Source organism: Podarcis vaucheri (genome assembly GCF_965113315.1).
Source record: "Podarcis vaucheri genome assembly, chromosome: W".
Lineage (NCBI taxonomy): Eukaryota > Metazoa > Chordata > Lepidosauria > Squamata > Lacertidae > Podarcis > Podarcis vaucheri.
Window position 1 is genome coordinate 12,914,748 of NC_138757.1, and position 288,358 is coordinate 13,203,105.

Sequence of the window (288,358 nt, forward strand, 5' to 3'; positions counted from 1 at the left end):
AGACGTGCGTCTGTTTCTTGGATGACATCCTGATCTTTTTGGAATCACAGCAGGAGCATGACAGACACGTCAAGGAAGTGCTGAGCAGGCTACAGCAGCATAAGCTTTACGCCAAGCTGGAGAAGTGCCAGTTCGACGTGACGGAGGTGGATTTCCTGGGCTACAAGTTGTCTGACAAGGGACTCGCCATGGACAGCGCCAAGGTTCGAGCAGTGTTGGATTGGAAAAGCCCACGCAACCGGAAGGAGGTCCAACGGTTTGTCGGCTTCGCGAACTTTTATCGCAAGTTTATCAAAGGCTTTGCTATGCAGACGGCGGCCATCACGGACACGCTCAGCTCCAAGAAAAAGAAGTTCATCTGGACAGAGCAGGCGGAGCAGTCCTTTCAGGCACTCAAGCGGCTCTTCGCGTCGGAAGAGCAGCTGCTTCATGTCAACCCCAGCAGGCCGATGAGGGTGGAGACAGACGCCTCGGACAGAGCCGTGGGAGCAGTCCTGCTGCAGAAAGACCCGCAGGGGGTTTGGAGGCCGGGAGCGTTTTACTCCAGGAAGCTCAGCAAGTCCGAACAGAACTACACCATCTGGGACAGGGAGTTGCTGGCCATTCATGCAGCGTTCAAAGCGTGGAGGCACTTCCTGATCGGCGCCAAGCACACGGTGCAGGTCTGCACGGACCACAAGAATCTGGAGCACTGGCGCACGGCGCAGTTCCTGAACCAGAGGCAGATACGTTGGGCTGAGTTCTTTGCGAACTTCGACTTCCGAATAGAGTATGTCCCGGGGGACACCAACATCATGGCGGATGCTCTCTCCCGTAAGCCGCAGTATCTGGAGGAGGTAACGCCAGCGGCCACCATGCACATCTTCGCACCAACAGTGTGGGCGTGCGCTGCGGCAACAGTTGACCTGGAGGCGGTGCGACGAGCGTTGCAGGATGACTCCTTCGCGCAAGCAAAGATGGCAGAGGTGCACAGAGGCACGGCAGCGACCGACGAGTTCCAGCTGCGAGATGGATTGCTCATCCGTAAAGGGGCCATCTACGTGCCAGGAGACGAACTTCGCGCCAAGGTACTGCAGCAGCTGCACGACGCGCCCACTGCCGGGCACTTTGGCAAGGAGAAGACGGTGGAATTAGTCGCCAGAGACTTCTGGTGGCCCGGAATGAGAGGGGAAGTCGCGGACTACGTGGCGAGGTGTGACACCTGCCAGAGGGCCAAACCAGTGCACAGACCGCCGGCCGGACTGTTGGAACCGCTGCAAACTCCGTTCGAACCATGGGAGAGAGTGGCCCTGGACTTTGTCACGGATCTGCCCAGCTCGAGGGGCAAGACGGCCGTGCTGGTGGTGGTGGACTTGTTCTCCAAGATGGCACATTTCATTCCGTGTGCTAAGGTGGCCACGGCGGAACAAACCGCCAAACTGTTCATAGACCACGTGTTCAAGGTTCACGGTCTGCCGCGGTCTATTCTGTCCGACCGAGGGCGACAGTTCATCTCGAATTTCTGGCAGAAGCTGATGGGCTTCCTGAACGTCAAGATCAACCTGGCGTCGGCTAGACACCCGCAGACCAACGGGCAAGCGGAGCGGGTCAATGCCATCATGCAGCAGTACCTGAGATGTTATGCGAATCAACAGCCTGCGACGTGGGTGGATTACCTGCCTCTCGCCGAGTTCGCCTACAACAACACGAAGCACGTGTCCACGGGGGTCACGCCGTTCTTCGCCAACAACGGGAGGCACCCCAGAACCTTCCCGGGACTGGAAAGAATGGGGGAGGGGGAGCCGCAGACAGCAGATGCGTTCGCGTCAGAGTTGCAGGAGGTCCACGATCAGCTGCGGCGGCACCTGGAGCTGGCCAAACACGCATACAAGGTACAAGCGGACAAACACAGAAGGGTTGGCGAAGAGATCCATGTGGGAGACTGGGTCTGGTTAGCAGCCCACGCAGTGCCGGCCAGGTCGTTGGCGAAGAAGAAACTAGGGCATAAGCAACTGGGGCCCTACCATGTTGAAGAGCAGGTCAACCCGGTGGCTTTCAGGCTGGCGCTTCCGGAGGGTTCCAGGATGCATCCGGTGTTCCACAGATCGGTGCTCACTCCCTACAAGGCACCTCACAGATTTCAGGAACCAGGCACGGCACCAAGTCCGCTCCGAGAGAGAACCGAGCAAGGGGGAGTGGCACCGGAGGAACGCATCAACGAAGTCACAGAGATTTTGGACTCTAGATGGGGGGAAGAGGGGGTAGAATACTTTCTCGCCAGGGAGGGCACCCCGGCCAGTGCCAACAGCTGGGTGCCAGGCTACGCTCTAGACGAACCTCTGCTCAAAGAAGAGTTTCATGCCCTCTTCCCACACAGGCCCATGCCAGCTGATTTTTTCGACGACTGGCTTTTCACGCCCACGCTTTCAGCCAGCACGTTCCGGGGGTTCGACTCGGACGAGGAACCGACACGCGACGCACGTTCCCCGGAGGGGTCACCCTCGGGATCTGCCTCAGAACCCTCGTATTGGTGGGACGATAGACCAGAGGAGCAGTGGCGCAGGAAGTGGCTGGAGGGTCCAGGACGAGAGACGCCCCCGGGAGGAAGCGAGGGAGAGACGGACATGGACGTTTTCGGGGACGACCCGGGTTTCGAGCACGGCGGCACAGAGATGGAAGCGGAGGTGACCGTCGTCGACGAGAGCAGGGAGGAAGAACCGGAAGACTTCAGATGGAGGCCCGCCACGGGAAGCGAACTGTATCCGACATTCGTCCCCCTGACACAGCAGCACCCAGCTCCCGCACCGGAAGGAGGGGAGGGGGGAAGAGGGGGCTTCGAGGGGGGATGGATGTCAGGGGTTCAGGAGCAGAGGCAAGGGCAAGGGAGGAAACAGAGAGCGAGGGGGAGGAGGCAGAAGAAAAGATGAGTGATGACGACGACCCAAGATCTCCGAGTCTTTCCAGTGAATCAGAAGATTCACAGAAAGGAGCACCAGTGGCCAGGGCAAGGGGGGAGCCTAGGGGGACACCCCAGGAAGATAGAGCCAGAGGGGACTCAGAGGGGAGCAGTTGGAGATCGGGACCAGCGTCACCGCCAGAGAGCAGGGAAGAGGAAGGGCGCCAGGGATCAAGCGCTGGCAGCTCACAACAGGAGGGAGGGCACGAGTCAGGAGTGGCCACACCTCCATCGGGGAGCAAAGAAACGGTCAGACGGAAAGTGGAAGGTTGGGCACGCGCGCCAAGTTCAAATGCACAGGAAAGTGACGCAGTAGGCAGCCCGGAGAGGGAGCCAGGTCCTAAAGCCCGGCGCAAGGAGACAGGAGGGTCCGGGGGGTCGGCGTCGGAGGAGTCCCGGAGGGAGGAGACCCCGGGGGGCAGAGGGACCCAGAGGAGAACAGTCAGGCGGAAAAGGTGGAGCAGGGCTAGGATATTAAGTTGGTGCACAAGGGGCGGAGACTCAGACGGAGCTTCGCTGATCTAACCATAAGACGTAGAGTTGCACGCAGCAGCTTGAGAATGGAAACTGTAACTCAATAAAGACTTTTACTTAATGATCGCTGGCTAGCGTGATCCTCTGTGAGCTAGGATCGGGGAGCAACTCTGACAGATATGAAAAGCAGTGGGGAGATTGGGCACCCCTGTCGTGTCCCTTTTTCTATTTTAAATTCTTCCGTAACCACATTATTTACAATTAATTTAGCCTTTTGTTCAGAGTATATTGCACCTATACCATTTTCAAAGCCTTGGCCTACCCCCATCCCATGTAGGTTCTTCTTCATGAAACTCCAAGAGATGTTGTCAAAAGCTTTCTCCGCGTCCACAAGTATCAAAACTGCTTTAGTGTTTATATTCACTTCTAGTTTTTCCAAAATATCTATTATATTCCTCAAATTATCAGACATGTGTCTTCCTGGGAGAAAGCCCGCTTGGTCTTTATGGATCTCTTCCATCAATACTTTTTTCAATCTCTTGGCCAAAATGTCTGCAAAAATTTTATAATCCACATTAAGTAACGATATGGGGCGGTAGTTCTTAAGCTGAGTCTTTTCAGTCTCTGTTTTCAGTATAAGTGTGATGTACGTCTCTTTCCACGACTCTGGTGCCCTTTTCCCTTCCAGTATTTCATTGCAGACTTCTTTCAAAGGTTGCAATAACCACTCTTTCAAAGATCTATAATATCTAGAAGTCAGCCCATCCGGTCCTGGAGATTTGCCCAATTGCATGTTTTGAATGGCACCTTCTACCTCCTGTTCAGATATTTTATGGTTCAGCATTAACTTGCTTTCTTGAGAGATTTTTTGTAATCCATTTGTCTTTAAAAATTGGTCTATGTCCATTTCTTGCTGTGGCCCTTGCATGTATAATTGTTTAAGATACTTCTGAAAACAATTTTTAATCTCAATTGGATTATGTATATTCTTTCCTTCCACTTCTAAATTTGTAATAGTGTTTAATTTTTGTCTTTTTTCCATTTGCCAAGCCAACAGTTTCCCACATTTATTGGCTGATTCAAATGTTTTTTGTCTCATTTGTTTAATTTTCCATTCTATTTCCTGATTCATTATTTCCATATATTGTACTTGATATAATTTTATTTCTCTCAAAATCTCCTGGGACTTTGGTTTTGCTCTCAATTTCTTCTCATTTTCTTTTATTTTCTCCAGAATTTTATCTTTCTTCTCATTTTGACTTCTCTTCTTTATAGCATTCTGCTGTATCAGAAACCCTCTCATAACAGCTTTGCTTGCGTCCCAGATTACTCTTTTTTCTACATTGGTGTTCATATTTATTTCGAAATAGTCTCTCAAGGTTTTTTGGGCCTTTTTATACACTTCTTCATCTCTAAATAAGGTGTCATTCATCCTCCATCTGAAGGATCCGGTTGTTATTTGTTTCATCTCCATCCTTACAGCGTTGTGGTCGGAGCCAGTTTTTGGGCAGATTTCTATTTTCCTTATCTTTGGTGCCATTCCTCTAGTTATCCATATTTGGTCAATTCTAGTCCATGTCATCTTGGCTTCAGAAAAGAAAGTTCCCTCTCTTCCCAAGGGATTCTTTGTTCTCCAAATATTGACTAAATCCAAGTTGTCTGTCATCAAAGTATACATTTTAGACAAATTTTTAACATTAGTATCTAACAACTCCGTTTCCAGCTTGGTTTTCTCAATTGCAAAACCTTTTTTCTTATCAGTCTTAAATAATTCATTCATTTGGTAATACTGAAGCCAATTTACTTTATCTTTGATTTGTTCAAATGATTTTAACTTAAATCCCTCCCCGTCTTCAACCAATAAATCTGAGTATCTCAACCACTTATTTTCCATATTAAGCTTTTTTTGTGTGTGTGCCTGCGCTTCCATTGGTGAAATCCATTTGGGTGTTTTTCTTACCAAAAGATCCTGATATCTAGACCAAACATTAAAAAGTGCCTTCCTAATTATATGATTCTTAAAGCCACTATGGGCCTTTATTTTGTCATACCAAAGATATGCATGTCAGCCAAACCTATTGTCCAATCCTTCTAGGTCCAAAATGTCCTCATTTTCTAAATTGATCCAATCTTTAATCCAGCAGAAGGCCGCAGCCTCAAAATATATCTTTAAATCAGGTAGGGAAAAGCCTCCTCTTTCTTTTGAAGCGATGGCAAACCTAGACAACATCTTAAAAAGCAGAGACATCACCTTGCCAACAAAGGTCCGTATAGTAAAAGCCATGGTTTTCCCAGTAGTGATGTATGGAAGTGAGAGCTGGACCATAAAGAAGGCTGATCGCCGAAGAATTGATGCTTTTGAATTATGGTGCTGGAGGAGACTCTTGAGAGTCCCATGGACTGCAAGAAGATCAAACCTCTCCATTCTGAAGGAAATCAGCCCTGAGTGCTCACTGGAAGGACAGATCGTGAAGCTGAGGCTCCAATACTTTGGCCACCTCATGAGAAGAGAGGACTCCCTGGAAAAGAGCCTGATGTTGGGAAAGATGGAGGGCACAAGGAGAAGGGGACGACAGAGAATGAGATGGTTGGATGGTGTTCTTGAATCTACTAGCATGAGTTTGATCAAACTGCGGGAGGCAGTGGAGGACAGAAGTGCCTGGCGTGCTCTGGTCCATGGGGTCACGAAGAGTCGGACACGACTAAACGACTAAACAACAACAACAACAACAAGTAATTTATACTTAATTCTCGTTTTTTTTTCCTTGCCAGATAAGTTTGGACTGGGCCTTCTGCCATTCTTTAAAACATTTGACATTATCAATAATAGGTAAAGTTTGAAATAAAAACAGCATTTTCGGCAATACATTCATCTTAACCACCGATATTCGTCCCATAAGTGAAAATTTTAAGTTTGACCAAATCTCTAAATCTCTTTTTATTTCATTCCATACTTTCTCATAATTATCTTTATACAAATTCAAATTCTTGGCTGTTAAATTCACACCCAAGTATTTAACCTTCTTCGTAAATGCTAGGCCTGTTTTTTTCTATAAGGGTTTTTCTTTCATCTTTATCTAAGGTTTTTATCGATTACTTTGGTTTTGCTCTTGTTTAATTTAAAACCAGCCAGCTGCCCGTACTCCTGTATCATCTCCAGTGCTTTTACTGCACTGGTCTCTGGATCCTGTAAAGTTAGAACCAAATCATCAGCAAAGGCTTTTAGTTTATATTGTTTCGAACCCACTACAATGCCCTTGACTTTCTCTTCTTTTCTCAAACTGTTCAGCAAGACCTCCAGGACCACAATAAATAATAGAGGGAAGACCGGACAAATGTTAGAACATTAGCAGTGGCAAAGTTTTTATCGGTGGTTGCAAGATCAAATGAGCCCTATATTCTAAACAAAATGCTTGTCTAACCTGGAGGTAGGCTGTATGAATTGTGTATTGTTTTGTAATGATTTGTTGGGTCTCTGGACTGTAATAAAGATTGATGATGATAATAGAGGGGAAAGTGGGCACCCTTGCCTGGTTCATTTCTCAATTTTAATTTCTTCCGATACCACATTATTAATAATAATTTTAGCTTTTTGTTCAGAATAGATCGCTTTGATACTATTTAGAAATTGTTGACCAACCTCAATACTTTCCAATTTTTTTCCATAAAAAACCAAGAGATATTGTCAAAGGCTTTCTCCGCATCAATAAATATTAATAATGCTTTGGTGTTTCTTTTAGCCTCTAATCTTTCCAGAATATCCACTATATTTCTAATATTATCTTTCATATGTCTTCCAGGCAGAAAACCTGCTTGGTCTTTATGTATATATTCTGATAAAACTTTTTTCAGTCTATTAGCCAGGATATTTGCAAACATTTTATAGTCTACGTTCAGTAGTGAGACTGGTCTGTAATTCTTTACATCTGACCTATCTTGCTCAGATTTCGGTATCAGAGTTATAAATGCCTCTCTCCAGGTTTCAGGTGGCCTCCCGCCTTTCAGTATCTCATGACAAACCTCTTCCAAAGGTTGAATTAACCAATCTTTAAAAGTTTTATAGTATTTGGCAGACAATCCATCCGGTCCTGGGGCCTTGCCCAGTTGCATCTGGTTTATTGCCATTTCAACCTCCTGTCTAGTAATCTTGTCATTGAGTAGTGGTTTTTTATCTGCGGGAATTTTCTGCAATTCATTTGTCCTAAGAAATTGCTCAATTTTATCTGTATCCTCTTTACCTTTTTTATACAGATGTTTACAATATTTCTGAAAGCATTTTCTAATATCTGTTTTCTACAGATTTTCCCTCCGATACAATATTTGTAATTGTGTTTTGTTTCTGTCTCTTTTTTAATTGCCAAGCCAACAGTTTTCCACATTTGTTTGGAGATTCAAAATTCCTCTGTTTTATTAGTTTTATTTTCCATTCTATTTCTTGGTTTATAATTTGAGAAAATTGAGTCTGCAACACTTTAATTTCTTTTTGTATCTGTTGGCTTTTCGGCTTTGATCTTAAACTCTTTTCTTTCTCTTTAATTTGAGATAGAATTGTTTCCTTTTTTTATTTTGTATCTTTTTCTTTATAGCATTGTGTTGTATGAGGAAACCTCTCATCACCGCTTTACTAGCGTCCCAAATGACTCTTGTTTCTAACTCTGTGTTTATATTTAGCTCAAAATAGTCTTTCAGAGTCTTTTGGGCCTTTCCCACCACCTGATCATTCCTCAACAACCCATCGTTCATCCTCCATCTGAAGGAACCCTGCAGATACAATTTCATTTCCAATAACACTGCATTGTGGTCAGAGCAAGTTCTAGGACATATTTGGATTTTTGTTACCCTTGGAGTTAAATTCCTGGTAATCTATTGGTAATCAATTTGTGAAAATGTCAGGGACGAATTTGAGAAAAAAGTATAGTCTTTCTCTGTAGGATTTTGTAGCCTCCATATATCTGACATATCATATTTGTCTACCATGTCAAAGAACAATTTTGGAAGTCTGCCTGCATTTTGCACTTTCTGCTCTTGTGATTTATCCATAAATGTGGAGACTACTCCATTCAAATCTCCCATTAATATTATTTTATATTCCAGGTAGTCATTGAGTTTAGAATCCAAATTTCTGAAAAATTCTACTTTTCCATCATTTGGTGCATAAATTCCCAATAAAAGACATTTATCGCCTTGTGCTTTAATTTCCATGGCAATGTATCTTCCTTCCTCATTCTTAAACAACAACTTGGGGTTCCATTTTTCTTTGACATTAAAAACCACTCCCCTTTTTTAACTTTGTCTGATGAAATAAAGTCCTTGTTAGGATATTTCCGTTCCACCTTAAAAGGGAGCAGGATGTATGATCTCAGTTCCCCACAAGACTTTACTGGAGGTATATATACGCATATGCAATAAGTATTTCTCAGGAGACTATCAGAAAGGGACAACACTAAAAAATTTGGAGTGGTCAATGAGGGACACTGTTGAATTGATACATTGAGAGAGGTTGACACCAGCACCGCCAGCCCCCCACTAGGCCTCCCATACTTTACAGTTTTAAGAGCTGGTTGAGTGTAACTTGTAAAACCCTGTAATTCAACCATAGTGCCCTCTTTTGCCCAGGTTTCTTGAAGAAAAATGATATCATGTGTTTGTAGATAAGAACAGAAATCACTGTCCTGGATCTTGTTCGTCCACCCTGTTACATTCCATGAGAGAAGTTTAATTGTGTTAAAGTGATTTACTCTTAGTCAATTGTTGGCCGATGTGCTCTCGGAGTTTACCAGTTTTTGAGGCAACAGGTTATTGCTAATGCTAGTGGAATAATCCAGATGTTCGATTATTTCAGTCGTCGTACATAAAGTGCTCACATTTGTGATCACTGGGCCTTTTCTTTGCAAATTGTTTGCCAATGGGGATTTCTTGGGTGTATTTCCTGACTCCTCCTCTTCTAAATATCTCATCTTTGTCCAATACTCCAGTGGTTCTAGAGTTATCATTCTGTTGTGGCCATTGAGTCTATTATCAGTCTCTGCCTCCGGTTCTTTAATCTCTTTCAATGTCTGGCTCATAAGATCAAGCCTCTTGATAACTGTTTGTTGCTCTTCCTGAGGGAGATTCCTAAAGGAGCTGAGAAAATCCTCTTCCAAAGGATTTACAGAGTGCTCAGATTCCTGAAGATGATTGTCTAGAGGAATCGGCTGTTCCTTTTGATTCACCTGGTTATTTTGATGCTGGGCATGATCCTGCGGATTCAACTCAGGCATGTCTGTTTCCTCCCCACCTGCCAAGTTTTTTTTGTGATGTTATTACTTCCATTGGGGGTCCAGGCTTTGGTTTTGTGAGCCCCTCTGAAGCAGCAGTCCTTATCTTACATAAGGGTGCAACAATAGAATTGCGAAATACCCGGGTTGGAAAGACTCCTCTGCTTGACAATCTGAATTTCAGCTTGTGAATCAGTGAGGGCAGTCTAGTAGAGGAAAAAGTTAACATAATTTTTTGGCTTTGATTTGTGGTACTCAAGAGTTCAGTCTTAACGAGGTCAATCTCTGTAAATCCAATGCCAAGTAAGTCTGATAAATGTCGTTTGGAACGCTGGGCACCTTTCCAGCTAGGAGTTTGATCTGGCCTTCCACAAATTGTCATGCAGATCTTTTTTGGTTGGAAGATTAAATAAGAAGAGTTTGTTTTAAGAGCCTCTGCACGTTCTATGTTGAGCTTAGGGGTCTGCTCTTGTTGTCGCCAATTTCCTTTGGTACGATGGTGTTCTGTTGATGCCTGCTTGTTACTAACTGATAAACTGTGGACCTCTTTGGATAACTGGGTTATTTGAGAGGCAATACCTCTAATTTGCTGGAAGATATGCTCAACCGTTCTTGCAATTAGAGTTAATTGGGTGCTCTCCCTGCTTGTTATTCCTTCCTCTCTGAGGAGCACAGGATCAGCTTGCCCCATTGCTGGATCCAGTTCCACGCTCTCACCTTGAATACTCTCCCCACACTCACAATCATCTTCAAGAGGAGAAAACCGGTTTTTTGTTGGGACTGTAAAAGCAGATTTGTTAAAAAAGTCCTCTATTTTAGATTGTTTGGGAACCGGTGAGGGAGCTACATCCTCTGGGTCCCTGTGGCGTTTACTAGCAGGCATAGCGTCGCCGTGGGGAGTAAACAAGGAGAGGTTTCCCCAACCAAAAAAGAGAGAAAAGAATAGAAAGTGCTCAGTTTGTTCAATTTAAGAGCTTCTCTGTGTGGAGGCTGCCAGGAGTTTCAGGAACAAGGTATAGAAGGGAGTTGGCGGTTAATAACTAGCAGCTGGCGGCCTGCCCAGGACGCTTCACAGAACTTGCCCAGGATGTCTCCCACAGTACTGACAAGAATGGGCTGCCAGAATCTCAGTAAGTTAAAAAGTAGAGAAGTAAAATGGGAAAAACTACTTCCCTGGGTGGCAGTCAACGCTAACTACAGTCCCGTTATCAGCGGAGCTCCGAAGCCTACCTGCCAAGCCGACGCCATCTCTGAAAGTGACACCACGGATGGTACAAGCACTTCTGGAGTATGCTACATGTACAACCACTGCCTGTTTGACTGGTTGTGCAAGAAGCAGACGACAGTGAGCCTAAGTTCCTGTGAAGCAGAACTCAATGCTCTGTCATTTTCACTCATGGATTGTGAATGGTTGTTGCAACTGTTTAAGGACATCAGAGTGTCTGTGAAATGTCCTGTACAAGTGTATCAAGACAATAGATCGTGTTTGGCTTTGCTGAACTCAGAGAGTTGCAAGCAAAGAACCAAGTACTTGCAGATTAAGCTACATTGTGCAAGGGAGTGTATTCAGAAAGGACTTATTCAGGTGTCCTACATGCCAGGAAATGAAATTCCTGCTGATCTGTTGTCTAAGGTTGTTAACAGAGAACAACTTAAGGTTTATGTACAAAGGTTGCAATTGGGTTGAACCATAGGTACTACAGGCTACACGGAAAGGGGGAGGATGTTAGGATATTTCCGTTCCACCTTAAAAGGGAGCAGGATGTTTGTGTCACAGCCTGCGTATTTCCTGTTCACAGGATGTTTATGTTTTGCTATTGCTTTCGTTTCTCAGTCTGTCGGAGACACTGACTCAGAACGGTCATGTTTTTCCTTTGTTCTGATCAACGCTGAATAAAGTCTGTAAATATGCTCTCCTGCTGTGCATCTTCTGCTGTGTGCATTATCTGCTGATAAAGAGTGTGCACGAGCCCTGGAATGTGGCAAGGTATTTCCAGGAAACTCGTGTCGCTAATTGCTGAATCTGCGTGACTACAGGGATCGATAGATCGTCCGGCAGCCGGCTTGGGGCCATGATGGACTATATCTCCCTGGCAGTATCCCAACATATTCAGTCCACCACTTCCCCCCCTCTTCTCCTGTCTCCAAAGGGGGGGGGTTTAGTTCTTTGCCGATGGAGATTTAGTCTTTTTACAAAAGGCTTTCCAAGACTTCAGCTTGCAGGTTCATTGCTTTAGTTTATTTACAAAAGGGGAGGCGGACTTCCTGTATTGAACCTCCCCGTTTCGATGCCAAATTAAACGTTTAAAAATCCAATTCCCCCACTTCAGCTCTACTCACGGGTAATTACTTTAGAGTCAAATTGTCCACAGGAAAAAGTCAGTGCTCTCCGGCAACAGCTATGCGGCTTCGCTCCGTGGAAGAAGCAGACGATTCGAAGCACCGCGCCGCTCACCCCACGTCACTCCGGATCCCTGAAACCGGGTTTCCCCGCGAGTAGGGGAGGCGCAAAAGGTGCCCGCCGAATCCACGTTCACAGGCTTCTCCCGCCTGTGATTTTTACGGGTCTCCGCCTTCGCCGTGGCGGTACAGACCCAAAATCCCACGGGGCAAATTCCTCCCGATCAGAGGAATTCAGCCATTACCGGAGGCACCTCCCCAGAAGTCCCAAAATAAGTTTTTCTTCTGTTGCTTTTGCCTTTTCATTTACATTATTTTTTAAATCTTGGATATCTTTCTTCTAACTTAAAATTAATTCTCTCATATCTAATGGTTGATCCATGTCAATTACAGAAGTTCTCCTGATTTGTGAGGCTGAAACTGCCACAGAACCTGACACAGTTGTTTTTTTTACCAGACATCACTATGAAATTCAATTAGCTCACAATGTAATTTTTTCTCTTTCTTTCTGTCTTACAGACTGGATAACAATTAAATTCAATCTTTCTTAATACAATCACGACAATATTTCCAATGTGATAATTAATGAATGTCAATTAAATTCAAGCTTCCTTAATACAATCATGACAATTTTACCAATCTGATAATAATCTCTGGCCTATGGATTCACTAATACTTTATATTCACCAGTTTCACTAAATATATTAAAAATTGATTATGAACAATTATCTAATTAGTTACACCCTATCATCAATACAGCAATATCACAAATTCATCAGATCAAATAAATATAATAAATGATTGCAATCCTTGCGTTAACTTGCTCATTCAGGGTGATACATCATATATATAAATCTTTTTTTTTTAAAAAAAAGATATTTCTTGAAAGTTTTTAAAATATAGCAAAAAATGAAAAAATAAACATACAAAATAACATACAAAATAAAAAAACAATTAAAAACACACATTAATTTTCAATAACATAACTTTCATACACTTATTTCCTCAGACCTCCTCACACCTCCCCTCCCTGTATTCCAATTCAATCTGTTAGTTCAGCAAATCCTTACCATTAAACTTTTACCCATTTGTGAATCTTTTTTTCATGTCTCCTAAAGCATTACAGCTGGAAACCACTTAGTTTCTATCCAACATCCTTCTAACATTCATTAATTTTACAATATTTCTTTAAATAGTCTTTAAATTTCTTCCAGTCTTCTTTCACCGACTCTTCTCCCTGGTCTCGGATTCTGCCAGTCATTTCAGCCAATTCCATGTAGTCGATCACCTTCATCTGCTATTCTTCCAGAGTGGGTAGATCTTGTGTCTTCCAATACTTAGTGATGAGTATTCTTGCTGCTGTAGTAGCATACATAAAGAAAGTTCTGTCCCTCTTTGGCACCAATTGGCCGACAATGCCCAGGAGAAAGGCCTCTGGTTTCTTCAGGAAAGTATACTTAAATACCTTTTTCAGTTCATTATATATCATTTCCCAGAAAGCCTTAATCTTTGGGCATGTCCACCAAAGGTGAAAGAATGTACCTTCAATTTCTTTACATTTCCAACATTTATTATCGGGCAAATGATAGATTTTTGCAAGCTTGACTGGGGTCATGTACCACCTGTATATCATTTTCATAATATTCTCTCTTAGGGCATTACATGCCATAAACTTCATACCTGTGGTCCATAACTGTTCCCAATCAGCAAACATAATATTATGTCCAACATCCTGTGCCCATTTAATCATGACAGATTTCACCGTTTCATCCTGAGTATTCCATTTCGACAGCAAGTTATACATTCTTGACAAGTTCTTCGTTCTAAGTTCTAGCAGTTCTGTTTCTAATTTTGACTTTTCCACCTGGAAGCCAATTTTCTTATCTAAGTTATATGTCTCCATTATCTGATAATAATGAAGCCAATCTCTCACTTTGTTTTTTAATTTTTCAAAACTCTCCTTCTTGTTCCAAAATTTCACCATATACCATATTTTTCGCCCTATAGGACGCACCGGCCCATAGGACGCAACTATTTTTTGGGGGGGAAATCAGGGAAATTTTTTTTATTTCCCCCCAGGTTTGCGCAGCCAACCCCAAGCTAGAAGAGGGAGACGGAGCACTTCGTCTCCCTCTTCTGCCTTCAGGGACAGCTTGGCCCGCTATCCCGCGAGCTTGTGGGGCTGGCGGGGAGAGAAGCAGGCTTGCTTCTCCCCCCTGCCCCCGCCAGCCTCCTGATCAGGTCAGAGAATAGCGGGATGGCGGCGCTCCGCCATCCCCCTATCCCGCGAGCTTGTGGGGCTGGCGGGGGGAGAAGCAAGCTTGCTTCTCCCCCCGCCAGCCTCCAGATCAGGTTGGGGAATAGCGGGATGGCGGCGCTCCGCCATCCCCCCATCCCCCGAGCTTGTGGGGCTGGCGGGGGGGAGAACCAGGCTTGCTTATCCCACCCCCAGCCTCCAGTTCAGGTCGGGGAATAGCGGGGTGGCGGCGCTTCGCCATCCCCCTATCCCCCGAGCTTGTGGGGCTGGCGGGGGGGAGAAGCAGGCTTGCTTCTCCCACCCCAGCCTCCTGATCAGGTCAGGGAATAGCGGGGTGGCGGCGCTCCGCCATCCCCCTATCCCCCGAGCTTGTGGGGCTGGCGGGGGGGGAGAAACAGGCTTGCTTATCCCACCCCCAGCATCCAGATCAGGGCGGGGAATAGCGGGATGGCGGCGCTTCGCCATCCCCCTATCCCCCGAGCTTGTGGGGCTGGCGGGGGGGAGAAGCAGGCTTGCTTCTCCCACCCCCAGCCTCCAGTTCAGGTAAGGGAATAGCGGGGTGGCGGCGCTTCGCCATCCCCCTATCCCCCGAGCTTGTGGGGCTGGCGGGGGGGAGAAGCAAGCTTGCTTCTTCCCCCCCCAGCCTCCAGATCAGGTCGGGGAATAGCGGGGTGGCGGCGCTGCGCCTCCCCGCTGTCCCCAGCTTTTGGGTGCAGGCTGCTGCCCGCAAGCCTTGCGAGCCCGCGGGACATCCCGCCGGGCTTGCAAGACTTGGGATAGCTTCCTGAAGCCTGGAGAGCGAGAGGGGTCAGTGCGCACCGACCCCTCTCGCTCTCCAGGCTTCAGCGAAAGCCTGCATTCGCCCCATAGGACGCATCCAGATTTCCCCTTCATTTTTGGAGGGGAAAAAGTGCGTCCTATAGGGCGAAAAGTACGGTATATAAATCTTTAAACAGGTTAGTGGCTCAATTAATCAGCACCTTGCAACAAAACTAATGACATCTGATGCTAATATCTGTGATTGGAAACACCCTGTATCAGTCTTTAACATCAGCAGTAACATCTAGACCATGGGGGTGTTTCAGCCCTATTCTTGAGTTTGTTTAAAATCTAAAACAGCTTATCTTGTATTCCTTTCTTTGAATTTGTGCTATGTAGGTTTCTTAAAGCTTTTTGTAAAGGCAATACTAGAGTTTTCACAGCCGAGTCCTCAACTCCTTATTACTACTGCTTGGCTTTCTTTAAATAGGGTGGCGTCTAAAACTTGCCATTTAGGTTTTCAAACCTTTTTTTGTAAACTCAGGGGAGCATTTCAGCCCTGTTCTTGAGTTTGTTTAAAATCATTTAAGGTTTATGATTTCTCTATTTCCTTCTGAGGAAACTGAATAGTTCAGTGAAACGAGGTTTGTAGCCGGCATCCTGTTGAGGCTTTGTTCACTTCTAGGTTTTTCTAATTTTTTCCTTAAACTTTTTGATTTTTGTTATGTAGTTAAATTTTATAAGATAATATTTCTAGTCGATTACTTCTCGTTTCAGGGATTTTCACGGTATTTCATTTGTTTTGTGTAAGTTCTCGGTTCTGTGACTGTCTTTTTTCTACTGCCATCTGGTATGCCGGCTGAAAGCCTACCTGTTTGCAGATTGTTTCACTAGAGCATAGCTGTCAACTTTTCCCTTTGCTTGTGAGGAATCCTATTCGGAATAAGGGAATTTCCCTTTAAAAAAGGGAAATGTTGACAGCTATGCACTAGAGTGGTGCATGCCCTGGTTATCTCCCGCATGGACTACTGCAATGCTCTCTACGTGGGACTACCTTTGACGATGACTCGGAAACTATAACTAATCCAGAATGTGGCTGCTAGACAGGTGACTGGGAGCAGCCATCGGGACCATATAACACCAGTCTTAAAGAATCTACATTGGCTCCCAGTACATTTCAAAGCACAATTTAAATTGTTGATGATGACCTTTAAAGCCCTAACAGCTTTGGCCCTGTATACCTGAAGGAGTGTCTGCACTACCATCTTTCAGTCCAGACACTGAGATCAAGCACTGAGGGCCTTTTGGTGGTTCCCTCACTGTGAGAAGTGAAGTTACAGGGAACCAGGCAGAGAGCCTTCTCAACAGTGGTGCCCACCTTGTGGAATGCCCTCCTGTCAGATGTCGAGGAAATAAACAACTATCAGACTTTTAGAAGACATCTAAAGGCAGTCCTGCTTAGGGAAGTTTTTACTATTCTGTTGGGAGGCTCCTAGAGTGGCTGGGGCAACCCAGTCAGACGAGCGGCATCCAAATAAAAAATAGATTATTATTACGTCAAACGTAGTTTATTTATTACTCTGTCAAGGAGGGCTGATTCCCAAACTGTTTTGTACCAATTGTCTACTATGCTAGAAAGCTCTTTCCAGTGTCTGGTTATGTTGCAACTCACTGCTTGTAATGAATGGCTTATTCATTCAAGACTGTTATCTTGAAATTGTTGTTGTTTAGTCGTTTAGTCGTGTCCGACTCTTCGTGACCCCATGGACCAGAGCACGCCAGGCACCTCTGTCCTCCACTGCCTCCCGCAGTTTGATCAAACTCATGCTAGTAGCTTCAAGAACACCATCCAACCATCTCATTCTCTGTCGTCCCCTTCTCCTTGTGCCCTCCATCTTTCCCAACATCAGGGTCTTTTCCAGGGAGTCTTCTCTTCTCATGAGGTGGCCAAAGTATTGGAGCCTCAGCTTCACGATCTGTCCTTCCAGTGAGCACTCAGGGCTGATTTCCTTCAGAATGGAGAGGTTTGATCTTCTTGCAGTCCATGGGACTCTCAAGAGTCTCCTCCAGCACCATAATTCAAAAGCATCAATTCTTCGGCGATCAGCCTTCTTTATGGTCCAGCTCTCACTTCCATACATCACTATATCTTGAAATATATGTAATAAAGCTTTGACTCTCAGTTGTTTAGTTGTAACTCTTTCTGAGCTTTCTTGGTGAGCAGCTAAGATTCTCTTCTTGCCACCACAATGCCACAGCAGCGCGTGCTCCCCCAGAGCAAGGAAACCCTCCTTCAGTCTTACAACAAGAGGCTGAAAGATGACATCAAGTCTATCATGGATAACTTCACAGAAATAGTCAAAACTGCAAAGGTATGAGATTATTTGTGGGTGGGTGGTGGGACCTCATGTCATGGGTATTCTTTCTTCCATCCAAACTCCAAGTTTTTGCTCACCTAATTGGAACATAAAAATATTACCTCATTGTTGCTTTAAGTCAAAGCTGGGGGGAATCTGCAGCCACATTCTCACATTCAATTTAAAGCACTATGATATGACTTTAAACAGTCATAGCTTCCCCCAAAGAATTCTGGGAGCTTTAGTTTGTTAAGGGTGTCAAAAGTTGTTAGGAGATATTTAGTCCCTTCCCAGAGCTCCCTGTAAAGAGGGGTTGATTGTTGAACCACTCTGAGAATTGTTGCTCAGTGAGGTGAATAGGGGGTCTCTTAAAAGCTGTCAGTGCCCTTAAGAAACTACAGTTCCCAAAATCCTTTGGGGGAAGCCATGACTGTGTAAAGTGGTATAATACTGCTTCAAATTTATAGAATAGAAGGGAGGCCTAAATGAATAAATGTTCCTATAACAGGGATTGAATGAGAAACCTCCATTTTACTAGTTGGGGGTGTTCTATTGCTTCTTCTTTGGCGGAGTTGGGGAACCAGTGGCTCCTCCTGATGATTTTGGACTCCATCTCCCATCAGCCCCAGCCAGCATGGCCAGCAGTCAGGGATGATGGGAGTTGTAGTCCAGCATCATCTAAAGGGTCACATGTTCCCCATGCCTGCTTTTGCCTGAAGTGTTTGGAACCTCTGGCAGAGGGAATGCAATAAAATCTCATGGATGATAGTGAGAGGGCTGTTCTTCTCTGCAGAACAGTGGAAGAAAATGTTGAACCCAGTGTAAAATCTTTGTTTCTAACATTTGCTGTAGATTGAGGAAGAAACCCAAGTTTCTTGGGCAACCCAAGGCAAGCAGGACAACTACAAGATGCAAGTCAGAGCTGCAAATATTGTGAGTAAAAACCATCCAGTTGGGTGGGTTCTAGGGTATGTTCAGATACCCAAGAGGCTGCCTTCTTCCCTACAGACCCTCTCAGGTGTTGAGATCAACAGAGGGGCTTTTTTGGTTGATCTGCCACCCTCAGAAGTTCTGGGTGCTGATAGCTTAGGACAGCTCATTCCCTGGGGCAGCTCTTCGATTGTGGAATTCCCCCTCACAGAAGAGTGTCTTCTCGTTTTTGTTGAGATGTGTGTGTTTTAGGATCCACCCAATTCCTTTGAATGTGATTTGTTTTATAACTGTTCAGTATATAAAAAATGTTTTAATATCATCATCATCATCAAACCTTTTATTGGCATCACATACAAACATCCATAGCAAATCAATACAGAATTCCTGCCTTCCCAGTGACACAAAACATTTGTCAAATGAAAGAGGCAAAGCAGTCTAACATTACATCTCTAGGTCTCCAGGGAGATCAGACATCTGCACTGTGTTTCGACAACAAAAAAACAGATAAAGATATTTAGCCACTAACTTGGTGAGCTCCTGATTATTCCCCAATAATAGAAAATGTATGACCTCTAACTCTGGTTTCCATTTGGGGATACAGAGTTGATCTAGGAACTGCTGGCAGAGATCAACTTATAGTTTACATTTAAGAATCATATGTGTAAGAGTTTCCACCTGATGGTCTTCACATGGGCAAATTCTTTCTCCTTCCACCATTCCCGAGAACCTTCCCCATAGGAGGTTTGAAGGATTTGAATTAAACCTGGCCAGCGAAAATGCCCTTCTTTCTTGAGGATTAAGCAAAAATTCAAGATAATTGTGGTTAATTTCATATGCCCAAGAAAGTTGAAAGTTAAGAGGGGAACATGTTTTCTCTGCTGCTGCTGTTAGTTCCTGGCGTTCAATGTCCCACAGTCTAGTTTTTTATTATAGCCTTGGCAGATGGTGGGGACATCAATCGCAAAAATTCCACTGACAGCCCAAGTTGCTGTACCTTTATGTTAAACCGTTGTAGCCCTGAGGAAAGAAAGGGATCTAGCAAAACTTCACTAAGGAGAGGATCTTTATCTGTTGTGAGGCAGATGTTCAGCCAGCATGTAAGAAATCTCACCCAGGCTATGGTCTCTACCTTGTGTTGACCTCCCTCTAGACACAAGGCTGCATAGGGTACACAACGTGGGACAGCAAAAATCTTGAAGAGAAAAGCTGCCTGCACTCTTTCTACCAGCTGGGTAAACCCTGGCAGCCAGACTTTAATTCTGTAGAGCAATTGAACTATAACTTTGGCTTTGAAGACCTTGAGGGCAAAGGGGATAAGCAAATTACCTCTTGTTATAAAGAAACACATTATGGCCTGCATAGACATCTTACTGGCATTCACCACTGTTGCACGGTGCGAGGACCGTAGAAGCCTATGATGGAATGTGATTCCCAGATAGTTGAATTTGAATACCTGCTGGATGGGTTTTCCACCAAATACCCAGCTATAGCTTTTGTGTGAATTCCTAAAAACCATTATTTTGCTTTTATTAAAGTTCATGCACAATTTCATTCTGGACAGATAGTCAATACAGGAATTTAACAAACGTTTTACGCCAATTCTTGTCCATGAAAGCAAAATCATATAATCTGTGTATAGAAGGATGGGAATGCTTGATGCGTTGAGTTTTGGGCTGCGGACATCCACCTGTTTTAGTAAAGAAACAAGGTCATTAAGAAAAAGATTAAAAAGAGAGGGAGCGAGTACACAGCCCTGCTTTACTCCTCTGTTTATAATGACAGGATCTGTCATTACATTCCCTGGTGTTGTTCTTATGCGACAGGTGTTCTTTCTGTAAAGCTTTTTGATCAAGTAATCTAGGTTCTAGGCCCATTTTCTTCAATTTGGACCATAACAGCCCCCTGTCGACAGTGTCAAAAGCAGCCTTGATATCAAGGAAGGCCACATAAAGACATTCTTTATGAAGCCGTGTGTACTTAGTGGCTAAATGAGATAACACCAAACAGTTGCGTAAAGTAGATTTCCCTGGCCTGAACCCTGCCTGCTCTGGACCTATGATGTTATTCTCATCAAGTCAAGTAGTTAGTTTATTTAACAGATGTTTAGCATACAATTTCCCGATGTTTGACAGTAGACTTACTGGCCGATAATTGGATGGCAGCTTTTTGTCACCCTTTTTAAAGATTGGGATAATTATAGATAGCTGCCATGAGTTAGGTATGATACCAGATCTATCTATCATAGTGAATACTTCCTCTAGTATCGGAGCCCACCACTCTGGCTTGGCTTTGAACATTTCAGATGGAACAGCATCAGGGCCGGTGTGGGAGAGATAGCCACGGTAAAGGCTTGTAATATTGCAGGGTGCCCCCTGACCTCGGCTGACCAGCACTCTGAGCTTTACAATGTATTGGAATGCATTGACCTTATAAGGAGTTATGTTCCCCCCCTGTGGGCAGTGTAACCCTATATCGTTTGTGGGTGGGTTAAAGCCAGGACCGGATGTAGGTAACGTGAGACATTGGAATGCAGCCATGCGGCTGGAGAGGACAAAGGAGAATAAAGGACTGGAGGGAGAGAAGAAGCATGAAGGAGCTGCTCCTCCATCCATGAAAATACAACTGTCTCACTGTGTCTTTATTTTATGCTAAAAAGCACCATTTTGTAACGGCTGGCTCCGACAGGCCGGCAGCCTTTCCTGCTTTCATCTGGTCAATTAAAGTTATCATAGAATCATAGAATCATAGAGTTGGAAGAGACCACAAGGGCCATCAAGTCCAACCCCCTGCCAAGCAGGAAACACCATCAGAGCACTCCTGACATATGGTTGTCAAGCCTCTGCTTAAAGACCTCCAAAGAAGGAGACTCCACCACACTCCTGGGCAGCAAATTCCACTGTCAAACAGCTCTTACTGTCAGGAAGTTCTTCCTAATGTTTAGGTGGAATCTTCTTTCTTGTAGTTTGGATCCATTGCTCCGTGTCCGCTTCTCTGGAGCAGCAGAAAACAACCTTTCTCCCTCCTCTATGTGACATCCTTTTATATATTTGAACATGGCTATCATATCACCCCTTAACCTCCTCTTCTCCAGGCTAAACATGCCCAGCTCCCTTAGTCATTCCTCATAAGGCATCGTTTCCAGGCCTTTGACCATCTTGGTTGCCCTTCTCTGGACACGTTCCAGTTTGTCAGTGTCCTTCTTGAATTGTGGTGCCCAGAACTGGACACAGTACTCCAGGTGAGGTCTGACCAGAGCAGAATACAGTGGCACTATTACTTCCCTTGATCTAGATGCTATACTCCTATTGATGCAGCCCAGAATTGCATTGGCTTTTTTAGCTGCCGCGTCACACTGTTGGCTCATGTCAAGTTTGTGGTCAACCAAGACTCCTAGATCCTTTTCACATGTACTGCTCTCAAGCCAGGTGTCCCCCATCTTGTATTTGTGCCTCTCAATTTTTTTTGCCCAAGTGCAATACTTTACATTTCTCCCTGTTAAAATTCATCTTGTTTGTTTTGGCCCAGTTCTCTAATCTGTCAAGGTCGTTTTGAAGTGTGATCCTGTCCTCTGGGGTGTTAGCCACCCCTCCCAGTTTGGTGTCATCTGCAAATTTGATCAGGATGCCCTTGAGTCCATCATCCAAGTCGTTGATAAAGATGTTGAATAAGACCGGGCCCAAGACAGAACCCTGTGGCACCCCACTAGTCACTCTTCTCCAGGATGAAGAGGAACCATTGATGAGCACCCTTTGGGTTCGGTCAGTCAGCCAGTTACAAATCCACTGAGTGGTAGCATAGTCAAGACCACATTTTACCAGCTTCTTTACAAGAATATCATGGGGCACCTTGTCAAATGCCTTGCTGAAATCAAGGTAGGCTACATCCACTGCGTTCCCTTCATCTACCAGGCTTGTAATTCTGTCAAAAAACGAGATCAGGTTAGTCTGACATGACTTATTTTTCAGAAATCCATGCTGACTATTGGTGATCACAGCATTCCTTTCTAGGTGCTCACAGACTGTTTGCTTAATGATCTGCTCCAGAATCTTCCCTGGTATTGATGTCAGACTGACTGGGCGGTAATTATTTGGGTCCTCTCTTTTCCCCTTTTTGAAAATAGGGACAACATTTGCCCTCCTCCAGTCTGCCGGGACTTCGCCTGTTCTCCAGGAATTCTCAAAGATGACTGCCAGTGGTTCTGAGATCACATCTGCCAGTTCTTTTAATACTCTTGGATGCAGTTCATCTGGCCCTGGAGACTTGAATACATCTAAACTAGCCAAGTATTCTTGTACTATCTCCTTAGTTATTCTGGGCTGTGTTTCCTTTGCTGAATCATTTGCTCCAAATTCTTCAGGTCGGGCACTGTTTTCTTTATCGGAGAAGACTGAGGCAAAGAAGGCATTGAGGAGTTCAGCCCTTTCTGTGTCCCCTGTTTGCATTTCACCATCTTCTACTCTGAGTGACCCCACTGTTTCTTTGTTCTTCCTTTTGCTACGAACATACCCATAAAAGCCTTTTTTGTTGCTTTTAACCACTCTAGCAAGCCTGAGTTCATTCTGTGCTTTAGCTTTTCTGACTTTGTGTCTACACGTGCTGGCTATTTGTTTGAATTCCTCTTTGGTGGTTTCCCCCTTTTTCCATTTTTAATCTTAATCATCCTTTTTTAATCTTAACTCAGTTAAAAGTTCTTTAGATAGCCACCCTGGCTTCTTTAAGCACCTTCCATGTTTCTGTCTCATTGGTATTGCCTGACGTTGTGCTTTTACTATTTCCCTCTTAACAAACTCCCAGCCATCATGAACTCCCTTTCCTTTTAGTATTACTGTCCATGGGATCTCACCCAGCACTTCCCTAAGTTTTATGAAGTCGGCTTTCTTAAAGTCAAGAAATTGAGTCCTAGTATGCTTGGCTGCTCCTTTCCGCTGTATAGTAAACTTCAGAAGAGCATGATCACTCACGCCTAATGATCCTTCCACTTCTACCCCACTAACCAGGTCATCAACATTGGTTAGGACCAGATCTAAAATGGCTGTTCCTCTTGTTGCTTCTCCCACTTTCTGGACAATGAAGTTGTCTGCAAGGCCAGTGAGGAATCTGTTTGACCTTATGCTCTTGGCTGAGTTTGACATCCAACAAATATCCGGGTAATTGAAGTCCCCCATTACTACTATCTCCCTTCCTTTTGCATGCTTGGCCATCTGTTCCAGGAAGGCATCATCTATGTCCTCCGTTTGGCTTGGGGATCTATAGTAAACTCCCACAATGAGGTCTCTGTTATTCTTCTCTCCCTTAATTTTGACCCAAATGCTCTCACTTTGGCTTTGAGGTTCTAAATCTTGGATCTCTTCACAGGTATACATATCCCTGACGTATAACGCCACTCCTCCTCCTTTCTTGTCTGGTCTGTTTCTCTGAAATAGATTGTATCCCCCCCATTATTACATTCCAATCATGGGACTTATCCCACCAGGTTTCAGTGATGCCTATTATGTCATATTTAGTTTGCTGTACCAAGAGCTCAAGCTCATCTTGTTTATTTCCCATGCTTTGTGCATTAGTGTACAGACATTGAAGTCCATTAATTATCCCCCTGTGTCTCTTATTTAAGAATTTTTTCCTCCCACCACTAGGTCTGCTCCATTTGGTCTATGACATTTGGATGATCATCTTCATCAATTGATAGACTCCTACCTTCAGGAGCACTGTCTCCCTCCCCCACATTGGTGTTGGATAAAAGCAGCAATGCAAAAGCCAGCTCCAGATGGCTGGAATGCAAAACAGGATGTTGTTGTCTCGAACTGTACTGTTGGGAAAAAGGGGGAGTCTATTCTCTGTACTGAGCACCGTATGTTAGCTCAGAGTGTCATCTGACCTGTGCTGGAAGTACAGGGGTGGAGTTGTGACTCTTCTGATGGAGTCTGAAGGGTGCAGTCACGTTTCTATGTACTGCTGAATGACAGGAATAAAAAGACATGTAAATAGGACTCCTGTCTGTATCATTTCCCCTCCCTGCGGGGGAATGCAAGGAGAGAGAAGCAGAGGGTGTGTTCTCCTCACGTCTAATGAGGAGAATCGCCGGTTTACGACCCAGCCTGCCGGGAGTAGCAGACGGAAGGTAAACAAGTATCTCACTCAGTTTGCCCGGGGGAGGCCAGTTTACCTCTGACTGTGAGCTGAGATACTGACATATGGCAGCATTTGGTGGTTGCGATTCATCGAACATCTGCATGAGAGGCTGGTGGATTGTCCTCCTCTGCTCCAAGGGAGAAGATAAGCGTCTGAGAGCAGCCAGAAGCTGAACAGACGGCTGGACCCAGAGGAAAGTGTTTTCCAAGCAACGGAGCTCAAGGTATGCTGCAATTCGGGCTAAAAGGGTGAACACAGATTGATTAATTCTCTGGTTCACGGGAGCTGCGTTTGAAAAAAAACAACAGCTCCGGAAGGAGAGGCCTGCAGCTCAGAGGCTCAGCCTGCATTCCACGAATTCTTGTGGTTAAGATAAGATTTCCTGTATGCACAGTTGCTAAGCGACGCCCGTCAGAGACGTGGAAATTTACTGATTACGCAGATGGCTCTGAAAGAGGGCCTGGGAAGCGAAAGTTTTGTTTTGACTATGTTTTCGATGCTGTGCAAGGTCTGAGAAACAGCTTGCAGTTTGCCTGGAAAGGCAGTAAACAAATCCAGCAAAGGCTATTGGAGTTTTAGCAAGGCTGGAAAGTGAGAGAGAGGCTTGGCTTCAAGATGGATGCCAAGAAGGGGGAAGCTCTGCCTCACCCACCTCCCTTGAATAATGACAATTATTCATCTTGGTCTGTAAAGATGAAGGCCCTGCTGCGGAATCAGAGGCTTTTTGAGGTGATTGAAAACCCCATCCCTGCAGCACCAACCAGAGGTTGGGAATCACAGAACGTGAGGGCCAGGACTGCTATAATTCTGTGTGTCTCAGATTCCCAATTGGTGCATATTCAGAATTTAGAACATGCGAAAGAGGTTTGGGACACGCTACGTACAACACATCAGAGAGATGCTGGTTCTTCAGCGTTGCTGTATTTTGAGAAATTGACCAATCTGAGACTAGCGCCTGATGGAGATGTTCAAGCGCACCTGACAGAGATGAAGTTTCTGCGCCAACAGATGGTGGAACGCAATTTCAATCTACAGGAGGAAGTGTTTTGCTTCATGATGATAAACAGCCTGAATCGGACTTACAAGGTTGTTGCCAGTCAGCTTGGTTCCCTTCCTGCGGCAGACCTGACTGCGGAGAGAGTGTGTGCGGTGGTCCTTAATAAACACGACAGACTTGCTGCACTGGAAGTGAAGGACAGGGGGAGGGAAGAACAGAGTTCAAATCTCCCCACTGCTGGTGCTACTGCAGAGCATGCTATAGCATTGAGTGCTATCCGATGCTACAATTGTGGACAGACTGGGCATCTACAGTGAAACTGTAGAAAGCCATGCCAGTCAAAAGGAGCAAAGAGCAGCTCTGCGAAGCCTGAGGCGTCAGGCAAAAGCCGTACCAAGTACCAGGTGAAACCTGCAAAGGCTATGATGGCAAAAGGAACCACGCCAGATGTTGGGAACGCCTTCATAATCGACACTGGTTGCACAAAACATATGTGCCCGCACAGGGAACTGTTTTCGACGTTTAAGAAGCAAAGCTTCGCTGTGAAACAGGCCAACGGTCAGGAGCTGAAAGCGACCGGAATTGGGACTGTGTATCTTGAGAGTCTGAACTTGACTATAAGCAATGTTTACCTGGTTCCAGAACTGAGATTTAATCTGCTGAGTGTGTCGCAGATTGCAAAGAAAGGACTGAAACTGACCTATGATGCTAAAAGCTGCAAGATCTACAAAGATGGAGAACTGTATCTTACTGCCAGAGAGAAAGATGGACTGTATTTGTTGACTTTTGATCAAAGTGATTACATGAAATGTAATTCTTCTGATTCTAACGAAATCTCTCTTGCAGGTGTGACCAAGGACACCAGGAAGGTGACCAAGAAGGTCGACAGAGCATTTCAGCGGGTGTATGCTGATGTGATTGGTCCTCTAGAACCATCTAGGGGCGGTGCACGATATTACCTTGTGTGTGTGGATTGTTTCACTAATTATTCTTGGGTTTTTGTGATGGAAAAACCACAAGAGACCTTAGAAAGGTTTCAGGAGTTTTGTGACAAGGTTAAAAATATGCATGATGCTAACATTGATTGTCTCTTCACAGATGAGAAGCAAATTTTTCTGTTACAGAAGTTTCAGATGTTCCTGGATGGAAAAGGGATAGACCACAAAGTTGCTGTTTCAGCCGAAGCATGGAACAGAGGGGTCTGTGTCAGGGTGAACAAAGAATTGCAAAAGGGGATGCATGCACAATTGCTGAGTTCACATTTGCCACATGAATATTGGGCCGAGTCGCTAGCGTCCTATGTTCACGTGTGGGTGAGAAAAGTCTCAACAGAGTTGGGATGTTCTCCTTTTGAGAAGCTGTTCCATAGAAAACCTTCTGTTGCCTATTTTAAGGTTTTCGGGTCTCATGTGAGAACAGAAGCTCCAGATGGAGTAAAGAATGCCAGAGGCATTTTTGTGGGATATGAAAAGGGTCTCTACAGAGTAATTTTGTCTGAATCTGGTCAGGTGATTCTCACAAAGTTTCTAGAGAGTGCTCCGGAACAAGAGCGGGTAGTAGTACAAACATTTCCCACAGATGACAATTCAGATTATGATGATGTCACAGATTACAGTGGTACTGATAATGACAGTGATAGTTCAGAGAGTTCAGTTGTAACAGTCATCGAGAGGAAATCTCACACAATGGATAGACCTTCACAAATGAAGGAAGAACCACTGTTTGCCATTGCTACTGGTTCTCAACAAAGTTCAGAGGTTGAACCAGTGAGCAGAGAGGATCAGAACCTCATACACAGGTCTGAGAGAGTCACAAAGGGTGTACCACCAAAGAGGTACTCAAAAGAGTTTGCTAACTTAGCTGTTGCATGTGTTGCTATTGTTAACAACTCAAAGCAGGTTGAAGCAGTGTCTAAGTCAGAGACAAAGACACAACAGAGAGTAGCTAGCCAAGGTAATGCAGAAGCACTCATTCCTTGGAAGCCAGACAACCAGAGAGGTACACTGGTGAAACCAGTGGTAGGGAGTTCCAAGGGTGGAACTGAAACAACAGGGGACTGTTATATGTATAACAACTGTTTGTTTTCTTCTCTGGATCATGTTTTGCCTACTGATGCTTTTGGGGGAGATTGTTGGATAAAAGCAGCAATGCAAAAGCCAGCTCCAGATGGCTGGAATGCAAAACAGGATGTTGTTGTCTCGAACTGTACTGTTGGGAAAAAGGGGAAGTCTATTCCCTGTACTGAGCACCGGATGTTAGCTCAGAGTGTCATCTGACCTGTGCTGGAAGTACAGGGGTGGAGTTGTGACTCTTCTGATGGAGTCTGAAGGGTGCAGTCACGTTTCTATGTACTGCTGAATGACAGGAATAAAAAGACATGTAAATAGGACTCCTGTCTGTATCATTTCCCCTCCCTGGGGGGGAATGCAAGGAGAGAGAAGCAGAGGGTGTGTTCTCCTCACGTCTAATGAGGAGAATCGCCGGTTTACGACCTAGCCTGCCGGGAGTAGCAGACGGAAGGTAAACAAGTATCTCACTCAGTTTGCCCGGGGGAGGCCAGTTTACCTCTGACTGTGAGCTGAGATACTGACAATTAGTCAGTTAAAAGCCCTCCTGATGAGGTTTCTGAGATTTTTGGCAAAAAAATTTCTCCCAACCGTTGTGAGGTGCAGCCCATCGCTTGCCAGAAGTCCATCTTCAAGAAACTGCAGTCCGTGATCTAAGAATCCAAACCGTTCCTGTTTACACCATTTGCGAAGCCAGCTGTTCACTTCCACTATTTTTCCCTCTCTCCCTGGGCCACGTTGTTCAACTGGGAGGACAGATGAGATGACAATTTGTGCATTTAGTTGCTTCAATTTCCTGCCGAGAGCCTCGTAGTCTCTTCTGATCTTCTCGAGGCTATTGCTTGCAGTGTCATTGGTTCCCACATGAACCAAGAGGAAGGGGTATTTGTCAGTGGGTTTTATGATTCCTTGCAGTCGTTCAGTTACATCTTGGATCTTAGCCCCGGGGAGACAGCACACTTCCCAAGACATCTTGTCAGGCCCACAGATCACTGCTTCTGTTCCCCTCAGTAGGGAATCCCCTATCACAACGACACGCCTCCTCTTAGGTTTGGTCGGGGTTCTTCCGTGAGCTGTCCGTTCCAAGGTCGCCTGCACATTCCCTGAGGACTGACTTTGCTGCTCGTCTTCATATACCTGATCGACTGTAATGAGGGAGAGATCCTCAAATGGAGTCTGCTCTTCGTCTTCCATGCTAGGGGAGAGGACCTCAAAGCGATTGTGTATTTCTAAACAATCAGAATGAACCCTGGGCCAAAGTTATAACTTCGGTGATGGAGACAGGGGGCCACTCATCTGCGAAAGTAAAAGTGGTATGGTCTTGACTATCAGGTGGAATATAGTCATTGAAGAAAACCGCCTTAAAATGCTCTACCCATGACAAAGATGGAATCAATGTCAGTGAATCATCCTGTGTCTGTGGGGAGTCTGCTACAGCCTTCCAAAATTTCTTATGATCTTTCGTTAGGATGGCTGAGAGTAGCGTATCCCAACATGCCTGATTATATCTTATCTGGCTGAGCTGGATAATTTCCCTAAGTTGTTGAGATCTGGAGAAGTAAATGTCAGGCAACTGAGAGCTGCCCGTCTCTCTGAACTCTCTATGGAGTCTCCTAACCTCAGTTTTAATTGCTATGGTTTCTTTGTCAGTCCAATCGCCAATCCCCCTCTTCTTAGGTGACCTGTGCGAGTATAAATGGGACAGTTCAATTGTTAAAAGTGTCAATATATTCCTCAAACCGAGAGATTCCAACAACAGGGGAAAGTTCACCTTTCTCTACCGAAAACAAATGAATCACACAGTCAGAATTCACAAAGCTTTGGAAAAGAGATAGTGTATGCTCGTTAACTCGTATCCTTACGTGCTGGAGACTCGGTTCCTGGGGGATGGATTAATTAACTGTTCTGACTTCCTCGATGGAAAGACAAGTTTGCAATGTAGAGGGAGATGGTCACTGAGCATAGGATCACCTATGTAGAACTCAGCCACGTAGGGCATCAAATTAGTGGGTATCAGAATATAGTCCACCACACTATTTCCCTGCGGGGAGATATAGGTAAAATTCCCAGAGCCTTCCCAATCAGTTAGCCCATGAGCCATGTCAGGGTCCTGGTGGTGGTCAGCTTGGTGAGTCGCAGACTAGCCAGATTAATTACTGGATCCCAGGATCTACATTCCCAGAAAAAGAAGTCTGGAAGAACAGTGGTATCCAAGATCTCCCATGCTTTTGTATACACTTCCCACCCTTGGCCTAGGCAGGCATTAAAGTCTCCAGTCAAGATAATATGTAGGTCAGGGCAAATGAAGTCCAGATTCTCGAGCACATGTGCAATAAATTTCAATTGTAGGTTCTTGGCTGTGACAGTAGGAGTGGGAGGGATATACACATTGATCAGTAATTGACCGATTGTTGCAGGAATCTAAATTGACAAGGAAAATTGCCGACGAAGCTAAAGAAAAGGTGCTGGCGGTAGAAGGAAAATTACAGCCAATTAATAAACAATTAGAAGACCATAAGGCACAACTGTCCTTAATTGAATTGAAAGATAAACAGGCTAATTTAAGGATCAGGGCTGTACCGGAATTGGAAGAAGGCAAACTGAGTGACTTTCTTACACATGAATTTGAAGAATTCTGGGGCCTGGACCCAGAGAAAGATTTCAAGATAGTGACAGCCTTCAGACTTGGCAAAGGGAACAAAGGGGGAAGGAAGAACAAGGTAAGAGACTGTTTGATTACACTCAGATCTAAAGAAGAGAGAGACAAAATACTGGGCCTACATTATCAGAAATCATTGGAAATAGAGGATTCAAGGATAGAAATTTTTAAAGACAACCCAAAATATCTATTGGACCTCAGAGCCAACTACGGAGACCTGGTGAACTTGTTAAGAAGAAACAGTGTCATCTTCAGGTGGGAACTTCCCCAGGGGCTGTCTTTCACTTACAGAGGGGAAAAGGTGAAGATAAGATCAAAGGAGGATAAAGTGAGATTCCTGAAGGATCACGAGGAAGATCTACAAAAAGAGGCAGAGAGAAGAGAACCAAAATTAAGACCAGGAGTTTTAGACCTAGCAAAGCTACCATTGGAACTGGACAAAACAGAAGTGATACCACCCACAGACCAAGAACAAGCACTGGGAGCAGTTGGAGGGGAAGCAGAATAACCACACAATGTCTCTGCAGGTATTAAATTGGAACATTCGAGGTTTGAATTCCCCTGATAAGAGGAAAAGAATCTTTCATCTATTGAAAAAGGAAAAATTGGACTTGATATGTTTGCAAGAAACTCATGTGATTAGAACACACAGGAAAGTATTAATTAACAAAAGATTAGGACAAGAATTTATTTCATCAGACAAAGTTAAAAAGAGAGGAGTGGTGATTTATGCAAAAGAGAGCTTATCACCTAAATTTGTCTTTAAAGATGACCAAGGAAGATTTGTGGCTATTGAAATACAATTTCAAGGTGAGAAATTCTTGATAGTAGGGATATATGCACCAAATGAGGGGAAATCAGAATTTTATAAGAAACTGCATGAGACATTGCTGGATTTTATGGATTTTAACATCATTATGTTGGGAGATATGAATGGAGTGGTATCGACAAATATGGACAAGTCAGAAAGACAAGTGGTGACAAAAGACGGAAGACTACCGAAAACTTTTTTTGAAATGACAGACAATATGGACTTAATTGATATCTGGAGAACTAAGAACCCCCTAGGTAGAGAGGGGACATTCTTTTCTGAAGCCCAAAAGACTTGGACAAGGACTGACCAAATCTGGATAACCAGAGCAGTGTTTCCCAACCTTTTTTTGGCAAAGGCACACTTGTTTCATGAAAAAAATCTCGAGGCACACCACCATTACAGCCCCGTGACGTCAGCGCGCAGCGTCACGCTGGGAGGGACATGAATTGCTAGCAAATTACATAATCACCTCCTTGAGGGCTGGCTCATCTTCTCCGAAGGCAGAACCCCATTAATTAACAGCACAGACTCACACCATAGCCAAGACGAGGGGGGGAAACCTCAGTCATGCACAGTCATGCACATGTGGGGGCTAAATGAGGACGAAGACCGGGCAGAGAGCAGGGTTCAAATCACCCCACCTGGCCAGGACAATCCCTGGGTGCTCCCTTGGGCCACTCGCCTGACCCACCTCGCAGGGCTGTTGTTGCGAGGATAACACGGGGAGAACCACGCGCGCCCCCGGGAGCTCCTTGGAGGAGAAAGCGGGCGATGAATGCAATGCACGAAATATATGAGAGGCGACCAGGTTTTGCAGGTGAGGGGCCCCCGCCAGCCTCCGCTTCCAACACCCGGTGCAACGACGCCGAAGTTTCCCCCTGGGCTTGGCTCGGGGAGCAGCGCTGCTCCCCCCCGGCTCCCCTTCGCCCTCCCGGCTCTCTCTGCTGCCCACTGGGGACCCCCCTCACCTGCCAAGTCCGGAGCGCCGGTGGAAGTTGCATGCATGCATGCAGGGCGCCGCGTTGCCATTGCATTGCACTGCACTCCATGCAACGCCTGCATGCATGCATTGCCTTGCACGCCCGCCAAGGGGTCTCCCCGCGGTCCGATGTGTCCCCTCCGGCGCGGATGCAGCATTGCAAAAATAAAAAAACCCCGACGCAGCCCTACCTGGGGGGCAGCCTCCGCCTCCACCGCTCCGCCTCTGCGGGGATCCCCGGGCTCCATCCTGCCGCCCGATCTCCGCGGGGGCGCAGGCAGGCTCCGTGGGGTCTGCGCGGAAGAGCCCCTGCCCGCCCGCCCGGCCACCGCCGCTGCGCTCATTCCATGGCCGGGAGAAGAGCGCTTCAAACAAAACGCCCGGCCCGCCAGGCCACGCTGGGAAACATAGTTTGCGCACCCCGCGCGGGCGCGGAGCCCAAGGGCGAGGGGACTACGGATTCCGGCAGCCCCCGCGCCGGGGACGGAGGGGGAGAGGCTAGGTGCAGGGATGGAGGGACGGGTGGGCGAGCGAGTGAGTGAGTGGCAGCCGCCAAGCCTTGGCCGAGAGCCAGGAAGGGCCTCCCCGGAGGAGGAGGAGGAGGAGGAGGAGGGAGGCGCAGAGCGGGAGGGAGGGAGGGAACCCCAGGGGTCATCTAGTGACAGCGCCCCAATCGAAAATTTGACTTTTAAAAAAAAATCTTTCAAAGTTTTTTAATTTTTCCCGCGGCACACCAGGCAACATCTCGCGGCACACTAGTGTGCCACGGAACAGTGGTTGGGAAACACTGAACCAGAGGAATGGCTCCTAAGATCCGAAAAGTGGAAATATGCCCAAAAACTTGCTCCGACCATAACCCTGTGAAAATGGAAATGAAACCAACAGTGACTGGTTCCTTCAGATGGAGGATGAACGACGCCTTGTTTAGAGATCCAGAAATCACCAAGAAGGCCCAAAAAATTATAAAAGACTATTTTGAGATAAATTTGAAGACCACAGTGGAAAAAAGAACAATCTGGGACGCAAGCAAAGCCGTAATGAGAGAGTTTTTGATTCAGCAAAATGCAATAAAAAGGAGAACCCAAAATGAGAAAAAAGAGAAGATTTTGGAGAAAATAAGAGAAGGAGAGAAAAAACTTAGAGCTAAACCAAAATCACAAGAGATTTTGAGAGAAATTAAGTTATATCAAGTACAATATATGAAAATGATAAATCAGGACATTGAATGGAAAGTTAAACAGATGAGACAAAAGACCTTTGAATCAGCTAATAAATGTGGAAAGCTGTTAGCATGGCAGTTGAAGAAGAGACAAAAACTAAACACGGTTACTAATCTTGAAGTGGAGGGAAAGAATATCCAGAATCCACAGGAGATTAGAAGCTGCTTCCAGAGATACTTTAAGCAACTTTATACACAAGGGCCACAGACTGAGTCAAAAATTGATCAATTTTTGAGAATTAATGGATTACAAAAAATTTCTCAAGAAAACAAAGTATTACTGAATTACAAAATAACTGAACAAGAGGTGGAAGGCGCGATTCAGAATATGCAACTGGGCAAATCTCCAGGGCCTGACGGATTAACCTCCAAGTATTACAGAACTTTGAAGGACTATTTAATTCAACCATTAAAGGAGGTTTGCAATGAAATTATGGAGGGGGGAAAGGCGCCGGAGACGTGGAAAGAAGCTTATATCACACTTATACCGAAAACTGAGATGGAAAAGACACAACTTAAGAACTATCGCCCCATATCCCTACTTAATGTGGATTACAAAATCTTTGCAGATATTTTGGCTAGAAGATTGAAAAAAGTTTTGGCAGAGGTGATGCATAAAGATCAGGCCGGCTTTCTCCCTGGAAGACACCTATCGGACAATACAAGGAATATAATTAACATTTGAGAAAAGCTGCAGGTGAACATTAATACAAAAGCAGTCTTGATTTTCGTAGATGCGGAGAAAGCCTTTGATAACATTTCCTGGAGTTTTATGAAGAAAAATCTTCAGGGGATGGGGGTTGGTCAAAACTTTGAAAATGGTATAGGTGCGATATATTCTGAACAAAAAGCTAAATTGATAGTAAACAATATGGTTACAGAAGAGTTTAAAATAGAGAAAGGGACACGACAAGGTTGCCCAATTTCCCCATTGCTTTTTATTTCGGTCCTGGAGGTTTTGCTAAATATGATTAGAGGGGACCATTTGATTCAAGGTATTCAGGTCGGAGTTAAACAATACAAACTTAAAGCTTTTGCAGATGATCTCGTTATGACATTACAGGAGCCGATATCTAGCACCAAGAGGGCCCTAGAAGTAATCCAGGATTTTGGTCAAGTGGCAGGTTTTAAATTGAACAAATTGAAAACTAAGGTTTTGGAGAAAAATTTGACGCAGATAGAGAAAGAGAGGTTTCAGAAAGAGACAGACTTAACATTAGTAAAGAAGGTAAAATACCTGGGGGTGAATATGACATCCAAGAATGTGAACCTATTTAAAGACAACTATGAGAAATGTTGGTCAGAGGTGAAAAAAGATCTAGAAATTTGGACGAATCTGAAGCTTTCCTTGCTGGGTCGAATTGCTGTTATTAAGATGAATGTTTTGCCGAGAATGTTATTCTTATTTCAATCATTGCAAATTATTGACAAGATGGACTGTTTCAAGAAGTGACAAAGAGATATATCTAGATTTAAAATTTAAGATCCTTACTGATGCTAAAGACAGAGGGGGGTTTGCCCTGCCAGACTTAAAACTTTATTATGAGTCAGCAGCTTTTTGCTGGCTGAAGGAATGGCTACTTCTTGAGAATACAGATGTTTTGGATCTTGAAGGGTATGATAACATATTTGGATGGCATGCATATTTAAAAACCATATTGTCAGGAAAGCACTGTTTAATGTCTGGACAAGGTACAAAGATTTTCTGGAGAGTAAAACCCCAAGGTGGCTATCACCTATGGAAGCAAAAGCTCTGAAAAAACTCAATATGGAGGCTAAATGGCCAAAATATTGGGAAATTTTAGAACAGGAAGGTGATAAATTGAAATTGCAGAGTTATGACAAACTTAAAGAGAAGGTGCGAGACTGGTTACATTACTTTCAAATAAGAGAGGTTTATAACTTGGATAAAAAAAATGGTTTCCAGGTGGAAAAATCAAAGTTAGAAACAGAATTGTTAGAACCCAATGCTAAGATACTTTCAAGAATGTATAATAATAATAATAATAATAATAATAATAATAATAATAATAAAAAATTTTATTTATATCCCGCCCTCCCCAGCCGAAGCCGGGCTCAGGGCGGCTAACAACACTAAAATAGTGCAACATTATAAAAACATCATAAGAATTAATTAAAATCAAAATTGATGGCAACCATAAACTAAAGTATTGTAAAGATTGCCAAAGGAGGGAGTCAGGCTCTGCCCTAACCAAAGGCCTGGTGGAACAGCTCTGTCTTGCAGGCCCTGCGGAAAGATGTCAAGTCCTGCAGGGCCCTTGTCTCTTGTGACAGAGCGTTCCACCAGGTTGGAGCCGCAGCCGAAAAAGCCCTGGCTCTAGTTGAGGCCAGCCTAACCTCTCTGTGGCCTGGGACCTTCAAGATGTTTTTATTTGAGGACCATAGGTTCCTCTGTGGGGCATACCAGGAGAGGCGGTCCCGTAGATACGAGGGTCCTAGGCCATGACGGGCACGGGTCGAGAGGACAAGTGGTGGGCTTTCCAGCTCGGAGGAGTCTGTCCACATCGGCTGGGGATATCCGGGCAAAGTGGTCCAATACTGGACCCGAGGACAGTCGAGGGGCCTCCAGTTCCTTTATTGTATCCAAATTGGCAGGGAGGTCATGGCGGAGCGACAGGACCTTCTCCGCAAAAAAGCTCGCAAATGCCTAACAGCTGTGTGTCGAATTGTTATTTAAATTTGGCTGTCCTTCGAGGGACGTTAAAGACCGAATTATACTAAATAATTGTGCCGGGCGAGAGCTAGCGGATGCAATGGAGGCCGAGAAGTAGGACTTCTTAGCGGCCTTCACTGCCATCTCGTAGGTTTTCATAAAAACCCTATAAGATGTTCTTGAGGCTCCGTCACGGGCACCCCGCCATACTCGCTCTTGCCGTCTGAGGTCCCGCTTCATTTTCCGGAGCTCCTCAGTGAACCAGGGAGCCCGGTTTCTGCGGGGTCGCAGAGGGCGCTTAGGTGCGATCTCATTGATGGCTGCCAGGAGCTGGGTATTCCAGCCCTCAACAAGCTCAGTCAATGAGTCGCCAGGGGGAGAAAGGTCCCGCAAGGCTTGACAGAATCTATCAGGGTCCATCAGCCTCCGCGGGCGAGCCCAAATCGGCTCACCACCTAAGCAGGGTGGGGGTGGAACATCAATCCTGGCTTTCATAGCATAGTGATCAGACCATGGGACCTTCATCGAAGGAAACATGATCACATCTATACCGACGCCAAAGATCAGATCCAGCGTGTGGCCTGCTTGATGTGTGGGGCCCGAAACAAACTGGGAGAGTCCTAGTGTTGCCATGGAAGACACCAGGTCCAGAGCCTGTGAGGAGGGAGTGGCATCGGCATGGATGTTGAAGTCCCCCAATACCAATAGGTTAGGGAACTCCAAGGCCCAGCCGGCCACCGCCTCCAGCAGGCCTGACAGGGTGGCTGCTGGTGCGCTAGGTGGCCGGTACACCAGCCAGACAGCCAAACTCACCTCGGAGCCCCACACTAGGCCAACACATTCAATGCCGGGGATCGATGGCGGTGGTAGAGCCCTGAAAGAACAATCTTCCCGGATTAATAATGCCACCCCTCCCCCCCGGCCCACAGTCCGTGACTGGTGGAGGACAGAAAAACCCGGGGGCGCCATCTCTCGTAAGGTAACAGTATCCCCTTCGCGCACCCAGGTCTCCGTCACACAAGCCAGGTCGACCCCCTGCGAGATGATGAAATCTCGCAGGGTGGCAGTTTTGTTGCCTATAGACCTGGCATTGCACAACACCAGTGACGGAGGTGAGTTATCCTTGCTCACCCTACCCTCGTCTCTCGGGATGGGGCGCAGATTGGAAGGGGTACGAGCATATCCGTATCTCGATCCCCTTCGCCTATGCCATCTGCCCCCACCGCCATACCTCCCTCGCCCCTCCACAGTAGGAATCCCAAGCCTCATACTCGCCTCCATTTACAAAATATAAAAGCAAACAAACAAACAAAAAACAATTACACCAAAACAAAACCAATCCCCACCCCACTCAACAACCATCCCACCCCAACCCAAAATAAAACAAAACAAAATAAAAATACATGGATAAAAAACCACCGTTTCTGGTGGTACAACAAAGTAAAAAGTAAAAACACTTTTAAAACACTTTAAAATATATAAAACGTTTAAACATTTGCTGCCACAGCAGCAGTGTCCTTAGAGTTGTGGCGGTGGTGAGTATGGGGGCCGCCCCCAGGCCCAAGGTGGAGAATGGGCTTGCAGGGGGAGCGGTCCTCCCCAAGACTCACTGGCAGAACAACAGCAGCGATGTCCCGAGGCCTCCTTGGAGCCTTATATGCTGAGGTGGAGTATGGGGCCCGCCCCCAGGCCCAATCTGCTGTTGAAATGGAATACTGAGAAAGAAACGGTAAAATCTGCAATGATAAAATGGGCACAAGATATAGGACATAACATTATGTTTGCTGACTGGGAGAAGTTGTGGACCACCGGGATTAAATTTACGGCATGTAATGCCCTAAGAGAGAATATTATGAAAATGATGTACAGGTGGTACATGACTCCAGTCAAGCTTGCAAAAATATATCACTTGCCCGATAACAAATGTTGGAATTGTAAAGAAATTGAAGGTACATTCACCTTTGGTGGACGTGCCCAAGGATCAAGGCTTTCTGGGAAAGGTGAATGTGCGGGATTCTGCCTATCCGACATTGACCAAAGGGTAACGGCGGGGGTAGCCGAGTTTTTGGCTGCAGTCCTCCAAGGAGCAGGATAACAAGGAAAACCACTGATTTTATATGTATATATATATATATATATATATGATTGTAGCCAACTGCTGCCTTTTTATATATATTTCAAGGCTTTTACATGTTATTTTCCTTCTTACGGTTTTTATTTGCATAATGCCTAATAAAGGTTTGATTTCCAGCTTTCTGGGAAATGATATATAATGAACTGAAAAAGGTATTTAAATATACTTTCCCGAAGAAACCAGAGGCCTTCCTCCTGGGCATAGTTGGCCAATCGGTGTTAAAGAAGGATAGAACTTTTTTTATGTATGCTACAGCAGCAGCAAGAATTCTCATTGCAAAGCATTGGAAGACACAAGACCTACCCACCTTGGAAGAATGGCAGATGCAACTAATAGACTATATGGAGATGGCGGAAATGACTGGCAGAATCTGAGACCAGGGAGAAGAGCTGGTGGAAGAAGATTGGAGGAAGTTTAAAACTTATTTGCAGAAATATTGTAAAATTTTTGAATGCTGATGACATTGAAATGAATTGAAGGGGTTCTAGCAACAAGGTAAAATGTGAGATGGGATCAATAATAGATAAATTAATAGGACATGAATTTGCTGAACCAAATTGTAAAAGGGATACAAAAATGGGAGACGCGAGGAAGTCAGGAAAATAAGTTAACTAAAGATGAGAAACTAAGAAAGAGGGAATTTTTGTTTTCTTATATGTTTTTTTCCTTTTCTATTTTTGTGTTTAATGTTTGTATTTTTGTATTCTGTAATTTTGTATCTTTTTCATTTTTTGTATTTTTCTAAACTTTTCTATTGATAAAACCTAATAAAATATTATATATATATATAAAATACACATTGATCAGTAACAGTTCCTGGCACACTAGCTCTATCTTTGTTACTAGTAATTTACAGCTAGCATTTGTCGACAGGATGTGTTTACTTTTTATATGGGGAGCCACCAGGGTTAACAATCCACCCGAAGGCCTACCTTTCTTGTGGCTTTTGGTTGCCGGAATTGAAAAGGCATTAAAACCTGCAAATTCGATGTGATGTAATGACCTGGTTTCTTGTAAACCAACTATATCATGTGCCCTTATTAACTTTGCAAAGTCAAGGAGACACAGCTTAGAAAACCACCCTGCCACATTCCACGATAACAGCTTCAAAGAGGAATGTTGCACCAGGTTCCCAGCCATGGCATAAAGTCAATCTAGGTGCATGTCGGAAGGTTGGCTATCACTTGGAGCCCCACACTGTTCCTGGTGTTTTTCCTTCACTACCTCTGGGGCGTCAGTTGTTAGTCTGTTGACCCTGGTGTCATTACTTCTTGAACTTGCAACTGTCATCTCCTTGATCGTACTTGAGTTGGCGATTTGAGGTGTGAGTTCACTAGAACTTGGAGCAATGTTAGAATTCTACTCCCCTGTAGTTTTTCCTGGAGACAGTGTTATCTGATTTGCTGAGATCATTGTGGGGGGGGGGGGCTTCGTCGAAGACAATTAGATCTATCTCTGACTTTGTCACGTTACCCTTGGGAGGAGCGTCATTTGTCGTTGGCTGAATAGATTCCAGCCGGGGTAAAGAATGGTGAAATTCAGGATCTGCCAGAGGTCTGATGGATTGTTCTATCTTTGACTTCTCTAGATTGGGCTGGCATTCTTTATGTGTTTGGCCTATTTGCTCTGAGGTTTTCCTCTCCAAGGGAGTATTACGGTTGGGTTCACCGCATGTATCCATCTTTGACGGCCCTTCCGAATGAATTGCAGACCTATGACAAAAGCCCTTTGGCAGAGAGGGTGTTGGTTTCTTGGGGTTGGTCCAGCTATACGGCAAATTTGGCAGTAGTTTTCGTTCTGTGTCTTTAAAAACGTGCCTCAAATCAATATTATAGCCCTGTAAGAGGGCCCTATATTTCAGGAGCTTTTTAGGAGTAGCCGAGTCGGAAAATGTCAGCATGAGTCTAGTGTGCTGGGGGTCTGTGCAAAGCAAGTTTATCATGATCAAATTGTCGCACTGGATGTTTAGTAAAAGCTTAAAGTTTCTCTTCACGCTGTCAATTGATTTCCAGTAAGGCAGCTTACCGCTGAAAGGATATATATCGATATCTACTTCAGTGCATTGTAGGATTAGGTCCCTACTTTCACTATTGTTATTTTTACTATTTGTAGTCACTCAGTTATCAAGTCCAGACCAGTTACATCCTTGTACATGATGGTCATGGGGGAGGGCAACGCTGTGGCCAGCCTCTTTAGAATTGAGGGAGCTATTTCTGGTCGCCAGAAGCACCAACTTAGTCAAAAGAGACGTTACCTTTTCTAATTTGCTGTTAATTTCCTCCACTGTTCTTGCAGTCAGCAGACAGTGGTCCGTGAGTATTTCTGCATAGAGCGGTGCCCCCTCTGATAGTAGTTCATGGGATAGTTCTGTTGGGATACTGCCAGGGAGACTAAGGCCATCATGACTCCATGTCGCCTCCGGACGATTCATCGATCTCCCGTAGATACAATATCAGTCAATTAGCAACACGAGCCTCAGAAATAACTTGCCACATTCCAGGGCTTGTGCACGCTCTTTCAGCAGAGTTCGCACAACGAAAGATGCACTCAGGAGAGCATTATTTACAACTTTATTCAGCGTTGGTCAGAACAAAGAAAACATGACTGCCTGCTTCGATGTCCAGGCGTGGAGAGAAAAAAAAACAACAGCTATAGACAAAACAGAAACTTCCTGTGAACAGGAAATACGCAGGCTGTGACACAACAACCTGCTCCCTTCTTAAGGTGGAACGGAAATATCCTAACAAGTTCATGGGCGCTCGTCTCAGCATTCTCCCCTAGGTGATTTCCACCCATTAAAACGTCCCCACCTACCTGGGAATGTGCTCTGTTGGATGTGGTAGGTTCTGAATTCTGTGCTCTTATGAAATCATCCAGTTTACTCTGCTTGCACTTCTGCTGTGGGCTCACTTGTGGAGATGAGACCGGTCACTTCTTTTTCCTACCTAGTCATTTTCCTGGAGATGCAGCCGCTACTACATTTTTCGCTCTATAAGATGCACAAGACCATAAGACGCACCTAGTTTTTGGAGGAGGAAAACGGGGGGGGGGGGGATTCTGAATCTCAGAAGCCAGAACAGCAAGAGGGATCGCTGCACAGTGAAAGCAGCAATCCCTCTTGCTGTTCTGGCTTCTGGGATAGCTGTGCAGCCTGCATTCACTCCATAAGACGCACACACATTTCCCCCTACTTTTTAGGAGGGGAAAAGTGAGTCTTATAGAGCAAAAAATGTGGTAATTTCTGCTGTAAATCAAAAAGCTTGGTGTCCTCCCAAAATAGAGCAATTAATCTCCACTTCTGCTGATAAGTAATTGGTAGACTGAGTCGAGCTGTAGCTAATTAAGGCTTTCTCCAAGACTTTCTCCAAGACTTTTAACTTGAGCTTTTAACTCAAGCTTTGTGAATATATTAGTTAAGGAAAAGCTGCCAAATGTTGTAGATAAAATACTGAGGCTGATAAAAGCTGAATAAAAACTGATAAAACTAATACAAACTTAACAAAAACCACACAACTGAATGTTTTAATATGCCCCGGGACCTGCTAGTGAAGGGTGGGCAATAAATTGTTGTTATACATTCAGGGTAATTTGGGGCTGTATGTCAAGATTGGATTACTGAAATGTGCTGTATATGGGCTTCCCTTGTGCTCATTCCAGAAGCTGCAGTTAGTGCAGAATGCTGCAGCATGATTGCTGACAGGAGCAAGACCTTGTCAGCATATAACACCCAAGCTAAGAAACCTGCAAGGGTTGCTCATTTGCTACTGGGCCATGTTCGTGGTGTTAGTATATATAGCCTTTAACAGCTTGGGACCAGTTTACCTGCAAGATAGTCTTACCAAATATATGCCCAGTGGACTGTTCTGATCTGTCGAACAGGCACTGTTACAAATGCCCTGTAATACTTGTTCTGCACTTGTAAGAAAGTTAATATTTTAGGGTGGCAGCACTGATGCTTTGAAACTCCCTGTCCATTGACATCAGGCAGGTGCCCTCACTGTACTCCAAGGTAACTGCCAAAAACATTTTTGTTTAGGTAAGCCTGTCCAGACATGTAGAAGGCAGACACATCTTAATTTGGTTTTCAGCTTGTCATTGACTTTAATTATTCATTGAATGTTTTAAATCAGGGGTCAGCAACCTTTTTCAGCCATGGGCTGGTCCACCGTCCCTCAGGCCATGTGGTGGGCCGGACTATATATATTTGGGGGGGGGGGGGAATGAACAAATTCCTATGCCCCACAAATAACCCAGAGATACATTTTAAATAAAAGCACACATTCTACTCATGTAAAAACATGCTGATTCCTGGACCGTCCGCGGACCGGATTTAGAAGGCGATTGGGCCGCATCCAGCCCACAGGCCTTAGGTTGCCTACCCCTGTTTTAAATAGTAGTGTAGTATTTTTCTTTTTACTTAGGATTTCATTGTTTTATTCTTTTTGTAAACCGCTTTGACACTTTTTCTTTTTATGATCTAGTGGTGTATAAATAGTATACAATAAATAATTTGAATATGGATGTCTCTGCTAGGTTCGGACTGGTGAGTCTCTTATGAAGCTTGTCTCTGACCTAAAACAGTTCCTGATCCTCAGTGACTTCCCTTCCATCAACGAAGCCATCAACCAGCAGAATCAGCAGTTGTGGATCGAGGGCCCGACCCCGCTATGTGAAATAAATACACAAGGACACGTGATATAAGGTTAATGGGCAAGAAAAGGCCACAACTTTATTGATTACAGCAGTGAAAAGGTATTGGCTTAGGCATTGGATGACTATAGGTGGTGGGTTTATTCAACAGTAGGTGGAGCCTGTTGATGCTCATCCAACTATAGGCTCACCCCCTGATGTCACTGAGGGTCGTGCCATGGCCTCCCGCCAAGCAGGCATCGGACGGAATACACGACCGCCAGATTCCTTTAACGGAATAACCCACGGTAGATAGCATAGGCGATGGCCACACCTAGCCCTTGACACAGCACAACACATGAATCCAATGCCTAACCGCCACCCGAGCCGCAAAGGGGCTCGCCGCCAATACCCTCACAGCTGCAACCAATCCCTAATGCTGCTAATGACACTGTCCAACCAAATATCATTCCCAATGTCTGTTAGATGAACTCTGTCATTCCGGTACATGGCTTGGTCGCCGATCCGGATACGGTCATGATAAATGACTCGGCCATAAATAAAGCGCACACAACGGGCTACCGCCCGGTTCAGGAATTTCCTGTTTTTTTCAAAGGCCATACAGTTCTGCGCACCGCGCCAGGCAATTCTTTTCAAGCAGGAGGACCAGAACACCATTGTTCCAGGGCACAAGGCCGCAATCGACTCCAAGTCTCTTTTTATGCGCCACAACAAATGACTCGGCCATTCCTAAAGCGCACCCAACGGGCTACCGCCCGGTTCAGGAGTTTCCTGGTTTTTTCAATGGCCATACAGTTCTGCGCACCGCGCCAGACAATTCTTTTCAAGAAGGAGGACCAGAACACCATTGTTCCAGGGCACAAGGCCGCAATCGACTCCAAGTCTCTTTTTATGCACCCCAACAAATCCCCGCTTCACCTATTGGCCAGGTCATTCTCTCCCAAGTGAATGATAAAGATGTCAGGAGGGCCAAACATGGCAACGCTGTCAATCAGCAATGGCATAAGCTCTTCCCACCGCATGCCACGTCACAACAACCAGGCAACTTGTATCCCAGGAGGCAAACCAAGATGATTGTTAAGGCCGCTGCTGACCGCCCGAACGTGGGCCCAAAGAACAATACTGTGGCCGCAAATCCACACGGTGCCCCCGGAAACAGCTGAGAATGAAAGAAAGGAGAAAGCGGGTAAGTAGATTCAGTGTAGCGGAGCGCAAACTAACGTATATAACCCTTATAAGCATTGGATTTCCATCGGCCCATTTCTTTAATCTTGTCCGCAGGCAAGCCCAGGCATGCGGCAGTTGAGGCAGCACCGATCCTAAAGGAGTGGGCGGCATAAGCCCGGGAAGCTAAACCGCAAGCATCAATAGCTTTGCACAGTGCCCTGGTGAATTGGTGTCTCAGTAAAGGGGACCCGTCTTCGTGTAGCAGAAGTGGACCCTGACCAGGTGGTCTGAGGCAAAGATACTGCCTGGTGTCCTTTACCGGACAAGAACCCTGCCCCCGGACGCTGTGAGTTTTAGAAGGACACCCCTACTGGCCCGATCAGTTTTGGATTGTCGTATCCGTACCAACATGCTCGCCTCAGACAGCTGTACATCTTCCATAAGGAGGCCCCGCATCACACCATTCGCACTACCTTTGACTACGACCCACCCACTGTTAGGGCGGCAAAAAGGCGATGGCATATGCCTCAGAAAAGAGGCGGGCCTCAAACCGGGACCAACAAATTGACCGGAGTTTTTTGCGTATTTGAGAGAGCAACCCGTACGAAATTGGCTTACGGCCCTGAACCCTAGGGGGTTGTAACCTGCCCCGGCCTTCGATAGCTCTACGGACCAGGAAGTCACTGCATGGATCGGAGAACGTGACCTTAGCAAAGAAGCTAATGGCGGCTACATGTATTTTTAATGTTTTAGGTGTGCGCCCTAGGTCATCAAGGTGTGAAAGGTATTGCAAAAACGTCATCGGTGGTGGGAGGGGCGCTAGCAGAAAGCCCCGAAGATCCAAACCTGAAGCCCAAGAAATCGCACCAGGCCTTCTTGTAAGACCTGAGGGTGGAGGGTGCGACAGACGCTAATACTCCCTTAATCACTTTGCGTCTCCAACGTTCCACAGGTGCTCCGGAAAGGGTTTGGGCAACAGCTGTGCACCAGGTACCTGAACCCCATGAAATCACACCAGACCTTCTTATATGATCTAAGCATAGAGGGTGCGACAGACGCTAATACTGTTGCAAAACGTTTTCTGTGGAGGGTGTAACATTCGTGGAAAGGGAGGATACCTTGGACCTGAACCCCATGAAATCACACCAGACTTTCTTATATGATCTAAGGGTAGAGGGTGCGACAGATGCTAATACTCCCTTAATCACTTCACGTCTCCAAGGATCCACAGGTGCTCTGGAACGGGTTCTGGCAGTGGCTGAGCCCTGGGAGCTAATGCTCAGAAGCGAGGCACTGGAGGACGAATGATTGTAGTAGGCACGACACCCTCTCGGAACGCGATGACTGTTTAGCCAGTATGTTGACCACTGCCTGGTTTTCAGATCTGAAGCACACCCGGCGATTCTGGAACTCCTCAGTCCAAATGTGAACAGCCACAACTAAGGGGGGAAAAACTCCAGAAAAGTGAGATCCCACGTGATAGCTTTGCCTTGCTCCTCTGCTGGCCATTGTTGAGCACACCAGTGTCCCCTAAAGAATAAACTGAAGCCCAAGGACCCAGTGGCATCAGTGAACCTGGCAATTTGAGGACAGGTTGAGGATTTCCTGCCATAAGGAGACTACATTGAAGCGTTGCAGAAACGTGATCCAGATCTCAAGGTCTGTCTTAACTGATTTTGGGAGTCTTACCCTGTGGTGCGGTTTGTTTGTTTGTTTTTGTTATTTTATTTTATTTTTAAGGTTAGATATGCACATAGGCCCCAAGCCTCATTTTGTATCATGACTTTTAAACTTCTGATTTGTTTCTGAGTCACTTGGTGCTCTCTGTGCTGAATCTGAAGGGGGCTGGCACACAGACTAGTTGAATGTGGATGTCCATTATGCACTGTATCATAGTATAGTACAGTGATTATAGAATATCTGCTTGAGTATATGTTTTCATCATGTGTAAAACTCATAATGAATAAACAAATAGTTCTATATTGTGATCAAGTAACTCCTAGAACAAAATTGTAAGTTTTAGCTTCAGAAAACCAGTTGCTTCTAGCCAACATCCTGTTGCCAATGTAGCTAAAATTTTAGCACTTTTGATTGTTAGCTGATAACACGGTTGTTAGTATGACAAGAGATTGGTGGGATGCTCTCCTACAGATTTCCCAAAACTGTTGTACTACAGACACAGCCAGGACATTCCAGAACACTTCTATCTGGTACTGTAAATGTCAGGTTTGAGTTTCACTCAAGCTAGAAAGAACTGCTACATATGCAACATGTTCTAGAAGATTGCCAAAGGTGAGCTCTTGGCCAAAGCGTTATCCACTTCAGTGAAGTGTTATTTCTCACCAAACTAGCAATTTGTTTACTAACTATACATGTTCCCTAATATAGTTAAAGCATTGAAATTATGCGATTTCTCCTTTTGGGCTTAAAGGCTTACTAGATTATAGGACTAAGGACTAAATCATTATTGTACTTCTTTGCAATTTTGCCCACAGCTGCCCTGCTAATTGGGAGAACAGGAAATGGATCTGGAACACTTCAAAGCAGTATCATTGCTCCCATGTGTCTTCCTGTTTGGGCTGTCATTTTGTTAAAGCTGTGGTCTTGCTCTTGTAGTTGATCTGGGAGAAAAAGGCAGGTTACCCAGGAAAAATAAATAAATAAATAAATAAATAAATAAATAAATAAATAAATAATTCCTGTATGAGGTGTTATGGAATGATACATTTTGTAGCTGCCCGTTGGGTGAGGCGAGCGTCCTTCCCCTTACTGACTTCTGATTAGGAGAGTCATTCACGGTTAAGGAGCCACTACTGGGATTCTGCAACCCTCTGAGAAACCCTTCCAAAGATAGGATGCTGCACTTCCGTCCGGATGGATAGACAAGAGGTTGAGGAGAGGAGAAAGCTGAATTGAAGAAAATGCCAGACCCAGAAGGACTTTATCGATGGTTCCCTGCTGTGGGGGCTCGTCTGGAACTAGAGTGGTGGAAGCCCTGACCTCCCCAAAAGGGCCGCTTCCCTTTGTAACACGCTGTGGCTGGGTGAGCCCCCACACATCTCTCACACTCATGCGGGTACTTACAAGACTGCCTTTGGCATTGCCCTTTATTGAATTACCAGCACACCTTACGTTTTAAATCCTTTCTAAGGCCCAGCTTTCCAGTGCGATACACCTCTGATGGCTTCTTCTCGACATACGGGCTAACTGCCAGATGCTAATAGCGGCGGCCTCCCCAGAAAGGGCGTAAGCCATTCTGACTCCTCATCACTGGCTGATGAGGTGCCTGATTCTGGAAGCTGGACCCTGGGCTGCTTATTCTGCAAAGAACTAGAAGAACTGGAAGCAACCGGGTTATTGATACGGGCCGGCAGTCTCCATGCAGGCGCCCTGGTGCAGTTCTCAAAGTCAGCGAGCAAGCCTGAGACCTAGTTTGCACAGCCGCCGTTCCTGCCTGAGGGCTTGGGCCTGCACCTGGGTAGTTTAAAGGCTGGCCACTGGTTTGCAAAACAAGGAAGTAAGAAACGCAAGGCAAATTGAACTAAAGAATAGCTAAGAGAAAGCGCTGTTCATAGTCAACAATGAAAGATCTGAAGGCATTAAGGAACTGCGAAATGGGTTTGGGTTTATTATTATGACGGTTGACAACTGCAGTGTGTGCTGGTACTGCACCCGTGCCTGCTCTGTGCACTAGAAAAATGCGCCTACTATTTATTTTGTCACTTATTATTATTATTATTATCATTATTTTATTTAATTTTTATTCATTTATTTATATTTTAATATTAATTATTATTATTATTTTATTTAATTTATTATTTATAATTATAATTATTTATTTATTGTTATTATTAATTATTAATTATTTATATTTCAAATTTATTTTATTTTATTACTTTATTTTATTATTGTTGTTATTTTTTAATTAGTATTAATATCATCACTCGATTAATAACTTAACTGTAATTAAATGCTAGTATACAATTATTGTGCATCAATAAAGTTCAGAGCACTGTTGAGGGATTAATTATTAATCGATAGTATCTCAATTAATAGCCAATGGATTTATAGCTATGAGTAGGAATTACTATTATCAGTTGCTCTGCGTAACTGCTGACAAAATGAACAAGCTATACGTCACTTAACTGCACTGCAGCAGCGCTCAACTACATATTAGCACCTGGCTCCAAGGAACAATACCATACACAGAGCAACCCCAACTCCAGTCAGCCAGAATTAGAAGATAATTGCCTATAATAAGAGTTGCCCCTTTTAAATGATAGGCAAATCTAGGCACAAAGCATTGCCAAGTAATCAAACAGAATTGAAAATAACTGCTTACAAGGAGATGCTCAGAAGCTGCAGCCAAATTAAGAGAAAAGGAAATCAATAAGATTCCGGGCCCACACCAGCGGCCCTCAGAAAAGGAGGGGTGGGGTTGCTCTTAATATCCCACTGCTGGGGAAACTTCTTTGAAACAAAGGAAACTTTGCCAAACAAAGAAAAATAAATCTTTGCCCACAAGGTCGGCTCAATACCAGTTGATTGAAATAAGGGTACTTAAACAGACAAAAGACTGCAATTGGTCAAACTGCTGGATAGTTAAACTGACAATGCAACTAGAGCTGCTGAAAGAGCAGAGAGTTGAAAAACCTGTCTGGCAACTGTGATGACTCTGGCAAGAAGCAAAGGGAACTCCAAAGACCCCCATGTATCTCCTGAAAGGGTGGGGGGAGGGAGGGAGGACGGGTGGGGGGAGGAGAAGGAAAGCATGGGGGGGAGTTGGGAGGGAGGAGGGGTGGGGGGAGTAAAATGAACATGCTGGGCAAGGAAGTTTTTGAAGAAAAGGAAAATAGCTGTCCTTTACAGTGAGCCAAAAAGAAATGGAAATATAAACCGTGGGTTAACCTGGACTTTTCAGTAAGGTACTATAAGCCGAAAACTTTTGTTGTTGTTGTTGTTGTGTAAAAGTGGTTTTCTTTAGGGAGCCTGTACTGGCAAGTGAAGCCAATGACAAGAACCAGGCAAAGGCACACCCTCAAAGGTTTTAAACGTATAGACATGGAGTGCTGAGGAATGGTTCCCTGATCAGAAACCCTGAGTTGTCTACCCCAAGCCCTGCCCTATTTCTTCCCCCAAACATCAAGCGAAGGGGGGGTGGCTTAGAGAAACCAAGAGGGGTGAGGTTTAAGCGCACAGTCTATTCCAAGCCCCGGCAGCCTTTAAAATTTTACAGGGGGCTCCCGCTTCAAGTGCTACCAATGGAAGGGATGGCAGGGTAAATTAAACCCACACTAGAAGAGTAATAAATAAATAAACGGCAGGCACAATAAACAGCAAGCACAAACACACGCTGCAAGCACACACACACACACACACACACACACACAACTTAAAATTAGAGAGGAAGAGGAAAGGGAACCCTGAGGATCATCTAGTCCAACCCAAGCAATGCAGAAATATTCAGCTGTCCCAAACAGGGATCGAACTTGCAACCTAGGCATTGTCAGTGCCATGCTCTAACCAACTGAGCTATCCAGGCTCTCAAGGACAATGGAGAGGGAAAACGCGCCAGCACCCTGGCCAACAAATTAAAATGTAAGGCAAACCCACTCAGTCACCCAGACCAGCCATGCAATTGGACAGGTAAGGGCAATAGAGGGGAAAACGTACAAGCACCCTGGCCAGAAATTAAATAAAAACGCACTGCCACCAAGGCAGAGGCAGGGTAAGGAAAGCGAGGATACGAGGAAAAAAGAAAGACGGAGCCACACTCACACTCAGACCTCGCTGGGGGCACGTGCTGGGCAGGGGAACAAGCTGCAGCTTAAGAAAGGTTAATTCACACTCAGGCCGCACAAACAAATCAAGCACCGGGAGTGGGGGGGAAATAGAAGGTTAAATGTAGGTTTTTACCCGGAAAATAGGACACAGCAAGGCAAACCTGGCTGCCTGGGTTTTTAAAGTTAAAAGGCAAGCCAGGAACCAGGCAGCCTCCACACTCACAGACCCCTCCCCCGACTCCAAACCTCATGGCTCTTCCCTGTGATAACTGAGATGACTCCTAGCTGATGACTCGCTGAGGGATGACGACGAATGAGGAGGAGGCGGAGCTGGCACCACAGTATTAAGCTGCTACACACGCCCCCCGGAGGCACCTGGTTGGCCACCTCCGGTGGGCGTGGGCGCCAGCCAGGTAGGAGGGGAGGGGGCTAATGCCCCCTACCAGGGGCGGGGCTCGGTCTCCCGCCCACAACCACTCCCCTCTCTTCCAGGGAGGAGAGTCTTTGCGCAGCCTTCAGGAGGAATGCGACAAGAAGATTACCCTGCATGATGAGATCTCGATAAACCTCTATGAGCTGGAGAAAGAATATTACTCTTCCAGGTACAAGTGAAGCCATGGACAGTTGCCCTATAGTAACCACAACAATTGCCTGCTTCTGACATGGGGTGGGGGCGGGGTGTGTGTGAAAATAACTGTCCTTGTTTTAAAAAGCATCCCTAAATTCCCAGCACCCAAAGAATCTGGGCCCCAAAGCCGTTTTACTGAGTACTTCATGTTTGACGTGAGATGTGGCCATTTTGGAGGGCAAGCACACCATGTAACTAGGACTTTCTCCACAGAGATGTGGAGGTGAGCTTTTCTCCTGCCCCCTCATCAGCATTGTGATCTTGTCACCTAAATGACTTGCAAACAGGAACAGGTACAGTGGTGCCTCGCAAGACGAAATTAATTCGTTCCGCGAGTTTTTTCGTCTAGCGAATTTTTCGTCTTGCGAAGCACGAAATCCCATAGGAATGCATTGAAATTCAATTAATGCGTTCCTATGGTCAAAAAAAGTCCAAACAAAGCCAAATTTGGTACAACAAGAGTTTATTAAGTGCTCTTTAAAGTCACACATACTGTAAAGAGCATTTCAAAAATTGAAGGAACAATAAATTAAGTTTCTAAACATGACAGAAAAACATTTAAAAATCAACAGAGTGTACAGGTACAGTACATTTTCTAAGACTCTGGGGGACAACTCGAAGAAGGTTCCTCTTCCACTCTTTGTTTCTTGCTGAAGAACCCCCTCCTCAACTGTTCCCCCAGCCACCCACCACACAGAAATTCAAATCCAGAACTTTTTTTAAAAAACAGCAGAGTGGCCCAATGGTCACAGAAAATCATAAAAATGCAGCAAAAAACACACAAGCTTCCAGATTCTTGCAAACCCCTCCCCAACACCAAGTCCTTGAATTCCAAACACCCCAACCCAAAATCCAAAAACCCCCAAAAAGTTTTAAAAGTTTAACTTACCAAATGGCTGCAAAATAAGTTTTGGAAAAGCTTCAAAAATCACCAAAGTCTTCAAAAACCTCAAAAAAGGCTACCACTCTGAGTTGCTCCTCGAAGTCAAGTCGCAACTGTATTAACGGTGTTGAGAAAAAGGAAACAAACTTGCAAGACGTTTTCATTTTTCGTCTTGCGAAGCAAGCCCATAGGGAAATTCATCTTGCGAAGCAGCTCAAAAAACGCAAAACCCTTTCGTCTAGCGAGTTTTTCGTCTTGCGAGGCATTCATCTTGTGGGGCACCACTGTATTGGATCTTGAACTGCCCAGAGTACCCTAATCACTAGTCAGTGTAAACTGCAATCCTAACCATGTCTACTCAGAAGTCCTCTTGAATTCAGTGGGGTTTGTTCCTAGCTAAGTGGGATTAAACTGCTTTGAAGCTTTTTTTACAATCAAGTGGTGTATAAATTTTATGAAATAAATAATAAATGAAGATGGCAGCTTTAGGCCACATTCATACAATACATTTAAAGCACTATGATGCCATGCTAAACAGTTATGGATTCCACCAAATAATTAGGGGAGCTGTAGTTTTCGAATGGTGCAGAGATTACAGGGTTACAATTAATTCCCAGAGCTCCCTGTGAAGAGGGATTGATTGTTAAGCCACTCTGGGAATTGTAGGTCTGTGAAGGGAACAAGGGCCTCCTAATAGTACTTAGCACCCTTAACTACAGCTCCCAGAATTCTTCAGGAGAAGCCATAATTGTTTAAAGTGGTATCAGATGCATGGTACAAGCATGTGGTAGTCAAACAACAACATCTGAAGGGCTGCAGTTGAGAAGATATGGAACTTTGGGGTTTAGGATGCAATCATACGCACCCTTAGCTGAAAGGGATCACAATTGATTTTTTTTTAAATAAAATTTTTATTAAAATTTTCACATATTTTTAAGACAAACACAAAAACACAAACCACAAACACAACACAAATAACAAATATAATTTTAAATCCTTAATTTCTTAACCACTTTCCCTGACTTCCCCACACCTCCCCTTCTTGCATCCCAATTCCAATAGTTAACTCAGCAAGTTCTTATCCCCAACTTTTACCTTATTAATATTTTACTTAATTCATCTTAATTAACCAAATTTAACTTATAGACCTCAGTTAAACAACAGTACTCATCATTTACGCCCTTTTCTAAGGTCGACCCAAATTCCCTTCCACAAATTTCCAATTTTTATATTGATTACAAAACAAAATAACAAAAAACATAATTATACACCCTTTGGATTCCAAAACTCTCACCCCCCCCTTTCCCGGTTTCGATCCCCAAAAAATATCCATCAGTCTATCAGTTATCAGCCTGGAGCTCTCACGTCCGAGGCCATCAAATCTCTCTCAGCCCCTCTCTGCTGGTTTTGTTGGTAGTCCTTTATATTAGACATCGAGTCTCAGAGAAGCTCTGTCCCAATAGGGTCTATGTTTCTTCCAACCAGACCTCCATATTCAAAAGTGGAGCCCAAATCATGTTTCTTATTCCTTTTAAGTCCAAATGTCCCAAATGCTCCAGCTTTTGCCTTAATCAAATTTGTAATCCATAGGTCTTCCGATCTCCCCATAGGGAGATCCCTCCAATCTTCATTCTCCAATTCAAACCAAATTCTCATCATCCAGGTCTTGTCTTTCTTGTAATCAATCTTTACTAAAGGGATCACAATTGAACAGAGTGGGGCTTGCGTCACGGTCCGGTTCACGGGCGATCAAAGACCCGGCTGGGGACGTCGGGACCGGGGGCAAGATAGCGGGGTGGGAGCAGGAATGGGAGTCCAGAAGCCAGGGGTCAGCAAGCCAAGAGTTCAAGGGTCAGAGAGCCGGGAGTCAAGAAGCCAAGGGTCCGAGGGTCAGGAAGCAAGGAGTCACGAAGTCAGGGGTCCAAGGATCAAGAAGCAAGGAGTCAAACGCAGTAAGGCAGGGAACGTGTTGCTGTGGCAAAGAGCCGAAGGGAAATGCTGACCTTATATCCCTTCCCGGCTCTTGCCACCAGGTGCTGTGAGTTACCAATTGGCCTCACCTGTCTGGCCATGCCTTGCCTCTTCAGAACAAAGTTAGGAAGGCCCCAGTCCTGCAGAGACCTATTGGTCACAGGGCCTGGCTCCTGCACGCACACCTGACAGCTTGCTTCTGAGTAAAGATACATAGGATTGGACATAATAAGCATTTTTTCTTCTATCTGTAATGACTGGACCATGAGTTTCCAGTTTCGGAACGTTAAGATGCATCAAAACAAAGCAATATTTTAAGGAGTCTTTTGCTATGCCATTATATTATATTATAGTATTTTATTATTATTATTATTATTATTATTATTATTATTATTATTATTATTATTAATTATACACACATATATCCCATTAAAAATATTTGCTGCAAGCTTTATTGTAAATAAAACAGCAGTGTGTATGGGGAAATATAATTGTCATTTCAGTTGATAACTACATTATTTTTTTAAGCAAACCCACAGCTTGTTTTTGAAAACCTTCCCCACCGCTTATCTTATGCAAAGCTTGTTCCTCTCCTTCCAAAAAGCAGTCTTCCACTGTTTTATTTTCTTTTGCACCTCTTGTTTGCTTCAGAGCAGGATTTCCACAAGCAAGAAGGACCAAGATAAATGGTTACACACTTGCAGCATCTTTTTTTTTAAAAAAAGGGGGGGGGAGTATGGCTCAGTGGCGGAGCATCTTCTTTGCATGCAGAAGGCCCCAGGTTCAGTCCCCGACATCTCTAGGCAGGGCTATCAGAGACTCCCTATCTAAAATGCTGGAAGAGTACACAATACTGGGATCAATGAACCAGTGTTGTGACTTGGGATGAGGTAGCTTCCTATGTTGCCTTTCAGTATCATGAGGACTGAAGTGTTGCTTTACTTTTAGGTGAAGAACAATAGCTCAGTGGCAGAGCACATCCTTTGTATGAGGATGGTTCTGGGTTCAATCCCTGGTATTTCCAGTGTGGGCTGGGAAAGACTCCCTTTCCCCAAAACCTTGGAGGGGATGCGGTATAACCTGATTACTAGCTGTTGTTACCAGTAAGGTGAGTGCTGTTCACTTGCTTCCTGCTTTGGGGCTTCCCATAACTAGCATCTGGTTGGCCACTGTGAGAACTGGATGCTGGACTAAACGAGCCTTTGGCCTGATCTTGGAGGGCTCTTGCGTTCTTAACCTTAGTTGTTGCTTTTTATCACTTTTTTGCTGTTTTCTTAACACTGTTGCCTCTGTCTTGCTTTTCTCCTTTTCTCTCCCTCCTGTATCTCTCTCTCTCTATCTTTCCCTCTTGTGGCTTTTCACTGTCCTTTTCTCCTTAACGGGCATCTCATTCGGGGAAAGCTACAGTCTGTGTGACACCAACGACCTCCCGCTGTGTGAAGCATATTGGAGACAGGAGCTGACCATGTCCTCCCCAGAAGGTCTAGCCATGCCTCTGGCAGCTGCCATGATAGAGAACATTCCGGCCCCTCAGGGGTCCATTACTTCTCACCCTCACATCAACGGGCATGGAGCAGGCCCGGCGGAGCATGCCTGAAAAGGGAGCCTGCAATTCTCCCCAGCTTTGTTGCATTTTGACAGTTGAACATTCTGGTGCTTGCATCAAGACAACATTTTCCTGCCCCCCCCCCCGGCCCTCTTTGTAGTGATCAGGTGGGATTGATATGAGGAATCAGTGGCGTAGCGTGGGTTGTCAGCACCCGGGGCAAGGCAAGTAATTTGTGCCCCCTAACCCGTGGATTTGTGCACCCTAACCCTAACCCCCAGATGTTGCGCCCGGTGCAGCCGCCCCCCCTGCACCCCCCACGCTACGCCACTGTGAGGAATTATAACAAATATAGAGTAAACCATCTGCATCAGCAATGAAAGCATTGCGTTGACTGGGCAATGAAAGCATTGCGTTGACTATTTTGATATGATTCTTGATCAATCCACACCTCTGCATCCCTGTTTCATTTCTCTTTCTTGACCAGTGTGATAGGAATTTTATGGTCTTAGATATATGGTAATGTTCATAACTGCACATACATAGATCAACACAGGAAGACCATCCTGGAACCATTTTGATTCCTAAACTGACCAAATCCTTTCTCTGCAAGGTTAACCTGGAAAAGCCTCCCCATTGTCTCAAGGATATGTCTGTTTGAATAAGGTGTGAGCCTGTGACCTGGCCCAGGAAATAAGTATTTTACCACTACAAAACAATGGCCAGGCTCCCCAGGCAATCCAATCAAGCAACCTGCCAGACAGGAGATAAACAAGGACAAGAGAAAAACAACATTTAAATTTCTGTGATGTAGGTGGGATGTATCTGAGGGGTGGTCTTAGGTTACACCCCTTCTGTGATGTATGCATAATGTTTCTGGGGGTGGTCTTGATCTAGAGAATGGGAATTTCAAAAGTCTTTATAAGGCCTTGCAGGCCATTGTTCTGGGTCCTCTTCCTCTCCTGCGTGTGAGGGGAGTACCCTGTTGCAACAGATCAATAAAGATCAAGCTTACTAGCTGCTTTGCTTCTCAATATTCTCTGGTTGGCCTCTGTTATTTTCTCCTACCAATAGGGAACCTATGTAAGGACTCTATATGGGCTCTTGGATACCCCATAAGGGAAAAGGGCATATTTTTATTTACAACAGATGGCGACCACGCACGAAGGGACTTTTGGTTACCCGGATTCTGGAAACGAGGAAGGACTGGTTATCCAGCGCGCACCAGGCAGTTTGCCAGGAGGAATAACCAGTCTTCCATCGGTCCCAGGGTCTGGAAATAACTGGAGTTTCAGCGGGGCTAACCAGAGGAAGCAAAGCTTGATCAGGCCGGCCTTAAACAACCAGTCAAGAGATCGTGGGATCACCAGGAACAGCGCATGCGGAAGTGAGTATTAAGTAGGAAACACGGGTAGTGGGTTGGGTTCTCTAAACCACAGCAACCAAAATTCTTTAATTCTTCCTTTTCCCTTCAAATCTAAAAGCTCTACTTTTTCCTCATCAAAAAATTGCCTTCTCCTTCTTTCTGTCCCCTCGATCTCAACACCAGCCCTAGCCCTTCGGAGTATGCCCAGGCAAAAGTTGTGTGTGACTTCTTTCATTTCCCTTCTCTATATGCTGACCTATTCCTTCGGAGTTTTGCCCAGAAAAAGGTCGTGCCTTTTCTTCTGTACTGAAAACAATAACTCCCAGGTGCAGCCGCACCTCTGCCATGGCGATCTTTGTTAGAGATGACCTGTGAGCAGAGAAAGCAAGGGCACCTGATTCCTTTCCTTCTTTGTCATTTCTGAGTCCCAATCTGGCACTGGCACTCAGGTTAGATTGTAAGAGGCAGAAGGTTGCTGTGGGCTCCCTGGCTGAGTAATGACCAAAGGGGGGGGGTTGAGATCGCTGACCGCACTGTTAGCTTAGTAGCCAGGAAAGGCCAACAGCTGTACCAGCCTAGTAAGTCAGGCCAGACGAACGGCGGTGTGTCACAGTACTAATTCTCGGAGTTGTCCAAATTGAGTGTACTGTGGGTTATTTATTGTGTTTCCTGAAAAGTGGGGATAAAACCCTGACTGCAGTATAAAAGTAAAAGCTAGCGCTATTAAAAATTCTTAAAATGGGTGCACCTCAATCAAAAGAAATGAACCCACAGATTCCTGATGGGAAAGAAGCCCAGTTGGTGCTTACTTCCCGCCTGGACTCTGACAGTCCCCTTCAATTTGTGTTTAAGAAACGTTTTTCTAGTGTTTAAATTGTACTTAGGTAACATCCAGCAGCTGCTTATCTTACATGTGCCATCTAAAATAAAAATGCAAGCTTGCTCCAAGTTCTAAATCTAAGGAAGCCATGTTGAACCTTATCAATCTCAAACAAGACAAAAAAAATTGAGAATGAAGTGTGCAAATGTTTGTTATTTGAAAGAGGCTCTAAAAGAGTTTTTCTCCCAAGTGGTAAAATCCTGTATACGTGCTACTTGTGTTCTGAAAGGAGGATTACCCCACCTCCTTCCTCTAGTTTCAGTGGGGAGGGTGATTTGAAGTCTAATGGTAAATGATGTTGTGTTGTAACTTTTGAGTTTGTGACTACACCTGTGTTCCAGTCTATCTTGGAATGTGAAGTTAACCTAATGTTTCTGCTGCAAAAGCCTAGTTGAGCCAACTGCTCTCTCAAGCTAAAATGCAGTGTATGTATTTCATTAAGCATATGCCTATGAAAGTATGGTGTTCCTTCTAAGAAAAATATCTGAGTCCAGTTTTAACTTTGATTTGGTTGGACAGAAGAGTTATTGTAAGGCTCCTGATATCAGTCTCTATAAGACTTCCTGGCCTCTTTTCTTAGAAAATGCCCCCCCCCCCCGTTTCATTCTGTCTCTTTCAGGGTTTTTTCCCCCTTCTCCTTATTCTGTGCCAGGTAAATTTACTCCCGAGTAAGCTTCCTTTAAAGGAAACTGCAAAAGGGGGGGGCATAGATTAGGCTTACTATTCCTCTGCAAGTTCAGGAAAAATTGTTCACTTTTGTATTCCTTTTAAATCAAATCTATGGCTGTTTTAATTATTTGTGAGTGGTTATATCAATTGAATTAACTTTGCTTTATAAAAGATCCTCTCCCTCTCTTAGGAAAAAACTGTTCAATTCAATCTTCCTTTAAAGATCATTTCTCTATCTCAAGATCTGCTAAAAGGGTTCTGTGTAAAGTTGGGTACTTTTATTTTCCTCTTCCTTAGTACATGATAGGCGCATGGCTTGTGATCTCTTCTCCAGTTGTGTCTGTGTACATAACTATGTGTGTGTTTCTGGTAGTACAAATCTTGCTATGAACCCTGTATTTTAGGGTTGGACTAGATGACCCCAGGTCCCTTTCAACTTTCCCAATTTGTAGCTGATGTGTTGAAATTCAGCCCAGATTTGCTCTTTGTTTTTTTAAAAGGTGCGAGGTGAAGCCGTGATGTTTGAAGCAGAACTGGTGATATCAGGCATTTAAGTGATTACAGTGTTTATCATTTTGTCTATTATTTACAAAAATCAGACTTAAAAGTCTACTCAAAGTTTAAGCACATACAAATGAATAATCAAGTAGAATTAGCCTTGACCAATCCTGTAAATAAAGGGCAGGAAAAAAATTGTCTGCAAATGGTAAGGCTGAAATGACTGAGAATGTTAAAAAAATCCTATGAATTCTGACTTTGGCCATTCATAAAAATTCATATAGTCAAGTAGAATGAGCCTTGCCCTGTAAATAAAGGGCAGGGGGAAAAATTGTCTGCAAATGGTAAGGCTGAAATGACTGAGAATGTTAAAAAAATCCTATGAATTCTGACTCTGGCCATTTTTACTCATAAATAAGAGAGCGGTTGATTGTTCCGCGAATGACCAGATAAAATGACCAATAATGACAGCCCTTTCCTGTACATAAAGGAAGCACTCCTTTTGCTTGGGCTGAAATTGCTAGCTTTGGTGAATACTTAAATTGCTGAGTTTCTCTTTTTTGTTTTAAAATCTAACCTTATTTTTAAAATCTACTCCTTACCTTTCCCTTCCTTATTCTAATTGAGCCAAAAGATGCAACATTTTCAATGGTATAAAAGGTTTGCTGAGACATGAACTCTGCACATGCACAGAGGCTAGATCAGCTTACAAAAAAGAGAGAGCGAGAGAAAGGAGGGGGGAGAGAGAAGGTTTGGAGAGCGTGAAACCTATCCAAATTTCCTTATGTAAAACTTGGAACCATTGAGGGAAATCACCCTTAACCCTTTTGCTCCAGGGGCTACGTAAGACAAAAGGGTTCGCCTCCCCAATGGAATTTAATTTTTATAAGGTTTTTTGTGTGTGTGTGTATGCCTATACATTTTAGGAACAGCATTTCCTGACAGACCTCTCACATGAAATAATTTTCCCTTTTAACAGAGTGTCCTTTCTTTTCTCCCACAACACAAATGATAATGAGGGGATGCAAACAGTGATTTAAATACTCTATAAAAAGTAATTGCATTTGTATTTCTTTTCTTCCTTCTTCCCTTAAAGCCAAACAGCAACTTTCTTTCTGTTCTGTGAAACAAGTCTGAATCCCTGCTGTATTAGTGACTTCCATCTCTTTGTGGCTTTGACACTTTAAGTTACAAATAATCTGTTTTCATTTATTTAATCAGTTTTTCCATGATGTCTATGAAATTAATCAAAGCACAATCAAACATTGTTTGTGGAATGGTATTTGTTTACCTTTTTGCCTGAGCATTTCTTATTAATCCTGTCATTTTGGCTAGTGCAAGGTACTTGCACAACTTTAAAATTGCCATTCATTTTTTCTTGGTATTAACTCATTTCCCAGTATTCCGCTATTAACATTACAGCCGATGTTGTCACATCAAGAAACACGCTTTTATTTTCATTTGGGATGTTAGAATGCCAAAACAGATTACTTCAGGTTACTTATTAATTGTGTGTCTTAGCATTTATTTATTTTTGGTTCCTCATAGCTCATTTTGTGTGTGTGTGTGTTCTACTTTGGGGACATGTTCATCACATGTTGAAAGTCAGTTTCATGAAGTTCTTTTATCAGATAGCACATGGTGAATTTAAAGTTTTTTCCCCCCATTGTTTTCCCATTTTTTTCAGTATAGTAGTAATCTGCGTGGTTTTGATAATATATTTAATAATAATTCTTTTCTAAATCTGATGTCTTTGTGTCAAGTTTGTTTTCATCTGACTGGTAATCTAATTTTTTGATTTCTTTTGTATTTTTTAACCTTTGTATTTTTTACAGTTCTCTTTCTCTACATGTGGAGTAATTTTTTATTAAGTGAAAGAAAGCAAACAAACTTAGCAGATAATAACAGTAATTATATGGAAATGTGATAATAAATAATAAAAAATAATAAATTTTATTTATATCCTGCCCTCCCCAGCCGAAGCTGGGCTCAGGGCGGCTAACAACAATCAAAATAGTCCAATAATGATAATGAATAAAATGTTTAATCCACTAAGATTGTTATTATTTGCAGCTTCCCATGGAAACTGGAGGACATCCTTTTTGCCTTTTGCCCCTTCCTTGTCTAACTGTGTTTTTAAGTCACCCCAAAACCCTGCCCCTTACAGGATATCACCTATACAGATGTGCAATGATGAAAAGCAGCAACAACCCCTCAACACAGTTCTTCGCCATCACAAGACCAGCAACAACAGACACCAAAGTTTTCAAAGTGGCCACAGCTATCTCTTTCAAAGGATATAGACTGACGGGGGAGTGGGGCTGACAAAGGGGGGAGGAGTTGAATTGCAAGGACATTTTCTCACTTTTGAACCTTAAGACTGTGCTCCAGGATTCAAAATATACATGCGTAAAAGATCACAATTGTGTCAAGATATGTAACTGATATTTAATTAGTTTGTTTTGTATTATGTGTTATTATGTAGGAATGTTGAAATGTGTGATTTCCACAAAGGGGGGGGGGCAATTTTTTGTGTGTAACTGTTTTTATGTTTAATGTCTTATTCCTTACACACCAATGGAGAATTCTCATGCATTTTATACTTTCTAATAGCTCACATTATTGTGTAGTCCAATGTTTAGATAACCACATTTCGTTGTCCCACCTGGCACTATGCCAACCTTCCCTACCCATTTTAAAAAAATGTGCTAAAACTCGCTTTACCAAGGAGAAGCTTCTAAGAAACATGAAGGTGGATATGCTTTGGTTTAGCAGGAATGATCCCTTATAGACTTAAATTGACTTATTTGGACAACTGCCCTTGTTAAGAATGGTTTTCTTTTAACAGATTGGTTTGAAGAGTTGAGAACCATGAGGCAAGATAAATTCAAATTGGACTCAGTTTGAATTGGGCAAGTGTATCCAGGCTGCAATTAGCTTTTTGGTCCTTTAAGTGCAAGTGAGCAACTTCCCATGAGTGCAAGACCACAGCCTATAATAAAATCCCATAGAAAGGCCAAGGCCAAGGCATCTCCCTCACGAGATGTCCAAAAACCTGTGCCAGCTATGGTGAATGCCAGGCGACATGGTTAAATGAAAGCCCTGAGGGGATTCAACAGACAGGATGTGTTGCTGTAGCACTATGTCAGTGTGAGACCACAGAAGAGCTAGCTTGACACCTGAGAAACACACAAAAATGGCGAAGGACAAAACACCAACTGCATTTTTCAGTCATTAGTGGACCTTCCTGCTAGGTGTAAAGCATAGAATACTATTGAGTAAATGGTCTCTCCCAAAGTGTTAGAATGCCACAAGTAATTTAGTAGCAAAACGCAACATGTGTTATTTTTATATGATATATTTATACAAAGACATCCATTGACAACATACGATGTTATTATTTGTGGGGCAAAATTTTTTAAGAAAAATTCTAGCCCCAAAGGGGGGAATAATGTGATAGGAATTTTATGGTCTTAGATATATGGTAATGTTCATAACTGCACATACATAGATCAACACAGGAAGACCATCCTGGAACCATTTTGATTCCTAAACTGACCAAATCCTTTCTCTGCAAGGTTAACCTGGAAAAGCCTCCCCATTGTCTCAAGGATATGTCTGTTTGAATAAGGTGTGAGCCTGTGACCTGGCCCAGGAAATAAGTATTTTACCACTACAAAACAATGGCCAGGCTCCCCAGGCAATCCAATCAAGCAACCTGCCAGACAGGAGATAAACAAGGACAAGAGAAAAACAACATTTAAATTTCTGTGATGTAGGTGGGATGTATCTGAGGGGTGGTCTTAGGTTACACCCCTTCTGTGATGTATGCATAATGTTTCTGGGGGTGGTCTTGATCTAGAGAATGGGAATTTCAAAAGTCTTTATAAGGCCTTGCAGGCCATTGTTCTGGGTCCTCTTCCTCTCCTGCGTGTGAGGGGAGTACCCTGTTGCAACAGATCAATAAAGATCAAGCTTACTAGCTGCTTTGCTTCTCAATATTCTCTGGTTGGCCTCTGTTATTTTCTCCTACCAATAGGGAACCTATGTAAGGACTCTATATGGGCTCTTGGATACCCCATAAGGGAAAAGGGCATATTTTTATTTACAACACCAGTCACGTACACTGCCAGTTGCTTCGACAGGCAGGCGTCCTGGGCCATAAAGATAGTGGGCAAGCTTCTTTGAAGTAGCCTTTCTAATATGTTAATCTCAGGATGTTGATCTTAGGGCCAGGAAATAGTTTCACAGGAAGGTGATAAAGATGCCTATCTCCTTGCCATCCTCCCATCCTCTCTTGTTTACTCCTGTTTGTGATCTCCGGAGTTTCTCTAGTCCTCTTTTATTTACTCTCAGATTATGTATGCATGCTCAGAGTAGTAGTCTTTGTAGTTAAAAGAATTTCTTTTGATTTAACTTTGTTCCCACATGGGTTTGTTGAAATGCTCAGAAGAAATCTGATTGGTTCTTTTGAACACTCTAAAAGTTCTTTTGTGAATAAAACGACCTGGGCCAAGGGGTGGAGGCACACAGAGAGAGATTATTATACGCACCCTTCCCAGAGTCTTGCTGGTTCAAGCCTCTGTGTGTATTCTTATTAATAAGAGTTCAATCCCTCCTTTACTTTGGGAACGCCTCACCTCTTCTCTCACAGCAGGCCTCAGCTGTATTTTCAAGAAGCCACATTTCTCTAGGCACCACCTCACAGGGTAGCCAACCCAGTGCCCAGTGCAGTCAAGATGGGAAGTTTGCTTCTCTTGTGGCTGTGTCTTTGACGCGGCAAATCGCAACCTGCAGAACAGATCCCGTTCACATCCAGAGGTACCACTGTATTTGAAAACAGGACTGGGCCATCTAAAACATTGCAAAACTACTAACAAAACTACTGCCAACCTCTTTTCTTTTTTAAAATTTATTTAATCATTTTTTCAATACAAACAACAACCGCAAAAGACACTGACAGGGAACTGCCATCAGCTCAGAGACGAGAGGTGGAAAGGCAGTTGTCTTACAAGGAGCCTCCGAAGATCGTGCGAAGCAGCTCTTCCTCCGGCGAGGAGGGAAGCCCCGCCTCCAGTGAGGAAGGGATGCAGGGCTCGGAAGATGCAAGAGAGAGCCGTAACACCGAGCCTGAGCGAAGCGGGGGAGAGGCAGGTCCCCCTTTGCCCACGCCCTCTCTGCGCAGTCAGTTTACGCACAGAGAGGGGAGGCATAGGATGGGGGTCAAAAGACTGCTATGCTGGGGAAAGTTTAAGGACCGCCCACTCCCAGATTCTGCTAGCAACTGAGCAGACATGGACTTGAGATGCTCTGCACTGTAAATGAGTTTGTACAGATAATAAAGCCTGGAAAAGACAGATGGGAGTCTTGCCTGTTTGCTCTCGAGCAACCATGCCAGCACATAACAGACACATACAACGAAAACCATAGTAACACTAATAACACAATTTGACAATTCAGATTTGAATACTGATATGACTACACCTTTTTAACAATTTTTCCCCACCTCTCTCTCCTCCCCCTACTTCCCACCACTGTCCACCTTTTAGAGTATGCAGTTATTGGAAAATTTAAAGAACCATGGAAGGGGAAGGAGGGAAGTCGATGAATGCAAGATTGTATATTTGAAAATTTTCAATAAAAATCATTTTCTTTTAATGAATAAAGTCAATTTTGTGTTATTGCTGAAAATATGAGTGTGCCTTTCCCATTTTGTAGACAATAAAAATGAAACGGTTGTTGATGGGATGCAACACAGATACTAGAGGCATGTGAAAGAGCAGAGGAGTGATTCAATTTCTGATATACAAGCAGGAACCATATTAGGTGTGTGATTCAATTGACGTGTGATGCATGGGCCCTTTTGAACCGGAAGAAGGCAGAACGGGCAGGTGCATATATAGAATAAATATTCATAAATGTTCATAAATGCACAAGGTAAACACACATACATAAGCATATAAACCACATGTCTAAAATAGTACAAGAGAGTATTCCTGAAGCCATTTTGACTCTCCCCAAAGGACCTCAAATATTTGCCACCCCGCTATTCCCCGACCTGATTTGGAGGCTGGCGGGGGGGGGGGAAGCAAGCCTGCTTCTCCCCCCGCCAGCCCCACAAGCTCGCGGGATAGCGGGGCAAGCTGTCCCTGAAGGCAGAAGAGGGAGACAGAGCGCCACCCACAGCGCCACCCGCGTCCCTCCACTTTCATTAGGTTGTCCCTATTTTCATTGGAGAAAAGTTGGAGGGTGTGGAGTTATCCCACCCCGAGTCATCTGAAGGCAGTTTTTCAATGTTTACTGTTTTATTATGTTTTTATAAATGTTGGAAGCTGCCCATAGTGGCTGGGGCAACCCAGTAAGATGTATCGGGTATAAATAATAAAATTATAATTATGGAATGGGATGTCCCTATTTTCATCAGAGAAATGTTGGAGGGTATGCTGTCAGTATTGTATATACTGTCTGACATCAGCTCTCCATGAATGGAGACAGGGAATCTCCCAGCCCTACTTGGAAATGTCAGGGGTTTAATCTGGGACCTTAAAGCCCTCCCTTAGAAAGAGCGTTCCATAAATGTGGGAAGCGAACCCTACGCTGACTGGGGAATTCCTCATGCCTGCTTTCGTGCGCAGGTGTGGTTTGCAGCCGCATGCTCGCTTTGATACTGTCGTCGGCCATAAACCGATTACGCTCTAGTCACGGACCAGGATTCTCTATGGATGAGGAGCGGCCTTCTGTAGCTTTGTATCTCTATGGTGAAAAGCCACAACGACCATAGACGAATAACTATAGAGTTTACTTCCGCTCCACGGATTTCTAAAGCCCGCTCAGCGGCTCTTAAATATATTACCCCGAGCTTCCTGCCCTTTCCTTTTCGAAGCTGAAGCCAAAATGGTGAGTTGTTGTGGCTGTTGTTGTAGCGGCGGACTCTCAATCCGCCGCCATCGGTCCTCTAAACGGGCTAATGGTTGGGCTTCTTCTGGCAGGGGAGGCACGGGACACCCGGGCGAATCCTTGGCGCCTTGTATTGGGGACAGCGGATGAAATGGGGAACCGGCTTGGGGGCCCGGGCCTGGTGCAGGCCTCCGATGTGTGTGCGGCTCGCCCGCTTTTGGTAGGGAATTCACTGAATCCTTCTTTGAACTTACGCAGCCCAAGGGGAAGAAGGCCAAGGGGAAGAAGGTGGCTCCGGCCCCTGCTGTGGTCAAGAAACAGGAGGCGAAGAAGGTTGCAAATCCTCTCTTTGAGAAAAGGCCCAAGAACTTCGGCATCGGTGAGTTGGAAAAAGGAATTGGGGAATGGAATGATGGGTCTCTGCAGCCCTGTTCAAGGAGCCTATACTGAATAGGCGTTTCACAGGAAGTGGGAAATACACGCCTGTCTCTAAAATACATGTGCATGGGGAATACTGATGGTTTTGTTGCATTTTGACCAGTGACTATTTATTTGTCTATTTATAACAAGTATTTATATGCTTCTGTATCCTAGAAATATATCGCTGAGGTTTTGCAACAGTATAAAACCATACAGTAAAATCATTTTTGAAAAGCAAGTTAAAAGCAAAATAATTTAAAGCAAGCATCAGTTGATCATTGAGGAGGGATCTACTCTTAAATGCCTGCATAGGCCTTAGGGAGTAGCAATTTTTAATTGATATTTCATTGGAAGAATTTCATTTTTTAAAAAAGTGATTAGAAAAGGAAAATATGAACGAGAATTAAAATAAAAAATACTCAATTAGGTTTCCGTACATATTAAGACTAATGTATAGCCTTAATATTCTGTTACAAATATGTTTATCAATAACCTAGTATTTTCTGTATAAACTCGTCCCAAATATATTTATCCAAAGAAAGTGCATCTATAAGTGGTTGTTCATATTTTGCTAATATTGCCATGTTATCAAGCTATTGATTATGGAGAATTATAACTATTCTTCTAGTTCATTGGTCCCTTAGCCACCATTAGGGCATGTAGAATCTATTTTTGCTATCCCATTGTCACTTTCCATACAATAGGTACAGGGGTACTGTATATCGTTCAAAAGAATATGCCCGTCTGAAAATCTTAAATTCCTCAGTGACATATTTATATAATCAATCACAAAACTTAAAGTGTGAGACATTGTAAAAGTATGTGTATCAAAAAAGCATTATCCATATTACAACTCTAGCAAAAGGCTACATTAGATAGCACTTTCTTATACAAGCGTAAGGGAGTCCAATAGATTGTGAATAATATTTTCTACTCCTTAAGTTTTAATTTAAAATTCATCGATGCGTTTGATATCAAAGCTTAAACATTTCCCCAAGGTCTGCATAATAGTGGACATACCAATTCCTTATTTCAATCATTTTTTAAACTCTGCATATCAAATTTATTTATTGATACTAAATATCTAAAAAGTAATCACTGGCTTCTTAGTTTCAAATGAATTATCCAATTGCCCCAGTATTTTAGGTGTCTCAAGCTGAGAAGACCACTGGACCGAACAGAATTATTAAAAGATGCTGTAACTACAGGTATTGTCATTGGGCCGCAACTGGTAGATGGTATTTCTCTCTTAATGCATTATATGTATAAAATTAATCTTCCTCATCTATCAGTTGGTTTGTCCAAGGTCAATACCCTTCTCCCATGCAGCTTTTCTATATTACCACGTTTTTTCCAGAGAGTGTTTTGCATGTGAAAATGGGTCAAATTTATTTTTATTGGCTAATACATTCCATATCTTTCTAGCTGACTTAATTGTTTCAAGAGTCATTTGAACTTCCAAATATTTTGATCCTGAAACTGCCCAGCCCATTAAGACAATCAACAGGTTTCCAATAATACTTGTCAGTAAATATGCCTGGTGGTATAATTCAGAATTCCAAATCCACTTTCTTTAATTAGTAATTGCATTTTCTGCAAAGGTATTATTTGTATTTTAGAGCCCCAAAGGCATTTCCTAAACAAAGAGTTTATCTTTTGGAAATATGACCCAGATATAAAAAACTGGAAGTCCTCTCAGAATATAGATAAATCTGGAAATAATATTCATTTTTAGGGCATTCATCCTTCTCTAAAGGGTAAGGCTTAATAACCCTAACTATTGATGTCTAGATGTTATATATATTAATTGTTACTAGTTAGGCTATATCTCTTGGTATTAACATGCCCAAATTAAATAGATTCGGTAGAAATTTTATTTTGCTTAATTAGGTGTGTGATTAAATTTTCACCTACTGGCACCTCAGTTCCTATTTGGAACAATTAATAGTGTGTCTTGATACCTTGCCAAAATATCATCTGCAAATAACACTAATTTGTATTTAACTGAGTTGAGAACTACGTAAATCTCAAAATGTTGCCAGGGGTTCTAAACCTATTAAAAAGCAAACATGAAAGTGGACACCCTTCTCTGGTTCCTTGGGCCAATTGGAACAGAGCAGATATAATGCCATTTACTTTAACTCTAAATGTGGTTGAAACGTACAGTATTTTAATCCATTTTATAAAATCCAGCGGAAATCCAAATTTATTAAAGCTGCTTCTGTGTAGTCTATAAATTTTGTTGAAAGCCTTCTCAGTTTCTAATGATATAATTAAAAATGGATTCTTATTTTTATTAAATGTATCAAGTCCACCACTAGTCTAATACTATCTGCGGCTTGTCTTGTTTTTATGAAACCAGTCTGGTCACTCATATTTCCTGAGCTACTATATTATTTAATTCATTTTTTGGTATTTCCTTGTACAATATAGTGGTTGGACTTCCAATCATTTGTGTTCAAAGGTCCTTAAGTTCCTCTTTTAACATTTCCCCCTTTTTATTCTTTAATTTGTTTTTATCAGAGGAATATGCAATAATTCGGCCACACATATACATTTTATATGCTTCCCATTCAAAGGGTCTTGCAGAAGCTGTTGCAGAATTAGAATCAAAATATTATATAGTTTCTGTTCACATATGTTGTATAAATCCTTCATCATTAAGAAGGGAAACATTTAAATACCCCATTTTTTTACCTTGGCTGTTTTACTAAATTCACATTTCAAGATTACTGCGCTGTGATCTGATACACATCGTGGATTTGATTATTGAGGATGATGCTAAAAATTGGTCTTATTGAAAGAAATTCTGATGCACTGGTGATAAGAAAGTGAATTCTCCTTTGGTAGGGTGCATTAGTTTCCACAGATCTTTTAAATTTAAATCTATCATATATTTCTTAATTGCTTGTCTCGCTAAATATGTTTTCTTTATCAGTGTATTTCTATCTAAATTAGGATTTATGTAATAGCAAACTTTTTGGCAGGCATTTAGAAGGGCCTGGTGTTTCCACTATGTTTTGGAAGACCAAGCTTCTCTGGGCTGTGAGCAAATGATGCAAAAGAATATTTGCTATCAGAGTGATGCTGCTAACAATCTTCTCCACCAAGATCGCTGTTGCCCCTCCACCTTTGCTCTGGGCTGAAAACCAGGAATACAAAAGGATAACCAGTAATTGCTAAGGAAGCAATTATTTTGAGTTGTCATTTTGCCTTTCAGGGCAGGACATTCAGCCCAAACGGGACCTGACTCGCTTTGTGAAATGGCCTCGTTATATCCGACTTCAGCGCCAAAGAGCCATCCTCTACAAAAGGTTGAAGGTGCCTCCAGCAGTTAACCAGTTCACTCAAGCATTGGACCGTCAGACAGGTGAAGGCCGGCTCCTTTCCTTGGCTCTAAGGTGGAGTTGCAGAAGGAGGTGGGGTAGCTGCTCAGATTCCTTGAATTGAATGTGCACCCCATGTTTTGGGAGTTTGCTGGAAAGAGGCGAGTGTGAGAGAACTAGTTTTACACAATGCTATAGTAAGAAAGGTAGGGACGCGGGTGGCGCTGTGGGTTAAACCACAGAGCCTTGGGCTTGCCAATCAGAAGGTCGGCGGTTCAAATCCCCACGATGGGGTGAGCTCCCATTGCTCAGTCCCTGCTCCTGCCAACCTAGCAGTTCGAAAGCACGAAATGCAAGTAGATACTGCTCCAGCGGGAAGGTAAACAGCGTTTCCATGTGCTGCTCTGGTTCGCCAGAAGCGGCTTAGTCATGATGGCCACATGACCTGGAAGCTGTACGCCGGCTCCCTCGGCCAGTAAAGCGAGATGAGCACCGCAACCCTAGAGTCGGCCACGACTGGACCTAATGGTCAGGGGTCCCTTTACCTTTTTGTAGTAAGGAAGGGTTTTCCTTTGTGTGCAGATGATGCTAGCAAAATATTTGCTATCTGAGCTTCCTTGATGACTCCCAACCACCAAGATCGCTGATGCACAAAAGCCATGTCCTTTAGGGAAGGGGGATAATGGGAACATGGTGTTAGAGAGGCTTTCCTCTGAACGGTTCTAGTTGTCTTCCACAGCTACTCAGCTTCTGAAATTGGCCCACAAATACAGGCCTGAGACGAAGCAAGAGAAGGAGCAGAGGCTGCGGGCCCGTGCAGAGCAAAAGGCTGCAGGGAAAGGCGACGTCCCTACCAAGAGGCCTCCTGTGCTCAGAGCAGGTAACCTTCCTACTTTATATTTATACATTTAAACCTGGTTGAATGAAAGCTTGGACAACTAGCCGTATTTATTTATTGTGTTTATATCCAAAAAGTTCAAGATGGCGTAGATGGTTCTCCCCCTCCTCATTTTACCCTCGCAAACAACCCTGTAGGGTAGGCTGGGTTGAAATACAGTGACTGGCCCAAGGTTGCCCAGTGAGCTCCATGGTTGAGTTGCGGTTTGAACCCTGGTTTCGCCCAGGTAACCACTGCATCACACTGGCTACCGCGATGATGTATGAATTTCTTCACCTGAACTGCAGACTGAAGAGCATAACATAGAACAGTGGTACCTTGTAAGACGGAAAACTCGCAAGACCAAAGGGTTTTTGGTTTTTTGAGTTACTTCGCAAGACGAATTTCCCTATGGACTTGCTTCGCAAGACGGAAACGTCTTGCAAGTTTGTTTCCTTTTTCTTAACACCGTTAATACAGTTGCGACTTGACTTCGAGGAGCAACTCATAGCATGCGGTGTGGTAGCCTTTTTTGAGGTTTTTGAAGACTTTGGTGATTTTTGAAGCTTTTCCAAAACTTTTCCGAAACCGTGCTTCGCAAGACGAAAAAACTCGCAGAACGTATTAATTTCGTCTTGCGAGGCACCACTGAACTTTTTAACCCTGAGCAGTAGCAGGCCCTTCCTCTGCTAGTCCTTGACATGGCTAGGAAAAGCTGGCAGCTTGGTGCTTTGTTAACACCACTTGAGCCACTGTGCTTTTCCACAGACAGGGAGCTTTGGATTTCTTTATTTTTGCCTGGGAAAACAAACTTTTGTAGCACACTCAAGTTAACTGGCTTTTTCTGCAGGTGTCAACACCGTTACAACTCTGGTGGAGAACAAGAAGGCGCAGCTGGTGGTGATCGCACACGATGTAGACCCTGTTGAGGTAAGGAGGTGCAAGAGTCGGGGTCTTGTACCCAAAAGCTCAGATTTATGCTGCTAAGTGGTTTTTTAAATGAGTAGCAGCCACTGCATTCTTGTACGGGTGTTTTCTGCTGTTTCTTTCCTTAGCTTGAACAAAATGGTCACCCACTCCTGCTCTAGATAATTCTTAATGTTGCCAGGTCACTATGGTTACTGTTGAAATGTGCTTGGCTGTACAACTTACTTTGGAAAACATCAGAGTCCTGTTAACAAATTTTCAAACTTGGCTCTTTTTTTAAAAAAAAATATTAACAATTTCAACATAACAAATTATCAAAACATATCATATTCATTATTTCCCCCCTTTTTCCCCCACCCCCCGAGACTTCCCTCAGCTCCTCTCTCTGATGTCTCAGCGCATATTATTCTCTGCATGTTATGAAATTATACATATCCTTACATTATCTACCCTGTTATCAACCAATAAATTTGTGTATGCTTATTGAAAACCTGCCAAGGAGTCCAGTTCATTTTGTTGTCTTTAGATAATTTGTAAAAAGTTCCCATTCTTCCTTAAGTCACAGTTGTCTTTGTCCCGCAATTTGTATGTCAATTTAGCCAGCTCTGCGTAACTCATCAATTTTTCTTGCCGCTGTTCTTTCGTTGGGATTTCCTCGTTCTTCCATCCTTGTTCTATCAAGACTCTTGCTGCTGTTGTAGCATACATAAATAGGTTCTTTGTTTTTCTTGGCAGGTCTTGTCCTACAGTCCCTAACAGAAATGCTTCTGGGTGTTTTTTTTACGAATGTCGTTTTAAACATTTTTTTCAATTCATTGTTTATCATTTCCCAAAATTTTTTAACTTCTCTACAATATCTGTACTGGTGTAATATACCATCTATACATCATTTTCATATAATTTTCTTTCAAAAGAGAACAATCTGTAAATTTCAAATTTACTTTCCACAATTTTTCCCAGTCCTCAAATTGTATCTTATGTTCTATATCTTGTGCCCATTTGATCATGACCAAATTGACCTCATCTTTTGTTTCCCATTCTAGCAAAATACTATAGGTTTTCTTCAACAGCTTCACTTCTATAACGTCCTTTTGAAATCTAGAAGTTGTATACTAAACCCTTTCTTGTTGTCTTCTTTGTACATCTCATGTAATTGTCTGTAGTGTAACCAACTCTGAAAATGATCTTTTATTTCCTCATAATCTTTTAATTTCCATTTTCCTTCTTGATCCTCAACAAATCTCTGTATGTAGGCCACTCCCCCTTTTTGCCAAGCGGTTTGAGCAACGAAGCTTCTATTGGTGATGACCACCAGGGTGTTTTTTGTTCTAATAGGTCTTTTTTATCTCTCCCACACCCTCATTAATGATCTCCTGATTATATGATTATAAAATCCTTTGTGGACTTTCCGTTTCCCATACCATAAATATGCATGCCATCCAAATCTGTTATCATGGCCTTCCAAATGTAGTGCTTCTTCCTTTTCCAGTTTTATCCAGTCCCTAATCCACACCAAACACGCAGCATCATACAGTTTAAAGTCTGGCAGGGCAAACCCGCCTCTTTCTTTTATATCTGTAAGTGTCTTATGTTTAATCCTTGGCCTTTTGCGCCCTCCCCCCCCAGACAAACTTGGAAATATCCTTCTGCCATTTGACTCTTTATAGAGCAGGCTATGGCTTTTGCAATGGTGCTTGAATTTCTTCACCTGACTGTTGGCTATTTGCAGATTAGTTGCGCTGCAGAAGGCGTGCTGGGGAGACCACACATTACAAGGAATGCAAAATAACTTTTGCTAGGTTTTAATAACAAAATCAAAAACTCCTTTTACATTAATTATAATATATTAGTAAGCCTGAACCAACCAACAACCCATCCACCAGGGTACTGAGAGAGCTAGGTGCTGCTCTTTATATACTATACCAAACAGCTTAATTAACATAACTTAACAGCACCTGCTATACTGCTTCACAGCTGTAAAACTAGGTCACATTATTTGCTCTGGCCCTTAAAGAAATACACATCTTGTGGAACAATAATGAACCTTCAAATTTAAAGAGACCATTCAACACTGACCCCTATCTGTGAAGAGCAAAATCATACGAGCTTTTTAACCCTGAGCAATTGCCAGAGCCCTTGTTGTAAAGCAGGGATGGGGACATCCCTGTTGTTAGACTCCTGCTCCCATCATCCCTAACCACTGGGGCTGATGGGAGTTAGGAGTCCAGTAAAGTCTGGAGGGCCACAGTTCCTAATTCCTACTGTATTAAAAACTGAACGACCGCCAGCTTTAAAGCATTACTTCTCCCCTCTCTGATCCAGCTGGTAGTTTTCTTGCCTGCCTTGTGCAGAAAAATGGGAGTGCCCTATTGCATCATCAAAGGCAAGGCAAGGCTGGGCTGCCTTGTCCACCGAAAGACCTGTACCTGTGTTGCCTTCACTCAGGTTAATCCGTAAGTAGCCCTGAAAACATTTTTCACCTATTTTCTAATTCAAATGAAGAAACCGAAGAGGCTGGTATGGTTTGGGGCAGTTACACCTTTAACCGCAAGCTAAACAGCTGTTAAAGCTGCAGCCTTTCCTCCTTCCACATCTGGAAATGCTAAGTTCACGTGCCAGCTGAGCAGTTGGTTCCCATATTGGTAACTACTGCATGACCCCAGGCCTGCAGGGCATTGACTGCATGTAAAGCTTAAGAGTTGGCATTATTGCTGCTAGCTTAGTGTGGCATCAAACTGTGTTTTTACTTAGAGGTTCACCCTAAAGTGGACCATAATGGGTGTTACGTTCAAACCATTGGATTGAGTCTTACTCAGAGCCGACCCATTGAAAATAATGAACATGCCTAACTTGAAGCCACTAATTTCAGTGTGTCTACTCTGAGTAGGACTAAATTGGATGCAACCCTTAGAAATTAAGGGACTTGTTAGTCATTTGTAGGGGTCTGCTTTGTGTCTAATGTCATTGAATGAACACAACTGCTGAAGCTAAATGAACTTTTAAGAGAACGTTGCCCTGAAAAGTGGCACTTAAAGCAGTATTTCAAATTGTAATCTACTTGGAGAACTCAAACTCAATTGCTGGCTTGTTGAATCTGTCTTCTCCTTTGCAGCGAGGACAAGGGAGCTCTAGCTAAACTCGTGGAAGCTGTCAAGACCAACTACAATGAGAGATACGATGAGGTAAGATTGTGCCTATAGGATCTGTGGGTATATTGACTAATTTGTCAGCTTTTGGAAAGTGCCCCCCCTCCCTTGCAGTGGCATGACCACTGTCCAGCTTGCTGAAATCAGGAATGGCTTGCTAGCAGCCTCCAATATGAAAATTCATTCCAGCCCTGTGTAGAGAATTCCCTCATGTAGCAGAAATAATGTGAGTGAACAGCGGTATCATGTTGACCCACTGAGCTGGTAGCATCTAAAAATATTTTGGACAAGATAACAGGATTGAGAATCTAAAAATGCCCACAGGAGAAAAGAAAAGGACTTGAGCCACCATTGAGTTACACAGCCTGTTAGCAATATTCCAGAGTCTGTGTCTATAGTACTACAATGTTTGGAACTGTTACTACTTGTTAGAGCACAGCTGTAATGTATGAAGTGGAGTTGATTTGAGTTTCTGTTCCAGTAGTAGTTTTTGCATCTAATTTGTACTTAAAAGTTGACACTCAGGTTATTGCTGTGAATGTTAAATCCTCAAAAAATTTATACCATTTAATCTAAATTTTAATTGTAAGTTTTGTAAGTCACTTTGACATGTGAGCAATCTTTTTTCCTTCCAGATTCGTCGTCACTGGGGCGGCAATCTTCTGGGGCCGAAGTCAGTTGCCCGCATTGCTAAGCTTGAAAAAGCCAAGGCTAAAGAACTGGCCACTAAACTTGGATAGATGTATCCGATTTGCCTCAAGAAGTTATTCCCATAAAAATAAAATACTGCAAACAAAATGTGTTCCAGTTGTTTTCTGTAAGTTTTTAGTGATTAGAGTGTGGTGTTCTGTCAGTTATGTCTTATGGTAGCCTTGTCTAGTAAAGGGGGATTCCATAGCACCTAAGAAGAAATTATTCCAACGTTCCTTTCTCCATTTTCTGTGCCAAGGGGAGAGAATTTAAGATTTGCACCAGTAATGAGCACCCTGGAAGCTTATCTCTGCAGGTGTGAAAGCTCAAACAATACCTCCATGGAGCTTTGGCCAATGTTAGCTGCAAGTATATTGGGTTCTAGAACATTTCATAAGCTGCCTTGACAAGACAACAGAAATCAATCAGCTCACAGGGGAAGAGTGCAATTGAAATACCCCGCAACTATGAACTTCAGAAGTTTACAATACTTCTTTTTGATAGGGACTTGGTGTCATTATTGTTGCCAAGAAGAAACAAAGCTGTATATGCGACATGATTTATTTACTACTTCATTACGTGGAACTTTGCATCATATTGTATCAGCAACATGCTGATTTGCACAAACACTAATACTCTTTAATCCTGATTTCCTTCATGTCATTTCTGATTACATAGCGTTAAACAACCCAAGATAAGCACTACAATTTGAAAGACTTTCACCTTCCCTGTTAAGGCCCCCATCATCCCAATTCCTCTCTTAACCATGCCTACCCAGAAGTGAGTCCTACTGAATTCAGTGGGGCTTACTCCCAGGTCAGTCGGGTAACACTGCAGCTCTAATATATTGCAGCCAACTTTCAGCAGAACACTAGAGTCTTCCTTGCTTGGGTCTGCATGCTCTGGTCACTGAAGTGCTGCAATCAAGTCAGAAGGCCTGTTCCTCTGTATAAAGTAGTGACCTCTGAGACTGGCTGCAGCTCCTGTGAGCATTTTGAGGCCAAGCTTGCACCAAGGAGTTGTAAGTCTTCAAGGTGAACCTTCTGAATGAATTTCTTGTACCACATGTAGGAGGTAGCTGCACACAAACCATACCTGCAAAGAAGGGAGAAAGCTAGTGTTAAGACACAAGGTTAACCTGCGAAGGGCACACAATTTTAGGGTCAGTAATGTATGCAAAGGGTTGCCATATATTGAGTACAAAAAGGACAGCGACCTGGGGAAAGGGTCATGCGGGGCCACAGCCACAAAGTTCAGGCTGGCGGCAGCCAGGGAATGCAGAGTGCCTGTACGCTTCTCCTGGATCAGGCTGGCAGTGGCCACTGTGTGCAGAGCAGCCCAAGTCAGGCAAAATACCGTATTTTTCGTTCTATAAGATGCACCTAGTTTTTAGAGGAGGAAAACAAGAAAAAAAATATTCTGAATCAAATGTTGAAGAGGCTTTGCGCGGCTATCCCTGAAGCCAGAACAGCAAGAGGGATTCCTGTGCAGCAATCCTGCTTGCTGTTCTGGCTTCTGGGATAGCTTCGCAGCCTGCATTCGCTCCATAAGACGAACATACATTTCCTCTTTTTAGGAGGGATAAAGTGCATCTTATAGAGGGGGAAATATGGTAAATACTGTCCCCCCAACACAGACATTTCCTTTAAAATTTATAAGTACCCCTGGATGGGCCTGTTGGGCCCCAAAAGAACATTTCTGGGACTTATCAGACATGGCAACCCTACCCAAGGGTCATCCAGTGTAACCCCTGCAATGCATCATTGCTTTTATTTGGCACATTGATTTGGCCATTTAATAACCAATCATTTCCCAAAAATTCAAAAGTGAGAACCAGAGTCATGGAAACTGCAAAATATACATCAGTGCATTTAACTTATTTTGATGGTGGCCTTGATGAGAATCAGGTTATTTATTTATTTAGATTTTCCATCATTAATTTAATTTAAAATAGAGAAATAATACATAACAGAAAAGAAACATTAAATCATTACACTGGTCAACAACAAATTTGTTGTCTGCGTTTTTTCAGCTGATTTAGGACGAATCTGATGCGCTGAATCCAAAAATCACATTGGTTTTGCTCAATCAGGTCAAGTTTCTGAGTTATGGCCACATGTCTTTTTTTACATTTTTGTTCACATGTACGCTTGTGTGGAGTATTTTAGAAGAAGTTGGTGCGGGTAAAATGCCATGTCGAATAATTGTTTTGATTGGAAATGATTATTTTAATGACAAGAAGTATTCAGGTCCGATAGTTCTGGGTGATTATGTCGAAAAGGGATCAGTTTGAAGTCATAAAACCTCGAAATCTTCCATAAATTGGTGTGGCAAAGCATAAAGTTGGGGGATCAAAACCCATGGCTCACTCGAGTACACTGAAGGAGAACTATGAAGAGGTGAAGTATGTGCTGGAGAAAATTGGTTATGATCAGCATAAGTGGTTTATTTGTGTTGACCTGAAGATGGTGAACTTTTTGTTGGGACAACAGTCTGGCTTCACCAAGTACAGTGATGCCCCGCAAGACGAATGCCTCGCAAGACGGAAAACTCGCTAGACGAAAGAGTTTTCCGTTTTGGAGGTGCTTCGCAAAACGAATCTCCTATGGGCTTGCTTCGCAAGACGAAAATGTCTTGCGAGTTCCTGCGGTTTTTCCCCCCTTTCCCCCCCTTTTTCTCAGCCGCTAAGCCGCTTGTCCGCTTATCTGCTAAGCCGATAAGCCGCTAAAAGCCGCTAATAGCGCTAATCCGCTAATCCGTCAATGGGCTTGCTTCGCAAGACGAAAAAACCGCTAGGCGAAGAGACTCACAGAACGGATTCTTTTCGTCTTGCGAGGCACCACTGTACCCATGTTTTCTGTGCATGTGGGATAGTAGGGACCGTGCTCAGCATTACACGAAGAAGGACTGGCCTGTGCCGGAGGAATTGGTGCCTTGCAGAAAAAGGAACGTCACCAATGACCCTCTGGTGGACAGAGACAGAATACTCTTCCCACCGCTGCTCATCAAGCTCGGCTTAATCAAGCAGTTCACCAAGGCTCTGGACAAGGATGGTGACTGCTTCACTTACTTGTGCCAGGCTTTTCCAGGATTGACCATGGAGAAGTTGAAAGCTGGCATCTTTGACGGTCCTCAGATCCGTCAGCTCATCAGAGATCCAAAGCTCGGAAACTCAATGAACAAAGTGGAACTGGAAGCATGGAAGGCATTTGTTCTGGTAGTGAAGAACTTTATTGGCAACAATAAGGCCAGAAACTACGCAGAACTTGTCAACAACATGCTGACTGCTTCACATATGGACCGGTTTCCTGAGAACCTGGGTTAAATGAGTGACGAGCAGGGGGAGAGAATCTATCAGGTCATGAAAGAGATGGAGACTAGGTATCAGGGTCGCTGGGATGCAGTCATGATGGCTGACTACTGTTGGACTCTGAAGAGAGAACTCCCTGCGCTGAGCATTCCAGGAGTTCCAAGAAATGGAAGTTCAAGCCCTGAAGTTTGAAAAATGATGAAGCAACATGCAATTTACGTGTTCTTACCTTTATCAATGCCCACCATTCAGTTTACAGTAATCAATGTTTCTATCAGGTAATCAATATATGTTTTAAAAACATTTTTTTCTCTTAAAAACATATTTAGGATGATATGTGTTGACAAAAATCAGCTGATAATGCCACAAAAATGTAGAATCATAGAATCATAGAATCATAGAATCATAGAGTTGGAAGAGACCACAAGGGCCATCGAGTCCAACCCCCTGCCAAGCAGGAAACACCATCAGAGCACTCCTGACATATGGTTGTCAAGCCTCTGCTTAAAGACCTCCAAAGTAGGAGACTCCACCACACTCCTTGGCAACAAATTCCACTGTCGAACAGCTCTTACTGTCAGGAAGTTCTTCCTAATGTTTAGGTGGAATCTTCTTTCTTGTAGTTTGGATCCATTGCTCCGTGTCCGCTTCTCTGGAGCAGTAGAAAACAACCTTTCTCCCTCCTCTATGTGACATCCTTTTATATATTTGAACATGGCTATCATATCACCCCTTAACCTCCTCTTCTCCAGGCTAAACATGCCCAGCTCCCTTAGCCGTTCCTCATAAGGCATCGTTTCCAGGCCTTTGACCATTTTGGTTGCCCTCTTCTGGACACGTTCCAGTTTGTCAGTGTCCTTCTTGAATTGTGGTGCCCAGAACTGGACACAGTACTCCAGGTGTGGTCTGACCAGAGCAGAATACAGTGGCACTATTACTTCCCTTGATCTAGATGCTATACTCCTATTGATGCAGCCCAGAATTGCATTGGCTTTTTTAGCTGCCGCGTCACACTGTTGGCTCATGTCAAGTTTGTGGTCAACCAAGACTCCTAGATCCTTTTCACATGTACTGCTCTCAATGTAATTGATTTTGTCACAAGATCTGATTTTTTTCAAATCAACATAGCACAAAAACCTGACCTGATGGAGAGAAATGGATGCCATTTCCTGATTCAGCAGTGCAAAAATACCCTGAATCAGTTGTAGAAATCTAGACAACATTCAAAAAGTAAAAAATTGTTGCCCAGTGTTATACATTAAATCATTATACAATACCCCAAAAAGAAAAAGAAAAAACACACAAAATAAAATAAACCCACCCCCGTTTAACTTCCCTCCACCGCTACTCATCTTCTCTAAAATCAATTTTACCCTTATCATTGCATTCTGATTGTTTTTATTTTCTCTCTATACATACGGTGGACGCTCGGGTTGCGAACGTGATCCACGCGGGAGGCATGTTCGCAACCTGCAGCGCTGTGTGTGCGCACGCGCAGGTTGCGTTTCGGCACTTATGCGCACGTGCGATTTAGCGCGAGTGCCGAAACCTGGAAGTAACCCATTCTGGTACTTCTGGGTTTCGGCACATCCGTAACCTGAAAACCCGTAACCTGAAGCGTCTGTAACCCAAGGTACCACTGTACATATGTCATTATAGTTTTGATGCATTTACATTCTTAATCTAAGCATATTAAGCATGTCTTTTTTGGAGCAATATTTTGTCATATAATCATCAAAGCATTGCCATTCGTTTTTTAGTTTTTGATTTGACTGCTGTCGTATGGATACTGTTAATTTAGCCAATTTTAAATATTTAATTTGAGAATCCATTCCTTCTTGGTAGGTAGTTCTTTAGCTTTCCATTTAGATGCTATTACTATCCTGGCTGCGGTGGTCGCATATAAGAAAAATTCTTTTTTTCAATTTCTGATTTTCTTTTCCTAAAGGCCCAGTAGGTAAGCCTCTGGGTTTTTTTGTTGTTTTTTTTTTGTTAATGGGATTTTAAGCATTTTTTTTCAACTCCTCATGTATTTCTCCCCAGAAGTACTTAATTGGGGTGCAACTCCACCACATATGCATTGTTGTACCAGCTTCCTTGTTGCATTTCCAACAGAGGTTGGATTTCAGTTTATAGATTTTTGCTAATTTGACTGGTGTTAAATACCACCTGTAGAACATTTTGATGAAATTTTCTTTTATTGTACTACAGGCGGTAAACCTTATATCTTCCTGCCAAAGTTTCTCCCATTGCTCTAAATATATTGTGTGGCCGAAGTCTCGCACCCATTTAATCATTGTCTCTTTCACTTTCTTGTCAATCATGTCCAAATCTAGCAAAAGGTTATACATTTTAGATAGATTTTTTTTGTTTTTTTAAAATAACATTTCATGCATTAATTAATTCTCTTTAGCAAAGCCTTTCTTTGAGTCCAAGTTAAAGACACTTCCAAGTTGTATATATTGCCATCTGTCGGAGACATAATGCCTTATTTCCTCATATGGTCTTATTCTAAGTTTACCTTGGTCTTCCATTATCAAATCTCTATAAGTTGCCCATTCCTTATTTATGTTTAGTTTTTTTCATGGCATGGGCTTCTAGAGGTGAGAGCCACCATGGTGTCATTGGCTCCTATTTTATTAATTTCACAGATAGATTTTTTAATTGTCCAGAATAAAAACAGATTGTGAAAAATAATTGAAATAGTATCAGGTTTATGTTGAGTTTAACACTTAGTAGTGTTACTACGTTCTTAGCAGGTTGGCAGTTTCACCTCCTGCCGCTGTCTCTGGTACTGACTCTCTGTCTTGGGTTCCCTCACCTCCCAAGTCTGTATTTCAACTTAAATTTCTCTAGTTCACCTGTGGATCTTATGGTTCACCGTATACCTTTAAAGGTGAAAGATAAACCTTCTGGAAATTCCCAGTTGAACATGATTCCTTTAGCCTTTAACACATCTGTCAGAATCTTATAACTTTCTTTTTTTCCAAATGTCTTTTAGGAATTTCTTTATATATTATTATGTATTTTCCATCAATTGTTAGTTTCCTTTTTTGTAAGCTGTTATCTTTAAGTAATCTTGAGTTGAGGAACACCGTACAATCTCCTGGTCCTCTGAAATTCCTTTGGATATCTGGCTTTATCCTATAAATCTTGTCAATGTCCAAAAACAGCTCTTCCTCCTTCACTCCGAGCCCTTCTGCCAGTTATTTTATTAATTTGGTTACAATGTCCTCCCATTGGGTCTCTGGGATGCCTCTAAAATGGAGTATGAGCTCTTTCTGATGCATTTCCAAGATTGCAATCTGATTGAGCGTTTTTTCGTGAATCTTTTAAAAATCTGTTAATTTAGCTTGCATTAGATCATGTCCTTTTTCAATTCTTTATTTTCATTCTGTAGTTTTTTCATAGTTTCTTTCATGAGATCCTCTTGTTTGTTTGTTTTGATTTTTAGGTCATTCACTGATTTTTCAATCTCCAGCTTTTTAATTGTTAGGTCCTTTAATTGGCCTGACAAGTCTAAAATAAACTTAGAGTTCTGTTCAATTTTCGTTCCCATGATATCCAACTTATCATTGATAGACTTATTCATATTTTTATTAGTGTCTTTATATCATCACCTTTGTCTAGTTCTATGAGTACAGTGGTGCCCCGCCAGACGAATGCCTCGCAAGACGAAAATCTTGCTAGACGAAAGGGTTTTGCGGTTTTTGAGCTGCTTCGCAAGACGAATTTCCCTATGGGCTTGCTTTGCAAGATGAAAACGTCTTGCAAGTTTGTTTCCTTTTTCTTAAAACCGTTAATACCCAGGGTGCATTGCTTGAAGAGGTGCAGTTGCGACTTGACTTCGAGGAGCAACTCATAGCATGCGGTGTGGTAGCCTTTTTTTAGGTTTTTGAAGACTTTGCTGATTTTTGAAGCTTTTCCAAAACTTCTTTTGCAGCCATTTGGTAAGTTTTAAAACTTTTTTGGGGGGTTTTGGATTTTGGGTTGGGGTGTTTGGAATTCAAGGACTTGGTGTTGGGGAGGGGTTTGCAAGAATCTGGAAGCTTGTGTGTGTTTTTTCTGCATTTTTATGATTTTCTGTGACCATTGGGCCACTCTGCTGTTTTTTTTAAAAAAATTCTGGATTTGAATTTCTGTGTGGTGGGTGGCTGGGGGAACAGTTGGGGAGGGGTTTGCAACAGTTGGGGAGGGCCTGGGGGAACAGTTGGGGAGGGGTTTGACAGACCTCGCCAGGGAGTACGGGAGGAATCCATCGACCATCGGGACCATCCTGAGGATGAGGGAGAAGATCCTTGCGACTGATGCAGCCAAGGGAGTCACCAGGATCGTGAAGAACCGCCCAGCTGTTCTGGAGGAGGTGGAGAAGTTGCTGCTCATCTGGTTAGAAGAGAAGCAGCGTGCAGGGGACACAGTGACTGAGGCCGTCATTTGTGAGAAGGCCAAGGCCTTGCACGCAGACCTCGTCCAGGAGCAGCCAGGAACCTCAGGCGAGCCAGAAGTCTTCAAGGCAAGCAGAGGCTGGTTTGACCGGTTCAAGACAAGATCTGGAATCCACAGTGTGGTCAGGCATGGAGAGGCTGCCAGTTCTGATGTTTCTGCGGCTGAAGACTTTGCAGCGGAGTTCCTGGAGGTTGTGAAGACGGAGGGCTACGTTCCACAGCAGGTCTTCAACTGCGACGAGACCGGGCTGTTTTGGAAGAGGATGCCCAAAAGGACTTTCATCACACAGGAGGAGGCCAAGTTGCCTGGCCACAAGCCCATGAAGGACCGTCTGACCCTGCTCTTCTGTGCCAACGCAAGCGGCGACCTGAAGATCAAGCCCCTGCTGGTGTACCACTCGGAGAACCCACGGGCCTTCAAGAAACACAAGGTCAACAAGGAGCAGCTGAGTGTCATGTGGCGATCCAACAGTAAGGCCTGGGTCACACGTGTGCTGTTTGTGGACTGGGTCAATCTTACTTTTGGCCCTGCTGTCAGACAGTACCTGCTGGACAACGACCTGCCGCTGAAGGCTTTGCTTCTGATGGACAATGCTCCTGCTCATCCTAAAGGCCTTGAGGAGGACTTGTTGGAGGAGTTCAGCTTCATCAGCATCATGTTCCTGCCGCCTAACACCACGCCACTGCTCCAGCCGATGGATCAGCAGGTCATCGCCAATTTCAAAAAACTCTACACCAAGGAGCTTTTCAGGTGATGCTTCGAGGTGACTGATTGCACCACCATCACCCTGCGGGAATTCTGGAAGGACCACTTCGACATCGTCACCTGCTTGAAGATGATCACCACGGCCTGGAACAGGATCAGCCAGAGAAATTTGAATTGCGCTTGGCGCAGCCTGTGGCCGGACTGTGTGGCACCAAGTGACTCTGATGCACCAGAGTCAACAGTGGTGCAGGACATTGTTGCCTTGGGGAGGACCATGGGCCTGGAGGTCACAGAGGAGGACATCAGCGAGCTGGTGGAGGAGCACGACCACGAGCTGACCACCCAGGAGCTGGTCGAACTGCTGGCAGAGGCTGCACAGGAGCAGGCCTGGCTGGAAGAGGAGGAAGCAACTGAGGAACGGCTGTCCTCCAAAGAACTGAGGGACATTTGCCTGAAGTGGAAGGATGTGCAGGCTTTTGCACAGCGGCACCACCCTGACAAGCACGTGGCACATGACCTTGTGAGCACTTTTGATACGAGGGTCATGTCGCCTTTCAGGGAGGTGCTGAAAAGGCGGATGAAGCAGCAGACCATGGACAGGTTCTTCAGCAAGAAGCAAAGAGTGGAAGAGGAACCTTCTTCGAGTTGTCCCCCAGAGTCTTAGAAAATGTACTGTACACTTTGTTGATTTTTAAATGTTTTTCTGTCATGTTTAGAAACTTAATTTATTGTTCCTTCAATTTTTGAAATGCTCTTTACAGTATGTGTGACTTTAAAGAGCACTTAATAAACTCTTGTTATACCAAATTTGGCTTTGTTTGGACTTTTTTTGACCATAGGAACGCATTAATTGAATTTCAATGCATTCCTATGGGATTTCGTGCTTCGCAAGACAAAAAATTCGCTAGACGAAAAAACTCGCGGAACGAATTAATTTCGTCTTGCGAGGCACCACTGTATAAAGAAAAGCTGAATCATCTATCATCCTGCCTGTTTAAAATGGAATCATAGAAAAAAATAATAGAAGGGCCTGCAGCTCCGACTGCAGCGACACCTAGTGGCGGAGGAGGTAAATGCTTTAAATACCACATCAAAATAACCCAGCCTAGCCACAAAATAACAATGACTGTCTTCTTTTTTTGGTTGAATATATACTAAGAGATTTTGGAACTTTCAATTTAAGGTTTAAGGTAATACATTTGAATCCACTTAATAGGTTGATTGTAATTCTATAGTGTACTACCCACCAAGCAGAAGATTTAAGGAAATGCCTTTGAAATGATCAACTTAAATTGCTAATGAAATCATATTTGATTATTACTAGATTGTTTAAAGTATTTAAATGAATTGTAGAGAGTCGTTTGATGTCAAGAAGTGTATAAAGTTGTCTGTTATGAAGAATTAAGCTGAAAGAGACAAATCTACAGGTATGCTTTACACTCTGAAATAGAATATTATATAGTATTTGTACATAGTACTTGTTCAAACTCTCAGAATTATTCAACTCTAATGAAATGAACTACTGAATGAAAATGAACTGAACCCCCAGCAAATCCCTCCCCACAAGATTCCGATATTTGTTGACTTATATAGAAGTGTTGGTGTTTTGCAACTTTGACCTGTTGCAGGACCTTAGCCAGACCTTAGCAGAGCATACGCAGAGTTCCAGAAAACAATCAGTTGCAGGCAGGATGGACGAAGCAGGAACAAAACATTGCTACTAGTAACTTGGTTACTTAGATGTGTTTATTATTTACAGCAGTCTCTACAAGTTACTATATACATGAACAGATACATGGATCTTAACTAGCTCTCTCTTAACAAACTCCAAACGACTCTCAGAACACCACACTGACCAACAAACACATTCCAGTCAGTAAGGTCATAAATCATCATGCCTGTGTGAGACTTCAACCAATGGTAAAGCTGTAACCAGGATCCCATATCTCCAAGCAGATGACTCCTCTCTGCTCAGTCATCCTTGGCTGTTGGCCAATTCTTAATTGACTCTGTGTGAAGCTGCACAGAATGGCACGTAGTCAAAAAACACCCCCTCATAGCTCACACAGTGCAATTAACTTCTGAGCACATACAAAGTATTTCAACCAACTTTATTCTGCAAACCCAAGCATTCACACATTTGCTTGTTTTTTACAAACGACAACGGTTTCGTCAAGATGTCAGCAACATTTTGGGCACTCTGAACATATTCACATGCAATGACATTTCTCTGTACATTACACAAAACATTTTGGTATTTTACGGCTACATGTTTGGATTTAGACTTAAACTGTGTTGGGGTCACAGAATTCTGTGTGAGATAGTAAGTCTGCAGGCTTGAGGTTGCTAGCTGATGCAACTGGCTGATGCAATACTTTCTATGGAAGTGCTGGGTCAGAATGACTCAGCAGTAAGGTGCTGACAGTTGATTGGCTGTCATTGGTTTAAAAGGGAAACCTGTCCAGCAGTAAAGATGGTGGTGTAGTAGAGTGTGGTCAGAGAGAGTCTTCCTATTTGCCTTAAGGTGCAGCCAGGTACTCTGTTTGACTGTATGAACTGCTCGCGTATTATAGCCTGTAGATATTTTTATATATAGCTCACAATAAATATACTGCACTGAAGAACCTGGAACTCTGAGCATTTCTGCTAAAGCGCCGTGAAGAATTCGCGACAGGGTTACAGGCCCAGCACGCTTCTGCTGTGCAAGTGTACAGGTATCAGTTATCTAGCCATGGGTGCTGGCGGTCGGCTACAGGGATGGAGCAGTCCAGAGCTGGCATGTTGCTGGAGAAGTTGACGGCCACGAACTACAGCATCTGGTCGGTCCGCATGGAACACTTCCTCAAGCGTGAGGGCCTGTCGAAAGTGGTGGAAGATCCACCGCAGCCCCCTGAGGAGGATGAGGATGACGACGAAAAGCTGGCACAAGCAGAGGCCCAGCTACAAAAGGATAAGAAAGCCTTGGCTACAATCATCCTTGGAGTGGACGACAGCCAGCTAGTCTACGTAGCAGATAAAGTGACGGCAAATGAGGCGAGGAATGCGCTCAGGGCTGTCCATGTGCGAGAGACAGCTGGCTCACTGATAACACTGACCAGGAGACTGTACCGGTGTCTGATAAAACCGGGTGACTCCCTGGTAAACCACCTAAAGTTCCTAACAGGCTGTTTCCAGGAGCTAGCCTTAAGAGGGAGGCCTGTGGGGGAAGAGGACAAAGTCTTTATAGTCCTGAGTTCCCTTGATGACAGCTATGATATGATGGTCAATTCCCTCGAGTTGGTAGAGACTGATAAGCTGACTCTGGAATACGTTACCGGACGGTTGTATGCAGAGGAGGACAGGAATTCAGAGTGAAAGATGACCTCAGCCCAGCTGTTGGAGCATCCCAGAGGGAACAACAGCCGGGAAGAGCAGAGGTGTTGGGAGCTGGAGAAACAGCCAGGAGGAGCTGCTGCAGACCAGCCGGTGGTCAACAAAGTAAAAAGGTGTTTTTGCTGCAAGTCCAGTGGACATCTGCTTTGGGACTGCCCAAGAAAACAACAAAAACAGCAGAAGCGCAGGAGGCAGCAGAGAGAGTCTACCGCTTGGGTGTCTGCAGATGGCCAAGAAAATGAAGAGCTGTGGGTTCTGAACAGCGGAGCTTCTCAAGCTTTTTGTAAAAGAAAAGCATTGCTGACTGATGCTAGGGCTTCAAACAAAAAACGTAAGTTTTGCTACAGGCCAGAAAGCTAATGTGATCTGTGAGGGGCAGATTGTGTTCCCACAGCTGGGACACACATTCAGGAATGTGTTGTGTGTGCCTAGTTTGCAAAACAATCTCCTGAGTATTCCTGACTTGGCAAAAGCAAGCTTTGAAGTAAACTTCGTGGGAGATCAGTGCCAGATAAACAAAATGGGGCAGTGTTGGCAAATGCTAACCTTAGAACTAATATGTATGTACTACAGTGCGAGTCTATGGTTGTGAATGTGGAAAATGTCCCAATCCACGATATGTGTATTCATCTCCTGCACAGGCATCTGGCTCATGCTAGCTTTAAGGTGCTGTGTGGGGGGGATGAAAAACATTAAAAGTTGTGATAATTACTTAGACTGCAATATTTGCAAGGAGGTTAAAAGTAGGGCTTGCCCAGTAGCAAGAACAAGCCAGGGAGAAACCAAATAATAATAATAATAATAATTTATTATTTATACCCCGCCCATCTGGCTGAGTTTCCCCAGCCACTCTGGGCGGCTCCCAATCAGTGTTAAAAACAGTACAGCGTTACATATTTAAAACTTCCCTGAACAGGGCTGCCTTAAGATGTCTTCTGAATGTCAGGTAATTATTTATCTCTTTGACATCTAATGGGAGGCCGTTCCACAGGGCGGGTGCCACTACCGAGAAGGCCCTCTGTCTGGTTCCCTGTAGCCTCACTTCTCGCAATGAGGGAACCGCCAGAAGGCCCTTGGTGCTGGATCTCAGTGTCCGGGCTGAATGATGGGGGTGGAGACGCTCCTTTAGGTATACAGGACCGAGGCCGTTTAGGGCTTTAAAGGTCAGCACCAACACTTTGAATCGTGCTCGGAAACGTACTGGGAGCCAATGCAGATCTCTCAGAACCGGTGTTATGTGGTCCCGACGGCCACTCCCAGTTACCAGTCTAGCTGCCGCATTCTGGATTAATTGCAGTTTCCGGGTCACCTTCAAAGGTAGCCCCATGTAGAGCGCGTTGCAGTAGTCCAAGCGTGAGATAACTAGAGCATGCACCACTCTGGCGAGACAGTTTGTGGGCAGGTAGGGTCTTAGCCTGCGTACCAGGTGGAGCTGGTAGACAGCTGCCCTGGACACAGAGTTAACCTGTGCCTCCATGGACAGCTGTGAGTCCAAAATGACTCCCAGGCTGCGCACCTGGTCCTTCAGGGGCACAGTTACCCCATTCAAGACCAGGGAATCCCCCACACCAACCCGCTCCCTGTTTCCCAAAAACAGTACTTCTGTCAGGATTCAACCTCAATCTGTTAGCCGCCATCCATCCTCCAACCGCCTCCAGGCACTCACACAGGACCTTCACCGCCTTCACTGGTTCTGATTTAAAGGAGAGGTAGAGCTGGGTGTCATCTGCATACTGATGAACACCCAGTCCAAACCCCCTGATGATCTCTCCCAGCGGCTTCATATAGATATTAAAAAGCATGGGGGAGAGGACAGAACCCTGAGGCACCCCACAAGTGAGAGCCCAGGGGTCTGAACACTCATCCCCCACCACCACTTTCTGGACATGGGCCAGAAGGAAGGAGCGGAACCACTATATGACAATGCCCCCAGCTCCCAGCCCCTCTAGACGGTCCAGAAGGATGTTATGGTCGATGGTGTCAAAGGCCGCTGAGAGATCCAGCAGAACTAGGAAACAGCTCTCACCTTTGTCCCTAGCCCGCCGGAGATCATCAACCAGCGTGACCAAGGCAGTTTCAGTCCCATGGTGAGGCCTGAATCCCGATTGGAAGGGATCCAAATGATCCGTTTCCTCCAGGCGTGCTTGGAGTTGTTCAGCAACCACCCGCTCAATCACCTTGCCCAAGAATGGCAGATTTGAGACTGGGCGATAGTTGGCCAAATTAGCCAGGTCTAAATATGTTTTTTAAAGAAGCGGTTCAATGACCGCCTCTTTCAGTGGGTCTGGGAAGGCTCCCTCACAGAGGGAAGCATTCACCACCCCGCAGAGCCCATCGCCCAGCCCTTCCCGGCTCGCTTTTATCAGCTAGGATGGGCAAGGATCAAGGAGACAGGTGGTCGGTTTCACTTGTCCAAGTAGCCTGTCCACATCCTCGGAGGTAACAGATTGGAATTGATCCCATGTAACAGGATGAGACAGAACTCTAGCACTCTCCCGCCCTGGCCCTGCTCCCACGGTGGAGTCTACCTCCTTCCGAATCTGAGCGATTTTATCTGCAAAAAACTTTGCAAAAGCATTGCAGGAGATCTTGGGGTCCCTACCAGGCCCCGGTGGTACAGGTGGTTCCGATAGATTGCGAACCACCTGAAAAAGTCTCCTGCTGCTGTTTTCTGCAGATGCAATGGAGGCGGCGAAGAAGGCCATCGCCATTGCCACTTGGTAGGCTCGACGTTGAGCTCTAACCCGTGTCCGGTCTGATTCAGAATGAGTTTTCCGCCACCGGCGCTCTAGCCGTCTCAACGATTGTTTCATCACCCTCAGCTCCGGGGAAAACCACGGGGCTGTCCGGGCTCCATGCAATCGGAGAAGGCACTTCGGAGCCAGACAGTCAATAGCTCTGGTTAACTCCGCATTCCAGCGTGCCACCAGGGAATCAGCTGAAAGGCCATCAACTTGGGATAAAGCATCCCCTACCACTCTCCATTCTGAAGGAAATCAGCCCTGAGCGCTCACTGGAAGGACAGATCATGAAGCTGAGGCTCCAATACTTTGGCCACCTCATGAGAAGAGAAGACTCCCTGGAAAAGACCCTGATGTTGGGAAAGATGGAGGGCACAAGGAGAAGGGGACGACAGAGAATGAGATGGTTGGATGGTGTTCTTGAAGCTACTAGCATGAGTTTGATCAAACTGCGGGAGGCAGTGGAGGACAGAAGTGCCTGGCGTGCTCTGGTCCATGGGGTCACGAAGAGTCGGACACGACTAAACGACTAAACAACAACAACAACCACTCTCTGGACGCCAATTGGATCCATTAAGTGGCGGGGGCGGAACATCCGAATCGGTCCCACCTCCCTGCAGAGGGGAAGGGTTGCGGAGAAGTCCAGTTGCACCAGGAAGTGATCTGACCATGGCACTTCCTTTGTTTCGCTTTTAGTTAGTGTCAGATCACCAACATCCATAGAGGTGAACACCAAGTCTAAGACATGTCCACGGCTATGAGTTGGGCCAAACTTATTCAGGGACAGCCCCATGGAGGTAATGCTTTCCACGAAGTCCCGAGCGGCCCCTTGTAAGTTCGTGTCGGCATGGATGTTAAAATCCCCCAGGACAACCAAACTAGGTGTCTCCAGGAGCATATCCGCCACGACCTGAAGCAGCTCGGGCAGGGAATCCTTGGTGCAGCGGGGAGGTCGGTACACCAGTAGGAATCCTGTACTGCCCCTATTGCCCAACTTCCAGAACATGCACTCAGAAAACTGGGTCTTCCCAATAGGACGCCTGGTGCAGACTAATGACTTCCTAAAAATCACTGCAACCCCCCCCTCCTCGCCCACATGACCTGGGTTGCTGTGCGTAAGAGAAACCTGGTGGGCAAGCAGGGGCAAGGACAGGCCCATCTGCTTCATCCAACCAGGTCTCTGTCACACACGCCAGGTCAAATCCTCCATCCACAATCAGGTCGTGGATGGCAGTGGTTTTATTCATCACTGACCTGGCATTGCACAGCAACACTTTCAGGTCATGTGGGTTTCCCTTGCTGATTACTGTATCCTTCCGGTCAGGACCAGACCTGGAGGCAGGGATAGTCCTCAAACAACGACTAAACCTGCCTCCTCGGTAATGACATGGTCTGGTCTTAGCATAACTCCTCCTCCTGCCCGTGATCACTGAGATCACCTGCCCCACCCAATCTATTGGCTGAGGCCCACTCCCAGGCAGCCATGACCCTTCCCCTTAAAAAGCAAAATACAAACCAAAAAACCACTGGAGTTGATTCATGCTGATGTAACTGGTCCTTTTCCACCAAGCGTCTCCCGTAACAAGTATTGTTTAATCCTAGTGGATGACTATTCTAGATTTGGCTGGGTCTACCCACTAAAGCAAAATCTGAGGTTGCCTAAACTTTGAAGTTCTGGGTAAGAAGGGTAGAAAGGCAGCTTGGCCAAAAGGTGTGCTCTATTCAGACAGACAGGGGAGGAGAGTTTATGGCAAGCTCCCTAAGAAACTGGTTGTGATCCCAAGGGTTTAAACATAGGCTTACCAACATGGCAACTCCTCAGGAGAACGGAGTAGCAGAGCGTAGGGGAGGTGTCTTGTAAACACAAATGAAAGCATTGTTAGCAGATGCAAATCTTCCAATTAACTATTGGGCTGAGAGTATTAAGACAGCGAATTATATTGGAAATTGTTTGTGGTCAAGGGTATTAGACGACATACCCTACAAGATTCTCTATAGCAAAAGTCCCAGTTTGCAACATTTGAGAATCTTTGGGACAAAGGCATGGGTTGACATACCTGTAAAGAACCGAAGAAAGGGAGGGAAAAGGGCACAGCAGTTGCTATTTCTTGGGTATGAAAGTGGAAGGAAAGCCTACAGGTTTGAAGATGATAAAAATCTTTTGAGTTATAGTCGGTCAGCCAGCTTTAATGAGCAAAGAAATTGGCCCAAGATACATGCAAACCTGCTGCCAGAAAAAGTTTTACTGCCAAGCGTACCTGATAAGGCAGTTGAAACAAAGCTAAGAATTGGCAGCACCCCCAAGGAAATTGAAAGGGAGGGGGTAAAGACTGAGCAATTTTCTCCAGCTGCTCGCATGGAGCAGGGGGGGAAAGAAAGTGCAACCGGGACAGGAGGAGGTAAATCTCCAGAGTCAATCCACCCCAAAAGCAGTCCTGAAGGTAGCCCAGGGGGTGAGATTAATGAACCAAGGAGGCCTGCAAGAAGTAATAAAGGTCAACTTCCAGTCTGTTTTGGGTTCCCAGTCACCATAGACCAGGTTTGTGTAAGTGAGCCAGAAAACTTTGAAGAGGTGCAAGAGTTACCTACTCTAGAGAAAGAGGCGTGGTTAAAGGTAATGCAGGCAGAGTATAACTCTCTGCTAAACAACAATGTTTACAGAATTGCCTGAAGGTAAAAAGCCAATTAGCTGTAAGTGGTTTTTTTAAGTGAAAAAGCTGGCTGATGGTAGTTGTCAAAGGAAAGCCAGGTTGGTTGCAAGGGGCTTTACACAAAGGAAAACGATACATTATGATGAAGTGTTTGCCCCAACAGCAAAGGCTGAAACAGTAAAATACTTAATGTCTCTAGTGGAGGGAGGAGTCCAAGATGGCGACTGCTTGGCAGGCAGGCTTCGGAGCTCCGCAGATAACAGGACTGCAGTTAGCGTTGACTGCCACCCAGGGAAGTAGTTTTTCCTTTTTTACTTCTCTACTTTTTAACTTACTGAGATTCTGGCAGCACCTTCTTGACTATGCTGTGGGAGACATCCTGGGCAAGTTCTGTGAAGCATCCTGGGCAGGCCGCCAGCTGCTAGCTATTAATCGCCAACTCCCTTCTATACCTTGTTCCTGAAACTCCTGGCAGCCTCCACACAGAGAAGCTCTTAAATTGAACAAACTGAGCACTTTCTATTCTTTTCTCTCTTTTTTGGTTGGGGAAACCTCTCCTTGTTTACTCCCCACGGTGACGCTATGCCTGCTAGTAAACGCCACAGGGACCCAGAGGATGTAGCTCTCTCACCGGTTCCCAAACAATCTAAAATAGAGGACTTTTTTAACAAATCTGCTTTTGCAGTTCCAACAAAAAACCGGTTTTCTCCTCTTGAAGATGATTGTGAGTGTGGGGAGAGTATTCAAGGTGAGAGCGTGGAACTGGATCCAGCAATGGGGCAAGCTGATCCTGTGCTCCTCAGAGAGGAAGGAATAACAAGTAGGGAGAGCACCCAATTAACTCTAATTGCAAGAACGGTTGAGCATATCTTCCAGCAAATTAGAGGTATTGCCTCTCAAATAACCCAGTTATCCAAAGAGGTCCACAGTTTATCAGTTAGTAACAAGCAGGCATCAACAGAACACCATCGTACCAAAGGAAATTGGCGACAACAAGAGCAGACCCCTAAGCCCAACATAGAACGTGCAGAGGCTCTTAAAACAAACTCTTCTTATTTAATCTTCCAACCAAAAAAGATCTGCATGACAATTTGTGGAAGGCCAGATCAAACCCCTAGCTGGAAAGGTGCCCAGCGTTCCAAACGACATTTATCAGACTTACTTGGCATGGGACTTACAGAGATCGACCTCGTTAAGACTGAACTCTTGAAACAGTAAAATCAGTTTTAGCAAAGGCAAGTCTGAGGGGATTAAAAGTTAATCATTTTGATGTTGCCTCAGCGTATTTAAATGCTCCTATTGATGCGGAGGTGTATTTACAGCAAATATCAGGTTATGAGCTGGAAAAAGACAGCATGGTGTTAAAGCTGCAAAGGGCACTATATGGTTTACACCAAAGTGCACGTCTGTGGCATGAATGCATAGACACAACTTTGAAAAAGATGGGATTCAAACAAAGCCTGGCTGATTCCTGTTTATATTCAGCAATGGTGCAAGGAAGCGTTTGTTATTTACTTTTATATGTTGATGATATCTGTCTAATAACAACTGCACAAAAGCAAGTGTCTTGGTTTATAAACAACCTAGGTAACAAATACAAGCTGAAGTATTTGGGAAAGATTCAAAATTACTTAGGAGTAGAGATTCAGAGAAATGAAGAAGGCCTCCACTCTCTAAGTCAGAAGGAAAAGATTGAAAAGTTACTGAAGACATATGGAATGGAGAGGGCAAATGAGGTTGACACTCCCATAACGAAACAGTACAAAAATGAACCAGAAGGACAAAAATGTGAGAATGCAACAGCGTTTCATTCTTTGTTAGGTTCTTTGTTATATCTAAGTTGCTGGACAAGACCCAACATAACATTGGCAGTGCACATGTTAAGCCAAAGAAGTGCAGACCCAGCTTGGAGAGATTGGGTAGCACTTAAAAGAATCCTAAGGTATCTGAAAGGCACAAAAGATTACAAACTGGTGCTGAATACAGGATATAATCAGCAAGTGTATGCATACGCTGATGCCAGCTGGGGAGACAGAGAAAATGGAAAGTCTACCACTGGCTGTGCCATATATATTGGAAATACCCTGGTTCAGTGGAAATCCCAGAAACAAACATTTGTTGCCACAAGTACTTGTGAAGCAGAGTACTCAGCCATAAGTGAATGTGTGTCACAAATAGAGTGGTTTGCTTGCCTAACAAAAGAGCTTGGAATACCTTCTGAAATGCCAGTCACTGTGCTCAGTGACAACATGGCAGCACATCTTGCCAACCAACAGGGAAACCTGTCTTCCTATTTGCCTTAAGGTGCAACCAGGTACTCTGTTTGAATGTACGAACTGCTTGTGTATTATAGCCTGTAGATATTTGTATTGTATATATTTGTATTGCTTGATTGTCAACATATACATGAACTGGAGAATTGCTTTGTATGCCCAAATCTCTCAGCAACTGCTTGTAATACACTAACTCACTGCAGAGCTCACTAAGTGCAGCATATTCAGCTTCAGTGGATGATATGCTGACTATACTTTGCTTCCTGGACTTCCATCCAATTAGTGACCCACCAAACAATTCAGTCAGCTAAATTTGCCCAGTCTCTGTCTGAGTAGCACTTTAGTATTTCATCACCTGATGAGCTTAATTTTAAAACACTATCAGCAATTTGCTTCAGGTACCTCAGAACACGTTTTACTGCCTTCCAGGGTTTAGACACTTGCCTGCTCAAAATCCCTACTGCGTAGCTGATATCAGGCCTACTCCACTGTGATATGTACAGAAGACTCCCAATAGCTGATTGATATAAATCAGGTCGCTCAAACACCGAGCTTTCATTAGCTTGCAAAGACTTAACAAAACCTAAATCCATGGGAGTATTTGCCCCTTTGCAGTCCTGCATTGTGTATGCTGTTAGCAGTTGTTTAATTTTCTTTTCCTGGCTAAGCAACAAACTGCCATCATCCGCCCAGCACACTTCCAGACCCAGATAATTTTTCGCACAACCAAGGTCTTTTACTTTAAATCTTTTGGCTAACTGCGTGGAAAGCGCTTTGATTTGTTTATCAGCCTTAGCAACATGGAGCAAATCGTCCACAAAAACCAAACAGAACTCTCTTTTTCCCCAATTTTTTTTTATTAGTTTTCACAAATCTTAAACACACACAAACAAACAAACATAAATCCTAACCTTATTAAAACCAATCTTTTTAACATTGTTAAGCGACTTCCTCGTATCCCCTTGGTTGAATTTCAGTGTATATCATTTTACCGGTTTTCCAAATCCTATATTCTCATAAAATTAACTTGGTCACATAACATCTTTCTTTCTTTCCTAATCTCAATTTCATCATATAATTTATCACATTACATATTTAAATCCTAAGCCTATCTGATATTTGCAAGCTTTTCCAATTAATTTATCTTAACATATTTAACTAAATAATCATTAAATTTCGTCCATTCTTCCTGGTAGTCCTCCTCCTTCTGATCACGGACTCTTCCAGTCAGGTTGGCTAGCTCCGAAAAGTCCATCATCTTCATCTGCCAGACTTCCACTGTTGGCATTTCTTGTGTTTTCCAATTCTTAGCTAGTAAAATTCGAGCAGCAGTTGTGGCATACAAAAATAATTTAACATCTTTCTTGGGCAGTTCTAAACCTGTTATTCCAAGAAGAAAGGCCTCTGGTTTCTTAATAAATGTATATTTCAACATTTTTTTCCAATTCATTATAAATCTTCTCCCAGAAGTCTTTCACCTTGGGGCATGTCCACCACATATGATAAAAGGGACATTCTTTTTCTTTACATTTCCTACATAGATTATCACCAGTATGGTAAATGTTAGCTAATTTAACAGGGGTCAGGTACCATCTATACATCATTTTCATTATATTTTCCTTTAACATTGTACATGCAGTGAACTTGACCCCTCTCTTCCACAATCTTTCCCAATCCTCAAACATTATGTTATGTCCTATATCTCTTGCCCAATCTATCATCACTGATTTAACTTGTTCATCCTTTGTATGCCACTCCAACAATAAATTATACATTTTAGACAAAAAACAAACAGAACTCTTCTTTGTCATTAGCGCCATGCACATACAGACACCTGTCTGCAACACTCTGTTGGAAACCTAGAGAAACCAGAGTTTCATCTTTGGAGGTCTTTAAGCAGAGGCTTGACAACCATATGTCAGGAGTGCTCTGATGGTGTTTCCTGCTTGGCAGGGGGTTGGACTCGATGGCCCTTGTGGTCTCTTCCAACTCTATGATTCTATGATTCTATGATCTAAACACTTGTTCCAATTTCTCGCAGATTGCCGTAAACCATACAGTGCCTTGTGTAGCTTGTACACATTGCCCGACCCAGACTCAAAACCAGAGGGTTCTGCTAAATAGAGTTCCTCACTCAAACTAGCATGTAAATAGGCTGTCTGAATGTCAAAATGATTTAATTTCAGCTTGCGTTTTGCTGCAATTGCCAGCAGCAGACACAGACTCTCACTTCTAGCTGTAGAAGCGAACACTACATCAAAATCAAGCCCCGGTCTCTGGGAAAAACCCTGCACCACTAAGCGTGCCTTGTACTTAAAATCACCAGTGGCAAAAGGCTTGAGCTTGTAAACCCATCTGCTGTGAGATTTTGACCAGCTTCGGCCCATCTGAAGCTGATACAGGCTCGTCTTATCTTGAGCCCAAGCAGAGCGTCGTCACACAGCAGAAGGATAAGCAGGTAATGTGCCACATGCTGACTTTATTTACAAGCTATGCTGAGAGCATACAAACATGCATCTTGCCTCTGTAAGAGCAGAGAAGCAACACCTCCCTCTCGACACAAAGAAAGCTGAGAGAAAAAGTGAAAAACAGGAAACCAGTGTACGTCACATCCAGTCTCCCATTCCCGTGGGAACCCAACAGTAATTTGGACTGTGGAATGCAAAACAATGTCTTGTGACATGCATTTGCTGCTCAGTGAGGAAGCAGAAACCAACATCCTCCCCCTTTCTGTGAACATCACTGGGCAGCGTGTTCGTACAGTATCAGTACAAACCCAACTTCTGCACATAGTTACAGTGTTGATCCCTTGGTACAACCTTGGACAATACATCAGCAGGAATTTCATTACCTGGCATATAGGACACCGTTATGAGTCCCTTCTGAATACATTCCCTAGCATGTTGCAGTTTCAATTGCAAATGCTTCGTGCTTTGCTTACAACCTTCAGAATTCAGCAAAGCCAAACATGCTTTGTTGTCTTGATAAACCTGGATTGGACATTTGACAGGAATTTTCATGTCTTTGCACAATTGTAACAACCATTCACAATCTTTAAGTGAATAAGTGCATTCAGTTCAGCTTCACAAGTACTTAAGCTAACTGTTGTTTGCTTCTTGCATGACCAATCAAATAGACCCTGATTGTACATGTAGCAAACTCCAGACGTGCTTTTCCTGTCTGTAGTGTCACTACCAAAACTTGCATCTGCAAATATCTCAAGACCACCAGACTTCTGATTGTTAAATCTCAGTCTGCAATGCATAGTGCCTTTCAAATAGCGAGCTATGCGCTTCAGAGCTTTCCAATCCTTAACAGTAGGGTTGTTGACTTGTCTGTTTAGCAAATTACAGCTAACAGCAATGTCAGGTCTTGAACATCTGGCAATGAAGTTTAGTTTGCCTATCACACTTCTGCATAGTGTAGTGTCAGAAAATGCTTCTTCAGTGTCATCTGCCTGATAACCTGTTGTCATCGGTGTGTCTACAGGGTTAGCATCCAGCAGGTATAGTTTGCTTAACACATCAGCAATTTTCCGTGACTGGTGTACTAGAATTTTACCACCTTGATCTCTCTCTATTTCCAGACATAGGTAGTTGTTTACCTCACCAAGATCTTTCATGTCAAAGTGTTCTTTCAGTTGAGCTAGGGCGTTATTGTACATTGTGACATCCTTCCAAAAGAAAAGTATACCATCAACATAAAACAAGCAATACAGCTTCTTTTGCCCCTCCTCTTTGACAAATACACATGGATCAGCTTTCCCTTGCTGAAAACCTAGAGAAAACAATACTTCAGTGAGTTTTGTGTGCCAGCACCGTGCACTCTGTTTGAGACCATAAAGGGACTTCTTCAGAGCACAAACAAATCCCTGTTTTACCTGTACGCCATCAGGTGGAAGCATATAAAGAGATTCACCTAGAGATCCGTACAAAAATGCTGTATTCACATTGTGGTGACTAACATGAAGATTCTATTCTGCAGCAAGCTTGAGCATAAGCCTAATGCTCTCATACCTCACGGTGGGTGAGTAGGTCTCGTGATAGTCTTCACCTGGTACCTGTGAAAAACCTCTGGCTACCAATCTGGCTTTGTGTCTGACCATCTTGCCATTTTGATCTGTCTTCGCTTCGAAGACCAATTTGCTTCCAAGCAGTTTCATTCCTGGAACTACTGGAACTAGCCCCCATGTTTTGTTCCTCTCTAAGAAATCAAGCTCAGCCTTCATGGCATTTAACCATGGCTCAGCATCATTTGAATCCAAAGCCTGGATTTCTTGGAAACTTGAAGGTTCGAATACCTTCTTGGAGCTTTTAACAGCTGCTACTGCTGTCTTAGCAAATTCATCAGCAAATCTCTTTGGAGGTCTACCCTTTGCGGCTCTCTGAGACCTGCGAATTAGTCGTAAGTCTTCAACACTCTCCTCTTCCTTCTTAGGAGAAAAAGTGACCTGTTGTGAACAAAGGTTCCTCCAATTCTTGATCAGAGCATTCAGAGGGTCGCATAGAGGCTTTCGCACTCTTGAAATCCTCTGAATCATCTGATTCAGTCCCTGATTCAGAATCAGGACCTTCATCAGTGGGTGTGGGTTGTTGCGGCAGCTGTGGCTGTTGCTGCTGCTGTTGTTGCTGTGGCTGTTGCCTATCCTCAGTTTCATCACTGTCATCAGGATAACATTGGAAAATTCCCACATTCTCCCCCCACTTGGCATTGTACTCAACACTTCTAGTGAGCCTAATTGTCTTAGAGTCAGCCATCATTGAAATCAAACCTTTATTAGGCATTATGCAAATAAAAACCGTAAGAAGGAAAATAACATGTAAAAGCCTTGAAATATAAGAAGATATAAGACGTTTCAGACCCAAGCTCGTTAATGATAGTAGGACTGCATCGTCTGCGTATAATAAGAGAGGAACTGGTTTCTGATTAAGTTTAGGGGCATGTGATTCTATCTTTTGAAGGTGATCTGGCAAGTCTGATAAGAATAAGTTAAATAGAAAGGGGGCAAGAATACATCCTTGTTTTACCCCTTTCGAGATTGGGATGTCTGATGAAAGATGACCTATGGTGTTAAGTTTGACTTGACAGACATTGGAAGAGTATAGATTTTGTATTAGAATCAATAAGCGCTGATCAATTTTTAGTTCTGCGAGTTTCCTCCACAGCTTTGGGCGGTCAATTGAGTCGAATGCACCACGAAAATCTACAAAAGCAGCATATATCTTAGATTGCCTTTGGGATCTATATTTTTCAACCAAATGCATAAGTATAAGGCAGTGGTCTAATGTAGAGCAACCTTTAGAGAAACCTATTTGTTCTTTCCCTGGTAAATTTAATTTTTTCATCCATATAAGGAGTTTAGATAGGAGGTGCTTAGCGTAGATTTTCCCTATCACTGATAGTAAGCTTATCGGTCTGTAATTCTTTGGTTCTTTTGGGTCGCCATTTTTAAAGATTGGGATAATTATTGATCTTAACCATATCTCCGGTATGATCCCATCTTTGTCTATGAGAGTAAACAATTGAGCTAGGGGTTCTGCCCACCAATCTATATAGGTCTTAAATAATTCTATTGGTAGACCGTCTGGCCCAGGCGATTTCCCCGATTTGAAATTTTTAACTATCTCTCTAATTTCCACTTCTTCTACCCTTGGCCACTCCTGGAGTTTATTGATTTTATTTATAGCGGTCTCATTTCCTTTAAGTTCACTGTGTAGATTGTTAAATACAGATGTAAAGTATTGGGACCATTTGGATTCTGCAATTGGTGGTTGGGTTAGTTGATTTTCGGCTTTCAGTCCTCCGTACACTAGGTTCCAGAACGCTTTGTTGTTTTTACTCTGAATTGAGTCAAATAGTTGTAGCCATTTTTGGGTTGCATATTTCTGTTTCTTTTCGGCCAGAATGTAATGATATTTTCTTTTTTCATCAAGATAAGAGGGCTCTAGTTTAGTGCGATCATTACTCTGTAAGAACCTTTCTGATAACCTAGAAAGATACCATGCAATCCACGCTTGCCTAACTTGGAGCTTTGTGGTGTGTGAACCCACATGTCAGAACCAAAAATTCTCATGTGTTTGATGTATGGCTTCTTGCCAAACATCTTTTCATAGGGGGTAGAACCAATCGATGAAGATAACCTGCGATTATAACTGTAAACAAAACAGGCCAAAGATTCCGCCCAATAACTCTCTGGAAGATTGGCATCATGCAGCAAGGTTTTTAACCCTTGAAGCAATGTTTGATTTGCTCTCTCACAAAGTCCGTTCTGCCATGGCGAATGAGGACTAGACAAATCGTGCTGAATTCCTTTCTCAGTCAGAAAAGCTTCAAACTGCTGAGAAGTGAATTCCCCCCCCCCCCGTGATCAGTGAAAAGAGTCTTTACCTTCTTACCATGCACATTTTCCAACCAAGCACAGAATTCCTTGAACCTTTGAAATGCCTCTGATTTCTGCTTGAGATTGTACACATAAATATACCTGGAAAATGCACCAATAAGGACCATGAAGTACCTGTTTTCACCCAAAGAGGGCGATAGTGGACCAACCAAATCAGCATGCACTATCTGGTATGGTTCTGTAGCTTGTCTGCTAGACACCTTACCTTTTGCAGCCATTTTCACCTTGTTTGCTGTGCATGCCTTACACTTCATGTGGTACCTGCAGGGTTTAATAGCCATACCTTCAACCAAGGCAGGCATTTTGGATACTGCCTCAAAGTGTAAATGACCAAATTTCCTGTGAAAATCATGAATACATCCTGCATGCAAAACCTTGTTAGAACCTGCAATGCAACAAGTTTCATCCTGCACAACATCATCAAAATACAAAACAAACAAACCATCAACATATTCAGCATACAATACATAATCGTTTTTCTTTGTGATGGTGCACTTCTTGTTCTTGAAGGAAACATCAATGTTCCGTTCATTCAACTGCGCGACGCTGAGTAGATTGTGTGCAGCATCTGGAACGTAGAGAACATTGTGTATCGACAAGTCCAAACTGTGAAGAACAACAGTTCTGTAGCCTTGACTGGGGATCGTGTGGTCATCTGCCTGGTGAATCGCACCTTCCTGCAGTGTAAAAGACACGAACAGTCGCTTGTCGTTGCATAAGTGGTGCGTTGCGCCCGAATCCACCACGAAGAAAGATCTAGACGTCTTCTGGACCTTTGCAACCTTTGGAGTGAAGCGTGAGACCATTGCTTTGTGCTGCGTTGTCCTGGACACCGGACCTTTGCCTTTGCCTTTTCCACGCGATGAGCCTTTGCTGCGTTGCTCTGTCTTGGCCCTGGGATATCTGCATTCCCTCTTCATGTGGCCTAGACGTCCACATGAGTAGCATTTCACTGCCTTCAAAGCTTTGGCGCCATCTGGTGGTTCCACTGCATTCTGGGATGACGTCTGTGAAGACTCCCCCTTACCCATGCAGCTAGCACCTCGCCTGTCCGCTTCATTCAGAACAGCGGCAGTAACATGGGCTACTGTGAGCTGAGCAGTTGGCTGAACAGCAATCTGAGTCACAACGGACTCCCAACTTGAACCCAAAGAATGTAGTATTATGAAGGAATACACAGCCTCTGGAAAGGTGAGTCCTCTCTGTTGCAGCTCATGTCTCAGATTCTGCATCTCCATCAGATGAGCACGCACATCTGCACCTTCAACAAGAGCCATATCATGCAGCTTGGCATAGTAGAACAAAGAAGCACCAGTTTCTGTTCTCAAATGTGAATCTCTCAAAGTGTCCCAAATCTCTCTGGCTGAGGTCTTATCACGCAATAGGCATAACTCTTATGGGGATAGTATCAACGTAAGAGTTCCCCTTGCTTTGGAATCCTTAGCTGCCCATTCATCTGTCATCGGAGCTGGGGGGATGCCTGTTATGACTTCAAACAGACCCTCTTTTCGTAGCAAAGCTTCTGCATACAACACCCACTCCGCATAATTCTTTTTATCGAGCTTTGGAATCCCCAAAGCATCAGCCAGCCTTGCATTAGCCGTCTCTGCTGCATTAATCAAGCTGTGTCTGTGTACAGCTGCTTCCAAAAGCACTTGTAAAAGCACTTTTGGTTTTCAAGCCTCTGCGTAGCAGGCTTAAAAGTTCAAAGTCCAGCCTTGAAGCCAGCAATTAGGAACTGGCAGGCTGCCCGTTGCAAGAGCACATACCTCTCATCAATCATCTTGACGCACAGAGCAGATAACGTCCGATCCGTCCCTCTGTTCCTCTGCCAGCAGCCATTAGTTCAGTCTGATTCCGTTTTTCTGGGCCCGGAAGCAGAAACCAACATCTGCACCCCACTATTTTAGCTCCTTTCGGTGGTGGTGTGGGTGTAAATACCTCATGCTCACGCAGAGAATCCATTTCCTCCTGCATAGCATTTTTCCAGAGCAAAAATTGGTCCTCTGGTAACGCCAGCACCTCCTTGTAGCCTTGGGGTTCAGCTGCTACATGGAAAACATTCGCAGTACCAGGTTTAAAATGATCTGGGGGTACACCTTTAGTCATCCTCTGAGACCTTCTGGGAGTGAAACCGGCTTCGCTTTTACTGTTTCCCCCCTCAGATTCTCGCCCCCCTTGAGGAGAGTGGAATTCCTCCTGTGGCGAAAACTGACTACCATTCTCTTTAGCCTCAACAGAAGAATCCTCTTCTGTGTCTGTGTCTGGTTTTCTTTTAGCATTCAAAGATCTCCCCTTTGATATTTGAAACCAAACTTCAGAGTTGGCATGCAGCTTCTCCCAACCGCTATGCTCACAGAACGTGGCATTCCACCAGCCCATTTTTACCAACAGCAAACCTGTAACTTTTGCCCAAATCTTGGTAACCTACAAAAATAAGCTGTTGTGCTTTGGGATCACGCTTTCTACGCTGTGCTCAAGGCACATGAACCCATGCCTTCACACCAAATGTACGCACATGATCAACTTTGGGCTTCTTGTTGAACAATTTGAAATAGGGTGTTGTTCCAATTGATCTATGAAATAAATGGTTCTGCAAATAGCACGTGGACAAAAAAGCTTCTGCCCAAAACACCTTTGATTGACCAGCATCCTCAAGCATTGAGTACAACATCTCCTGTAGAGACCTGTTTTTCCTCTCTGCCAACCCGTTTTCTTCCAGACTATGGGGGCATGTTTTTCTATGACCTGTGTGTTGAATGGTTGCTTTAAAATGTGAAGGTTCATTATTGTTTCACAAGTTGTGTATGTCTTTAAGGGCCAGGGCAAATAACGAGACCCAGTCTTACAGCTGTGAAACATAGCAGTTGCTGCTGAGTTGTGTTAATCAAGCTGTGTCAGCAACTGAGTATAGTATATAAGGGGCGGCACCTAGTTCTCTCATTACCCTAGGGCGGGGGTCGGCAACCTGCGGCTCCAGAGCCGCATGCGGCTCTTTAAAGCCTTTGCTGCGGCTCCGGGGCGGAGGCGCAGGGAGGAGGCGAGGGGAGGGCACGAGGGGAGGGCGCGAGGGGAGGGCGTGAGGGAAGGAGGCGAGGGGCGGGGGTGAGGGGTGGGCGCGAGGGGAGGGCGCGAGGGAAGGAGGCGAGGGGCGGGGGCGAGGGGAGGGCGCGAGGGGAGGGCGCGAGGGGAGGGCGCGAGGGGAGGAGGCGGAGGAGTTAGTTGCCTGAAGCCACTGTTCAAAACTGGTCACTGTTTTGAAGGGGAGTGAAGAACACACACTCAAAAAAAGGTAACTTGTTAATTTAATGTTTATTATGTTTGCTGATTTGTGCTTTGTGACTGTTTGAGGTGGGTTTTTTTTCTTGGGAGGCTGGGCGGCTTGAAGAGAGGGAGGCTTGTGGTAGCGTCGGGGCTTGTCTCTAGCAAAGTAAGTCCTCGCTATTTGGTCACATGCGCAGCATTCTCCTTGTGGGGTTTAGGTGGCTTCGGAGCTCCAACACTTGCTTTGCCGGCTGCTTTCAAAAGCGTCGGAATCAGCTGTGCTGTTGCTGGGTAACCGGATCGTCCCAGCAGCCATCTTATCTGCCCATGTGGTCTTCTGAGGCGGCCGCCATCTTACTATAGGAAATTCCACGTGGGAGTTGGTTGCCTGAAGCCCCTTTTTAGTTGCTTGAAGCCCCTTTTTAAACTTAAGCAGGGGAAAGTTTGGTGAATTGCTGCCAAGGAGTATGGTGGAGTCTCCTTCTTTGGAGGTCTTTAAGCAGAGGCTTGACAACCATATCTCAGGAGTGCTCTGATGGTGTTTCCTGCTTGGCAGGTGGTTGGACTCGATGGCCCTTGTGGTCTCTTCCAACTCTTTGATTCTATGATTCTATGAATAGCTAACGCTTTCCTTGGGGAACGTTATGCAACAGCTTATTGCTGGTCTTTGTCGTCCCGCCTTTGTAAGCAGGCTGCATTGAAAGGGGGCATATACACTGGTCACTGTTTTGAAGGGGAGTGAAGAACACACACTCAAAAAAAGGTAACTTGTTAATTTAATGTTTATTTCTATGAGGTGTATTATTGGGTGTAATGGGTATGAGTTACTCGTGCGTAAACTGCCGCCTCTCTAGGCTTAATTGCATTTTTAAACCGTTCTGACTGCACAGCCCATCTCCGCGTAGCTGTCTCATTCGCTAGCAGAATCCGTCTGTGGCCATTTCTTAAACCTCTTCCAGCATAGAAGCTGTCTGACTCCCAGTCGCCTCCTCCTCTCACTGATTGAGCTGATACCACTAAAAGACCAAACAAGGGGTGAGGATATCTGTAAGGCTGTCCTGGACTTTTTAAGTGCTAAAAAAATAAACACCAACCACCTGGTCTCAGTGGCTACTGATGGGGCACCGAGCATGAGAGGAGCACAGAAGGGCTTTGTGGCTCTACTGCAGAAGGCACTGGGTAGAACGCTGCTGTCATTTCATTGCATCCTGCACTAAGAGGCATTGTGTGCTCAAACATTTCCCCCTGAATGCACAAAAGTGATGGATGTGGTCATTCAGATTGTTAATAAGATAATGGCAAAGGGTATAAACCACCGCCAGTTTCGTTTGCTATTGGATGAGGTGGAAAGCACATATTTGGACCTCCTGCTCCACAACAAGGTCCGGTGGTTGTCCAGAGGCGAGGTGCTAAAACGCTTTGTCACATGTTTGGAAGAAGTAAAAACCTTCCTGGCCAGCAAAGAGCTTACCTTTGCTGAGCTGGAACAGCCAGAGTGGCTGGAAAAATTACATTTTATGGTAGACATGACAGCCCATCTAAACACGCTAAATACAACCCTTCAGGGGAAAGGAGGCACAGCCCTGCACATGCTGGAGGAGGTTTTGGCATTCGAGCGCAAGTTGACAGTGTTTGTCAAAGATTTGCAGAGAGGTACACTGTCTCACTTTCCCTCTTTGAGAGAGTTCAAACAAAGTCATGATGCGATAAATTTGGAATATTTCAAGTCTGCAATCACCGCAATGCAAAGCTCGTTTGGGAAACGATTCTGTGGGTTCAGAGAGGAAAAAAACACATTATCCTTCCCTGTCACTCCCCTGGCGATCGATCCATCCCTATTGAATATGACTGCATTTCCAGGTGTAAGTCAACCTGATCTTGAGCTGGAACTGGCCGATATAGCCGACAAAGATATATGGGTGTCCAAGTTCAAATGTTTGACCGCTACTCTTGAGGATGTTGCCCGTCAGAAGGCCATTCTGGCTCAGAATCATAAATGGAGTGATATTGAAAACCTTCCCAAACAGGACAAACTTGTATTCGAAACATGGAATGCTATCCCCAACACTTATATAAACATGAAAAAGTATGCATTTGGAGTCCTGTCGATCTTCGGTTCCACATATGTATGTGAGCAGGTCTTCTCCAACATGAACTATATTAAAAACAAACACCGATCACGCCTCACAGATGACAGCTTGCAAGCCTGTGTGAAAATGAAGGTGACGTCTTACAGCCCTGATGTGCAGACACTGAGCACTGAGGTTCAGGAGCAAAAGTCCCATTAACCTGGTTACCTGGTTGTAAATTAAATATTTTAATTAGCTATTAATTTGTCCTTTTTTCTTGAGATTGACAGCTGACTGCACGATCCTGTATATATAGCATTAAGGCAAGAAACAATATATGCAGTGTTATATTTGTTTTAAATGTTGCAATGTTTTTGCGGCTCCCAGTTGTTGTTGTTTTTTCGGAAACGGGTCCAAGTGGCTCTTTTTGTCTTAAAGGTTGCAGACCCCTGCCCTAGGGGATGGGTTGGTGGTTGGGTCTGGATTGTTGTTGATGTATTTAGTGTATAAGGAGTTTTTGTTTTTGTTATTAAAACCTTGTTTAAGTTATTTTTGATCTTTTTTTAAAAAAAGATATTTATTAAGATTTTCAAAATATTACAAAAGAAAAAAAGAAAAATACAAAATAAAAATAGTTAAAAACAATTCAGTCTTTCAATCACTTATCTTTCATTTGCTTATTTCCCGGACCTCCTCACGCCTCCCTTTTCTGTATTCCAATTCAATTTGTTAGTTCAGCAAATCCCTCCCCTCTTTGTTCATCCTAGTCTTCAATCTTAAAATATTGTAACATTAGATATTTACCTATTAATAGTCCATTTTCTCATATTCCCTTATAACATTACAGCTAGAAACCACTTAGTTTCTATCCAACATCATTCTAACATTCATTAATTTTACAATATTTCTGTAAATAGTCTTTAAACTTTTTCCAATCTTCTTCCACCGACTCTTCTCCCTGGTCTCGGATTCTGCCAGTCATTTCTGCCAGTTCCATATAGTCCATCACCTTCATCTGCCATTCTTCCAAGGTGGGTAGATCTTGTGTCTTCCAATACTTTGTGATAAGTATTCTTGCTGCTGTTGTGGCATACATAAAGAAAGTTCTATCCTTCTTTGGCACCAATTGGCCGACAATGCCCAACAGGAAGGCCTCTAGTATATAGAAAGGTATATTTAAATACCTTTTGCATTTCATTATAGATCATCTCCCAGAAAGCCTTAATCTTTGGGCAAGTCCACCAAAGGTGAAAGAATGTACCTTCGTTTTCTTTACATTTCCAACATTTATTATCGGGCAAGTGATAGATTTTTGCTAGCTTGACTGGGGTCATGTACCACCTGTATATCATTTTCATAATATTCTCTCTTAGGGCATTACATGCCGTAAATTTCATACCTGTAGTCCACAACTGTTCCCAGTCAGCAAACATAATGTTATGTCCAACATCTTGTGCCCATTTAACCATAGCAGATTTCACCGTTTCATCCTGAGTAGTCCATTTCAACAGCAAGTTATACATCTTTGACAAAATCTTAGTTTTAGGTTCTAACAGTTCTGTTTCTAATTTTGATTTTTCCACCTGGAAGCCAATTTTCTTGTCCAAATTGTATGCCTCCATTATCTGATAGTAATGAAGCCAGTCTCGCACTTTATCTTTTAACTTCTCAAAACTCTGCAGTTTCAATTTGTCTCCTTGTTCCAAAATTTCCCAATAGTTCGGCCATTTGGCCTCCATATTGAGCTTTTTCTGAGCCTTTGCTTCCATCGGTGACAACCACCTTGGGGTTTTATTTTCAAGTAAGTCCTTATAGCTTATCCAGACATTTAACAATGCTTTCCTAACAATATGGTTTTTAAATGCTTTATGTGCTTTAACCTTGTCATACCACAAATATACATGCCACCCAAAAACATTATTGAAACCTTCTAAATCCAAAATGTCTGTGTTCTCAAGAAGCAGCCATGCTTTCAGCCAGCAGAATGCTGCTGATTCATAATAAAGTTTAAGGTCTGGCAGGGCAAATCCACCTCTGTCCTTTGCATCAGTTAATATTTTAAATTTTATTCTGGGCTTCTTGCCCTGCCAGACAAATCTAGAAATGTCTCTCTGCCACTTCTTGAAACAGTCCATTTTGTCCAAGATTTGCAATGATTGAAACAAAAATAACATTCTTGGCAATACATTCATCTTTATAACAGCAATTCGACCTAACAAGCAAAGCTTCAAGTTTGACCATATCTCTAAGTCCTTTTTCACTTCTGACCAACATTTCTCATAATTGTCTTTAAATAGGTTTAAGTTCTTAGTGGTCATATTAACCCCCAGGTATTTTACTTTCTTAACCAGTGTTAAACCTGTCTCCTTCTGAAACCTCTCTTTCTCAATCGGTGTTAAATTCTTCTCAAGCACCTTAGTTTTTAACTTGTTCAACTTAAATCCTGCCACATGACCAAATTCCTGAATCAATTCTAATACTCTTTTAGTACTAGATTCTGGCTCCTGTAACGTCAATACTAAATCATCTGCAAAAGCTTTCAATTTGTACTGTTTGGCTCCGACCTGTATACCTTTGATCAGACGGTCCCTTCTGATCATGTTTAGCAGAACCTCCAGGACCGAAATAAAAAGCAATGGGGAAATTGGGCAGCCTTGTCGTGTCCCTTTCTCTATCTTAAATTCCTCTGTCACCACATTGTTAACTATTAGTTTAGCCTTTTGTTCTGAATAAATTGAACTTATACCATTTTCAAACCCTTGACCAACCCCCATCCCCTGAAGATTTTTCTTCATGAAACTCCAAGAAATATTGTCAAAGGCTTTCTCCGCATCTACAAAAATTAAAACAGATTTAGTATTAATATTCACTTGCAACATCTTCAAAATGTTGATTACCGTATTTTTCGCTCTATAACACACACCTGACCATAACACGCACGTAGTTTTTAGAGGAGGAAAATCCGTAGGCATGCCACCCGTAGGCATTCCCTCCATAACACGCACAGACATTTCCCCTTACTTTTTAGGAGGAAAAAAGTGAGTGTTATGGTGCAAAAAATACGGTATATTCCTCGTGTTGTCAGACAAGTGTCTACCCGGGAGAAAGCCAGCTTGGTCTTTATGTATCTCCTCCACTAATACTTTTTTTAACCTTTTAGCCAAAATATCTGCAAAAATTTTATAATCCACATTAAGCAGGGATATGGGGCGGTAGTTCTTAAGTTGTGTCTTTTCAGACTCATTTTTCAGTATTAGTGTAATATAAGCTTCCTTCCACGACTCTGGCGCTTTTTCCCCCTCCAAAATTTCATTACAAACCTCCTTTAGTGGTTGAATTATCCAATCCTTCAAGGATCTATAATATTTTGAGGTTAAGCCATCTGGCCCTGGAGATTTGCCCAACTGCATGTTCTGAATGGCACCTTCCACCTCCTGTTCTTTTTTTAAAAAATAATATTTTATTAAGTTTTATCCATAAAAAAGTTTAGAAAAATACAAAAAACGAAAAAGATACGAAATTACAAAATACAGAAATACAGACATTAAACACAAAAAAGAAAAAGCACATATAAAAAGACAAAAATTCCTTCTTTCTTAATTTCTCCTCTTTGATTAACTTATTTTCCTGACTCCCTCGCGTCTCCCTTTTTTGTATCCCTTTTAAAAGTTAGTTCAGCAAATTCATGTCCTGTTAGTCTATCTATTTATTAATCCAATCTTGCATTTTACCTTGTTGCTAAAACCCCTGCAATTCATTTCAATGTCCTCAACATTCAAAAATTTTACAATATTTCTGCAAATACATTTTAAATTTCCTCCAGTCTTCTTCCACCAACTCTTCTCCCTGATCTCGGATTCTGCCAGTCATTTCTGCCATCTCCATATAGTCTATTAGTTTCATCTGCCATTCTTCCAAGGTGGGTAGGTCTTGCGTCTTCCAATGCTTTGCGATGAGAATTCTTGCTGCTGCTGTAGCATACATGAAAAAAGTTCTGTCTTTCTTTAACACCGATTGGCCAACTATGCCCAGGAGGAAGGCCTCTGGTTTCTTCGGGAAAGTATATTTAAATACCTTTTTCAATTCATTATATATCATTTCCCAGAAAGCCTTGATCCTTGGGCACGTCCACCAAAGGTGAAAAAAAGTACCTTCAACTTCTTTACATTTCCAACATTTATTATCGGGCAAATGGTATATTTTTGCAAGCTTGACTGGAGTCATGTACCACCTGTACACCATTTTCATAATATTCTCTCTTAGGGCATTACATGCCATGAATTTAATCCCGGTGGTCCACAACTTCTCCCAGTCAGCAAACATAATATTATGTCCTATATCTTGTGCCCATTTTATCATTGCAGATTTTACCGTTTCTTCCTCAGTGTTCCATTTCAACAGCAGATTATACATTCTTGAAAGTATCTTAGCATTGGGTTCTAACAATTCTGTTTCTAACTTTGATTTTTCCACCTGAAAACCAATTTTTTTATCCAGATTGTAAACCTCTCTTATTTGAAAATAGTGTAACCAGTCTCACACCTTCTCTTTAAGTTTGTCATAACTCTGCAGTTTCAATTTGTCTTCCACCTCCTGTTCTGTTATTTTGTAGTTCAACGTTAACTTATTTTCTTGGGAGATTTTTTGTAGTCCATTTGTATTTAAGAATTGGTCTAAATCCAAACTCTTTCTGTGGCCCTTGTGTATATAACTGTTTAAAGTACCTCTGGAAGCATTTTCTAATTTCCACTGGATTCTGGATGTTCTTTCCTTCCACTTCCAAGTTGGTAATGGTGTTAATTTTTTGTCTTTTTTTCATTTGCCAAGCTAACAATTTTCCACATTTATTAGCCGATTCAAATGTCCTTTGTCTCATCTGTTTAATTTTCCATTCTATTTCCTGATTCATCATCTTCATATATTGAACTTGGTATAACTTTATTTCTCTCATAATCTCTTGTGACTTTGGTTTTGCTCTCAGTTTCTTCTCACCCTCTCTTATTTTTTCCAAAATTTTATCTTTTTTTCTCATTTTGAGTTCTCTTCTTTATTACATTCTGTTGAATTAGAAAGCCCCTCATAACTGCTTTACTTGCGTCCCAGATTGCTCTTTTTTCGATGGTAGTGTTCATATTTATCTCAAAATAGTCTCTCAAGGTTTTTTGGGCCTTCTTGGTAACTTCTTGATCTCTAAACAAGGTGTCATTCATCCTCCATCTGAAGGAACCGGTAGGTGTTAATTTCATCTCCATTTTCACAGCATTATGGTCAGAGCAAGTTTTAGGGCAAATTTCCACTTTTCGAGTCTTAGGTGCCAGTCCTCTAGTTATCCAGATTTGGTCAATTCTTGTCCATGTCATTTTGGCTTCAGAGAAGAAGGTTCCCTCTCTGCCCAAGGGATTCTTTATTCTCCAAATGTCAATCAAGTCCATATTGTCAGTCATCTCAAAAAAGGTTTTTGGTAGTCTGCCATCTTTAGTAACTACCTGTCTCTGCGTTTGTAGATACCACTCCATTCATATCTCCCATCATGATAATGTTGTAATCCATATAGTCTAACAATGTCTCATGCAACTTCTTAAAAAATTCAGATTTCCCCTCATTTGGTGCATATACTCCTACTATCAAAAATTTTTCTCCTTGTGTTTGGATTTCAATTGCCACATATCTTTCTCTGTCATCTTTAAAAATAAATTTCGGTGATAGGCTCTCTTTCGCATAAATTACTACTCCTCTCTTTTTAACCTTGTAGGATGAAATAAACTCTTGACCCAATCTTTTATTAATCAATACTTTCCTATGAAGCCTTATCACATGTGTTTCCTGCAAGCAAATCAAGTCCAATTGTTCCTTTTTCAATAGATGACTTTTTTCCTTTTCTCCGGGGAGTTAAATCCACGAATATTCCAACTTAATAGTTTCAGGGACATGGTGTATTTATTTTGCTTTTCCTCCAACTGCGCCAAGTAACTGTTCTTGTTCTGTCGGTGGTATCACCTTCTCTAACTTGTCCAATCCCAAAGGTAGTGGTACTATGTCTTGTATTCCTGGTTTTAAGGCTCTTGGCTCTTCTTCAGCTTCTTTTTGCAGGTCTTCTCCGTGTTCTTTCAGAAATTTTTCTTTATCTTCCACTGATCTTATTTTAAACTTTTTCCCTTTAAAGGTAAAAGATAGGCCTTGGGGGAATTCCCACCTAAAAATGGTTCTGTTTCCTCTTAACAGGGCCACTAGATCTCCGTAGTTGGACCTGAGATCCAAAAGATGTTTAGGGATGTCCTTAAATATCTCCACTCTTGATTCACTTATTTCCAAGGTCTTCTGGAAGTGCAGACTTAATATTCTGTCTCTCTCCTCTCTTGATCAGAGGGTAATCAAACAGTCTCTCACCCTGTTCTTTCTCCCCCCTCTTCCAAGTCTAAAAGCACTTACTATCTTAAAATCTAACTTGTCTGAGTCTAAGTTCTAAAAGTCTGCGAATTCCTGCGTAAGAAAGTCAATCAAACTATCTTTCTCAAGTTCAGGTACAGCCCTGATCCTTAGATTTGTATGTTTTTCTTTTAATTCAATCATAGACAGCAATGACTTGTGGTCCTCCAGCTGCCTACATATCGGTGGCATCTTTTCCTCTACAGCCAATGCTTTTTCCTTGGCTTCTTCAGCTGTTTTTCGGTTCAAAGTAGATTCCTGCAGCAGTTTCTCAATAGATTCTGTATTTGAGTTCACCTTCTGCCCTAAGTTATTGATGCTTGACGTGTTTTGATCAATTTTAGTTGTCGCTTCAGCAACTTGTTTGCTTAATTTTTCCAAAGATTCAAAAATTTTATCTAGTGCTGAAGCTAAACCCCCTTCAGATGCCATTCCTTTAGGCGCCACCTGAGCTGGATCTTCCCCTGGTGGGGAAGGGAGGCCGGATGCTGACGGTCTACGCTGCTGCAGTCTAATTTTACCCGATCTTGTTGTTTTTTCCTGAGTCGAGTCTGCCATAACACTTTATCTAAGGATCAAGGTCAATCCCACGGTTTTGTAGTGGAAAATTCCCCTTGGCCAATTTGGAGTGGAAAATTCCCTGGCCAATTGTAGCAATTTCAAAGTTCCTCTAGGGGGACACAGTAGCAGTCCAGACTTGTAACAATAAAGTAACTTTTCCAACTTTCAGAAATCCCCCCTTTAACCAAGAAAAGCAACAATTTCAGGTCCGGAGAGACCCTTCAGAGTCAAAGTATCTCTCTTACAGAGTTAGCTGTCAAAAAGTTGCATTATCCTTTAACAACACGATTCACAATACGGCAGTTCCATTGTCCCTTGACAATCCGTTCCCAGGCATTAAGTGATGGTCTTCGTTCCCTTTCTCTCTTCTTTTTTTGCAGGCAAAAAATACTTCCCCTTCTCCCTCCCCTCTCCCGCACCTCAGGGAGGGAGTTCTCTTTTAATTGATGTTAAGATTTAAGTCTTTTTCAACATGATTTTCAGGGTCTTAGCTTAGACAGTCTTCGCTTTGATCTATTTACAGAAAACGGAAGGCGGACTTCCTGTTTACGCCTTCCCACTTCAGTGCCAAATTAGTCCTTTTCCCCTTAGATTTCCCAATCTTCAAACTTAACCTACTCACGGGTAGTTGTTTGTTAGCCGAATTGTCACAGGAAAAAGGTCAGCGCTCTCCAGCAACAGCTGCACAGCTTCACTCCACGGAAGAAGCAGTTGACTCTCAGCACCGCGCCACACTCCCCGTTTTGCTCCGGAACTCTTTACAGGGTTCCCTCGCAGATTGGGGGGGCGCTAAGGGTGCCCGCCGAGTCCCATGGTCACAGGCTTCACCCGCCTGTGGTTTTCGAAGGGGTCCCCGCTTCGCCGTAGCGGCAAGACCCAATTTCCGCGGAGCTACTCCCTCGAGGCTAGAGGGAATCCGCCATTGCCGATGGCGCCGCCTCCGGAAGTCCTATTTTTGAGTCCCTTTTTAATGCATGGTCTCCCCAGCAAGCTCTCTGCAGCACTACTAAACTGCAAATAGCCAACACTGTGCCCTTTGTCTGTAACCAAGACTGAAAAGGTCCAGACATAAATTTGCCTCCACGATCAACGTGGAGGCAGTGCGTAGTAGCTGAAGCTGGGTGCAGGGCAGGAAGTCGGGTGAAGTCAGGAACAGGCTTGCAAGCAGGTGAGCCAGGGTGGGTCAGGAGCTCGGGCAGGAAAGCTGGACAGGGTTCAGGCAGGAACTAACAATGTTGCTCCCACAACTTGGGACTGGGGCTAGCCGGCTTTTATCTGCCCCAAGGCATAGGGCGGCCCCGATCCTCTGGTAACTCGCCTCTCCTTGCCTGGAGGTGAGCACTCCTCCTGCGGGAACTTAGTTCCCTCCACCTCTCTGCCCTGAGCCTCTGCAGCTCAGGAGAGGCTGGAGGGTTACTGGACCCAGAGGCAACCTCGGCTTCCTCTGATGGGGCTGAGAGTGGAGCACCTGCAGGCAATGTGTCCTCCATCACCCCAGGAGCCAGAGCAGACTCATCTGATGCCTGCACCTGAGGATCCAGCACAGGTGAGGACCCTTCAGGCTCATGCCACAGCCCCGGCTCAGCTGGTTCTGGAAGTGGGGAATACTGTGCAGGCTGGGATCCCTCAGGTTCAGCATCCGAGTCCGAATCCCAGGCCATCACACTTCGCCTTTCTGGATCTCACAGTAACTGTCCCGGAAATGCACTACAAACCCAGCTTTCAGCAGACAGGAGACAGACATCAGGTTGCTCCTCAGCGAAGGAACACACAGAACGTTGTCCAGATGCGTGCGTAGACAGGAGACAAAAACAGAACCACCCGACTCCACGTCAGATTTCCTCCCGTCAGCCAATGCCACCTGGCTCCGTGGTGTAGAAACCTTCTTGGCAAAAACCGCCTCTGAAACAACAAAGTGCCAGGAACTCCCTGAATCGATAATCCAGGTGTTTCACTGCTCATCAGGACACTCGACCACGGCCGTCACAAGTTGCGCCATCTGCTTCTTCTTTCCAAACTTTGTTTGCTGTTTCCGCTGCTTTTGACCCTGAGATATGGCCTCCTCCGGACACTGCTTACTCAGATGCCGAGTAGAACCGCACCTGTAACAACGACAAACAGCAAACGCAGATTCCACACCAGCCGTAGCTCGGGTATGTTGTTTTGGCTGGTTCTCCTCAGAAATGCTGCCTGCATTCTTCACAAGCCGATCGCTTGTCGAAGCACTCGGAGCAGACAACTGCTTGCCGTCACACCTCTGCCATTCCTCCAGCAGCCGGCCAGTAACATAATCCAGAGTCAGATCTTCATCATGCATAGCTTCCAGCGTGAGAACGAGATTGTCCCAGCTACTGTGTGTATACAGGGAAATAGACATAATGGCTAACAAAAAGGGCCAACAGCTGATTACAGTGGTATCTCTGGTTACAGACGCTTCAGGTTACAGACTCTGCTAACCCAGAAATAGTATCTCAGGTTAAGAACTTTGTTTCAGGATGATAACAGAATTTGCGCGGCGGCAACAGGAGGCCCCACTAGCTAAAGTGGTACCTCAGGTTAAGAACAGTTTCAGGTTAAGAAGGGACCTCCGGAACAGGTACCACTGTACAACCTTGATAGCATCAGCAAGACGCCAGTCTATAGTAGAAGTAGATACCAAAAGACGCCAATCTGTACGAGAATCAGGTTTTTTAAAATCATTGTTGGCAAAAACACTTGCAGAATATTTACTACTTAGCATCATTAAAAAAATTCTGTGCCACACAATACCACTCAAAAATGGTATATAGATAAAATCAACAGGAATATCCCAAAGGTTGGGAACATGGATGAAACTAGGGCTGGGTGATACCTGATTTCAACATTGCAATATTGTCACCAGCTAAACATCACAATATACGGATATATCACTATGTCTGAAATAAGGATGGAGCTATAAAGAAGCATTAGCTGGCTTCACAGCTTTTCCTGCATCATGATTTTCAAATATCGCCCCGCTCTAGATAAAACCCCAAATGTTTTGTCACTTACCAGGTAATGATGTGTTGCATGTGCTCGTTGCATAACGTCACCCTCGTCTGGCCTCCAAAGGGCCCCCCCTGGAACTGTGCTTTCTGTGGTTGCAAGAGAGAAACAGCAGGGAGTCAGAACCATATGCAATATGAGCCTTTAGAAAAGAAATTCAAACACCAGGGGCAGCTTACTTTTATGTAAAAAGTGAAAACCTATGTAGGTAGTCCTATGTAGGTAAACTTATGTAATCTCTACTCCCACTCCCATCTCACTCTCCCTGCCAATGATACAGCTCTCCCATGCTCAGATTTTCTGTGTAACTCCCTGTCCTACTTCACCCCCTGTATAGCATAGCAAACCAACCAAATGGCTGTTCTACCCAATCCACACCTGGCTCTGACATAAAGGTAAAGGTAAAGGGACCCCTGACCATTAGGTCCAGTTGCGGACGACTCTGGGGTTGTGGCTCTCATCTCGCTTTATTGGCCGAGGGAGCCGGCGTACAGCGTCCGGGTCATATGGCCAGCATGGCTAAGCCGCTTTCTGACGAACCAGAGCAGCGCACGGAAATGCCGTTTACCTTCCTGCCGGAGTGGTACCTATTTATCTACTTGCACTTTGTCGTGCTTTCAAACTGCTAGGTGGGCAGGAGCAGGGACCGAGTTCCCCCCTCCGCGGGGATTCGAACCGCCAACCTTCTGATCTGCAAGCCCTAGCTCTGTGGTTTAGGCTCTGTGGTTTCTGACATAAGTGGTATTAAACTAAGTGGAACTCCATTCATTCGGATCCTGCCCCCTCCAGAGCAGGAAAAAACATGCTGCTTCCATCTTCCATGTGACACCCCATAAGATACTTGAAGGTGGCTACCCTATCTCCTCTCAGTCTTCTCTTCCAGGCTAAACATACCCAGCTCCCTCAACCGTTCCTCATAAGGCTAGGTTTCCAGATCCTTGATCATCTTGGTTGCCCTCCTTTCCACATGTTCCAGCTTGTTAATATTCTTAAATTGTGGCACCCAGAACTGAACACAGTACTCCAGGTGTGGTCTGACAAAGGCAGAAGAGAGCGGGACTATGACACTATATTTCTGTTGATGCAGCCTAGAATAGCTTTAGCTTTTTTGCTGCTGCATCATACAGTTGACTCATGTTGAGGTTGTGGTCTAATAAGACTCCTAGATCCTTTTCACATATACGGCTGGCAAGCCAGGTGTCCCCCATCTTTTATTTGTGCAGCTGGTTTTTCCTGCCTAAGTGTAGAACCTCACATTTGTCCCCACTGAAATTCATTATTGCGTGTATGTAGCTCTGCATGTGTGTAGCTCTACTCAATACTACTCTATAATTTAGTGTAGATATATTTCTTATATATTTTAAATGTGTAAAAAAAAATCCTACGGTTAAAAATATTCTTAATATTGAACCAAACCAATAAAAGAGATGTCAAATTATGTGTTACTTACTAAATCTGTAGTGTTTATCCTCCAAAAAAACTCAAAATAATGTACATAGATCCCACCACACTGCCTCTCATATTATTTTATTTATTTATTATGTAATATATTTATATCCTGCCAAGTTGGAATTCAAGGTGGCTTACAACATTTAAAAACATCAGTCATAGAATAAAGAATAATAAAAACAAACTGGTTAAAAACAATACTTAAAATACATCACAATATATCTAAAACCGGCAATTAAAATTTGAACTGACAGCAGCCCAGTCATCAGCATTGTCTGCACCTTAGTTTCCAAATGCATAAAGCCCTTTACTGCAAAAGTAAATTGATGCCTCCTTGCCTGAATAGAAGCAGGAGCCAAGTCTCAAAGAAGAAACTTTGTTTGCTGATTGGAATCTCCTTCCCACAGCACTGCTGAGAAACGAAGTTTCCAGTAAGCAAACAAATTTTCTTTTTCTCCCAATAAGATCCATGGGGCTTTAAGGCACACACCATGCCTCTTGTTAGGCAGAGTAGAGACCCCAAGACCGTGCTAAGCTTGATACCGTGCTGGGTTTCTATTCTGCCTAGCAAGAGGCACGCAAGTGGATCTTATTGGGGGGGGGGGGGACAGATTGGGCAGGCAGGAAATGGCCATTTACTTTGCAGTAAACTTGGCTTTACCTTGCAGTAAAGTTCTGCTTCCTGCCTGATGTTGGTTTCTATTTCCCTCACTAAGCAGCAAATGCATGTCACAAGACATTGTTTACATTCCACAGTCCAAGTTACTGTTGGATTTCCACGGGAATGGGAGACTGGATGTGACGTACACTGGTTTCCTGTTTTTCAGTGTTCTTTCGTTTCTTTGTTGGAGAGGGAGTTGCTCTGTGCTCTCACAGAGGCAAGATGTATGTTTGTGTGTTCTCGATGTAGATGAGAAATAAAATTAGCATGTAGCACGATACCTGCTTATCCTTTCGTCTGCGAGATTACACTCTGCTGTATCAGCTCCAGATGGGCAAGAGCTGATCAAAATCTCACATTTTAGGTTCCGGGCCCAGAAGTCAGAATCGGAATGATGACTGGCGGCCGGCAGAGGAACGGAACGGAGTTATCTGCTCTGCGTGTCAAGAAGATTGATGAGAGGTATGTGCTGTCGCTTTGGAATGCAGCTGCTGTAAACAGACGCAGCTTGCTTTAAAGCAGCAGAGATGGCTAATGCAAGGCTAGCTGATGCTTTTGGGATTCCTAAGCTCAATTTAAAGAATTATGCGGAATGGGTGTTGTATGCAGAAGCACTGCTACGAAAAGAGGGTCTGTTCAATGTCATTACAGACACACACACCCAGCTCCGGTGATGGATGAATGGAAGGCTAGGGATTCCAAAGCAAGGGGAACTCTTACGCTGATTGTATCCCCAGAAGAGCTATGTCTTTTGCGTGATAAGACCTCAGCCAAAGAAATCTGGGTCACTTTAAGAGACACTCATTTGAGAACAGAGGCTGGTGCTTCTTTGTTCTACTATGCCAAGCTGCATGATATGGCTCTTGTTGAAGGTGCAGATGTGCGTGCTCATCTGATGGAGATGCAGAATCTCAGGCATGAGCTGCAACAGAGAGAAATCACTTTTCCAGAGGCTGTGTATTCCTTCATGATACTACATTCTTTGGGTTCAAGTTGGGAATTCATTGCCACTCAGATTGCTGTTCTGCCAACTGCTCAGCTCACGGTAGCACATGTTACTGCTGTGATTCAGAATGAAGCTGACAGGCGGAGTGCTAGCTGCATCGGTAAGGTGGAGTCTTCACAGACGTCATCCCAGAATGCAGTGGAACCACTAGATGGCGCCAAAGCTTTGAAAGCAGTGAAATGCTACTCATGTGGACGTCTAGGCCACATGAAGAGGGAATGCAGATATCCCAAGGCCAAGACAGAGCAGCGCAGCGAAAGCTCAACGCGTGTAAAAGGCAAAGGTAAAGGTCCGGTGTCCAGGACAACGCAGCACAAGGTGATGGTCTCACTCTTCACTCCAAAGGTTGCAAAGGTCCAGAAGACGTCTAGATCATTCTTTGTGGTTGATTCAGGAGCGACGGGATACATTTGCAACGAGAAAGGACTGTTCGTGTCTTTTACACCGCAGGAAGGTGCGATTCACCAGGCAGATGACCACACGATCTCCAGTCAAGGTTATGGAACTGTTGTTCTTCACAGTTTGGACTTGTCGATACACGACGTTCTCGACGTTCCAGATGCTGCACACAATCTACTCAGCGTCACGCAGCTGAATGAACGGAACATTGACGTTTCCTTCAAGAACAAGAAGTGCACCATCACAAAGAAAAACGATTATGTATTGCATGCTGAATATGTTGATCGTTTGTTTGTTTTGTATTATGATGATGTTGTGCAGGATGAAACGTGTTGCATTGCAGGTTCTAACAAGGTTTTGCATGCAGGATGTATTCATTATTTTCACAGGAAATTTGGTCATTTACACTTTGAGGCAGTATCCAAAATGCCTCCCTTGGTTGAAGGTATGGCTATTAAACCCTGCAGGTACCACATGAAGTGTAAGGCACGCGCAGCAAACAAGGTGAAAATGGCTGTGAAAGGTAAGGTGTCTAGTAGACAAGCTACAGAACCATACCAGGTAATGCATGCTGATTTAGTTGGTCCACTATCGCCCTCTTTGGGTGGAAACAGGTACTTTATGGTCCTCATTCATTCATTTTCCAGGTATATTTATGTGTTCAATCTCAAGCAGAAATCAGAGGCATTTCAAAGGTTCAAGGAATTCTGTGCTTGGTTGGAAAATGTGCATGGTAAGAAGGTAAAGACTCTTTTCACTGATCACGGGGGGGAATTCACTTCTCAGCAGTTTGAAGCTTTTCTGACTGAGAAAGGAATTCAGCACGATTTGTCTAGTCCTCGTTCTCCATGGCAGAATGGACTTTGTGAGAGAGCAAATCAGACATTGCTTCAAGGGTTGAAAACCTTGCTGCATGATGCCAATCTTCCAGAGAGTTATTGGGCGGAATCTTTGGCCTGTTTTGTTTACAGTTATAATCGAAGATTGGTTGTACCTCCATGAAAATATGTTTGGCAAGAAACCATACATCAAACACATGAGAATTTTTGGTTCTGACATGTGGGTTCACACACCGCAAAGCTCCAAGTTAGGCAAGCGTGGTTTGCATGGTATCTTTCTAGGTTATCAGAAAGGTTCTTACAGAGTAATGATGACTGACTCTAAGACAATTAGGCTCACTAGAAGTGTTGAGTACAATGCCAAGTGGGGGGAGAATGTCGGAATTTTCCAATGTTATCCTGATGATAGTGATGAGACTGAGGATAAGCAACAGCCACAGCAACAACCACACCCTACACCCACTGATAAAGGTCCTGATTCTGAATCTGAGACTGAATCGGATGATTCAGAGGATTTCAAGAGTGCGAAAGCCTCTATGCGACCCTCTGAAGGCTCTGATCGAGAATTGGAGGAACCATTGTTCACTATAGGCCACTATTCTCCTAAGAAGGAAGAGGAGAGTGTTGAAGACTTACGGCTAATTCGCAGGTCTGAAAGAGCCACTAAAGGTAGACCTCCAAAGAGATTTGCTGATGAATTTGCTAAAACAGCAGTTGCAGCTGTTAATAGCTCCAAGAAGGTATTTGAACCTTCAAGTTTCCAAGAAATCCAGGATTTGGATGCAAAGGATGCTGACCCATGCTTAAATGCCATGAAGGCCGAGCTTGATTCCTTAAAGAGGAACAAAACATGGGAGCTGGTTCCAGTAGTTCCAGGAATGAAACTGCTAGGAAACAAATGGGTCTTCAAAGCGAAGACAGATCAAAATGGCAAGATAGTCAGAAACAAAGCCAGATTGGTAGCCAGAGGTTTTTCACAGGTACCAGGTGAAGACTATCATGAGACCTACTCACCCACTGTAAGGTATGAGAGCATTAGGCTTATGCTCAAGCTTGCTGCAGAAGAGAATCTTCATGTTAGTCACCACAATGTGAATACAGCATTTTTGTACGCATCTCTAGGTGAATCATTTTATATGCTTCCACCTGATGGTGTACAGGTAAAACAGGGATTTGTTTGTTCTCTGAAGAAGTCCCTATATGGTCTCAAACAGAGTGCACGGTGCTGGCACACAAAACTCACTGAAGTATTGTTTTCTCTAGGTTTTCAGCAAGGTAAAGCTGATCCATGTGTGTTTGTCAAAGAGGAAGGGCAAAATAAGCTATATTGCTTGTTTTATGTTGATGGTATACTTTTCTTTTGGAAGGATGTCACAATGTACAATAACGCCCTAGCTCAACTGAAAGAACACTTTGACATGAAAAATCTTGGTAAGGTAACCAACTACCTATGTCTGGAAATAGAGAGAGATCAAGATGGTAATATTCTAGTACACCAGTCACGGAAAATTGCTGATGTGTTAAGCAAACTATACCTGCTGGATGCTAACCCTGTAGACACACCGATGACAACAGGTTATCAGGCAGATGACACTGAAGGAGCATTTTCTGACACTACACTGTACAGAAGTGTGCTAGGCAAACTTAACTTCATTGCCAGATGTTCAAGACCTGACATTGCTGTTAGCTGTAATTTGCTAAGCAGACAAGTCAACAATCCTACTGTTAAGGATTGGGAAGCTCTGAAATGCATAGCTCGCTATTTGAAAGGCACTATGCATTACAGACTGAGATTTAACAATCAGAAGTCTGGTGGTCTTGAAATATTTGCAGATGCAAGTTTTGGAAGTGACACTACAGACAAGAAAAGTACGTCTGGAGTTTGCTACATGTACAGTCAGGGTCTTTTTGATTGGTCATGCAAGAAGCAAACAACAGTTAGCTTAAGTACTTGTGAAGCTGAACTGAATGCACTGTCTTATTCACTTCAAGATTGTGAATGGTTGTTACAATTTTGCAAAGACATGAAAATTCCTGTCAAATGTCCAATCCAGGTTTATCAGGACAACAAAGCATGTTTGGCTTTGCTGAGTTCTGAAGGTTGTAAGCAAAGCACGAAGCACTTGCAATTGAAACTGCAACATGCTAGAGAATGTGTTCAGAAGGGACTCATAACGGTGTCCTATATGCCAGGTAATGAAATTCCTGCTGATGTATTGTCCAAGGCTGTTCCAAGTGATCAACACTGTACCTATGTACGGAAGTTGGGTTTGTACTGATACTGTACGAACACGCTGCCCAGTGATGTTCACAGAAAGGGGGAGGATGTTGGTTTCTATTTCCCTCACTGAGCAGCAAATGCATGTCACAATACATCTTTTACATTCCACAGTCCAAATTACTGGAGGGAGTTGCTCTGTGCGCTCACAGAGGCAAGATGTACGTTTGTGTGTTCTCGATGTAGATGAGAAATAAAATTAGCATGTAGCACGATACCTGCTTATCCTTTCGTCTGCGAGATTACACTCTGCTCAATCAGCTCCAGATGGGCCGGAGCTGATCAAACTAACACCTGCTGGGTCTGCAAGCCCAGCTAGGCAGTGCATTCTCAATATATTACAGGGTGAAAAAATATGAAACCTTGATCGTGGTCTGGAGTTCATATCACCCATCCCTACTTACCTTCACAGAGCTATGATTCAGAGTTCCCTGGGAAGAGGGATTGACTATTAAACCACTAGTAACTGTAGCTCTGGGAGAGGAATTGGGGTGTGGGGGCTCCTAACAACTCTCAGCACTGTTAACAAACCACAGTTCCCAGAATTCTTTGAGGGAAGGCATGACCATGTCAAGTGGTATGATACGGTTTTAAATGCAGATGGGGCCCAAAGTCAGGAGCCTGTTGCAGTCCACTCCTATCAAAAGCTAAGACTACACAGCCAGGTCCTTGGGGAACTCACAGAAGTCTGCATCAAGGAAGATGGGGTCAGCTCCTGTCATTCTCGCCATGGCATCCAGGTCCCGGTAATGCCAATGATTCCTTTCAATGTCGTTCTTTGGAACAAATGGCTTGCTGGTTTCCGACAGCCTCACCACTCCTGTGAGCTCAATTTCCTCTTGGATCTACAAGGAAGAGTCAAATAGTAGTTTCTGTCCTTTAAAAAAAAGAAAGCAGTGTCTTATGATACATAATGTGGCAGTTTCCATCCCTTGCTACCTACCTGTCCTCGTAACCTGGTCTCTGGCTTAAGTTTCTTTCTGGAGACAAACCCTCTGTTGACAAGGATTGTGATCCTGCAGGGTCACGGGGAAAGGGAGTGAGAGAAGACAATAAACTCTGTAAGCATGGAAGCATCCCAGCCCCCTTAAAGCAGGAGTGGAAAATGTTTGGTGTGCCAGATCTTGGCTGACCTACAACTCCGGGTTCCCCTGGCTGTTGGGTATGTTGGCTGGAGCCGATGGCAGTTGTAGTTCAGCAACATCTGGAGGGTCCACTTCTGCTGTAAGGCACCTAACATTGTAATTCTATGCCAGTCTACTCAGAAGCAAGCATCATTTATTCAATTTGGCTTACTCACAAAGTCCATTTGTATAAAACCTATTTTTGCTAACCAGCTGGGAAGAGTTAAGAACACAGCCATCAACATTGCATTGTTGCAATTTGTTTGGATTCTATTATGAGTGCCCTACATTGTACTGTTAACATACTAACAGTTCTCTTTCATGTAACTTGGCTTTTGACTCCACAGCAATGGTTTTTCTCTCTCCTCTCTGTGCTCAGAGTAGATCCACTCACTTAGCTATCCAGCCCATGCACCTTAGAGTAGGTTCTAGGGCAGAAGACATCTGTTGGCCTTGAAGATGCAGAATTCTCTCTTGTTTTCTGCAACAGACTAACATGGTCACATGCCTGGAAAATTGACATTTTACGTTATGACAGTTCAGACATTGTTACCAACGTGAAAGAAACCTATGATAGAGGCAAAATTCAGACATATTAGTGAAATTACATACATTTAATTATAGGAGATATGCCTATCTCCTATAATCAAATTCATGTAATTTCATTTATACTTTTGGAAAAGTTAAAAAACAAAAAACAAAAACAAATCATCACAGGTATAAGTACATTCTGAAACAAGCTCTCACTCCTTTTACAGAATCCAGAGAATGGCTTAAATTAAAACAGTACAGAACATTTCAGGTCCTCATGGTTTTGAGGCAGAATCTGAATATATACAGACTATTTACTGAAGGGACACGAGCCTCAGATACGTTTAGAGACCCATGCACACACTGTCAGCAGAGTGTGTAAATCTCCACAATGGAAGAGGCAGACGGAGAGAGATGTGTAAGCATATTTACAGCATTTATTCAGCATAGTTCAGGAACAAAGGAAAACATGACTGCTTGCCTTCGTGTCCAGCAAAAACAGCAGTATAAAAACCAAATCTATTGTCATAATCTTCCAAATCCAACAAATCTGTATTTCTTAACATTATCCATTCCCTTAACCAACAGAGGCAAACCGCTTCATAATACAACTTCAAGTCTGGCAGGGTGAAGTCCCCTCTTTCTTTAACATCTGTTAACAATTTATATTGTATTCTCAGTTTCTTCCTCTGCCAGACATATATTGAAATTGCTTTTTGCCATTCTGTAAAAATTGCTGCCCCCTTGATTATAGGAATTGATTGAAACAAAAATAACATCTTTGGTAGCACATTCATTTTTATAGTTTAAATCCTTCCCCAAAATGATAATTTCATTCTTCCCTATATTTCCATGTCTCTCTTAATTCCATTCCACACCGGTGTATAGTTATTTTGAAATAAATCTATATTCATTGTGGTTAACCAGATTCCTAGATACTTAACTTTTTTAACTACTTCTATACCGATTTCCTGCTGCAACATATCAACCAAGTTGTGCTGGTCCCGGGGGTAAGGTACCGTGAGTGTAGCAGAGTCCACACGAAGAGGGGCGAGGTCCGATGCAGAGAGCCGGGCGGGGAACAGGAATGCTGGAACAGAAGGCTGAGCAGGTAACAGGAACGCCGGATGGTCGGGAACAGGAGGCCGAGCAGGGAACAGGAGTACTGGATAGTCAGGAACAGGAAGCCGAGCAGGGGACAGGCGTACCGGATAGTCAGGAACAGGAGGCCGAGCAGGGATCAAGAACACAGGAAGGTCCGTAGCCAACAACGACGTTGCTCCCGCAACCTGGGGCCGGCCTGACTGGGCTTTTATCCTCTTCCAAGGTCAGGGGCGGTCCCGACCCCCAGGAGCCCCGCCTCCTCTGGCCTTAAGGCGAGCACTCCTCCTGGGGGCAACCAGTTCCCTTCGCCTCTCTGCCCTAAGCCTCTGCAGATCAGGAGAGGCCGAAGGGTTACTGGGCCCTGGAGGAGGCTCACCTGTGGCCACTGAGTCATCAAGCCCCTCTGGGGCCAGAAGGGCTTCACCTGGGGCCAGCTCCTGATGCACTGCCACAGGTGCAGGCTCCTCAGCATCTAGGCCTTGCCCCAGTTCAGCCGGCCCTGGAGGCGGGGACTCCTGTGCAGGCTGGGATTCCTCTGTTTCATCCTCCGAATCGGAATCCCAGGCCATCACACCACCCCCCCTCCCAGGCCCCCCCCTCAACCGAGGGTCCGGACCCGGCTTGCCGGGGTACGTCGCATGGAACTCTCGGAGGCAGGCAGGAGCGTGGACGTTGGCCGCTGGTTCCCAGGAACGGTCCTCCGGTCCGTACCCCTTCCAGTCAATGAGATACTGCAGCTTTCCCCTGCGGTATCGGGAGTCCAGGATGCGTTCCACCTCGTACTCAGGCTCTCCCCGAACCAACACTGGCTGCGGTCGGGGACGGTTCGGGTGGAACTCGTCGGGTGGGGCCACCGGACTCAAAAGGGACCTGTGGAACACCGGGTGAACCTTCAGGGTTGCGGGTAACCGGAGACGGAATGCCACAGGAGAGACTTGGTCTACGATAGGGAACGGGCCGGTGAAGCGGGCGTCCAACTTCCGCGAAGGTCGAGAGGGGTGGAGATGGCGAGTGGAGAGCCAAACCAGGTCACCGACGCGAAGTTCCGGCCCCACCTGGCGGTGGCGGTCGGCCTGGGCTTTGTACGCTTCCTTGGCCTGGTGCAGTTGCTCCACCAAAAGCTGTTGCTGGGACTGGAGCTCTTGAAGCCACTCCGTCACCGCCGGGACCGCGGATGCCGGCAGCACCTCTGGAAACAGCCGTGGATGATAACCATAACTGGCCTGGAACGGGGTTTGCTGGGTGGACGCATTCACCGCGTTGTTATAGGCGAACTCCGCCAACGCCAGGTGGTCGACCCAGTCATCCTGCTGGTAGCTGCAGTAACACCGGAGGTACTGCTCCAGCACCGCGTTCGCCCGTTCCGTCTGGCCATCGGTCTGTGGGTGGTAGGCTGACGAGAGGCAGACCTCTGTCCCGAGGGTCTGGTGTAATGTTCACCAGAACCGGGATGTGAACTGAACTCCCCGGTCGGACACCACGCGCTCAGGTAGTCCATGCAGGCGGAAGACATGCTGAAGGTACAGCTGAGCAGTTTCCTTGGCTGTGGGTACAGATGGGCAGGGAGCGCAGTGTACCATCTTGGTGAAATGGTCGGAGAAAACCAGAAGGCAGGTACAGCCACGAGACGAGGGTAAGTCCACTATAAAGTCCAACGAAACCGTGTGCCAAGGGCGCGGTGGAACTGGCAATGGCTGAAGTAGGCCGGGGGGTCGCCCGGTAGGACCCTTGGCGCGACGACAGACATCACAACCAGCAACGTAGCGAGCCACGTCAGCCTTCAGGCGGGGCCACCAAAATTCACGACTGACCAGATGGGTGGTCCGATACCGACCAAAGTGCCCCGCTGCTGGGGCATCATGGGCCATCCGGAGAACCTCCAGCCGTAGTGGCCCTGGCGGGACGTACAGTCGACCGTGGTGCAGCAGAAGGCCCTGATGCAGGACCAGCCCCGGATACTGTGGGCTGGACCCTTCAGCCAGCTCCCGGAGACGATCCTGGGCCCAAGCGTCGACCCGCTGCTGTTCCCGCACCCGAACCTGCAATGGCTGCGCCTCCTGGGTGGCCAGGAATGCAGCCGGAGGTAGGATCGTGGTGGGTTCTGCTTGCTGTACCGTGTCTGCGTTGTCTTCAGGTTTCCGGGACAGGGCATCCGCCTTCTGATTCTGAGAGCTAGGGATGTAGCAGATCCGAAACTGGAACCGGGAAAAGAACAACGCCCACCGGATCTGTCTTTGGTTCAGCTTGCGGGTGGTCTGGAGGTACTCCAGGTTCCGGTGGTCGGTTCTCACCTCCACCGGATGTCGTGCCCCCTCAAGATGATGGCGCCAGACCTCAAAGGCTACCTTGATGGCCAGTAGTTCCCGCTCCCACACAGTATAGTTACGCTCCGCTGGTAGGAGCTGGCGGGAATAGAAGGCACAGGGTAAGAGTGGCGCTTCAGGACCAATCTGTTGAGACAAGACGGCACCGAGAGCCGTACTGGAGGCGTCGGTCTCCACCACAAAGGGTCGAGAGGGGTCAGGATGTTGTAAGATTGGTGCCCTCTGGAAACAGGCCTTCAACCCCTGAAACGCCTCCTCTGCCTCCTTGTCCCAGGAAAACGGCGTCTTTGGGCGCAGTAGCCGGGTCAACGGGGTGGTGCGATGAGCATAATCAGCGATGAAGGTCCGGTAGTAATTGGCGAACCCCAGGAAACGTTGTAGGTCCTTGCGGTTCCGGGGTGCCGCCCATTCTTGAACCGCTGTCACCTTCCCCGGGTCCATTTGCACCCCATCCGGATAGAGCCAGTGACCAAGGAAGTCCACAGTCCGCTGATGGAACTCGCACTTGCTGAGCTTTGCGTACAAACGGTGCTCACGCAAGCGTTGCAGCACGGTCCGGACATGTCCCTCATGGCGAGCCGGGTCACGGGAGTAAATCAGTATGTCATCCAAATACACCACCACGTACTTGTCTAACAAGTCCTGAAACACGTGGTTGATGTAGCGTTGGAACACAGCAGGCGCGTTGCACAAACCGAACGGCATAACCAAATATTCGAACTGCCCGTACCGGGTCCCAAACGCTGTCTTCCACTCATCCCCGGCTCGGATCCGAATCAAGTTGTAGGCCCCCCGGAGGTCCAACTTGGTGAACACCTGTGCCCCTTGCACCCGCTCCAGCAGCTCCGAGATAAGGGGCAAGGGGTACCGATCTGGGACGGTAATTTTGTTCAGGGCTCGGTAATCATGGCAAGGGCGGAGTTCCCCACATTTCTTCTTAACGAAAAGCACTGGTGCCGCGGTAGGCGAGGTGGAAGGCCTAATGAACCCACGCTCCAGGTTCTTGCGCAAGAAGTCCTGCAAAGCCTTGCGCTCTGGCTCTGTTAGAGAATATAAGCGACTCACTGGTAAAGGCGCTCCGGGTTGGAGGTCTATGCCGCAGTCAAAAGGCCGATGCGGCGGCAGCTGATCTGCCCCCCGTTCCTCGAACACGTCCTGGTAGTCCTGATACACGGCTGGGAGCGTGGGTGCTGCCTCCTCTGAGGGCGCGGCCGCCAGCGTCCCGGATTGAGCATGGGAACATGGGTCTGGGAAGTGCACGGTCCGTTTGACCCAGTCAATCTGAACGTTGTGGGCCTCCAGCCAGTCCATCCCGAGCACCAGGGGGAAGCGGGGCATAGAGGCAATGTCCACAGTGCGCAACTCCCGGTGCTGCTGGAAACACAGGACCAGGGGCTGGGTCTCCTGAGTAACGGCACCTGAACACAGAAGTCGTCCGTCAATCGCTTCCACCTGGACCGGTACTGGCTTGTTCCGAAGTGGCACCTGATGATGGGCGGCAAAAGCAGCGTCCATATAGGAGCGGGTTGCCCCTGAATCTACCAAAGCATGGGTGTGGATCCAGGGCCCACCTGGAGGGTATAAACGTACCGAAACCATAAGATGTTGCAAGTCCATTGGTGCAGGCCCATTCTGCGCGGTTTGGGACCCCCGGTAGCTAGGGCCATCAGCTACTGGGGTTGGCGGTTTCTCAGGTCAAGACCGAGCGAAGTGTCCACTTCCGCCACAGTAAAGACAGAGATTTCCCTCCCGACGCCGCGCCTTCTCTGCGGGGGAAAGGCGTGGCCGCACTGCCCCGAGCTGCATAGGCTCCTCCGTTAAATCAGTTGTGACCGTGGGGCTGCCGGAAAAAGCTGGTGCCGTGAACTGGAAGTGTCGGCGACCCCGGGCCTGACGACGATCCTCCAACCGGTCGTCTATTTGTAGACTCCGTTGAATGAGAGTGTCTAGCGTGGTGGGGCGTTCCATTGTGGCCAACTGATCCAGTACCTCGTCCGAAAGCCCTTCGAGATACTGGTCCCGCAGTGCCGAATCATTCCAGGTCAAGTCCTGTGCCAACAGCCGAAACTCCGTGGTATATGCGGCCACCGTGGACTTGCCCTGTTTCAAACGCCGAATCGCCCGGTTGCCTTGACTCCCTTTCTGGGGGTTGCCGAACGCGGCCTCCAAACAATTGCAAAACCCCATATAGTCTGCCAGCAAGGGGGAGTCTTGCCTGAGTAGCGGCAACGCCCACTTGGCCGCCTGGTCCCTTAACAAACTAATCAAAAAGTGCACCTTGGTGCGGTCGTCAGGAAAGTTCCGGGCTCGCCCCTGAATATACAGCTTGGCCTGGGCCAGGAACATGGGAAAGCTGGCCGGGGCTCCATCAAATTTCTCAGGCAAAGCCACTGGGTACTTGCCAGGCGCTAGGGCGTTGGCCCCAGGAGCCGGTAGGGCTTCCAAGCGTTGCTGAAGTGCCACAACCGCGTCACTGAGCTGCTGCACGGTGTGAGTCAAGGCCTGGTTCTCCTGGGCCAAAGTCACCAGTGCAGCCGCCTGGTCAGCCATGGCCTCTGGCTCTTCCCGAACGCACCCTTACGAAGGGGGAGTGCGGGTGTGGCGGGAGCAAACTGTGCTGGTCCCGGGGGTAAGGTACCGTGAGTGTAGCAGAGTCCACACGAAGAGGGGCGAGGTCCGATGCAGAGAGCCGGGCGGGGAACAGGAACGCTGGAACAGAAGGCTGAGCAGGTAACAGGAACGCCGGATGGTCGGGAACAGGAGGCCGAGCAGGGAACAGGAGTACTGGATAGTCAGGAACAGGAAGCCGAGCAGGGGACAGGCGTACCGGATAGTCAGGAACAGGAGGCCGAGCAGGGATCAAGAACACAGGAAGGTCCGTAGCCAACAACGACGTTGCTCCCGCAACCTGGGGCCGGCCTGACTGGGCTTTTATCCTCTTCCAAGGTCAGGGGCGGTCCCGACCCCCAGGAGCCCCGCCTCCTCTGGCCTTAAGGCGAGCACTCCTCCTGGGGGCAACCAGTTCCCTTCGCCTCTCTGCCCTAAGCCTCTGCAGATCAGGAGAGGCCGAAGGGTTACTGGGCCCTGGAGGAGGCTCACCTGTGGCCACTGAGTCATCAAGCCCCTCTGGGGCCAGAAGGGCTTCACCTGGGGCCAGCTCCTGATGCACTGCCACAGGTGCAGGCTCCTCAGCATCTAGGCCTTGCCCCAGTTCAGCCGGCCCTGGAGGCGGGGACTCCTGTGCAGGCTGGGATTCCTCTGTTTCATCCTCCGAATCGGAATCCCAGGCCATCACACAAGTCTTGTTTCATATTTTTAACTAATATTTTAGTCTTGCTTTTGTTTAATTTAAAACCTGCTACTTGTCCAAATTGTTCTATTTCTTTAATAACTTTTGGCATTATTTAATGGTTCTTTAATGGGGATAGCTCAGTTGGTTAGAGCATGGTGCTGATAATGCCAAGGTTGCAGGTTCAATCCCCGTACGGGACAGATGCCTATTCCTGCATTGCAGGGGGTTGGACTAGATGACCCTTGTGGTCCCTTCCAGCTCTACAGTTATATATATATGATTCTATAGTTACTACCAAGTCATCTGCAAAGGCTTTCACTTTATGTTCTTTCCAGCCTACTGAAATTCCTTTTATTTTCTCATTTTCTCTTATTGTCCTTAGAAAGACTTCCAGTACCGATATGAATAATAACGGTGAAAGCGGACACCCTTGTCTTGTACCTTTCGTAGTTTCAATATTTTCAGTTATTATATTAAGGTTAAGGTAAAGGTACCCCTGCCCGTACGGGCCAGTCTTGCCAGACTCTAGGGTTGTGTGGGACTTCCGGGTTAGCGCCATCGGCAGTGGCGGAGTTCCTCTGATCGAGAGGAACCTGCTCCGTGAGAATCGGGTCTTGCCGCGGTGGCGAAGGCGGGGACCCGTTAAAAATCCCAGGCGGAGGAAGCCTGGGAACGTGGGATTCGGCGGGCACCAAGAGCGCCTCCCCTACTCGCGGGGAAACCCATTTTGGGGTTCCGGAGCGAAGTGGGGTGAGCGGCACGGTGCTTCGAACTGATTGCTACTTTCACGGAGTGAAGCCACACAGCTGTTGCCCGAGAGCGCTGACTTTTTCCTGTGGACAATTGGATTTAAAAGTAACTACCCGTGAGTAAAGTGAAGAATTGGAGTTTTAAAAGTTGAGTTAATTTGGCACTGAAGCGGGAAGGTCTAAACAGGAAGTCCGCCTTCTGCCTTTGTAAATAGATTGAAGCAAAGACATTGCAAGCTAGTCTGGAAAGTCGTTTGTATTTTATTTATTTTATTTTTTTATAAAATATTTATTAAAGTTTCACAAATTATACAGACAAACACAACAATACAAACAAACACAAACAAAAAAAAGAACAAGTATAATTTCAAACCCTTATTTTCTTATAACTAACTTCTCCGACCTCCTCATACCTCCCCTTTCTGCATTCCAATTTCAAATTTTAATTCAGCAAATCCTCACCCTTAAATTTATCTAATTTTTAACCTTTCTTTTCTTTTAACTTAATCCTTACAACTGTAATCCACTTAATTTCTAAACCAGCATCATTCTAACATTCATTAATTTTACAATGTTTCTTAAGATAGTTCTTAAATTTCTTCCAATCTTCTTCCGCTGTCTCTTTTCCCTGGTCTCGGATTCTGCCGGTCATTTCTGCCAGTCCCATATAGTCTATCACCTTCATCTGCCATTCTTCCAAGGTGGGTAGATCTTGTGTCTTCCAATACTTTGCGATGAGTATTCTTGCTGCTGTTGTAGCATACATAAAAAATGTTCTGTCTTTCTTTGACACCAATTGGCCGGCCATGCCCAGGATGGAAAGTCGTTTGTAAAGGACTAAATTTTCATCAGCTAAAAACACCAACCCCCCCCTTGGAAGCAGGAGAAGAGGGGGGAAATCTTAGATTGTTTAAACCTGCAGGAGAGAGAGTAAAGAAAGATAAATTTCCACCGTCTTGAACCTGGGAACGGGGTGTCAGAGACAGACGCTTTGGGGAAGTTCATTGACTGTGAATAAAACGTTTTTTGACAGATAGTTAAAAAAAAGAGAAGCATATTGATTCCAATGTTTCCTTCTGCATATAAAAAGGAATAAAATATCTGGAAAACGAAAGTAATTTTGTTGCTGGAGCTGCTTTCAAAAAGACGGATACAAACAGAAATTGTTTCCTCTAGAGGGAGCTTGTGATACTGTTGCTGGAGTCGATCTGGGGAATTTTACAGCTGCAGAGATTAAAGATCGTGGGAACCTGACATTGACCTTGAGCAAGAATGTGTCTAGAAGAAGTTTTAGTGCTTGCTTTTTGCAAGACAAGCGCTTTACTGGAACAGCTACATGAAAAGATGGATTTGATGACTGTTGCAGTTAGCAGTTTTGGACAAATGGTGAATACCTACATAGAAACTACTCAGGAACCATCTCAGGAATTTGCTTTGACAGGGCAAGTTGTGCAGAAGACAAAGGAGGAGGTTGTTGCTGAACCTCAAGTAATAGAAACGGAGAGAGCCGCAGCCTTGCAGGAAAATAAGTTGTTGTTTCTGACAACTGAACCTGGAGAAAGTCAGATTGGGAGAGATGGAGTACTGTTTGGTTTGGAGATGGGAAGCTGGATGGATCCCCCTATGCAGGGATGTTCTGACTTTTGGGATCTGGTTGTGGGCCAGGGGGAGCTTGGAGTTGTGGGGGCCCTTAACTTTGGAGGGACTTTGAAACATGCCTTCAAATATCTTTTGGATTTCAGTGCTGACTGTGGAGAGTGGGCTGACCTGTCGAGAAGGGATAAAGACATTGTCAAGTTGGAGTCTCCCCGAGATCTACCCCTCAGTGAGAAAGGAAGGAAATTAAGAATAAGATCAGCAGAAGATAAAGTAAAGTGCAGGTATAAACATGAAGAAGACCTGCAGAAGGGACATGGAAAAGACTTAAGAGCCTCGGATAGAAGGTTACCAGGTTAATGGACTAGATGGAAGGGGAAGAGCAGCAAGGAGGGACAGGCCCAGAGATTGTTTGATCATTATTTTGAGATCTAAACAGGAGAGAGACAAAATACTAGACCTTCATTTTAAGAAATCGCTTGAGATCCAAGATAAAAGAGCAGAAATTTACAAGGATATACCAAAACAACTTTTGGACCTCAGAACCGTATACACTGATTTAGCTAGACTACTGAGAAGCAACGGGATACCCTACAGGTGGGAGTTTCCCCAAGGTTTATCTTTTAACTATAAAGGAAAGAAAGTTAAAATTAAAACAAAAGAGGATAACCAGAAGTTCCTGCACGACCACGGAGAGGATCTACAGAAGGGAACAGCAGTTCCTCGGCCTCAGTTACAGCCTGGAATAGAACCAACACCTTCTCCCTCGGGTCCGGACGAAAAGGAGGACACCCCATAAAGAGCAACAACAGATTGATTCAGGATGTCTCTGCAGCTGTATAGTTGGAACATTAATGGAGCAAATTCCCCGGAAAAAAGAAAACGGATTTTTCATATTTTGAAAAAAGAACATTTGGATATAATTTGTTTGCAGGAAACACGTGTGACTAGACTCCACAGGAAAGTGTTAATTAATAAAAGACTGGGCCAAGAATTTATTTCATCAGATAGAGTTAAGAAGAGAGGCGTGGTGATCTATGCAAAGGAGAATTTGTCTCCGAAATTTTTGTTTAAAGATGAACAAGGAAGAATCCTGGCAATTGAAATACAAACACAAGGAGAAAAGGTTTTGATAGTAGGAATTTACGCACCAAATGAGGGGAAATCGGAATTTTACAAGAAGCTGCATGAGACAGGGAATTAATCAACCTGCGTTCACACTTTTAGCCCGAAAATGCAGCATACCTTGAGCTTGTTGCTAGGAAAACAGCTTCCTCTGGATTCTGCCGTCTGTTCAGCCTCTGGCTTATCTCAGACGCTTGCCTTCTCCCTTGGAGCAGAGGAGGAAATTCCACCAGCCTCTCATGCAGATGTCCGATGAATCGCAACCATCCGAAGGCTGCCATATGTTAGTATCTTGGCTCACAGGCAGAGGTACCTGGCCTCCCCCGAGGCAATTGAGCGAGATACTGTGTTTACCTTCCGTCTGCGACCCCGGCAGGCTAGGTAAACAAACCCGGCGATTCTTCTCATTAGACGTGAGATAGAACACACCCTCTGCTTCTCTGCTTCTCTCTCCCTCCCTGCATTCTCCCAGGGAGGAGAAATGAGACAGACAGGAGTCCTTTTTACATGTTTATTCCTGTCACTCATCAGCACATAGAAATGCAACCGTTCCCTTCAGACTCCATCAGAAGAGACACAACTCCTCCCCTGTACTTCCAGCACAGGTCACATGACTCTCTGAGCTAACATCCGGTTCTCAGTACAGAGAATAGGCTCCACCTTTTCTCCAACAGTACTTCTGCAAAACACAACATCCTGTTTTGCATTCCAGCCATCTGGAGCTGGCTTTTGCCTTGGTGCTTTTTCCCAACAGTGCCCTCTCCCCCCCCTATTATTTATCTCAGTCCTGGAGGTGCTCCTGAATATGATTAGGAAGGACCGGCAGGTACAAGGAGTACGGGTCGGAGCGAAACAATATAAACTGAAAGCTTTTGCAGATGACTTGGTTTTAACATTACAGGAGCCAGAATCTAGTACAAAAAGAGTTTTAGAATTGATTCAGGAGTTTGGTCGGGTGGCGGGATTTAAATTGAATAAACAAAAAACCAAGGTTTTGGGAAAAAAACTTGACATCTTCAGAAACAGATGGGTTTCAGAGGGAAACAGAGTTAAATGTGGTTAAAAAAGTGAAATACCTGGGGGTTAACTTGTCTTCCAAAAATTTGAATCTATTTAAAGACAACTATGAAAAATGTTGGTCAGAAGTTAAAAAAGATCTAGAAATTTGGTCAAGATTGAAACTTTCCTTGTTGGGCCGAATCACAGCTATAAAGATGAACGTATTGCCAAAGATGTTGTTTTTGTTTCAAACCTTACAGATCGTGGACAGAGTGGAATGTTTTGGAAAGTGGCAGAAGGATATTTCAAAGTTCGTTTGGCAGGGCAAAAAGCCCCGAATAAAGTTTAAAATACTAACTGATGCAAAAGAAAGAGGGGGGTTTGCCCTGCCAGACTTAAGGTTATATTATGAAGCTGCAGCCTTCTGCTGGATGAAAGATTGGATGTTGTTAGAGAACACTGATGTCCTAGATCTGGAAGGTTTTAATAACTCGTTAGGATGGCATGCGTATTTGTGGTATGACAAGGTAAAAACACATAAAATGTTTAAAAACCATATTGTCAGAAAAGCAATTTTTATGGTCTGGACAAAATATAAAGACTTACTAGAAAGTAAGACCCCGAGGTGGTTATCACCAGTGGAGGCTAAGGCCCGGAAAAAACCCAATATGGAGGCCGGTTGGCCGAAATATGGGGAAATAGTAGAAAAAATTGGAGATAATTGGAGGTTGCAGAGCTATGAAAAACTAAAGAATAAGGTGCAGGATTGGTTTCATTATGCTCAAATTCATGAGGTTTTTAAGTTGGATAAAAAAGCAGGATTCCAGGTGGAAAAATCGAAACTAGAGACAGAACTGTTAGAACCGAGGACTAAGGTACTATCGAGAATGTATAACTTGCTGCTTAAATGGAATACTCAGGATGAGACAGTTAAATCAGCCATGATAAAGTGGGCTCAAGATATTGGGTACAACATTATGTTTGAAGATTGGGAAAGGTTATGGACCACCGGTATGAAATTTACGGCATGCAATGCCCTGAAAGAAAACCATTTGTCAGATAATAAATGTTGGAAGTGTAAGGAGGCTGAGGGGACTTTCTTTCACCTCTGGTGGACTTGTCCAAAAGTGAGGGCCTTCTGGGAAATGATCTACAATGAGCTAAAAAAGGTGTTTAAGTACACCTTTCCTAAGAAACCGGAGGCCTTCCTCTTGGGCATTGTCGGCCCAAAGGTGTTAAAGAAGGACAGAACGTTTTTTATGTATGCAACTACAGCAGCAAGAATTCTTATTGCCAAATATTGGAAGACTCAAGATTTGCCCACACTGGAAGAGTGGCAAACGCAATTGATGGACTATATGGAATTGGCCGAGATGACTGCCAGGATCCGAGATTTGGGAGAAGAAGCAATGGAGGAGGATTGGAAAAAATTTAAGGACTATTTGCAAAAACTTTATAAGTTATATGAATTATAAGAATTCGCATGATTTGGAAAGGCTAGCTCCAGCAATGAGAGTGGATGATATATGAAACTAAGTAAACCAATGAAAGGACCAATGTTTAAATGTTTAAAATGATATTATATTTGTTTTTAGAGTAAATGGATAATAAGTAACTTAAACTTAAAATGCAAACGAAAGTACAAAAGAAATACATGAAACAAGGTTATAATTTGCTGATAATTTTATTGTCAAGAATGCATTGTGTGGGACATGTGGGGAAGTCCGATAGAAGATTGAAATAAGTTTTGAAATGATCCATCTTTTTTCTTTTCTTTTCTTGTTGTTTTTGTTTTTTTCTATATCTGACTGTATATCTTTATCTGGAAAAAATGCAATAAAAATATTTTTTAAAAAAAAAAAATGGACTAGATGGAAGGGATAGAAAGGACTGACAAAACCCGAGACCAGGAAGAAGAGACGATGGATGAAGATTGGAAGAAAGTTTAAAATTTCATTTAGAGAATTATTGTAAAATTAAGGAGTGTTAGAAAAATGCTGGAATGACACTATTTGGCTTTAGTAGAAATATTATAAGGAATTATGTATAAATAAGTTTTAAGTTTTAAGCTCTAGGGCTTTTTATGGTAAGATAAGGTTAAAATAAATTAAGGTAATTTAATGATAGAATATAGTGAAAGATGGAAAGGATTTGCTGAGATAATTAATAATTAGAATACAAAAAAGGGAGGTGTGAGGAGGTCGATGAAACAAGTTAACGAAAGATAAAGATTTGGGAATACTGGATTTGTTTTTAAATTTTTTGTTTTTTTGTTTTTGTTTTGTTGGTTTTGATGTATTGCGTGTTTTGTATTTTTCTTTTTTTCTTTTTACTGACTTGTATTGCTTAATTCCTTGTTTTTCTGAATATATATATATATATATATATATATATATATATATTCTTTTCTTTTTCTTTTCTTTTCCTTCTTTTCCTTCTTCTTCTTCTTCTCCTCTCTTTTTTATTCTCTGTAATTTTAAACTTTCAATAAATATCATTTTTTTTTAAAAAAAAAGACTCTAGGGTTGTGCGCTCATCTCACTCTATAGGCCGGGAGCCAGCACTGTCCGCAGACACTTCCAGGTCACGTGGCCAGCGTGACAAGCTGCATCTGGCGAGCCAGCGCAGCACACGGAACACCGTTTACCTTCCCACTGGTAAGCGGTCCCTATTTATCTACTTGCACTCGGAGGTGCTTTCAAACTGCTAGGTTGGCAGGCGCTGGGACTGAACGACGGGAGCGCACCCCGCCGTGGGGATTCGAACCGCCGACCATGCGATCGGCAAGTCCTAGGCGCTGAGGTTTTACCCACAGTGCCACCCACGTCCCACCTTATTATATTATATTATATATATGTGTGTGTGTGTGTGTGTGTATAAAATATTATCTAATATTATATTATTTACTATCAATTTTGCTTTTTGATCAGAGTATATAGCTTTTATACCTTTTATAAACAATTGTCCAATGTCCATTAATTCAATATTCTTTATCATAAATTCCCAAGATATATTATCAAAGGCCTTTTCCGCATCTACAAACATTAACTTCGCTTGTTTATCATTCCTGGCCGTCAGATATTCAATTATGTTCACAATATTCCTTATGTTATCTTTCATCTGGCGACCAGGAAGAAAACCTGCTTGATCTTCATTTTTTTCAATCTGTTTGCTAAAATACTAGCAAATAGCTTATAGTCATTATTCAACAGCGAAATTGGCCTATAATTTTTCACTTGTAGTAAGTCAGAATCTGGTTTTGGTATTAATGTAATATATGCTTCTTTCCATGTTTCTGGTATTTCTCCATTGTTTCATATATTATTCATCACTTCTTTCAACGGTACAAGTAGGGTGTGCTTTAATTCCTTGTAGTATTTTGCTGTAAATCCATCTGGCCCTGGTGCCTTTCCACTTTTCAATTGCTTTATTGCTTCTTTAATTTCTTAATCCTCTATTCTTTCATTTAGTCGTCCCTTCTTCTCTGTCAGGATTTGTTGCACTCCTTTCTGTTTCAGGAATTCCTCTATCTTTTTTACGTCTTCCTTTCCAGTTTTTTTATACAGTTGTTTATAAAAGTTAATAACTCCTTTCAGATTTTCTACTTCTTTTCCATCCAATATTATTTTATTTATTGTACTTAGAGCTTTCCATTTTTTAATTTGCCACGCCAACCATTTACCTGATTTGTTGGCATGTTCAAAGTTCTTCTGTCTCATTCTTTTAATATTCCATTCCACTTCTTGATTGATTTGCAAATTGGCTTTGTAGCATCTTAATATTTTGATTAATTCTTAAATCTCTTGGATTTTTTATTAGTTTTTTCTCATTTTCCATAATCTGATTTAAGATCTCCTTTTTGCCTTTCTCTCTAAATTTATTCCTGATGCTATTTTTTGTATAAAGAAGCCTCGCATAACTGCTTTACTAGCGTCCCAAACAACACTTATTTTAGTTCCTTTATTACAATTATTAACAAAATATTCTGTTAGCATCTTTTGAGCCTTCTCATTAGTTTTTTCATCTTCTAACAAATTTTCATTCAGTCTCCATCGAAAGGTCTTTACATCCAATTCTTTTATTTCGCATCTAATTGCATTATGATCCGAAAATATCTTTGGTTGTATTTCTATTTTTGTTACTCTGGGTGTTAATTCACTGGAAAGCCATACGTAGTCAATTGTAGAAGCTGATTGATTTGGTTTTGAGAAATATGTAAATTATTTGTCTAATGGGTGTCTCAGTCTCCAAACATCTATCAAATTACAATTCTCTATCATAGAGAAAAAGGTCTTTGGTAACTTCCCTTCTTTCCTATTCTCTTCTTTCCTTGTTCTATCTATTTCCAATGAGACTACTCCATTCATGTCTCCCATAATTATAATTTTTTGATCCATAAATTCAAACAGTTTTTCTTCCAAATCTTTGTAAAATTCCATCTTACTACCATTAGGTGCATAGGTTCCGACAATTATCAAGTTTTCACCTTGCCAGGTGACTTGTACTGCTATTACTCTGCCTTCTTAGTCCTCTATTTTATTTTTTATATACATCACCACTCCTCTCTTCTTACTTTTATCAGATGAGATAAACTCAGTTCCTAATTTTTTGTTGATCAGTACTCTTCTATGTTTTCTAGCTACATGCGTCTCTTGTAAGCAGATAATATCTTTTTTAACGAAAAATGTCCAATTCTGCTCCTTTTATTTCTATTTCTATTGCTAATGCCATTTACATTCCATGTCCATAATTTCAATGTCATTTTGGCCTCCTTTGTAGTAAAGTTCTTAAGGTTCTTAAACCTGTCCCTCCTCCTCCTCTTCTTCTTCTTCCTCTTCTTCTGATTTATTAATGTCTTCTTCCTCTGGTTCTGCTGCTGCTGTCTCTTCTCCTTTTCCCATCTCTTTATAACTTCTCAGAAATTTGTGTGTCTCATCTACATTCTTAAATGTAATTTTTTTCTCCTTATAGTAGAATGAGACTCCTTCTGGAAATTCTCATTTAAATTCAATACTATTTTCCCTCAAAATCTGTGTTAATGTCCTATATTGGTCGTGTTTTTTCAACAACCGAAGTGGGACGTATTTAAATATGATTATAAACACTCCATCAATACACCATTTCTAGGAAGGTGTTATAAGTTGTTAGAGGTATCGGTTTGTTGCTCGAGAGCAATCAAACAATATGCTTCAATAGTCTGTTTTAGAGGTTTCTTATTGGTGAATAAAACCGTTAGAATGCAGAGCGCCTCTATTCCGTGTCTTGCTCATTCACTGGCAGAATCTGAGAGTGGACGGTCCTTAAACCTTCCCCAGCAGTTTCTTGACGCCCAGTCTGTGCCTTCCCTCTCTGCACGGAAGCCTACTGCACAAGGAAGGCGTGGGTAACAGGGGACCTCTCTCCTCCCTGCTTTGCTCAGGCAAGGTGTCCTGGCACCGCCTTGCCTCCTCCGAGCCCTGCATCTCCTCTCCACTAGAGGCGTGGCTACCTTCCTCCGCTGAGGAAGTGCTGCTTCCCACGATCTTTGGGGGCTCTCTGTAATCCATCCTGCTTTTCCCCTCTCGCCCCTCTTGCCGATGGCAGTTCCCTGACATCCACCCCCTCCTCAAGACCCCCCTCCCCGTTGTTGAGGTCTTTAACCATCTCCTCTTCTTGAGCATCGGCAGGCGATGGAGGAAAACCCCGGAAAGACCCGTCATCATCCTCCGTGGATTCAAAAGCTGCTTCCCATCCTCTCAGGTCCCTCCCCACTGGTTGGACTTCCCAGTCTGATTCTTCTCCCTCGGATACTTCCCCAACCTCGTCCCTGTGGCCTTCCTCCTCCCCTGAGGCAGGGAAACCTACAAAGTCCCCTTCGTCCTCCATGGGTCCGAACACCTCCTCGCAGAACCGCGCTGGGGGTTTAGGCTTATGTGGGAACAAACCATGGAACTCTTCCACCAGATAATCCTCTGTGATGGATCCTGCGGGAACCCACGTGTTTTCGGAGCTGGGTTCCCCCTCCCAGGCCACCAAGTACTCTCCCTGGTGCCCTCTCCACCTGGAATTGAGTATTTCCGTTGCTTCATTACAGCGTTCCCTCTCCTCTGCGTGTGGATGGGTGGACCCCCATTCCTCCCTTCCCGGGAAGCTGTGCCCCTCCCTGTAATGCGAAAGCAGGGACCTATGAAACACCGGGTGTATCCTCATGCTGTCCGGCAATTTCAGCCTGAAGGTCGCTGGGTTAACCTGCTGTATTACCTCAAAGGGCCCCAGCCGTCTAGGCTGCAATTTTTTGCAACCCCCCTTTAAGGGCAAACCCTGGGACGACAACCACACCCTGTCCCCCACCCGTATGACCTCCCCTGGCCTGCGGTGCCTGTCTGCCTGCCTTTTGTAGACTTCCTTAGCCCTTTCCAAATTTAGCCAGAGTTGTTGGTGCGAAGCCTCCAACTCTTCTGCAAAGCCATTTCCGACCTTGGGAGGAGAGGGGGTTGCGGGTTACCCCTCCCACACACGCGGGGGCTGGCCTTTTGCCCCCGCGAGATCCAGGGAATCCCCGGGCGTGCCTGCGACCCGGCCCGCCAATCGGCGGGCTGGGGAGGCGTGGCCTAGCATACTTAAGACCAGGTACACCCGGGGACCACCCTCTTTCCCCTTGCCAGCTGAGCGGTTTTGCTCGGTACTTACCTCTTCTTGTGGCTAGCATTTTTTCTTGCGGCCAGCACAAAAACACGGAGACTTTGTTCCCTTTGCCTGGATTTTTTCACATCTTTTTGGGATTAGTTGAGTTCGCGCTGATCTGAGTTACAAGGGGCTGCAGCTTCTTCACACCATCAGCAGGATCGCACCAGCGACAGAACCGGGAAGGGTAACGTAGGCGCTGCGGGACCCTCTTGACCAGCTCAGGTTTTCCCTCTTTCCCGCCGTCGGCAGCCAGGGCTTCCTGCCACTTGGGGGGGATTTGGCTTCTGCCCCCTTTTCTGCTGTGCCCCATCCTCCTTGCTTGTGAGCGGCAAGCGCTGCATCGTAACTGCTGATTTCTTCGCCGTTATCCGGGGGTGTTTCTATCCTCTCTGCTCTCTCCGTTCGGAGGCTTCCCCCTCCCCGCTGCCTCTTTTTTGTTTTGAACTACTTTGCTGCCTCTGCGTGCCCCTTTGTCCTCCTACCCTTCCCTGCAGCCCTCATCCCCTCGCTTTCTGAACCATTACGTCCGGGTGCCAAGGATTCCGCTTCACCCTGCCTCTTTGGGTGTGCATGAGAAGTCTTAGCGGCCATTTTCCTTAAGGGCCGCTGTAAGGGCAAGCAGCCGGCACCATCTTTTGGAGCACGTGGGTGAAGCGGGGGCGGCCATTTTGGAAAAGCCGTGGGGTGTGGGCAGTTAGACGGCGCCATTTTGTTTGGGGTCATGTGGTGAAGCCGGGGAGGCCATTTTGAGTGTGGCACGGGTCACTGGCAGGATACTTTTACAAATATTTAGCCTTGCATGCACAAGCTGCGCGGCAGCATTTTACATAGTTTTAGCGGCTTTATGGTGCTTATTAGCGCTGCGGATTAATTGCTGAGTACTGCAGCACGGGCTGCCAGCTTGTAAAAAGGGCAGGGAGTGGGCAGTTTGCCAGCGCCATCTTGGCCACGTGCTGAAGCCGGAGCGGCCATTTTGAGTGAGGCACGTGTTTCTGGCAGGATACTTCATAACATATTTAGCAGTACAGTTAGCTCCCACCCTTAGTGACCAGGCAAGCAGTGTTTGTGTTCTACCTGGCAGATTTTAGAGGTTTGCTGAGCTATTTGCATTCAGTCCACGTAGCTTATTCTTTGCATATAAAGCAGGCTGGGTTTGATTTTGGCAGTTTAACAGACGGCTGCTTCATTTATTGCTTTTATTTTACAGTTATCATTTATTTTACACGGTGATTATTGTATTGGGGCCAAAGTGCTTAGTGCTTAAAATCCTTCAGTCTTGCTTGTCTAAAGTGCTGAGTGCCTGCAATCTCCTGCAGGGCTCAGTGCCTAGGGCATAAGAAACTCTTTGCTAATATCTTCCACTGCCTTGAGTTAAAATAAAGAATAAATAAATATTAATAAATATATATATTAAAATAATAATAATAATAATAAATAAATAAAATAAAAAATAAAAAGGATAAAATAAAATAAAATAATAAATAAATATAAATAAATATATATAATAATTAATGAATAACTAGGATTCAGTATTTAAGTGCGATAATTCTGAACTAGGTGGCTGCTAGCTTGCCTGAATTTAAGTAGAGTTAAGCCAGTGTTGTTGATACTGAACTAGGGTTTCGCTGGATTAAAGTGACAGCTGAGACAGTGTTGATAATACTGAACTAGGTGCAGCTAGCTTCTCCAGTTTAAAGTGCAACGAAGCCAGTGCCGATAATACTGAACTAGGCGCAACTAGACTTTCTTGATTTAAGTGGGAGGTAGCCAGTGTCAATAATACTGAACTGTGTGCAGCTTTAGGCCGTGTGGGTGATCCGGAGGCTTTGGATAGTGCACAGTTCCGCTCAGGCTGGTCAGCACTGAACTAGTAGGCTAATTGTTTCTGCAGTTACCGTGGGCGTTTCAGAATAGAAATGGCGTCCGGTGGCGACCAGCAGGCTTCCACTTCCACCAATCAGCTGCCACCTCCCGCAGGCAATGGGGGAGCACAGGTACCGGCCATGCCCTGTGACCCTCAAGCCTTCGCCCAATTTTTCATGGCCTTTGAAACATTTTACAGGCAGTGTAGGCCAAGGGGGCCCCCAGCGCTTCCAGCTCCGGAGCCATCACAGGAAGTAATACCCGACACCCCTCCTAGATATCAAGGGCTGAGGCAGCAGGACATCCCAGCCATTGCGGGGAGCAGCACCCAGTCAGAGACTGCAAACCTAGGTCACCCCAATATCCGGGCCCAGGCAGCCATCGCTAAGAGGGCCAATCAAAATATCGGAAAAGGTAAAGCACCTGCTAAAGGTCCCGCCAGGGAGAAGGCTTCTGCAAAAGGTGCTAACAGCAATGCCTTATCACAGGTTGTAGATATTCCTAGTGCCTTTCAGGAACAGCAGCCCCAGCACAGCTCTACAGAGGACAGTGCGGGCTCCGGCGAGGAGGAGGAGCAGGTGGACCCCCAGAGTGCCCAGCCAGCTGCAGGGGCGAACCCAGCCAACGTTGAGAAGCAAGGGGGGAAAAGAAAATCTAAGAAGAAGCACACGTCAGCAAAGAAGAAAAGAAGTAAGCAGTCCGAGACAGAGGACGAGTCAGGTACGTCATCCTCGGATTCTGATGGTGAGGCTCCAATGGATGGTTACTGGGGTTTTGGTGAAGGGACTCACGGGATTCCACTCTGGGCGCACGAAAGGAGGGCTAATTCCCACGGTAAGACTTTCAATGGAGTGCTAGAATGGAAAGATGGGGTCGAAGACGTAAAGGTTGCCACCAACCAGTCCACTGATTTCATATTGGGTAACCATTTGTCCCAGAGGAAGTGGAATAAGATCCTCAATGGGGACTACGTTGACATGTTTACTCTTCTCCCCCCCACTAAACTAACGGGGAAAGGGGAAAAGAGGCGCTCCTTTGGTAAGCGGAGGTACAGGACGCCTAGGGCGGAGCGCACCTTCGAGAATTGGTTGGACGGGTACCAGGTTTTTATGGGAGTTGTTTGCGCTGCTTATCCACGTCGCTCCATGGATTTGGTCGCATATTTGGCTCATGTAAGGAGGGCCCACACACTTGCAGGGGAAAATGCAGCTTTAACATATGATGAGAATTTCCGTAGAAATGCTTCCCTCCTGCCTTCCACACGATGGGACTTGAGGGATCCTAACTACTGGGGCGAGGAAGTTAATCCCTACATTGAAAAGAAAAACCTGGAACCAGCGAAGGCGGGTAAGACAGAGACAAAACGGCGGCTCCTGTGCTGGGAGTTCAATAAGGGCGGGTGCTCTCGTCCCTCCTGTAAGTATCTGCATGAATGTGAGCAGTGCTGGGGGAACCATCCCGCCTCGGCGTGCTTCAAGAACAAACAACAGCCCTTTCGAGGTGGCAGGGGGTTCTTCCACAACAGCAACAGGGGTGCCCCCGGTTCTGCCCAACAGGGACCCAGTAGCCGTCAGTAACTTGCATCTTGGTATGGCCTCCTCTCCTATTCGTCTTCAGCCACTCAAAGTTATGCTTGCTCAATACCCCGATCGGACAGCAGCTCAATACCTTTGGGAGGGGTTCTCTATGGGTTTCAGGATCCCCGTAGCTTTCCCGCCTAATACCAGGGATCCAGAGGGAAAGGCCAGAGATAGCTAGGAAAAAGATAGAGAAAGAAATTTGGGCGGGTAGAGTAGCGGGCCCCTTTCCCAACCCTCCCTTCGAAGGACTTCATCTATCCCCCCTGGGTATCGTTCCAAAGAAGACCCCGGGCGAATTCCGCATGATACACAACCTCTCTTATCCCAGAAGAGGCTCAGTCAATAACGCGATTCCTCAGGAGCTTTGCACGGTGAAATACGCCTCCTTCGACCAGGCGGTTAAGATGATCCGCAGATTTGGGCAAGGGGCACTTCTTGCCAAATGCGATATCGAGTCGGCGTTCCGCCTTTCACCTGTCCATCCAGACGACTTTCGCTGGTTGGCCTTCAGATTTGAGGGGGCGTATTTCATTGATAAAGCAATGCCTATGGGCTGCTCCGTAGCTTGCTCAGCCTTTGAGTCTTTCAGTACGTTTCTCAATTGGGCCTTACGCTTTAGGACGGTCTTCGGGCGTGTCGAATTACCTGGATGATTTTATTTTGGTGGCAGATAACAGGCAACGATGCTCCGCCCTCTTGGAGGCTTTCACAGCCCTGGCCGGGGAGCTGGGGGTGCCACTAGCCGCCGAAAAAACGGAGGGTCCAGCCACCTCCATGGTCTATCTGGGCATTGAGTTAGACACTGTGGCCCAGACGTCTAGGTTGCCCGAGAATAAACTCATCGCCCTGAAAGCACTGATACAACAGCTGCTGCCCCTAAGGAAGGTTACCCTAAGGCAAATCCAATCCCTGCTAGGCCACCTAAATTTCGCCTGTAGGGTAGTGGCACCGGGGCACTCCTTTTGCGGCCGCCTGGCCAGATTGGCTGCAGGTCTCAGGGCACCACAGCATAGGGTGCGCCTCTCCAAAGAAGTCAAGGCGGATCTCGGAGTTTGGTTACAATTCCTCGACAAGTACAACGGTATATCCTTGTGGCAGGATTCCATGGCACTCGACGCTGATTTCCAAGTTCAGTCAGATGCAGCAGGTTCATTAGGGTTTGGAGTTTATTTCAGGGGCCAGTGGTTTGCCCAAAAGTGGCCTGCAGACTGGCAGGGCCAGCCCATTACTCGGGACCTTACATTCTTGGAATTTTTCCCTATCGTGGTAGCAGTGCATCTTTGGGCAGAGCAGTTCCGCAATCATAGGGTTTGTTTCAACACGGATAACCAGGCAGTAGTAGCGGTTCTTTCTAGACAGTCTGCGCGCTCCACCAGGGTAGGAAACTTGTTACGGTCCTTCGTCCTCCTGTGTTTGGAACAGAATATATATTTTTCAGCCAAATTCGTGCCTGGCATTAATAATGATATCGCGGATGCTCTGTCTCATTTTCAGATGGAGCGCTTCCGCTCATTAGCACTGGATGTGGAACAATCATCAATGCCTTTCCCGGAGCATCTCTGGAGCCTTGGGAGCAGGAAGTGATGAAGGGAGTATTCGGTGCAGTTGCCCCTTCCACAATGAGATCATACAAGAAGACTTGGGCTGACTTTTTAAAGTTTCGCAGCAGAATGCCCAGCACAAGGCAGAATTCCATTCCCTCAACGAGGGAGGTCCTCCGCTACTTAACCCATCTGAAGGAGCTGGGCAGGGCACCGAAGACTCTCAATATTCAGTCCGCCGGGATTTCCTATTTTTGTAAAGCCTTTTTTGCCACCGACCCGTGCGCGGAATTTATCGTGCGTAAGACTTTAGAGGGTTGGCGCCGGCTACAGCCCCCCAGCTCTGACAAGAGGAGGCCCATAACGTATGATATTCTGACCCAGATACACAAAAAATTACGAGAAATATGCTGGTCAAAATATGAAGCTCACCTATTCTCTGCCACTTATTCCATAGCCTTCTTTGGTGCCCTGCGCATAGGTGAGGTAGTCTGCGAGGGAGGGGTTGCCCACTGCCAGAGGGGCATCCTCTTAAGTGATCTGACCCTATCAGGGACTGACCTAATAGTTCAAGTACAGAGCTCTAAGACGGACCAACAGGGTAGGGGGGTCCTCCTTCGGTTACCTGCCGCACAAGCTAGTGGTCCCTGTCCGGTTAGGGATACGAGGCGTTTCCTCTACTTAAGACCCAATAGCCCCGGCCCCTTGTTTATTCACCCAAATGGATCGCTCCTGGCCAGACATCAGTTTACGCGGGAGATGCGCATGGCGTTGGCAGCATGCGGACTGCCCACGGCTGAATTCGCGGCTCACTCCTTCCGGATCGGGGCAGCTACCACTGCAGTGCACCTTGGGCTCTCTGCAGAGAGGATAAAGGACTTAGGACGGTGGAAATCTAATGCATACAAGGCTTATGTGAGAAAGAATCTATGACTAGTGATGGTTCCCCTGACCTTGGTTTTTCTGTCTGTTTGCTTTTCAGAATACAAGAGGGTGCGCATTTGGTTGGTGGGCCACAGCATCATGCATTGGGCCAAGAATCGTGCCATGAGTACCGGGTTGGGACTAAACTTGAGCTTGCCTGCAAATGTGGAGCTGGCGTGGATAGCGCGAAGAGGGATGCGCTGGAGCGAATTCAAGCCAGCTGTGATGGCGAGAGCTGCTTCCGAGGGCCCACCTGATGCCCTGGTTATCCAGTTGGGGGGAAACGACCTGGCGTACCGCAAAGCTATTGACTTGAGATGGAACATTTTTGACGATTTTGCTGATCTGATGGCGGTTTACCCAAACATTACTATCTTGTGGTCCTCGTTGCTTGAGAGGAGGACATGGAGGGATTGTGTGAGCCCGGTTGGAATCAATAAAGCAAGAAAGGTCCTGGAGCGGGCTGTGGAGCGTAGAGTGGCGGCGCTGGGCGGGTGTGTCATCGGCCACCCTGGCATTCAGTACAGCAACGAGGCCCTCTACAGATGGGATGGCATGCATCTATCAGATGCTGGAAACGATATTTGGCTGGGGGACATCATAGCAGGGATTAGGAGTTGGTTACAGGTTTGAAGGTATTGGCGGTGAGCTTTGCTCGAGTGGCGGTTAGGCATTGGCAGGTGTTCATTGTTATGCAAATGAATGGGGGGAAGGAAGCGCCATCACCTTCCCCCAAGGAAAGGGTAGTCCGGTAGAGGACTCCGGGGGGCGTTGCCTTGTCCGAAACCTAGGGAGGTAAGGGCCTCCGGCACGCCCCCAAGCGGTGACACCCGTGGGATCCTAGTTGGCGTACTTCAACAGGACTCCCACGGCTTGTGGATAACCCTTCCCGGTCTCCATGCCGGGTAGTCGATAGGAGCCAATGCCTAAGGCCAATACCTTTCAATTTTGTAATCAATAAGGTTGTGGCCTTTTATGCCCATTAACCTTATATAATGTGCCCAGTGTCTTAATTTCACATGGGGGAGGGGACTTGCCACGCAAATTGCTCCACCGCTGGCACACTCCATTCCTCCTCTCCATGCCCTGGGGTGGCACCCGTAGTTGGCCATGAAGGGGCTCATTCCCGTGGACACGTGTTCAGCGTTGTTATACGCAAACTCAGCTAGCACCAATTTCTCTACCCAATTGTTCTGCCTCTCACTGACGTAACAGCGTAAGTACTGCTGCAATATTCCGTTCGCTCTTTCAGCCTGTCCGTTGGTTTCTGGGTGCCTTGCCATCGAGAAGCTCACCTCTACCTGCAGCAGGCTCATGAGTTTACGCCAGAACTGCGAGGTAAATTGTCTTCCTCGATCGGATACAACCCTCAATGGCGTCCCATGCAGCCTAAAAATGTGGTCCACAAACAGCCTGGCTGTCTCCTCTGCTGACACCGAATGGGAGCAGGCCACGAAGTGACACATTTTGGTCAGTAGATCGACCACCACCATTACTGCTGTCTTTCCCCTTGACTTGGGCAGATCTGTCATAAAATCAATGGACACCACCTCCCAGGGCCTCTCCGGTGTCGGTAAGGGTTCCAGTAACCCCGCTGGTATGGTTCTTTCCCCTTTGGCCCTCTGGCACCTGTCTCACCCTCGGACATATTCTCGTACATCCTCCCTTACCTTGGGCCACCAGAACTGTCTGGTGACTAGTAGCATGGTCTTATGCTGCCCAAAATGCCCGGCTTTGGGGTTGTCATGGAGCTGCCTAAGTATTTTGGCCCTCAATGTCTCTCCCGGAGCATACAGTGCCCCTTTGTAGTACAAGAGCCCTCCTTTTCCCTCAAAACCCCCATCTTCCCCTTTTCCATCTCTGAGCTCCCTGATTTTAGTCTGAGCAAACTCATTGTGTCTGGTGAGCCCAACCAGTTCTTGCTCCCCTACCAGTGCTCCCCCACATGACCATTGGTCTTCTGGGAACATGTGCCTGGCCACAGGTCGTCCTTCCCCTTCCATGTACTCAGGTTTCCTGGAAAGTGTGTCCACCCTCACATTTTCCCTCCCAGGAGCATATTGTATCTCAAAGTGATACTGAGAGAACGTCTGCGACCACCGGACCTGTCTCTGGTTGAGCACGAGCACTGTTCGCCAGTATTCCAGGTTCTTGTGGTCTGTCCGGACCTGAATCTGGTGCTGCGCCCCATTCAAAAAGTGCCTCCACTGCCTAAAGGCCACATAAATGGCCAGCAATTCTTTGTCATAAACAGTGTAATTTTGCTCTGTGTGCTGGTCCCGGGGGGTTACCGTGCAGCGTGGTCTGAGTCCAGTCCAAGGTCAAAGGTGTGGTATGGAGGCTGTCCGTCAAGGCTGAAGCGGGGTCCAAGGCAAGGAGTCGGGTGTGGTCAGGAACTCTGGCAGAAGAGCAGGACAAGGTGCTGGCAGGATCAGGTTACCAACAATGTTGCTCCCGCAACTTGGGACTGGGACTGGCCGGCTTTTATCTGCCCCGAGGCATAGGGCGGTCCCAGTCCACAGGTGTCTCGCCTCTCCTGGCCTGGAGGCGAACACTCCTCCTGCAAGAACTTAGTTCCCTCTGCCTCTCTGCCCTGAGCCTCTGCAGCAGAGGAGAGGCTGGAGGGTTACTGGACCCAGAGGCAACCTCACCTTCTCCTGACGGGGCTGAGAGTGGAGCACCTGCAGGCAATGGGTCCTCGATCACCTCTGGAGCCAGAGCAAATTCAGCTGGTGTCTGCTCCTGAGGATCCGGCACAGGTGAGGGCCCTTCAGGTTCAAGCCCCAGTCCCGGCTCAGCTGGTGCTGGAGACAGGGACTCCTGTGCAGGCTGGGATTCCTCCAGTTCAGCCTCTGAATCCGATTCCCAGGCCATCACACTCTGACTTGCTCAGTTTCCTGGAGAAAAATGCACAAGGCCTCCAGTCCTCCCCTGGTCATTGTTGCAACAATACTGCTCCGGTGGCACAGTCTGAAGCGTCAGTCTCCACTCTCAGTGGCTTCCCAGGATCCACGTGCAGGAGCTGCTCCACAGAGGTGAAGGCCTTTTTTAACCTTTCTTTTTTCTTTTTTTAAGATAATTTTTATTAAATTTCCATTTAACAAACCAATCATATCACATTAATTCCAAATTATATCAATACACAATAAATTCCAAATATTTAGCCGAGTTTTAAATTTTTGTTGGGGGTACCCATGCTTTGAGTTCAGAAAGAGTCCAATCATCTCATATTTCTGCTGCTTTGATGTTCACAAGTCCCATCTTCCCATCTCTTTGTTGTTATCCTTTTTCTTCTTAACAACCTCCGAGTATTTCCACAGGCAAGTTGAATCAAACATTATTTATGTTTCTGTGTGAACTTTGTAATGCTCTCCCGTAATTCGTCTCACGCTGATCCAAAAGTCTTATTCCAGCCGCCGATGAAATACAGTCTTAGCTTCTGCTCCTTAATTTTCCCAGACCAGTTGCACCATAAATCAATCTTTCCAGGGGAGTTTTGCCCATTCATATCTATAATCCACACATGAAAGCAAAACGATGGCTCTACTCCCCCTTTGACTGTAAATCTCGCAACAAAGTCTGTCTCATAATGGCGGATCCCCGTAGTAACTGCGCAGCTGCCTTTCTCTTTCCAGATTGTCCACAAAACAAAGCCTTTAGTTAATATTTTGGTTTCCACATAGTTTATTTTCCAGTTTCACTTGCTATCAATCAATCAATCATGTGACGGTTCTTCTAGGGGAGGAGTTGTTAGGTAAACATATTGAAAAAGAAAGAAGTTCCCGCTCTTCCGTTCCGTTTCAACATACTGACATAGTTGTGATTCTTTGCTGTAATCTTCTGTTCAATCCATCCCATCACTCTTGACTTCTTAGCGGTAGATTTAATTAGCAGATAAAACATCCTTCCTTCGCTCGAAACATGTGCATTTACTTTTAATCCAATTATTTTATCTTAAGCAATGCAACTAGGTTGCACTCAGAAGCAGCATCAGGGAGATCCAGAATCTCACTCGAGGGCTTTCCGTCCAGTGCCCTCACCCCCTCCTTCTTTCGAACTCAGGGGTGATTTATTGGCAACTGCGAACGAGGCAGTGTCTCCCCATCCCCTGGGGAGATCCCGGGAGGCTGATTTACTTCCATCGTCAGCTTCTTAATTACCTCATGTGAGCTGGAGAGATGGTATTGTCGGCCATCTTCCAAGGCACCCCTAGCGGCCCCCCGGCCTTTTTTAACCTTTCAAAGGACTGCTGCGCTTCCTTGGTCCACGCAAACTTCTTCTTGCCACTGAGACAATCCGTTATGGGTGCTGTCAAGTGTGCAAAGTTCTTGATGAATTTCTGGTAGAAGTTGCTGAAACCCAGGAACCTCTGCACATCCTTATTTGTTTTGGGGCTCTTCCATTCCAGCACTGCTTTCACCTTCTCTGGGTCCATGGCCAGCCCCTTGTCCGACAGTCAGTACCGCAGGAACTCCACCTGCCGAGCATGGAATTGGCATTTCTCCAGCTTGACCCACAACTGATGCTTCTTCAATCTCTCTAGCACGTCTTTCACGTGCTGTGCTTCATTTTCAGAGAAGATCAAAACGTCATCCAAAAAGGCCACACAATTCTTGTACAGCAGGGGGCCCAACACGTGGTGCATAACTGCCTGAATGCAGGCGGATCCCGATTACAGTCCAAATGGCGTGACGAGATACTCAAATGCCCCCAGGGGGGTGAACATGTTCGTCTTCCATTCGTCTCCCTCTCTCACTCTAATCAGATTGTACGCTCCCCTGAGGTCCAGCTTGGTAAAAATTTTCCCCTGCCTCACATGTGTCAAAACATGCGGGGCATGGGGAAGGCTATGGGTTCAGTTACCTTGTTTAGGAGGCGATAATCAACTACCAAACGATCTTGATTCGCTGCTTTCTTGTCCACAAAGAATACTGGGCTCCCCCCTACGGCCTTCGATTCCCTTATAAAACCCCTCTTTAAGTTCTTGTCAATAAACTGCCTCAATTCTTGCATCTCCTGGTCGGACATGGAATACAGCTTACCCACCGGCAACTGGGCCCCCGGGACCAGGTTGATTTGGCAGTCGTAGGGCCTGGGGATGGGGGGCAACTTGTCAGCCTCTCTCTCGCTGAACACCTCCTTCAAATCCGCATATTGCGGTGGAACACCCCCCTTCTCCTCCAGGGTCATCCCCACAGCAGTGGCCATAGTCATTCTTGGTTCCTTCCCTCCCAGGCAATTTTCCAAGCAGTGAGCCGACCCAAAGGTGAGGGATAATTGATGCCACGACACCACTGGGTCATGCTGTGCCAACCAGCTCATGCCCAATATAATGGGGGGTGCCGCCAGTACATGAAAGGCAATTGTTTCCACGTGCCTAGACACCCTCATCCTCATCGGGGGTGTCTGGTGCGTTATCCCCCCCCAGTAGCTCTTGCCCATTAATGGTGGTAACTTGCAAAGGGAAGTCTAGTGGCAACAGGTGTAGCTTGTGGGCTAGAGCAAAGCCTCTGCTTAAAAAATCGCAAGAAGACCCAGAGTCCAACAAGGCTTGGATTTCGATTGGGTGCCCATTAGGAAGCTCCAGCACCACTTCAACAGCTATGCCCGCCTTTGGAGTCTCTGGTAGGGGCTCTTCTTTTCTTCTTTTTTCTTTTTAATACATTTTTATTAATTTTAACATACAAATTATAAAACGTACCGCACAAATTATTACAAATACACTTTTTTTTTGGACTTCCATCAGCACCTCTGATGATCTTCCGTCTTAACCTCTTTTTATGCATTACTTAATTTTATATTGTCTTTACCTCTCTTAACTTATCATCTCCCCTTTTCCATTTTTACAATATTTCCAACAATACTCCTCACAGAACTTCTTGCAACCCTACAAATGTCATCTGATCATCACAAATACTTTTCATATAGTTCGTAAATTTACTCCAGTCTTCGGTAAATTTCTGGTCCCGCAGGTTTCGAATCCTTCCTGTTAATTTGTCTGATTCTGCATAGTCCATCAACTTCATCCTCCATTCTTCAATCGTTGGCAATTCTTGCTTCCATTTCTGGGCTAATAGTATTCTAGCTGCTGTTACTGCATATAAAAAAGCTTACATTCTTTTCTATTTATATCACTTCCCACCATTCCCAATAGAAATGCTTCTGGTTTCTTTGTAAATGTATATTTCAACATTTTTTTTCAACTCGTTATATATCATTTCCCAAAAACATTTCACCTTTTTACATTCCCACCACATATGATAAAATGTTCCTTCTTTTTCTTTACATTTCCAACATTTATTGCTAGTTTTATACATTTCCACATTGGCGTATAATTATTTTGAAATAGCTCAATATTTTCAGGAGTTAACCAAATTCCTAAATATTTCACTTTTTTAACAACTTCTATACCTATTTGTTGCTGCAATGTATCAACCAGGTCCTGTTTCATATTCTTAACAATTATCTTAGTTTTACTTTTGTTCAATTTAAAACCTGCCACTTGCCCAAACTGTTCTATCTCCTCTAATGCTTCTTTAACACTTGTAGATGGTTCTTCAATTGTTAATACCAAGTCATCAGCAAAGGCTTTCACCTTATACTCATTTCGACTGACTGTCACGCCCTTTATTAACTCATTTCTCCTTAATGATCTTAAGAAGACTTCCAGTACCGATATGAATAATGGTGAAAGGGGACACCCTAGTCTTGTGCCTTTAGTAATCTCAATATTTTCTGTTACTATATTATTCACAATCAATTTTGCTTTTTGTTCCGAATATATCGCTTTAATTCCATTAAGGAAGAATTGACCTATATCCATAAATTCCAAATTTTTAACCATAAATTCCCAAGATATATTATCAAAAGCTTTTTCAGCATCCACAAAAATTAACATTGCGTGTTTTTCGTTCCTGGCTGTCAGATAGTCAAGTATATTAATTATATTTCTTATATAATCTTTCATCTGTCTGCCAGGAAGAAAACCTGCTTGATCTTTATGTATAATTTCCTTCAATATTTTTTTCAACCTATTTGCCAATATACTTGCAAATAATTTATAATCGTTATTTAACAAAGAGATCGGCCGATAATTTTTTACTTGTGTGGTGGTTTGGAGTTACTCGTGCGTAAACTGTCCCCTTTTGGAGCTTGGCTGCCTGGGTTAAACCGTCCTGACTGCACAGCCCATCTCAGCGTGGCTGCCTCAGTCGCTCGCAGAGTCTGTCTGTGGGCGTTTCTTAAACTGTTGCCAGCATAAGAGTTGTTTGACTCCCAATCGTCTCCGCCTCTCATTGCGCGGGAGTCTCCTGCGCAAGGAGGGCATGGGTAGTGGAGGACCAGGGCTCTCCTCACTGACTTCCAAGGAAGAATCCCGGAGCCCTTCCACCTCTTCTCCCATTTGCTCTCCTGGCTCCTTGGTGTTACGCTGATTTCCTTCCCCTAGTGCTTGTTCCTTCCCCTGCAGAATCAGAGAGCCTCTCCTTCGCCTGTTGCTCTGATGTCAGTTTCCTGACATCCACCTCCCCTCCAGGACCCCCCCAACCCCCGCTCGACCTGTGGAAGTGATTTCTCTCTCTTCCTTGGCCGAAGAGACGGGGAAACCCCTGAAGGAACCGTCACCCTCCTCAGTGGATTCGAAAGCCTCTGTCCACCTGCTTTGGTTCCCACCCACGGGATGACCCTCCCAGTCCAATTCTTCCTCGGATTCTGAAAACCCCTCGAAACTCTCTTCGTCATCTGTGGTTCCAAATTGTTCCTCCCAGAATCTCTCTAAGGGTTTAGGCTTGTCTGGGAACCGGCGATGGAATACTTCCACCATATACCTGTCATCGACGGCTTCCGCGGGAACCCACGTGTTTTCTGACCTGGGCTCCCCTTCCCAAGCCACCAAGTACTCCACCTGACGACCTCGCCACCTCGAATCAATTATTTCCGTGGCCGAGCTCTGGTGTTCCCTTTCTTCTACCTGCGGTTGTGGGATGACTCCTACCTCCTGCCCCGGGAATTCCCGCCCCTCCCTGTGTGGTGAGAGCAAGGACCTGTGGAACACAGTGTCAGCATCGCCCTAGAGCCAGTGCACCGACTGGACTCATGCACCTCAACCCCGACTGGGCTAGGCGAGCTGGGTAGCACCGCCAGAGACCTCCTTTGTCACAGGAACAGGTCACGGTGCTGTGGACTCACAGCTTAGAGCTGAGAGCACCGGATTCACTGTCTCAATAATACAGTCGTTGCGCAGCAGAGTTTTGCAGAGTCTTGCAGAGTATAAACCACTCGGAGAGCAGCTCTGTAGAATATCTTCCTTTTATTCTATAACTACAACTATGATACAAAACTATATACAGAGCTGAATATTCTAAGCATAAATCAATGCTACACTGAGAGTCTGCAGCTGCACTTAGCAGCAATCTTATCTCTAGAATCTCTAACACTCTCACTTTCTCCAATACACTGACTGACTGTCTCTCACTCACACACACAATGATATGTTGCTGGGCAGAATAAGTAGATAGGCAGGACACGCCTCCTCCTCTCTGGAGAGTCAGCAGAGACCATCAGGAGATCATCAGGAGATTCTTGTGTATGGGAGGGGTGAAATCTCCTCACACAGGGTGTATCTTCATACTGTCGGGCAACTTGAGCTTGAATGCTACGGGGTTTACCTGTTGTGTTACCTCAAATGGCCCCAGCCGTCGGGGCTGCAACTTCTTACACCCTCCCTTAAAAGGTAACCCTTGAGTGGACAGCCACACCCGGTCCCCCACCCGTATGGTTTCCCCTTCCCTGCGGTGCTTGTCTGCTTGCTTCTTGTAAATCGCCTTGGCACTCTCTAAGTTCATCTTAAGTTGCTGGTGTAGGGCCTCCATTTCTTCCACGAACTGCTCCGCCGCGGGTACACTCCAGCTTTGCTCCTCACTCCCTGGGAAGGCTCTGGGGTGGCACCCATAATTGGCCATAAACGGACTCATTCCCGTCGACACGTGTTCAGCGTTATTGTACGCAAATTCCGCCAGCGCTAGTTTCTCTACCCAATCATTCTGCCTCTCGCTGACGTAGCAGCGTAAGTATTGTTGAAGTATACTGTTTGCCCTTTCCGCTTGCCCATTGGTCTCTGGGTGTCTTGCTGTCGAGAACCCCACCTCTACTTGCAGCAAGCTCATGAGCTTCCTCCAGTAATCCTTGCTCACCCTACACTCGTCTCTCGGGATGAGGCGCAGATTGGAAGGGGTACGAGCATATCCGTATCTCGATCCCCTTCGCCTATAACATCTGCCCCCACCGCCATACCTCCCTCGCCCCTCCACGGTAGCAATCCCAAGCCTCATACTAACCTCCATTTACAAAATAGAAAACAAAACAACCGAAAACAATTATGCCCAAACAAACCCAATCCCCACCCCACTCGATGTCCAACCCCAAAACACAACAAGACGGAACAAAACAAAAATACATAGATAAAAACCACTATTCACGGTGGTACAACAAAGTAAACAATAAAAACACCTTTAAAACACCTTAATATATATATAAACATCTTTAACATTTGCTGCAGCAGCACCAGTGTCCTTAAAGCTATTACGGAGGTGAGCCTGGGCCCCGCCCCCTAGGCCGGATGGAATTAGCCTGAGGAGGGAGAGGCCTTCTCCAACACTCACGATGCAGCAGCAGCGATGTCCCAGTGCGTCAATGAGGCCTCTTAAAGCTGTGGCGAAGGTGAGTCTGGGCCCCGCCCCCTAGGCCAGGTGGAGTTAGCCTGAGGAGGGAGAGGCCTTCTCCAACACTCACGATGCAGCAGCAGCGATGTCCCAGGCCTCAATGAGGCCTCTTAAAGCTGTGGCGAAGGTGAGCCTGGGCCCCGCCCCCTAGGCCGGATGGAATTAGCCTGAGGAGGGAGAGGCCTTCTCCAACACACACGATGCAGCAGCATTCTTGGCAATGCAGTCATCTTTATAGCAGCAATTCGACCCAACAAGGAAAGCTTCAGATTTGACCATATTTCTAAATCCTTTTTAACATCCAACCAACATTTTTCATAATTGTCTTTAAATAAATTCCCATTTTTGGCTGTCATATTAATCCCCAAGTATTTCACCTTCTTAACCACTGTTAAACCTGTCTCGTTCTGAAACCTCTCTTTCTCATTCATTGTTAAGTTTTTCTCAAGGACTTTAGTTTTTAACTTATTCAACCACACATCTTTCTTCTCATAGTTCAAACACACTCCCACTCAGCTCTGACTGAAAACGAAACTAGACTCACAGAACAAAGAAACTGGGACGTGACATCCTGGCTGACTTCGTATAGAAAAAACCCTCCCTCAGACACGAAGCACCAAACTCTATAAGTTAACCCTATAATCACCAAACTCTACACCCCATCTTGCTTTGCGTCTGAGGGGAAACACATACCCATTGTTAACCCAAACCCAGACCTTTGCAGAACTCTCCATGTCTCTGGAAGGTCAGTGGTTTCGTGAAACCATCAGCGGGGTTCTTAGCTGAGGGACAGTACTTCAGTGCAACCAATCCCTTGTGAACACTCTGACACACGTTCTGAAAGCGAATGTCTAGGTGTTTGGTCCTGGCCTTGAATTGCCCCGTCTCAGCCAATTTTAGGCACGGTTGGTTGTCTTTAAAAACTGTGACGGGCAAACTATTCACTCCACAGAGCTCTTGTACCAAACAAGCATAGAACTCTAGCTCTCTGCACGCTTCAGAAAGAGTACTGAACCCTAGCTTCCTCAGTGGCATCATCAGTAACAACTGGCACCTGTACAGTAAATAATCTGTCCTTGCATTCCACAGTATACAGTTCCTTACCATCCCTGGAAAAAGAACATGTTATTTGCAAAAGATATACAGAAGCCATCTGCTACTAAAGCAGACACACTTAACAGGCAATTTGCTATCTCTGGAACAACATAGGCCTGAACTTCATGATCAAGAAAAGAACAATAAAGCATTCCAGTCTGCGTGAGCAGCCGTTTACTTCCATCTGCTAGGGAGACATAGCAACCAGTTTTTACTTCCTTGCAGTTTCGAAGAAGGCCAGAAAAGGAAACGAGGCAATGCGTCGCTCCACTGTCAATCACAATGGAGACAGTGTCTTGTTGCTGAGCTTCCTCAAGAATTGCCATAGCAACGCTCTCCCCCCGACTGTCCCCCTGGCTGGGGCCTTTGCAGGTGTCCTGCACGGTTGCCACAGCAAACACACTCCGACTCAGCTCTGACTGAAAATGAAACTAGAATCACAGAACAAAGAAACTGGGACGTGACATCCTGGCTGACTTCTTATAGAAAAAACCCTCCCTCAGACACGAAGCACCAAACTCTATAAGTTAACCCTATAATCACCAAACTCTACAGTTTTTATATGCAGTGACGGCAGCAAGAATATTATTGGCACAAAAATGGAAGCAAGAAGACTTCCTGGTGTGGTGCGCTCAGCGACGGGTCAGGGAAAGCACTCTGCTGCAGTAAGAGTGCTCCCAGTCACAGGTATGGGCTAAAAGGACGGGGAAGCGAGGGCGATGCGAACCCTGAAGAGGTCTGAGAGGAGATTCCAGACTGAAGAAAATAGATGCAAGCAGTGTCGGAAATCAAGCCTTAGGAATTCGAAACTGGCAACTCTCCCAGGCACCCAGCTTGGTCTCCTGGTGACCTCCCTGTCTGCTTTCCCGGCAAGATCCAGGCAGAGGTTGCAATAGGCGATTCTTCTCAGCGTGAGAAGAACACACCCCTCTTTCCTGCCCCCCCCCGGGCAGGGGAAAGAGATAGACAGAAAACGTATTTTCATGCCTTTATTTCTGTCGTTGCAGCGTTACAAAAAACATGACTGCTCTCTTCAAGCTCCAGCAGTCGAGAGACACAAACACTTCCTGTACAGCTCATATTACACTCTGAGCTAATTCCCGTGCCCTCTGTTTCCCACGGACAGTCCCAACATCATGTGATGTTTTCAAGCTAGCAGCAGCTCGAAGCTGCATTGCTTCTATATCGTAACAAGCAGCGCATAAAGGGGTTTTCTGCCATTCCAGCACAAAAAGTAGAAGGAAGGTGGAAGAACCTCAGTGCGGAAAGATCACACACCTGACCATGAGACACCCTTTAGACCCGAATGAGAAAGCACCAGGCTGCTCCAAACTAAAACTGTAAAATCAAGAGTACTCCTGAAGGAAGAAAGTAACAACGTTGGTTTAAAATAAAAGGAGTACGGACTAACTTAAGATTATAAAGGACAGTAAAGTAAACTGAGAGAGGAGCTTCAGTGTTCTGAGACGTAGCAAGTTGTGGAAAATAAGCCTTGTAAAGAGGCAGAAAATAAAAACTGAGACATACCGAGTACCTGCTTCTACAGGGGGATGCACTGTTGAGAGAGACAAGGAGCTGAAACAGCAAGCAGCAGCGGTGACAGCAAAGCAGCAGCCATAGAGAAGGAGATCAGCGCAAAACAGAGTGGTTAGTGGGGGGGAGTAGGAGGGGGAGGAACGTGGAGGATACAGTGGAGAAGAGAAGGAGTAGAAAAGATTTGAAGACCAGAGAACAGTGGGAAGATAAAGATAAAGAAGTGAAAGGGAAGAAGAAGAGATATATGACGGGAGAGAAAGAAGGAAGAAAAAGACAAGAATAGGGAAGAAAGCAGATGACGAAAATGGCGCTGGGGGGAAGCATGAGTCATCGCCCTCAGAAGGGAAAAAAGACGGAAGAAGAATAGTGGCGGAAACAGTAACTGCAACAAAGAGAGGCTAGAGGAACAAAATCAGAAGGACCACCTCACAAGTAAATTGGAAAATAAAATTACTCCCACAATTTAAAAAAAAACCTGCAAAGACACAGGTTTGAAATACAACCATAAAGAAAACTAGCTACACACGAAATGACATCTGAAATAGCAAACTCAGCTTCTAGAAAATAAGTTCTTAAGATGGATTTTAAGTACTGCGAAGGAATTTTTTTGATAATTTCCAAAATAAATAAAATAAAATATTCAACTAAATTTATATAAAAATTCTGACTAAAAATTTAAACATTTGAGATGAACTGGTAACGACATAGTGAAAAACAACTGGAATCTTAACTGACTTTCAATCCCAACAGATAAAATAAAAGGACGGAAACATAAAATATAAACAGAACATCTTCAAAATTTAGAAATATAATATTCTTTGGCTGAAGTAAAGACATTTAGATCAGAACCAAAAGGAAGAAGACGAATATGGGTTCTAAAAAATACCAAACTACACTGACATCTGGGTCAGGACTACAAGTAAGAAGGCAATTAACAGCTGAAACTGACCCCAACACTAACATAAAAGATCTTATAATGGGGATGGAAAAGAGCTTGAATGATAAGCTGGACATATTAGCTGGCAACATCCTACAAAACAAAACTCAAAGCTAATAATAGACTTAACAACACAAATAAGTGACTTCTCACTTAAAAATAAAGAACTGGATAAATCTGTACAAGAACTCAAGAGCAAAACCACCAAATAAGAGGAAATGATGAGGAAATTGCAAAATGAAAATAAGGACATTAAAAAATCACAAGACTCAATGAAGGAAGAAATAAGCGACTTAAAGAGAGCCCATGAAGAGATACTCGATGACATATCGTTGTTGGAGATGCATCAGAAGGAGATGGTTCTCCACCTTCGAGGCATCCCACAAACTCACAATGAGCAAATTCAAGAGAAATTATCACAGGAGATTGCAAACTGGTTGGGAGTAGAAGTAGAAGAGATGCTACTGCGTATTGATAAAATTTTCAGGATCAAATCAGAAAGATCGGACCACTTATAAAGGGCCAGGAGATTGCTTAATTTTTTTCAACTCAAGACTTTTAAAGGACAAAATATTACATCAAAAGGGACAAGTGAAGCTAATAATAGATGACAGACCTATCAAAATATTTAAGGAAATCCCAAAAAGAATTTTGAAGAAAAGGCAGAACTATAAGACAGTAACAGAAGCACTCAAGAAGAATTCTTTTAGATTCCGGTGGGAATTTCCTGATGGTATCACCTTTACATACAAGGACAGAAGAAAAACTTTTAGATCAGTGGACGAGTTGGGAAAATTCTGGAGGAAGTAGAAAAAGGAACTAACTGGGGATTCAACGTTGGAGCGAGAAGAAACAATGCAGACACCACAAGAAGTATAGAAAGACAAGCGGGTATTAAGAGGGGGGGAGAGACTGGAAAAAACATAATATCAAAATCCACAAACTTCTAAGCTTTTCTTTTCTTTTTCTTATTTACTCAATGAAACCATTGTAGATAACAAATAAAGATTAATGAATTTAAAAATTATATCTTGGAATGTTAACGGTTTAAATGATTAGAGAAAGAGAAATAGAATAGAATATGTATTGAGGAAAGGACAATGGGATATCATATGTTTGCAGGAGACCCATGTGACTAGAAATCATAGAAGGGTTTTAGAAAACAAGAGATTGGGTCAAGAATTTATATCCTCAGATGTAAAAAAGAAAAGGGGAATTGTGATCTATGTAAACCCTAAACTAGACGCAAAAAAAAAATATTCAAGGATGATGAGGGTAGATTATTAGGGGTAAAAATAACAAAAGGTAAAGAACATTTAATTATAGTAGGAGTTCACCCACTGAATGGTAATGTGAAGGGATGATGAGCTGCTTGTGTGTAAAATCGTAGTCCCTCAGAGTTTGTTCAAGTCCACAAACCTCTGTCTGTGATGGAGCCCCTCAGACATGGCTCCTCTAGTCACTGGCAGATTCCGACAGTGGTTGCTTTCGGAATCGCTTCCAACATAAAAGCTCCTTAACGGAAACACGTCTTCTGGACTCGCGGCGTGACAGTTTCCGGCGAGGAGTGGGTCTCCCTATGGGAGGTCCAGAAACCTCCCCACTGTTCTCGCTGGACGTTTCCCTGAGCCCTCCCTCTTGCTCGCTTTCCCTCAGAGACCCACCTCTCCCCCTGCTGGTTCCTGCTTCAGCTGCTGGGTCTCTCCCAACCTCCGTGAGCCCTTCCACCACCTGTCCCTCCGATGGCAGTTCCCTGACAGGTAACAAAACAGAATTTTCAGAAAAGTAGAAGCTAATTTACTGGAATTTATAGAAGAGGAAATTATTTTGATGGGAGACCTAAATGGCGTTACATCAATAGAATTAGATAGGACACAGAGAGAAAGAAAATCAAAAAAAGGTAGACTCCCAGACACCTTCTGATTGACACATGGAGATATAAAAACCCAGGAGAAAGGCAGTATACACATTTCTCGGAAGTAAAACAATCAGCCCATAGAACTGACGGAATATGGCTAATAATTTAACAACTAAAATTAAAAAAGCAGAAATACAGACCAAAATTATTACAGATCATAACCCAGTCACATTAGAATTTTTTTAAAAAAATAATATTTATTAGAGGTTTGAAGATTACAGAAAAAAAGAAGAAAGAAACGATGAAAAGTTAAACAAAACAAAGCAATACCTTACAATACATCAAAAACAAAAAAAAATACAGCAAAACAACAAGAAAAACAAAAACATTTAAAAACTTATCCAATATTTCCGTATCTTTATCTTTCATTTACCTGTTTCATCGACCTCCTCACACCTCCCTTTTTTGTATTCTAGTTCAATTAGCTATTTCAGCAAATCCTTTCCATCTTTCTCAATTTTTGTTCTATAATTTATCTTAACACAATCTAACCTTAAATTTTCCACTTTGGCCCAATAACAATCTATTTTTACTTAATTCTTTATAACATTTCTGCTAAAGCCATATAGCTTCATTCCAGCATCCTTCTAACATTCATTAATTTTGCAATATTTCTGTAAATATACTTTAATTTTTTTCCAATCTTCTTCCACCGACTCTGCTCCCTGGTCTCGGATTCTGCCAGTCATTTCCGCCAATTCCATGTAGTCCATCAGCTTCATCTGCCATTCTTCCCGGGTGGGTAGATCTTGTGTCTTCCAATGCTTTGCAATAAGTATTCTTGCTGCTGTTGTAGCATACATAAAGAAAATTCTATCATTCTTTGGCACCAATTGGCCGACCATGCCCAGGAGAAAGGCCTCTGGTTTCTTCAGGAAGGTATATTTAAATACCTTTTTCATTTCATTATAAATCATCTCCCAGAAAGCCTTAATCCTTGGGCATGTCCACCAAAGGTGAAAAAATGTACCTTCAGTCTCATTACATTTCCAGCATTTATTATCGGGCAAATGGTAGATTTTTGCAAGCTTGACTGGTGTTATGTACCACCTGTAGATCATTTTCATTAGATTCTCTTTTAAGGCATTACATGCCGTAAACTTCATACCTGTGGTCCATAACTGTTCTCAGTCAGCTATCATAATGCTATGTCCGACATCTTGTGCCCATTTAATCATAGCAGATTTCACCGTTTCATCCTGAGTATTCCATTTCAACAGCAAGTTATACATTCTTGACAGATTCTTAACTTTGGGGTCTAACAATTCTGTTTCCAATTTTGATTTTTCCACCTGGAAGCCTAGTTTTTTGTCCAAATTATATGCCTCCTGTCAGGGAACTGACATCGGAGCAGAGGGGAGAGGCGGGGCTTCCCGATTCTGCAGAAGAAGGAACGAGTAAGGGTAGAGAGAGAATGTCATCTGGGGAAGAATGTCCCGGTGACACCAGGAAGAAGGAAGAGGGAGGAAGCACCTTGGAGGATAGGCTCCGAGACTCTGTCACTGAAGGCAGTGAAGAGAGTGGAGGGGCACCACTGGGCACGCCCACTCTGCGCAGAAGGGTTACGCACAGAGAGGCGAGGCAAAGGTTGTCCGTCAAGGAGCTTTTATGCTGGAGGAAATTTAGGAGACGCCCACTCACGGATTCGTCGAGCGACTGAGCAGCAGCAGCACCCAGGCTGCTCAGTCAGGGAAAGACACAACCAACCCCTAAGCAGTTTGGAACAGCTAGAGGTTTACACACAAGCAACCCCAATTCCCGTGACAGCAATCCGTGAGTCCCTTACGTCGCTTGTGTGCAAGAGCACTGGGGAACAGTCATGAGTCAAACAGAAGGAGCAGGCGCAGGAGAGGGAGCCAGAGGCGGACAGAGTCTTGAGGAGAGAAACCGAGACCTGGAGCAGCAACTGGCTCTACTAGCGGCGCGGCTGGATGAAAGGAGGACACATGACGCCCAGGGGAAGATTACCCCCATCGCAAGAAAGGTACTGGGGCTTGTGCAGAAGTTTGGGGGCAACCCCAGAGATTATAACGCTTTTAAGACAGAAGTGCAGTATGCGTTGGAGCTGCAGTATGATGACTTTGCCGACGATGGGGGAAGAGTTGCTTTCGTGGTGGGGCACCTGGAGGGGCGCGCCAGAGATTGGGTTCGACCCTTAATGGCAGCGGAGAACGCTGCCTTGAAGGACCTAAGAAAATTCTTTTCTGCGATGGACCACATGTTCTCGAGCTGAGTGTGACGCGCAAAGAACTGATGGGGTGCAAACAAGGGAACCAGTCAGTGAGAGAGTACTGGTCGAGATTTGCTATGCTGATCCATAAACCTGGGTGGGATCTGAGTTCGGAACCAGTTCAAATGTTGTTTGAGGAGGGCTTATCCCCTTGGGTGAGAGACGAACTTTCCCGCTCACCCCGCCCGCAATCGATGGACCAGCTGACCAAGTTGGCGCTCGCTGTGGGAGTCAGACAAGAGACGCGCGCTCTGGAAAGGCGGGAAGGGAGAGCAGAGCGTTGGCATGACAACCGGATTCCAAACATGCCAGCGTCGGCAGTGCCGCCCGAGGAGCCAATGGAGATTGGAGGAGTGAGCGCGCGCGGATTTTCAAACTCCAGCGAGGTGCGTAAGAAGGAGGGGAAAACCAGTAAGAGGTGTTTCCTATGCCAGCAGCCGGGACATTTTGCCAGAGCATGCCCTCAGAAGAAGGCGTGGCAAGGAATGGTGGGGGCAGTGGGGAGCGAGGAGGAAAAGAATGAGGAGCCGGGAAACGGCAAGGCTTGGCTGCAGGAAGGAGGGCACAGCAGCCAGGCGAGCAACCAGTAGAAGTGCCCAAACCAGACCCCCCCCCGAGCAGCCATCGCAATAGAGGTGGTGCTAGAACTCCCAAACGGACACCCCATCAAAGTGAAGGCGCTGCTGGATTCAGGCAGCTCTTGCAACTTCTTTAGCAAGGATTTTGCGCTAGAACACCAGCTCCAGGTGGTGCCTTTAGAACATCCCCTGCAAGTAACCACGATAGATGGGAGAGAACTTTTTTTTGGGGGGGAAGTAACCCACCAGACCCCTCCCATGAAAATGACAGTTTCCAGACACACTGAGACCATTGCCTTTCACGTAGCCACCCTAGCAGGACCACCCATCATACTGGGAATGAGTTGGCTGGCACTGCACAACCCAGTAGTAGGGTGGCACCAGCGGACAGTCACCTTTGGGTCAGCTCACTGCGTAGAGCATTGCCACGGAGGGGAAACCTCGATGATGGCAGTAGCCAGGGTGGCAGGGATGGTGGTGGGGGGAAAAGGGAGAGTACCACCTCAGTATGCAGACCTGGAAGAAGTCTTCAGCGAGAGAGAGGCGGATAGACTACCCCCTCACCGGCCCGTTGACTGTCAAATCAACCTACTCCCAGGGGCTCAGTTACCAGTGGGTAAGCTGTATGCCATGCCAGACAGGGAGATGCAGGAGTTGTGGAAGTTCATTGACAAGAATCTGAAGAGGGGCTTTATATGTGAATCAAGGGCGGTGGGGGGCAGTCCAGTGTTCTTTGTGGACAAAAGAGGCTCCAAAGAATTACTCTTGGTTGTAGATTTCAGGTCCGTGAACCGGGTGTCGGAACCTGTGACCTTCCCTATGCCCAGGATTGATGACATTTTGGCCAGGGTGAGGAAGGGGAAGATTTTTACTAAGCTGGACCTTCGGGGGGCGTACAACTTGATAAGGATGAGGGAGGGGGATGAATGGAAAACCACCATGTTCACCCCTCTGGGAGCCTTTGAGTACTTAGTTATGCCCTTCGGATTACAATCGGGATCCAGCACATTTCAAGTGTTCATGCACCACGTGCTGGGGTCCTTGCTGTACAAGAATTGTGTGGCTTTCCTGGACGACGTACTTATCTACTCAGAGAATGAGGAGCAGCATGTGAAAGATGTCAGGGAAGTGCTGAAAAGGCTGCAGGAGCATCAGCTGTGGGTCAAACTGGAGAAATGCCAATTCCATGCATGAGAGGTGGAGTTCCTGGGCTACAGGTTGTCAGACAAAGGTCTGGCAATGGACCCAGGCAAGGTGCAGGCCGTGCTAGAATGGCAGCCTCCCAAGAAACGGAAGGATGTGCAGAGGTTCTTGGGGTTTGCAAATTTCTACAGGAAGTTTATCAAGAACTTTGCCCATCTAACAGCACACATAACGGATTGTCTCAGCAGTAAGAAGAAGTTCATATGGACGGAGGAGGCCCAAGGTTCCTTTGAAAAGCTTAAGAAGGCGTTCGCGTCGGAAGAGCAGCTCCTACACGTGGATCTGCGGAAGCCGATAAGGCTAGAGACGGACGCATCAGACAGAGCTGTAGGGGGAATATTGCTCCAACAGGCAAATGGGGAGTGGAAACCGTGTGCCTTCTTTTCCAGGAAGCTTAACAAGTCAGAGCAAAACTACACAGTGTACGATCGAGAACTGCTAGCAATTCACGAGGCTTTTCGACGGTGGCGACATTTTCTCATAGGCGCACAGCACAAGGTCCAGGTGTGTACTGACCACAAGAACCTGGAATATTGGAGAACGGCAAGAGTGCTCAACCAACGACAGGTGCGGTGGGCTCAAGAGTTTTCCAAGTTTAATTTTGAAATTAGGTACGTGCCCGGGAAGGAAAATGTCAGAGCAGACGCCCTCTCCCGCAAGCCCGAATATGAGGAAGGGGAGGGAAGGCCAGAAGCACGTCATGTCATTTCCGAGGACAAATGGGTGTGTGGGGGAGTGTTCGTAGGGAGGCAAGAGCTGGCCGGGTTGACGAGGGATGATCAATATGCACAAACCAAAATGCGAGAAATTGGTATCTCTGGGGAAACTCAGGGGGGGGGTTGAAGTTAAGGACGGAGCATTGTTCTATAGGGGGGCATTGTACATACCTGAGGGGGAATTGAGAAGTAGAATACTCAAACAGATGCATGACAACCCCACGGCAGGTCACCAGGCAGTTTTGGTGGCCACGGGTGAGAGAGGATGTGAAGCAGTATGTGCGAGGGTGCCAGGTTTGCCAGAGAGCTAAGGGGGAGAGGTCGGCACCTGCGGGGTTACTGGAACCCTTACCCACTCCAGAGAGACCATGGGAGGTGGTATCAATTGACTTTATGACTGATTTACCCAAAGCCAGGGGGGAAACGGCAGTAATGGTGGTGGTGGATTTGATGACAAAAATGTGCCATTTTATTGCTTGCTCGCATGCGGTGACTGCAGAAGAAACGGCCAAGTTGTTTGTAGAGCATGTTTTCAGGTTGCATGGAGCACCCTTGAGGATTTTATCCGACAGAGGCCGGCAATTCACGTCCCGATTCTGGAGAAAGCTTATGAGTCTGCTGGACGTGGAGGTGGTGTTCTCAACGGCCAGGCATCCGGAGACCAACGGGCAGGCAGAGAGGGCGAACAGCGTGCTGCAACAATATCTACGCTGCTACATCAACAAGAGGGAGAAGGATTGGGTGGACAAATTAGCGCTGGCTGAGTTTGCATACAATAACGCAGAACATGTGTCCACAGGGATGAGCCCGTTTATGGCAAATTACGGGTGTCACCCCAGGGCTTTTCCAGGGGAAGGGGAGGGAAGTTGGAGTGTTCCCGCAGCGGAAAAGTTTGTGGAAGAGATGCAGGCTTTACACCAACAGCTTAAGTTAAACCTGGAGAGAGCCAAAGAAGTGTACAAGAGGCAGGCAGACCGGCACCGCAGGGAGGGAGAAAACATAAGAGTGGGGGACCAGGTGTGGTTGTCCACCAAAGGGTTACCGTTCAAAGGAGGGTGCAAGAAGCTACGGCCAAAGAGACTGGTACCTTTCAAAGTAGCCCAGCAAGTCAATCCGGTGGCCTTTAGGCTCAAATTGCCATCTCACATGAAACTGCACCCTGTGTTTCACAGGTCCTTACTTTCACCGTTCAGGGAAGGGAGGGAATGTCTGGGTCAGCAAAATGAAACACCCCGGCATCCACGGATGGAGGAAAGGGAACTCAGTGGACATGCAGCTGAGATTCTCGATTCCAGGTGGAAAGGGGGGAGGGGGGAGTATTTGGTGGCATGGGAGGGGGAGCCAGCTGAGGAAAACGCATGGGTCCCAGCAGAAGAAATGAGGGATGAGTACCTGCAGGAGGAGTTTCATAGCAGGTACCCGAGAAAGCCCAAACCACCAGAGAGATTCTGGAGGGAGCAATTTGGCACCACCGATGAGGAGGAAGAGTTTGCGGGTTTTCCCGCCTCCAAAGAGGAGGGAGGGGGTTGGCCCGAAGAAGAATCCGACTGGGAAGATTGGGAAGAGGGGAGAGACACCAGCAAATGGAGAGGGCTGTTTGAATCGTCAGATGGAAAGGAGAGTTCTTTCCGAGGGTTTCCTGAGTCACCATCAGAGGGAAGGACGGGGGGAGGGGAGGGCCCTGGGAGGGAGGTGGATGTCAGGGAACTGACATCGGAGCAGAGGGGAGAGGCGGTGCTTCCCGATTCTGCAGAAGAAGGAACGAGTAAGGGTAGAGAGAGAATGTCATCTGGGGAAGAATGTCCAGGTGACACCAGGAAGAAGGAAGAGGGAGGAAGCATCTCGGAGGATAGGCTCCGAGACTCTGGCACTGAAGGCAGTGAAGAGAGTGGAGGAGTACCACTGGGCACGCCCACTCTGCGCAGAAGGGTTACACGCAGAGAGGAGAGGCGAAGGTTGTTCGTCAAGGAGCTTTTATGCTGGAGGAAATTTAGGAGACGCCCACTCACGGATTCGTCGAGCGACTGAGCAGCAGCAGCACCCAGGCTGCTCAGTCAGGGAAAGACACAACCAACCCCTAAGCAGTTTGGAACAGCTAGAGGTTTACACACAAGCAACCCCAATTCCCGTGACACCTCCATTATTTGATAATAATGGAGCCAGTCTCTCAATCTGTTTTTTAATTTTTCAAAACTCTGCAGTTTTAATCTGTCTCCCTCTTGTTCCAGAATTTCCCAATACTTCGGCCATTTGGCCTCCATATTGAGTTTTTTCTGAGCCTTTGCTTCCATTGGTGACAACCATCTTGGGGTTTTATTTTCTAGCAAGTCCTTATATCTTATCCAGACATTAAACAGTGCTTTTCTAACAATATGGTTTTTAAACGCTTTATGTGCTTTAACCTTATCATACCACAGATATGCATGCCAACCAAATACATTGTTGAAACCTTCCAAATCCAACACATCAGTGTTTTCAAGAAGCAGCCATTCTCTCAGCCAACAAAAGGTGGCTGATTCATAATAAAGTTTAAGGTCTGGCAGGGCAAATCCACCTCAGTTAATATCTTAAATTTTATTCGAGGCTTCTTGCCCTGCCAGACAAATCTAGAGATGTCTCTCTGCCACTTCTTGAAACAGTCCATTTTGTCCAGAATTTGCAATGTTTGAAACAAAAACAGCATCCTTGGCAATACGTTCATTTTTATCCAGTCACATTAGAATTAAAGGAATATAAGAAAACTAATAAAAGATGGAGACTTAATGAAAGAATATTAAACGATGAAAAGACTGTGGAAAAAGTGCAAGAATTAATGAAAGAATTTTTTGAATTAAATAAAGAACAGGATACAGACATCAGAATATGGAATGCAAGTAAAGATTTCATAAGAGGCTTTTACATACAACAAAATGCAATAAGGAAAAGAAATAGAGAGCAAAAACTAGAACAAATAAGGAAAGAAATAGTAATACATGAAACATTATTAACAAAACAACCAAAAAATGAATTAATATGACAAAATGGATGAAACAAAGGTCATTTTAATTTGCAAATAAACCCGGAAAGATGCTAGCCTGGCAATTGAAAAAGAGACAAAAGGAAAAACTAATTGATAAAATAGTGGAAGAAGGGAGAACTTTAGATAATCCTGAGGAAGTGAAAAAGTGCTTTATAAAATATTATAATAAGCTATATAAAGCAGGAACTGAGACAGAAGATGAAATAAAATAGTATTTATGTGGAAAGGACATACCTAAAATTAAGAAAGAAAAGATTCAAGACCTAAACTCCCCAATAACCATGACAGAGCTATATCAAGCGATAATTAAGATGAAATTGGGAAAATCCCCAGGTCCAGACGGTCTTACTGCAATACATTACAAAAAAATAGAGGAATCACTTATCACCTATGAAGATACTTTTAAATAGAATACTAGAAAACGGGAAGATTCCCAATACCTGGAAGCAGGCTCATATAGTAGTAATCCCAAAACAAGGACGAAATAAGGGGTTCATAACCAATTATAGACCAACATCATTACTTAATAATGACTACAAGATTTATGCACAAATATTGGCAACAAGATTAAAGACAGTTTTGCAGGATTGTATAAACAAAGAGCAGGCAGAGTTCTTGCTGGGCAGGAAAATGAGCGATAATATAAGAACAGTGATCAATATGATTGTGTATTTAGACATGAAACCGAATAAGAAGGTAGCTTTTGTATTTGTGCACGCGGAAAAGGCGTTTGACAAAGTTTCATGGAAATTTCTAAAAATAATATTAGACCAGATGGACATGGGAGACCAAATTACAAGAGGGTTAAAAGCAATCTATGAACAACAAGAAGCAAATATGACAATAAATAATGACACGACTGATTATTTTAAAATACAGAAGGGCAGCAAACAAAGGTGCCCGCTTTCACCATTATTATTCATTTTGGTTTTGGAAATACTAAATCAAGAAATCAGACTAGACCAAAAAATAAATGTTATATCCTTAGGGGAGAAAATATATAAAATAAGGGTATTTGCAGATGATTTAGTTTTAATGGTGGAAAACCCAAAGGAAAGCATAGCAAAGGCTCTAGGAAAAAAATGGAAAACTTCGGAAAGGTTTCAGGTTTTGCTTTGAATAAAGAAAAAACAAAACTAATGGTAAAAACATGGAAGACCAAGAGAAAAAGGGACTGGTAGAAAAATTTGGATTACAAATTGTAAAAAAAGTGAAATATTTAGGAATTCAAATAACAATGAAAAATATAAATTTGTTTGAAGATAATTATAAAAAAATTGGGGAAGAAATAAAAAGAGAAAAGGAAATTTGGATAAGATTGAATTTAACACTCTGGGGTAGAATTTCATCTATTAAAATGAATATCTTACCAAAATTCCTGTTCCTTTTTCAAATGATCCCCATAATAGGTAAAGATTATTGTTTTAAAAAATGGAAAACGGACCTAAGCAAAATTTATATGGCAAGGCAAAAAGCCACAGATCAAACATAAATTATTAACAGACATAAAAGAGCAAGGTAGCTTTGGACTCCTAGACCTGAGAATATACTATGATGTGGCATGCTTTAGATACGGTTGGCATCCCTATCTAATTTACAACAAAGTGGCAATGTATAAAGAATTTCTAAGTCATGTAATTAGAAATTTGTTATATAAGGTCTGGGTGAGACATAGAAGGCTGTTAGAACCAAAAACCCCATGGTGGGTTTCACCGTTAGAAGTAATATTGGTTAAAAAGAAAATTACGATAGGAAAATTGGCGACATACCAGCAGCTCCTAAAGGAGGAACAGGGCCAATTAAAATTAGACCATATGCAGAGGTGACCCAATACTGCACCACATGGTTACAATTTCATCAGATTGCCCAAATATTTAATCAGGATAAAGCAATAGGATTTGAAAAAGAAGAATCAAAATTACAAAAAGTATTATTACAAAACTCGAAAAAGAGTATATCCAAAATGTATAATTTATTATTAGAATGGGAGTTAAAGGATGAAGAAGTAAAAGAAGTTATGACTAAATGGGCATGTGATATAGGTTACGCAATTCGGCTGGACCAATGGGAGAAATTATGGAAATGTGATATTAAATTTACGGCATGTTACACAATCAGAGAAAATTTGATGAAAATGGTGTACCAATGGTACTTAACTACGGTAAAATTGGCTAAAATTTACAAATTAAAATCAAATACCTGTTGGAGATGCAAATAGGAACAATGTTTCACATGTGGTGGGAATGCCGACCTATTAAACAATTTTGGAATGAAATATATGAAGAAATCAAAAAGATGTTTAAAATATCTTTCAGTAAAAAACCGGAGGCTTTCCTTTTAGGTATAATCACAAACAATATTCCTGACAATCAAATGAAAGTATTTCTTTATGCGACGACAGCTGCCAGGATGCTTATAGCAAAAAATTGGAAAGGGAGAAAAATTCCATCAATGAAAGAATGGCAAATTAAATTTTGTGAATATATAAATCTGGCAAGACTCACAGCATTCATAAGGGGACAATCGGAACAAAAATTATTAAAAGAATGGGGATGTGCTAAAGAGTATATGAAAAAACATTGTTCTGGAGTAAGCATATCTGTATGTAATGTAATCTGTATGTAATGAAGGTCCATATAGTTAAAGCTATGGTTTTTCCAGTAATGATGTATGGAAGTGAGAGCTGGACCATAAAGAAGGCTGATCGCCGAAGAATTGATGCTTTTGAATTATAGTGCTGGAGGAGACTCTTGAGAGTCCCATGGACTGCAAGAAGATCAAACCTATCCATTCTTAAGGAAATCAGCCCTGAGTGCTCACTGGAACGACAGATCCTGAAGCTGAGGCTCCGATACTTTGGCCATCTCATGAGAAGAGAAGACTCCATGGAAAAGACCCTGATGTTGGGAAAGATTGAGGGCACAAGAAGAAGGGGACGACAGAAGACGAGATGATTGGACAGTGTTCTCGAAGCTACCAGCGTGAGTTTGACCAAACTGCGGGAGGCAGTGGAAGACAGGAGTGCCTGGCGTGCTCTGGTCCATGGGGTCACGAAGAGTCGGACACGACTAAACAACTAAACAACAACAAAAATGTAATGACTGATGCTTTGCAGGGTTAGAGAAAGAGAAAAATGGTGTAAAAAGTATAAAGATAGAAGTAATCTACATTAGACACAACAATTCAGAATGAGTAAAAATTTCGAGATCTAAGAACAAAGGAAGGAAGTCAATATTTATATAGTTATGTAATGACTAGATTAGAATGAAGATATGGTTTTATTTGTAATTGTGTGTTTTTTGTTTTTTCCTTTTGTGTTCTGGTTTTTTTTCTTGTTTGCATAGTTTTATTTTGGATTCAATGTTTGTAAATTTTGTTGTAATTTTGCATTGGGAAAAAAAATGGAAGCAAGAAGAGTTACCGACGAAAGAAGAATGGCAGATAAAATTAATGGACTATGCAGAATTAGATAAATTAACAGGAAGGATTCGAAACCTGCGGGACCAGAGATTCTTAAAAGACTGGAGCAAATATTTGAACTATTTAAAAAGCAATAGTAATGAACAGATTACGCTAGTAGGATTGCAAGAAATTCTGTAAGGAGGACTATTGGAAATATTGCGAGAAAGACTTTGATGTGAATTATTAGTTAATGATCATTAAAGGTAATAGTTGAAATTAAGAAATGCAGAACAAGTGATAAAGAACGGAAAATCTTCAAAGGTTGTTGATGGAAGTCTAAAATATTGTATAAGATAAATTATGTTAAATGATTGTTGGAAATCATATGTTAAAAAAACCAATAAAAATAAAAAAGGTAAAATCAATAGCACAATAACTTTGGAAATATAGGAATTGTTCATCTCAAGCTCCCCCCCCCCCTTCTCCACTGGAGGGCATTGGGTGAATTTAAAATTCCCTAGATTTTCAAGTTAGATAGAGACTCTCCTCCTGCAAAGAGGGGAGGGGTTGTGGGCGGGATCCAATCTCTGCCTCAAGCAGGGGGTGTTAGCCCCCTGCCACCCACTCACCTGGCTGGCGCACCACGCCCATGGGCAAGCACCCAACCAGGTGGCTTGAAGGGGGCGTGGACAGCAGCTTAACTTGTTGCTGCGCCAGCCACGCGGTCTCACTTTTCGCCATCCCGTTGTGAGTCAACATGATCGCCCTCGTTACTGTCTGCAGGAGCCAGGGAAGTATTTTGGAAGGCTTGGAGTTGGGGGGAAGCGCGCATGTGGCGGTTATTTGCTTCGCTTACCGGCTGGCTGTTTATTCTTATTGTGCTTATTTTGTTGGGTCTGCATAAAAGGCGGATCTACACGGATCCTCATGGATCCTCCACTTTTAAAAAAATAATTCCAACAAATGCAGTGTCAAATCACACCTAGAAGGCACGCCTACAATCTGGACTATAAAAAACGTGGATCCAACACTTTGCCGCGCTGCAGCACCATAAAAACATGGATCCGAGGCACGGATCCTCATGAATTCATATGATTTTTATATTGAAACAAAATAAAAACATCATGATACTGTAGACCACATCTTAGACTGTAGGCAGAACCAAAAAAATCACGCATCCACGATTTCGTGGTGCCGCAGTGGCGCAAAAACATGGTTAAAAAACACGGATCCTCATGAATCCTCATGATTTTTGAACTAGATCAGCCCAAACTCACTTTCAAATTACACATCATGTCCAGGGGCACGACATCCACCACAGAAATCATGGATCCATGGCTTCCTGGCCACACCATGGCTCAAACACGTGGTTTTCAAGAACGGATCCTCATGGATCCTCACACTTTTTGCATTGGGCCAAACCAAACTCACCGCCAAATCACACATCATAGCCAGGGGCACAGCCTACACCACAAAAAACTCGGATCCACGCCTGCCTGGCCACGCCCTGGCCCAAAAACGTGGTTCCGAAGCACGGATCCTCATGAATCCTCATGATTTTTGCACTAGATCAGTCCAAAGTCACTGTCAAATCACACATCATTCCCAGGGGCACAGCATGCAACACAAAAATCTCAGATCCACGGATTCCTGGCCACTCCATGGCCCAAAAACGTGGTTCCGAAGCACGGATCCTCATGGATCCTCACGCTTTTTGCATTGGGCCACCCCAAACTCACAGTCAAATCACACATCATAGCCAGGAGCACAGCCTGCACCACAAAAATCACAGACCCACAACTTCCTGGCAACACCATGGACCAAAAATGTGGTTTTGAAGGACGGATCCTCATGGATCCTAACACTTTTTGCATTGGGCCACCCTAAACTCACCATCATATCACACATCATGTCCAGGGGCACAGCCTGCACCACAAAAGACTAGGATCCACGGTTATCTGGCAACGCCATGGACCAAAAACTTGGTTTTGAAGGTCGGATCCTCACGGATCCTAACGCTTTTTTCATTGGGCCAACCAAAACTCAATGGCAAATCACATATCATAGCCATGGGCACAGCCTACACAACAAAAAAATCGGATCCACGGTTATATGGCAACACCATGGACTAAAAACGTGGTTTTGAAGCATGGATCCTCATGGATCCTCATTATTTTTGCACTAGATCAGCCCAAAGTCACCATCAGATCAAACATCATGGCCAGGGGCACAGCATCCACCACAAAAATCACGGATCCACGGCTACCTGACCACTCCGTGGCCCAAAAAGGTGGTTTTGAAGCACGGATCCTCATGGATCCTCAAGCTTTTTTTATAGGGCCAACCCAAATTCACTGTCAAATCACATATCATGGCCAGGGGCACAGCATCCACCACAAAAATCACGGATCCACGACTTCCTGGCAAATCCATGGCCCGAAAACGTGATTTTGAAGCACGGATCCTCATGGATCCTCATGATTTTTGCACAAGACCAGCCCCAAGTCACCGTCAGATCTAACATCATGGCCATGGGCACAGCATCCAGCACAAAAATCACAGATCCATGGCTTCCTGGCCATACCATGGCCGAAAAACGTGGTTCCGAACCACGGATCCTCATGGATCTTCACGCTTTTTGCATTGGGCCACCCCAAACTCACTGTCAAATCACACATCATAGCCAGGAGCACAGCCTGCACCACAAAAAACTCGGATCCACGACTTCCTGGAAAATCCATGGCCTGAAAACGTGGTTTTGAAGCACGGATCCTCATGGATCCTCACGCTTTTTGCACTAGATCAGCCCAAACTCACCGTCAAATCACACATCGTGTCCAGGGGCACAGCCTGCACCACAAAAAACTCGGATCCACTGCTTCCTGGCAATGCCATGGCCCAAAAACGTGGTTATGAAACACGGATCCTCGTGGATCCTCACACTTTTTGCATTGGGCCAACCCAAACTCACCGTCAAATCACACATCATTCCCAGGGGCACAGCCTGCACCACAAAAAACTCGGATCCACAGTTATCTGGCCTCTCCATGGCCCAAAAACGTGGTTTTGAAGCACGGATCCTCATGGATCCTCACACTTTTTGCATTGGGCCACCCCAAACTCACCGTCAAATCACACATCATTCCCAGGGGCACAGCCTGCACCACAAAAAACTCAGATCCACGGCTTCCTGGCCACTCCAAGGCCCAAAAACGTGGTTTTGAAGCACGGATCCTCATGGATCGTCACGCTTTTTGCACTAGATCAGCCCAAACTCACCATCAAATCACACATCATGTCCAGGGGCACAGCCTGCACCACAAAAACTCGGATCCACTGCTTCCTGGCAATGCCATAGCCCAAAAACGTGGTTATGAAACACGGATCCTCATGGATCCTCACACTTTTTGCATTGGGCCACCCCAAACTCACCGTCAAATCACACATTCCCAGGGGCACAGCCTGCACCACAAAAAACTCAGATCCACGGCTTCCTGGCAAATCCATGGCCCGAAAACGTGCTTTTGAAGCACGGATCCTCATGGATCCTCATGATTTTTGCACAAGACCAGCCCCAAGTCACCGTCAGATCTAACATCATGGCCATGGGCACAGCATCCAGCACAAAAATCACAGATCCATGGCTTCCTGGCCATACCATGGCCGAAAAACGTGGTTCCGAACCACGGATCCTCATGGATCTTCACGCTTTTTGCATTGGGCCACCCCAAACTCACTGTCAAATCACACATCATAGCCATGGGCACAGCCTGCACCACAAAAATCATGAGTTGCTCTACAAAAATCACAAAAATCCCCTTACCTGCACTGTTAATGTCACCACTGCAATATTATTATTAGAGCCGATAGGAGAATATATGACTACCGTATTTTTCGCTCTATAGGACACACTTTTTACCCTCCAAAAATTAAGGGGAAATGTGTGTGTGTCCTATGGAGTGAATGCAGGCTCCTTGGCTTCAGCGATAGCAACACGAAGCCTCCGAAGCGCAGAGGGAGTGCTCCTGCCTCGCTCTGGAGGCTACGCGTTGCTTTCGCTGAAGCCTGGAGAGCGAGAGGGGTTGGTGCGCACCGACCCCTCTCGCTGTCCAGGCTTCAGGGATAGCCGCCTGAAGCCTTTGGAGCACAGCGCAAGTTCCTGCTGATCTCCGAAGGCTTGTGGTAAGCCGCCTGAAGCCTGGAGAACGAGAGGGGTCGGTGCACACTGATCCCTCTTGCTCTCCAGGCTTTGCTTCGCTTGAGAGGCACTGCACAATGTTTCCTCTCTGCGCAGCGCCCCTTCAATGAAGCTGGAGGAGAATCCAATAATGAAGTTATGTTCTTGGGGGACAGGGGGTGGGCTGGTGTGAAGGACTCCCTGGTCCAGAATGGGGTAACTGTGCCCCTGAAGGACCAGGTGCACAGCCTGGGAGTCATTTTGGACTCACAGCTGTCCATGGACGCACAGGTCAATTCTGTATCCAGGGCAGCTGTCTACCAGCTCCATCTGGTACGCAGGATGAGACCCTCCCTGCCTGCGGACTGTCTCACCAGAGTGGTGCATGCTCTGGTTATCTCCCGCTTGGACTACTGCAATGTGCTCTACTTGGGGCTACCTTTGAAGGTGACCCAGAAACTACAACTAATCCAGAACGCAGCAGCTAGTCCGGTGCCTGGGAGTGGCCACCAAGACCATATAACATATGTCCTGAAAGACTTACATTGGCTCCCAGTACATTTCTGAGCACAATTCAAAGTGTTGGTGCTGACCTTTAAAGCCCTAAACGGCCTCGATGCAATATACCTGAAGGAGCATAATAGATGCCTTTCTTGCCTCCAGGGTGATCATGGCGAAAGAGCTAGGTCACAATGGAACAATTTTCCCACTTACCGTACTTGCCACTTCATGCAGATATGTCAAAGATTGCCAGTGCAAGCTCTGAAGAACTATTTGAGATTTGGAGTGCTAAAGAAAGGTGTTTTGATTATTCCAGTAAATGACAGAGAAGTCCACTGGAAACTGATAGTAATCATTTTTAAAAGGAAGACCATGCTCTATCTAGATTCCAAACATGGATTGAACCACTCTGTGATTGATGCAATAACATCCTTCTTAGCATGTTTGTATAAGATGGATTCAAAATATCCCTATAGTTTTGCGGCTGATCATTTTTTGCACCAACTGATATACCCAGGCAAGGTACCATAATTCCAGTGACTACGGTCCTTTCACATGTACCATTGCCCATCTGATTGCTTCTGCTGCCCAATTACAGTTCATACAAAAGGATATGGCTGCCATTAGACCCTGGATTGCAAAAGAAATAATACAGTACTGTGGGAAAACCTATTTTGAAGGACAAGACAAATATTTTCAAGTGGAAATTGATGCTGTTCCTCCCAAGAAGAGACAAATCTTGAACGAGAGTTACATTACTGTGTCTCGATCATGCCCAGAGGGATGGAAGGATACACTAACCTGTTGCTCAGATATCCTTGTTTGAAGGCTGCTGGTCACTATGTTTCTTGAAGGAAGGGTGCAGGAGGCCCAGTGGTGACCTAACTATGGCTTACTGTGAAGGAAACTGCAAGGACTGGTACCACTGCTTTCGCATAGGCATTGATTCAAAAGATCTTCCAGAGGTTTTTGTGTGTCCAGACTGTCAATCCACTGTGGCCAAATAGATTTTGAAACTGCGAACTGTCATATTCCACAGGTTGGTATAATACAGCAAAATCCAAACATATAGTTTTCATCATCATGGCAGGGATGGTCCTTTTCCATAGAATTCTTATTTATGGAGTTAGTTTTTATATCCTGCTTTTCTCTACTTGAAGGAGTCTCAAAGTGGCTAAAAATCTCCTTTCCCTTCCACCCCCACAACAGACACCTTGTGAGGTAGGGGGGGCTGAGAGAGTTCAGAGAGAAGTGTGACTGGCCCAAGGTCACCCAGCAGCTGCATGTGGAGGAGCGGGGAAGCGAACCCAGCTCACCAGATTGGAGTCCACCGCTCTTAACTACCACACCACAGAAACGTATCTCTTAAAACTCTGGAGCAAGCTGTTCAGTTCGGCCTCATAGTCATACTGATTTGTGGAGGGAAGGTTGGTGATGAGCAAGATCTTTTCCCATTTCCCAACACAGAGACCATAGAGCAGTTTCTTTTGGGGGCTGAACCTGCAGAGTGTTTCTGTTCAGAATTTCCGTGGCAGAAATTGGCTAAGTGCCTTTATAAACATTCAGCTTCTCAAATCGAACCCCATCATGAAACTTTCAGGTGTAGCTGTTGGAGGTGGAGGGCAGAGAAGGTGCTAGTCCTTACCTCCCTCCTCCCAGCCTATCATTGCCCAATGGACTGAAATTCAGGGCTTTTGCATGTAAAGGGCAAGCTTGTTCTTTACTTGTTTAGACTCTTTAAACTTGGAAACAGATATTTGGCTCCATGACCAAAATGACCAAAAGGGTCATGTGATGGGATGATGAGCTGCTTGTGCGTAAAATCGTAGTCCCTCAGAGTTTGTTCAAGTCCACAAACCTCTGTCTGTGACGGAGCCCCTCAGACATGGCTGCTCTAGTCACTTGCAGATTCCGACAGTGGTTGCTTTCGGAATCGCTTCCAGCATAAAAGCTCCTTAACAGAAACACGTCTTCTGGACTCGCGGCGTGACAGTTTCCGGCGAGGAGTGGGTCTCCCTATGGGAGGTTCAGAAACCTCCCCACTGTTCTCGCTGGACGTGTCCCTGAGCCCTCCCTCTTGCTCGCTTTCCCTCATAGACCCACCTCTCCCCCTGCTGGTTCCTGCTTCAGCTGCTGAGTCTCTCCCAGCCTCCGTGAGCCCTTCCACCAGAGACTCACCTCTCCCCCTGCTGGTTCCTGCTTCAGCTGCTGAGTCTCTCCCAGCCTCCGTGAGCCCCTCCACCACCTGTTCCTCCGATGGCAGTTCCCTGACAGGTCAGCTTCTAGAGGACTGGAAAGATCATACTTGTACTTCCCCTACCCTCAGCCCTAACTCCGTTGAGTATTTTTTGTTATGAGACTGAGTGTTTGGGGCTGATGCTGTAGCATTCTTGTCTGGGGGCTTGATGGAAAAACAGAAAAGTGACCCTCACCTAACTCTCCAATGCCCTTCAACAAGAATGCTGTAGGAAATATTGCTAAGCCCAAAGGGAGGCAAGAATTTGCTTCAGCTCACCTTGTTAATGGCAGAGCAAAAGCTATGCGTGCATCATTCTCAATCAGTCTACTTTCAGGACTGATTTTAGAACCCTCTTATATCAGGCCACATGGTCACTGGAGGTGGCCCCATCATGCAAACATGACTATCCACACAGGGACCATCTATTTTTGTTTTTTCCCCCTGATACTGGATTTTAAGTTACAGTTACATCTTTTAAAACAGCTGTCAGTATATCACACTGTATTCCACTTGCCTTCCAAAGGAACACGTGGCTCTCCCCACATAGCGGGTTAGGTTGAGACTGCTGATCCAAAGTAATCAGTAATTTTTACAGTAATTACAATCCTGCTTTCCCTTGTACCAGCTTACCTTGACTTCAGTAAGGCCTTTGAAAAGGTCCCCCATGATATTTTTGCAAAACAACTAGTAAAATGTGGGCTAGACAAAGCTACTGTTAGGTGGATTTGTAATTGGTTGATGGGCTGAACCCAAAGAGTGCTCATCAGTGGCTCACCTTCATCCTGGAAAAAAATGACTACTGGGGTTCCACAAGGTTCTGTCCTGGGCCTGGTGCTATTCAATATTTTTATAAATGATTTGGATGATGGAATAGAGGGCGTGCTAATCAAATTTGCAAATGACTGCAAACTGGGAGGGGTTGCTAATACACCAGAGGACAGGGTCAGAATTCAAAATGACCTGAATAGCCTAGAGAGCTGGGCCAAAACCAACAATATGGAGTTCAATAGGGAGAAATGTAAGGTACTACACCTGGATAGAAAAAATGAAACGCACAGGTGGGGGACACTTGGCTTGACAACAGTACCTGTGAAAGGGATCTGGGAGTCTTAGTCGACCACAAGCTGAATATGAGCCAACAGTGTGATGTGGCAGCTAAGAATGCCAATGCAATTCTGGGCTGCATCAATAGGAGTATAGTGTCTAGATCAAGCGAAGGAATGCCACCACACTATTCTGGTTGGTCAGACCACACCTGAAATACTGTGTCCAGTTGAAGAGGGATATTGTCAAGTTGGAGCATGTCCAGAGGAGGGTGACCAAAATGTAAAAGGTCTGGAATCCAAGCCCTATGAAGAGAGACTTAGGGAGCTGGATTTGTTTAATCTAGAGAAGAGAAGATTAAGGAGTGACATGATAGCCATGTTTAAATATTTGAAGGGATGTCATGTTGAAGAGGGAGCAAGCTTGTTTTCTGCTGTTCTAGAGACTAGGATGCAGAATAATGGATTCAAACTATGGGAAAAGAGATTCCACCTGGGCGTGGTAATCCAGTCAGGGAAAAAGGGAGGCATACTATGTTTAGGGCACCGTTTCCAGCCCCTTCCCCTTTTCGGGGTGAGCATAGTGGATCCTAAAAAGGGCTGCTCAGTCATGGATACAGCTGCTGAGATGCTCAACGGCCTCATTCCTTGAGTCAGAACGACTGACCGCCCATGTGTCGGTTCATGACTAGGGGCTTCACATTCCTGCCACAGTAGCCATTTAGTGATGGCCATGGGGGGAGGGTTTGGGGGGGTTGGGTTTGGTTTTTGGAAGACGCCTGTGCGTGAATTTGTTTTATGTGTGTAGATTAGTGCACGCTGACCAACGCACAGTCTTCGCAGTAGGGCTCTGTTCTGATGGCATGAGTAGTCATGACAAACTGGTGGATCCTATCTGCTGCAGCCTTCATCCGCCTTCAGAGCCGTTGTAACACACTGCTTGTTATCACCCACCTGTTCTGCCATTGAGGACTTCTTGGATCATTCTTTGTCTAACTCCTTCCCTGTTATGTACTAAGCTTGGATCCTAGAACAATAGGCAAGTAGGATCCTAGAATGCAAGAACTGATTGGCTTGCAGGAAAAGACCAACCAGGCTCCAGGAGGGAAGCAGAATCAGCTAGTCAGACGGGACTCATTGTGTAAATAATGTATATAAAAGCCTGAGGTTTGGGGGGAAATTCAATCACTGTTTTACAAGCTGCAATAAAGAGCATGAAATCACTACAGGACTCTGAGCATATTTAATTTTCTTTGACCTTGCTGGGAGTACGGGATTCCCAACGGCTTCGCTCACAAGGGTCATAGGAATGTGCAAGCCCACTCACCATGACAAGTGAGAGAACTGAGATAGATTGCACTGAGCCCTGGTTCTCATTAGACAAAGCGTTCCACCAAAAAGGCTCTGGCTCTGGTTGAGGACAGCTGGATATGTTTTGGGCCAGGGACCACCAGTAGGTTGCTGTTAGATGAGCGTCACACTCGGGGGGTGTATTGGAAGATAATTCCCACAGATAAGAAAGGTCACAGACTGTTTAGGGCTTTAAAGATTAGCACCAAAACATTGAACCTGATTCAATACTCCGCCTGGAGCCAATCCAGCTGATGAACAACCAACTGAATGTGGGCTCTCCACGAAGTCCAAGTAAGAACTCATGCATCTGCATTTTAGACCATTTGGAGTTTCTGGAGCAGTCTCAAGGGTAGCCCTGCATATCTATCTCTCTCACTCTCTCTCTCTCTATCACATTTATACCCTGCACTCCCCGGCTCAGGTGTACAGCAAGTTAAAGTAGTCTAGCCTGCAGGTGACTACTGCATGGATCACCACGGCTAGGCTGGAAAGGGACAGGTACGGTACCGATCTCCTAACCTGACATAGATTCAAAAATTCCAGTTTGGCTACATTTGTGACCAATGCCTCCATAGAGACAGAAGCATCCAGGATCACACCGGGACTCCTGATAGCGGCTACAGGTGACTATTGCGCCGCATTAAGAGCTGGGAGCTGGCAAACCAAACTGAAATTATTCTGGCCCAGCCATTGGACGCCCATCTTTAATGGATAGAGATTCAGCCGACTCAGTTTCCTCCATCCCAGCACACCCACCTAAAAATTGGCCAATATATCCAGGGTAGCATCTGGCAGTAGATCCATGATGTTTGTGGTCAGATCTGTGGTTATGTACAAGATATTTGAATAAAGGGTGAATTTGGGGTTCCCGAATGCAAAAAGTGTGATGATCCATGAGGATCCGTGCTTCAAAACCACGTTTTTGAGCCATGGAGTGGCCAGGAAGCTGTGGATCCGTGTTTTTTGTGGTGCAGGCTGTGCCCATGGCCATGATGTGTGATTTGACGGTGAGTTTGGGTTGGCCAATGGAAAATGCATGAGGATCCATAAGGATCCATGCTTTGAAACCACGTTTTTGGGCCACAGTATGGCCAGGAACCCGTGGATCCGAGTTTTTTGTGGTGCAAGCTGTGTCCCATGGCATGAAGTGTGATTTGACAGTGATTTAGGGGTGGCCCAGTGCAATAAGTGTGAGGATCCACGAGGATCCGTGCTTCAAAACTACATTTTTGGGCTACGGTGTCGCCAGGAAGCCATGGATCCGAGTTTTTTGTGGTGCAGGCTGTGCCCCTGTGAATGATGTGTCATTTGATGGTGAGTTTGGGCTGATCTAGTGCAAAAAGCGTGAGGATCCATGAGGATCCGTGCTTCGGAACCACGTTTTTGGTCCTTGGAGTGGCGAGGAAGCCGTGGATCCGAGTTTTCTGTGGTGCAGGCTCTGCCCCTGGACATGATGTGTTATTTGACTGTGAGTATGGGTTGGCGCAATGCAAAAAGCGTGATGATCCATGAGGATCCGTGCTTCAAAACCACGTTTTTGGGCCTTGGAGTGGCCAGGAAGCCGTGGATCCGAGTTTTTTGTGGTGCAGGTTGTGCCCCTGGCCATGATGTGTGATTTGACTGTGAGTTTGGGTTGGCCCAATGCAAAAAGCGTGAGGATCCATGAGGATCCGTGCTTCGGAACCACGTTTTTGGGCCACGGTTTCGCCAGGAAGTCGTGGATCTGTGATTTTTGTGGTGGATGCTGTGCCCCTGGACATGATGTTTGATCTGATGGTGACTTTGGGCTGATCTAGTGCAAAAATCATGAGGATTCATGAGGATCCGTGCTTCGGAACCACGTTTTTGGGCCAGGACGTGGCCAGGCAGGTGTGGATCCGAGTTTTCTGTGGTGCAGGCTCTGCCCCTGGACATGATGTGTTATTTGACTGTGAGTATGGGTTGGCGCAATGCAAAAAGCGTGATGATCCATGAGGATCCGTGCTTCAAAACCACGTTTTTGGGCCATGGAGTGGCCAGGAAGCCGTGCATCCGAGTTTTTTGTGGTGCAGGCAGTGCCCCTGGACATGATGTGTGATTTGACGGTGAGTTTGGGTTGGCCCAATGCAAAAAGCGTGAGGATCCATGAGGATCCGTGCTTCAAAACCACGTTTTTGGGCCTTAGAGTGGCCAGGAAGCCGTGGATCCGAGTTTTTTGTGGTGCAGGTTGTGCCCCTGGCCATGATGTGTGATTTGACTGTGAGTTTGGGTTGGCCCAATGCAAAAAGCATGAGGATCCATGAGGATCCGTGCTTCAAAACCACGTTTTCGGGCCATGGTGTTGCCAGGAAGGCGTGGATCTCGGTTTTTGTGGTGCAGGCTGTGCCCCTGGCCATGATGTGTGATTTGACGGTGAATTTGGGCTGATCTAGTGCAAAAAGCGTGAGGTTCCATGAGGATCCGTGCTTCAAAACCACGTTTTTGGGCCTTAGAGTGGCCAGGAAGCCGTGGATCCGAGTTTTCTGTGGTGCAGGCTGTGCCCCTGGCTATGATGTGTGATTTGACGGTGAGTTTGGGTTGGCCCAATGCAAAAAGCGTTAAGATCCATGAGGATCCGTGGTTCGGAACCAAGTTTTTGGGCCACGGTATGGCCAGGAAGCCGTGGATCCGTGATTTTTGTGATGGATGCTGTGCCCCTGTCCATGAAGTTTGATCTGATGTAGACTTTGGGCTGATCTAGTGCAAAAAGCATGAGGATCCATGAGGATCCGTGCTTCAAAACCACGTTTTTGGGCCTTGGAGTGGCCAGGAAGCCGTGGATCTGAGTTTTTTGTGGTGCAGGCTGTGCCCCTGGACATGATGTGTGATTTGACAGTGAGTTTGGGTTGGCCCAATGCAAAAAGAGTGAGGATCCATGAGGATCCGTGCATCAGAACCACGTTTTTGGGCCTTGGAGTGGCCAGGAAGCCGTGGATCTGAGTTTTTTGTGGTGCAGGCTGTGCCCCTGGGAATGATGTGTGATTTGACGGTGAGTTTGGGGTGGCCCAATGCAAAAAGAGTGAGGATCCATGAGGATCCGTGCTTCGGAACCACGTTTTTGGGCCATGGGGTGGCCAGGAAGCTGTGGATCCGAGTTTTTTGTGGTGCAGGCTGTGCCCCTGGACATGATGTGTGATTTGACGGTGAGTTTGGGGTGGCCCAATGCAAAAAGCGTGAGGATCCATGAGGATCCGTGCTTCAAAACCACGTTTTTGGGCCTTGGAGTGGCCAGGAAGCCATGGATCTGAGTTTTTTGTGGTGCAGGCTGTGCCCCTGGGAATGATGTGTGATTTGACGGTGAGTTTGGGGTTGCCCAATGCAAAAAGTGTGAGGATCCATGAGGATCCGTGCTTCGGAACCACGTTTTTGGGCCTTGGAGTGGCGAGGAAGCCGTGGATCCGAGTTTTCTGTGGTGCAGGCTCTGCCCCTGGACATGATGTGTTATTTGACTGTGAGTATGGGTTGGCGCAATGCAAAAGTGTGAGGATCCATGAGGATCCGTGCTTCGGAACCACGTTTTTGGGCCATGGAGTGGCCAGGAAGCTGTGGATCCGAGTTTTTTGTGGTGCAGGCTGTGCCCCTGTGAATGATGTGTGATTTGACGGTGAGTTTGGGCTGATCTAGTGCAAAAAGCGTGAGGATCCATGAGGATCCGTGCTTCAAAACCACGTTTTTGGGCCATGGAGTGGCGAGGAAGCCGTGGATCCGAGTTTTCTGTGGTGCAGGCTCTGCCCCTGGCTATGATGTGTGATTTGACGGTGAGTTTGGGTTGGCCCAATGCAAAAAGCGTGAGGATCCATGAGGATCCGTGCTTCGGAACCACGTTTTTGGGCCACGGTTTCGCCAGGAAGTCGTGGATCTGTGATTTTTGTGGTGGATGCTGTGCCCCTGGACATGATGTTTGATCTGATGGTGACTTTGGGCTGATCTAGTGCAAAAATCATGAGGATTCATGAGGATCCGTGCTTCGGAACCACGTTTTTGGGCCAGGACGTGGCCAGGCAGGTGTGGATCCGAGTTTTTTGTGGTGTAGGCTGTGCCCCTTACTATGATATGTGATTTGATGGTGAGTTTGGGTTGGCCCGATGCAGAAAGCGTGTGGATCCATGAAGATCCGTTCTTGAAAACCACGTTTTTGGGCCACGGTTTCGCCAGGAAGCCGTGGATCCGTGATTTTTGTGGTGGATGCTGTGCCCATGGCCATGATCTTTGATCTGATGGTGACTTTGGGCTGATCTAGTGGAAAAATCATGAGGATCCGTGTTTTTTAACCATGTTTTTGCGCCCCTGCGCCCCCCCGAAACAGTGGATGCGTGATTTTTTTGATGCTTTCTACAGAGTAAGACATGGTCTACAATATCATGGTGGTTTTATTTAATTTGGATGAAAAAATCATATGTGTCAGGGTTACTTCCAGATCCTAGCTCACAGAGGATCACGCTAGCCAGCGATCGTTAAGTCTTTATTGAGTTACAGTCTCCATTCTCGAGCTGCTGCGTGCAACCCTACGTCTTATGCTTAGATCGGCGAAGCTCCGTCTGAGTCTCCGCCCCTTGCGCACCAACTTAATATCCTAGCCCTGCTCCACCTTTTCCGCCTGACAGTTCTCCTCTGGGTCCCTCTGCCCCCCTGGGTCTCTTCCTTCCGGGATTCTTCTGACGCTGACCCCCCTGACTCTCCTGTCTCCTTGCGCCGGGCTTTAGGACCTGGCTCCCTTTCCGGGCTGCCTACTGCGCCACCTTCCTGTGCATTTGAACTTGGCGCGCGCGCCCAACCTTCCACTTTCCGTCTAACCGTCACTTCGCTCCCCGATGAAGGTGTGGCCACTCCTGACTCGTGCCCTCCCTCCTGTTGCGAGCTGCCAGCGCTTGCTCCCTGGCGCTCTTCCTCTTTCCTACTCTCTGGCGGTGACGTTGGTCCCGATCTCCAACTGCTCCCCTCTGAGTCCCCTCTGGCTCTTTCTTCCTGGGGTGTCCCCCTAGTCTCCCCCCTTGCCCTGGCCACTGGTGCTCCTTTTTGTGAATCTTCTGATTCACTGGAAAGACTCGGAGATCTCGGGTCGTCGTCATCACTCATCCTTTCTTCTGCCTCCTCCCCCTCGCTCTCTGTTTCCTCCCTTGCCCTCGCCTCTGCTCCTGAACCCCTGACATCCACCCCCCCCTCGAAGCCCCCTCTTCCCCCCTCCCCTCCTTCCGGTGCGGGAACTGGGTGCTGCAGTGTCAAGGGGACGAATGTCGGGTACAGTTCGCTTCCCGTGGCGGGCCTCCATCCGAAGTCTTCCGGTTCTTCCTCCCTGCTCTCATCGACGACGGTCACCTCTGCTTCCATCTCTGTGCCGCCGTGCTCGAGACCCTGGTCGTCCCCGAAAACGTCCATGTCCGTCTCTCCCTCGCTTCCTTCTGGAGGCGTTGCTCGTCCTGGACCCTCCAGCCACTTCCTGCGCCACTGCTCCTCTGGTCGATCATCCCACCAATACGAGGGTTCTGAAGCAGATCCCGAGGGCGACCCCTCCGGGGAACGGGCGTCTCGTGTCGGTTCCTCATCCGAGTCGAACCCCCAGAACGTGCTGGCTGAAAGCGTGGGCGTGAAAAGCCAGTCGTCGAAAAAGTCCGCTGGCATTGGCCTATGGGGGAAGAGGGCATGAAACTCTTCCTTGAGCAGAGGTTCATCTAAAGCGTAGCCCGGCACCCAGCTGTTGGCACTGGCCGGGGTGCCCTCCTTAGCGAGAAGGTATTCTACCCCCTCTTCCCCCCATCTGGAGTCCAAAATCTCCGTGACTTCGTTGAGGCGCACCTCCTGTGCCACTCCCCGTTGCCTGGTTCCCTCTCGGAGCGGACTCGGCGCCGTTCCGGGTTCCTGAAACCTGTGCGGTGCTTTGTAGGGAGTGAGCACCGATCTGTGGAACACCGGATGCATTCTGGAACCCTCCGGAAGCGCCAGCCTGAAGGCCACCGGGTTGACCTGCTCTTCGACTTGGTAGGGCCCCAGTTGCTTATGCCCTAGTTTCTTCTTGGCCAACGACCTGGCCGGCACTGCGTGGGCTGCTAACCAGACCCAGTCTCCCACATGGATCTCTTCGCCAACCCTTCTGTGTTTGTCTGCCTGCACCTTGTATGCGTGTTTGGCCAACTCCAGGTGCCGCCGCAGCTGATCGTGGACCTCCTGCAACTCCGACGCGAACGCATCTGCTGTCTGCGGCTCCCCCTCCACCAGTCTTTCCAGTCCCGGGAAGGTTCTGGGGTGCCTCCCGTTGTTGGCGAAGAACGGCGTGACCCCCGTGGACACGTGCTTCGTGTTGTTGTAGGCGAACTCGGCGAGCGGCAGGTAATCCACCCACGTCGCAGGCTGTTGATTCGCATAGCATCTCAGGTACTGCTGCATGATGGCATTGACCCGCTCCGCTTGCCCGTTGGTCTGCGGGTGTCTCGCCGACGCCAGGTTGATCTTGACGTTTAGGAAGCCCATCAGCTTCTGCCAGAAATTCGAGATGAACTGCCGCCCGCGGTCGGACAGAATAGACCGTGGCAGACCGTGAACCTTGAACACGTGGTCTATGAACAGTTTGGCGGTTTGTTCCGCCGTGGCCACCTTCGCACACGGGATGAAATGTGCCATCTTGGAGAACAAGTCCACCACCACCAGCACGGCCGTCTTGCCCCTCGAGCTGGGCAGATCCGTGATGAAGTCCAGGGCCACTCTCTCCCATGGCTCGACCGGAGTTTGCAGTGGTTCCAACAGTCCGGCCGGCGGTTTGTGCACTGGTTTGGCCCTCTGGCAGGTGTCGCACCTCGCCACGTAGTCCGCGACCTCCCCTCTCATTCCGGGCCACCAGAAATCCCTGGCGACTAATTCCACCGTCTTCTCCTTGCCAAAGTGCCCGGCAGTGGGCGCGTCGTGCAGCTGATGCAGTACCTTGGCGCGAAGTTCGTCTCCCGGCACGTAGATGGCCCCTTTGCGGATGAGCAATCCATCTCTCAGCTGGAACCCGTCGGTCGCTGCCGTGCCCCTTTGCATCTCTGCCATCTTTGCTTGCGCGAAGGAGTCATTCTGCAACGCTCGTCACACCGCCTCCAGGTCCACTGTCGCCGCAGCGCACGCCCACACTGTTGGTGCGAAGATGTGCATGGCGGCCGCTGGCGTGGCGTCCTCCAGATACTGTGGCTTACGGGAGAGCGCGTCCGCCATGATGTTGGTGTCCCCCGGGACATACTCTATTCGGAAGTCGAAGTTCGCAAAGAACTCAGCCCAACGTATCTGCCTCTGGTTCAGGAACTGTGCCGTGCGCCAGTGCTCCAGATTCTTGTGGTCCGTGCAGACCTGCACCGTGTGCTTGGCTCCAATCAGGAAGTGCCTCCATGCTTTGAACGCTGCATGAATAGCCAGCAACTCCCTGTCCCAGATGGTGTAGTTCTGTTCGGACTTGCTGAGCTTCCTGGAGTAAAACGCTCCGGGCCTCCAAACCCCCTGCGGGTCCTTCTGCAGCAGGACTGCTCCGACGGCCCTGTCCGAGGCGTCTGTTTCAACTCTCATCGGCCTGCTGGGGTCGACATGAAGCAGCTGTTCCTCCGACGCGAAAAGACGCTTGAGTGCCTGAAAGGACTGCTCCGCCTGCGCTGTCCAGATGAACTTCTTTTTCTTGGAACTGAGCGTGTCCGTGATGGCCGCTGTCTGCATAGCGAAGCCTTTGATGAACTTGCGATAGAAGTTCGCGAAGCCGACAAACCGTTGGACCTCCTTCCGGTTGCGTGGGCTTTTCCAATCCAACACCGCTCGAACCTTGGCGCTGTCCATGGCGAGCCCCTTGTCAGACAACTTGTAGCCCAGGAAATCCACCTCCGTCACGTCGAACTGGCACTTCTCCAGCTTGGCGTAAAGCCTATGTTGCTGTAGCCTGCTCAGCACTTCCCTGACGTGTCTGTCATGCTCCTGCTGCGATTCCGAAAAGATCAGGATGTCATCCAAGAAACAGACGCACGTCTTGTAGAGGAGCCCCGCCAACACGTGATGCATGAAAGCTTGAAAAACGTGGGAGCCATTTTGCAATCCAAAAGGCATAACTCTATATTCGTAGGTGCCCAGGGGCGTGAACATGGCTGTCTTCCACTCATCTCCTTCCCGCATGCGAATGAGGTTGTACGCCCCTCGCAGGTCCAACTTGGTGAACACGCTGCCCTTGCGTACTTTTGCGAGGAGGTCGTCGATTCGGGGCATGGGGAAGTCCGATGGCTTGGTGACACTGTTCAAAATGCGGTAGTCCACTACGAGTCTTTTTTGGGGCGTGTCTCGCTTCTTCACAAAGAATACAGGACTGCCCCCCGCTGCCTGGGACTCTCGGATGAAACCGCGCTTCAAATTATGATCTATGAACTCTTTGAGTTCCTGCAGTTCGTCTTCAGACATGGAATACAGCTTCCCTTTGGGCAGCGCCGCCCCCGGCAGCAGGTCAATTTTGCAGTCATATGGTCTGTGGGGGGGTAGCTTGTCTGCCTCCTTCTCGCAGAAAACCTCCAAAAATTCTGCGTACTTGTGGGGAATCGCTTGCAGCGTGCCTAGCAGCACCTGTGACTCCTCTTGCTCCCCTTCCTGCTGGGGCATGATGCAGTGTTCAGCACAAAAGGAAGAGCCGAAGGTCAGCTGCCTCTGGTACCAAGCCAGCGTCGGGCTGTGCTTGTCCAGCCAACTCATGCCCAATACAATAGGCGTGTCCGACAGTTGAGTGACGTTGAAGCTGATGATTTCCCTGTGATTTCCAAGCCGCAGCACCATAGGTGGCGTCTGCTTCACCACTTGCCCCCCTAACAGCTCCCTGCCATCCACCGTGACAACCTGCAGGGGCAGCGTGGCAGGCAGCAACTGTATAGCGTGCCGGTGGACAAAGTCCTGCCCTATGAAGTCCGCATTGCTTCCCGAGTCGACGGTGATTGGCACGTCCATGGTGATTCCATTGGGTAGCTGGAGCGATGCGGTGAGCCTCACTACTGGCTTGGGCGGGAGGGGGTCCATGGGCGGTAAAATCTCTGGGGACTGCTTCACTGACACGTCTGGCTGGGCCCCAGTGCCTCTTCCTCCAGCCAGACATCGTCGTTTCCCTGCTGTGGTTCTCCGTGCTGCGTTGCTGCAGTCACCATTGCTGAGGCTGCAGTGTGCTTGTGGAGCCTCCGGGGACACTCTTTCGCCATATGCCCTGGATCCTCGCAGATATAACACTTCCTGTTCCCTCTAGGAGGCTTCGCTTTCACTGCTGCCGGTGCTAGGGCTCTGGCTGCTGACTGAGCCCTTGCACTCCCAACCTCCATCGGTTCCACCCCTCCCCCTGTTGGAGGCGTGGATTGCGCACGCGCTGCTTCTCTGGGAAGGAAGGAGGAGCCTCTGGCTGGTTCGCGCCCGCTGCGCCCTTCGTCCCTGCTCCACGGACGTTCTTCCAGCCGCACCCCCACCGCCAGCGCCCTCTGAACGATCTCCTGCGTGGTCCGGGGTCTCTCCCCCCTCGCAATCTCATCTTTAACCGAGTTGTGCAAGCCCTCCCAAAAAAGGTCTCTGACAGGAGCCGAATCTCTGTCCCATTCCAGGGCACTGACCAAAGCGAAAAAGCGGGCATGATACTGCCTTACGCTGGCCCTCCCTTGCCTTAGTCCATGCACCTCCTTTCGGGCAAGATCCACGTCAATGCTTGATAAAAAACAGCCATCCATCGCTTTAATAAAGGCGTCCGCATTTTGGAGCGCAGGATCCTTATCTCTCCACAAATTGCGCAGCCATGCTTTTGCGTCTCCATGCAAATGGGACATGATGAACCCCACTTTCTCTTGTTCATCTCTAAAGTCTTTGTGCAGTAGTTGCAGTGCACACATTACGTCTGCTCTAAAGTTGGGGTACTGTTGCAAATTCCCATCGAAGTGCGAGACCAGACCGCCTGTGCGTCTCCCCAACCCAATCCCCTCTGATTTGGGTGTCTGTTGCCCTTGCTTCGTAAGCACATCCAACCTGACCTGGAGATCCCTGTAGGCGGCAGCTGCTTCCTCCTCTCTCTTCCTGGACGCCAGCGCCTCGGCATTCAGTCGTGAAACTGCTTCTCTGAGTTCCGTTATTTGCTGTTCGGCCGTCATATTGTCTGCCGTTCGTGAGCTCTCTTGTAGGCACCCGCTTTCCCTCCTCTCCGCGAGGCCGTGGATGCCCACAATTTGATGGGACGGAGCTTACTGTCAGGGTTACTTCCAGATCCTAGCTCACAGAGGATCACGCTAGCCAGCGATCGTTAAATAAAAGTCTTTATTGAGTTACAGTCTCCATTCTCGAGCTGCTGCGTGCAACCCTACGTCTTATGCTTAGATCGGCGAAGCTCCGTCTGAGTCTCCGCCCCTTGCGCACCAACTTAATATCCTAGCCCTGCTCCACCTTTTCCGCCTGACAGTTCTCCTCTGGGTCCCTCTGCCCCCCTGGGTCTCTTCCTTCCGGGATTCTTCTGACGCTGACCCCCCTGACTCTCCTGTCTCCTTGCGCCGGGCTTTAGGACCTGGCTCCCTTTCCGGGCTGCCTACTGCGCCACCTTCCTGTGCATTTGAACTTGGCGCGCGCGCCCAACCTTCCACTTTCCGTCTAACCGTCACTTCGCTCCCCGATGAAGGTGTGGCCACTCCTGACTCGTGCCCTCCCTCCTGTTGCGAGCTGCCAGCGCTTGCTCCCTGGCGCTCTTCCTCTTTCCTACTCTCTGGCGGTGACGTTGGTCCCGATCTCCAACTGCTCCCCTCTGAGTCCCCTCTGGCTCTTTCTTCCTGGGGTGTCCCCCTAGTCTCCCCCCTTGCCCTGGCCACTGGTGCTCCTTTTTGTGAATCTTCTGATTCACTGGAAAGACTCGGAGATCTCGGGTCGTCGTCATCACTCATCCTTTCTTCTGCCTCCTCCCCCTCGCTCTCTGTTTCCTCCCTTGCCCTCGCCTCTGCTCCTGAACCCCTGACAATATGAATTCAAGAGGATCCGTGTAGATCCGCCTTTTACCTTTTTCCCCTTCCTACTAACTTCGCTTAATGAAACAAACAGGAAGAGAGCCAACTCCTTACAATAACCAACTAAAGGATGGAAATATATGTTTATATATTACACGTTGTCTGTTATGTGTGTTGTCTGTTAAGTGTATGTGAGTCTGTTCCTTCTGTCTCTGTCATTTTAGAAATGTTTAAGGGGTTTGTGTTTAAAATTGGCCACAACATCCACAGACTGCCTTTCTTAAGTGTGCATAGTTTAAACTGCAAACTTGCTTCAAATTTTAGTTTAAAGAAACCATGTTGGACCTGATCAATTTAAACATGGCATGTTTTAACACTGGGAGCCTCCCAGAGTGGCTGGGGAAACTCAGCCAGATGGGCGGGATATAAATAATAAATTATTGTTGTTGTTATTATTATTATTAAATATGAAACTGAGGTGTGTGCAAATGTTTATTATTCAAGAGAGGCTCCAAGAGAGTCTTCCTCCAAGTGGTAGAAAGAAAAGAAAAAATCCTGTATATGTGCTTGCTTGTGTTCTGAAAGGAGGATTACCCCACCTCTTCCCTCTATAGCTTAAGTGAGGAGGGTGATTTTAAGTCTGACGGTAAATGATGTTTTGTTGCAACTTTTGAGTTTGTGAGTCTACAGACGTGTTCCAGTCTACTTTGGAATATGCTGTGAAGTTAACCTAATGTTTCTGCTACAAAAGCCTAGTTGAGCACAACTGCTCTCTCAAGCTAAAATGCAGTGTCTGTATTTCATTAAGCATATGCCTATGAAAATATGGTGTTCCTTCTAAGAAAATTGTTATTAAAGGTAGAAGCTTCCATAGCCAGCAATTGTCTATCTGAGTCCAGTCCTGATATCAGTCTCTAAGATCAGCCAGGATTTCCTGGCATCTTTTCTTGGAAAATGCCCCCCCCCCCTTCAGTCTCTTTCAGTTTTTCCCCTTCTTACTTCTGTGCCAGGTAAATTTACTCCCGAGTAAGCTTCCTTTAACAAGGAAACTACAAAAGGGGGGGCAATCTTTGCTAAAGGTACCCTGCATCTCACTTTCCTATGTGTGGTTATTTTAAAATCTAAATTAAGCTTACTATTCCTATGCAAGTTCAGGAAAAATTGTTCACTTTTGTATTCCTTTTAAATCAAATCTATGACTGTTACTATGATCCCTGTATTTTGGGGTTGGACTAGATGATCCCAGGGTACCTTTCAGCTCTCCCAATTTATGGCTATGTGGAAGGCAATGAGCCTGCAAAGCATTGGAGGGTAATTTTTAAATTCTGGTGTGGTGATGAGTTGAAATTCAGCCCAGCTTTGCTCTTTGGTTTTAAAAGATGAGAGGTGAAAGCCATGATGTTTTTGAAGCAGAACTGGTGATAACAAGCATTTGAGTGATTATCTAACAGTTTTTTACCATTTTGTCTATTATTTATTCAAATGGTAATCTAGCCAAAAGATGCAACACTTTTAATGGTATAAAAGATTTGCTGAGACATGAACTCTGCACATGCACAGAGGCTAGATCAGCTAAAAAAAAAGAGGTGGGGAAGAAAGGTGGGGGAGAGGAGGTTTGGAGAGAGAGCGGACTGCAAGGAGAAATTTATTTAAATTTCTTTATGCAAAAAACTTGCAACCATTGAGGGAAATCACCCTTATGTGTCCTTTGCTCCAGAGGCTACTTAAGGAGGACAAAAGGGCTAAGTACTGGACCATTAAAAGTCGGTAGGTTGCCAAGTTTCAAATCTAACATGCCAAATTCTTTTCACAGGTAAATATCAGAGCAGGAATGCTAAAATGTGTCTGATAGTGTGTTACTTCCACAAAGGGGGGGGGGACCCAATTTCTGTGTGTAATTGTTTCTGTATAATGTAGGGTGTATAACTATGAACAACAGAAGGGTTTGGCTTACACCCCAAGTTTTTCCATGGAGGATTCTCATATACTACATGCTTTCCGATAGAGCAGGCTATATTTAGATTAAGTCAACAGATGATCATATTTGCTTGTCCCACCTGGCACTCTGCAGTGTGCCAACCTTCTCTACCCATTTTATTTAATTTTATTTATTTATTTATTTATTTATTTATTTATTTATTTATTTATTTAATTTTGTCACACACACACATTATTCAAAGGACACAGTGATTTTTTTTTCTATACATGAAGTTCCCAGAAAAAACACTTTTGTACTATTTCTTTCTTTGCAGTCACTTTCTTTCTGTTCCAGAAAACTATTTAAATCCATTCTATGACTTCTCTGTATCTCTTCCAGTTTCAATACTGTCCTTAAGTAGCAATTGTTCTGTATTTATTAATTAATCTCAGTTTTCTTGTACAGCTGTGAAATTAATCTAAGCACAACCAAGTATTATTTTTGGAACCATATTTTATCAGGTAGTTTTGAAGCAGCACTCTTTTTTATTGTTTGGGATGTTTTGGTTAGAATGCCAAATAGAAATGTGTGTAGATCATGTCCCAAATTTTATTTATTTGAGGGCACGTCCACCACACGTGGAATAAGGTTCCTTCACTTTGTTTACATCTCCAACACATTATTATTATATACATATATATATTTGCTAACATCTGCATATCATTCTCATAGTCCCCCCCCCCCTCAGATGGCACACAATGAATCTTAAGGTTTTTCCCCATAATTGCTCTCATTTTTCCATCTCAATTGGACAACCAAATTGTGTGCCTAACTCTTCTCTACCCAATTTTAATTTTACCAAGGAGAAGCTTCAGGATCCATGAAAGCCCAGATAACAGGAAAAGTGTATATGCCTTGATTTAGCAGGAATGATCCCTTACAGAGTTAAATTAACTAATCTGGACAAGTGCCCTTTTTAAGAATGGTTTCGTTTTAACAGATTGGTTTAGAATGTTTTAACCATGGGGCTAAATAAATTCTAATTGGGCTCAGTTCTGATTGGGCATGTATCCCAGGTGCACTGAACTTTCTCTGGTCCCCTTAGAAGAACTGAGCAACTTTCCTAGAGTGCAAGACCAAGGCCAATAATAATAATAATGCAATCCCATAGAAAGGCAAAAGGCAAAGACATCTCTCTCACAACATGTCCAAACCTATGCCAGGGGCAAGGCCACATGGTCAAATGAAAGCCCTGAGGGGATTCACCAGGATGTGTTGCTGTGCGTATGTTGGAGGTGTGAGACCAGAGAACTAACTTTGACACCTGAGAACACAAAAAAGAAACAAAACAAACTGCATTTTTCAGTCATTAGTGGACCTTCCTGCTAAGTGTAAAGCATAGACCACGATTGAGAAAATGTTTCTCCCAAAGTGTTAGAATGCCGCAAGTAATTTAGTAACAAAATGCAACATATGTTCTTTTTATGTGATATCCTATATCCAACTATGTGCACTGCTATACTTGCAAATGACCTTAAGAGGCATGACTTGCAAGTCCCTTTCAAGTTTACATAAACCCACACATCTGGAAGGGTGGATACCATGTTATTATTTAGTGCATATCTATATAACATACAGGACCAAAGGGGGGAGGGAAATATGTCTATGTCTGAACTGTAGTTAAGTGCGGAGAAAATATTTGCAGCCTAAGCAAATTTATCTCCGACGGACGGGGGGGAGTTTCTATTCTATCCTACTGAGCACTGCAGACACCCTGGCTGTGGCGATCAAGGAGTGTTTCCTAATTATGATGTACCCACTGATAGCTATATTATTTGATTATCTGTTACCCAATGCAAAACGCTTCTCCAAAGCATCATCCAATACAAAGAGGCACTATTACCCCAATGGGTAGAGGAAGCACAATACCTTGAAAAAAACTATCCCCAACCCAATCCCCAAAACACACATATGAAGAATTATTTGCTGGCAAACACCATCCCAATTATTCACCAGAATGAAAGCTGGTCCTTCAAACTTGACTAGCTCTTAGCTCTGTTTCAACTAAGTAAAATGAGAAAAAGGAAAGATTTAAGGTTCTGATCAGCAGGAACATTACACTAAACAAGATATGATCTTCCTCCCCTCTCCTGCTGGAGACATTCACCAGTTGGTAGGTGTTTTCTGCTTTAAAAAGAGTAAGTTCTATTATTTTCATCATTCCTTTGACTGAGGCTATGTACATATTATACATTTAAAGCACACCCTTCTCTGGGGAAAAAAAGAAAAAGAATCCAGGAGCTACAATTTCAAGCACCTACAACAAACTACAGTTCCCAGGTTTCTTTTGGGGGGAGTTTTAATGTTTTGGTTTTTTTTTAAAAAAGTATGACGTGTACTCAGCCTCATTTAGTATTAATTTCACAGGAACAATATTTATTTATTTTTACTCAAAACCTTTTGGCACATAATAGAACTTACCTCAATAAGGCCAAAGGGTGAAGTCTCCAGCTCCTTTCATGCATTCACTGCTGACCACCACCTTCCTGTGTCACAAATTATGTCACCAGACTGGACTTCATGCTGGGAACCAGTAGCAGTAAAGGGTCTGCTCTCTCAGAGAGCGACACACCAGAGAACCACTTACAGTTATGGGGACTGGAAAAATGGGTTGGAAAGTTAATAGAGAGCTTTCAAATCGATCAAATATTTCACTCCCTAATTAGATTACAAGGCACTCCAAAAAGACTTCCGTTAACGTTAGTCCAGACAAGGCAGAAACCCTAAGAGAGAGTGCCCACCACAGTTACTGCTGCAAAGGAAGAGGAGATAATACCGCCCCCCTGCCCCACATTTTATCTGCATGAACCAAAAGGACAGTGGACGTTAAGGAGAAAAGGAGCTGTCGTATGCTCTGTTTGCACTATATATTTAAATCAGTATCATACCACTATAAACAATCATGGGTTCCCCCAAAGCATCCTGGGAACTGCAGTTTCTTAGGGTGTTGAAAGTTGTTAGATTTATTCCCATCACAGAGATACAATTCTCAGTGTGGTTTAACAATCAATTATTCTTCCCAGGGAACTCACTTTATTTATTTTGAGAAAAGTGACTAATAAATATAATAAATAAAAACAATAACTCTAGGAATTGTAGATTTGTGACGTGAATAGGAATCTCCTAGCAACTGTCAGCACCCGTAACAAACTACAGTTCCCAGGATTCTCTGCGGGAAACTGTGATTGTTTGAAGTGGTATACTACTGCTGTAAATGTATAGCACAGAGGTGTCCTTACACAGATGCCTGGTCCATCTAGATTGGTACTGTAGACATCGGCTGACAGCAGCTCTCTAGGGTATCAGGCGGGAGTCTCTCCCAGACATACCTAGAGATGCCAGGGGTTGAATCTGGAACTTTGTGCATGCAAAGAAAGTGCTCAACCCTCTGACCTATGGTCCTATCCCCCAAGAAAAGAAAGAGCCTGTGTTATGTACTGAGTTGAATAGGATCCAAAATGCAGCAGTCTGATTGGTCCTAGAACAATAGGATTCAGAATTCAGCAGTCTGATTGGTCCTAGAACAATGCAGCAGTATGATTGGTCCACAGGAGCCACCCAATCCAGCTCCTGCAACCTGATTGAGGGAGAGAAGAATAACAGAGACCTCATTGTGGGAGTTTACTATAGATCCCCAAGCCAAACGGAGGACATAGATGATGCCTTCCTGGAACAGATGGCCAAGCATGCAAAAGGAAGGGAGATAGTAGTAATGGGGGACTTCAATTACCCGGATATTTGTTGGATGTCAAACTCAGCCAAGAGCATAAGGTCAAACAGATTCCTCACTGGCCTTGCAGACAACTTCATTGTCCAGAAAGTGGGAGAAGCAACAAGAGGAACAGCCATTTTAGATCTGGTCCTAACCAATGTTGATGACCTGGTTAGTGGGGTAGAAGTGGAAGGATCATTAGGCGCGAGTGATCATGCTCTTCTGAAGTTTACTATACAGCGGAAAGGAGCAGCCAAGCATACTAGGACTCAATTTCTTGATGGTGAAATGCAAACAGGGGACACAGAAAGGGCTGAACTCCTCATTGCCTTCTTTGCCTCAGTCTTCTCCGATAAAGAAAACAATGCCCGACCTGAAGAATTTGGAGCAAATGATTCAGCAGAGGAAACACAGCCCAGAATAACTAAGGAGATAGTACAAGAATTCTTATCTAGTTTAGATGTATTCAAGTCTCCAGGGCCAGATGAACTGCATCCAAGAGTATTAAAAGAAGTGGCAGATGTGATCTCAGAACCACTGGCAGTCATCTTTGAGAATTCCTGGAGAGCAGGCGAAGTCCCGGCAGACTGGAGGAGGGCAAATGTTGTCCCTATTTTCAAAAAGGGGAAAAGAGAGGACCCAAATAATTACCGCCCAGTCAGTCTGACATCAATAGCAGGGACGATTCTGGAGCAGATCATTAAGCAAACAGTCTGTGAGCACCTAGAAAGGAATGCTGTGATCACCAATAGTCAGCATGGATTTCTGAAAAATAAGTCATGTCAGACTAACCTGATCTCGTTTTTTGACAGAATTACAAGCCTGGTAGATGAAGGGAACGCAGTGGATGTAGCCTACCTTGATTTCAGCAAGGCATTTGACAAGGTGCCCCATGATATTCTTGTAAAGAAGCTGGTAAAATGCGGTCTTGACTATGCTACCACTCAGTGGATTTGTAACTGGCTGACTGACCGAACCCAAAGGGTGCTCATCAATGGTTCCTCTTCATCCTGGAGAAGAGTGACTAGTGGGGTGCCACAGGGTTCTGTCTTGGGCCCGGTCTTATTCAACATCTTTATCAACGACTTGGATGATGGACTCAAGGGCATCCTGATCAAATTTGCAGATGACACCAAACTGGGAGGGGTGGCTAACACCCCAGAGGACAGGATCACACTTCAAAATGACCTTGACAGATTAGAGAACTGGGCCAAAACAAACAAGATGAACTTTAACAGGGAGAAATGTAAAGTATTGCACTTGGGCAAAAAAAATGAGAGGCACAAATACAAGATGGGTGACACCTGGTTTGAGAGCAGTACATGTGAAAAGGATCTAGGAGTCTTGGCTGACCACAAACTTGACATGAGCCAACAGTGTGACGCGGCAGCTAAAAAAGCCAATGCAATTCTGGGCTGCATCAATAGGAGTATAGCATCTAGATCAAGGGAAGTAATAGTGCCACTGTATTCTGCTCTGGTCAGACCTCACCTGGAGTACTGTGTCCAGTTCTGGGCACCACAGTTCAAGAAGGACACTGACAAACTGGAACATTTCCAACTTCCGGGTTAGCGCGATCGGCTAATGGCGGATTCCCTCTGAGCTCCGGAGGGAATCGGCTCCGTGGAAGACGGGTCTTGCCGCGGCGGCGACGCGGGGACCCTCAGAAACCACAGGCACGGAAGCCTGTGGACTTGGTGACTCAGTGGGCACCATTTGCGCCCTCCCCGACCCACGAAGAAGCCTTTTTAAAGGCTCCGGAGCGGGTGACGGAGAGTGGCGTGGTGCTGTGAGTAGACCGCTTCGTCTATGGAGTGAAGCCGCGAGCCAGGGCCGGAGAGCGCTGACTTCTTCCTTTGAACATTTGGACTGCAAAGTAACAACCCGTGAGTAGTACGGAAATTGGACTTAAAAACTCTATTTTTTAATTCGGCACGACCGGGGGATGCGTTAAAAGGAAGTCCGCCCCCCCCCCCGTTTTGTAGACAACTTAAAGCAAGAATTGGATAACTAAGGTCGAAAGACCACCTTTCTCTTTGCGAGACAAAAGTTTTTAATTCCACGGTTTGGCCACTATAAGTATTCTGCTGGAGGATAAAATCTGACTTTAAGGAGCTGATGTGCAACCCCCCGGGATCCGTGAGCGATCCGTGAGAGAGTCTGTTGAGGAGATATAAAGACTTTGACAGCTGTCAAACGAGCTGTCAAAGTTAGAAAAATTTGCTTTTTGTTACTTCTGCTGGTTATTTTTGATACATTTGACTTTAAGTCGCTTGAAAATAAAGAAAAAATAAAAACAAAGTAACCAGACTGTTGGAGAAAGAACACTAAGTAACCAGAACCCCTCTAGAGGGGGTTCTGAGACATTACAATGGCTGCAGATGGAAAATTACAAGCTGAGCTGGATAGAATGTTCTTTCTCTTGGGAAAATTACAAGATCAGAGTGAAGCTCTGGCCACAGATGTTATGACCTTGAATTCTGAAGTAAATAATCTTGTTGATGGTGCCAAGGACTTGACTCAAGAAAATCTTGTAGCGGAACAAGAAGAGATATGGGCAGACTCAGAGGAGAGGGAAGGAGGAGCTGAAACGTTGCAGGTGAAAAAAGACAACCAGAGGCCTGAAAAAATGGATTACAAAGGAAACAAGACCTGGATGATGAAAATTTGGCTTGAATTTGAGAATGAAGGTTGGAGAGATCCCCCCACGGGGAGATCGGAAGACCTATGGATTACAAATTTGATCAAGGTGAAAGTTGGAGCTTTTGGGACATTTGGGACATTTGGACTTAAAAGGAATAAGAAATATGATTTGGGCTCCACTTTTGAATACGGAGGTCTGGTTGGAAGAAACGTAGACCCCATTGGGACAGAGCTTCTCTGAGATTCGATGTTTTCTATAAAGGACTACCAACAAAACCGGCAGAGAGGGACTGAAAGAGATTTAAGGGCCTCGGACGTGAGGGATCCGGTCTGAGAGCTGATGGATTGATGGATTTTCTTTGGGGATCGAAACCGGAAAAGGGGGGGCGAGAGTTTTGGAACCCAAAGGGTCTATAATTATATGTTGTTTTTTGTTATTTTGTTTTGTAAATATGATAAAAATTGGGAAATTCGTGGAAGGGAAACTGGGTCGACCTTAGAAAAGTATGTAAAGGGTGTGTATTTTGGTTTAATTGAGGTGTATAAGCTAAATTTGGTTAATTAAGAAGAAGTAAGTAAAATATTAATAAGGTAAAAGTTGGAGATAAGAACTTGCTGAATTAATCATTGGAGTTGGGATGCAGGAAGGGGAGGTGTGGGGAAGTCAGGGAAAGTGGTTAAGAAACTAGGGATTTGAAATTACATGTGTTTGTTTCTGTGTTTGTATGTCTGTGTTGTATATTGTGTGTGTCTATATAAATTGTGAAAACCCAATAAAAATTTTATAAAAAAAAAAAAAGACAAACTGGAACGTTTCCAGAGGAGGGCAACCAAAATGACCAAAGGCCTGGAAACGATGCCTTATGAGGAACGGCTAAGGCAGCTGGGCATGTTTAGCCTGGAAAAGAGGAGGTTAAGGGGTGATATGATAGCCATGTTCAAATATTTAAAAGGATGTCATATAGAGGAGGGAGAAAGGTTGTTTTCTGCTGCTCCAGAGAAGCGGACACGGAGCAATAGATCCAAACTACAAGAAAGAAGATTCCACCTAAACATTAGGAAGAACTTCCTGACAGTAAGAGCTGTTCGACAGTGGAATTTGCTGCCAAGGAGTGTGGTGGAGTCTCCTTCTTTGGAGGTCTTTAAGCAGAGGCTTGACAACCATATGTCAGGAGTGCTCTGATGGTGTTTCCTGCTTGGTTGGACTCGATGGCCCTTGTGGTCTATTCCAACTCTATGATTCTATGATTCTATGATAAACTTCCAGACGACAAATGCCCTGTTCTTGCCAAAAAAAGAACTGCTCACTGTGGTTCAGGGGATGAAATGGGGGTTGGGAGATGGGGAGGTGTCACTGCAGCTTTTTAAGCTGGGGAGCTAATACCCCCTTTCCACTGACTTTTGTTGTTGTAAAATACAGGAACACAATGCAACACCTCAACTCCTGTTACAGAGGAAAAACACCTTCATACCTAGCAATGCTTTCGGATATGCTGTTGGTGAAAGTAGGCAAACCAGTGGTTGTCCGAATAAGTTTGTGAAATTATGGAAGAGGAGCGAGAGAAAGAGAGAGATCTCAGCAGTTTGATTTGAGAACACATACAGCAATAGGAAGCTAACGGAAAGGTAAACCTGATCAGTTGGTTGAAGAGGAGGGCCACTGGGAGCCCCATACAAACTCCTTTCTTTCAAAAGAAAGAGTGGGATGTTCAGTATAAAAGTAAAATTCCCTAGCAATATGTCTATGCCTCTGCATCACAAACATGTTCTTCTCTGCCAAGGCTAAACACGGGGTGTTCTGGAGACATCCAAGGTCAGGCCAGTGGCACCAGAAGGACTTCACTGTCACAAGGCGATCAGCACTAAATTGTGTTTGTGTCACTCAGAACTACCACAGTGCTGCTTGCAACCTGGATTACTCCCTGGTGGCAAGCAAGATCCATCTCTAGTCAAAAAGGGCCCATAGTACAAAGCAGAAAGTGTGGCCTTGAATCAACACCACCAGAACAGTCATACCTGAACTTTGTGAACGCTTCCCTCTTTTTAAAAAAATCCAAATATTTTTATTGGTTTTCACATAAATACAAGAACAGCATATAAATACAGTAACTTTGTCCAGTGGTACCTTCTTACTAAGTTTCGTACGCAGTACACAGTACACAGGCAATATATTTATGCACTGTCCATTCAAGTATCCTCTCCACAGAGATTCTTGTGCTGTGTGTGGAATAAAAGTATCTTCTGTCTCATTTATAAAGGAAAAGAATGGAAGCCAAGACTCGCTAAAAGTGTCTATCTTTGAAATGCCTTTTTTTATCAATTCTTTATTGATTAAAATATTTGCCTGTCTATGCAAACATTATGTACTATCTCTTAACAGATAAAAAAATGAAAATTATATACAATAAAATAGAAAATTTATAAAGAACAAAGAAATAAAGAAGTAACAAAGATAAGAAACAAAGAAATCAAATTTTAAAAAGAGAGAGAAACTTATTTACATAGTAAAAGTACTCATCAGCACAATCCTTCCCATCCTTCTCATTATACTGTTTGATATAACATTCTTTTTTACACAGGTTTACATTGTATAATATCATTTCTTTCTGCTTTGTATACATTCCTTTGATCCTTTTCTTTACAAATATCACTCAATTTCTGCTAATATAGAGCTATTTGTACAATAAAGTTTTACATAATTCTTAAATATTATCCATTCTCTAGTTGTTGTTTTGTTTCGATATTCCTCTAACTGATCCCGTCAGTTTTGCTAATTGTAGATATTCTAACATGAGTATCTGCCAATCTGTAATCTCTGGGAGCGTTTCATTCTTTCAGTTCCTTGCTATAAGGGTTCTGGCTGCTGTTATACCATACATTAAAAATGTTCTTATATCATTTATATCTTGTCCTGCACTGGGGGAATGTAAGTGTGACCACTTACCCCAAACACAGACCTTCACAGAACTCCCCATGACGCTGGAAGGTCAGCAGTTTCGTGAACCCATCTGCCAGGTTCTTCGAACTGCGACAATATTTCAGTTCCACTAATCCCAACTGAACACTCTGACGCACATTCTGGAAACAGATGTCTAGGTGTTTGGTTCTGGCTTTAAACTGCCCAGACTCTGCCAACTTCAGACAGGGTTGATTGTCCTCCCAAACTGTGACGGGCAAGCAACACTCTTGGCAAATCTCTTGAACCAAGCACACAATTCCCTGCAAATCTCAGACAGCGCACTGAACTCAGCCTCAGTAGTGGAGAGTGCTATGAGACTTTGCTTTTGGGACTTCCACCCAACCAAAGAGTCCCCGAACTTCACCACCATACCAGAAACAGACTTCCTGTCTTCCAGATTCGCCCAATCACTGTCTGCCCAGCACATCAGTTTGACATCGCCCTTGGCTGACAGCTTGAGACAAAAGTCTTTGGTATCTTGCAGGTAACACAGCACCCGCTTGACACCATTCCAGGCTTGTACACTTGGGTTTGTAGCATCCCGGCTGAGCAGATTGGTAGCAAAAGCTATGTTGGGTCTGCTCCATTGGGACAGATACAACAGACTACCCAGGGCTGACTGAAAGAGCTCAGCATTTTCGAACTCAGCGCGTTCTACTTGCTGACTGTCTTTCACGTAGCTTGTCTCCATAGGTGTCCTGACCCCTGCACATTCAGACATCCTGAACTTCTCAAGCAACTGCTCAATCTTACTTCTCTGACTGAGCAAGAAACTTCCATCTTCAGTTCTAAAAAACCGTTTACCAAGCACATTGGCAAACATCTCCACCTGTCTCTGTGTCTTTGAGACATGGACTATATCATCAACGAAGACTAAAATCATTTCCTGTGACTCTCCTGACCCTTTAAGGTACAGGCAGTTGTCAGCAAGACTCTTCTTGAAACCTAGCTTTTCTAAGGCTTCATTCAGACACAAATTCCAATTCCTGGCTGATTGTTTTAAACCATAAATCTCCACACAATGCCTTGCCCCTTGACCTCAAACCCTGGAGGAGGAAGCATGTACAGCTTCTCCTGGAGGTCTGAGTTCAAGTAGGCTACATCCACATCAAAGTGATGCACCTGCAAACCGCTTTGAGCAGCAATGGCTAAGAGCATGTGTCAGGGAGAGGCAAATGGCTAGAGAGCTAAGGGGAGAGACCAGTACTTATAGAGAGCCGAAAGAGATAATTAGCAGTCTGTCTTCTGACAGCGAAGAGGAGGCAGAGAGCAGAGAGGCTGAACCCGGAACTAGTTATGCTTTGAACAGAGGAAATCAGAGGCGGGGTCTCAGCCAACTTGCATGTTGGGGGAGGAAAAGGAAAAAGAAACTAGACGCGGCATCTGTGCCTCCCGGGTCGGACACGCTTTGAAGCTCTGAAAATGTCCTTTTGGACTGTGTTAATAAATCAAAGAGATTTTAACTGGCAGCGAGCCTGGAGTTTATCTATGCTGGCTTTGGCAGCGCACACCTCTCACAGCATGCCGCGTCTCGTCACTTGCTGCTGAAAAGCTGGTGGAAAAAGGAATGAGCCTCAGAATGGAGAAGGAGGTCTTGGAGCTGAGAAAGAGAAATGTCGCTCTGGAACAGAGATTGTCCGACTTGCAGGCCCGTTTGGAAGAAGCCAGGGCTGCGCTGAGAGGAGCCACAGGTGGGCTATTGGCAGATGGGGCCAAGTCAGTGCGGGTGGGAAAGTTCCATGGCGATCCGGAAAGTTACTTGGATTTCAAAACTGAGATGCGATATTTTTTAGAGCTTCAATCGGTTCATTTTGGGGATGATGCCCAGAAAGTTGCTCACATAATTAGGCACCTGGCGGGAGGGGCTAGAAGTTGGATCCGGCCGTTAATAGCCTCGAATAATGAAGCTCTCAGAAATGTGGCCAAGTTTTGGCAAGCTATGGACTTTATCTATGCAGATCAAAGTTTAATTGACAAGACGCAGGAGGAGCTGTTGGCTTTGAAGCAGGGCAAATCCACGGTACGCAGTTACTGGTCAGACTTCGCTATGCTCGTGCAGAAACTGGGTTGGGATTTAGAAGCAGACCCTGTACAAGCTTTGTTTAAAAATGGACTGAACCCAGAAATTAAGGACGAGCTTGCGAGGGGCCCCCGCCCTAAAAGCATGGACGAATTGACAAAGGCTGCTCTTGTGGTGGGCTTGAGACAGGAAGCCAGGTGGCGAGAAAGGAAGCAAGGCACAGAGCGGAGTTTCCATGGTGACCGCATTCTTGAAATGCCTGCAGCTGCCTCAGAACGTCAACATGAGCAGGAGCCCATGGAGATAGGCACAGCCCGGGCGCGGGAGACTTTGAAAGTACAACGGTCGGGCAGGAAAGAGAAAAAAGACTGGCAAGCGGCAAAGAGGTGTTTTGTGTGTCAGAAAACCGGGCACTTTGCCAGAGTGTGTCCTGAGCGTCGTAACTGGCAGGGAATGGTGGGGGCCACCCAACAGGCAGAGGCAGAGGAAGCCCAGCCTTCGGGAAAAGGAGAAGCCTGGCTGGTGGTGAACTGGGGCAGCAGCCAGGCGGAAGCAACACCGAAGGTCCTCGGCTTGGGCACCCCAAAGCAAGCATAGTGTTGAAGGTGGTCCTAGAACTCCCAAATGGCCAGGCGGTGGAAGAGTGGGCGCTCGTTGATTCGGGAACTTCAGCGTCCTTTTTTAGCAAGGTGTTTGCAGCGCAGCACCAACTGAACCTGAGGCCTTTGGATTTTCTGTTGCAAGTGACCACAATTGATGGGAGAGAACTGCTGGGAGGTGAAGTGACTCATCGAACACCTCCAATGCGGATGCGGGTGTCTAGCCACTCCGAGGTGATCTCCTTTCACGTGGCCACGCTGGTGGGTCTGCCTATCATATTGGGCATGAGCTGGTTGGGGATGCACGATCCGGTGGTTTCCTGGCATCAACGGTCCCTAACGTTCGGTTCGACGTACTGCATGGAGAACTGCCTGGGTCTAGAGCGACCTCAACAAATGGAGAGCAGGAGGGCAGCAGCATGCAGAGCGGGGACGACCGAAAACCCGTCATGTTACAGGGATCTACAGGAGGTTTTCAGCGAGAAAGAGGCTGACGCGTTGCCGCTGCATCGACCATATGATTGTCAGATCAACCTGGTCCCGGGGGCCACGTTGCCGGTGGGAAAGACCTATTCCATGTTGGAGGGGGAGATCAAGGATCTAAAGGATTTTATTGAGAAAAATCTAAGAAGGGGGTTCATCAGGGAGTCCAAGGCGGCAGGGGGGAGCCCCGTGTTCTTCGTGGACAAGAGATCGACGAAAAAGAGGCGCCTTGTGGTGGACTTCAGAATTTTGAACAGCCAGACGAAACTGGTGGCTTTCCCAATGCCGAGGATCGGCGATGTTCTGGCCCAGGTGCGGAAAGGGAAGATATTCACCAAGCTGGACCTCCGGGGGGCATACAACCTCATCCGAGTGCGAGAGGGAGATGAGTGGAAGACCACCATGTTCACCCCGCTGGGGGCGTTTGAGTATCTCGTTATGCCCTTCGGGTTGCAGTGCGGACGTCACTTTTTCCAAGCCTTCATGCACCATGTACTAGGACCTTTGCTGTACAAGAACTGTTTGCTTTTTGGACGACTTGCTAGTGTACTCCAAAGATGAGAAACAGCACGTGAAGGATGTACGTCAGGTCCTGAGCAAACTTAAGGAGCATCGCTTGTGGGTCAAGCTGGAGAAATGTCAGTTCCACGCAAAGGAAGTTGAATTCCTGGGGTACCGGCTGTCGGACCAGGGTTTGGCCATGGATCCGGAGAAAGTGAAGGCGGTGGTGGAATGGGAGAGCCCCAAGACCAGGAAAGATGTTCAGCGTTTCCTGGATGTCATGGAACTGACATCAGAGGCACGGGAGAAGGAGAGGGTCTCTGATTCTGCAGGAGAAGGTCCCAGCGCTAGGGGGAGACTCAGCTGGGAAAGAGGGGAAGAGAATGAGTGTAACACCAGGGATCCAGGAGAGCAACGGGACAGGGAGGTGCAGGGGCTCCAGGACTCTTCGTTGGAAGTTAGTGAGGAGAGCCCAAGCACCCCGCTGCCCACGCCCACCCTGCGCAGGAGACTCCCGCGCAGTGAGAGGCGGAGACGCTTAGGCGTCAAACAACTCTTATGTTGGCAGCGCTTTAAGAAACGCCCACAGACAGATTCTACGAGTGACTAAGGGCAGCCACGCTGAGATGGGCTGTGCAGTCCGGAGGGTTTAACCAGGCAATCCGATGCTCAAACGGAGCAGGATTACGCACGAGTAACTCCCAACCACTACAGCAATCTGTCTGTCTCTGAAAGTTGCTCGTGCGCAACAAGCAGAAGGGGGCATCATGAGTAAGACCGGAGAAGTCGGAGCCACGGGAGGGGCGGCTGGAGGCCAATCGCTGGAGGAGAGAAACCGCGACTTGGAAGAGCACATAGCCATCCTGACGGCGAGGCTGGACGAACGACGGTCGCTGGATGCTCAGGGGAAACCCACCCCCATAGCGAGGAAGGTACCGGGACTGGTGCACAAGTTTGGGGGAAAGCCTCAAGAGTATGTGGTGTTTAGAACAGAAATAGAATATGCCTTGAAGCTGCAGCAAAACGATTTTGAAAATGACGCAGCCAAGGTTGCTTACCGTATTTTTCGCACCATAGGACACACTTTTTCCCTCCTAAAAAGCAAGGGAAAATGTGTGTGCGTCCTATGGAACAAATGCAGGGGGGAGGCAGGCAGGAAAAGCCCCCAAGAGCCGCACACAAGCTCCGTGCGCTCTTGCGGGCTTTTCCACAGGAGGGAGAAGGGACTGACTGGCGGCATCAGTCCCTTCTCCCACCTCCCAGAAAAGCCAGGAGAAGCCGTGATATCTTTAAAGGGATTGCGCGGCTTTTGCGAGATGTGAGGGAATCCCCCCACCTCCCAGGAAAGCCAGGAGAAGCCGTGCAGCCCTTTTAAAGTGCGCGCGGCTTCTGCCGGTTTTGCGGGAGGTGGAGGAATCCCCCCACCTCCCAGGAAAGCCAGGAGAAGCCGTGCAGCCCTTTTAAAGTGCGCGCGGCTTCTGCCGGTTTTGCGGGAGGTGGGGGAATCCCCCCACCTCCCAGGAAAGCCAGGAAAACCCTGCGCAACCCCTCCGCCAAGGAGAGGCTGAACAGGGCTAAAGGGGAAGCCAAAACAGCGAGCAGAATCCATCCCGCTCGCTGCCCTGGCTTGATCCATAGCTGCGCGCAACCCCTCCGCCAAGGAGAGGCTGCACGGGGCTAAAGGGGAAGCCAAAACAGCGAGCAGAATCCATCCCGCTCGCTGCCCTGGCTTGATCCATAGCTGTGCGCAACCCCTCTGCCAAGGAGAGGCTGCACGGGGCTATGGATTCTTTAGCCCCACGCAGCCTCTCCCGGGAGGGAAAGGCTGCACGGGGCTAAAGGGGAAGCCAAAACAGCGAGCAGAATCCATCCCGCTCGCTGCCCTGGCTTGATCCATAGCTGCGCGCAACCCCTCCGCCAAGGAGAGGCTGCGTGGGGCTAAAGGGGAAGCCAAAACAGTGAGCAGAATCCATCCCGCTCGCTGCCTTGGCTTGATCCATAGCTGCGCGCAATCCCTCCGCCAAGGAGAGGCTGCGTGGGGCTAAAGGGGAAGCCAAAACAGTGAGTGGGATCCATCCCGCTCGCTGCCTTGGCTTGTTCCGTAGCTGCACACAACCCCTCCGGCAGGGAAAGGTTGTGTGCTGCTCTTTGGGGCTGGGGGGGGGAAAGATTTTTTTTCTTGAATTCCCCCCTAAAAACTGGGTGCGCCCTATGGTCCGGTGCGCCCTATGGTGCGAAAAATACGGTATATTGTGGGGCACTTGCAGGACGGGGCGAGAGAGTGGATTCGACCGCTTATGGCGACGCAGAATGACGCCATGGAGGATCTATCAAAATTCTTTCAGGCGATGGACGCTATGTTCAGTAGCGATGTGCAACAGAGTGTGACCAAACGGGAACTGCTGAGCTGTAAGCAGGGAGAAGGGTCAGTTAGAGACTATTGGTCACGTTTTGCCAAGATCGTTCATCGCCTGGGGTGGCAGCTGGACTCGGAACCCATACAAATGCTATTTGAGGAGGGGTTGTCACCAACGGTCAAAGATGAGCTTTCGCGCGCACCCCGCCCACAGTCTATGGATCAGCTGACCAAGGCAGCCCTTGTGATTGGCGTAAGACAGGAAGCGCGGGCTCAAGAGAGGCGGGAAGGGAGAGAGCAGCGTTGTCATGACTACCGCATTCCTAGAATACCTAGGCAGCCTTCCCCGCCAGCAGAGCCAATGGAAATAGGCGGTGCGCGCGCCCAGGAAGTTTCAAACCCCAGCGAGAGTCGCAAAAAGGAGGGAAAGGATGTAAAAACGACCAAGAAATGTTTCCTTTGCCAACGGCCAGGACATTTTGCCAGAGTCTGCCCACAAAGAAAGGCCTGGCAAGGAATGGTGGGGGCTGTGGGGGGGGGGGCGAGGAGGAGGAACCCCAGACTCCGGAGCAGGGAAACGGAAACGCTTGGCTGCCAATCAGCGGGCACAGCAGCCGAGCCAACAACCAATGAATGTGCCCAAACCAGATTCTCCAAGAGCAGCAATTGCCATTGAGGTGGTGCTTGAACTCCCAAATGGGCACCCAGTGAAGGTTCAGGGTATGCTGGACTCAGGAAGCTCATGCAACTTTTTTAGCAGGGACTTTGCCTTAGAGCATCAGCTTCACCTGCTACCTTTGGATGCACCTCTGCAAGTCACCACCATTGATGGGAGGGAACTGATTGGGGGGGAAGTTACCCACCAGACCCCACCGATGAGAATGAGAGTGTCTAGGCACTCAGAGACAATCGCCTTCCACGTTGCCTCATTAGCGGGTCCCCCCATAATATTAGGGATGAGCTGGCTAGCGCAACATGATCTGGTGGTGGCGTGGCATCAGAGGACCGTCAGCTTTGGGTCTGACTACTGCCTGCAGCACTGCCTAGGCGGGGAAACGCCAAGGATGAGCGTTGCCAGAGTGGCAAGCACTGCAGTGGAGGGTAAAGGGAAGGTGCCACCGCAATACGCTGATCTGAAGAAGGTTTTTAGTGAAAAGGAGGCAGATAGACTGCCACCCCACAGGCCGTTCGATTGCCAGATCAATTTGCTCCCTGGGGCGCAGCTGCCGGTGGGTAAGCTGTATGCCATGTCAGACAGGGAGATGAAGGAGTTACGGGACTTTATCGACAAGAACCTAAAGAGAGGGTTTATAAGAGAGTCAAAGGCAGTGGGGGGCAGTCCAGTATTTTTTGTGGACAAAAAGGACACTGATAAACCGAGGCTGGTCGTGGACTTCAGGGCAGTAAATTTGGTGTCAGAACCTGTGACTTTCCCTATGCCCAGAATTGACGACATTCTGACGAGAGTGAGGAAGGGAAAGATTTTCACCAAGCTAGACCTTAGGGGGGCTTACAACTTAATCCGAATGAGAGAGGGAGATGAGTGGAAGACCACCATGTTCACACTCCTGGGGGCCTTTGAATATCTCGTTATGCCTTTCGGATTACAGTCAGGCTCCGCCTGTTTTCAAGCGTTCATGCACCACGTGTTGGGGTCTCTGCTTTACAAGAACTGTGTAGCATTCCTGGACGACGTCTTGATATATTCAGAAAATGAGGAGCAACATGTGAGAGATGTCAGGGAAGTGCTACAACGCTTGCAGAAACACCAGTTGTGGGTCAAGCTAGAGAAATGTCAGTTTCATGCCCAAGAGGTGGAGTTCCTGGGGTACAAGTTATCTGACAAAGGCTTAGCGATGGACCCAAGCAAGGTGCAAGCAGTATTGGAGTGGAAAACTCCAAAGACACGAAAGGATGTGCAGAGGTTCCTAGGTTTTGGCAATTTCTACAGGAAGTTCATCAAGAACTTTGCACACTTGACGGCACCAATCACGGACTGTCTCAGTAGTAAAAGAAAGTTTGTGTGGACGGAGGAAGCCCAGCAATCCTTTGAAAGATTGAAGAAGGCGTTCGCGTCGGAAGAACAATTACTACATGTGGATTTGGAGAAACCACTGAGGTTGGAGATGGACGCGTCAGACAGAGCCATCGGGGCGGTTCTGTTGCAGCCAGGACTGAACCAGCAAGAATGGAAACCGTGCGCCTTTTTCTCGAGGAAGCTGAGCAAGTCGGAACAAAACTACACTGTGTACGACCGAGAACTGCTAGCAATTTACGCCGCCTTTCGTCGGTGGCGCCATTTGCTGATAGGGGCGCAGCACAAGATCCAGGTCCACACGGATCACAAGAACTTGGAATATTGGCAGACAGCACGGGTGCTCAACCAGAGACAGATTCGCTGGGCGCAGGAGTTTTCCAAGTTTTCCTTCGAAATCCAGTATGTGCCAGGCAAGCAAAACGTGAGAGCAGACGCTCTCTCGCGGAAACCAGAGTACTTCGAAGGAGAGGGACCGCCGGAGACCCGACACGCCATACCTGAGGACCGATGGGTGTGTGGGGGTACTCTAGTGGGCACGAGAGAACTGGCAGGACTCACTAGGGACGATGAATTCGCACGAACAAAAATCAGGGAACTCCAAGAGGGGAGGGGAGCACCAGAGGGGTTCGAAGAGAAGGAAGGGGTGTTGTACTACAGGGGGGCGATGTACGTACCGGGGGAGGCTCTAAGAAGAAGGGTACTCAAACAACTACATGACACCCCCACAGCGGGGCACTTTGGGCAACACAAAACCATGATGCTGGTGACTCGACAATTTTGGTGGCCACGGGTGAGGGAAGATGTACGCGAATATGTAAGAGGGTGTGACCGCTGCCAGAGGGCCAAAGGGGAACGCACTGTACCAGCAGGTTTGCTGGAACCCTTACCCACACCCAACAAACCCTGGGAGGTGGTGTCAATTGATTTCATGACGGATTTGCCCAAATCGAGGGGGGAAACAGCAGTGATGGTAGTAGTCGACTTGCTAACCAAAATGTGCCATTTCATCGCCTGCTCACATGTGGTGACGGCGGAAGAAACGGCACGGTTGTTTGTAGAACACATTTTCAGGCTGCATGGCGCCCCCTTGAGGGTTCTCTCAGACCGCAGAAAACAATTTACTTCCAGGTTCTGGAGGAAGCTCATGAGCCTACTGCAAGTCGAGGTCAGCTTCTCGACCGTGAGACACCCAGAAACCAATGGGCAAGCGGAAAGGGCAAACAGCGTACTCCAGCAATACTTACGCTATTACGTTAGTGAGAGGCAGAATGATTGGGTAGAGAAACTAGCGTTAGCAGAATTTGCGTACAATAACGCTGAACATGTATCCACAGGAATGAGTCCATTTTTGGCCAATTATGGGTGTCATCCCAGGGCATTCCCGGGTAATGAGGAACAGAGCTGGAGTGTGCCCGCAGCTGAGCAGTTTGTGGAAGAAATGGAAGCGTTACATCAACAGTTCAAGATGAACCTAGAAAGGGCCAAAGCCAATTACAAGAAGCAAGCAGATAAACACCGAAGGGAAGGGGAAACCATAAGGGTGGGGGATCGCGTGTGGCTGTCCACTCAAGGGTTACCCTTTAAGGGAGGGTGCAAGAAGTTGCAGCCCAGACGACTGGGGCCATTTGAAGTCATGCAACAGATAAACCCCGTGGCGTTCAAGCTCAGGTTGCCCGACAACATGAAAATACATCCCGTGTTCCACAGGTCCTTACTCTCACCACACAGAGAGGGGCGGGAATTCAAGGGACGGGAGGTAGAAGTCACGCCACCACCACAGGTAGAAGAAAGGGAACACCAAATTTCGGACGCAGAGATAGTTGATTCAAGGTGGCGAGGTCAGCTAGTGGAGTTCTTGGTGGCGTGGGAAGGAGAGCCCTGGTCGGAAAACACGTGGGTGCCCGCAGAGGCAGTTGGCGACGAGCATATGGTGGAAGTGTTCCACAGACGGTTCCCAGATAAGCCCCAGCCCTTAGAGCGATTCTGGGAGGAACAATTCGGTACCACAGAGGAGGAAGAGAGTTTTGAAGGGTTTTCAGAATCCGAAGAAGAATCGGATTGGGAGGGTCATTCCTTGGGTGGGAACCTTAGCAGGTGAGAAGAGGTTTTCGCACCTACAGATGAGGAGGACAGCTCATTCCGGGGTTTTCTTGGCTCACCGACCAGAGCAGAGGCTACAATAGAGCCCACAGGTAGGAGGGGGGCCCTGGGAGGGAGGTGGATGTCAGGGAACTGACATCAGAGGCACGGGAGAAGGAGAGGGTCTCTGATTCTGCAGGAGAAGGTCCCAGCGCTAGGGGGAGACTCAGCTGGGAAAGAGGGGAAGAGAATGAGTGTAACACCAGGGATCCAGGAGAGCAACGGGACAGGGAGGTGCAGGGGCTCCAGGACTCTTCGTTGGAAGTTAGTGAGAAGAGCCCAAGCACCCCGCTGCCCACGCCCACCCTGCGCAGGAGACTCCCGCGCAGTGAGAGGCGGAGACACTTAGGCGTCAAACAACTCTTATGTTGGCAGCGCTTTAAGAAACGCCCACAGACAGATTCTACGAGTGACTAAGGGCAGCCACGCTGAGATGGGCTGTGCAGTCCGAAGGGTTTAACCAGGCAATCCGATGCTCAAACGGGGCAGGATTACGCACGAGTAACTCGCAACCACTACACTGGGTTTCAGCAATTTCTACAGGAAATTCATCATCGCCCATAACGGACTGCCTCAGTGTCAAGAAAAGGTTTCAGTGGACGCAGGCGGCCCAAGAGGGGTTTGCGAAGCTTGTGCTTTCGCTTTGGAGGAGCAACTGATCCACGTCGACCCCGCTCAACCACTACGTGTGGAGACAGATGTGTCTGATTGGGCGATAGGGGCGGTGCTGCTGCAGCCAGATCAAAAGGGGGAATGGCGGCTGTCAGGGGTTCAGGAGCAGAGGCACAGGAAAGGGAGGAAACAGAGAGCGAGGGGGAGGAATACGAAGGAAATATGAGCAATGACAGCGGCCCGAGATCTCTGAGTCTTTCCAGTGAATCGGAAGATTCACAGAAAGGAGCGCCAGTGGTCAGAGCAAGGGGGGCACCTAGGGGGACACCCCAGGAGGAAGGGACCAGAGGGGACTCAGAGAGCAGTAGTTGGAAATCGGGGCCAGCTTCCCCACCAGAGCGCAGTAGGGAGGAGGGGTCCCAGGTACCAGGATCAGGCAGCTCACCGCAAGCGGGAGGGCATGAGTCAGGATTGGCCACACCTCCATCGGGGAGCGAGGAAACGGTCAAGAGGAAGGTTGAAGGTTGGGCGCGCGCGCCAAGTTCAAATGCACAGGAAGGCGGCACAGTAAGCAGCCCGGATAGGGAGCCAGGTCCTAAAGCCCGCCGCAAAAAGGGAGAAGAGTCCGGGGGGTCAGCGTCAGAAGAGTCCAGGAAGGAAGAGACCACGGGGGGCAGAGGGACCCAGAGAAGGAAGGAAAGACGGAAGAGGTGGAGTAAGGCTAGAGTATTAAGTTGGTGTACAGGAGGCGGAGACTCAGACGGAGCTTCGCCGGTCTAGCTTCTAAGACGTAGAGCTGCGCGCTGCGGCTTGAAAATGGAAACTGTAACTCAATAAAGACTTTTGTACAGTGTTGCCGGCTAGCGTGGTCCTCTGTGAGCTGGGATCTGGAAGCAGCTCTGACAGCGGCCGTGTGCCTTTTTTTCGTGGAAACTGAACAAATCGGAGCAGAACTACACCATCTATGATAAAGAATTGCTTTCGATCATTGCTGCGTTCAAACAATGGAGGCACTTCCTGATTGGGGCCAAGTACCAAATTTTGGTGTGCACGGACCACAAAAATTTGGAGTATTGGCGTACAGCATGGATGTTGTGCCAGAGACAGAGAAGATGGGCAGAGTTCTTTGCCAACTGTGATGGCCTGGGATTCCCCCACTCACGGTACCTTACCCCCGGGACCTGCACGGTTTGATCCCGCCACACCCGCACTCCCCCTTCGTAGGGGTGCGTTCGGGAAGAGCCAGAGGCCATGGCTGACCAGGCGGCTGCACTGGTGACTTTGGCCCAGGAGAACCAGGCCTTGACTCACACCGTGCAGCAGCTCAGTGACGCGGTTGTGGCACTTCAGCAACGCTTGGAAGCCCTACCGGCTCCTGGGGCCGACGCCCCGGCGCCTGGCAAGTACCCAGTGGCTTTGCCTGAGAAATTTGATGGAGCCCCGGCCAGCTTTCCCATGTTCCTGGCCCAGGCCAAGCTGTATATTCAGGGGCGAGCCCGGAACTTTCCTGACGACCGCACCAAGGTGCACTTTTTGATTAGTTTGTTAAGGGACCAGGCGGCCAAGTGGGCGTTGCCGCTACTCAGGCAAGACTCCCCCTTGCTGGCAGACTATACGGGGTTTTGCAATTGTTTGGAGGCCGCGTTCGGCAACCCCCAGAAAGGGAGTCAAGCCAACCGGGCGATTCGGCGTTTGAAACAGGGCAAGTCCACGGTGGCCGCATATACCACGGAGTTTCGGCTGTTGGCACAGGACTTGACCTGGAATGATTCGGCACTGCGGGACCAGTATCTCGAAGGGCTTTCGGACGAGGTACTGGATCAGTTGGCCACAATGGAACGCCCCACCACGCTAGACACTCTCATTCAACGGAGTCTACAAATAGACGACCGGTTGGAGGATCGTCGTCAGGCCCGGGGTCGCCGACACTTCCAGTTCACGGCACCAGCTTTTTCCGGCAGCCCCATGGTCACAACTGATTTAACGGAGGAGCCTATGCAGCTCGGGGCAGTGCGGCCACGCCTTTCCCCCGCCGAGAAGGCGCGGCGTCGGGAGGGAAATCTCTGTCTTTACTGTGGCGGAAGTGGACACTTCGCTCGGTCTTGCCCTGAGAAACCGCCAACCCCAGTAGCTGATGGCCCTAGCTACCGGGGGTCCCAAACCGCGCAGAATGGGCCTGCACCAATGGACTTGCAACGTCTTATGGTTTCGGTACGTTTATACCCTCCAGGTGGGCCCTGGATCCACACCCATGCTTTGGTAGATTCAGGGGCAACCCGCTCCTATATGGACGCTGCTTTTGCCGCCCATCATCAGGTGCCACTTCGGAACAAGCCAGTACCGGTCCAGGTGGAAGCGATTGACGGACGACTTCTGTGTTCAGGTGCCGTTACTCAGGAGACCCAGCCCCTGGTCCTGTGTTTCCAGCAGCACCGGGAGTTGCGCACTGTGGACATTGCCTCTATGCCCCGCTTCCCCCTGGTGCTCGGGATGGACTGGCTGGAGGCCCACAACGTTCAGATTGACTGGGTCAAACGGACCGTGCACTTCCCAGACCCATGTTCCCATGCTCAATCCGGGACGCTGGCGGCCGCACCCTCAGAGGAGGCAGCACCCACGCTCCCAGCCGTGTATCAGGACTACCAGGACGTGTTCGAGGAACGGGGGGCAGATCAGCTGCCGCCGCATCGGCCTTTTGACTGCGGCATAGACCTCCAACCTTTACCAGTGAGTCGCTTATATTCTCTAACAGAGCCAGAGCGCGAGGCTTTGCAGGACTTCTTGCGCAAGAACCTGGAGCGTGGGTTCATTAGGCCTTCCACCTCGCCTAACTCACCAGTGCTTTTCGTTAAGAAGAAATGTGGGGAACTCCGCCCTTGCCATGACTACCGAGCCCTGAACAAAATTACCGTCCCAGATCGGTACCCCTTGCCCCTGATCTCGGAGCTGCTGGAGCGGGTGCAAGGGGCACAGGTGTTCACCAAGCTGGACCTCCGGGGGGCCTACAACTTGATTCGGATCCGAGCCGGGGATGAGTGGAAGACAGCGTTTGGGACCCGGTACGGGCAGTTCGAATATTTGGTTATGCCGTTCGGTTTGTGCAACGCGCCTGCTGTGTTCCAACGCTACATCAACCACGTGTTTCAGGACTTGTTAGACAAGTACGTGGTGGTGTATTTGGATGACATACTGATTTACTCCCGTGACCCGGCTCGCCATGAGGGACATGTCCGGACCGTGCTGCAACGCTTGCGTGAGCACCGTTTGTACGCAAAGCTCAGCAAGTGCGAGTTCCATCAGCGGACTGTGGACTTCCTTGGTCACCGGCTCTCTCCGGATGGGGTGCAAATGGACCCGGGGAAGGTGACAGCGGTTCAAGAATGGGCGGCACCCCGGAACCGCAAGGACCTACAACGTTTCCTGGGGTTCGCCAATTACTACCGGACCTTCATCGCTGATTATGCTCATCGCACCACCCCGTTGACCCGGCTACTGCGCCCAAAGACGCCGTTTTCCTGGGACAAGGAGGCAGAGGAGGCGTTTCAGGGGTTGAAGGCCTGTTTCCAGAGGGCACCAATCTTACAACATCCTGACCCCTCTCGACCCTTTGTGGTGGAGACCGACGCCTCCAGTACGGCTCTCGGTGCCGTCTTGTCTCAACAGATTGGTCCTGAAGCGCCACTCTTACCCTGTGCCTTCTATTCCCGCCAGCTCCTACCAGCGGAGCGTAACTATACTGTGTGGGAGCGGGAACTACTGGCCATCAAGGTAGCCTTTGAGGTCTGGCGCCATCATCTTGAGGGGGCACGACATCCGGTGGAGGTGAGAACCGACCACCGTAACCTGGAGTACCTCCAGACCACCCGCAAGCTGAACCAAAGACAGATCCGGTGGGCGTTGTTCTTTTCCCGGTTCCAGTTTCGGATCCGCTACATCCCTAGCTCTCAGAATCAGAAGGCGGATGCCCTGTCCCGGAAACCTGAAGACAACGCAGACACGGTACAGCAAGCAGAACCCACCACGATCCTACCTCCGGCTGCATTCCTGGCCACCCAGGAGGCGCAGCCATTGCAGGTTCGGGTGCGGGAACAGCAGCGGGTCGACGCTTGGGCCCAGGATCGTCTCCGGGAGCTGGCTGAAGGGTCCAGCCCACAGTATCCGGGGCTGGTCCTGCATCAGGGCCTTCTGCTGCACCACGGTCGACTGTACGTCCCGCCAGGGTCACTACGGCTGGAGGTTCTCCGGATGGCCCATGATGCCCCAGCAGCGGGGCACTTTGGTCGGTATCGGACCACCCATCTGGTCAGTCGTGAATTTTGGTGGCCCCGCCTGAAGGCTGACGTGGCTCGCTACGTTGCTGGTTGTGGTGTCTGTCGTCGCACCAAGGGGCCTACCGGGCGACCCCCCGGCCTACTTCAGCCATTGCCAGTTCCACCGCGCCCTTGGCACACGGTTTCGTTGGACTTTATAGTGGACTTACCCTCGTCTCGTGGCTGTACCTGCCTTCTGGTTTTCTCCGACCATTTCACCAAGATGGTACACTGCGCTCCCTGTCCATCTGTACCCACAGCCAAAGAAACTGCTCAGCTGTACCTTCAGCATGTCTTCCGCCTGCATGGACTACCTGAGCGCGTGGTGTCCGACCGGGGAGTTCAGTTCACATCCCGGTTCTGGCGAGCATTACACCAGACCCTCGGGACAGAGGTCTGCCTCTCGTCAGCCTACCACCCACAGACCGATGGCCAGACGGAACGGGCGAACGCGGTGCTGGAGCAGTACCTCCGGTGTTACTGCAGCTACCAGCAGGATGACTGGGTCGACCACTTGGCGTTGGCGGAGTTCGCCTATAACAACGCAGTGAATGCGTCCACCCAGCAAACCCCGTTCCAGGCCAGTTATGGTTATCATCCACGGCTGTTTCCAGAGGTGCTGCCGGCATCCGCGGTCCCGGCGGTGACGGAGTGGCTTCAAGAGCTCCAGTCCCAGCAACAGCTTTTGGTGGAGCAACTGCACCAGGCCAAGGAAGCGTACAAAGCCCAGGCCGACCGCCACCGCCAGGTGGGGCCGGAACTTTGCGTCGGTGACCTGGTTTGGCTCTCCACTCGCCATCTCCACTCCTCTCGACCTTCGCGGAAGTTGGACGCCCGCTTCACCGGCCCGTTCCCTATCGTAGACCAAGTCTCTCCTGTTGCATTCCGTCTCCGGTTACCCGCAACCCTGAAGGTTCACCCGGTCTTCCACAGGTCCCTTTTGAGTCCGGTGGCCCCACCCGACGAGTTCCACCCGAACCGTCCCCGACCGCAGCCAGTGTTGGTTCGGGGAGAGCCTGAGTACGAGGTGGAACGCGTCCTGGACTCCCGATACCGCAGGGGAAAGCTGCAGTATCTCATTGACTGGAAGGGGTACGGACCGGAGGACCGTTCCTGGGAACCAGTGGCCAACGTCCACGCACCTGCCTGCCTCCGAGAGTTCCATGCGACGTACCCCGGCAAGCCGGGTCCGGACCCTCGGTTGAGGGGGGGGGGCCTGGGAGGGGGGATGGTGTGATGGCCTGGGATTCCGATTCGGAGGATGAAACAGAGGAATCCCAGCCTGCACAGGAGTCCCCGCCTCCAGGGCCGGCTGAACTGGGGCAAGGCCTAGATGCTGAGGAGCCTGCACCTGTGGCAGTGCATCAGGAGCTGGCCCCAGGTGAAGCCCTTCTGGCCCCAGAGGGGCTTGATGACTCAGTGGCCACAGGTGAGCCTCCTCCAGGGCCCAGTAACCCTTCGGCCTCTCCTGATCTACAGAGGCTTAGGGCAGAGAGGCGAAGGGAACTGGTTGCCCCCAGGAGGAGTGCTCGCCTTAAGGCCAGAGGAGGCGGGGCTCCTGGGGGTCGGGACCGCCCCTGACCTTGGAAGAGGATAAAAGCCCAGTCAGGCCGGCCCCAGGTTGCGGGAGCAACGTCGTTGTTGGCTACGGACCTTCCTGTGTTCTTGATCCTTGCTCGGCCTCCTGTTCCTGACTATCCGGTACGCCTGTCCCCTGCTCGGCTTCTTGTTCCTGACTATCCAGTACTCCTGTTCCCTGCTCGGCCTCCTGTTCCCGACCATCCGGCGTTCCTGTTACCTGCTCAGCCTTCTGTTCCAGCGTTTCTGTTCCCCACCCGGCTCTCTGCATCGGACCTCGCCCCTCTTCGTGTGGACTCTGCTACACTCACGGTACCTTACCCCCGGGACCAGCACACCAACTTCAACTTTAAGATCCAATATGTGCCGGGAGAGCAGAATGCGAGGGTGGATGCGCTGTCCCGGAAACCCGAGTATACGACGGGAGGACCTCCGGTGGCAAGGCTGATGTTCCCCAATAGCAAATGGATGTGTGGGGGGATGTTGGTCCAAGACGATGAACTAATGCAACTGCTCAGAGACGACGACTTTGCCAGACGAAAGATGGGGGAGTTAAGAGAAAAAGGGGGCGCTGAGGGGTTTTTTGAAGTGAAAGGGGGACTCCTGTACCATAGGGGGGCCTTGTATGTTCCAGGGGAAGACCTTCGGGGCAGAATTCTCAAGCAACTCCACAACAGCTGCACGGCAGGGCATTTTGGAAAACATAAAACCATGCTACTGGTCACCCGGGAATTTTGGTGGCCAAGGGTGAGAGAGGATGTAAAGGAATATGTGAGGGGGTGTGATACATGCCAGAGGGCCAAGGGGGAAAGGGCGGCACCAGCGGGGTTGCTGGAACCTTTGCCGATGCCCGGAAAGCCATGGGAGGTGGTAGGGGTGGATTTTATCACGGATCTGCCCAGATGTAAGGGTTAGACCGCCATCATGGTGGTGGTGGATCTCCTGACCAAAATGTGCCATTTCGTGGCCTGTTCGCATGCCGTTACGGCGGAAGAAACAGCCAAGCTGTTTGCAGAGCATGTATTCAGGTTGCATGGGGTACCTGCACGGGTGGTTTCGGACCGGGGGGCTCAATTCACCTCACGTTTTTGGCGCAAGCTCATGGGGTTGCTGCAGGTGGAAGTGAGTTTCACAACGGCTAGGCACCCCGAGACCAATGGGCAAGCGGAGAGGGCGAATGCTGTTTTGCAACAGTATTTGCGGTGTTACGTGAGTCAAAAACAGAACGATTGGGTGGACAAACTAGCCCTGGCAGAGTTTGCTTACAATAATGCGGAGAATGTATCCACTGGGATGACTCCGTTCTTTGCCAATCATGGGCGTCATCCAAGGGCTTTCCCGGGAAGGGGAGAAGAGTCGTGGAGTGTTCCTGCAGCTGAACAGTTTGTGGAGGAGATGGAGGCGATCCACAGGCAGCTGCAGTTGAATTTGGACAGGGCTAAAGAGTTATACAAAAAGGAGGCCGACAAACATAGGCGACCGGGGGAGGTCATCCGGGTTGGGGACAAGGTGTGGTTGTCCATGCAAGGGTTGCCTTGGAGGGGGGGCTGCAAAAGGCTCAAGCCCAGGAAGGTGGGACCTTTTGAGGTTATCCAGCAAATTAATCCGGTGGCATTTAAGCTCAGGTTGCCAGAGTGCATGAGAATCCACCCGGTGTTCCACAGGTCACTGCTGTTCCCCTACAGGGAGGGGGGAAGGAGACAGGGTAGTGGGGAGGGGGAAAGCCCACCACCTGAGATGGAGGAAAGGGAGCAGTGCAACGAGGTGACGGAAATATTGGATTCTCGCTGGAAAGGGGGAAATTTGGAATATTTGGTGGCGTGGGAAGGGGCCCCGACATCAGAGAATACCTTGGTACTGGAAGACAGTATCACCGACCAGGGCCTGGTGGAGGAGTTCCACAGTTTTTTCCCTGACAAACCCAAAACCCGGGGTAGATTCTTTCAACAGGTGTTTGAAACTACAGACGACGAAGAGGAATTCGAAGGTTTCCCAGCATCGGACGAGGAGGAAGAAGAAGATGAAGGCGTCGATTGGGGAACACCGGGAACTGGGGGTTGGAGGGGGGTGTTCGAAGAGACGGATGTGGAAGAGGGTAGTTTTGCTGGTTTCTCCCCTACCACCCTAGAGGAAAGAGAGATGGGTACAGTCGGGTCTCCGAAGCGGGAGGGGGCCTTTGAGGAGGGGGTGGATGTCAGGGAGAGGCAAACGGCTAAAGAGCTAAGGGGAGAGACCAGTACTTATAGAGAGCCGAAAGAGATAATTAGCAGTCTGTCTTCTGACAGCGAAGAGGAGGCAGAGAGCAGAGAGGCTGAACCCGGAACTAGTTATGCTTTGAACAGAGGAAATCAAAGGTAGGGTCTCAGCCAACTTGCATGTTGGGGGAGGAAAAGGAAAAAGAAACTAGACGCGGCATCTGTGCCGCCTGGGTCGGACACGCTTTGAAGCTCTGAAAATGTCCTTTTGGACTGTGTTAATAATTCAAAGAGATTTTAACTGGCAGCGAGCTTGGAGTTTGTCTGTGCCAGCTTTGGCAGCGCACACCTCTCACAGCATGCACAGTTTCACTTCTGGAAGTAGGAGCATACACCTCAGTGTAATGCAGCCCCTTCCTCTCTGTGAACCCTCTGGCTAATAGCCTAGCCTTGTACTGCGGTTCTCCAGTTTCTGTGGGTTTAATGCGATAAACCCACCTGCTGCTCACAGCCTGTTTGCCAGCCGGCAACATTGTGAGGGAGAACACACCTAGAGACTCCATTGAGCTCATCTCCTTCTGCATCGCCTCTTGCCATTTCCTGGCTTCTTCCTGAGGCAGTTTCTGAACATCCTCAAACTTTCAGGTTCACACTGAGCCACCCCAACCCATACACTTGTGGCCTCAAACCTGTCAGGTGGTTTACCCTTCATGGCCCGGGTTGACCGTCTCAGCGTGAGCTCCGGTACCTCTTCTAACCCACTAGGGCCAGCTAGACCGTCCCCAGTGTCAGAGAGCTCCCCCTCTGACCTGCTGTGCCTCTTGAACCTTACAACTGGACCTGTGGGCAAGGACGGTTCACTTTTTGGCTCTGACCTGACAGCTCTAGGAGAGGTTCTAAGCTGCTCCTGCTCTGGACTCTGTTCCTCAGCAGCAGGATCAGTCTCCACCTCTTCCTCATCAGCTGAATCAAGAAAACTCTCTGAAAGGAAAACCAGTGGAAAGGAAGGGGTCTAAACAAGAAACAGATTTCAGATCTGAAATATTAAAGATGTTTGCTGAGATTAGGCAAAGCGAAAAAAATCTGGAAACAAAAATTGAACAGGTGGACTCTAAGATTGGGAAAATGGATAAAAAAATAGATGAAACTGTGAGTGAACTGAAAGGACAAATTAAAGAGGTTTCTAAAAGAACTCATGCGTTAGAAGAAGGAATGAAAAGGACAAAACTGGAAATGAAGGATTTAAAGCGTGAAGATGATAAAATTAGAGTGGGACTTTTAGAAACTAATAAAATACAAGAGGAAATGTGGGATGCGATCTCCATGAATGAACTCCGGCAACGGGAAGTTAATTTAAGACTGAGGGGGGTACCAGAGAATCAAGGAGAGAATATTAGGCAAAAATTAATAATAGAATTGGCACAATGGCTGGAGCTTCGAACAGAGGAGGTGGCGAACACAATACAGAATGCCTTCAGATTAAAAGTGAAGATGACTAAGGCAAGGAAATTTCCAGGAGATTGTCTTATAACCTTTAAGGACAGGGATATGAGGAACGTGGTGCTTCAAAAAAATAGAGAAAAAAGACTATGCATTGATGGCAGTTATATAATCATCTTTAAAGATATACCAATTAGACTGTTGAAACGGAGAGACCCCTATAAGCCGCAGGTGCAAATTCTCAAAAAGAATAATATAGAATTTAAATGGGAATTTCTGGAAGGAATCTCATTTACTTACAAAAACAAGAGACACAGATTAACTAGCCCAGAAGAAATAGGTAAATTTCAAAGAAAATATAAAGAGTTGCTAATAGAAGAGGAAGAGGAGGCCAGGGGAGCAGTAGGAGAGGTGGAGGTAAAGGGACTGAAAGATGTGGGAGAGAGGAGGAAAGTTGGGGAAGGGTTGGAGGAGGAGGGGGGAGGAGGAGGGGGAGGAGGGAGAAGAAGAAGAGGAAGAATTATAAGGAATTCAAGTAGGGAAAGAAGTATTTTCATTAATTGAAAACAAAATGGCATTAAAATTATGGAACTGGAATATTAATGGATTGAATGATTTTAAAAAAAGGAATAAAGTGGAACAATTCTTAAGGAAAAAAAACTTAGATATCATTTGTCTGCAAGAAACGCATGTGGCAAAAAGGCATAGGAGAATTTTGATAAATAAGAGACTTGGAAATGAATTTATATCTTCAGACAAAGGAAAGAAAAAAGGAGTAATCTTATATATAAAAAATAAAATAGAAGCCCATCAAATCTTTAAGGACGAAGAAGGAAGAATTGTTGCTGTTCAAATCAATTGGCAAGGTGAAAAAATTATTATTGTCGGAATCTACGCACCTAACGGAAATAAAGCTGATTTCTATAAAAACTTGGAGGAAAAATTGATGGAATATGTGGATCAAAAAATAATCATGATGGGAGATATGAATGGGGTGGTCTCAAATGAAATGGATAGATTGAGGGAGAGTGGATCAAAAGAAGGTAAACTACCCAAATCATTTTTTGAAATGATTAAAAACTGTAATTTAGTAGATATCTGGAGGTTGAGACACCCACAGGAAAAACAATTCACATATTATTCAGAGCCAAATCAATCAATGTCGAGAATTGATCAAATTTGGATCTCGAACGAGCTAACCCCAAGAATCCTCCAGGTAGAAATAGAACCAAGAGTAATCTCAGACCACAACCCGATCAAATTGGAGATCAAAGGCTTTGAAGAAAGAACGTTTAGATGGAGGATGAATGATAGCCTCTTTGATGACCAAAAATTTGTACAACAGGCACAGAAGAAAATGAATGAATATTTTGTGGACAATTGCAACAAGGGTACGAAAATGAGTATAGTTTGGGATGCAAGCAAGGCAGTGATGCGAGGTCTTTATATACAACAAAATTCAATTAAAAGGAGGAATAGAGAGAAAGAAAAGAAAGAAATCTTAAAACAAATTATGGAATATGAGCAAAATCTAATCAAAAAACCGAATAATATGAAAGTTAGGCAAAGCATCAAGGCCTTGCAAACCCAATTTGCTATGATAATAAACAAGGAGGTGGAATGGAATATTAAAAGATTAAGACAAAAAAAACTTTGAATTCACGAATAAATCAGGAAAATGGTTGGCCTGGCAGACCAAGAAAAGAAAAGAACAGAGCACAATAAATAAAATTAGAGTGAAGGAAGAAGAGATAACTAGCCCCAAAGGCATTAGGAAAGGATTTTTGGACTTTTATAGTCAATTGTATAGGAAAAAAGAAAAGACTAATATAAGGAAAATAGAGAGATACCTAAAAGAGAAGAAGGTGCAAAAGATCCCAACAGAGGCAAGAGATAGGCTGAATGCCCCGATAGAAGAAGAGGAAATCAAGGCGGTCATATCAGAGTTGAAAAACGGGAAGGCCCCAGGACCAGATGGCTTTACAGCAAGGTACTATAAAGAACTAAAACCAATTTTGATAACACCGTTGAAAGAAACAATGAATAATATCTTAAAAGAGAGGGAGATCCCGGAGACCTGGAAGGAAGCATATATAACTTTTATTCCAAAAGAAGGTGTGGATTCAACACAAGTAAAGAATTATAGACCAATTTTTTTGCTAAATACTGATTACAAAATCTTCGCAGGAATAATAGCAAAGAGATTAAAAAAGGTGCTACAAGGAATCATCCACGAAGATCAAACGGGCTTCCTTCCGCGAAGACAGATGAGAGATAATGTGAGAAACATAATAAACATCTTGGAGTATCTGACAGCCAGTAATGAGAGAAGAGCAATGTTAATGTTTGTCGATGCCGAAAAGGCATTCGACAATATATCATGGGACTTTATGCTAAAAAATATGGAATACATGGAGATAGGGAATGAATTCTTTAATGGAATAAGGGCAATATATACGGAACAAAGGGCAAAGCTGTTAGTAAATAACGTGACAACAGAAGAAATTAGAATATCAAAAGGTACTAGACAGGGCTGCCCGCTCTCGCCATTACTGTTTATTATGGTTCTGGAGATCCTTCTGAATTCAATTAGAGAAAACAAAAAGATAAAGGCGGTGACAGTAGGCCGCAATGAATATAAGGTCAGAGCATTTGCGGACGATCTGGTTATAATGGTGGAGGATCCGACGAATAATGCAACCGAAGTGATAGAGGAAATTGAAAAATTTGGTGAGGTGGCTGGATTTATGTTAAATAGGGGGAAGACAAAAATCTTAACAAAAAATATGGATCAAACAATGCGAGAGATGTTACAACAACAAATAGGTATTGAAATTGTTAAAAAGGTTAAATACTTGGGCATATGGATAACAACTAAAAACATTGATCTGTTTCAAAACAATTATGTACCGCTATGGCACGGAATTAAGAAAGACCTGGAGAGTTGGGGAAGATTAAAACTATCCTTTTGGGGTAGAATAGCAATGATCAAAATGAACGTGTTGCCAAAAATGATATTCCTATTTCAGATGATCCCAGTATTAAGAGGAGTGAAGATTTTTAAGGAATGGCAAAGATCGATATCAAGATATATCTGGCAGGGCAAAAAACCAAGAATCAAATATAAATTGTTGACGGATACAAAGGAAAGAGGAGGCTTTGCCCTGCCAGATCTGAAGTTATACTATGAGGCATCATGCCTCTGCTGGGTAAAAGAATGGATAAAACTGAAAGATACAAAATTATTGGATTTAGAGGGATTTGATAATAGATTCGGGTGGCACGTGTACCTATGGAAAGAGAAGAAAAAGGGTCACAAATCGTTTGAAAACCATATTTTCCGAAAATCGCTAATTGAAGTATGGGACAGATATAAAAACATATTAGAAAGGGGAGTCCCACACTGGTTTTCTCCAGTAGAGGCTATAGTAATTAAGAAAATTAACATGAGGAGTAATTGGATAACGTATGGTGATTTGGTCATGAAAGAAGGAGACAAATGGAGAATAAAACCATATGAACAAGTAAAAGAATATGTATACGATTGGTTGCAATATCTTCAGATAAGTGATATGTTCAAAAAGGAGATAAAAGAGAGAAGATATAATGAAAAAGATTCGAAATTTCAAACAGAAATTATTAATAATGATTGTAAGACAATATCTAAAATGTACAAAATTTTATTGGAATGGCAAACTATGGACGAAGAGGTGAAAGAGGTAATGATTCACTGGGCCAGGGATCTGGGGTATAGTATAGAGTTGGAGGAATGGCAAAAAATATGGACTGAAAATTTGAATTTTACGGCATGTATCACGTTGAAAGAAAACACGATGAAGATGGTATACAGATGGTATATGACACCGGCTAGGCTTGCAAAAATGTATAAAATTTGTAATAAATGTTGGAAGTGTAAGGAGAAGGAGGGTACATTTATGCACATGTGGTGGGAATGCAAAAAGGTGAAGGGGTTTTGGGAAACAATACACAATGAGTTACAGAAAATGTTGAAGTATAATTTTGTAAAGAGACCAGAGGTTTTTTTGCTGGGAGTAACTAGAAATGCAATAAATAAGAGGGATAGAAAACTTTTTCAGTATGCAATAACGGCAGCGAGAACTCTGCTGGCCCAGAGATGGAAACAAGAAGAGGCACCGACTTTGGAAGAATGGAGAACAAAATTAACAGACTATGCGGAACTGGATAAATTAACGGGAAAGATAAGATTTCAAAGAGACCATACGTTTTTGGAGGACTGGGAAAAATTTAGGGAGTATTTGGAAACTGTATGTGAGGATTATACAACGCTAGTGTGCTTTAAAGAAGCTTTGTGAAAAAAATAAGAAATATCGCAAGAAAGAAAATGAAGATAGAAAATTTAAGCAAAGGTGATATAATAATTAAGAAATGCGTGAGTAGAGAAATAACTATGGAAGATTACCAGGGGAATTGAGGGAGGTCCAATAACTGAATTATGTGATGTCTAAATTGTTTGCTTGGAGATTTTAAAGGAAAACCTTTAATAAAAATAATATGAAAAAAAAAGAAAGTACATCTGGGTTTCCATGTATGCGTGTCCACCCACTTTGCTCACTGAACTCAGCACTCCTGCTGACTAGAAGTCTGGACTGATTGCCTTCTAGATAGGCAAATCTCCACCTCTTGGTCCCTGGTTCATATCCACAGAAGATCATCTTCCTGGACCTTGGTCCACCCTTTCTGCGTTTGGCCTTTGGCACAAGAACCCAAGCCTCACAACCAAAAACACGGAAGAAATGCACCTTGGGCTTCTTGCCGTGCAGCAGGAAATAGGGCGTGTCCCCTACAACAGAACAATAAGAGCGATTCTGAGAAAACGAAGCACACCGCCAGGCCTCCGCCCAAAAGCGTTGTGGGAGCCCAGAATCAAAGAGCATAGCCGCAACGGCCTCTTTCAATCTCTGCAGCATTTGCCCCTGCAGCTGCCACTGGAGGGTCATTTTGGGTGCACTTCCAAAGCTGTTTGCCCAAAAGCCAGTACTTAATTCTCCTGGACCAATCTTCCCAATTGCGCCCATTCAACCTCTCAAAAGGGACGGTGAAAGTCTCCTGCGCTTGCGACATCTTCCCGGGCCTACAAGCTTACTCACGCTTTCTGCCAGCTGGTTGCTCCAAAGATGCCTCCTCCAGCAGGCTCCTGCTTTCACCAGCGAGATCGCACTGCCTCTGCCCCTTCACTGCAGCAGACAGGATCTCAGAGCTGGACTTCGCTTCTTCCCCTCCTCACACTCAGCACAAACGTGGCTGGCAACTCGCCATAACCTGACCGGTCCGGTACGTTTCCACAGCAACAGAATTCCCGGACTTGTAGCAGAGTGGGCAGCGAGTGCTTGATGTGTGAGTGAAGAGAGAGTCCACACGCTGTAGTTCTTTTAAACTAGACAGCTTTATTTACATCAGACAGATAAAACAACAAACACTCCATCAGAAACAGCAGACATGGTGTATCTCTGCCTCTCTCCACTGAGAAGTGAAAGTAACTCACAGACAAAGAACTCAGCTTCCTGGATGTAGGAAGCTCCTCCCCAGATGCAGGACACATAGAGTGTTAAACCTGTAAACACCAAACCTCACAGTATACCAAGTAGGAAAATCTCTGGGGGGTTTTTGAAGGTGATTTTAAAAAGTTTCTTAAACTCGTTATAAATATAATTCCAGTATTTGCCAATTATAACACATGTCCACCACATATGATAGTATGACCCCTCCTCTTTTTTGCATCTCCAACAGGTTGATGTTTTCCCTTTATACATTTTAGCAAGCTTTTTGGGAGTAAGATGCCATCTATATACTATTTTCATGGTGAGATTATAGCATGCTGTGAATTTAATGTCTGTTGTCTATAATCTCTCCCATTGCTCCATAAGTATATTATGCCCAAAGTCCTGCGCCCATTCAACCATAACTGCTTTAACTTGTTCCTCTTTTGTTTCCCATTCCAGAAGATACTCATACACTCATGAAATATTTTTCTTTTTGTTAAATATTAATTCTCTTTCGAATCTAGATGTTTCATTTGCAATTCCTCGTTTTGACTCTATAGTTAATCTTTGATGTAGTTGGAAATATTGTAGCTAATCTGTTAGCAAGTTTTTAATTTCCTCATATCTACTTCCAGGACTAATCTGTATGTCGGCCATTCTCCTTTCATGTTGTTTTTTTAACTGCCATGGCTTCTGTGGGTGAGGTCCACAGGGGTATCTTTGGCTCCAATATTCCTTTGTATTTAATCCATATTTTGAATAACAATTTCCTTATCACATGGCTCAAAAATCCCCTGTGGACTTTCACTTTGTCGTATACTAAATATACGTGACAGCCATACCTATTATCGTGGCCTTCTAGAGCTAAGACGTCAGTTTCTTTTAACGTAATTGTCAGGGTTACTTCCAGATCCTAGCTCACAGAGGATCACGCTAGCCAGCGATCGTTAAATAAAAGTCTTTATTGAGTTACAGTCTCCATTCTCGAGCTGCTGCGTGCAACCCTACGTCTTATGCTTAGATCGGCGAAGCTCCGTCTGAGTCTCCGCCCCTTGCGCACCAACTTAATATCCTAGCCCTGCTCCACCTTTTCCTCCTGACAGTTCTCCTCTGGGTCCCTCTGCCCCCCTGGGTCTCTTCCTTCCGGGATTCTTCTGACGCTGACCCCCCTGACTCTCCTGTCTCCTTGCGCCGGGCTTTAGGACCTGGCTCCCTTTCCGGGCTGCCTACTGCGCCCCCTTCCTGTGCATTTGAACTTGGCGCGCGCGCCCAACCTTCCACTTTCCGTCTAACCGTCACTTCGCTCCCCGATGAAGGTGTGGCCACTCCTGACTCGTGCCCTCCCTCCTGTTGCGAGCTGCCAGCGCTTGCTCCCTGGCGCTCTTCCTCTTTCCTACTCTCTGGCGGTGACGTTGGTCCCGATCTCCAACTGCTCCCCTCTGAGTCCCCTCTGGCTCTTTCTTCCTGGGGTGTCCCCCTAGTCTCCCCCCTTGCCCTGGCCACTGGTGCTCCTTTTTGTGAATCTTCTGATTCACTGGAAAGACTCGGAGATCTCGGGTCGTCGTCATCACTCATCCTTTCTTCTGCCTCCTCCCCCTCGCTCTCTGTTTCCTCCCTTGCCCTCGCCTCTGCTCCTGAACCCCTGACAGTAATCCAATCTTTTATCCATTGCATTCCTGCGGCCGTGTGATATAATTCCAGATCTGGCAACGCAAATCCTCCTCTTTCCCTTTTATCTATCAATAGCTGATGTTTGATTCTCGGTTTCTTCCCGCTCCATATAAATCTGGCTATGTCCTTTTTCCATTCCTTAAAACAGGTCATTCCTCCTAATATTGGTATTGTTTGAAATAGGAAAATCATTTTGGGAAGAATACTCATTTTCACTGCCGAGATTCTTCCCCATAGGGTAAGATGAAGTTTATTCCATATTTCCATATTTTTTAAAATATCTTTCCATGTTATAATATCATTATCTTCATATAGGTTTATATTTCTGTTTGAAATCCAAATCCCTAAATATTTTACTTTATGTTTAATTTCTAAACCTGTTTTTTTCTTGGAGTTCTTTTTTTCTCTTCCTGGGTTAAATTTTTGTTCAGCAGTTTAGTTTTTTGATAATTTATTTTCAGCCCCATCATTCTTCCATATCTTCTGTTTGAGTTTATGGCTCTAACTTTATAGGTTTTCTCCCTTAGCCTTTTCCCCGTTATATTCTCGTCTTTTCTAATATCATGAAGGAGTGGTTCTAGTGCTAATATGAACAACAAAGGTGACAGGGGACATCCCTGTCTAGTCCCTTTTGTAATTAAGATGTTGTCCGTAGGGTTGCCATTTATTAAGAGTCTGCCTGTTTGTTGCTCATATATTGCTTCTATTCCCTTCCTAAACTGTATCCCAATTTCCATTATTTCCAGCGGCTTTTTCATATAGCGCCAGGAGACATTATCAAACGCCTTTTCAGTATCCAGCAATAATAAAGCTGCTTTTTTGTCACTATTGGCTTCTAAATATTCTAAAATATCTATGATGTTTCTAGTATTCTCTGAAATCTGTCTGCCTGGGAGGAATCCAGCTTGGTTCTGATGAATGACATCTCTAATAGCCTCTTTAAGTCTACTCGCCATAATATTGGCAAAGATTTTATAGTAACAATTAAAAAGTGATATTGGCCTGTAGTTGGACATTAATTCTGGATCTCCTCCCTGTTTAGGTATAAGGGTTATGTATGCTTCCTTCCAAGACTCCGGTATTTTACCATGATTGAACATGTTATTCATTATTTCAGTTAGTGGTGTTGTTATTATTTCTTCCAGTTTTTTACCGGTTTTTATTTTCTGGATGGCATTTTTAGTTTCTGCTTCCGGTATCGGCACATTTAACTTTTGAAGTTCCTCTTTCTTAATCTCTGGGATTTTTGTTGGTGTAAATAATCTTTCATTTCCCCTCCTGTATCTGCATCTTTTTAATATAAATCTCTATAGTATTTCACAAAGTTTTGTATTATTATATTGGGATCATCTATATATTTCTCACCAATTTTTATTCTGTTTCTAGGTTTTTCATCATCATTATTTTTTTAGTTGCCATGCCAGGTATCTTCCTGGCTTGCTGGCGAATTCAAAGTTATTCTGCTTATACAATCTCAAATTTCGATCCATTTCTTGCTCTATTTTAAGCGTATATTCTACCTGCAATAGTTTGACTTCTTTTTTAATTTTATCGTTGGATGGCTGTTTAGCTAATTCTTTTTCCTTTTTCGTTATTTCTTCCAACAGTCCTATTTTTTCCTTTTCACTTTCTTTTCTTGCCATCACATTTTGTTTTATAAAGTACCCCCTGATGACCGCTTTACTCGCATCCCATATTGTTCTCGCATCACTGTCTTGATTGTTATTCAATTCAAAATATTATTTCAATGTTTTTTTTGCCCCTTCTATTATCTTTTCATCTTTTAATAATGATTCATTTAATTTGCATCTCCTTAATCCTGTTGTCGGGGACGCGGGTGGCGCTGTGGGCTAAAGCCTCAGCGCCTAGGGCTTGCCGATCGAAAGGTCGGCGGTTCGAATCCCCGCGGCGGGGTGCGCTCCCGCTGCTCGGTCCCAGCGCCTGCCCACCTAGCAGTTCGAAAGCACCCCCGGGGGCAAGTAGATAAATAGGTACCGCTTACCAGCGGGAAGGTAAACGGCATTCCGTGTGCGGCTCTGGCTCGCCAGAGCAGCGTTGTCACGCTGGCCACGTGACCCGGAAGTGTCTTCGGACAGCGCTGGCCCCCGGCCAATAGATGTGAGATGGGCGCACAAACCCCAGAGTCTGTCAAGACTGGCCCGTTCGGGCAGGGGTACCTTTACCTTTACCTTTAATCCTGTTGTCCAGTCTGGTTTTATTTTCAACAAAACCGGATTGTGGTCCGAAATTGTTTTTGGAAGTATTTTTACTTCCAATCTTCAAATCTTCCTAGTAGCTCTTTGGAGGTCCAAATGGCGTCTATCCTGCTAACTGATTTATTTGGCTTGGAAAAATATGTATATTCTCTCTCAGTTCTATGTTTATATCTCCAAGAGTCCACTAAATCAAAATTTTCACTTAGTTTCTCAAAGGTAGATGGTAACTTTCCATGTTTTTTATTCCCTCCAGATCTATCTAATTGTGGGTTTATTACCCCATTAAAATCTCCCATTTATATTATTTTGTTCTCCAGATAGTCCATCAACTTTATTTCTAAATACTTGAAAAAGGCTGTTTTTTTCCATTTGGCGCATATATTCCAACTAGTATCATTCCCCCCCCCCCTTGATTTGTAATTTTAAGTATCACTATTCTTCTGTTCGGGTCTGAAAATATCAATTTTGGATCCAGACTAGATCTAACATATATTACAACTCCTCTTTTCTTAACTTGGTCGGCTGCTATAAATTCGTTTCCTAATTTGGCATTGATCAAAACTCTTCTATGTTCTTTTGTAATGTGTTTCTTGTAGGCAGATAACATCGTTTCTTTGTTTACCCAGTATATGATTTATTTTATTTTATCTTTTCATTTAATCCGTTAACATTCCACAAGAGTAATTTTAAATTCATCTTTATTTATTAAAATTAGATATGTCACAGAGTTTATTTACAATATATTTTATTGTTATTGTTTGTTTATTCCTTATTTTATTATTATTATTTTGTTTATTCTCTTAATCACTTCCCGAGCTGTCGTCTTGGTTTGCGCTTTTGGATTTTATATTTTTTGGGCTGGATTCTTTTTCTACTATTTGTCTGTCACCCCCTAATTCATTTCTGTATGTTCTGTAAAAAATTTCTGCATCTTCCACTGTTTCTAGTCTTCTTCTCTTCCCTTTGAAATTAAAATAAATTCCTTCGGGAAATTCCCATTTGAAAAATATTGTCTTTGCTTTTAGGGCTTTTGTCAGGAATTGATATTTTTCTCTCTTTTTAAGCAGGCGTGGTGAATGAATGAATGAACTTTATTATGGTCACAGGCCAGAGTACAAAACAAACAAACAAACAAACAAAAGAAAAGCATATAAATAAAATAGCAGTTAGGATTTTTTTAACTGATAAATGTTGGAGCAGATAAGGACAAAGAAACAAGCATAGGATAAAACATCTGAATAAAATACAAGATTAAACACGGATAATGGATGGATAAAAACTGATAATTAAAACAGATAAGAACTAAAAACAAATAAAAACAGGCAGTTAAAACAACTGTAAGAGCATAAGAACTAAAAGACTCACAGTTAAAACAACTATAAGAGGCTGCAGAGTAGAAGCCTCTGAAATGGAGGACACTCACAACATTAGAGACTGATGTGCAAATATGCTTAAAACAGACAATTAAAACAATGTACAACAATAAATTTAGAAACAATGTACAACATTAAACTATCCCAGGGAGTTGACTCAGAGTCACCTATGGAACCGAGTTTGGGGATTTTCGTGCCGGACTATTTTGAGTTGGGCAATGGTCTGTGCCTACAGATTTGTACATAGAATCTGGCAACCATCCAGGTCATCTTCTGATCTTTGCCTAAAAGCAAAAGGTCAAATTTTTGCTTTTGCGGGAGGTCGGTGAGCCTCACCAGTAGGGGATCCATGATCTTACTACGTGCTTCTTCATAAAAGGGGCATTTAAAGAACAAGTGTTCCGGGCTTCCTATCTCTCCCAATTGTTGTTGTTTAGTCGTTTAGTCGTTTAGTTGTAATTAAAATCCAATTTTACCCCCCCCTTCTTCACCCAGTCTTTTCTCTAGTGGCTCTTTAACTTGATGATTTGTTGTTGTTGTTGTTTAGTCATTTAGTCGTGTCCGACTCTTCGTGACCCCATGGACCAGAGCACGCCAGGCACTCCTGTCTTCCACTGCCTCCCACAGTCTGGTCAAACCCATGCTGGTAGCTTCGAGAACACTATCCAACCATCTCGTCCTCTGTCGTCCCCTTCTCCTTGTGCCCTCCATCTTTCCCAACATCAGGGTCTTTTCCAGGGAGTCTTCTCTTCTCATGAGGTGACCAAAGTATTGGAGCCTCAGCTTCAGGATCTGTCCTTCCAGTGAGCACTCAGGGCTGATTTCCTTCAGAATGGATCGGTTTGATCTTCTTGCAGTCCATGGGACTCTCAAGAGTCTCCTCCAGCACCAGAATTCAAAAGCATCAATTCTTCGGCGATCAGCCTTCTTTATGGTCCAGCTCTCACTTCCATACATCACTACTGGGAAAACCATAGCTTTTACTATACGGATCTTTGTTGGCAAGGTGATGTCTGCTTTTTAAGATGCTGTCTAGTTTTGTCATTGCTTTTCTCCCAAGAAGCAGGCGTCTTTTAATTTCGTGGCTGCTGTCACCATCTGCAGTGATCATGGAGCCCAAGAAAGTAAAATCTCTCACTGCCTCCATTTCTTCCACTTCTATTTGCCAGGAGGTGATGGGCCCAGTGGCCATAATCTTGGTTTTTTTGATGTTGAGCTTCAGACCATATTTTGCGCTCCCCTCTTTCACCCTCAATAAAAGGTTCTTTAATTCCTCCTCACTTTCTGCCATCAATGTTGTGTCATCTGCATATCTGAGGTTGTTGATATTTCTTCCAGCAATCTTAATTCCGGCATGGGATTCATCCAGCCCAGGCTTTCGCATGATAAATTCTGCATATAAGTTAAATAAGCAGGGAGGCAATATACAGCCTTGTTGTACTCCTTTCCCAATTTTGAACCAATCAGTTGTTCCATATCCAGTTCTAACTGTAGCTTCTTGTCCCACATAAAGATTTCTCAGGAGACAGATGAGGTGATCAGGCACTCCCATTTCTTTAAGAACTTGCCATAGTTTGCTGTGGTCGACACAGTCAAAGGCTTTTGCATAGTCAATGAAGCAGAAGTAGATGTCTTACTGGAACTCTCTAGCTTTCTTCATAATCCAGTGCATGTTTGCAATTTGGTCTCTGGTTCCTCTGCCTCTTCTAAATCCAGCTTGCACTTCTGGGAGTTCTCGGTCCACATACTGCTTAAGCCTACCTTGTAGAATTTTAAGCATAACCTTGCTAGCATGTGAAATGAGTGCAATTGTGCGGTAGTTGGAGCATTCTTTGGCACTGCCCTTATTTGGGATTGGGATGACTGATCTTCTCCAATCCTCTGGCCACTGCTGAGTTTTCCAAATTTGCTGGCATATTGAATGTAGCACCTTAAAAGCATCATCTTTTAAAATTTTAAATAGTTCAGCTGGAATATCATCACTTCCTCTTTTTTTAAAAAAATAATTTTTGTTAAGTTTTCCATTTAACAATCCAATCATATCACATTAATTATTCCAAATTATACCAATACATATCATCAAGTCCAAATATTTTGCCAAATTATACATTTTTGTTGGGGGTTCCCATGCTTCGAGTTCAGTAAAGGTCCAGTCATCTCATATTTCTGCTGCTTTTAGTATTCACCAATCCCGTCTTTCGATCTTCTTGTTATCCTTTTTCTTCTTAATAGCCTCTGAGTTCTTTCCATAGGCGAGTTAAAGTAAACATTATTATGCTTCTGTGTGAACTTTGTAAGGCTCTCCCTTTTTTAAAGCTGGTAAGTCTTTTGTTTGCAATAAATCTTCACATGCTGATCCGAAAGTCCTGCTCGGGCGGCAGGCGCCATCTTTCTCAGTTCCGATGAAATAAAATCTAAGCGTCTGCTCATTAATTTTTCCACACAAGTTGCACCATAAATGTCAGCTTTCCAGCTGCTTCGTGTTGCTGCTCTCAGCAAAGAAAGCATTCCAGGCAGCCAGCCATAAATTCCACTCTTTAATTCCTCCTGACTCAATTACAGGCAGAATAAACAAAGCGATCCGTCTTTCATGACGCGTTGCTTCGACTGGCCTCTTTTTTCCCTTGCTCCCTCCAGCACAGCCATCGGCCCAACCCCTTCCGTCTTTCCCTGTGACGTGGAGCACCCCCTCTCGGAAGTAGCTCCTCCTGCTCAGACTCACTCTCCTCTTCTCTTTCCTCTGAGGACAAGCAAGTGCTAATCAGAGGGGATCGTTCTCTGTATCCTCCCTTTCCTCCCTCCCTCGCTGCTTGCTGTTCCCTGACATCCACTCCCTCCTCAAAGGCCCCCCTCCCCTCCTCTTCCTGAGAGGCTGCCTCACCCGATGCATCCTCCTCATGCCTCTCAGGGGTAAATCCCAGGAAAATCTCCTCCTCCTCTTCGGTATCATCAAAAACGTTACCCCAACCCCTAACACCTGACGGACCCGGACGATCTTCGCTCACTCCTCCCGCCCACTGTGTTTCCTCTTGGTCTGACGCTGGGAACCCTTCAAAATCCTCTTCATCGTCCATCGGCCCAAACACCTGCTCAGAAAACCTCCCTGCGGGTTGTGGCTTATGGGGAAATAGCTCGTGGAAGTCCTCCACTAAACCCTCCTCAGTGACCCAATCTGACGGCACCCACGTGTTGTCCGAACTGGGAGCCCCGTCCCAAGCCACAAGATACTCCATCTGATTCCCATTTCAAAGCGAATCCAGTGTTTCCTCTATCTGGTTGCAGGGCAGCAGCTGAAGAAGGAGCAAAAGAGTTTTCTTGTGTGTGCGCGCGTTTCTTTGTGGCTGATTAGCTGCTCTCCCTGTGCAAAGGTCAGAGGGGGCAGGGTTTCCGTTGAGTCTGGTGATTAGCTGTGGGAGGAGCTTATCAGAGCTTGCAGGGCAGCAGCTGAAGGAGGAGCAAAAGGGTTTTCTTGTGTGTGTGTTTCTTTGTGGCTGATTAGCTGCTCTCCCTGTGCAAAGGTCAGAAGGGGCAGGGGTTCCATTGAGTCTGGTGATTAGCTGTGGCAATACCAATGAGACGGAAACATGGAAGGTGCCTAAAGAAGCCAGGGTGGCTATCTAAAGAACTTTTAACTGAGTTAAGATTAAAAAAGGATGTGTACAAAAAATGGAAAAGGGGGGAAACCACCAAAGAGGAATTCAAGCAAATAGCCAGCACGTGTAGACACAAAGTCAGAAAAGCTAAAGCACAGAATGAACTCAGGCTTGCTAGAGAGGTTAAAAGCAACAAAAAAGGCTTTTATGGGTATGTCCGTAGCAAAAGGAAGAACAAAGAAACAGTGGGGTCACTCAGAGGAGAAGATGGTGAAATGCAAACAGGGGACACAGAAAGGGCTGAACTCCTCATTGCCTTCTTTGCCTCAGTCTTCTCCGATAAAGAAAACAATGCCCGACCTGAAGAATTTGGAGCAAATGATTCAGCAGAGGAAACACAGCCCAGAATAACTAAGGAGATAGTACAAGAATACTTGGCTAGTTTAGATGTATTCAAGTCTCCAGGGCCAGATGAACTGCATCCAAGAGTATTAAAAGAAGTGGCAGATGTGATCTCAGAACCACTGGCAGTCATCTTTGAGAATTCCTGGAGAACAGGCGAAGTCCCGGCAGACTGGAGGAGGGCAAATGTTGTCCCTATTTTCAAAAAGGGGAAAAGAGAGGATCCAAATAATTATCGCCCAGTCAGTCTGACATCAATAGCAGGGAAGATTCTGGAGCAGATCATTAAGCAAACAGTCTGTGAGCACCTAGAAAGGAATGCTGTGATCACCAATAGTCAGCATGGATTTCTGAAAAATAAGTCATGTCAGACTAACCTGATCTCGTTTTTTGACAGAATTACAAGCCTGGTAGATGAAGGGAACGCAGTGGATGTAGCCTACCTTGATTTCAGCAAGGCATTTGACAAGGTGCCCCATGATATTCTTGTAAAGAAGCTGGTAAAATGCGGTCTTGACTATGCTACCACTCAGTGGATTTGTAACTGGCTGACTGACCGAACCCAAAGGGTGCTCATCAATGGTTCCTCTTCATCCTGGAGAAGAGTGACTAGTGGGGTGCCACAGGGTTCTGTCTTGGGCCCGGTCTTATTCAACATCTTTATCAACGACTTGGATGATGGACTCAAGGGCATCCTGATCAAATTTGCAGATGACACCAAACTGGGAGGGGTGGCTAACACCCCAGAGGACAGGATCACACTTCAAAATGACCTTGACAGATTAGAGAACTGGGCCAAAACAAACAAGATGAACTTTAACAGGGAGAAATGTAAAGTATTGCACTTGGGCAAAAAAAATGAGAGGCACAAATACAAGATGGGTGACACCTGGTTTGAGAGCAGTACATGTGAAAAGGATCTAGGAGTCTTGGCTGACCACAAACTTGACATGAGCCAACAGTGTGACGCGGCAGCTAAAAAAGCCAATGCAATTCTGGGCTGCATCAATAGGAGTATAGCATCTAGATCAAGGGAAGTAATAGTGCCACTGTATTCTGCTCTGGTCAGACCTCACCTGGAGTACTGTGTCCAGTTCTGGGCACCACAGTTCAAGAAGGACACTGACAAACTGGAACGTGTCCAGAGGAGGGCAACCAAAATGGTCAAAGGCCTGGAAACGATGCCTTATGAGGAGCGGCTAAGGGAGCTGGGCATGTTTAGCCTGGAGAAGAGGAGGTTAAGGGGTGATATGATAGCCATGTTCAAATATATAAAAGCATGTCATATAGAGGTGGGAGAAAGGTTGTTTTCTGCTGCTCCAGAGAAGCGGACACGGAGCAATGGATCCAAACTACAAGAAAGAAGATTCCACCTAAACATTAGGAAGAACTTCCTGACAGTAAGAGCTGTTCGACAGTGGAATTTGCTGCCAAGGAGTGTGGTGGAGTCTCCTTCTTTGGAGGTCTTTAAGCAGAGGCTTGACAACCATATGTCAGGAGTGCTCTGATGGTGTTTCCTGCTTGGCAGGGGGTTGGACTCAATGGCCTTTGTGGTCTAGTCCAACTCTATGATTCTATGAGTCTATGGTGTCCCCGCTCCCTTTCCTTGACTTCGGGCGGTGGCACCTCCCCTTCCCCTCTGCCCGGCCGGTAAGCCGACAATAGCGACTGGTGAAACACGGGATGAATTTTCATGCTGTCTGGCAGCCTCAATCTGAAGGCCACCGGGTTGACTTGCTGTATGATCTCAAGGGGACCCACCCTCCTGGGTTTGAGTTTCTTACACCCCCCTTTCCAAGGCAAACCTTGCGCCGATAACCACACCTTATCCCCTACCCGAAGGGTTTCCCCTTCCCTCCGATGCTTGTCTGCTTGCCTCTTGTATACCTCCTTGGCCCTTTCCAAGTTCAACCTCAGTTGCTGTTGAATCGCCTCCATTTCCTCCGCAAACTGTTCATCGGCTGGCACACTCCACGACTCCTCCCCCCTCCCAGGGAAAGCCCTAGGATGACACCTGTGATTAGCAAAAAAGGGAGTCATCCCTGTGGACACGTTCTCAGAGTTGTTGTATGCAAACTCCGCCAGCGCTCATTTGTCCACCCAATCGTTCTGCCTCTGCCCCACATAACAGTGCAGGTACTGCTGTAACACTGCATTGACCCTTTCCGCCTGCCCATTGCTTTCGGGATGTATGGCGGTGGTGAAACTCACCTCAACTTGCAGCAAACTCATGAGTTTGCACCAGAACCTTGAGGTAAATTGTGTTCCCCTGTCCAAAATGACCCTCGAAGGGACCCCATGCAACTTAAACACGTGCTCCACAAACAATTTGGCTGTCTCCTCCGCAGTTACCACATGAGAACATGCCACAAAATGGCACATTTTGGTAAGTAGATCCACCACCACCAACACCGCCGTTTCCCCCCTGGACTGGGGCAGGTCAGTGATGAAGTCTACTGATACCACCTCCCATGGCCTCTCCGGTGTTGGCAGAGGCTCTAATAACCCTGCCGGAGCTGCCCTCTCCCCTTTGGCTCTCTGACAGGTCTCACACCCTCGCACATATTCCCTCACATCTTCCCGCACCTTGGGCCACCAAAATCCCCTGGTGACCAACAACATAGTTTTATGTTGCCCAAAATGTCCTGCCGTCGAGCTGTCATGAAGTTGTCGGAGGATTCGGGCCCGGAGAGGTTCCCCTGGTACATACAAAGCCCCCCAATAAAACAGAAGCCCCCCTCTCTCCCCGAAACCTCCCTCAGCCCCTCTCCCTTGCCCAAGTTCATCTAACTTTCCTCTGGCAAAAGCGTCGCCCCGCAAGCCCACCTCTGCTCGGGGAACATGAACCGGGCTACTGGTGGTCCTTCCTCTGCCATATACTCTGGTTTACGGAATAAAGCGTCCGCCCTCAAGGTCTGCTCCCCCGGTACGTACCGAATCCTGAAGTTAAAGTTGGCAAAGAACTGTGCCCAGCGTATTTGCCTCTGGCACATCACTCTCGCTGTCCGCCAGTACTCCAAATTCTTGTGATCCGTGCACACCTGTATCTGATGCTTCGCCCCAATCAAAAAATGGTGCCATTGTTTGAACGCAGCCACAATAGCAAGCGATTCCTTATCATAGATACTATAGTTTACTTCCGATTTATTGAGTTTCTGGGAGAAAAAGGCACATGGTTGCCACTCCCCCTCCTCATCCTGCTGCATGAGGACTGCTCCAATCGCTCGATCTGACGCATCTGTCTCCACCCGCAGTGGTAGTTCAGGGTTGACATGCAGCAGTTGTTCCTCGGAGGCGAAGACCCTCTTTAGACTCTCAAAGGCCCTCTGTGCCGCCTCTGTCCACTCAAATTTCTTCTTGCCACTGAGGCAATCCATTATGGGGGTCGCCAGCCGCGCGAAGTTCTTGATGAACATCCGGTAGAAGTTACTGAAGCCGAGGAACCGCTGAACATCCTTCCTTGTTTTCGGACTTTTCCACGCCACCACCGCCTTGACCTTCTCCGGGTCCATTGCCAGACCCTTGTCCAACAGCCTGTAGCCCAGGAACCCGACCTCTCTCGTGTGAAACTGACACTTCTCCAGTTTCACCCACAGGCGATACTCCTTGAGCCTAGTTAGAACTTCCCGCACGTCCTTCATGTGCTGTTCTTTGTCTGGAGAGTAGATAAGTATGTCATCCAAGAACGCAGCGCAGAGCAAAGGTCCCAACACGTGGTGCATGAAGGCTTGGAAGCACGGGCTACCACACTGTAAACCGAAGGGCATAACGAGATATTCAAATGCTCCTAGCGGTGTGAACATGGTAGTCTTCCACTCGTCCCCCTCTCACACCCTGATGAGATTGTACACCCCTCTCAGATCCAGTTTCGTAAAAATTTTCCCCTTTCGCACACGCGCCAATACGTCATCGATTCTTGGCATGCAGAAGGCCATGGGGACCGTCTGGGCGTTAATTCGCCTGAAATCCACTACAAGCCTCCTCTCTCGCGTAGCTTTTTTGTCCACAAAGAACACGGTGCTTCCGCCCACTGCCCTGGACTCCCTGATGAAACCTCTCCTTAAGTTCTTGTCGATAAAGGCTCTCAAGTCCTCCATCTCCTGATCTGACATAGAGTATAGTTTTCCTGCCGGTAACTTGGCCCCCGGGACCAAGTTGATCTGACAATCGTAAGGCCTGTGCGGTGGCAGCGTGTCTGCCTCTCTTTCGCTGAAAACCTCCACCAAGTCCATATATTCTGGAGGGATGCCGCTGTTCTCTCCCGCGCGTGTAGCTGCCACTCTGGCACTACCAACTCACGGCTCCTTTACTCCCAAACAGTTCTCCAAGCAATGCGCCGATCCAAACGTCAGGTTACGCTGATGCCAGGAGACCACCGGATCGTGCAAGGCCAACCAACTCATGCCCAAAATGATGGGCGGACCTGCCAGTGTGACACATGGAAAGCAATCGTTTCGGAATGCATCGAAATCCTCATTCTCATGGGGGGGTCTGATGGGTCACTTCCCCTCCCAGGAGTTCCCGCCCATCAATTGTGGTCACTTGTAGCGGAAAGTCCAAAGGTAGTAAATGCAATTGGTGCTGTGCAGCGAAGTCCCTCGCTCCTGAGATAAGCAGGGCATGGACCTCCACAGCATGGTCATTGGGGAGGTCCAGCAACACCTTCACAATTATGCCTGGTTGGGGGTGTCCTGGTCGGGGCTCTGGTTCGGTCCCATTCCTGCCTGGCTGCTGCCCCGTTCCATTCCCAGCCAGGCACTGGCGTTTCCCTGCATCTGGACTCCCCCCTCTCCCCCATGGGAGGAAGCCCCCACCATTCCCTGCCAGTTGCGACGTTCCGGACACACTCTGGCAAAGTGCCCTGGTTTCTGGCAGATAAAACATTTCTTGGCAGCCTGCCAGTCTTTTGCCGCCTTGTGAACTGGCCGTTGAGCCTTTGAATGTTCCCCCGTGCGGGCAGAGTCAATTTCCATCGGCTCAGAACGAGAGTGACCTTGCTCTCCCTCACTTGGTATTTCAGGAATGCGATCACCATGGAAACGCTGGCCTTTGCTCTCAGCCTTCTCAAACTGCCTCAGCTCTTGCCTGCTGCCCACCGCCAGAGCAGCCTTAACAAGGGAATCCAAGTCCTTGTGACGGGGGCCCCTGGCAAGCTCATCCTTCACCTGAGAATTAAGTCCGGCCTTAAATAAAGTTTGCATAGGCTTTGAGGTTAAGCTCCAATCAAGCTTGTGCACCAGCATCGCAAATTGGGACCAGTACGCCCTCACAGTTGAGTTCCCCTGCCGGAGATCCAATAGCTGCTGCTGGGTAACATCCTCCTCCGATTCAAATGAAAACATAGCGTCCATAGCTTGCCAAAATTGTTTGAGATCCCTGAGCGCATCATTATTGCTAGCAAGCAGTGGGCGTACCCAATCTCGTGCTGCTCCAGTCAAATGGCCTATAAGGTACCCCACTCTTTCAGCATCCCCAGCAAAAGCAGCTCCTTGCAGTTCTAGAGCATACTGCATGTCCATCTTGAAACCCATGTACAGTCTGGGGTGCCCATTAAATTTGCTTACCAGCTGCAAAGACCGGGTCAGGGGCCCTCCAGAAGCTCTGGCAGATCTGGCTCTGCTTTCTTCCAAACGAATTCTTAATTCCTCGGATTTAGCCAATAAATCAGATCTCTCCTTCTCCAGCTGTTCAATACGATGTTCCATCTTCCTTTTCTTCCTTTCGAGACTCTCCTCTCGAGCTCTCATTAACTGGGTGTGTGGAGTCGAAGCAAACTGTCAGCTTTCCAGCTGCTTCGTCTTGCTGCTCTCAGCAAAGAAAGCATTCCAGGCAGGCAGCCATAAATTCCACTCTTTATTTCCTCCTGACTCAATTACAGGCAGAATAAACAAAGCAATCCGTCTTTCATGACGCGTTGCTTCGACTGGCCTCTTTTTTCCCTCGCTCCCCCCAGCACAGCCATCGGCCCAACCCCTTCCGTCTTTCCCTGTGACGTGAAGCACCCCCTCTCGGAAGTAGCTCCTCCTGCTCAGACTCACTCTCCTCTTCTCTTTCCTCTGAGGACGAGCAAGTGCTAATCAGAGGGGATCATTCTCTGTATCCTCCCTTTCCGCCCTCCTTCGCTGCCTGCAGTTCCCTGACAATAAATCAATCTTTCCAGAGAAGATTTGCCATCGAACTTACAATACAAACATGATAACAGAGCAACGGCTCGCCTCCCCCTTTGACTATTAATCTCGCAACATAGTCTGTCTCGTAATGGCGGATCCTGATTAAAAACTGTGTCACAAGAGAGCCTTTTATTTTCTTTCCAAATCTTTCACAAAACAAAGGCTTTAGTTGGTATATTTATTTCCACACAGTTTATTTTCCAATCTCACTTGCTATAAGTCATATGACGGTTCTTCTAGGGGAGGGGTTGTTAGGTAATATCGTAGTAAAAAAAAGAAAAAGCACCCCCCCTTTCCGTTCCGTTTCAACATACCGGCATAGATGTTATTCTTTAACGTTATATTCTGTCCAGTCCAGTCCATCACTCTTAACTTCTCAGTGGCAGGCTTAATTAGCAGCTAACATACCCTTTTCTTCGCTCGAAGCAAGTGCAATAATTCTTATTTCCAATTTTTCATCTTAAGAAATGCAACTAGAGTCATGCTCAGAGACAGCGTCAGGGAGATCCGAGCTTGGTTGAGGGCTTTCCGTCCAGTGCCCTCACCCCCTCCTTCTTTCGAACTCGGGGGTGATTTATGGGCAACCGTGGACGAGGCTGCATCTTCCCTTCCACCAGGAAGAATTTGGGAGGCTGATTGACTCCCATCATCAGCCCCTAAATTACCTCATGTGAGCTGGAGAGATGGTATTGTCGGCCATCTTCCAAGGCGCCCCTAGCGCCCCATTGGGATGGTTTTCGTTGCTGCCTCCTGTATAATGTTGCGAGCCTCCATCCATAGTTCTTCAGGCACTCTGTCCACCAAATCTAAATCCTTAAACCTGTTCCTCACTTCCACTGTGTATTCATAAGGGATTTGATTTAGATTGTATCTTACCAGCCCAGTGGTTTTTCCTACTTTCTTCAGCTTAAGCTTGAATTTTGCTATAAGAAGCTGATGATCTGAGCCACAGTCAGCTCCAAGTCTTGTTTTTGCTGACTGTATAGAGCTTCTCCATCTTTGGCTGCAGAGAATATAATCAATCTGATTTCAATGCTGCCCATCTGGTGATGTCCATGTGTAGAGTCGTTTCTTGTGTTGTTGGAAAAGCGTGTTTGTGATGACCAGCTTGTTCTCTTGACAGTACTCTATTAGCCTTTGCCCTGCTTCGTTTTGATCTCCAAGGCCAAACTTGCCAGTTGTTCCTTTTATCTCTTGATTCCCTACTTTAGCATTCCAGCCCCCTATAATGAGAAGAACATCCTTCTTTGGTGTCACTTCTATAAGGTGTTGTAAGTCTTCATAGAATTGGTCAATTTCAGTTTCTTCAGCACCAGTAGTTGGTGCATAAACTTGGATTACTGTGATGTTAAAAGGTCTGCCTTGGATTCGTATCGAGATCATTCTATCATTTTTGAGATTGCATCCCAGTACAGCTTTCGCCATGCTTTTGTTTACTATGAGGGCCACTCCATTTCTTTTACTGGATTCTTGCCCACAGTAGTAGATATGATGGTCATCCAAACTGAATTCGCCCATTTCCGTCCATTTTAGTTCACTGATGCCCAGGATGTCAATGTTTATTCTTGCCATCTCATTTTTGACCACATCCAACTTACCCAGGTTCATGGTTCTTACATTCCAGGTTCCTATGCAATATTTTTCTTTACAGCATTGGACTTTCCTTTCGCTTCCAGGCATATCTGCAACTGAGCGACCTTTCGGCTTTGGCCCAGCCGCTTCATCAGCTCTGAATCTACTTGTACTTGTCCTCCGCTCTTCCTCAGTAGCATGTTGGACGCCTTCCGACCTGAGGGGGTCATCTTCCAGCGTCATAACTTTTATATGCCTGTTGTCTTTGTCCATGGAGTTTTCTTGGCAGGGGTACTGGAGTGGCTTGCTGGTTCCTGCTCCAGGTGAATCACATTTTGTCAAAACTCTCCACTATGACCTGCCCGTCTAGGGTGCCCTGCTCGGCATAGCTCATAGCTTCTCTGAATTATTCAAGCCCCTTCGCCACAGCAAGGCAGTGATCCATGAAGGGGTTAACTGTCAGAAAAAGCAGCAATGCAAAAGCCAGCTGCAGGTGGCTGGAATGCAAAACAGGATGTTGATGTTTGGAACTGTACTAGTGGAAAAAGGGGGCAGTCTATTCTCTGTACTGAGCACCGGATGTTAGCTCAGAGTGTCATCTGACCTGTACTGGAAGTACAGGGGTGGAGTTGTGACTCTGCTGCCGGAGTCTGGAGAGTGCAGACACGTTTCTCTGTACTGCTGAAATGACAGGAATAAAGACATGTAAATAGTCTCCTGTCTGTCTCTTTTCCCCTCCCTGGGGGAAAACAGGGAGGAGGGAGGAGGGTGTGTTCTTCTCACGTTCGAGGAGGATCGCCGATTTATGGCCTTGCCTGTATCCTGCCGGGAGACGCAGACGGGAAGGTCAACAAGTATCTCAGCCGATTGCCTGGAGTGAGGCCAGTTACCTCTGACTGCGTGCTGAGAATACTGACATTGATTTAGGGATTAAAAATATTGGAGATTTTCCCACCATTTTTACCCTTTTGGGATTCGAGGTGTACTGCCCGGGGTTGTTCACCTCCTAGCATCTGGTTACTCTCCGTAGTCTCACCTCTCATAAAGGACGTGAGCTCCGGCGAAACTTCTTTGACGCTGCAGGACGATATCGATCCTGAGTCACCTCCAGGATCTTTTAGGGGTCGCGTAGCCCCTGTGTTGTCCCTGGTTCCCCTTAGGCAGCTGCTTTGACTGTGGAGGTTCCGCAAAGCGCACCCGAAGTGGAGGGTGGGAAAACCAGAAGTTATACAGTTTCAATCACCGTTGCAATACATTAACCATAAAAACAAGGGCAAGAAAAATAGAGAGGGATATGATGTAGGGGACGGAAACAAGAATAAGGCAGGAGGGTGAAAGAACTGCAGATACGTATTTTATCAAAACATGAATGTATTTCTATGTTCCTGTAGTTACTTCCTTCTCCAGCTGGTGTCACTGTCTTCTATTGGCAACTTGCTTTGTTTACTTTACTTGAAATGCCTTTAATTACCCTTCTATGAGGAGTAAGGTGTCCTGACAGAGCCACATTCCAAATATTATTTACTGAGATTTCAATGGGGATTTCAATAGGTTTCCAGTATTGTCAACTACTGTTAATCGGGCTGCTGATAATAGATAAAATACTAAGTCTCCGTATTTAAAGTTATTGTTTATACTAGAGTCTAAGGATAACAGGTGTCAGAGGTGTGGGCGTCTCTTCTCACACAGAAGCCACGAGAGTCTCTTTGGCATTTTTATGATCTTTATTTACAGATTTACAAGAACAAGAAGCAATTAGCAGACGATTCATCCATCAGAGTCACTGAGTTCAGATTTATGTTGAAACCTGTGTTTGCCCCTCCAACAGCTCATAAAATGGCAAAGTCTCCTGCCCTTGCACTCATTCCAACGCTTAATCACACACTTCTCTAGGGCGGTTGTAAATCTTGCTCCCTCCCCTTCTTATGAGCCTGAGCTTAACCCTTGCGTTGCCTGTGAACTTTCTGAGCTTATTCCAACTGCTCTCTCCTCGTTGCCTCCCCCTCCCTCAGGCTCCTCTTCCCTATCTTCTGCTCCCCAGCCTCCCCCTCCCTCTGGGGAACTTGAGACCTCTGGTTCGACCCTGACATCACCCCCTCTCCAAGCCCCTCTCCCTCTGTTTCGCTCCCCCGTCCTCCGTGGGACTGAAACTCCTCTTCCTCATCATCGCTTTCATTGAAGATTACTCTGAGCTGCCAGCTGTAAGGTTTGGGTCTTAGAGGGTATCTTTTATGGAACTCTCTTTGCAATTCTGGTGCGTGAACACTCTATATCGGTTCCCAAGAGTTCTCAGAGGCGTCAAAACCTTTCCATGCCACTAGATACTGTAGCCTCCCTCTGCGCACCCGCATGTCTAGTATCTCTTGTACCTCAAACTCTTCCTCTTCGTCCACCATTATTGGTGGAGGGGATGGCTCCCTTGCTTCCTGATACCTATGAGGTGGCACAAACACTGACAATAGTGACCTGTGAAAGACCGGGTGTATCTTCATGGTTTTCGGTAACTTGAGCCGGAAAGTGACTGGGTTGATCTGGGCCGTTACCTGGAATGGCCCCAACCGTCTCGGCTCTAATTTTCGGCACCTCCCTCTGACGGGGCTGAGAGTGGAGCACCTGCAGGCAATGGGTCCTCCATCACCTCAGGAGCCAGAGCAGACTCAGTGGATACCTGCACCTGAGGATCCAGCACAGGTGAGGACCCTTCAGGCTCATGCCCCAGCCCCGGCTCAGCTGGTTCTGGAGACGGGGAATCCTGTGCAGGCTGGGATCCCTCAGGTTCAGCACCCGAGTCCGAATCCCAGGCCATCACACAGGCCCTCACATACTGATTTATGTCTTCTCTCATCTGCGGCCACCAAAAATGCCTGGTGACTTGATACATGGTCTTATTGTTAGGATATAGTTCCATTCCACCTTAAAAGGGTACAGGCATGACGTTTGTGTACCACATGGCTGTTTACTTCCAGCTCTCGCTGGGAACTTCCGTTGCATGTAGCTTTTGCTATGTGGCTGTTTTTCATGGAGATGAAGGGATGCAGTCATGTTTTCCTTTGTTCCTGAAGTACGCTGAATAAAGCTGTAAATATGCTCTCTCTGTCTGCACCTTCCGTTGTGGATAATTTATACACTCTGCTGACAGAGTGTGCATGGGTCTTGGAACGTATCTGAGGCTTGTGTCGCTGATTGACTGATGCTGTTCCACGGGAGACCGCCGATCGTCCTGCCTGATGCCCCCATCTCCCTGGCAGTATCCCAACACTTATCGTGGCCAAAGTGCCCTGCTGTCGGGTTGTCGTGGTGCTGCCGTAGCACCCTGCCCCTTAGCTCTCCTTCAGGGACATACAGCGTCCCCCTCTTGTAAAACAGTCATCTCCTTTCTTCAAACCCTTCCTCCTCCCCTTTTCCTTGCCGCAATTTCTCTAGCTTCTTTTTAGAAAACTCATCCCCAGCAGTCAGTTCCTGGAACTCCCTGTCATTCACTATGACCGCTGCGCACCCCCACTGATCTGGTCTCAACATTTCCCTCAATGTGGGAGGTGCCCCTTCGGTCATGTACTCGGGCTTCTGGGACATGGCATTGGCTCTGACATTCTGATGCCCCAGCACATACTCAATCCTAAAATTAAACTTAGCAAAAAACTCCATTCATCACACTTGTCTCCGATTCAGCTATCTCGCAGACCTCCAGTACTCCAGATTCTTATGATCCATCTGGACTATCACTTGATGTCGCACCCCCTCCAGGAAGTGCTTCCACGCTTTAAAGGTGGTGTGCACAGCAAGCAATTCCCGATCAAAAATTGTGTAATTTTGTTCAGACTGGTTCAGTTTTCTGGAGTAAAAGGCCCACGGCCTCCAGACCCCTTCCCTGTCCTCCTGTAACAACACTGCAACAATTGCCCTATCAGAGGCATCAGTCTCTACCTTCATTGGCCTGCTTGGATCCAAATGTACTAGGTATCTTTCTGACACAAACATTCCCTTCAGCTTCTTGAACACTCCCTGTGCCTCCTCTGACCATTTAAAGGGGGCCTTCCCCCGCAAACAATGTGTGATGGGTGTGGCGATCTGGGAATAATTGTCTATGAATTTTCGATAGGAATTTCCGAATCCCAAAAAACGCTGAGCGTCCTTCTTTGTTCTGGGTTGCTCCCGCTCTAACACTGCCCTTACCTTGTTCGGGTCCATATGCACCCCCTTGCGCAAAATGCAATAGCCCAGAAACTCCACTTCCTGGATGTGGAATTTGCACTTCTCTAACTTGGCATACAGCCTATTGGCCCTCAATCTCTCTAACACCTCCATGACATGCTTTACGTGTTCTTCCTCACTATTGCTGTAGACAAGCAAATCATCCAAATGCGCCAGGCAGAACCTCTCCTGGACCCCTGCCAGCACATGATTGACTGAGGCGTTCCCAAAGCAAAGGAAGGATTAGACTCTTACATAAAATACACACAGAGGCTTGAACCAGCAAGACTCTGGGAGGAGTGTGTATAATAATAATTCCTGTCCACCCTCCGGCCCAGGTCGTTTTATTCACAAAAGAAATTTTTACACAGTGTTCGTAAGAACCAATCAGATTTCCTGTGAGCATTACAAAAAAACCCCACATGGGAACAAAGTTAGATCAGAAGAAATTCTTTTATCAACAAAGAAACTAATTTAAGCAGGCATACAGTCTGGGGTAAATAAAACAGAACTAAAAAAGAATGCATTCGGCAAACCCGGAGGTCATAAACAAGCAGTAAAGGAAGGAAGGATGGGTAGTATTTACCATCTCCTGGAAGGATGGCAGTATTTACCATCTTCTTGCGAACCCTCTTCCTGGCCCTTAAGATCTATCTAAAGATTAAACTACATCAAAGTAACTGCCTACTATCTTTATGTACTGAGGATGCCTGATGAAGCAACTGGCAACTGGGCTGTGTATTTAGAATGCTTATATGTGCTTGTCAGACAGAGAGAAATGGGCAGTAGAGAAAATGGCCAGAAATTCAGAGGCTTGTGAGATTTGATCAGAAATTATTGTCAATGAATCGAACCCAGTCAACGCCATGCTTTCAGAGTGGACACAATGGCTTGATGCATTCCCCATAGTAATCCCATCTGATCCCCACACTCTGGATATTTGCACTCCTACATCTCACCGTTTTTTATTTATTTAAAATTCATTTATTTAATTTTTTTATTTATTTGTTTTGTTTTATTGTAAGAAGAGTTTAAGATAGTAGAGGTTAAGGTAGGAAAGGTACTGTGTTCTCTTCATGTTCATGTATGTGTTCTTGTATCACATAAAGATGTCTAGCAGACATTTCTAAAAGAGTGCTCGACAACCTCTGCCTATTCTTTTCTAAAACTGAGCAACTAGGCAGGACCCATGTCAGTCTGCCGAGATAGCACTGAGCATCAGATAAATTTGCAGGAAGGTAGTTATAACTTCTTTGATTACACGTGAAAAACCAACCATCTGGCAAGCTAACATGAGCATAATTAAAAGTAACAATTACACGTGAACAATTCCAAGTTGGCCTTCCTGTGTCCAGACAGTGAGTTGCTTTCTCACTGCAATTCACAATCTGAGCACAAGAGGTGTCTGGCGGTGCTGCAACTCTAGGTGTGTATAATGATATTGCATCCAGAGGTAACTTTTGTGTCACCTGTCCCCTATCATGGAGTTTGGTATAACCAATGATACCTTCAGGAATCCATTTAGAAAACCACTTTCCCATGTGTGTGGCATGTGCCATATGAAAAGGCTGTGTACAAACTGGGATCATAGAATTTCCTAAAGCATTGTGCATATCATATTTTCAATCAGACAAAAATGAGAGTCATTATTAACTTCAGCTAAATGCACCCACATATTATAGCTATGACTAGAAGAAGTGTCAGGAGGAAGAGAGATGCATTGAGTACTAGGTATGAAGAAAACAAATAATATTTATGTTAAAATCAGCATAGTGTTCATATTTAGCTGAGTAATCAAGGCTGCGAAAAAAATCTCTGGTTCCGCTGGAACATCATGATGCTGAAGTTGTGTCCTGGCATCAGAGGTCAAGGTCTTCAGCATTTCCCATGTCACCTTTGGGCATTCCTCAGCCTTTCAAGGATGAGGACGGACACGATGGACTTTCGCACGGGGTTGCTGAGCCTGTAGAGGCAGAGGCAGGGTCATGGTCCTTGCAAAGTCCGGAAGGGGATTCTGGAGGCCTTGGTGCCAGCTCATGTCTTGGCTGATAGGAATGGATACAGCGACCTGGAATCCACAAAGGACCTGAGGAAGTATGAACAGTAGGGCATCCCTGCCCCCAAGTAATCAAAGGAACAGGTCCCTCTCACTGTGGGTTGGGGAGCTGCTGGCACGTCACTAGAGAGCGTTCCAGAGGTACCTCTTTCTTACAGTGGCGTTCCATAGGAGAAAAGTTATTAGGAAAGGAAACAGTTAATTGATTTAAGGTAAAGTTAACAGGAGTTTAAAGCGCATGAAGGACATCCACCAACAATATCCTTAGCTTGTGTCAGAGGAATGGAAAAATTGTTTATGAATTGTTCATGCAGCTGCTTAGCTCCCTGGTGAAAAAATGCATGGCTGTCAATTACATTAGAAAATAATGGACAGAAAGTTTTCAGAGCAGAATCAGCATGTTGATTTCCTTCTGAAATTACATCTTTGAATCCTGTATGGGAGCGAACATGAGAGTAAACATGAGCAGCATAGAAAGGGGCGATTCTATTTGTCTAGAGATTTTTCAGTGTCAAGAACAAAGAGAGTACATTAAAATCTAGCATAGGAGAAAGATAGGAATTAGCCAAATGTGATAAAAAGATATCCCACTTCACACAAAAATCACAAAATGGAGTGGAAGTGTAGGTAGGTCTCTGTCAGTTTTCTGATAAGCTGCAAAAAAAATGCCAGTTGTTTTCAGAGTCCTTATAGTTAAAACACTCTCTAAAGGGAGCTCCATCCTTTAAAAAGATTAAGCGTGTTTTGAATAGGAACCTGTTGAATCAAAACCAGGTGTGAATCTTTAGGAGGGTTAAAATTGTTGTGGTTCTGGACAGTCAAGAGTTAACACTCCAGGAGCGTTCTTATCAACTGGGTGCACTGCCCACATGACCCGGGCATTTCCCTTTGATCTGTGCTCTCTGGGGGTTGCTGAGAGCAGTCTGTCTGAGAATGTGAGCAAGGTAGTTTCGTTTTGTTAGAGACAGAAAGCTGCAAGCATGCAGTTAGATTCTGTAGGTTTTTCTTTTCTGTTTGTTATGCTTCTAAATAAAGAGTGTTAGAATAGAAGCACTGGTGTCGAGCTGAGTTATTGAAGACACCACGCAGACACAGAAAAAGCCATTTTACGCTGCGTGTGAACTGTTGGTTTCTGCTCTCTTCACTGTGCAGCAAAGTGCTTGTCACAAGACAATGTTTACATTCCACAGTCAGAGCACTGTTGGGTTTTCCCACGGGAATGGGAAGCTGGATGTGACGTTACACTGGTTTCCTGTTTTTCACTTTGTTCTCTCGGTGTTCGTTATTCCGAGGAGGAGGACGGTTGCTTCTCTGCTCCAGCAGAGGCAAGATGCATGTTTGTAATTTCTCAACTCTGAACTGAAAATAAAGCAACTTTAAGCATGTGGCACGTACTGTTCATCATTCCGTTGTGCAAAGGACTCTGCAATATCAACATTTTGGTTATGGGCCCAGAAAGACGTAAATCAAACTGAGAAGCCGAGTCGGAATGCCGGCAGAGGTACAGAGGAACGGATCGCGTTATCTGCTCTGCGCGTCAAGTTTGATTGATGAAGGTATGTGCTCATGCTGCCCGGAGCAGCCTGGCAGCCTGCCAGTTTCTAATTTATGGCTTTAATGGCTGGACTTTGTACTTTTAAAGCCGTTTTTGCCGCGAAACAGGCAAGGGCTTTAAGGCACAAGCTAACAGGCTTGGATGGCTGGGGAAAACGAAAGTACTTTTTAAAAGTGCTTTTGGAAAAAGCTGCAGGACTGTGACGCAGCTCGTTTAAAGCAGCAATGATGGCTGATGCAAAGCTGGTTGATGCTTTTGGGATTCCTAAGCTCGATAAGAAAAATTACACGGAGTGGGTGCAGTATGCAGAGGCAATTCTGCGGAAAGAAGGTCTGTTTAATGTTATTACAGACAACCCCCCAGCTCCAATTACAGCTGAATGGACTGCTAAGGATTCCAAAGCGAGGGGAACGCTTACATTGATAGTATCCCCAGAAGAGCTCTGTCTGTTGCGTGGAAAGACCACAGCCAGAGAAATTTGGGACTCTTTAAGAGAGGCTCACTTGAGGACAGAAGCTGGTTCCTCAATGTACTACTATGCCAAGCTGCATGGTATGGCTCTTGCTGAAGGTGGAGATGTGTGTAAACATCTGATGGAGATGCAGAATCTGAGACATGAGTTGCAACAGAGAGGACTCAATTTTCCAGAGGCTGTGTATTCCTTTATGATACTACATTCTTTGGGTCCAAGTTGGGAGTCCGTTGCCACTCAGATTGCTGTTCAACCAACTGCTCAGCTCACAGTAGCCTATGTTACTGCCGTGATCCAGAATGAAGCAGATCGCCGGGGTGCTAGCTGCATGGGTATGGGGGAGTCTTCACAGATGACATCCCAGAGTGCAGTGGAACCACCAGAGGGCGCCAAAGCTTTGAAGGCAGTGAAATGCTACTCGTGTGGACGTCTAGGCCATATGAAGAGGGAATGCAGATATCCCAGGGCCAAGACAGAGCAGCGCAGCGGAAGATCATCGCGTGGAAAAGGCCAAAGCAAAGGCAAAGGTCCGGTGTCCAGGACAACGCAGCACAAGGCAATGGTCTCACGCTTCACTCCAAACGTCGCAAAGGTCCAGAAGACGTCTAGATTTTTCTTCGTTGTTGATTCAGCAGCTACCCACCACATGTGCAACGATAAGAGACTGTTCGTGTCTTTTACACCGCAGGAAGGTGCGATTCACCAGGCGGATGACCACACGGTCCCCAGTCAAGGCTACGGAACTGTTGTTCTTCACAGTTTGGACTTAGAGATACATGATGTACTTTATGTTCCAGATGCCACACACAATCTTCTAAGTGTGATGCAGCTGAATGAACGGAACATTGACGTTTCCTTCAAGAACAAGAAATGCACCATCACAAAGAAAGACGATTATGTTTTGCATGCTGAATGTGTTGATCGTTTGTTTGTTTTGTATTATGATGATGTTGTGCAGAATGAGACTTGTTGCATTGCAGGTTCTAACAAAAGTTTGCATGCAGGATGTATTCATGATTTTCACAGGAAATTTGGTCATTTGCATTTTGAGGCAGTATCTAAAATGCCTGCCTTGGTTGAAGGTATGACTATTAAACCCTGCAGGTACCACATGAAGTGCAAAGCATGCGCAGCGAACAAGGTGAAAATGGCTGCGAAAGGTAAGGTGTCTAGTAGGCAAGCTACAGAACCATACCAGGTTGTTCATGCTGATTTAGTCGGTCCACTATCGCCCTCTTTAGGTGACAATAGGTTCTTCATGGTTCTCATTGATGCATTTTCCAGGTATATTTACGTGTACAATCTCAAGTAGAAATCAGAGGCTTTTCCAAGGTTCAAGGAATTCTGTGCTTGGTTGGAAAATGTGCATGGTAAGAAGATAAAAATTCTTTTCACAGATCGCGGGGGAGAATTCACTTCTCAGCAGTTTGAAGCTTTTCTGACTGAGAAAGGAATTCAACACGATTTGTCCAGTCCTCGCTCGCCATGGCAGAATGGGCTTTGCGAAAGGGCAAATCAGACATTGCTTCAAGGGTTAAAAACCTTGCTGCATGATGCCAATCTTCCAGAGAGTTATTGGGCCGAAGCTCTCTCGTGTTTTGTTTACAGTTACAATCACAGGTTATCTTCAGCGATTGGTTGTACCCCCTATGAGAAGATGTTTGGCAAGAAACCATACATCAAACACATGAAAATTTTTGGTTCTGACATGTGGATTCACTCGCCACAAAGCTCCAAGTTAGGCAAGCGTGGTTTGCATGGTATCTTTCTAGGTTATCAGAAAGGTTCTTACAGAATAATGATGACTGACTCTAAGACAATTAGGCTCACAAGAAGTGTTGAGTACAATGCCAAGTGGGGGGAGAACGTGGGAATTTTCCAATGTTATCCTGATGACAGTGATGAGACTGAGGATAAGCAGCCGCAACAACCCACACCCACTGATGAAGGTTCTGAGTCTGAGTCTGAAACTGAATCGGATAATTCAGAGGATTTCAAGAGTGCGAAAGCCTCTATGCGACCCTCTGAAAGCTCTGATCAGGAATTGGAAGAACCATTGTTCACAATAGGTCACTTTTCTCCTAAGAAGGAAGAGGAGAGTGTTGAAGACCAAAGGCTGATTCGCAGGTCACAAAGAGCCACAAAAGGCAGACCTCCAAAGAGATTTGCTGATGAATTTGCTAAGACAGCAGTAGCAGCTGTTAAAAAGCTCCAAGAAGGTATTTGAACCTTCAAGTTTCCAAGAAATCCAGGATTTGGATTCTAAGGAAGCTGAGCCATGGTTAAATGCTATGAAGGCTGAGCTTGATTCCTTAGAAAGGAACAAAACTTGGGAGCTAGTTCCAGTAGTTCCAGGAATGAAACTGCTTGGAAGCAAATGGGTCTTCAAAGCGAAGACTGATCAAAATGGCAAGATAGTCAGACACAAAGCCAGATTGGTAGCCAGAGGTTTTGCACAGGTACCAGGTGAAGACTATCACGAGACCTACTCACCCACTGTGAGATATGAGAGCATTAGGCTTATGCTCAAGCTAGCTGCAGAGGAGAATCTACACATTAGTCACCACGATGTGAATACAGCATTTTTGTACGGATCTCTAGGTGAATCACTTTATATGCTTCCACCTGATGGCGTACAGGTAAAACAGGGATTTGTTTGTGCTCTAAAAAAGTCCCTTTATGGTCTCAAACAAAGTGCACGGTGTTGGCACACTAAACTCACTGAAGCATTGTTTTCTCTAGGTTTTCAGCAAGGGAAAGCTGATCCATGTGTATTTGTCAAAGAGGAGGGGCAAAAGAAGCTGTATTGTTTGTTTTATGTTGATGATATTTTATTCTTTTGGAAAGATGTCACAATGTACAATAACGCCCTAGCTCAACTGAAAGAGCATTTTGACATGAAAGATCTTGGTGAGGTAAACAACTACCTATCTCTGGAAATAGAGAGAGATCAAGATGGTAACATTCTAGTACACCAGTCACGGAAAATTGCTGATGTGTTAAGCAAACTGAACCTGATGGATGCTAACCCTGTAGACACACCGATGACAACAGGTTATCAGGTAGAAGACACTGAAGAAGCATTTTCTGACACTACACTGTACAGAAGTGTGCTAGGCAAGCTAAACTTCATTGCCAGATGTTCAAGACCTGACATTGCTGTTAGCTGTAATTTGCTAAGCAGACAAGTCAACAATCCTACTGTTAAGGATTGGAAAGCTTTAAAACGCATAGCACGCTATTTGAAAGGCACTATGCATTACAGACTGAGATTTAACAATCAGAAGTCTGGTGGTCTTGAAATTTTTGCAGATGCAAGTTTTGGAAGTGACACTACAGACAGGAAAAGTACGTCTGGAGTTTGCTACATGTACAATCAGGGTCTTTTTGATTGGTCATGCAAGAAGCAAACAACAATCAGCTTAAGTACTTGTGAAGCTGAACTGAATGCACTGTCTTATTCACTTAAGGATTGTGAATGGTTGTTACAATTGTGCAAAGACATGAAAATTCCTGTCAAATGTCCAATCCAGGTTTACCAGGACAACAAAGCATGTTTGGCTTTGCTGAATTCGGAAGGTTGTAAGCAAAGCACGAAGCACTTGCAGTTGAAGGTGCAACATGCTAGGGAACATATTCAGAAGGGACTCGTAACGGTGTCCTATATGCCAGGTAATGAAATTCCTGCTGATGTATTGTCCAAGATTGTATCAAGGGATCAACACTGTACCTATGTACAGAAGTTGGGTTTGTACTGATATTGTACGAACACGCTGCCCAGTGATGTTCACAGAAAGGGGGAGGATGTTGGTTTCTGCTCTCTTCACTGTGCAGCAAAGTGCTTGTCACAAGACAATGTTTACATTCCACAGTCAGAGCACTGTTGGGTTTTCCCACGGGAATGGGAAGCTGGATGTGACGTTACACTGGTTTCCTGTTTTTCACTTTGTTCTCTCGGAGTTCGTTATTCCGAGGAGGAGGACGGTTGCTTCTCTGCTCCAGCAGAGGCAAGATGCATGTTTGTAATTTCTCAACTCTGAACTGAAAATAAAGCAACTTTAAGCATGTGGCACGTACTGTTCATCATTCCGTTGTGCAAAGGACTCTGCAATATCAACTGTGCTAACGTCCGACAACTGAGAAGAGTGGCAGCGTGCGAATGGAAGCGTGTGGGCACCATTGAAGTTTGTCAGAGTGGCAATAAATCAAATTTGTGGTTCGAGGACCTGAACCCCGCGCAGTGGAATGAAACACAAGGACACGTGATATAAGGTTAATGGGCAAGAAAAGGCCACAACTTTATTGATTACAGCAAGTGAAAAGGTATTGGCTTAGGCATTGGATTACGTCAGCTGACCCCACCCACTCGGAGAGGGGTGAGTCTAAAAAACAAACAAACAAACAAAGGGGTTTTTTCACCAGTAGGTGGAGCCTGTTGATGCTAATCCAACTATAGGCTCTCCCCTGATGTCACCGAGGGTCGTGCCATGGCCTCCCGCCAAGCAGGCATCGGACAGAATACACGACCGCCGGATTCCTTTAACGGAATACCCAAAAATTGAAGGCGCAGGCGATGGCCACACCTAGCCCTTCAACACCACAACACATTATTCCAATGCCTAACCGCCACCCGAGCCCAAAAGGGGCTCGCTGCCAATACCCTCACAGCTGTAACCAATCCATCCCTGATGCTGCTGATGATGCTAGTTAACCAAATGTCATTCCCTTGGTCTGAAAGATGGACCCCATCATTCCGGTACAAGGCTTGGTCGCCCATCCGGATACGGTCATGAGAGATGACTTGGCCATACAAAAAGTGCACCCAACGGGCAGCAATCTCATCCAAATCTCTTTTTATGTGCCACGACAAGTCCACACTTCTTCTGGTAACAAGGTCATTTTTCCCTAATTGAAGGATAAGGATGTCAGGAGGGCCAAACGCGGCAACTCTCCCTCTCAGCAATGGCATAAGCAATGCCTCGTCTCGAAAACCAGGAAACTCGCACTCAGCATTGGCATAAGCAATGCCTCGTCTCCAAAACCAGGAAACTCGCACTCCAGGTGGCAATCCAAGGTTAGGGGTGAGGCCACAGCTAACTGACCATACGTGGGCCGAATGGACTATACCATGGCCACAAATCCAGACGCTTCTGAGAACGGCTGAGAATAAAGGAAAGTAAAAAAAATAAAAAATAAAAATACGGATAAGTAGAGGTAAAGGAGCAGAGCGCATTCTAACGAGTGTAACCTTTATAAGCGTCAGATTTCCACCGGCCCATTTCCTTAATCTTATCCGCTGGCAGGCGGTGTGCCGCATAATCCTGGGAAGATAAACCACAGGCAAAATAAACTATCCCAAGATAATCAGTTAATGCAAACTGATAGGAAAGAGAACAACTCATTAAGGACTCGTGCTCCTGTTGTAGAAAAAAGCAAATAACAAGCAGCAATATCAAATTCAGTGTTAGGCAAATGTAGCCACTTTAAAATCACTATTCTGTCAGCAGTGTCTGGGGGGAAAAGGAGTCCTGTAGGTGAAAACATTGTATTAAGGAGTATCACACATATGAAGTGACCCCAAAACTCTGCTACTGCAGTAAAGTAAACTCATCAATTTGACTTTAATTAATTTTTATAATGAAATGTTTTTAGAGTGTTGGATTATTTGATTGTTGTTAGCCGCCCTGAGCCTGGCTTTGGCTGGAGAGGGCGGGATATAAATAAAATTTATTATTATTATTAGGAATTTTAAGTTTGAGGAGGAAAGGAGAAAAACAGTCTGCAATAAACGATGAAGAATAGGTCTCACTGTCTGAGGTGGAATTGGACCTGTATGCTATGTCTTAATTTTATAAACCACCATAGTGGCATGGCGCAGATCTGCAACAGGAGACAGTGTGTTAAAAGTAACTGGCTTTGCTAATGTGGCTTCAGGCACAACAGTCTTTGTTCTCCCGTTTAAACCCAGGCTGGAACTGAATGGTAGTTCTGTTTAACTGTGGATTGTTTTGGGAGTTATTTTTTATTTTTTTAGAATCATAGAATCATAGAATCATAGAATCATAGAGTTGGAAGAGACCACAAGGGCCATCGAGTCCAACCCCCTGCCAAGCAGGAAACACCATCAGAGCACTCCTGACATATGGTTGTCAAGCCTCTGCTTAAAGACCTCCAAAGTAGGAGACTCCACCACACTCCTTGGCAGCAAATTCCACTGTCGAACAGCTCTTACTGTCAGGAAGTTCTTCCTAATGTTTAGGTGGAATCTTCTTTCTTGTAGTTTGGATCCATTGCTCCGTGTCCGCTTCTCCGGAGCAGCAGAAAACAACCTTTCTCCCTCCTCTATGTGACATCCTTTTATATATTTGAACATGGCTATCATATCACCCCTTAACCTCCTCTTCTCCAGGCTAAACATGCCCAGCTCCCTTAGCCGCTCCTCATAAGGCATCGTTTCCAGGCCTTTGACCATTTTGGTTGCCCTCCTCTGGACACGTTCCAGTTTGTCAGTGTCCTTCTTGAATTGTGGTGCCCAGAACTGGACACAGTACTCCAGGTGTGGTCTGACCAGAGCAGAATACAGTGGCACTATTACTTCCCTTGATCTAGATGCTATACTCCTATTGATGCAGCCCAGAATTGCATTGGCTTTTTTAGCTGCCGCGTCACACTGTTGGCTCATGTCAAGTTTGTGGTCAACCAAGACTCCTAGATCCTTTTCACATGTACTGCTCTCAAGCCAGGTGTCACCCATCTTGTATTTGTGCCTCTCATTTTTTTTGCCCAAGTGCAATACTTTACATTTCTCCCTGTTAAAATTCATCTTGTTTATTTTTGCCCAGTTCTCTAATCTGTTAAGGTCGTTTTGAAGTGTGATCCTGTCCTCTGGGGTGTTAGCCACCCCTCCCAGTTTGGTGTCATCTGCAAATTTGATCAGGATGCCCTTGAGTCCATCATCCAAGTCGTTGATAAAGATGTTGAATAAGACCGGGCCCAAGACAGAACCCTGTGGCACCCCACTAGTCACTCTTCTCCAGGATGAAGAGGAACCATTGATGAGCACCCTTTGGGTTCGGTCAGTCAGCCAGTTACAAATCCACTGAGTGGTAGCATAGTCAAGACCGCATTTTACCAGCTTCTTTACAAGAATATCATGGGGCACCTTGTCAAATGCCTTGCTGAAATCAAGGTAGGCTACATCCACTGCGTTCCCTTCATCTACCAGGCTTGTAATTCTGTCAAAAAACGAGATCAGGTTAGTCTGACATGACTTATTTTTCAGAAATCCATGCTGACTATTGGTGATCACAGCATTCCTTTCTAGGTGCTCACAGACTGTTTGCTTAATGATCTGCTCCAGAATCTTCCCTGCTATTGATGTCAGACTGACTGGGCGGTAATTATTTGGGTCCTCTCTTTTCCCCTTTTTGAAAATAGGGACAACATTTGCCCTCCTCCAGTCTGCCAGGACTTCGCCTGTTCTCCAGGAATTCTCAAAGATGACTGCCAGTGGTTCTGAGATCACATCTGTCAGTTCTTTTAATACTCTTGGATGCAGTTCATCTGGCCCTGGAGACTTGAATACATCTAAACTAGCCAAATATTCTTGTACTATCTCCTTAGTTATTCTGGGCTGTGTTTCCTTTGCTGAATCATTTGCTCCAAATTCTTCAGGTCGGGCATTGTTTTCTTTATCGGAGAAGACTGAGGCAAAGAAGGCATTGAGTAGTTCAGCCCTTTCTGTGTCCCCTGTTTGCATTTCACCATCTTCTCCTCTGAGTGACCCCATTGTTTCTTTGTTCTTCCTTTTGCTACGAACATACCCATAAAAGCCTTTTTTGTTGCTTTTAACCTCTCTAGCAAGCCTGAGTTCATTCTGTGCTTTAGCTTTTCTGACTTTGTGTCTACACGTGCTGGCTATTTGTTTGAATTCCTCTTTGGTGGTTTCCCCCCTTTTCCATTTTTTGTACACATCCTTTTTTAATCTTAATTCAGTTAAAAGTTCTTTAGATAGCCACCCTGGCTTCTTTAGGCACCTTCCATGTTTCCGTCTCATTGGTATTGCCTGACGTTGTGCTTTTAGTATCTCCCTCTTAACAAACTCCCAGCCATCATGAACTCCCTTTCCTTTTAGTATTGTTGTCCATGGGATCTCACCCAGCACTTCCCTAAGTTTTATGAAGTCGGCTTTCTTAAAGTCAAGAAATTGAGTCCTAGTATGCTTGGCTGCTCCTTTCCGCTGTATAGTAAACTTCAGAAGAGCATGATCACTCGCGCCTAATGATCCTTCCACTTCTACCCCACTAATCAGGTCATCAACATTGGTTAGGACCAGATCTAAAATGGCTGTTCCTCTTGTTGCTTCTCCCACTTTCTGGACAATGAAGTTGTCTGCAAGGCCAGTGAGGAATCTGTTTGACCTTATGCTCTTGGCTGAGTTTGACGTCCAACAAATATCCGGGTAATTGAAGTCCCCCATTACTACTATCTCCCTTCCTTTTGCATGCTTGGCCATCTGTTCCAGGAAGGCATCATCTATGTCCTCCGTTTGGCTTGGGGATCTATAGTAAACTCCCACAATGAGGTCTCTGTTATTCTTCTCTCCCTTAATTTTGATCCAAATGCTCTCACTTTGGCTTTGAGGATCTAAATCTTGGATCTCTTCACAGGTATACACATCCCTGACATATAACGCCACTCCTCCTCCTTTCTTGTCTGGTCTGTTTCTCTGAAATAGATTGTATCCCCCCATTATTACATTCCAATCGTGGGACTTATCCCACCAGGTTTCAGTGATGCCTATTATGTCATATTTAGTTTGCTGTACCAAGAGCTCAAGCTCATCTTGTTTATTTCCCATGCTTTGCGCATTAGTGTACAGACATTGAAGTCCATTAATCATTCCCCCGTGTCTCTTATTTAAGGATTTTTTCCTCCCACCACTAGGTCCGCGTGCTGTTTGCTCCATTTGGTCTATGACATTTGGATGATCATCTTCATTAATTGATAGACCCCTACCTTCAGGAGCACTGTCTCCCTCCCCCACATTAGTCAGTTTAAAGCCCTCCTGATGAGGTTTCTGAGATTTTTGGCAAAAACTTTTCTCCCAACCGTTGTGAGGTGCAGCCCATCACTTGCCAGAAGTCCATCTTCAAGAAACTGCAGTCCGTGATCTAAGAATCCAAACCGTTCCTGTTTACACCATTTGCGAAGCCAGCTGTTCACTTCCACTATTTTCCCCTCTCTCCCTGGGCCACGTCGTTCAACTGGGAGGACAGACGAGATGACAATTTGTGCATTTAGTTGCTTCAATTTCCTGCCGAGAGCCTCGTAGTCTCTTTTGATCTTCTGGAGGCTATTGCTTGCAGTGTCATTGGTTCCCACATGAACCAAGAGGAAGGGGTATTTGTCAGTGGGTTTTATGATTCCTTGCAGTCGTTCAGTTACATCTTGGATCTTAGCCCCGGGGAGACAGCACACTTCCCGAGACATCTTGTCAGGCCCACAGATCACTGCTTCTGTTCCCCTCAGTAGGGAATCCCCTATCACCACTACACGCCTCCTCTTGGGTTTGGTCGGGGTTCTTCCGTGAGCTGTCCGTTCCAAGGTCGCCTGCACATTCCCTGAGGACTGACTTTGCTGCTCGTCTTCATATACCTGATCGACTGTAATGAGGGAGAGATCCTCAAATGGAGTCTGCTCTTCGTCTTCCATGCTAGGGGAGAGGACCTCAAAGCGATTGTGTATTTCTAAGCAATCAGAGTGAACCCTGGGCCTCCTACTTCTTTGAGTCACGTTTTTCCATATATCTGGCTCCTGTGTTGGTGAACTAGACTCCTTCTCAGGGGAGTCCCCTGTCTCCTCCTTGGTGGAGACGGTGTGCTCTGTTGCTTCCAAGAAGAGCTCCAGCTCTCTAATTCTTTGGAGCGTAGCTACACGTTCCTCCAGTTGCTGGACTTTGTCTTTTAAGAGGGCAATCAACATGCAATTGCTGCAGGTAAAGCTGCCTGCAACCTTTGGCAAGATGGCAAACATTGCGCAGGAATCGCAGGCGACTGCAGCTGTTCCCTCCCCTTCCATCTTGAGATCGTGTCGTTGGGGTTGGCTACAGAGGTCCTCCATCATAAAAAGCTTGAAGACAGGACAAATAACTTCCCCCCCACAAAAAAACACCTAGATCTCCCCCAACAAACGTTTGAGGCTAGCTCCCCTAAATCTAAAAGATGGATCTAACTGCGCGCGCCGCTGCCCTGCAAACTCTGATAAGCTCCTCCCACAGCTAATCCCCTGCCTCAACAGAAACCCTGCCCCCTCTGACCTTTACACAGTGAAAACAGCTAATCAGCCACAAAGAAACACACAGACACAAGAAAATCCTTTTTGCTCCTTCTTCAACTGATGCCCTGCAAACTCTGATAAGCTCCTCCCACAGCTAATCCCCTGCCTCAACAGAAACCCTGCCCCCTCTGACCTTTACACAGGGAAAACAGCTAATCAGCCAGAAAGAAACACACAGACACAAGAAAACCCTTTTTGCTCCTTCTTCAACTGATGCCCTGCAAACTCTGATAAGCTCCTCCCACAGCTAATCCCCTGCCTCAACAGAAACCCTGCCCCCTCTGACCTTTACACAGGGAAAACAGCTAATCAGCCAGAAAGAAACACACAGACACAAGAAAACCCTTTTTGCTCCTTCTTCAACTGATGCCCTGCAAACTCTGATAAGCTCCTCCCACAGCTAATCCCCTGCCTCAACAGAAACCCTGCCCCCTCTGACCTTTACACAGGGAAAACAGCTAATCAGCCAGAAAGAAACACACAGACACAAGAAAACCCTTTTTGCTCCTTCTTCAACTGATGCCCTGCAAACTCTGATAAGCTCCTCCCACAGCTAATCCCCTGCCTCAACAGAAACCCTGCCCCCTCTGACCTTTACACAGGGAAAACAGCTAATCAGCCAGAAAGAAACACACAGACACAAGAAAACCCTTTTTGCTCCTTCTTCAACTGATGCCCTGCAAACTCTGATAAGCTCCTCCCACAGCTAATCCCCTGCCTCAACAGAAACCCTGCCCCCTCTGACCTTTACACAGGGAAAACAGCTAATCAGCCAGAAAGAAACACACAGACACAAGAAAACCCTTTTTGCTCCTTCTTCAACTGATGCCCTGCAAACTCTGATAAGCTCCTCCCACAGCTAATCCCCTGCCTCAACAGAAACCCTGCCCCCTCTGACCTTTACACAGGGAAAACAGCTAATCAGCCAGAAAGAAACACACAGACACAAGAAAACCCTTTTTGCTCCTTCTTCAACTGATGCCCTGCAAACTTAAACTTTAAAATAAAACTTTTATTTTATTAATTGTTTGTCTAATACTATAATAGTAGGCTGACAAAGAACATATTAGTTTCATATAATCAGAGAGGTAGCTGATGTTAGCTGGCTTGTTCTACTTGACTAATTAGAGTTATCGAGTTGTTGATACTATAAGCAGAACAACTAGACTGGGAAAGAAGAACATAAATTGCCATCAATGGAGGCTAGTATGAGGCTTGGGATTGCTACCGTGGAGGGGCGAGGGGGGTATGGCGGTGGGGGCAGATGTTATCGGCGAAGGGGATCGAGATACGGATATGCTCATACCCCTTCCAATCTGCGCCCCATTCCGAGGGACGAGGGTAGGGTGAGCGAGAATTACTCACCTCCGTCACTGGTGCTGTGCAATGCCAGGTCTATAGGCAACAAAACCGCCACCCTGCGAGATTTCTTTACCTCGCAGGGGGTCGACCTGGCTTGTGTGACGGAGACCTGGGTGCGCGAAGGGGAAACAGTTACCTTACGAGAGATGGCGCCCCCAGGTTTCTCTGTCCTCCACCAGTCGTGGACTGTGGGCCGGGGGGGAGGGGTGGCATTATTAATCCGGGAAGATTGTTCTTTCAGGGCTCGACCATCGCCATCGATCCCCGGCATTGAATGTGTTGGCCTAGGACTTCCGGAGGCGGCGCGAACGGCAATGGCGGTCCCCTTCAGCTGTTGAAGGGGAAGCTCCGCGGAAACGGGTCGTCCGGTACGGCGAAGCGGAGACCCACGTCGGAAAACCACAGGCAGAGTGAGCCTGTGGCCGTGGGACTCGGCAGGCACCAAAAGCGCCCCCAGAAACGAAGAAGGGACCCCTTAAGGGGTCTCGGAACGTGGAAGGGTGCGCGGTGCTGTGAGTCGATCGCTCTTTCCACGAGGGCAAAGCCGCATAGCTGCTGTCGGTGAGCGCTGACCTTTTTTCCTGGATTATTGGATTCGGAAACAGCAACCCGTGAGTAAATGGGACTTAAAATAATCCAAATTAACCTTAAAAATTCGGATTAAGCGGGAGATGCAACCAGGAAGTCCGTCTCCCTCTTCTGCTAAACTTTAAAGCAACGTCTCTGATCTGATGCCTTTGAAAAGAGTTCAAAGCACGATCTGAACTGCCACTATAGGAACTAAGGGACTCAAATCTTCTTCTTTTCTGGACGCAGGTTCTGCTTTCCTCTCCCTGTGGATTTACAAAATTTTATAAAAGAAACCCAGGTACTGGACTGCCAAATTGCTGGGGCTGTCAGTTGCTGGACTTTGTTACTGTTATAGTGAACTGCTACATCTGAGTGTTTCTGGACTAGTTACTTTGAAATACTTTTCTCTGCACTTTCTTTGAAACATTGTTTAAGCAAGGATTTACTCTGCTGATTCTAAAGAAGAGTTGTGTAGAAATGAAAAATCATGGGAGACGAGAGAGGCAGGTGTAGCTAGGCGTCTGTCAGGGCGGACCCTGAGAGCCTATTTTATTGAATATTGCAAGCATTGCCACAGGTGGGCCTGTGGCTGATTGGTTGATACATACACACAGAAACTTGTAATTGGTTAACATAAGTACTAAGGCGGGAATTACATGTGAAAGGTGGGGATTACATGTGATCATTTATCATTGATGGAGAGAAGGCTGAGAATCGGAGCTAGAACTAGACAGGCATGAAGCCTCCTAATTGAATTGTAACTAGGGATTAATTGGCACAAACAATATAACAATCGGGTTCTATAGTTATGGTCAGCTAGGCATGGAGAGCAAGTACAGTTTGTTTTCCATGAGCTTAGGATGTCTGTTACTAATGATTGATTATATCATGTAACAATGTAATCAGGTTTTGTGATCAGCTAGGCGTGAAGAGCAGGTTCGTATAGTGTGTGCAAAAGCAGGGAAAAACCTATGAGCAAAACTTCTTAGAAAGCAAGAGAAAAGAGGAGCAAAACTTCCCCAAAATGGAGCAGTTTTGTGCAGAAAGAGACTAACAGTTATGTGTAGAAAGAAGACTTCCCTTTAGAGTTGAAGGTCTTTTTGTAAATTTTTTGGCTGGTGGGACATTGTTGGATATTGAGGAAAATCTTTAAGTTTTGGATTTAAACTTTTGGGAAAAATTTTCCTTTGTTTCCCTCAAGACCTGTTTTTACTGCCCCTAGTGGAATTTTGGATTTACAATTGTCTGGGACTGGTATTTTTCCTCTTTCTTCCTTTAACCTTTTGTTTATTCTCTGGGCTTGCGGTTTCCCATGGGACTATACAGAATCTGACCTTGGCACGTAGACGGGAGTGGAATGAGTGGCACTGGAAAAACAAGAGCGGCCAAAGCTAAAGCTAAACAACTGACTCAATCAACATTGACTTCCCAGTTGCGTAGATCATCGGTTCCCACTGTTTTGGGAACACAAGAAGCAGAAATTGAGGTGACTTCACTAGAAGGCATGGCAGCTGGAGGAGATGACTCAGTACTAGATAAAATCTTGCAGAAACTGGAAATATTGGACAAGAAAGCGGATGTACAAGCTGCTAAAACCGACCAAAATACTGCCAGCCTAAACAAACTAACTGAACAAGTTACCTTACATGCACAATCAATTGGGAAACTCTTTGAGGCCACTTCTGAGAATCGTAAATTGGTGGAAGCGGCCAGTCAGAAAGTGGAGGCAGTGAAGGAAGAAGTTAGACCATTGCATAAACAGGTTGGTGAACATCAGGCCTACCTGTCTATGGTTGAACTACGTTCCAGGGAAAACAATCTGAGGCTGAGATCAATTTCAGAACTTGAACAGGGTAACCTGACGGACTACTTGACAAAAGAATTTTCTAAGTTCTGGAATTTGGAGGAAAACAAGGACTTTAAAATTCTGACTGCCTTCAGACTTGGAAGAATAGTGAAAAAGGATAGACCCAGAGACTGCTTAATCACTCTGAGATCCAAGGAGGAAAGGGATAAGATACTAGGCCTACACTACGAAAAATCTCTTGTAATTCATTTTTTTTTTATAATCATATTTATTAAAATTTCCAATAATAACAGAATAGAAAAGATAAAAAAGATAAAGAAGAAAAAGAAAAAGAGAGACTAGTTTAGACCCTTCTTTTCATAGCCTTCTTTCTGGGACTTCCTCCTTCCCCTCCCGACTGTATTCCCCTTTCCCTAAGTTGGTTCCACAAGTTCTCATCCCCAAATTTAAGCCTAATATATTTTACTCATAAACCAATTTAAATTTACACAATCTTAACATCACTCCTCGTCTTATAATAAAACAAAATTTCCCCCCAAGATCAGCTCTCATTCCTTCCACGAGTTCCCCCTTTCTAAAAAAAGAAAAAACGAAAACATATAGGATCAAAGTTATAAAGGATATAAGATAAAATATATAGAAAAGTTCAAAAAAAATGGTTACAAAGCCTTTGGATTCTAGGATTCCCCCTCCCTTCCCCGGTTTTGATTCCCCATGTCCATTTGTCTATATGTTGTCGGCCTGGAGATCTTAAGTCCACAGCCAAATTTTTCTCAGTCCATCTTGCCGGTTTCTTCAGATTTGGTTGTTTTAATAATATTTAACTTCATAAATCCAGTCTAATAGAGGCCTTTAATTTTCCTTAATCTTTTGTTGCTCCTCCCGTTGTTCTTTCCGTGTCGTATTTAGTCATTCACTCTTTTATTTCTTGTTTTCTCAGGTTTCTGTCTTGTTCAGCTGTCAAAACATTCTTGTTTCAAAGCTTAGTGTCTCTACAGAGGTTTGTTATTCAGGGACAAAGACTTACGTCCAGTTCCTTTCTTGCTTCAATAGAAGATTCTATTGTATTATGGTCACCTCTGTAGACAAAATAATATTTCAGTTCTGCAGCTTTCCCAGGAGATAAGACCTATGCACATCCCAGAGTAGTTTTCCACATACGACACTTGTAATGTCCCGAAACCCCTCTAGGGGGATTGCAATAACTTTATATCCTCTAGTCCAAAAGTCAAATTGTTGTTTCTTTTTCCCGACAGTTTATATCCATATTTATATCAAATTGTAACAAAATTAACCAGCAAAAAACTTGTAGCAAAGTCCTCTTTATATTTTCCAGCTTTGACAGCTCCTTTGACAGCTGTCAAATTCTCCATCTCTCTTCGCCAGGTTCTCCGAATCGCCCCGGTTCCCAGGGGGGGGTTGCCTTTTTCCTCTCACCCTCGACTCTTCTCCTCCAGCACAGTTCTTATAATTCACATCGTGGAGTTAGTAATTTTTGTCATCAATAAACTTCTAAATCGATCTTGGTTTCTCAGTCCTTGTTTTAGCATGTTTACAATCAGGGAGGGGACTGACTTCCTTTTTGGATCCCCTCCCGCTCGTGCCAGATCCGGAAAAAAATTTTCTTTTTTCCTCCTTTTATACCCGGTTGCCCAATTACTCACGGGTTGTTGTTAATTGTCCGAATTTCCTTTGGAAGAAGCCAGCGCTCTCCGCCGGATGGCATGCGGCTGCGCCCGGCAGGGGAAGCGGAGGACTCAAAGCACCACGCCACTCCCCGGCGCCCGATCCGTAGCCTTTAAAAAGGCTCCTTCACGAGCCGGGAGGGCGATACCGGTGCCAGCCGAGTCACCATGTCCACGGGATCCGTTCCCGTGGTTTTTAAGGGTCCCCGCGTCGCCGGCGCGGTAGGACCCGACCCCTGCCGAGCCGACTCCCTCCGGAGCTCGGAGGGAGTCCGCCATTCGGCGATGGCGCTAACCCGGAAGTCCTCGAAAAATCTCTTGTAATTCAGGGCACGAGAGCTGAAATTTATAAAGATATCCCTAAACAACTTTGGATCTCAGAGCCTCCTATACAGAATTGACAAAGCTGCTCAGAGGCAATAAAATTCCTTTCAGGTGGGAATTCCCTCAAGGATTATCTTTTACATTCAGAGGGAAGAAGGTGAAAATTAAAACACCAGAGGATAAAGATAAGTTTTTGAACGACCACGAAGAAGACCTTCAGAAAGGGATTACAGGGCCTGAATCCTGGCCACCGCCGCAACCTGCACCTAAACCTTTGGGATCAACTGACCAGGAGAAAGAAACACCACCACCCACTGAATAACAGATCTGTCCAGGATGTCTCTGCAACTTCTCAGCTGGAACATTAATGGGGGAAATTCCCCGGAAAAAAGGAGAAGGATATTTCACATATTAAAGAAAGAACAATTGGACATTATTTGCTTGCAGGAAACACATGTGACTAGACTCCACAGGAAAGTGTTAATTAATAAAAGATTAGGCCAAGAATTTATTTCATCGGACCGAGTAAAAAAGAGAGGAGTGGTGATCTATGCAAAGGAGAGTCTTTCACCAAAAATTCTCTTTAAAGATGAGCAAGGAAGAATTTTGGCAATTGAAATACAAACTCAGGGTGAAAAGTTTTTAATACTGGGAATTTATGCACCGAACGAAGGAAAATCGGAATTTTACAAGAAGCTGCATGAGACAATGCTGGACTATTTGGACTATAGTAACATCATTATGATGGGAGATATGAATGGGGTGGTGTCTACAAACATGGATAAGTCACAAAGCCACAATGTTACAAAAGATGGCAGACTACCTAAAACATTTTTTGAACTGACTGACAATATGGACTTGATTGATATCTGGAGGACAAAAAACCCCCTAGGAAGAGAAGGAACATTCTTTTCTGAAGCCCAACTGACATGGACAAGAATCGACCAAATTTGGATAACTAGAGGCCTGGCACCTAAGACTAGAAAAGTGGAAATCTGCCGAAAGACCTGCTCCGACCATAACGCAGTAAAGATGGATATGAGACTAACTACAACTGTGTCTCCGAGACAGCTCTCAGCCTCAGATTCACCTCCCTCTGCCTCAATTCATTCATCGCTATAATGTCTTTCATCTCTTCCTGTGTCTTACTTAATTCCATCACTTCTGATCTAATCTTTTCCTTATCTCTTCTAATATCTCTTAACTCCACCTTTGTCTTTTTCAATCCTTCCTCTATGAGCTGCGTCCTTCTAAATATTTCTTTTATTTGGCCCTTTAGTTCATTCACAGTTTCCTCCATTTTTTTGTCCAGTTTCCCAATTCTGTTATCCACCGATTCTAACTTATGTTCAACATTGGCTTGGCTTTGTTTAATCTCTGCAAACATCTTCAGAATATCTGACTTAAAGTCTACCTCCTGTTTAGAGCCCCTCTTTTCTCCTGGGGTTCCCCCATTCGTTCCCTTCTTCCCTGTATGAGACATCTTATACCTTTGTATCGATCCCTCTCCCCTACCGTTCCTTTCCGCCCAAGGTTATCTTTCTTAGTACCTCCCACTGTTTCCTTACATTCCCTTTCTTTCCTTATTAAGATTTACATTTCGTACCCTGTTTACTTCCTTAAAGACAAAGATCGGTAATCATTAAGTCCATAAACAGAGGCAGTACAGTTGATCCGTAATAAATCCTCACTATCCCGATCGTGTTCTTGCTTATAAATCAGTGTCTAATTCCTAATACAGAAGTAATTCCTTTGGACATATGATGTTTCCCAAAGCAAATTGGTGTTTCCAGAAGCAAACGTTTCTTCCCTTCTCCCAACCAACTAGTCCAGCTGTTGGTTAGTCCAGAGGTTGGGCAAGCTTCAGGAGGCTTAATAAAGAAGGGGGGGTTAAGTAGGAAGGAAAGAGAACAAGGGGGACGTATAATGGGGAGGGAGGGAGGGAAAGGGAGCAGGGAAAGGAGAGGATTAGTCGCAGCTCACACCGGCTCCATCTTGTCCTCAAAAGATCTCCAAATTAACCCACGCTCTCGCTGGATCTCCGAGTCCGCACACGCTCTCACTGAATCTTTAAGGTATCCTTAAAGCTCTAAAAGACTTTCGCGTTTTCAACCCCCTTTCTCCAAATGTAAAATATGCAGTTCTCGATAAAATATACAGTTCTCAATAGAGCGCAAACAAATAGCACCGTCCTTTCTTTCTCCCCTCTTCACGGACACTGCACTCAAACTTCTAATGGCGGCGGGGGCTTCTCTTCCGGGTTTTCTCACTTGCGAGTATAACGTTAAGAGAAAGAAAAAGAGAAATGTCCCCTCTCCTCTTTACAGCCTCCTGTTCACCAAGGACATCAGCTCTCACTTTTCCCCTGGACCCTTTCAAGCTTCCTTCACCCCTCCAAGGCTATTTTCCTTCTTTTTCTTCCTTTATATTTGTATTTGTTTCTCGGGGGGGGGGACCTGAGAGAGAACCGCGTTACCGCCCGGGCAGATCACTCACTTTCTTTTGCACTGGATTCCCGCCGTGTCTAGGTTGATTTCGGCTGTCGGCTGAACTCTGTTTACCTCTCTCTGTTACCCCGAGACTTCTTTGTTTCTACTCTTAGCCACAAAGTTACAAGTATCAGAGTTCTTTTTTTTTTTGAAAGCAAGCCGCTCTTCCTGCAAGCGCAGGGCTTCGCTATCTGAAGGCAAGAAAATGGCTCCCCTGGACCCGTTGAATCTCTCCGCTACACTCTTCGCCTCTCTCGAGGTTACCTGGTAGCCGGTTTGATCCTTTCTCTGGTCGTGCCGGGGACACAGAACGAGAACATTAAAGAAAGATTGACGAAGGAGCTAGCAGAATGGATGGGCTTGCCAGTGGAGGAAATGGCCAATAGCATACTGAACGCATTTAGAATGCGTGTTAATGCAACAAAAGCAAAGAAATTTTCAGGCGATTGTCTGATTACATTTAAAAATAAAGAAATGAGAGACAGGATCCTCCAAAGGAACAGAGAAAAGAGATTGAACATAGATGGGAATTATATAATTATTTTTAAAGATGTCCCAATAAGACTACTCAAAAGGAGAGATTCTTATAAACCCTTGGTGCAGACATTGAGGAAAAATAAGATTGAGTTTAGGTGGGAATTCCCGGAAGGGATATCATTTATATACAGAGGTAAGAGACACAAGCTGATAAATCATGAAGAAACCGGGAAATTCCTTAGGAAATATAAGGAACTTAAAGCGGAGGTACAGGAAACAGGAAGAGCAGATAGAGCCCCATCAGGAGAACCAAGAGTGTTAGAGGAGGGGGGGGAGGGGAGCGGGTCGGGAGAGGAAGATGAAGAGGAAGCGGAGGACTCAGAGAATATACAATAGATAGGAAAACTTTAAAGAATAACAAAAGGAAAAAATAAGCGCTATGGGTCTAAAAATCTGGAATTGGAATATCAATGGGATGAACGATAAAAAAAAGAGAAATAAAATTGAACAATGTTTGAAAAGGAAAAACTTGGACATTATATGTCTTCAGGAGACGCACGTGGCCAGAAAGCATAGAAAGGTGTTAATTAATAAACGGTTGGGAAATGAGTTTGAAACCCTGGATAAGGTAAAAAAAAGAGGTGTGGTATTGTACATCAGTAATAAAATAGAGGCTAAAACAATGTTTAAAGATGAGGAGGGGAGGATGATAGGGGTTAACATCAATTGGCAAGGGGAAAAGCTGTTGGTAGTGGGGATTTATGCCCCGAATGGCAGTAAAACTGAATTCTTCAAAAGATTAGAAGAAAAACTAATGGACTATGTGGATCAAAAAATAATCTTAATGGGGGACATGAACGCAGTTGTTTCGCTTGAGATGGATAGACTTAGAGATGGAGCAAACAAAGAAGGGAAGTTACCAAAATCTTTCTTTTCTATGGCGGAAAACTGCAGTTTAGTGGATATTTGGCGCCTAAGACACCCGCTAGAAAAGCAATTCACCTTTTACTCAGAACCTAACCAATCATTCTCACGAATAGATCAGATCTGGATTTCAAAAGAACTTTGCCCAAGAGTCAAATCTATAGAAATAAGACCGAAAGTAATATCAGATCATAATCCATTAGAGATGGAATTTGAAAGTCTTGAGAAAAGAACCTATAGATGGAGACTAAAAGACTACCTGTTAGATGACCAAAAGGTGGTGGAAATGGCAAGGAAAAAATTGACAGAGTATTTCAAGGATAACTGTGATAAAGGAACAAAAGAGAATATAATTTGGGATGCAAGTAAGGCGGTAATAAGAGGGTACTTTATCCAACAGAACGCAATCAAAAATAGGAATAGAGAAAAAAATAAAGAGGAAATTCTAAGACAAATAATGGCAAATGAACGAAAATTAGTCCAAAAACCCAACTGCTCAAAAATAAAAGAAAAAATAAAAATTCTACAAATTCAGTTTGCCACAATAATAAACAGAGAGGTAGAGTGGAACATTAAAAGACTCAGGCAAAGAAACTTTGAATTTGCGAACAAACCAGGTAAATGGCTTGCCTGGCAAATCAAAAAAAGGAAAGAGCAAGGGACAATTAATAAAATAATGGTAGATGGGGAAGAAAGAACTGACCCTAAAGGAATAAGGAGTGAGTTTATTAACTACTATAGAAATTTGTATAAAGATCAGGAGAGGGTAGGCCAAAGGAAGATAGAAAGATTTTTGAAAGATAAAGGGGGACAAAAAATCTCAATAGAAGGAAAACAAAGATTGAATACCCCAATTGAAAATGAGGAAATAGAGGAGGTAATCAGAGATCTAAAGAGGGGCAAAGCTCCAGGCCCCGACGGATTTACTGCCGGCTACTACAAAGAAATGAAATCTATCCTGGTGGGACCCCTGAAAAAGACCATGAATATAATTTTAAAGAAAGGGGAAATCCCAGAAACCTGGAAGGAGGCGTATATTACGTTTCTCCCCAAACAAGATGCGGACTTAACTCAAGTTAAAAATTATAGACCAATCTCATTACTGAATATAGATTATAAAATATTTGCAGGAATTCTGGCAAGAAGGTTAAAAGATGTGCTAGTAGACATTATCCATAAGGACCAGGCAGGATTTCTGCCAGGTCGGCAGATGAGAGACAATATAAGATATATCATCGACATGTTAGAATTCTTGTCTATTAGGATTGATAAACAAGTTATAATGATGTTCATTGATGCCGAAAAGGCGTTTGATAATGTGATATGGAACTTTATGCTGAGAAACTTAGAACATATGGATGTAGGCAATGATTTTTCTAACGGGGTGAGGGCAATATATACAGAACAGAAGGCCAAACTGATTGTAAATGGTACGGTAACGGAAGAGATTAAGATAAGGAAGGGAACAAGACAAGGATGCCCGCTCTCTCCGTTACTATTTATAACAGTGCTAGAAGTCCTCTTAAACTCCATAAGGCAAAACGGAAATATAAAAGGAGTGACTTTAGGACAGAATGTGTACAAAACTAAGGCCTTCGCTGATGATTTAGTTGTGATGACGGAAGATCCATCAACATCAATAGGAGAGATAATGAAGGAAATAGAATTATTTGGAGAAGTGGCTGGGTTCAAATTAAACAAGACAAAAACAAAAATGATATATAAAAATGTAGATTTAAGGACAATAGAATCAATTCAACAGCAAACGCAGATAGGGACGGTCAAAAAAGTGAAATACCTCGGCATCTGGCTAACATCTAAAAATATAGACCTATATAAAAATAATTACGAGCCGATGTGGAGGGAAATAAAGAGAGATTTGGAAAAATGGGGACGGTTAAAATTGTCAATGTGGGGAAGAATGAATATGATTAAGATGAATGTTCTATCAAGATTGATGTTCCTATTTCAGTCTATCCCTATAATAAAAGGGAGTAGGACTCTCAAAGAATGGCAGAGGACAGTGTCGAGATTTATATGGCAGGGCAAAAAACCCAGAATCCAATTCAAACTACTAACAGATGTAAAAGAAAGGGGGGGCTTTGCCCTGCCAGACCTGAAACTATACTACGAGGCATCATGTCTAAGTTGGCTAAAAGATTGGGTCAAACTGGAAAATACGGAGCTACTCGATTTGGAGGGCTTCGATAACTATTTTGGCTGGCACGCCTATCTGTGGAAGAATAAAATGAAAGCACATGTGATGGCCTGGGATTCCGATTCAGAGGATGAAACAGAGGAATCCCAGCCTGCACAGGAGTCCCCGCCTCCAGGGCTGGCTGAACTGGGGCAAGGCCTAGATGCTGAGGAGCCTGCACCTGTGGCAGTGCATCAGGAGCTGGCCCCAGGTGAAGCCCTTCTGGCCCCAGAGGGGCTTGATGACTCAGTGGCCACAGGTGAGCCTCCTCCAGGGCCCAGTAACCCTTCGGCCTCTCCTGATCTGCAGAGGCTTAGGGCAGAGAGGCGAAGGGAACTGGTTGCCCCCAGGAGGAGTGCTCGCCTTAAGGCCAGAGGAGGCGGGGCTCCTGGGGGTCGGGACCGCCCCTGACCTTAGAAGAGGATAAAAGCCCAGTCAGGCCGGCCCCAGGTTGCGGGAGCAACGTCGTTGTTGGCTACGGACCTTCCTGTGTTCTTGATCCCTGCTCGGCTTCCTGTTCCTGACTATCCAGTACTCCTGTTCCCTGCTCGGCCTCCTGTTCCCGACCATCCGGCGTTCCTGTTACCTGCTCAGCCTTCTGTTCCAGCGTTCCTGTTCCCCGCCCGGCTCTCTGCATCGGACCTCGCCCCTCTTCGTGTGGACTCTGCTACACTCACGGTACCTTACCCCCGGGACCAGCACAGCACATAAGGGGTTTGGTAACCATATTTTCAGAGGACCGTTAATTGAAGTGTGGGAAAGATATAAAAACGTATTAGAACCAAAAACACCACACTGGCTATCACCTCTTGAAATAACAAGCAGGAAAACTACTAATATGAGAAGCAACTGGGCAACATACAATCAGTTAGTAACTAAAGTAGATGGGAAATGGAGAACTAAACCTTATGAGCAGATAAAAGAATATGTTTATGATTGGTTTAATCACCAACAGGTTAACCAGATGCTTAGCAAAGACATTAAAGAAAGAGGCTATGCAGATAAAGATTCGAAATTTCAGACGGAGATAATAAACAACAAAGTGAAAAATATATCTAAAATGTACAGGATGCTGTTAGACTGGAATTTAGGTGACGAGGAAGTCAAACCAGTGATGATCCGCTGGGCAAAAGACGTGGGTCATAGTATACAATATGAGGACTGGGAAAGATTACGGAGAGACGGGTTGAACTTTACGGCGTGTACTGTGATAAAGGAAAATGTCATGAAGATGTTTTATAGGTGGCATTTGACACCTATGAAACTTTCAAAAATGTATAAGGTGGATAACAAGTGTTGGAGGTGTAAAGATGCAGAGGGCTCCTTCTACCATATGTGGTGGGAGTGTGGAAGGGTAAAACAGTTCTGGGAGAAGGTATATACAGAATTAAAAAAGATATTAAAGTACACGTTCATAAAGAAACCAGAAATCTTCCTATTAGGGATATTAAAACAAGAGATAAAAAAGGAGGATTGTAGACTGGTATACTATGCGGTTACGGCAGCAAGGATCCTAATAGCTCAGAGGTGGAAACAGCAGGAAACCCCAACAGTGGAGGAGTGGAGATCTAAACTATCGGAATATGCAGAGCTCGATAAATTAACGGGAAAAATTAGATACATAAAAGACCAAGTGTTCATTAAGGATTGGGGAAAATATGTAGATTATCTGGAAGGTATCAGTGAGGGACAAATAACGCTAAAGGGATTCAGAGATGCACTGTGACAGACTATGGTTATTGTATAAGGAAAATAGAGAACAAAATTGGATACAACGACAATATAAACGATGAAACGTGTAACTTTATTTATTTGCTTCGTATGATTCGCGGCCAAGCTGAAGGAAGTCCTGAAAGAAACAGTTATGTTATGGGAGAATTGTGAAAATAAGAATTTTGTGCACTTTTTATTTATTTTGTTGGTAAGCTTTTTCTTTTTTGTGTTTTGTTTCTTTTATCTGTGTGTTAGTCTTTATCTTCTTTATGGAATAAATAATAATAATAAAAAAAAATGAGACTAACTACAACTGGCTCCTTTAGATGGAAGATGAATGACAACCTGCTCAGAGATCAGGAGATTATCAAAAAGGCCCAAAAAGTTTTGAAGGACTACTTCGAGATAAATTTGAACACTACGGTGGAAAAAAGAGTAATCTGGGACGCAAGCAAAGCTGTAATAAGAGGGTTTCTGATACAACAGAACTCAATAAAGAAAAGAGCACAGAATGAGAAAAAGGACAAGATCTTGGAGAAAATCAAGGAATGTGAGAAGAAGTTAAGATTGAAACCGAAGTCACAAGAGATTCTCAGAGAAACTAAACTTTACCAAGCACAATACTCTAAACTGATAAATCAGGAAGTGGAGTGGAAAATCAAGTTAATGAAACAAAGATCATTTGAATCGGCAAATAAATGTGGAAAGTTGCTAGCATGGCAACTGAAAAAAAGACAAAAATTAAATACGGTTACTAATTTAGAGATTGAAGGGGAAAATATTCAGAATCCCGTGGAGATTAGAAAGTGTTTCCAGAGATACTTTAAACAACTTTATACTCAAGGGCCGCAAAATGAGATTGAGATGGACCAATTTTTGAAAAGCAATGGCCTACCAAAATTGTCTCAAGAAAATAGAACAATCCTGAATCATAAAATAACACAACAAGAGATTGAAGGTGCCATTCAAAATATGCAATTGGGCAAATCTCCAGGACCAGATGGGCTCACCTCCAAGTACTATAAGATACTGAAAGACTATCTGACACAACCACTAATGGAGGTTTGCAATGAGATTATGGAAGGGAAGAAGGCACCGGAATTGTGGAAAGAGACATTCATCACATTGATACCTAAATCAGAAACTGAAAAGACACAACTTAAGAACTACCGTCCCATCTCCCTCCTGAATGTGGATTACAAAATTTTTGCTGACATTTTGGCAAATAGACTTAAAAAAGTTTTAAATGAAGTAATTCATAAAGACCAGGCAGGCTTTCTTCCAGGCAGACATTTGTCTGACAATACTAGAAATATTATTGACATTTTGGAACTTTTACAAACGAACATTAACACTAAAGCTGTGTTGATTTTTATAGATGCGGAGAAGGCCTTTGACAACATCTCTTGGAAGTTCATGAAAAAAAATTTGGGAGGGATGGGAGTGGGACGGGGGTTTGAAAATGGCATAGAGGCAATTTACTCAGAACAAAAAGCTAAATTAATAGTTAACAATGTGGTGACAGAAGAGTTCAAGATTGAGAAAGGAACACGACAAGGTTGCCCTATTTCCCCTTTGTTATTTATTTCGGTCCTGGAGGTGCTCCTGAACATGATTAGAGGGGACCGGTTGGTCGAAGGGATTCAGGTCGGAGCCAAACAGTATAAACTTAAAGCTTTTGCAGATGATTTGGTTTTGACATTGCAGGAGCCAGAATCTAGTACGAAAAGGGTTTTAGAACTGATATATGAGTTTGGTCGGGTGGCGGGTTTTAAATTAAACAAGCAAAAGACTAAGGTTCTGGAAAAAAATTTGACAACTGTGGAATCAGAAAGGTTTCAGAAAGAGACAGACCTAAAAGTGGTTAAAAAGGTGAAATACCTAGGGGTGAACATGACTGCTAAAAAATTGAACCTATTTAAGGACAACTATGAGAAGTGTTGGACAGAAATTAAAAAGGACTTAGAAAGTTGGTCAAGACTTAAACTTTCCTTGTTGGGCAGAATTGCTGCGATTAAGATGAATGTACTGCCAAAAATGTTGTTTTTGTTTCAGACCCTACAGATTGTGGACAGAGTGGAATGTTTTACAAAGTGGCAGAGAGATATTTCTAAGTTTGTCTGGCAGGGCAAAAAGCCCCGAATAAAATTTAAAATACTAACGGATGCTAAGGAGAGAGGGGGGTTTGCCCTGCCAGATTTGAGGTTGTATTATGAATCTGCAGCTCTCTGCTAGTTGAAAGATTGGATTCTTCTTGAGAACACTGATGTCCTGGATCTGGAAGGGTTTAACAATGCTTTCGGATGGCATGCATATTTGTGGTATGACAAGGTAAAAATTCATAAGTCTTTCAAGAACCATATTGTCAGGAAGGCAGTGTTTAATGTTTGGGCAAAATATAAAGACTTATTAGAAAATAAGACCCCAAGGTGGCTGTCACCAATGGAAGCCAAGGCCCAGAAAGGACTCAATATGGAGGCCAACTGGCCGAAATATTGGGAAATACTAGAAAAAGAAGGAGATACTTGGAAACTGAAGAGTTTTGAGAAATTAAAGGATAAAGTGCAAAACTGGTTACACTATGCTCAGATTAGAGAGGTCTTCAGGTCAGATATGAAAACAGGTTTCCAGGTGGAAAAATCAAAACTAGAAACAGAATTGTTAGAACCTAAGACCAAGGTACTTTCAAAAATGTATAACTTGCTGTTGAAATGGAATACACAGGATGAAACAGTCAAATCAGCCATGATAAAATGGGCGCAGGACATTGGGCACAACATAATGTTTGTTGACTGGGAAAGGTTATGGACCACCGGTGTGAAGTTTACGGCATGTAATGCCTTGAAAGAAAATATTATGAAAATGATATACAGGTGGTACATGACCCCAGTCAAGCTTGCAAAAATATATCATTTGCATGATAACAAATGTTGGAAATGTAAAGAGACTGAAGGAACATTCTTTCATCTCTGGTGGATTTGTCCGAGGGTGAAGGCCTTCTGGGAAATGATCTATAATGAGTTAAAAAAGGTATTTAGGTATACCTTCCTTAAGAAACCAGAGGCCTTCCTTTTGGGCATTGTCGGCCAAGGGGTGTTAAAGAAAGATAGAACCTTTTTTATGTATGCAACTACAGCAGCAAGAATACTTATTGCGAAACATTGGAAGACCCAAGATTTACCCACACTGGAAGAATGGCAGACGCAACTGATAGACTATATGGAACTTGCTGAAATGACCGGCAGAATCCGAGACCTGGGAGAAGAAACGGTGGAAGAGGACTGGAAAAAATTCAAAGACTATTTACAAAAACACTACAAACTGTATGAATGTTAGGAGAATGCACGCTTGAAAGTAACAGGGCAGCAGCAATCTGGTTTTATGTTATATGAAATTAAGTTGATAAAGATATTTAAAACTTGGGACATAATATTTGAGAAAAGTTAAGAATTGAAACAAGGTAATAAATTGCTGTCTATAACTATCGAACTGAGAACGCAGAGAAGGGAGATGTGAGGAAGTCTTAAGATCATGAAAATACGATTGTCTAACAACTGTATTTTATATCTATTTTTCATCTACTCTTTGTTTACTTTTCTTAATCTTATTCTGATCTTTCTGTGGTGATGGTATTTTATATGTTTGGTGGTTTGTTTGTTTTTTAAAGAAAATTGCAATAAATATTTTACCCAAAAAAAAAAAAAAATGAATGTGTTGGCCTAGTGTGGGACTCCGAGGAGACCTTGGCTGTCTGGCTGGTGTACCGGCCACCTAGCGCACCAGCAGCCACCCTGTCAGGCCTACTGGAGGCGGTGGTCGGCTGGGCCTTGGAGTTCCCTAACCTATTGGTATTGGGGGACTTCAACATCCATGCTGATGCCACTCCCTCCTCACAGGCTCTGGACCTGGTGTCTTCCATGGCGACACTAGGGCTCTCCCAGTTTGTTTCGGACCCCACACATCAAGCAGGCGACACACTGGATTTGATCTTTGGTGTAGGTATAGATGTGATCATGTCTCCTTCGATGAAGGTGCCATGGTCTGATCACTACGCTCTGAAAGCCAGGATTGATTTTCCACCGCCACGCTGCTTAGGTGGCGAGCCAGTTTGGGCTCGCCCGCAGAGGCTGATGGACCCTGATAGATTCCATCAAGCCTTGCGGGACCTTGCTCCCCCTGGCGACTCATTGACTGAGCTTGTTGAGGGCTGGAATACCCAGCTCCTGGCAGCCATCGATGAGATTGCACCTAAGCGACCCCGCAGAAACCGGGCTCCCTGGTTTACTGAGGAGCTCCGGAAAATGAAGCGGGACCTCAGATGGCTAGAGCGAGTATGGCAGGGTGCCTGCGATGGAGCTTCAAGAACATCTTATAGGGTTTTTATGAAAACCTACGAGATGGCAGTGAAGGCCGCTAAGAAGTCTTACTTCTCGGCCTCCATTACATCCGCTAGCTCTCGCCCGGTGCAATCATTTAGTATAATTAGGTCTTTAATGTCCCTGGAGGGACAGCCAAATTTAAATAACAATTTGCCACACAGCTGTGAGGCATTTGCAACCTTTTTTGCGGAGAAGGTACTGTTGCTCCGCCGTGACCTCCCTGCCAATTTGGAAACAATAACGGAATTGGAGGCCCCTTGACTGTCCTCGGGTCCAGTATTGGACCACTTTGACCGGATATCCCCAGCCGATATGGACAGACTCCTCCGAGCTGGAAAGCCCACCACCTGTCCTCTTGACCCGTGCCCGTCCTGGCTGATTAGAGCGTGTCCAGACGATGTGCGGGCCCCCCTAGGGGATATTATCAATTTGTCCCTTGGCACCGGGACATTCCCAGGGGAATTGAAGGAGGCAGTGGTGTGCCCGCTCTTAAAGAAAACATCATTAGATCCTTTAGATCTATCCAATTACCGCCCGATTTCGAATCTTCCATTCCTGGGTAAGGTGATTGAGAGAGCGGTTGCTGAACAGCTTGGTGGGATTCTGGATGAAACATCGGCCCTGGATCCATTCCAATCTGGCTTCTGCGCTGGTCATGACACTGAGACGGCTCTGGTCACCCTAACAGATGATCTCTGCAGGCAGCTGGATCGAGGCGGGTCTGGGCTGCTGATTCTTCTAGACCTGTCAGCAGCCTTCGACATGGTCGATCACGAACTCCTGGACCACCACCTTGCCGACGTGGGGATCCAGGGGACAGTCCTTCAATGGCTGTGCTCATTTCTCTCTGGTCGGGGACAGAGGGTGGCGCTTGGGGGGGACTGTCATTGCGCCACTCCCTGGTGTGTGGAGTGCCTCAGGGTGCGATACTCTCCCCAATGCTTTTCAACATCTTTATGCGCCCCGTCGCCCAGCTTGTCCGGAGTTTTGGGTTGGGCTGCCATCAGTATGCTGATGACACCCAACTCTATCTGTGTGATAGCCTGGGAATCTGATTCAGAGGCTGAACCGGAGGAGCCCCAGCCTGCACAGGAGTCCCCGCCTCCAGGGCCGGCTGAGCCGGGGCAGGGCCTTGAATCTGAAGCGCCTGCACCTGTGCCGGATCCTCAGGAGCAGACACCAGATGAATCCACTCTGGCTCCGGAGGTGATTGAGGACCCATTGCCTACAGGTGCGCCTCTCCCAGCCCTGTCAGGGGAAGGTGAGCCTCCCCCTGGGTCCAGTAACCCTCCAGCCTCTCCTGAGCTGCAGAGGCTCAGGGCAGAGAGGTGGAGGGAAGGAGAGGCGGGTCACCTGTGGGCCGGGACCGCCCCTGGCCTCAGAGAAGATAAAGGCCAGTCAACCCGGTCCCATGTTGCGGGAGCAACGACGTTGGAAACCTGTTTCTGTCAGCACCCAGACCTGTTTCTCCTGACCACGCCCGGCTTCTTGCTTTGGACCCTGCTTCCCCCTTGGTGGACAGTCTCCAGACCCTCGGCCCAGGACCGGTCTTTGACCACGCCTCACGGTAACCTCCCCGGGACCAGCACAATCTGTTGATGGATGGCCATCCTGACTCGGCCCCAGCCACACTGATCAGATGTTTGGAAGCTGTGTCTGGATGGTTACATGGGAGCCGGTTGAAGTTAAATCCTTCAAAGACAGAGGTCCTTTGGCTGGGTCAAGACGATATGGGATTGGGGGGCAACTCCCATCTCTTGCAGGGGTGCAGCTAGTGCCAGCACCGTCCGTTAAGAGTTTGGGTGTAATCTTCGACGCCTCCCTTTCCAAGGAGGCGCAGATTGCAGCTATAACAAAGGCGGCATTTTTTCATCTCCACCAAGCTAAGCAGCTGGCTCCTTACCTCTCTCGCCCTGACCTAGCCACTGTGATCCACGCGATGGTCACCTCCAGACTGGATTATTGTAACTCGCTCTACGTGGGGTTGCCCTTGAGACTGACCCAAAAACTCCAGCGGGTGCAGAATGTCGCAGCGAGACTCCTTACGGGGTCCTCGCTACGAGATCACATTCACCTGGTGCTATACCAGCTTCACTGGCTCCCGGTGGAGTACAGGATCAGATTTAAGGTGCTGGTTTTAACCTTTAAAGCCCTATACGGCCTAGGACCCTCGTACCTACGGGACCGCCTCTCCTGGTATGTCCCACGGAGGAACTTACGATCTTCAAACAAAAACATCTTGGAGGTCCCAGGCCAAAGAGAGGTTAGGCTGGCCTCAACCAGAGCCAGGGCTTTTTCCAGCTGTGGCTCCGAGCTGGTGGAATGCTCTGCCACAAGAGACTAGGGCCCTGCAGGACTTGGCATCTTTCCGCATTTCCATTTTCTGTCACACTTCGCTTCAGTTCTTTAAACACTGCAAAGGGCAATGATTCATGGGCGCTCTGTCCCTGTTCATTCTAAACAATCTGAACAACAGGACAGACTGCTAATAATGGTAATGTGTCAGCTATTTCTTCTTCTTCACTGCTTCCTTCTGCCATATTTTGCTTTTGCACTGTGGTCTGAGCCCCTTGTGGCCATTGGTCCACCAAAGAAGGTGGCATGGAATGTACATTCGACCCAGGCAATTTTTTTGCAAAGGAAGGTGCCAATGGAATCACGTTTGGCATGACCTCAGAGGAGAGAGGCTGGAAATCCAGAGGCTGAGATGGGGGGGGGGACAATATTATGGTATTTTTAAAGGCAGCTAGGGGTTGCAACAATGTGGGAGCATTCACAGAGACAGCTGGGGGCTGCAGTAAAGGGTTAGAGTGTTGGGATACTGCCAGGGAGACAGAGGCATAATCAGGCAGCCTTCCACGTCGTCTCTGGATGAGCTCCAGACTCCCATTGGAACAGCATCAGTCAATTAGCGACACAAGCCTCAGACACATTCCAGGACTCATACACAGCCTTTTCACAGAGTTTCCACAAAAGAAGATTCACCCAGAAGAGTATATTTACAGCTTTATTCACCGTTGGTCAGAACAAAGGAAAAACATGACTGCTTGCTTCCATGTCGAGGAAAACAGCCTGAACAAAAGCTATATACAAAAAGGAAGTTCTCAGCGAGAAGCTGTATGTGAACAGGCATGTGACACACAAGAGCCTGTTCCCTTAAGGTGGAACGGAACTATCCTAACATCCTTCCCCTTTCCGTGTAACCTGTAGCACCTGTGGTTCAACCCAACTGCAACCTCTGTACATAAACCTTAAGTTGTTCTCTGTTAACATCCTTAGACAACAGATCAGCAGGAATTTCATTTCCTGGCATGTAGGACACCTGAATGAGTCCTCTCTGAATACATTCTCTTGCACGATGTAGCTTAATCTGCAAGTACTTGGTTCTTTGCTTGCAACTGTCTGAGTTCAGCAAAGCCAAGCAGGATCTATTGTCTTGATACACTTGTAT

The 288,358-nt window shown here is 45.5% G+C and overlaps 2 protein-coding genes, 3 long non-coding RNA genes and 1 pseudogene across 6 annotated transcripts; 3 read left to right on the forward strand and 3 right to left on the reverse strand.

Moving 5' to 3' along the window:
• The first annotated feature begins 17,309 nt into the window (after positions 1 to 17,309).
• LOC309523339 lies at positions 17,310 to 42,681 on the forward strand. Its single transcript, XR_014215309.1, has 3 exons — positions 17,310 to 17,454; positions 18,292 to 18,372; positions 42,577 to 42,681. It is a non-coding gene; the product is annotated as an uncharacterized lncRNA (long non-coding RNA).
• An 11,165-nt stretch (positions 42,682 to 53,846) lies between these two features.
• LOC309523333 lies at positions 53,847 to 62,851 on the reverse strand. Its single transcript, XR_014215303.1, has 2 exons — positions 62,709 to 62,851; positions 53,847 to 54,803 (listed from the first exon to the last, which is right to left on the reverse strand). It is a non-coding gene; the product is annotated as an uncharacterized lncRNA (long non-coding RNA).
• Positions 60,382 to 60,584, reverse strand: LOC309523291. Its single transcript, XR_014215296.1, has 2 exons — positions 60,527 to 60,584; positions 60,382 to 60,464 (listed from the first exon to the last, which is right to left on the reverse strand). It is a non-coding gene; the product is annotated as an uncharacterized lncRNA (long non-coding RNA).
• A 2,092-nt stretch (positions 62,852 to 64,943) lies between the features above and the next one.
• Positions 64,944 to 74,475, forward strand: LOC309523316 (large ribosomal subunit protein eL8-like). Its single transcript, XM_082207117.1, has 8 exons — positions 64,944 to 64,981; positions 65,240 to 65,360; positions 68,622 to 68,771; positions 69,467 to 69,607; positions 70,455 to 70,534; positions 72,854 to 72,984; positions 73,644 to 73,713; positions 74,313 to 74,475. The coding sequence occupies exons 1-8, from the start codon at positions 64,979 to 64,981 to the stop codon at positions 74,415 to 74,417; spliced, it is 801 nt and encodes a 266-aa protein (XP_082063243.1). The 5' UTR covers positions 64,944 to 64,978; the 3' UTR covers positions 74,418 to 74,475.
• A 490-nt stretch (positions 74,476 to 74,965) lies between these two features.
• On the reverse strand, positions 74,966 to 140,950 carry LOC309523257 (surfeit locus protein 1-like; annotated as a pseudogene). Its single transcript, XR_014224657.1, has 5 exons — positions 140,778 to 140,950; positions 123,185 to 123,257; positions 122,924 to 123,086; positions 115,616 to 115,698; positions 74,966 to 75,462 (listed from the first exon to the last, which is right to left on the reverse strand). The product of XR_014224657.1 is annotated as a surfeit locus protein 1-like (transcript).
• Positions 140,951 to 145,845: 4,895 nt separating this feature from the next.
• Positions 145,846 to 148,653, forward strand: LOC309523237 (uncharacterized protein). The gene is made up of 2 exons (XM_082207030.1): positions 145,846 to 147,336; positions 147,718 to 148,653. The coding sequence occupies exons 1-2, from the start codon at positions 146,778 to 146,780 to the stop codon at positions 148,290 to 148,292; spliced, it is 1,134 nt and encodes a 377-aa protein (XP_082063156.1). The 5' UTR covers positions 145,846 to 146,777; the 3' UTR covers positions 148,293 to 148,653.
• Positions 148,654 to 288,358: the final 139,705 nt, after the last annotated feature.

Excerpts from the sequence above, each read along its gene's own strand:
- LOC309523316 (XM_082207117.1), top strand. Across the intron at positions 68,772-69,466 it reads AGCATTGGACCGTCAGACAG|CTACTCAGCTTCTGAAATTG; the intron begins GTGAAGGCCGGC and ends TGTCTTCCACAG. Across the intron at positions 70,535-72,853 it reads ACGATGTAGACCCTGTTGAG|CTGGTAGTTTTCTTGCCTGC; the intron begins GTAAGGAGGTGC and ends TCTCTGATCCAG.
- LOC309523237 (XM_082207030.1), top strand. The coding sequence starts at position 146,778 with ATGAAGGGAGTATTCGGTGCAGTTGCCCCTTCCACAATGAGATCATAC. Across the intron at positions 147,337-147,717 it reads CTCTAAGACGGACCAACAGG|AATACAAGAGGGTGCGCATT; the intron begins GTAGGGGGGTCC and ends TTTGCTTTTCAG.